Here is a 288,358-nt window from a genome sequence, read left to right on the forward strand (position 1 = left end):
TAACATTGACCCATTCATGAAGTGGGCCTTTAGGGCCCTGAGTTCAAATCACAGAATTGCCAAAAACTTAATCCTGGTAGAGAAAGCCAATTGTCCCACATGTTTTTCTTACCGGTTAAAGTCCTGGGTCTCAAGTTTGACATACAATACATATGCAAATCTATTTCCTATGTGATAGGATGTAAAAAATATTATATGTGTAATCATACTCACTAAAATACATAATAAATAAATAAATAAAATGATTAACTACACTAACTGCAATATGCAATAAACATTTATAAGTAAATATAAATCATGTATTTAAAATGTATGCAAATATTATTTTTTCGAGTGCTAGGGTTGAATTCAGACCCTGGGAACAGGCCTGACTTTCTTGTCTTCCAGCACAGTGAGCTTCCCCTTCCCCCACAGTGTTGCAGATTTACCCAGATCCTGAGTTCAAATCCCAGGCCTGCCAGAAAAAAAATGTCATAAATTCCAAGCCAAGGAGCCTCATAATTTTTAAAATATTTGTAATGTGCATATGTACTTATGTATGAATATATGTATGTATGCATGTATGCATGTATGTATGTATATATTTTTATTTTGTCACAGGGCTTGAACTCAGGTCATGGCAACTCTGCCTCAGCTTCGATCTCTCTAGCCTGGGGTGCAGCCACTGGATGCACAGCTAAACCTGGGTTCCTAGGCCCCAAAAGCTGACAGGAAAAAAGTGAATAAATCAACACAGAATAAAACCCTTCTACTTGCAGATGGGTGCCTATTTTACATTTGTTTTCTTTGCAAGGTGACCATCCTGGATCAGAATGACAGCTGAGAAAATGTTCTTAACGTGGCATTCCTGAAAGCTGGTGGGCTCCCAGGGAAGCCATAAGTCAACACGAAAACATAGGCCCTGAGTTCGAAGCCTGGTTCTGACCCTTACCAATGGCAAGACATTCTAAGAGTCTCGTTCTCTTTCATAGGAATACTGACAGGTTTTGAATGTCAAGATTGAATTAGTTCTTCCTGAATGATATTACTATAAAATTAGAGTGATTTTAGTATGCCGAAGGGTTTTAATGAATATTTTTTGAAACATTAAAAGAATATAATTAATTACATGGACACAATAATTTCAGGACAGTGGTTGATTTAATTAATAATTAATTAAGGATGAAAACAATAATATTAATTACATGGAGTCATAAAAAATATCCAAGAATTTGTAGGAATGTAGCATATATGACTGAATAATGTGTAAACATCTCTGGCACTATAAAGATCTATATTTATCTGTGTACTACCAACTGCATTCCAATCTGTTCTTATTCTGTCAATACCTGAGGCTCGATCGCAGGTGCTAGGAACTGCTTGCCAGCTCCATATGCTCTAGGCTGGTGGGCTGACACTCACCCATTCATGTACTGGGCCTTGCTAGCACTCACAAAAATTGAATCATGGATTAAGAAGCCCATGGTGATACATGTTTTCCTTTTCTGTGAAAGGCCTGGGTGTCAGATGTGAAGTTTCATACACAGGCAAATCTATACCATATGTAATAAATGTAATAAATATTCCATGTGTAATAACAGTCAATAAAATAAATAGTAAATAAATGAATAATACAAAAAACAAAATGAATACATTAAACGCAATATGGAGTCAACATATGGGGCTTGATTTCAGGGCCTCGGAACTGCCTGGCAGATGAATTGGCTAGAGGCTGCTGTGCTGTCAGTCACTCATTCATGAATTGAGCCTTCTAGGCCCTGAGTTTAGATCCCAGCATTGCCAAAAATGTAATCGTGGAGTGAGAAGCCCAGCATGAAACATGTTTTCCTTTTCTTTGAAAGTGCTCGGTGTTAGGTAGGATGTATAATTCATATGCAAATCTATATGCTATGTAATAGGATTTCATAAATGTAATAAATGTCATAGGTGCAAGAATCGTCACTACAGTAAACGATAAACAAATTGAATTAGTGGTGAATCATTCCAAGATAAAATAAGAAATAGTAATTATAGGACTGCATTAAATTTAATATTTTATTAAGCATTAACAGAATAAAAATTGCATGGAGACATAATTAAATACATAATTGGTAATAACACGTGATACATACATAATTTAATTATATATAGACATCTGTCTCATTCTTTAAAATATGTAATTATATGTATATATGTATATGATAAATAATAACAAGATATTGAGTAATTACTAATTAATGCTTTAGTAATGGTTCCACTGGGACACATCATTAAATGGAGTCATAATTTAATATCTAATAATTGGTAGTAACATTATCTATAATTTAATAATATACAGACATCTCTCTTTTTGTGTATATAATACTTATATACAGCAATCTCTATCTATTTAGATCTCGTTCACTCCTGGGGCTTGGTGGTTGAGTGCTCTCCTAGTAAGTGCCACATACACAGAAAACCTGGAAGTTCTGCTGTCTTTCAATCAATTGAGTGCCAGCCTTGAGCACAAATGCTTAGGACAGTGTCAAAGCACTTACTCAAGCCATAGGACTGCTGACACAAAAAGGCAGGATGTTCTAGCTGCAACTATAGAAGGACAGGACTTCAAATACCTCATCACAGAGCAATCTAGGAGTCTGGTGCTGACAGTTGCCACCTAACCTGACTTACCCAGCTGCAAGGAACCAGATGCTGCTGGCTTACCCCTGTCATCCTGGCTGCTTGGGGGCTTTAAAACCCAGTCCTAGCAGGAAGTCTGCGAGACACGTTAAAATGTGGCTCAAAGTGGTACAGCTTTAGCCTTGAGCAAATGTTATTAGAAAAGTATCCCCATGCTTTGAGTTCAAGCACCCTGGGTAATCCCCCCCAAAAAACAAAACATCCCATTAAACAATTAGATGTGAACTTGTTTGGTTTGTGAAATATTCCCAAAGAATGGTGATACTGATGAAAGCACCCTAATCCTAATGACAGTTTATGGAATAGAGTTATGTGCTGAGTCCTTCATTGGGTGCTCTCAGCTGAGTCGTGCAAAGAGTAACATGTGCTGTGTCCTTCATAAGGTGCATTCTTTCATCTGGTCCTTGAAGAGTTCCACAACTCGGATGATTATGCAGATAAGAATATTCAGGCTCAAATATGTCCCCATGGCAAAAACAAAATTATGTATTACTGAAGGTTAGTGAGTTGTCTCTTGCGGACAATTGTTTTGTTTTTATTTTTCTCAGTCATGAACCTTGAACTCGGGGCCTAGGCGCTGAACCTTACCTCTTGGGCTCATGACGAACACTCCACCACGTGGAGCCATGGACCCCCTTGCAGCAGAGTGCCACGGCCTAGGATTCGATAGCTGAAGTCTGTCACCCTGCCTTATAGGAAGCTGAGATCTGAGGATGTGTTCCCAACTCTCCCAGACACAAAAGGTTCTGTGAGAGTATTATCGCCAATTCACCACTAAGACATCTGAAGTGGAAGCTGGATGCTTGTGACTCATGCCTGTCATCCTAGCTACTCAGGAGGATGAGATCTGAGGATCATGGTTCAAGGCTAACCTGGGCAGGAAAGTCCTTAAGACACATAGCTCCAATGAACCACCAGAAAACCTGAAGTAGCTCTGTGGCTCAAGTGGTAGAGCACAAAACTTGAGCTGAAGAGCTCAGGGACAGCACCAGGACAACAACAACAATAAAGAAAGACAGAAACAAACTAACAAACCTGCAGTAGTGGGCTGGGAATGTGCCTTAGAGGTAGAATGTTTTACATATATGAAACCCTGGGCTTGATTTCTCAGGACCACATCACTAGAAAAAAGCCTGAAGTGGCTCTGTGGATCAAGTGGGAGAGGGATATCCTTGTATAAGAGAAACTAGGTACAGTGCTCAGGTCCTGAGTTCAAACTCCAGGACTGGTGTATGCACACATGTGCACGTGCGTGCATGTGTACATACTCGTGCACACACACACAGACCAGAAGTAAAGCTTTGGCACAAAATGGTAAAGCTCCGGGCTTCTGCTCTGAGCTCATGGTCAGCACCCAGGCCCTGTGTTCAACCCCAAAACCTAGCCACCCAGAGCCCAACTAGGACAAGTGAAACATTTCAAAATCTGATTCACCAGACCCATATGACAGGAAGCATTGTGATATCAGACATGTGCTTGGATTTACCAAGCTTCCAGAAACCTGGGAGAGGTATCATAGGCCCATCATTGCCCACAATGAAATATTTCATTGGAATCAGTGCCCTAGTTGTCTGCCAGGACTTCTGAATTATATTGAGCACTGTATCTGAACACTGGAATATAGTCTCGCAAAGGCAGGATAAGTTCAGGGAACTTGGCCTGACACAGGAAGGGGCACAAGTGAAGGCTTACTGTAAAAACAGACACTGGGGAGAGAGATCACTTGGGGTACAAAGAGGCATTTTTCTCTTAGCCTTCAGTGCCCGCCTACACTAATTGGCCCAGATGGACTTGATGGTTACAAAGTTGTACAGGAGGGAGGCCTTTTGTCTGCCTGTTCATACAATGAGAAAGGGTTCTTCCAGCAGGCCTGGGATGCAGAGAAACCCTCAGGTTACACTGGGAACAGTAAGGGGAGCCCCAGAACATGTACTGTCTTGAAAGCACTCTCTCTGTTATGAAATCATTGTATGGAAAACAAATTTCCTAGCTTGACGCCACTCATCATAGCTACTCTGGAGCTTTGCCTATAGGAATACATCCATACATACACAAAGACATGCAGGTACAGGCTCTTTTGCAGGGTGGCGGGGGAGGTCCTGGGGTTGAACTGTGAGCCTATGTACTCCCTGAGCTCCTTTTTCTCAAGGTAGTGCTTTCACCTTGAGTTACAGCCTCACTTCTGGGTTTTTCTGTGATCTATTAGAAATAACAATGTCATGGACTTTCCTATGCTGGCTGGATTCAAACTAAGATTCTCTACAACTCAGGCTCCTCAGGAGCTGGGATTACACTCAGCAACCACTGGCACCTGCCTTTATTTTCTTCTTCATTTTTTAATCTGGACAATGCAACTTCTTAACAGGGTCATTCCAATGGTTTGAATTATAAGTAAATTACCCCAATGTTCTTTATAGCTGCTTTTTCTAAAAAGGATTTTCTCTCCTCATCTTCTCCTCTGGTCACAGGTTTGAAACCAAAAGTGAGAAATGAGTGTCCCAGGATTTGGGAACAAATGTCCACAGGACATGCCAGTTCTGTCACTTAGCACTGAGCTGCAGTGAATTTACTGTTTCAGGATGAGAGGACCGAAAGCTGGAGCGATCCTCATACTCTCTGCATTGTTACTTTTGTCTGTAAAATGACCTAATAATTGAGTGTTTTGCGTCTCCAACCTTAAGTATCTAGAACATACTAGAAGAATCTTCATGTTTCTGTTTTTCTCCAGTACCTCTCGAGATTTAGACCAAGGGTTTGTGTGGAGCAGTTCCTTGGGGAATCCTTGAGGAATGCTGCTTGAAGCCTCCTCAGGAGATTGCCGTTCAAAGCCAGCCCAAGCAGGAAAGTCTTTGAGACTCTTATCTCCAAAAACCAACAGAAAACCAGAAGTGGAGCAGTGGTCCAGAGGGTAGAGGTCCAGCTTTGAGAGAGAAACCTTAATGATTTCTGCATTGTCAGCGCTGATCACTGTCCAGATCACCTGTGGTGGTTGATCATCGGAGAGAGGGACTTGCAAGAGAGACACTTTAAGAAGGGCTGCTTACAACAATCCCCCTGCCAAACGGCTGGTGGGGGGCGGAAATTGCCCCCTACATCCTGCAAGTCCCTCTCCCCGATGATCCTGGGGTTCTTCAGCCCTGGGCTGCCAGCGCCTGGGTAATAGCCTCAGTCATTGCAGATGTCTGAGCCTGTAAAACTAAAGCTATTAATTGGGACTGGTGCTGTTGCATTCCCACATCCTGCAAGGCCACCACCCATCTGCTCAGTGAACGCTCTCTCAATTCCCCCACAGGCCATGCAGTGGTCTGAATTCATCCCTTCCCAGACCAGTAGCTTTACAAACTGATCTCGGAGGCTCCCTGCTGGCAGCTTGTGGTGAATGCTCTGTTGGACTCAGTCTACAAACTCAGCTAGAGGCCCACCAGGTTTTTGCCTCACTCCTGCTATGTGGGACTCAGTAGGCCCATCATCCAGTTTGTACCACGCGGCAAGTCCTGCTTGCCTCACCTTGTCATTGTACGGGCCAGGTATTGCCGCCTGTTGGACACCAGGTATCGTGGGTTGAGCCTGCCAATTATTTTCTGCTCGCCCTCTGCATTCCTCCTTAAAGAAAGCACACATTTAATAAACTGAGAACTGGTGAGGACGGCTTTAGCCATATCCAGCCAGGCTTTAGGGACACCTGGGTGATAAGCAATGTCCTGTAATAAGCTCTAGGCCCAAGGAGAGTTTGGGTCATCCTCTGCCACCACATTGCAGAGCTCTTTAAGATCCTTAGCTTCCCATGGATACCATTCCAAGGGCCTGTTTGCTCCTGCTGCCAGATTAACCGGATACACTTGGGGAAGCAAATCCTGTGGCCTAGGGTCCATGCTCTCAGGTGGCCTTTCCCTTCCAAGGTAGGCCTCCTAGTAGGTTACTTCCCCAGCCTTCCTCCCCTCCATGGATGGTTCATAGGGGTCCGAGTCTTGCAGGTATCTCTCACAGATCGCGTAGGGTTCCGTACCTCCCCTCCAATTGGGGGAATAAGGAGGGGGCCTATGACCATCAGGGGCATCTGAATCAGAGGGACTAACTTTCACCCTCGTTTTGACTTCCATGATGCATATTTCAGTGTGTTCTAGGTCAAATTTGACCCATTCCTTTCCCTTCTCACTTCCCAAATCCTCCTTTACTCCTTCTAGGCCTAATGTTGCCTCCTCCTCCTTCTTCTGTGAGATAGCATTACCCATACTAAGGGTTTCACTTACCCTGACAGACTGCTTAGCCTCTGCTGGTATTTTTTCCTTTTGTGCCCCATGTTGGGAGCCTGATGTCGTGTCTTTGTCAATCCCATGAAAGACGGACAGGGTCCAAGGAAAGGTAAGTGCGGCAGCTTGCCCCATTCCCCAGCCTCCCTCAGCCCGGGAGACAATCAGATGCAGCGGGGAGTCAACTCAAGCAGGAAAACTCATTTATTAACATAGAGCAAGCCGTTTTTAAAGCAAAAATGTGCGGGTGGCCTGGGAGGGGAGGAAGAGGAACAAATCACTTTCAAAGTCAAACCCTATCATGTACCTAAGCTTCCACGGTCTGGTTACGCACTGAACATAAAGAAAATCAGGCTCTGCCCACTCAACTCCCTATCAGCGCCATCTTTGCTGCCCATATGCTCTACACCATGTGAGTACTGATCCTTGGGTCTTTCCCATTTCCTCCAATTCCTCAATGTGATTCTTATTGTCACACTTCATGAACTCTTAATTAAAAATTATTGTTGTGCCATACGTCTTACCTATCATTTCCTATGAGAATCATGCATGAACTAAACTCTTCCCTAGGCCTGAATTCAAGCACCTCATAACATTATAGACATGTTAAATATACGATTTATACTTACATCTGTATATTAAATCTATATTGTGTTTGTTAGAGTGATTCATTATGTTTTATTATTGATTTAGCATTTATTTTACAAACTGTGAGTGCACCCATAACATTTATTACATTTATTCCAATCTATTCCATAGCATGTAACTTTGCAGACATATTATGAACTTGCACAGAAAAGGAAAACAGGTGTCACACTTGAAATCTTACACCAGGAAGAAATTTTTGGCAATGATAGGACCCGATCTGAAAGCTTGAGAGGCCCAATTCTTGAATGGGTGAGTGTCAGCACCACAGCCTCTAGCCCATTCAGCTGCCAAGTCGATCCCAAGACCTGGGATCAAGCCCCTGTTTGGCCAAAATCGCAGTAACTTTCTATGACGATGGTGGTACATAAATAAATATAAATATCTAAATTTGGCCAAAATCACAGTAACTTTCTATGACGATGGTAGTACATAAATGTGGAGAGCTGCGGGAGCTGCGCCCAAAGACGGCGCGGCAGTAAGGCGCGGCCGAAAAAGCAAGATTGTAGCTCCTTGTTTCATGGCGGGGCTGCGACCAAAGATGGCGCTGGCTCCCGCCTTCCGTCTTCCCGGTGACGAGTGCTCTCTGTAAGAAAAACAACTCCTTTTATGGCTATGACTTGGCTCCTAGTTTGCTTCCGTGTTTGCAGCCCTATTGGTATATGCCACGTGGTGCTTCGGGATTGGCCATCCAGGAGGCTTATAACCGGAGCGCAGGGGCGGGGGAAAAAGGAGAAGCGGGAAGAAGCCAGCGGGAAAGAAGCTTGTAGACAAGGTTCCTGAATAAACCGCATTGAGAAGAATCCCAGGTCGCGAGGTGGTCGCGACAGCGGAGTTAGACCAATTGATGTTGCAGCTACAATCAGCCATTGTTGCGATAAACTGTACCCGGATGGATGATGTCCTGTTACAACATGTTTCCTCCTGGATTTTGACAGCTGTGAATCATTTGAAGGAGTGGGCAGGAATAGGCTCCCTTATCGGTATCCTGGCATTGGTGATCTTGCTGTGCCTGTGGTGCATATGCCGGATTAGGAGCTCGCAGCGCAGGAGTATGGCTATGGTGGTCCAGGCCTTCACTGCCATTGAGGCCGGACAGTCCCCCTACGCTTGGCTTGCCACGTTAAAGGAATAGCTCAGGGTGCGAGGCAAATGCACTGCACTTGGGAATCACTCCCTTGTGGGAGCCCAAGAAGAGCATGTTGGGTTGCAAGTGGGTTGATGCCCATGATCCCACCTCTGCAAAAAAGGCATTGGACGGGCCTGGTCATCACTGGGGAAGGCGCCCCTCAGGTGAAGACCAGTGCAAGGTCCTCTCATTAATGTTTTAGACAGAGGCCCAACCTCTACTCTTACCTGTTGCTTAATAAAACACAAAAGGGGGAGCTGTGGAGAGCTGCGGGAGCCACGCCCAAAGATGGCACGGCCGTAAGGTGCGGCCGAAAAAGCAACATTGTAGCTCCTTGGTTCATGGCGCGGCTGCGACCAAAGATGGCGCTGGCTCCTGCCTTCCGTCTTCCCAGTGACGAGTGCTCTCTGTAAGAAAAACAGCTCCTTATATGGCTATGACTTGGCTCCTAGTTTGCTTCCGTGTTTGCAGGCCACGTGGTGCTTCGGGATTGGCCATCCAGGAGGCTTATAACCGGAGCGCGGGGGTGGGGGGGGGAAGGAGAAGCTGGAAGAAGCCAGCGGGAGAGAAGCTTGTAGATAAGGTTCCTGAATAAACCGCATTGAGAAGAATCCCGGGTCGCGTCTTCCTTGCTGGTCGAGGTGGTTGTGACACATAAATATATAGAAATTTAGATATTTAGGTACTGCCAGAGGTGTCTATCTAGTATTCAACGACATATACTACGTTCCTACCGATTCTCATGTATTTAGTGAGGATTCCGTTTAATCAATAATATTCTTTTAATGTATAATAAACTATGAATTAAAATCAATCTGTGTCCTGTGATTATTGGTTCTAATTTTATGCTAGACTCATTTTGAGGGACTACTCATCCAACCATGACATTGATCACATTTCTCTGGTATTCCTATGGACAGGCAATAGTTTCTAGACTCTCCAGCCCCTTTTAAGTGGTCTGATCAGGATTCGAACTCAGGGCCTAGCATACAGGTTGGCCTATGGCTTCACTGACAGCCCGCCAGCCTTCAGAAATGCCAGGTGAACTACAGGTTGCAGCCATGTCCTTCAGAACCAGGATGGTCACCGTGTAAGGAAGAAAAATAGAAACTGCTGACCTTCTGCGGTTTATGGCTTTTTTTTTTGGTGGTGTTATCATTTTGTTTTCCTGTTAGTCCCCGAGGCCTAGGACCCAGGATGGGCTGTGGGTCCAGAGCCTGCACCATCCCAGCCTAGGGTGATGGAAACTGAGGCAGAATTGCCAGGACCTGAGTTAAAGCCCCGTGCATGGCAAAAAATAAATAAATTAAATAATAATATTACTGAAGCTCCCTGTCTTGGATTTTGTGCCATTTTGTTGTTTGCCAGGCAGGGATGCATCTTGGGATCTGGGTAACTCTGATGCACTGAGGGGGGTGGAGGAAAAGAAAGCTCTCATCCCTTGAAGACAAGCAATTCAGGCCTGTTCCCTAGGACTGAATTCAAGCCCCAGCCCTGGAGAACATAACATTTATAGACGTGTTTTTTATATGATTTATACTTACATCCATATATTCAGTTTATATCGTGTTTGTTGGAATGATTCGTTATATTTAATTATGTATTAATTTACTTTCCATTTATTTATGGACTGACTGTGAGTGCACCTATAACATTTATTACATTCATTCAAATCTATTCCATAGCATGGAGCTTTGCAGACATATTTTTACATCATACCTGACACCAGCACTTGCACAGAAAAGGAAAACAGGTATCACACTTGGAATCTTTCTCCAGGAAGACATTTTTAGCAATGCTGGGGCCTGAACTGAGGCTCTAGGAGGCCCAATTCATGAATGGGTGAGTGTCAGCATGGCAGCCTCTAGCACATTCAGATGCCAGGTGGATCCCAGGACCTGGGATCGAGACTCAGGTTTGGCCAAAATAGCAATACTTTCCTATGCAGACAGTGGTTTAAAAATAAATATATATTTAGAAATTTAGATACTTCCAGTGATGTCTATCTAGTAGTATTCAATGACATATACTACCTTCCTAGTGATTCACAGGTATGTAGTGAGAATTTTATTTAATCAATAGTATTCTTTTAGGGACTGGAAAAGTGGCTCACTGGGAGAGTACTTGTCTTGCATGCATGAACTCTGGGTTCTATTCCCCAGCACAACATGATCAGAAAAAGCCGGGAATGGTGCTGTGTCTCAAACGGTACAGCACTAGCCCTGAGCTGAAAAGGTGAGGGAGAGTTCCCAGGACCAGAGTTCAGGCCCCACTACCGACAAAACACACACACACACACACACACACACACACACACACGTATTCTTTTAATGCATAATAAACTATGAATTAAAATCAATCCACATCTTGTGAATACTGGGTTTAATTTTATGTTAGACTGATTGACAAACTACTCATCCAACCATGACATTGATCACATTCCTCTGGAGTTTCTATGAATAGGCAATAGTTTATTAGGCTCTCCAGCCCTTTCTAAGTGCCATGAACGGGATTCAAATGCCTAGGTGTCCAGATTGGCCTATGGTTTGGCTGCCAGCCTGCCAGCCTTCAGCAATGCCAGGTGACCTACAGGTTGTAGCTGTGTCATTTGGACCCTGGATGGTCACCATGCAAGGAAGGAAAACCGAGAAACCGCCAACTGTCTGCAATTCGCAGCTATTTTTCAGTGCTGTTTTCTATTTGTTTCCCTGTCAGCCCCTGAAGCCTCAGATCCCAGGATGGACTGCTGGCCCAGAAGCTGCACCATCCCAGCTTAGGGTAATGGAGGCTGAGGCAGAGTTGCTATGACCTAAGTTCAAGCCCCGTGCCTGGCAAAATAAATGAATAAATTAATAAAATAAAATAATTTTTTAATAAAGTATGTAAAAATAAAATAAATTAAATTAAAAATTTAATGGAGCTCCCTGGCTTGGAATTCAAGTCAGTTTTTTTTCTGCCAGGCATGGTATTTGAACTCAGAGTCTGGGAATCTCTAATGCACTGTGGAGAATGGGGAAACTCACCCTGTTTGAATACAAGCAATTTAGTCCTATTCCCTAGGCCTAAATTAGATCCCCAGCCCTGTTAAGTAATATTCATCCACATTTGAAAAAAATGATTAATATCTACATACTTATGTTTACTGCATATTGCTTTGAGGGTATTTATTTTTTGTATTATTCATTCATTATATTTATTGACTATTACTACACTTATTTATTAAAATTATTACATATTATGAGAACTATACAGATTTGCATATGTATTATATATCTTAATTCAGACCCAGGACATTCACCGAAATTCTATATTAGATGATCCCTTGCATAGAAAAACAGAAAGAATACACCAACCAAAGTCTAATTTATCCCTAGGCACCCCGGTGGTTCACATCTGTAATCCTAGCTACTCAGGAGGCTGAGAACTGGACGATGAAATTTCAAAGCCAATGAAGGCAGAAAAGCCTGAGAAAAATCATCTCCAATTAACTGGCAAAAAGCCCGGCTACAGGTATGGCTGAAGTGGTAGAAAATCAGCTATGAACAACCAAGCCAAGGAAGAGCAAGCTGAGTTCAAGTTCATGGAGGGGGAGAGGGGGATAAAAGGGAGAGAAATCCTCCAAAAACAGAGAACAAAACAACAGTAGAAAAATCCCACATAATTTATGATACCAACCAAACCGGAAAAAAAATAATGAAGATTGTGCAGTTGTATAACTTTACATGAGCACATATGCTCTTAGGTACACTTCAAAGCTACGTTTTTAATAATATATGTATTTATATATATATTAATAATGCATATATATGATATATCTTTAAATAAACTAAGAAGCCAGCCAATGAATATATACTTCTGAATTAGTGCCTTAAACATAGAATTATAAATTATTTATACTAAAAGTATATTCCAGGTTTCTTTTCTCAGAATCAATCTTTAAGAAGTTTGTTCACGTGCCTGGCACCAGTGGCTCATGCCTATAATCCTAGCTAACCAGGAGGCTGAGATTTGAGGATGGCGGTTCAAACCCAGCCTGAACAGGAAAGTCCGTGAGACACTTAATTCCAATAAACCACTAGAAAACCGGAAGTAGCATTGTGACTCAAGAAGTGGATTGCTCATATTGAGCTGAAGAGTGCAGGGATAACCCCTGATTTCAGGACCATGACCAAAAAAAAAAAAGTTTGTTCATACAAATCATAAAATTCTAACACTTTGAGTTTCAGGAAACATTTATGCCAGAGTCTTATGCTCTTTAGGCAAATAATCCACTACTGACTACATTAAACTCACAATGTTTTTGTTTTTCATTTTACAATCTAGTTTATTTCCAAAATGCTTACAAGTACCTGCTGTCCTCACAAAAGTGAGTTTTTATTCAGAAACCCAACTTTTTGTGCTATGACTCTCCTAGTGTATTTCGTTGTAGGCACTGAGGAAAACTAACATGAAACAAATGTAGAGAGTTTATAATGATAGACATAACTCTAAATATAAATAAAATCAACTGTCCCAACCTTCTAGGGAGAAATGGTGTCCTTATTTTCAGGTACACTCTTCATGGAAGATGGTCAAAATAGAAACACCAATGTGCTATGCTGAAATGTAAAAGTTTAAACCCCTTTTTTAAAAAACTCTAGTGTTATAAAATCAAAATGTATCAAATAAGGGTGAAGTGAACTTTAAAAATATTAAAAATGCTAATGAAGCTCCCTTGCTTGGAATGTGTGGCATTTTTTGTCTGCAAGGCCTAGGATTTAAACATGGGGTCTGGGTAACTCTGTTGCACTGTGCTGGAAGAGGAAGCTCACCGTGCTTGAAGACCAGAGAGTCAGGCCTGTTCCCTAGTCCTGAATTCAAGGCCTATCCCTAGAAAGCATACTCCTTATATACATTTTAAAGATAGGATTGACCTTCCATACAGATGTTCAGACTATATAATGTTTGAGGTGGTTATTCATTGAATTTTTTGTTTTATTAATTTATTTACCATTTATTTTATTGACTGTGATGACACCTAACAATTTATTATATTGTTTGCATCCTATCACATAGCATCTAAATTTGTAGATGTCTTCTCAATCATGCCTGACACCCAGGACTCTCCCGGAAAAGGAAAACAGATCCGCTTCTTAATCCAAGATTAAATTTTTGGCAGTGCTAGGATCTGAACTCAGGGACATGCAGTCCAAATTCATGAATGGGTGAGTGTGAACACGGCAGCCTCTAGCCAATGAAGCTGTCAGGTGGTTCCCAGGAGCTGAGATCTTGCCCCAGAATTGTACAAAACAACTATGCATGGATAGCAGACAGTGGTATACAAATAAATATATATTGGTAAAAAGAGCCATAGCGGCCTATCTATGATTGAATGACATATACTACGTTCCTACCAACTCTTAGGTATTTATTATACCACAATTAAAGGAATAGTATTCTTTTCATGATTAATAAACTATTAATTGAGATCGATCAGTGTGCTAGAATTATTGCATCCAATTTTAGACTTGACCAATGCACAAACTTCTCTTTCAATCGGTATTCCTATGCATAGGAATGAGACTCTCTTGATCTCCTGCCATTGGTAGGTGTCATGACTGGGATTTGAAGCCAGGGCCTATGTTGACAGGTTGGCTTATGGTTTCCTTGATAGTATGCCAGCCTTCAGATATGGCAGGTCAGATCCACTTTGCAACCATCTGATTCAGACTCAAGATGGTCACTGTGCAAAGAAAAACATAAAATCCCCAGCCCCTGCAGCTCTCCACTTTTCATTCTATCCCACATTTTTTTTCCTCATGCAAGCCCCCCTGGGCCTAGGATTCCAGGATTGGGTATGGGTCCCGAGCAGGACCTAGCCTAGGGTGATCGAAGCTGAGGCAGAGTTGCCAAGACCTCAGTTCAAGCCCCATGGTTGGCCAAAAAAAAAAAAAAGAAAAAAAGAAAAAGAAAAGAAAAGAAAAAAATTAATTAATTAATTAACTAACTAAATTAAAAAAAAATAAAGCTCCCTGATTTTGAATTTCTGTCAGTTTTCTTTCTTAGCCTGGGATTTGACCTCAAGATATTGGTAAATCTGTAGCAATGTGAGGGAAAGTGCAGATGTGCCACTACTGGAGTTCAAACCCCATGCCAATCCAAAACTAAAAATAAGTCACTCAGTTTGGCAGGGGGAGTAGTTTTGGAGATGGGAGGGAAGGGATGGTAGGGGGAAAACAAAGGAGGAGGCAACAATGCTCAATAGGAACTATACTCATGACCTTGCTCAAGTAACTGTGACCCCTCCGTAAAACATTTTTACAATAAAAATCATACAAAAAAAAGAAACAATGTAGTGTTCAGAGAAGCACTTTGGAAGTAAGGGAAGACCATCTGAATAGCTGTACAAAATTCTACACTGCTTTTTTTAATGTTCAGTATGTAACTGAATAAACATAACTGCTTTCATTAAAAAATTAAGTCACTATCTTGGAACTGGGCCAATATTTTTACCATTGGTGGGATTTGATCTCACTGTCCAAGTAACTCTTTTGTACCATGTGTGGAGGCGAAGCTTACTGTCCTTGACGTAATTAAATTCAGGCTAGAGTTCCTATGGCCTGAATGGAGGCCCTGCAATGGAAAAGATATTTCTACACATGTGTAATATAGAATATATACTTACATAATTATGTTTATTACATATTATGATTTTTATTATTGATTTTGTATTTATTTTATTTTTTGTTTGATTCATTCATTTATTGTGTATTTTATTTAGTGTTATCGTACACACATTTATTACATTTTGCACATCTATTATAAAATTATACACAATAATTTAGGACATTGACTCATTTTTCATTAAAACTTTTTGTGTTGAAACATGATACATAATTAAATGGAGGCATTTGTAATAGTTTTCACATGTTTAGAGTCTCTCTCAAGTATGAACTTTGTCTTATTTATCTTTGAACACCTTCCTATAGGAATTTCTTTAATGATTTATATTCAGAAGCCTTTTTTTTTGGACAGGCAAGTTGTGCGATAAGATTGTAAGGGCAAGCCTACAAATGTGGCTTAGTGGTAAAGAGCTGGCTCAACATGCATGAATACCAGGGTTTGAATATTTAGTGCCACGTACTCAGAAAAAGCCAGAAGAAGTGGAGTGGCTCAAATGGCAGAGTGCTAGCCTTGAAAAAAATAAGCCCCAGGACTGTCAAAAACAATTGGCCAGATGTCGGTGGCTCACACATGGAACCCCAGCTTCTCAGGATGCTGAAATTTGAAGACCACAGTTCAAAGACAGCGTAGGCAAGGAAAGCCTGTTAGACTCTTATGTCCAATGTACCATCAAAAAAAAAATAAAACCCTAGTGGCGCTGTGGCTCAAGTGGTAGAGTGTTAGCCTTGAGCTGAATTGCCCAGGGACAGGGCCCAGGCTTGATACAAGACACACAACTGGAAAAAAGTAAGGGTTAATCAAAGTATTTTTCCTATCTGCTTATAGGAGAACATTCCCTGGAAAATAAACGCTGATGTAAACCAGAATTGGAGTCAGAGCTTAAGTTTGAAGTGGAGCAGATCCACTTGCCCAGCCTCTCAGACTCTAGCATTATAACCTTGTGTGCTAATGGGATCTGAATGGTCCAATGTTGAAAGGCTTAATATGCTCCCCAAGCCCTTTGTGATAAGCAGTTGACTTGTATTGTCAATGTCATTACAGTCCTGAATCTAGCAGAACACCAGTAGCTCACACCCATCAACCTAGCTAAGGAGGCTAAGGTCTCAAGATTACAGGGTGAAGCCAACCAGGGCACGAAAGTCTATGACACCCTGACTTCCACTTCTGAAAGGTCAGATGTTCAACAGCTTCTTGTGTTTCCTTTGGTGATGAGAAGGTACTTGAACTCTAAATATTATTAGAATTCTTGTGCTATAGAAGAAGGAAAGAAACATCATTGACCCATCCAAGGTTCAAATGAAGTTCTCAGGATTCAAGCCCTGGCCCTGTTAACAGGAAGAACTCCAGTGTAACACTGTATTTGAAGGACAGAAAACAGTATTAAAAGCCAGGCTAGGTGGAGAGACCTAGGCTTGTAGGATTAGGAGGCAGAAGGTACACACTCAACAGGGAAGTGAGCTGCAAACCACTTCATTCATTCATTCCAGGCACACCCAGCAATGAGGGGAAACCTGAAACATTTGTTAGTTATACCAAGGTCAGGCTTTCTCAGCCTCTTCAAACAATGAATAACCTTCCTCCTTTAGGTGAAGGGAGCCTCAGATTATCTTTAGGTTACCAATCGAGAGTCAGTTTAGTGAGAGAGAGGGCAGGAACAGAGTAGAAAAACCCTGCTCTCTGAGCTTAGGGAGTGGATTTTTGACTCTACATCTGTCAGATTTGAAGGCCCTTCTTCTACCTCTGCCAGTCCATTCTCCTTCCTTCATTCTCCACATCATTAATGCAAATCCCCAGACCAAGGACAGGCAGGGCTGTTTCTCTTCTGTTTCCAAGCACCTGAGTTAGAACATGGCTTTGCCTTCTTGACTCTGGGGCCTTCATCTGCCCGAGAAGTGGAAAAGAGACAGTCTTCCTGTTCTGTGGTTGTGTGAAGGCGATGCTGGTGTCCTGTCATACTGTAGAAGGCCTCATGACTGGGAATTGATCCCTTCTTTCCTCCTGACATCCAAGACCAGATTTATGTATAATTTTTCTATCTATCTATCTATCTATCTATCTATCTATCTATCTATCTATCTATCTATCTATCTATCTATCTATCTATCTATCTATCTATCTATCTATCTATCTATCTACCTACCTACCTACCTACCTACCTACCTACCTACCTACCTACCTACCTACCTATATATCTCTTTGACATTTCTTGGGTTGAACTCAAAGCCATGGCACTGTCTCTAACACTCTACTACTTGAGCCACAGCACCACAGCTTTTTCTCTGTATATAGTACTGAAGAATAGAACCCAGGGCTTCTTGCATGCTAGGCAAGCACTCTCTCACTAAACCACATTCCCTGCCCCCTCATCTTTTTTTTATTAATGGTAGATTTTACATAAGTATGCTACAGTTTGTGTCCCCAAGTGTAATTTTCTGAATACCGGTTATTTCTATAAACCCTGATCTTCTCTTCCCCTGCCTTATTTGTGACTGTTCCTGGATTGACCTCATAATAAAATGTAACTACAGGCTGCTGAGAGCTGCAATGTGCATCGTATAAGGACAGAGGCCTGGAACCCTGGAAGAGCAAAGCGATGGGCTGAAATAAAGAGAATGATGCAGTTTGTGTAACAAGCATATCTGAAAAATAAATCAGTATATGAAAGCAGAAGCTTTGCACACAGTCTATTTGCACTCAAGGAAGTAACATACACAAGTAAGTAAGTAGGGCACTGATACATAACCTTGGCCTTCTCTTTTTGAATTTTATTTTTTGGACATCTCAGGGCTTAAACTCAGGGTGCAATGTGTTCCTCAGCTGTTTTGCTCAAGGCTGAGCTTCTACTACTGCTATAGCTCCACTTCCAGCAAACTGGTCGTTAATTGGACATAAGCAACTCCCAGACTTTCCTGCCTGGTCCGGCCTGTATCTCTTGCTAGGATTTCTCTCCCAAAACTGGAGCTCTACCCTCTAGGCCACTGCTCCACTTCTGGTTTTCTGGTGGTTTATTGGTAATAAGAGTCTCACAGACTTCCTGCTTGGGCTGGCTTTGGAAGGCGATCTCCTGAAGAGGCTTCAAGCAGCTTTCCTCAGGGATTTGCAAAGGAGCCGCTCCACACAAACCTTTAATCTAAATCTCAGGAGGTACTAGATAAAAATAGTAACGTGCAGATACTAGTGTGTCCTAGATAGTTAAGATTGGAGACACACAACACTCATAATTATTAGTTCATTTTATAGGCAAATGAAGCAATGCAGACAGTATGAAGATCGCTCCAGCTTTTGGTCCTCTCATCCTGAGACAGTAAATTCACTGCAGCTCAATGCTAAGTGACAGAACTGGCATGTCCTGTGGACATTTGCTCCTCAATCCTGTGACACTCATTTCTCATTTTGGCTTCAACCCTGTGACCAGAGTGGAAGATGAGGAGAGAAAATCCTTCTCTGAGAAAGCAGCTATAAAGAACATTGGGTAGTCTCTTATAAGTTCAAACCATTGAAATGACCCGCTAAGAAGTCAGATTTTCCAGGTTAAAAAATTAAGAAAAGAAAGATGGTGCCAGTGGCTGCTGGCTGTAATCCCAGATCCTCAGGAGGCTGAGATGTAGAGAATTTGAATTTGAATCCAGCCAGTGTAAGAAAGTCCTTGACACTGTTATTTCTAAGAGATCACAGAAAAACCCAGAAGTGGGCTTTGACTCAAACTTAATGCACTACCCTTGAGTAAAAGGAACTCAGGGACAGTGCACAGGCTCATAGTTCAACCCCAGGAACTGCCCCCTCAAAAAGTGCCTGTTCCTCCAAGACTTTGTCTATGTATGGATGTATTCCTACAGGTGAAGCTCCAGAGTAGAGTAGCTATGATGAATGGCACCAAGCTAGGAAATTTGTATTCAATACTATGAGTTCATAACACAGTGAATGCTTTTATGACATTGCATGTTCCAGGGCTCCCCTCACTGCTCCCAGTATAGCCTGAAGGTTGCTCTGCACCCCCGTCCTGCTGGAAGAAGTTTCTCTCATTGTCTGGACAGGCAGACAAAAGGCCTCAATCCTGTACAGCTGTGTAACAAGCAACTCCATCTGGGCTACTTAGTGAGGAGGAGTGTGGGCAGGCTCTGAAAGCCAAGCGATCTCTCTCCCCAGTGCTCTATTTTCACAGGAAGCCTTCATTTGTGCCACCTCCAGTGGAAGGCCAAGTTCTGTGCACTTATCCTGCCTTTGTGAAACTATATTCTGATGTTCAGATACAGGGCTCAATATAATTCAGGAGTCCTTCTGGCAGACAACTAGGGCACTGAACCTAATTAAATGTTTCATAACCTGCGATGATGGGCCTAAGATGCCTCTCCTAGGTTTCCGGAAGCTTGGGAAATCCAAGAACATGTCAGATATCACAAAGTTTTCTGTCCTATAGGGCTGGTGAAGCTCATCAGGTTTTGAAACCTTTGACCTCTCCTAGTTGGGCCCTGAGAGGCTAAGTTTTGGGGTTAAACACAGGGCGTGGGTGCTGACCATGATCTCTGAGCAGAGTCTACTGCTTTCCCATTTTGTGTCACAGCTTCACTTCTACATTCTGTGTGTGTGTGTGTGTGTGTGTGTGTGTGTGTGTGTGAGTGAGCAAGCATGCGTGTGAGTGTGTATGTGCATACTCTAGTCCTGGAGCTTGAACACAGGACATGAGCATTGTATCTAGTTTCTCTTGGACTAGTTTCTCAAGGATTTCCCTCTCCTACTTGAAACACAGAGCCACTTCAGGCTTTTTCCTAGTGATGTGGTCCAGAGTAATCAAGCCTAGAGTTTCATGTATGCAAAGCACTCTACCCCTAAGGCACATTCCCAGTCCTCTACTTCAGGTTTGTTAGTTTGCTTAAGTCTTTTTTTTTGTTGTCAGTTGAATGAGTAGAAGTCTGGTTCTGGGTGCTATCCCTGAGCAATTCAGCTCTAATCTTTGCTCTACCACTTGAGCCACCGGTTTTCTGGTGGTTCATTAGAGGTAAGTGTCTCAAGGACTTTCCTGCCCAGGCTAGCTTTGAACCATGATCCTCAGAACGCATACTACTGAGTAGTTAGGATGACCAGCATGAGCCACAAGCACCCAGCTTCCACTTCATGTTTCTTAGTCATGAATTGGAGATAATAGTCTCATGGGACATTTTGTGTCTGGGATAATTTGGAACCCAGATACTCTGATCTCAGCTTCCTGAGAAGCCAGGATGACAGAACTTGGCTATAAAACCCTAGGCTGTGGCACTCTGCCACAAAGGGGTCCTTGGCTCCACATGGTGGAGTACTGGCCATGAGTCCAAGAGGTAAGGATCAGCTCCTAGACCCTGAGTTCAAGGTTCATGAATGAGAAAAAAACAAAGTGAAACAATTGTCTGCAGTAGACAACTCACTAGTCTTCAGTAATACATAATTTTGTCCCTGGCATAGGGACATATCTGAGCCTCAGTATTCTTGTCTGCATAATCATCCAAGTTGTGGAGCTATTACAAGGGCAAGATGAAAGAATGCACCCCCCTTTGATGGACAAAACACATTACATGCTACAGGATTCAGCACACAACACCCAGTACCCAATGCAGGACTCAGAACAATGCACCCCGTGAAGGACTCAGCACATAGCATCCTGAGCAGGACTCAGCACACAGCACCAAACGAAGGACCCAGCACCTCAGGAAGGACTCATCAAATAGCTATATCCCTCAAGCTGTCATTAATATTAGGGTGCTTTTATCAGTATCACCATTCTTTCAGAAACACATCACAAACTGCACAAAGTTCACATCTAATGATTGAGATTGGTGGGGGTTTTTTTTGGGGGGGGGAGCCAGCCATAGGGATTACACTAAAATGTTGGGGGTACTGTCCTAAGAACTTTTGCTTGAGCCACAGCACAGAGTTTCACAGCCATCCTGCCAGGGCTGGGTTTTAAACCCATCAGTGTCAGATCTCAGCCCCCAAATATCTTGGATGACAGGGGTGAGTGAGCCAGCAGCATGTGGTTCTGTGGGGCTAGGTTGCAGTGGCATACCTCTGGCTAAGTCAGGTTAGATGGCAGCTGTCAGCACCAGATTCATGGCTTGGTCTGTGATGAGGTATTTGAAGTCCTATACTTATAGAGTTGCAGTCACAATACTCAATCTTATTTTGGTGCCAGTCCTGGGTCTTGAGTAAGAGTCTAGACACAGTCCCTATGCTTTTAGCACAACTTCCGGATTTTTATGTGCATGTGGTAGGGAGGAATCGAATCCAGGGCTTTGTATGTACTAACCATCACTATACAACTGAGCCCCAGGAGTGACAAGTGTATAAACAGATAAATATGCAGATTGATATATATATATATATGTATATATATATATATATACATATATATGTATACATATGTATAAAACAAGAGAAAGTTGTCTGTATATTATGAAATTACATATATTACTAGTAATTATTGACAAATAAATTATTCCTTCAAATTGTAAGTGTCATGGTTGAATATATATCAAAGTATTAATTGAAAATTATTCAAAGTAGTATAATTATTGTGTATAATTTTATAGTATACTCATACACTACTAATTTAATTGTTACTTTTATAACATTCCATTTGTATGGATGTATATTGGCATGCACTTCTTGAATCTCCCAACAATCATTAGTGGCAGTCCCAGGATTCGACCTTCAGGCCTAAGTTGAAGTTTCGGTTATGACTTCCCTAATAGCCAGCCAAACATCAGCACGCAAGGTCATGTACACTTTCTGGGCCTTTTCATTTAGGCCCTGGATGGTCAGAATGAAAAGGGGAAAAAACATAAAACCACCTTTTGAACTTCTCTGTTTTATCCTTCTCCTTTTTATTTTTTGCCAATCCCGAGATTTGAACTTGGGCCTAGGATCAAGGGTCAACTGTGGCAGAGATGCCAAGACCTGAGTTCAAGCCCTGTGCTTGGCCAAAGGAAAAAAAGCCCTGGCTTGGAATTTGCACCATTTTTCTGGCAGGCCTGGGATTTGTACTCAGGGTCTGGGTAACTCTGTGTCACTGTGGTTGAAGGGGAAGCTCACCATCCTTGAAGACAAGAAATTTTAGACCAGTTACCAGGGCCTGAATAGAAGCCCTAGAACTGAAAAAAATAATATGCATATATGAGATTTATTTACATGCATGGGTTTAGTGAGTATGACGTTTATTATACTTATTTATTTAGTATTATTACACACATAACATTTCATTTATTACATCCTATCACACAGGATATATCTGCATATGGATTATACATCATACTGAGACCCAGGATATTTTTCAGGAAAAAAAATGTCAAAAGTGGCTTCTTACTCCATGAACAAATTTTTGGCCATGCTGGGATTTCAACTCATGGCCTAGAATGCCCAATCCATAAATGGGGTCACAGTCTTAGCTCACCATCCTCTGGCAAACTGAACTGCCAGGAAATTCTGTATTAATAGATGTGTAGATTGCTCTCTCTCTCTCTCTCTCTCTCTCTCTCTCTCTCTCTCTCTCTCTATATATATATATATATATATATACATACATATATGTATATATATATACACTTAGAGAATGTGAGGATATCATTAAATTTTATATATATATATATATATATATATATATATATATATAGTTACCAATTATAAGTTTAAGTTATGTCTCCATTTAATGAATTATCCTGTCTGAATACTTATAAAAGCTTTAATTAAAAATTAGTCAACATCTTTCCATTAGAGGAATCATACCATGGTGCTAGAATGGAAGATTTAAGTTCAATAATTTTTCTGTGGCAATCTAAAATAGAATCATGAATTAACTGCAAATTTAATTATTACTTTGATTACTTTGATAACATTCCATTAGCATTCACATAAATAGAAATGAGTTTGTCAGTATCTCCCTCCATTTGTGGGTGGCAGTCCTGGCATTCTAACTCCAGGCTTAGATGATTTATTTCAAATGTAAACAATTGGAATGACACTGTGAAGATTTCAGATTGTCATGATTATAAAAAGAACAACAAGAAGAAAAGAAAGCCAGGTGTCAGTGGCTGCTGTCTTTAATGCTAGCTCCTCAGGAGGCTGAGGTGCAGAGAATGCCAATTTGAATTCAGCCAGGGCAGGAAAGTCCTAGACACTCTTATTTCTAAGAGATCACAGGAAAATATGCCCATGGGTTGGGCCTGTGCCTCAAGGGCAGAGCTCTACCCTTGAGCAAAGAAGATCAGGGATAGGGCCTAGTCTCATATTTCAACCTCGGACCTGCCAAAGAAATAAAAGAATCCAGTAACTCCATGTCTCTGTGTATAGATGGATGATGTATGGATGATGGGCTTTCAGCAGGTTGCCCATGCCCTCTGGGCAAGCTGGGAAAAGCCCTCAGAGAGTACTATGTATGAGCCAGTAGCTTGAACAAAGCATCCTTCTTTGCCATTTAATAAGTGAAACCCCGAAGGCTTCCCTGGGCTGGTGTATGCAACGGGTGCATTACTTTCTGGCTGAGGTGTCTCATTGGGACATCTAGCAGCCAGCCACTACCTCCAGGGAGACCACAGATCCTAGGCTGTAGGAGTTGTGGAAGGTTCTGACTCCATGTTTCCTATCCCTCTGTAGGATGTGAGCCTAGATCTCTGAGGCCTGGTGGCTATCACTCGTTCATCATTCCTCATTGCCAAGTCTCAGGCTGGTCCCAAATCCTGGCAAGGATATAAAATGGCCAGCGATTTCTGTGCTGAAATCCCATCCTCATAGATCCTGTTAGAAGTGAGCCTTGGGTTGCGAATGTGGCTTAGTGGTAGAGTGCTTACCTAGAGAGCATGAAGCCCAAGGTTTGATTCCTCAGTACTACATAAACAGAAAAAGCCAAAAGTGGCACTGTGGTTTAAGTGATAGAATGTAGCCTTGAGGAAAAGGAACCCAGGAACATTCCCAGACCCTTAGTTCAAGCCCAATACTAGCAAAAAAAATTGTGAGCTTGGTGAGATCTACTCTTCTGGGACTCAGAGGAGGGCCGAGGTTATAGGTAAGAGGGAGATGGCAAGTGCTGGTGGCTCACCCCTATACTCTTAGCTACTCTGGAGGCTGAAATCTGAGGATCATAATTGCAAGACAGTGCAGGCAGGAAAATCTATATGAGACTCTTTTTTTCCAATTAAACACCCAAAAAGCCAGAAGTAGAGCTGTGTTCCAAGTAGTAGAGTGCTAGCCTTGAGCATAAAAACTCAGGAATAGCATCTGGGCCATGAATTTAAACTCCAGGACAGGCACACATACACACACACACACACACACACACACACACACACACACACACACACACACACACACACACACACACCAATATAGAGCATTTGCCTATCAGCCTACCAAGTTCCATCTCTAGGAACTCAATATTTTTTGTAAAAAGAGAGAGAATAGAAGGAAGGACTTGCTCCAGGAGGTTATATTACCAGTGCCAAAATTCCACAGGAGTTCTAAGATGTGGAATAGGACAGAGAGCCTCAGGCAGAAGGTACACAGCATGGGCAAAGGTGTGGTGTAGAGCAGGTGGTGTGAGGGTAATGAAGGTTCTGTGTCTTCAGACAAGTCTGGCTGAACACTCAAGGCTGGGTCAAGGCTTGTACTTGAGTCACAGGTAGGGCAGAGGGTAGGGTCCAGAATGGGACCCAGGGGAAGATTAGCTTGACTTTTCACCATGGACCCCAGCCATTTCCTGTGGCTGAAAGCCTATTTTTCACAGCTCCTGACCCTAAGGCCTCCCTTTGCATGAAGGAGTCAGGGCAAACGCAGGGAAGAACCCTTGCTTAAGAAAAGCTTCTACCCAATGCCACCAGTGGCTCAACCCCTGTAAATCCTAGCTACTCAAGAGACTGAAATCAGAGATCGTGGGTCAAAGCCAGCACAGGGGAAGAAAGTAAGTGAGACTCTTCTTGCCAATGATCCACCAAAAGCCAGAAATGGAGCTATGGCTCAAGTGGTATAGTATCAGCCGTGAGGGAAAATGTTAAGAGACCAGAGCCCAGACCCTGAGTTCAAGCCCAAGTACAGGCACAGAAAAAATAAAGAAGATTTCAGAAGCTCCAATTTCACTGTGGAGAAAGGCCATTATCAGCTGGGTGAAGGTGGCTCATGCCTGTCATCCTAGCTACTCAAGGCTGAGACCTGAGGATCAATCAAGATTCAAAGTTAGCCTAGGCAGACTCTTATCTCCAATGAATCACCAAAAAGCTGGGAAGTCGAGCTACTGTAGTTCAAGTGGTACAGCACGAACCTAGTGCAAACAAGCTAAAGGATAACAACTAGGCTGTGAGTTCTTGTCCCGGTAAACACTCACACACACACACACACACACACACACACACATACACACACACACACACACACACACACACACACACACACACACACACACACACACTAACATCATTAGCAGGTGCCAGCAATCCTAGCTACTCAAGAGGCTGAGCTCTTAGGATGGCACCTTGAAGCCAGCCCAGGCAGGAAAGTCCATGAGACTCTTATCTCCACTAAACTACTAAAAAAGATGAAAGTTGAACTGTGGTTCAAGTGGTAGAATGCTAGCTTTGAGCAAAGGAAGCTCAGGGACAGTGCCTAGGCCCTGAGTTACAGCTCAAAGATTTTTTTAAGACACCCTTTGCCAGCCCCACAGGCCATAAATCCAGATTTTGGTCATCCTAGATCTCACCTCCACTTCCGCCACTTCCACAGTACTGCCACAAGTGGCCAGTGTGTGGCCAACACTGGGTTAAGAAGTGAACGTACACAAGGGGGGAGGGGCATAGCCAGGTCAAGACTAATACCCCAGAACATTGAGTTATTGTTTATACGAGTCTCACATCCCCCAGCTCCCTGGCCCTGGAATCTAAAGTCTGTGCCTCTGTATTCTGGGCATCCGGAATTGTCTAGAAGGCCCAGCTGGGACCAGAATATAGACTTTCCTGTGATAAAGTACATTTACATTTCTTAGACACCGACCAATATTTCCAAGCCACCTTGGTCTCACCTCCCATGTAGCCCTGGATCCTCCTTGCTCAGGTGGCCTTCAGTCAGCTGTCAAGCTCGAGTTGGCTAGAGCCACCAGCAACCCCCCATTTCCCACTCCACTGCAAGCCTGTTGAGAGGGATGTCAGAGGCCCAGCTAAGGAAAAGGACAGGACATCGTATGACTGAGGCCCTCACTCTGAGGCATGGGAGACCCAATACCAGCTGGCACTGCTGTACCAGAATCCGCTGGAGGCGGCCAAATATTTGGACAGCCAGACTTGTGCCTCAGAGAAAATATGGAACACAGGCTACTGGCAATTTACGACTCATTGTAGACCCTGATAGGGAGCTAAAGGCAAGGTCGGTGTGGAGGAAGGGCACCATCTGAAGTCAGAAAGAGGAGGACAGGCGCCTAAGAAGGGGACAGAGAAAGATGAGGGAAAATTACACACACAGACACACAGACAAACAGACACACAAACAGACAGACACACACACACACACACACACACACACACACACACACACACACACACACACGGACATTCCGAGGCCTCAGCGGTTCCTGAGAACAGAACCACAAACTCCCTCCATTCGGATTATATCTGACCTGTGAGAAGATGGCACTATCGTACTCAGTCCAACTGTAGACACAACATTGAGCCTCTAACATATCTGGAATGTCTCATAACCCAGCATGAAATTTCCTACCATACACACTGCTATGTGGAAAACTCAGCCACCTCTTTGTGTATTGCTGGTCATGGGGCTTGAACTCTGGGCCAGGGCACTGACTTTCAGCTCTTCAACTGAAGATGATAACTCTACCACTTGAGCTGCAGCGCCAGTTCTTCTTTTCTGGTGGTTCATTGGATATGAAGTATCACGAAGCTGGCCTTGAACCGTGGTCCCTACATCTCAGCTTTATGAGTAGCTAGGATGACAGTTGTGAGCCACCAGTAGCACCCTGATTTAGCCACGTTCATATACCCAGAGGAAACCCAATTTGTCAGGCCACGAACTTCTTGCAACCCTTGACTTCAAACTTTGACACTCAGCATCCAAATCCATCCTTCAATGGAGAGAATACAGGCACAACAATCCGATCTCTGCACCCATTCACCCATTAACTGCCTGCCAAAGGCCTCGTCCTCTTGAGTTCTTGGTAAGGTACTGCCCATTCTACTGTGGTTTCAAACTGGGGAAAACTTGGGGAGTTCTTAGGAATGTCTGTACATTGAGCCCAGCACCTGGTCTCTCAACCACAGCACCCCCACACACACACCTCCACATTTTTGCAGGCAAAGATCTTTTACTTTCTTTCTTTTTTTGGTTGTGGGGCTTGAACTCTGGGCCTGGGTGCTGTCCCTGAGCTCTTCAGCTCAAGGCTTGAGCCACAGCACCCCTTCTGATTTTGTGGTGGTTTGTTGGAGATAATAGTCTCAGGGTCTTTCCTACCCAGGCTGGCTTTGAACTGTGATCCTCAGATCTCACCTCCTGAGTACCGAGGATGACAGTCATGAGCTACTGGCACCCAGCCAAAGATACTTTTTCATGCTTATCATCTTATTCCCTTAGGAGACTAAGATCTGAGGACTGCAGTTGGATGCCACCCTTGGCCACAAGTCCATGAGAATTTTTTATCTCCAATTAAACCCAAAAAAAGCTAGAAGTAAAGCTCTGGTTCAAATATTAGAGTCCTATCTTGGAGCATAAAAGACAAGACACCCCCTAATTTTAAGCATTTCCTAGCAAAGATCCACCTAAGAAAGGGAAGCAGGTGGAAACATGGGTGCTCAAAGCTCACACGCAATAATCAAGACTCTCAGAACAGATCCCTCCCTGCTATGATTCTCTAGATAATTTGTCCTACACCATGGCAGTCTTAGGTGGAACTGACCATGCACCAAATTAGGATGTTCAAGTACAATCTCATACTGAGGATCCCCTGACATTATCAAAGACTCAGGATCTCTCAAAATCCTGCCTCAACACTGGACAATATGGTGAGATCTAGTTATCCAAACACATGATATGGGAACCAAAGGGTTTCTTGGTCAAGTGACTGAGACTGGGGAGCTCTAGTTCCCTCTCTCTTGGGAAGGTGAAAAAGGCTGATCTATCCCAGGAATGTACCTGAGCTTGAGTATTATCAAAAAAGCAACCCTGCTCAGAGCCCAGTGCCTCTGGTTTTCCCACCAGTCTCTACCCAGCCCTGCCCCACCTTCAGCCTGCCCTCTCTGAATCCCAAATCTGCCAGCTAGATTAAAGATTGAGCCAGCAAAGAGACCCCCTTCTGCCACTGAGAATGGCAGTCACGGGGCCCTAGCACCTTCTAAATGAAGTCTCGGAACAACATGGGTCCCAACTCCCAACCTCATTCCCAGGCTGTCCTGTGCCAGTGGCATGCTTACCTCTGTCACTCATGGAGGAATGAATACCAGGGGGGTCATCTTCAGATTGAACCCGATTGAGCACTCGAAAGTCCCAGCCCCCAAGGATGTACTGCACAGGCATCCTGCAGTGAAAGACAGCCAGGTTGTCAACGGTGAAACCAAGGGGCCAGGACTTTTAATAGCAGTGTGGCTGGATCAAAGGCTCTATCACTGGTAGTCCAGGTTGTCAGGTGAGATCATGGCTAAAATGTCCTGACACACCTGACCTGGGATCATCCTCCCTCTTCATCTTCCTAATTATCACTTGCCTCCCCCCTTCACACTCCCTCACCCCAATACTTCCCTAGCCCTTGGACACTTTCTTCTTATCTGATCAGAAAATAAACTCGTTGGGGCCAGGGATGATTGAAACCTGGTGACCCACCCTGATCCCTAGGGTCTACTGAGGCTGCTTTCCTCTGCAGGTGGTTGAGCACACAGCTCCTGGATGTCATGAACTTGCTGAAGCGTCAGTGGCTTGATCCTACATAACGGCTTTAATCTCTGAAACTATCCCCACAGAGATTGTGAATGGTTGACTCCCTTGATCCAGGGACTCCAAACCAAGTCTTGCATGTTCTCCCTTCTTCCTTCCTTTCCTCTTTATCTCCCTCTGTACTTCCCTCCTCTCTCTCTCTCTCTGTCTCTCTCTGATTCTCTCTCTGTCTCTTTCTCTGTCTCTGTCTGTCTGTCTGTCTCTCTCTCTCTCTCCCTCTCTCTCTCTCTCTCTCTCTCTCTCGCTCTGTCTTTCCTTTCTTTGTGTCAGTCATGGACCTTGAACTCAGAGCCTAGGTGCTATCCCTGAGCCTTTTTACTCAAGGCTAGCAGTCTATGGCTTGAGCCATACATCCACTTCTGGTGTTTTGTTTTTGGTAGTTAATTGAAGACAAGAGTCTTACAGGCTTTCGTGCCCGGGCCAAAAGCCTCCATCCTTGGATCTCAGCTTCCTAAGTAACTAGGATGACAGGCCTGAAGCACCAGCATCCAACTCAAACCAAGGTTTCTTCATGTTCTGTGGAAACAGTCCTGGAACTGTCTAAGACCTCTCAGAGCATGGTGCACACTGTATAGGTTTGTTGGATAAATAAATGAGCATCTGTCTATGACACTACTACAGAAAAGTCCCATCTGATTCAGGTAAGTATACCCTGTAATTATTCCTCTGACGAAGCCTGATGTAGCTGTCCCACAGTTCTCTCTCCTCCCTCTTCACACCCTCCTGGTGGCACCACACTTAACTGTTTTGACTCCTAGGATGTGAGCCATGATGTACTCACTGGATTCTAGGGCTTCTAAGATGCCTATCTTCTCAAGGATCTCTGTCCAGCGGCTGACCAGCTCTGTGGCACTCAATTCCCCATTCAGGTATGAACGAGGTTGCCATGAGCTGAACGACTGGCTCAAGAGTCCTCCTCTCCTCCCCCTGGGGCCAGCCAGGATGGTCTGCCACATCCATCCCCCAAGTTTCATGTTGCAGACAAAGGATCTTTGAGGCAGCCTGGGGTCTCTGAATCTCCCAGAATCCAGTGCAGTTGCTGGGAATCGTCTCTGCTCACATCTGGCAGGCTGGGGATGGCAAGGTCACAATCTCTGCTCCCCAGGATGTCCTTGACTGAGGTGGTCACCCTAGAGAGAACTGGAGGATATTCAGCAGTTGCCAGAGAAAGGCAGTCAAGTCACAACGTTCAAAGCAAGAAATAATCTGGATTGGGAACTCTGCCTGTGCCACTTTGAATGTCATTGTTTGGCAGCTGAAATTGTCCATCCAAGGCATTAGTGGAAATTGCCAGCTTAAATAAAAAAATAACCCCTGGAAAATGTAGCATTTAAATTGTCCCAATCAAACTTAAAGGGTTCCAAAATCAGTGGTCCCATTTTGCTTCCAGACAGCCTACAGCAGGTTACAGAAACTGGCATTCATCGATCCCTGTCTGACTGCCATGTCCTGATACCAAGCGGGCTCCAGCAGGGGGAATGGACTTGCCTACCACTGTACAGCTTGAAACGTCCCAGACAGGACACAGATTGGAGTCTGCAGGACTCCAAGGAGGATTGACCACTGGTGCACTGCCCCAGGAGAGAATCCAAGCCACCAGTGGGGCCCCAGAGCCCTGGGCCTGGATGCCCTCAGAGACCATAAACGCCCTAGGTAAGGTTCCCTCTCATCCTCGGTCATGGTGAAACATCTGCCATGTCACATTGTACGCCAGCCCCCCAAACCTCATAGCTTCACAGCCCCTGCCCTACCCTGTCCCCCATCTCCTTCCCTAATTATGTTTGTCAGACACATTCCCAACCCTTGAATTAGCTCCAACTATACACTGAGAGCAGAGTGTCTGTCTGGAAGAGTGTGGCTGTGGACACACTCACCTCACCAAACTTCTGGCCTGGGATAGAAGGACAGGTGTCAACTTGAGTTCACACAGGTCTCCTAGGGGAGGGCCACGCAGACCCAGCAGCTACTGTGGGCTACAGGAAAGGGGGAAAAGAGAGGTGTAAAGGGGAGGAAAGGAATGTCTACTGAAATCTTCCATAAAAGAGCCACGAAACTGTGAAGGAGAAAACAAAAATTGTGGCTGGGCTCATACTTGGTATTGATAAAAAAAGAACAACATGTACATACACACAGAGAAATAAAATGCTTTTGCTCTTTTTAGACATGATCACACACACACATACACACACACACACACACACACACACACACACAAATCCAGAACAGTGACAGAAGTGTCTTCCATGCAGCACCTGCAATTTGCCAAATGATCACTCACCTGAGCACAGTCAGGCTGTACAAGGAGAAAGATGTTCACTCTCTCTCTCTCTCTCTCTCTCTCTCTCTCTCTCTCTCTCTCTCATACCCCCCCCCCACACACACACAGACTCAGAGTAGTGCCTCTCTTAAGTTTGTTGGTTACTCATCTGGGACAATGTACAGCTGGAGCATTCAGGTTCCCATTCCCCATTCCCTTTTCAGAACCAAGGGTTCCCACCCAAAGGGAGCACCAGTGTAATGACACAGCACCACCGTGTCTCTCGCCTTCTCCAGGGCCAAACCCTTCCCCTTGGGAAAAACCAGCCTTAAATCCCCATTCACCAAAACCCTAAGCCAGGACGTTGGGTGAAGGAATCCCCAGACAGGTGGCTCCTCAGAGCCAGGACTAAAACAAGCAAGGGATCATGAGGTTCCCCAAGGGGGTGTCTGACCTGGGGTGAGTGTGGTGTTGAGGAAATGGATGGGGTTCTAAAGGCTACATACATGGACAGACTCCCTACTTCCAGCCTAGATGCTTCTGGGCGACCGGGTGGATTCTTGGAGGGACAAGGAGAACAGATGGACCAGCAGCACCAGCAGATGCTGGCAGAGCTGGGAAATGTGATCAAGCTGTGAGTACTGTTGACAGCTGCGGTGGGGGTGGGGGGACAGGCCAGGTGTATGTGTGTCAGAGGGAGTGTGATCCTCCCAGATATTCATCTTTCATCTGACCCCCAGTGCTCTCACCTCCCTAGTGAGATTTTCCAATACCCTCCTCAGGTGAGAGGGTGACTGAGAACAGAGGACAAGGATATCAAGGGGTCCCTATCTTCTGCATCCAACACCCACCACCCCCAGGAAAAAGGGAAAGACCCAAGAAGCCATGTGTGGAGTTGCTGCTCCCCACCTATTTATAAAGCCACCAAGTTCCCACCTAGGAGAGGAAAGGTGAACACGTGGGGCTCTGTGGTTCCCACTGCTCCAGGCCAGGGACTTGGTGATGCCTCCTTCTCACCCAACCCTGCATCTCCCAATTTCCTGGGACACTGACACTAGGGATGGGGGTGGGATCCTTGGGTCGACACCCACTCCCCCACCCCCCACTCCTGGGGAGCATTTGTGGCAGAGCCAGGGCTGGCCCCTGGCACTGGTGAGGCAAGGTTGGCATGTGAGAAGGGAAGCGGGAGTCACGGGTCTGGGTTGGGGTGGGGAAGGGGGGTTTGGGAGAGATCACGAGGTGCAGGCTCATGGGACGGCCACTCATGTGTGCTCCTGGGAGATGCTATAGGCTGCCATTCTGGGTGCAGTGGGCAGCAATGGCAGCATCATGGCAGAGGATGGGGGGAGCCAGGACATGGTCAGGGCCACAAGCTGGCCAGGGGCACATCACTGGATGACTCTGAGAGGCGCTGCAGGTCTGAGCCAGCAGCCCATGTTTGAAACGTGATGCCATGGGGAGGGCAGGAAAGGGGGCCAGGACAGGGGCAGGCAGGGGGCAGGGCTGAGCCCGCCCCCAGCCCAGCTGAGCTTCTGGCATTGGAATCTCAGACTCAGGGCCTATTGGCCTCTGAGCCTCCCAGGGCCTGTGGGAGGGATGTGCCTGCTGTGCTGGCTTTGTGTGCTTTGTGCTCCTGGCCCAGACCCGTGATCCTACAGCAGCAGAAGCCAGCCATTGATGCCGCCTCCCCTGGTGCTTGTGCCTGCTCTTCTCTCTGCTGTCTCTGCCCCCCACTTCTCTCCCGGGCTGCTCCACCCCTGCTGCACAAGTGTGCCACAGCCCCCATGTGCCTCTGACTGCAGCAGATATGTGCCCCCTCAGCCACGTCCTGTCCTCTCCTCAGTCACACCCCCTCCCCACTCGACCATGCCCCCAACCCTGACCTTGTGGTGCCCTGACTGCCCTAAGGCTATCAGGCCATGGAAGAAGCAGCCTCACCTCTGCTCAGGGCTTCCTCCCAACCCTAGCAGATGCCCATGGCATCGAACCCCTCCCTCAGTCCAATGTCTGGGAGAGACTCTTCTCCATCCATCCTACACACTAAGCAGGTGCACGGTTACCCTCTGTTAGTGTGTGTGTGTGTGTGTGTGTGTGTGTGTGTGTGTGTGTGTGATTTTCAGGAATGCCTACCTCTCAAGGACTCAGAACATAGCACCCTTTTGTATGACAGCATACAGCATACTTTAAAAAATATAGCAGAAAGAAACCTGTGTAATGGACTCAGCACAATGTGCCTTTTGAAGGACTCAGCCCATAACAACCTTTGGGATCCTCATGGTAATCTAATGACCAATAAAATTAGACATGCCATTATGACATCACCAAGCTTAAATATCATAGAATTATGACAGCATATGTCATAGTGAAATTATAGATATATTGTGAATGCCTATTTTGTGATTTCGTTCTATTTCAAGCAAGCAATATTGGTGGATATCAGAAATCCATTGTAACCTCAAAGCCATTGTGACATGAAAATATTTTTGTGACATCACAGTGCCATTGTGATATCATTAACCTGTTGTGACATCACAAACCTGTCCTGTCCATTGTGACCTCCTCACCAGTGTGACATCACAAAGACATTGTCTTATCACATTGCTGTTGTGACATTACAATCACCCTGAGACCTCCCAAACCCATTATGACATCTTTAGCACCTTTGAAAAAACACATGGCCTTTGTGACACCACAGTCCCTTTGTTTATCCATTGTGAAATGTCAATTGAGATCAGATATGCCATTGTGATATCACAAATCATTTAGAATATAATCATAGGTGTGACATCACATTGTCATTATGACATCATATTAACATTAGGAATGCCTATTATGTGATTTCATTATATTTCAAATGTGGCATATGGGTTCATATCAAAAACACATTTTGACTTCATAACCATTGTGACATCACAATCCCTTTGTGACAAAACGTTGCCATTGTGATATCTTTAAACAACTGTGACAACTCAAACATGTCCTGTCCTCGTAAGTTTTGTGACATGTTGCCACTGTGTTATATTAGGCCCATTGAGAGCTCATTCTATTTTTGACCTCATATTATTTCAGGTATGACATTAAATATTAATAATGTATTGTGACATCATGAGTATTGTGACATCACACTGCTAGATGTAATGACCATTGTGTCACATTGTCACATCACAAATCTATTCGACTTCATCACATTTGTGCTAACATATGCCTTTGGAATCCTCACAATCCCATTCTAAACTCATATACTCATTGTGAGTTATTGACAATTGAGGTGTCGAATGCCATTGTCACATCACCAATCTACTGTGACATCATAAAACTATTTTGAACTCATCACTATTATGGCATCACCAACGAATTGTGATTATAACAACACTCTTATGACATTATAATTTGACATCATATTGCAATTGTGATATTACTGTACCATCATGCTTTCACAAACCTATTATGACCTCATCACATCTTAGAAAATGCACGGCCTTTGGGACATCAAGCTCCTTCTCTGAACTTGTATCATTATGAACTTGTAACAATTGAAATTTGAAATAAGGTGTGATATTATAAACTAGTTTGACATCACTTATGCATTTTTATATCATTAACACTTTGACAAATGAAACCAGTTAGGAACCTTAGCACCTTTAACAAAAAACATGGCCTTTGTGTCATCACAGTTCATTTGTGTTTGTCATTGTGACTTCATTCTCATATCCTCATTATAAACTAATGGCAGTTAAGATCTGACATGCCATTGTGACATCACAAACCCTTTGTGACATCATCAGACTGTCGTTATGATATCATCAGCTCATTGTGACATCACCAAGCTACAGTGACATCACAGCATTATGACATCTCATTGCCATTTTGCTGTCTTAGACACATTGTGAATGTATATCCTGTGATTTCATTCTATTTCAAATGTGGCATATCAGTTGATATCAGAAACACATTGTGACCTCATAACTATTGTAATATTATAAACCCTGTGGGACGTCATAACCATTGTTACAACATATTGTTGTTATCACATCTTTAGCTTATGGTGACAACACAAAATGAAAATGACATTATAGCATTTACCATTATGTCATTGTGACATCATAGTCACATTATGAATGCCAAATCTGTGATTTCATTGTATTTGAAATGTGGCATGTGGGTTGATATCAGAAACTCATTGTGATGTCATAACCATTGTCACATCAGAATCCCTTTGTGACATCAATTGGGCAATGTGACATCACAATACCAATATGATGCTACTAAGGCACCATGATATCACAATGGTTATGAACTCACAATGGGTTTCTGATATCAACCGACATGCCACATTAGAAATAGAATCAAATAACATAATAGGCAAACACAACATGTCTATGATATCAGAATGACAATGAGATGATACAATGCTATGATGTCATTGTAATTTTACATGTCAAAATGAGCTGATGGTGTCATAATGGCAACATGATGTCACAATTATGATAATGTCAGAAAGGATTTTTTTATGTTTAAATGGTATGTCTGATGTCAGTTGTCATTAGTTCCCCATGAGGATATGGACACAAAAATCTTCTGTGACGTCACAGAGGCCATGTGTGTTTTCAAAGGTGGTAAGAGGTCATAATAGATTTCAAAGGGCACAATGTGTCCATAATGTCACAATGAAAATGAGATGTCCCATTGGGTTTTTGATGTCACAATGGTGATGAGGTCACAATGGTTCTGTGATGTCACAGATTGTAATATCAGAATGATACATCCAATTTCAATTACTCATAATTCAATATGAGGATACTGGGTGATAGAAGAAGCTTTATAGTATGTGGTCATACTATGTGAAAACCCAATGGAGCAGTGATTTCACAATGACAATGTGATGTCTCAACATCATGTTATAATAATGTTTTGATGTCACAATTGGTGATGCCATACTGATGAGGAGGTCTCAATAGATTTGAGATGTACCAAGGGGTTGATGATGTCACAATGGCATGTGGGATCTCAATTGTCATTAACTCACCATGAGTTTATGAGTTTGGGAAGGGATTCTGATATCACCAAAATATATGTAGTCAAGAAGGTGAAGAACTGAAAGGTGTGAGATGTCACAAAGTGACACAATGGTTATGATGTCCAGCGGTGTGATATCATGATGTTACATTGGATTTTAGATATCTCATGTCATATTTGAAATATGAAGTCGAACACAGATTTTCAACTCACAAAGGGCCTAAGATATCACAATGGCATTTCACAAAGTTATGAGGACAGGAGAGGTATTTGATGTCACAGTGAGTTAATGATATAACGAAGGCAAAGTGTTGTGACAAAGAGATTTAGATGTCACAAAGGTTATGAGTTCACAATGGTTTCCTGATATCAACCCACATGGCACATTTGAAATTGAATGAAATCAAAGAATAGGCATTCACAATGGGTCTATGACATTAAAGTGACAACATGATGTCAAGGCAGCAATGTTTGATAGGATATGTACCCATTACCTTACTCATGTAAGGTAACTGTAATCACTCTGTACACTACACTTACAATAAAAAACGTACAGAAGAAAAGAGGAGAAAAAAATGGTATGGTGTCATTGCCATTTGGTGTTGTCACAATGAGATGATGGTGTCATGATGACAATATGATTTCACAGTCATGATTATTGCACAAAGTATTTGTGACCCTACAATGCTATGTGTGATCACAATTTTCATTAGTTCACTATGAGGATATGGCTACACAAAGATTCTTTGATGACACAGAGGTCATGGGTATTTTAAAGGTGCTAAGAGTTCACAATTGCTTTGTGATGTCACAATGTGATTGTGAAGGCACAACAGCAATGTGATATCACAATGGGTTTGTGATGTCACAGTGATGATGAGGTCACAATGAGTTTGTGATGTCACTATGAGTTTGTATTATTACAATGACATGTCCAATTTCAATTTCTACTAGTTCAAAATGAGGATACAATTTCAAAGAAAGAATCTGAAGCTCCAAAGACCATGAACTTTTAGTCATAACGTGTGATATGCTGCCATTAGGATATTTTAGGCCTTTAGTAAGCTTATACTCTGTTTTCAAACGCATAATTCAGGCATGGTATCTGATATCAGAAATTGACTCTGACAATATGAACATTGTGACATCACATTGATAGACATCAAGAACATGGTGTCACATTGTGAACTCACAAATCTGTTAGGACTTCATCACCTTTGTCTCAACACATGACTTTGGAGACAACAAAATCCTTTTGTAAACTCATATCTTCATTGTGCATTAAAGACATTTGCGACCCGGCATGCCATTGTGATATTTCCAACCAATTGTGACAGCACAAACCTATTATAGTAGAAACACATTTTGATCTAATAGCCATTGTGGTAGCACAATCCCTTTGTGACCCCACACTTCCAAAGTGATATCACTAACCCACTGTGAAATTCCAATCCTCTCCTACCCAAGCCAGGTATGAAATGTGATACCCGAATCCAGTGTGACATCTAGATCATGGTGACATCACACTGATAGATGTTATGAGCATTTTGTTACATTCTGACAACACACACCTGTTAGGACTTCATCATTTTTGAGATAACTCATGCCTTTGGAGACATCACAGTCCCTTTGTGAGCCCATATACTCATTCTGAGTGGACAATTGAGATCACATGTGTCATTTTGATGTCACTAACCCATTGTGACATCACACACGTCTTGTAAACTCATCACCAGTATGGCATCACCAATTGTGGTAACAAAATTTTATTAAGTCATCATATTGCAACATCCCATTGCCATAGTGATATCACTGTTCCAATGTTTTTTCAAAAACCTAGAATGTCCTCATAGCATTTTAGAAAATTCATGGCCTTTTATATTTCAGTCTTCTTCTGTGAACTCATATCCTCATTGTGAAATAGTAGCAACTGAAATTGGACATGTGAGTATGAGATGTTACTTCACAAAACGTTGATTTCATCACCAATGTGACATCACAAACCCATTGTAAGCTTTCATTGCCATTTGATATCACTATCACATTGTGACATCCCAAACCTATTTGGACCTCTCAGCACATTTGAAAAAACACATGGCCTTTGTGACATCACAGTCCCTTTGTGTAACTATACCCTGATTATGAACTCTTTGTGACATCACCAGTGTGACATAACATTCTCATTATGACAGGATCAACTACTTTTGACATCACAAAACTACTACAAGATAGCATTATGAGATCACATTGTCATTGTGATGTTATAGACAGATTGTGAATGCCTGTTTTTAATTTTTTTTTTGTCTGTCGTCGAGCTTGAACTCTGGGCTTAGGTTCTGTCCCTGCTCTTCAGCTCAAGGCAAGCACTCTATCACTTCAGCCACAGCACCACTTCTGGTTTTCTAATGGTTTTATTGGAGATAGTCTCATGGACTTTCCTGCCTGAGGTGGCTTTGAAGTGCAATCCTTAGATCTCAGCCTCCTGAGTAGCTTGGATTACAGTCGTGAGCTACTGGCACCCGGCTTTTTCATTCTTTTTCAAATTTGACGTGTGTTGATATCAGAAACATAATGTGACTTCATAACCACTGTAACATCATAAATAAGCAGTGACATCAAATTGTCATTATGACACCTTCAGCTCATTGTGACATCACCAAACAACAATGGCATCATAGCATGATAAATCACAATGACATTGTTACATCATAGTCATAACAATGTGAAGGCCTATTCTGTGAATTCATTCTATTTCAGAAATCCATTTTGATGATATAACCATTGTGATATCACAATCTTTTGTGACATCATTAATCTGCTGTGCCATCACAAACCAGTCCTTATCAGTTTTGTGACATGCTGCCATTGTCATGTGTTAATCCCTTTGTGAGCTCATAATCTGTTTTCAATCTCATATTTCTGGTATGACATGTGATATCAGAAATCCCCTGTGACATCATACTGCCAGATATCATGAGTATTGTGTCACATTGTGACATCACAAACCTGTTAGAACGGCATCACATTTGTGACAACACATGCCTTTGGAGACATTACAGTCCCTTTTTGAAATCATATATTCATTGCCAATTAATGACAGTTGAGATCTGCCATGCCACTCTGACATCATGAACCCTTTGTGACATCACAAACTTATTGTGACCTCATCACGAGAATGTGGTATCAAAGCATTATTTTGACATGATATTGTGGTATTGCCATTGTGATATCATTGTCCCATTGTGTTTTTACAAACCTATATGGCCACATCACATCTTAGAAAATTCATGGCCTTTGAGATTTCAAGCTCTTTCTGTGAACTCGTGTACTTATAACTTCTAAGGACAAGAGACAAACCATCAAGTCACACTTAATATAATAAACCAATTTACACTAGAAAGGGGACTGTGATTACCTTATCCTGGAATGGATACCCAGGTCCAAGAGCAGCCTTGACCACCAAACCTCAGACCTTCAATGGGCAGCCCCACCCTTCCTTAATTGGTCTGCAAACCACCAGCCAAAAAATTATGATCTCCAAAGCTCAAAACCTCAATGGGAAAGGCTTTTTACTTTTCCATTCCTCCCTCCTTTGCTACAGACTTGTCCTTCCTTCCTGGTCTTTCCCTATTTCCCTTCCACCACTTCCTTCAGGCCTCTCCAGTCTCCACAGGCCTGCCCTACTCTGCCCCAGTGACCACTTGCCAACTTTCTGTTTTCCCTCAACTTCCTCTCTTCTCAAGTTTTTCCCTTCCTGCTGTCTCACCACTTTCTTCCATTTGGGTAGCTCTCATTTTTATATCCCCTTCCAATGCTCTGAAAATGCAACTTATATATAGGTTGTATCCCTCCTCACTCGAATGTGTCTCCTGCCTAAGAGTTTTCAACCGTCACTTCCCAAACTGCCCAATGTTCAATTACTTCTTGACAGCTCACCATGTGAGGCTTGACACCTCCACCTTTGGCGGTATTCCCCACACTCTCCGGTGGGCCAGGCCAAGCATTTACAATGATTACTGACTCCCACAGATAATTCAGGCCTCACTGGTTATTACAGTATCCTCATAGTGAATTAGAAGAAATTGAAATTGTATATGTCATTGTTATATTACTTGATGAGACATCACTAACCCATTGTGACCTCATCACCGTGGTGAAATCACAAACTCATTGTGATATCACATTGCCATTGTGTCACCATGCTCACATTGTGACATCCCAATCCTATTATGACCTCAGAAGCTTTGAAAGAAAGCATGACCTTTGTGTCATCACAGGACCTTTGTGTACCCAAATCCTCATTTTGAGCTAATGACAATTGAGATCAGACATGCCATTTTAACATCTCAAAACCTTTGTGACATCATCACCAGTGTAACATCACATTGTCTTTATGACAACATCAGCCCATCGTGACATCATAAAACAACAATGACATCATAGAATTATGACATAAAATGGTCATTGTGATGTCACAGATACAATGGAATGTCTATTCTGTGATTTCATTCTATTTCAAATGTCGCAGGTGTGTTGATATCAGAAATAGATTGTGAACACATAACCATTATGGCATCACAATACCTTGATGACACTATATTGCCATTATGATATCACTAACCCACTGTCTCTCCTATCCTCATATATGTTTTGACATGCTGCCAGTGTGATCTCTGGCTTCTTTAAGCTCATAAATTGTTTAACTCATAATACTTCAGGTATGACCTATGATATCAGAAATCCACTGTGACATCATGACCACTGTGACATCACACTGCCAGATGTCATGACCACTGAGTCACATTGTGACATCACAAATCTATTAATACTCATTCCACTTGTGCCAACATATGCCTTTGGATACATTATCCCTTGTGAACTTATATATTTATTGTTAATTAGAGAACTGGCATGAGATTGTGACATCAACATCCCATTGTGAAATCACAAGTCTATGTAGCCTCATCAGCTGTATGGCATTACCAATTATTTGTGACTTCAAAACAATAATAACTCATGTAATGGTAACATCACATTGCCAATGGGATATCTCTGTCCCATTGCATTTTCACCAATGTATTATGTCCGCATAATATTTTACAAAACCCATAGCCTTTCTGACTTCTAGCTCTTTATGTAAACTCGTACTCTTCATTGTGATCTAGTAGAGTGAAATTAGATATGTAATGGCGATATTACAAATTCATTGTGACATCACTATCCAAGTGTGACTTTATCACCACTGTGACATCACAAACCCATTGTGAAATCACATTTCCACAGTGATATCATGATCACCTTGTGATATCCCAAATCTGTTCTTAGGATCTTTGAAAAAGGACAACTGACATCAGTCATGCCATTGTACCATTACAAACGCTTTGTGACATCATCTCCACAGTGAGATCACATTGTTGTTAGGATACCATCAGCCCATTGTGATATCCCAAAATGACAATGACATCATAGCATTATGACAACACATATTCATTGTGAGGTCCTAGAGACAATGTGATTGCCTATTCTGTGATTTCATTCTATCTCAAATGTGGCATATAGTTTGATTTCAGAAACCCATTGTGACCACATCACCATTATGACATTACAATCACTTTGTAACCTCATATTGACATTGTGATATCATTAATGCAATGTAACATCACAAATCTGTCTTGTCCTCATAAATTTTGTAACAAGCTACTACCTTGACCTGGGCTGGATGACCAGAGCTCAATGCAGCCTCAACCATGAACCCTCAGAACTCCACAGAGCAGCCCAGGCATTTGTTAACTGGTCTTCAAACAACCAACCCCAAAAATAATGTTCTCCAAAGCTCCACATTTCAAAGGACAAGTCTTTTTCTTATCTCTTCATCCTCCTTCACTACAGACCTGTCCTTCATTTCAGTCTTATTTTTTTCCTTCCACTATTCCCTTCTTCTCTTCAACCTGTTCTACTCTTGACAGGCCTGCCCTGTCCTATCCAGGTGGCCAGGTGCCATCCTTCAGCTCCTGCTCTCCCTCAATTTCCTCTCCGCCCAGGTCTTTACCCTCTTGCAGTCTCATCACTTCTTTCCTTCCAGGCCTTTCCCCTTTTTCTGTCCCCTTCTGTTGCTCTGAACATGCAGCCTATATATAGGCCGTACCCTTCCCCCACTGCAATATGTTTCCTACATAACAGTTTTCAATCATCACTTCCCAAATGTCCATACCCAATCACTTCTTGGCAGCTCACCATGTGGGGCTTGACATCCTATCTCCTTCAACAGCATATCCTGCCCCTTTCAGTGGCATACACCCCTCTCTTTGGTGGTCCAGACCAAGAGGCCATGATGACAATCTGTTCCCGTGGATTATACGGGCACTGATGGTTATTACAGTGTCCTCATGGTGAACTAGGAGCAATTGAAATTGGACAAATAATTGTGATATTCCAAACTCATGACATAACTAACCCATTGTGACATCACATTGATATTTTTAACACCAGGATCACATTGTTACATCCCAAATCTATTATGATCTCTTATACATTTTGAAAAAATACATAGCTTTGTGACATCGCATTCCCTTTGTGTACTCAAATCTCCACTGTGAAATATTGACAGTTGAGAATCACATATGACATTTTAACATCAAAAACAGTTTGTGAGCTTATCACAATTGTGACATCACATTGTCATTTTGACACCATCTGCTCATTGTAAAATCACAAAACTAAAATATGGTAGATTTATAACTTCACATTTTCATGTGACATCATAGACATATTATGAATGCCTTTTCTGTGATTTCATTCTATTTAAAATGTGGCCTGTAGGTTGATATCATGAGTAAATCAAGAACTCCTAACCATTGTGACATCAAAATCCCTTTGTACATCACTTTTCCATTTTGATATCTCTAACAAACTGTGACATCACAAACCCATCCTGTCATCATAACTTTTGTGACATGCTGCAATTCTAATACCTTTGGCTTTTTTGTCCTCATAATCTGTTGTCGACCTCATTAGATTTCACATATGACACTTGATATCACAAATTCCCAGTGACATCATGACTATGGTGATATCACACTGTCAGATTTCATAACCATTGTGTCAAATTTTAACATCACAAACCTTTTAGGATTTCAATATATTTATGACAACACATACTTTTGGAGAAACCACAGACCCTTTGTGAACTCCTATACTTATTGTAAGTTGAAGACAATTGGCAACTATCATGTCATTGTGACATGCCCAACACATTGTAACATCACCAATCTTTTGTGACTTCATAACCAATTGTGACAACAACACAATATTTTGACACGATGTAGTGAGTTGACATTGCCATGATGATATATGTCCCATTGTGTATTCACAAACCTAATATGACCTCATAACTTTTTAAAAAATTCATGTCCATTAGGACTTCAAGATCCTTCTGTGAACTTGTATGCATATTGTGAAATACTAGCAATTGAAATTGGACCTGTGTTTGAGATATTACAACATCATTGTGACATCAAAAACCCTTGGAGACCTCATCAAAACAGTGTATCATAAAGCTATCATGACCCTGAAGTACCTTTGAAAATACACATGGCATTTGTGACATCACAGTCCCTTTGTATGCCCTCATTGTGAACACATGACAATGGAATTCATATATGCCAGTGTAACATCACCATTTGTGACCCCATCACAAGTGAGACAACAAATATTCATTATGACACCATTATGTCTTTGCAACATCACAAATTTATAATGACCTCATAGCATTATGAAATTATATTGTCATTGCGATGTTATAGACACATTGTAAATGCTTATTCTCTTAGTTCATTCTATTTCAAATTTGGCATGTGGATTTGAAAGACCCTAGTCCCCTAGGATACTTTCGTCAACGGGAGGGCGCCCCAGAAAACTCAGACTCCAGGCCGGGAGATGCAATAAGCAAGAGGAGTTTATTTGACGTTTGCGCAAACGGACTCTCTGTCCTGAGCAGAGAGGGAGCCTCGAGCAGAGATTACAGGCTAATTTAAAGGCAAAAACCAGAAGATTAACGCATAACACAAAGCATCCCATGATTGGTCCATTTAAAGGTCACCATATACACCAACAATCACTTTGCCACGCGGGAAATTTTGTAACACTTTTTGTAAAATGACTGGCCCATGGTTGGTTTAAGGCGGGGGGGGGGGGGGGTTACATGGTTACAGGCCTATGATTGGTTGACATTTGGCTTAGCTTGTGGTCTTTCCAGGTGGTCGTTATCTCAAGGTCCTGTCTGGGGAATTTCTAAATGGGAACTGAGGAACACGTACTGTCTGTTTTTTTTTCTACGACTACTGACCTTGTCCTGGGGCCGGCATCTGGTCCCTGAAACTTCTTAACTCATTTCTGGGAAGGGAAGGGTCAATGCTATTGTAAGCAAGTTTACAGAAGCAGAATCAGCAGTTAGCAAGTTAGTAATGGTAATGGTCAATTTTTAATCTTTCAGATTGGTATGAGAAAACCATTATGATCTAATAAATATATGGCATCACAATCACTTTGGGACATCACAGTGCCATGGTGATATCAATAACACACTGTGATATCACAAACCTTCCCTGTCCTCATAAGTCTTGTGATGTGCTGCAATTGTGATGTCTTAGGCCCTTTATGAGTTCATAATCTGTTTTCAACCTTATAATATTTGTTATGATATGTGATATCAGAAATCCACTCTGACATCCTGACAATTGTGACATCATACTGACAGATATGCACATTGTGTCACACTGTGATATCATATTCCTCCTAGGACTTCATCACATTTGTGACAACACATGCCTTTGAAGATACCACAGTCCATTTGTGAACTCATATTCTCTGTGATTTCATGACAAATGAGATCCTTTATGCCATTTGGATATCACCAACAAATTGTGACATCATAGACCTACTGTGACCCCTTACCTGTATGGCATCACCAACTAATTGTGACATCAAAACCTTTTGTGATGTCACGTGACACGATGATCATGACATCTGTCAGTGTGATGTCACATGGTCATAATGTTAGTGGATTTCTGGTATCTCATGTCATACATGAAATATGAGGTTGAAAACAAATTATGAGGGCAAAAAGGTCTAAGATATCACAATGTTAGCATGTCACAAAAGTTATGAGGACAGGAGAGTTTTGTGATGTCACATTGTGTTAGTGATATCACAATGGCACTGCGATATCACAAAGTGATTATGATGTCAAAATGATTGTGTAAGCAAAAACATGTGTTTCTGATATCAACTCTCATGTCACATTTGAAATACAATGAAATCACAGAATAGGCATTCACAATGTGTCTTTGATGTCACAATGAGAATTGTTGTCATAATGCGATTATGTCATTGAGTTTGGTGTTGTCACAATGAGCTAATGCTCTCATAATGAAAATGTGATGTCACACTTGAGTATGTCACAAATACTTTTTGATGTTATAATGGCATGTCTGATCTCAATTGTCATTGGTTAACAACAAGGATATGGGTACACAAAGGGACTATAATGTTTAAAAAGGCATGTGATTTTTCAAAGGAGCTAAGAGGTCATAATAAATTTGAGATGTCACAATGCAATCATGATGTCACAATGAAAATATTGTCACAATGATTTGTGATGTCGTGCTATGATGATTTCAAAATGGGTTTGTGATGTCATAACGAGTTTGTAATATCACAATCAAATTTCCAATTTCAATTGCAACTAATTCACAAGGAGGATACTGTAATAATCATCAGAGCCACGATAATCTATAGGGTCCGATAATCAGCCAGGCACCATCTCCTGGCCAGCTGGAGAGGACAAAGTATGCCACCAAAGAAGGTGGGGGCATTCTGTGGGAGGGGCTGGTGCATTAATCCCCACCTATTGATCTATTAAGAAGTTTCTGATGTGACAGTTGAAAACTGTTAGGCAGTTGGAGTGGAGGAGGTGTACAGATTTTTTACAGGCTAATTGTTCAGAGCAATTGAAGGAAAGAGAAAAAGGGAAAAGTCCTGGAAGGAAGGAAGTGGTGTGATAGCAGAAGGGGAAAGACCTGGGAGGAGAGGAAGTTGAGAGGGGGCAGGAGGTGAAGGATGGCAACTGACGACCCAGGCAAAGCAGTTCAGGCCTTTGGAGAGTGGAGAGGTCTAAAGAGAAGAAGGAACTGTTAGAAGGGAAAAATGGAAAGACCTCAAAGGAAGTATAGTTCTGTAGCGAAGGAGAGACCAAGGGAAGGGGGAAAAAAGGCTTGCCTTTTGATGTTTGGAACTTTGGATATCATAATTTTGGGGGTTGGTGGTTTGGAGAACATTTATTATATGTGTCTCAATGGATTCTCTTCAGCTATAGAGTTCCTAATTTTCAGAGACCTCATTGAGATCATCCATTTGAATGGCATCAGGCCCAGGGAAATATCCCCATAGGTGAGAGTGTCAACCCTCTGGGTTGAGAGTCTACCTGAAGTTTTTGTCTCTGGAGGACCAACAAGGACAAAAGTCATTTAGACTCCACTAGAGGTGTGCCTGTGCAAGCTTGTCAGCCAGTTTTGGGGACCCCTTCTGGAGGTCATTTATGGCATCCTTGGGAAGCCATCTGGGAACTCCTTGAGAGTTCATGTAGGGTTTCTTTGGGAAGCTATCTGGAACATTATCAAGAGTACATCTGCGAATTCCTTGAGAAGCCATCTGAGACCTACCCTGGAGGTCATTTGGGGGCCTTCTCCAGGGGCCATATTGGATTTTATCCAGAGGTCATCTGGTGCTTCCTCAGGAGGCCTCCTGAGACTTCTTCAAAAATAGTCATTGGGTCTTCCTTAAGAGGCAATCTAGGACCACCTCCTGAGGTCATCTGGAACTTCTTTGGGAGGTCATCTCGGGTTACCTTGATGAGAAATGTATGTCCATCTTCGAACATCATGTGGGACTTCCTTGAGAAGCAATATAGGATCATCTCTGGAGGTCATCTGTGCCTTTCTCAAGAGAGTTATCTGGAACCTTCTCTGGAGTTTATATGTTGCCTCCTTAAGTGGCCAATTGGGAGCTACTTGAGAGGTAATCTCAGCTTCCTTGAGAGGACATCTGGGACTTCCTTTGGAGGTCATCGGACACTACCTTCGGGAGCAATTTTGAACTTCCATGAGAGGTTATCTCGAGCCTCCTACGGAGGACATATGTGACATCCACCAGAGGTCATCTGCGGCCTTCTCATGAGGCAATCTGGGACATTCTCTCTGTCATCTGGGACCTCCTGTAGAGGTCAACATTGAGAGGTGTGGGACATGTAAGTTAAGTGTCTGTGACTATTGGTCTGTGTGTGTATGCTGATAGTTCTAGCTGTGTCCTGTATGCACCTCTGTTTACTCTTTTTCTCAGGATGGGGGAACAAGGCCTAAACTTACCATATCCAAAAAATATTCTCCCCCAGGGTTATAGAGTCCCTCAGAGGAAGATTCATTGATGTACTCTCTCTCCTGTTCTTTGCCATCAGCACCTCTAATGTTAAGTCTTCCCATACCAAAAGTGGTTACTTGTACCAGCCTGAGGTGGTACAATGTGGTAAGTTACCCTTATTACCCTTGAGATAGGGGCATGGAGGAGATGGTGGTCAAGCCCCTTTTTTAATATATGTTCCCTTTACAAGTAGTGACCTGTATAACTGGAAACAGAAAACTGTATCATTTTCAGAAAAAAGACAGGGGCTCATTATTTCATTAGAGACAGTAATTTTCACACACAAGCACATCTGGGATGAGTGTCAGCAAATTTTACCAGTGCTTTTCTCCTGGTAGAAAAGGGAGTGAATCCTGCTCGGTGACTTGAAAGTTGTCCTTGGACCAGAGAGTATCCCCACTATTGAACCAGACCATTTGGAGCAAGTCCTTCCACATACTTACCCAAGCAGAGACTAACGGTGATTGAAGAATGGAAGTGCTTACCTATTATTGACAGGTTCGATTGGCAGGGATACCACAGTGGCTAGAAAGCCAAGTCATCAATCTAAGGTGAGTGAGATGGTACAGTTCCCCAGTGAGTACCCAAATGCTCTTCTGAAATTTCTCCCAGAAGTCTATAGGACTTATAGGACTATAGATCTTGAAGCCCTGGAGAATCAAAGAGCCCTAAATATGGACTTTGTTACCCAGTCAGCACCAGATATTAGAAGAAATCTTCACAAGTTAGAAGGTTTTGAAAGAAAGGTGTATTCTAAGTTGGAAGTGGTTGCCCAGTAGGTGTTTGATAACAGAGATACCCTGGAAAAAAAGCCTCTAAGAAAGGGGGTTGAGTTTTAATAGGAGCACCAGAATAAGGATCAAGAAACCCTTGGCAAAGACAGTACAATTCATTTGCAAGTGGCAGTAGGGAACCTCTAGGACTAGATCAGTGTCCTTATTGCAAGCAAAATGGACATTGGGAAAAGGAATGTCCAAGGAGGAGAAAGATAGAAAATGACAGGTTATGTAATCACATTAACCACCTGGAAAATGTGTTCATATCTCGAGAGTAACATGCAAAGGAGCTTGGGGCTCTGAATTCCAATTGTGTTCAATTTAAAATCAGCCCACTGAACTTAAGAAGAAATGAGGCAAAGAAAAATTCACACACTTCTACCTCAAAACACAGGCTTATAAAAGACTGAATCTCCAATATGTGCCAGTCCAAACCCACCAAGAGTTTAAAAGCACTGGACACTGGAGAAAACAAATAGAATAATTTGACGTGAAGAAAAGATTTGAAGATATAAACTTTGAGAGTCAAAAATGAGAAGAAAATCCTCAAAAGGAACCTAGAAAACACACAAAATCAAATGAAATTCAAGTGCATTAGCCTGGATGAGCATGAGGCAAATTAGGGGACCACAGGTCAGAGGCTGTCAAAAGCACAAGACAGCAATGTTGCCATCCTAGCTAACAACAAGTGACGACAAGAAGAGATCCTGATGCTGCATTAAGAAATTGTTGCCATGAAATGGAGCCAGACCTAATATAAGAATGTATTAGGGTGAAGTACATGTGTATTATAAGCTTTGAAGAGTGTCACCAGAAATTCAAAGCAACAGAGAAAGAAGGAAAAAGTAGCTAGCAGAGAAGACGGGGAAGTGCTGTGTCATAGAAGATGAGGCCAAGAAAAGTGAACAGGAAAATTTCAGGCTCGAGAAAGAGATTGTTACTCTTCAGAAAGAGCTACAGGACCACATGCTCTGATAGAGAATGCCAGGCAAAAGGAAAGAGCATTACGAAGAAGAGCTAAACAAACAGTTGAAAGATCTGTCGCAAAAATACACTGAAGTCGAAAACTAGAAAGGGAAATTAATAGAGTAAGAGGCTAAAAAGACTGCTGAGATCTTCACCATAAATGTAATGCAGAAACATCTTGTCCCAAAGGAACAGCAAGAGGTGGAAAAAATACTTCTCAATAGCACCTTTGTGAAATTAATGGAGGAGCTGTAGAGCAAGCAATGGTGTTTTGAGAAGGAGCATCAGTTGGCCAGTCAAAGGAACTCTCATGTGACCCTGCGAAAACAATTGCAGGTTAAGGAGCTCATTGAGAAGGAGAGTGGGACCATGAAAGCAAGTTTGAGAGAAAAGGAGAATAATATGGAAGAAGTCTCCAAGGTTCAGAGTACTATACAGGAGTGACCTAGAGACCGTAAGATACAGGGAAACATCTGAGCTGATCAGGTAGCTTGGGAGACCACTCTAAAACCAGTGTGGTCTTTAGAGTTACTAGTCGTTAATACTAAGGAAAGAAACAAAAACAGTGGTAATATGTGGGCAAATGTTGACACTGGACTTGTGAAAAATGTAAACAGGCTCAAGCTTTCTTTCAGTTTACATGTAGATATTTGCACCCTGGTAAATTGCTCCAGGCAACTGCCTAAAACTGTTCGAAAACCAGTGGGGTCTCAGGCTGACAATCCTTTGTAATGTATGTATGTAATTTCCAAACAGGTAAATGCTAAAAAGCTGGAACATCTGGAAAGAATTCATATGTGAGGAAGCTCAGATGGTGAATTTGGGAAAGTGGAATTCACAGAGGCAAAGCCTGGAAAGTATGGGTATTCGTATCTGTTAGTAATAGTGGACAGATTTTCAGGCTGAGCTGAGGCATGTAATAATTTCTTGATTTGGCTTACCCTTATTTGTGGGGTCCAAAGATGGCCCTGCATTCATGGCCCAAGTTCTCAATTATTAACTAACACTCTAGGAATAAATTGGAAGTTACAATACATTTAAAGAACTCAGAGTTCAAGGCATTTGAAAGAATTTAATTTAGTTAAATTAAATTAAATTAAATACAGAGACTAAATTAAATACAGAGACTGTCCATGGCTAGGTGAGCCTCCTCCACTTTGCTCTCCTTCGAGCAAGATGTAGCCCTTATGTTAAAGGATTTAATCCCTTTGAAATACTTTAGGGTAGACCAGCCTCTTTGGTTCCTAAATTTGGGAAGGCTATATTAACAGAAATGTGTAACTACAATCTACAGGCTTTACAACATATTATTTATGTACCTATCCTTTGGTAACTAAGGCCCACCATCCACCTAAGAAAATCTCCAACTGAAGGGGAGAGGCCAAGATGGTGATGGAACAGCAGGTAAACACCAAAGCTCTCCCCAACCAAATGCAGTTTGAATTTCAATGCTCGGTTTCTCCAAGTGACCCACAAAAAAAGGAGATTACTCAGAGAGGTACAGTAAGTGAAAAACATAAAAGGGAAAAACCTACACAGACAGTAAAGTGGAAATAACTTTCAGCCACCCCTTGTTGGTGATGGGGCTCCATGCTGAGCAGCTTAAGTGGTGGAGCTTCTTGCCAGGCTGCTTAAGTGACCCTGCTCTGGACCCTCGTAGGTCCACATACCCACAAGCATTCCAAGACTCCCAGAAGACTCCCACGAGCTGGTGCCAACCCAGAAAATACAAACAAATCTCAGAAGGCAGAGCTGGCATGAAGACTCCCCTCAACCTCCCTGGCATGGCGCCTCTGCCTGGCTGGTGCAAGCAGCACCACCCAGTCTGGAGCAGCAGCAGCTGTCAGCAGTGGCAAACGACCCTATACTCACAGCGTGGCACCTCTGTCCTGCTGGTGTATACAGCCTAACCTAATCTGGAGCTGCAGCAGCAGCAGCTGGCAGTAGTGGCAAAGCACTCAGACTCTGAGCACAATGGTTCTTGACTCTAGCTCACAGGAACAGCCCAAACCAGCCCGGGGCGGCAGCGGTAGCTGGGGCAGGGATAGTTGCAGTGAACAACTCCAGACTCATGGCGCTTTGTGACTCTCCATGCTGGCCCACATAAGCAGCCCAGCCCAGCCTGAGGCAACATCACTGGTTAACACCTGACTCCTGGTGGGCTGGAGGACCTCTCCATACCAGCTTGCATAAGCAGCCAAGCCCAGTCCATGGTGGCAAAGGTGGTGAACAAACCCAGACATGAGGCAGGGTTTGGTGCTGAACAACCCCAGAAAAAGCCTCATGAACTTTCCTGCCTGGGCTGGCTTTGAACCTGAATACACAGATCTGAGCTTCCTGAGTAGCTAGAATTACAGACATTCACACCAGCAGGGTCTTACTCTTGCCAAACCCCTAACTTTTTCTACAATAGATTATTTCTTAGTTAAAACAAGGAATTTAAGCAAATACAAGAGGATCAACATAATACCCTGTATTCAATCTGACCATAGTGGAATCAAACTAGTTCTCAATAACAAGGCATAAAATAGGAAAAAACTTAAACACATTGAAATTAAACAGCACTCAGTTGAACAATACATGGGTTATAGATAAATTAAAGAAGAAATTAAAAAGTTCCTACAATTCAGTGAAAATGAAGAAACATCACAAAGAAACCTATGGGACCCAGCGAAAGCAGTCCTGAGGGGCAAATTATAATTCTCAGTGCACATATCAAGAAAACGGAGACCAAGGAAACAATCTTATGAAGCAACCAAAACTCCTAGAGAAACAAGAAAAAATTGAACCTAAAGTTGCTCGGCAGAAAGCGATAATCGAAATAAGAGCTGAAATGAATGAGATAGAGACTGAGAAAAGTATAAATAAAATTAATTTTAAAAAGCTGTTTTTAAGAAAAACATCAATAAACCTGACGGACCACTGGCAAGAGTAACTAACAAAATAAGAGAGGAGACCCATATCAAAAATATAAGAGATACCACAGGGAAAATTACAACAAACATCCAAGACATTCAAACAATCATAACGAAATAATTCCAGACTCTACTCACAAAGGAAGGAAAACCTAGCAGAGATGGATGAATTTCTACAGAAATAGAAATTGCTATCCCCCCTTTCCTTTTCAGCCATGCTTCTCCACCATGTATGGTGGGGGCAGCAGTTCGGTAAATAAATGTCTTTTCCTACCTTAATAGTGTGTGGCATTCTCTTCATAGGCTACCGAATGAAACCTACCTTTTTAATATATCTTACATATGGGGCCATGACTTGGATAGGGTTTTTGATTTGGAAATGTTAGAATTTCCTAACCACCCCTTTTCTGCGATACAAACTGCCTTGAGACACCACACGAGACTTTTCACCAATACCATTGCTGGCCTTCACATCAATGTCCACACCACTTCTCTACCCTGGTGAGTGAAACTACTCTCTATGTCTCTATGTTGCTCAATCTCTGTTCAGATGTGGCACCACACCAGAGTGCTCCTATGACCTTTAGCCGAAAGGCTGGTCACTTCCGAAGCCGAGGATACTTGGTTTTGGGGGCATGGCCATTAATCTCTAGTGGGCTATGGGAGAAGTCGGGACACTGCTTCTGCCTCGTCATCTCTCCTTCACTCACCAGACTGACTATCCTACACATTCAATGGGGTGTTGCGAGTCATGCCTGAGCTGTGAAACCCCTTTGAAATGCCTCTTGTGCTTCCTGGTAGTAGAGTACCTAATATTTTTATGTTGTTGTCAGATTTAGACAATTTTTGCCTCTGCAATGGTACATGGTCGGAAGTCTGCTTACTATCAGGCTCTCTTTACTCTCTGCTATTCATGTCCAACTTTCTATATCTCTCGCTTTCTTTTCTACAATTATTTGTATTGTGCCCTGAAGAATGTGACATGGGCTAGGTTCAAGGAATCCCCTCTAGATTCCCTCTAAAAGGCTAGCCAAACTAGGCTTGAATTTTTGTTCAGGTTTTCTTTGCATTTTTTTGGAAATTTGCCATTTTGAGTTCGCCATCTTGTCCAAATGGTGGGTTAAGCGTTTGGCCCCCTCCATTCCTGACCCTTCCACCAAGCTTACTTCTCCTCCATGCATCTATTCAAATGTGTCCTGCTAACAAGTTGCTCTTTTCACAGACCCTGGTAACTGAGGCCCAACCGTCTGATGTGCTTTGTTAGCAAAGATGTCTAAACATTGTTGTCAAAAATTTTAGGTTTTGAGTTTTGATATTTTGGTTTTGTGTTGTGTAATCTAGAACTGAATACATGACTCTTTTTTGGGGGGAGGGGTCTGGTTGTGGGTCCTGAACTCTGGGCCTAAGCGCTGTCCCTCAACTCTTAAGCTCAAGGCTAGTGCTCTATCACTTGAGCCACAGGGCCATTTCTGGCTTTTTTATTTTTGCTTATGTGGTGCTGAGGAATCGAACCCAGGGAGTCATGCATGCAAAGAAAGTATATTAGTACATGTGTACTAAGATTCTCCCATCTAACAATTTTGTCATTGCAGAATATTTTTTCGTCAGTTCTTGATCAGGACCAGGTAAGCTCTACTTATTCTATTTGATCTCCTTGTTGCTATAATGGGAAATAACAAAGGGCTTTTGTGGCAAAAATTGCAATTCAAAGCCAGCCTGGGCTGAAAAATCCCTAAGAATCCATCTCACAACTAACCTGCAAAGAGCCAGTCTGGAAGCATGGCTAGAGCCTCTTATCTCTAACCAGAAAACACTGCAAGTGTTTCTATAACTCAAAATGGTAGAGTGCTAGCCTTCAGCAGAAGTGCTCAGGGACAGTGCCCAGGTCTTGAGTTCAAACCTCCTTGAATACCAACTGGGACAAACCATCCCAGCAATGAGCAACTAGACTCAGGGAACATGAAGAGGAGTAAGAGGAGATGATATCACATCAGCCATTTTGTGCCTCCCCTTTCAAGACAAACCAGAGCCAGGAGGTCAAGAGAAGAAAGAAGAATGCCCATCTAATATCCATAACTTTCTACCTTTCAATTGGACAGGAATTTATCTTCTTGCCTTTGTCATTTGACTTCTTTCTACCTAGTCGCCGGATGTAAGAAGTAGCTAGGGAAATTTCTACCAACATTTCCAAACCCAAGTCCTTCCTCTTGCCATTTATTTTCTCTATAGTATTTTTTCAGTCCCTCAATGCCTCATTAGACTTCTCCATACTTTGTCCAAGAGACTTGCCTCCTCCAGACTTCATCTAAGTACTCATTGCCCAAGTGACAGCTGTTGCCTGCTGCCTTCTCCCAGAGGGGATCACATCTCACCTTTTACACCTACTGTTGACACCCCTTGCAAAGAGGAAGTAGCTGGAGAGAATCTTCGACCTTTTTCATAATTATCAAAAGGCTGGAATGTAAGGTTTGAACAGGGACACCTCCACACTTCTTGGCTAAGTTTCCACTCAATATCTGTTACATAGGTAACTGGCAGACCTAGAAGCAGTTACCTTCCCCTCCTGCTAGGTCACATCCTGGGCCACTTCTGTTCACCAGAGTCCCATCTGAACTTAGGAGGGTCCCAGACCCTGAAGTCACATTCAGATCCAGGGTGCACAACTTTTCCCCACCTGGCCACATCTCTTCCTGTCCCTGGTCTAGATAAGTCCTGGCCCAGAGGTGGGTTGCCCCCTTCCTTTTCAGCCATGTGTCTCCACCATGCATGGTGTGGGCAGCAGTTCAGTAAATTAATTTATTTTCCTGCCTGAGAAACAAAGAAATACAAATTGCCTAAACAGAACTAAGAAGAAATAAATCCATTAAACATTTCTATAACATACGATGAGATAGTAGAAATAATCAGAAATCTTCCAACAAGAAAAGCCCAGGATCTGATAAATTCACTACAGAATTGTCAAAGGCCTTTAAAGAGGAACTAATACCCACAACCCTCAAGCTCTTCAGAGAAATAGAAACAGAGGGAGTAATCCCAAACTCATTCTAAGAAGCCAATATCACATTCATCCCCTCCTCTTTAATATAGTTCTGAAATTCTTAGCCAGAGCAATAAGGCAAGAAAAAGACATTAAATGGATCCACATAGGACAGGAAGAAGATCAAATATCTCTTTTCGTAGATGGCAATATTTAATAAAATAATGATCCCTAAAGCTCCATCCCCAAACTCTTAGAGCTTATAAACCAATTTGGCAAAGTAGCAGGATACAAAATTAGCCCACAAAAATCAGTCGCCTTTCTGTATGTCAACAATGTACAAGTAGAAAGGGAAATCAAGGAAACAACTCCATTCGCAATAAACTAAAAAAAAGTATCTAGGAATTAACCTAAACAAAGATGTAAAGGGTCTATTTCATGAAAACTATAAAAGCCTAAAAAAAGTAATCATAGAGATTACCAGGAAATGGGAAAAAATATTTACCAGCAATATATCAGACAAGGGTCTAATATCCATTACATATGGTGAACTCAAGAAACTAACCCTTCACAAACCTAACAAACCAATCCTGAAATGATCAAGGGAGCTAAAGAGAGACTTCTCAGAAGAAGAGATAAAAATGGCAAAGAAGCCATGAGGAAATGTTCATTGTCCCTGGCTGTAAAGGAAATGCAAATAAAAACAACTCAAAGATAGCACCTTACCCCAGTCAGAATGGCTCACATCCTAAATTCAGCAAATGACAAATGCTGGAAGGGATACAAAGAAAGAAACATTACTGCATTGCTAGTGGGAATGTATACTAATACAACCACTTTGGAAAGCAGTCTGAAGGTACCTACGAAAGTTAAATATTGACTTCATCAATGAACTGGCCATACTACACCTAGGCATCTACTCTGAACAACAGGAACCAGTATACAAAGACACACACACATCTATGATTATTGCAGCACTGTTCACAATAGCCCATATTGGGAAACAACCCAGATGAGCCATAAGTGATTAATGGATCCAAAAATTGTGGGAACTCTATACAACGGAATACCATGAAGTTATTAGAAAGGACAAAATGATGGTATTTGCAGGGAAATGGATAGAACTAGACCAAATTATTTAAGTGAGGTAAGCCAAGAACAACAAGACAAACGGCACAGGGTCTACCTGATACGTGGATGCTAAAGCCAAAATGCAAGAAGGCATGACAAAGTAAACAGGATTCGAGAAACAAAGGACAGCCACTCATTTTGTTATATCACCATTAATGACTCCATGTTCTTGACCATGTAGATGGTAGAAATATGCACGCAATGGAGGGAAGCCAGGAGGAGGAACACAATAAGTGGGAAATGGAACAACATACATCAAAGGGGCCCATCAGCTGCACTGGACATAGAAGAAAAATAACCAAGCAATCCAAACACAGTGATGGGAAGAGATGAATGGGAGGGGAAGAGGGCAAGAGGGAATAGCCTACATTAAGCAAAAGGAAAAAAGTGTAAACATCACCTGAGGTGGGAAAAATAATTTGGATTGTCAAAGCTCATAGAATTAACAAACTTTAGACCATGATAACAATAATGTGCCTGGTCAAGGTTAAAATGTGTTTGTGACTTTAACTAAGTATCACAATTCCAAAATACTGTGAAATATGTGTAATCACCTATCTCAACTTTTACAAAAACGGTGGGAGAAGGGAAAGGTTACGAGGTATGGGAGATAATGTTGTCAGACACCTTGTATTCGTGTACTGTTTTGTAGAATAGGAACTTCTTTGTACAACTACTTAAAGATAATAATAATAAAAAGTGTTTAAAAAATAAACAGGATGAAAATAAAAATTTCAAATATCAATTAAGAAATTAAATCCAGTTGGAAGGAAAATTTCTTTGGGGAGATTAATTTAGTTTATTCTATAGCAAGTCTCACTTCAGAAATAAATTAAAAAACTAGACCCCAGGTAAGTGAAATAAACTAAGAAATGGAGTTGATAAAAGAAAAAAAAAGGAAACTCTACTCACTTTTTCTTGCCTGGACCGCTGGTGTGGGTAAAAATGCATCATGGTCCTAAATTGGAACCGAAGTGGCAAGGACCTTACTTGGTGGTGCTAACTTCACTGTCAGCTATTAAATTAGCAGGAAAACAGCATTGGATCCATCAGTCTCAAGTGGAATAGTTAGTGGACCACTATACAGAGAAGGCTGCAAGATGGACTGTTCAGAGACAGAGGATCCCTTAAGAATAAGACTTACTAAGTGTTAATTAGTGCCAACTAGTTTGTTTCTATAATTTACTTGTTTTCTATTAAATTTACCTTTTAAGCCTGTTCATTGGGTGGAGAGAAGGGAATTTTTAGGATTTGGTAAGAAGAAATCAAGGAATTGATTGGACATGAAAACCAGTGGTTGATGTATAAAGCAGCATGGTCCTAATAATGAGCAGGGCCCACTAATCAATGTGGCCCCATGACCTAGCCCACTGGAGTGCATGGGGTATGCCACCCAAGTGGGCAGGGCATGCTGTTGGAGGGAGTAGGATGTCATCCTAACATGATGAGCTGTGAAGAAGTGATTGGGGAACGGGCAGTTTGTGAAGTGATGGTTCAAAACAGTTAGGAAGGTGACCCACTTGAGTGATGGAGGGTTTCAACCTATATATAGGCTGTATGGTCAAAGCAATGGAATTGAAAGTCAAGGGAAGACCTGGAAGGAAGGGGTGAGACAGCAGGAGGGGAAAGACGTGGGAGAAGAAGAATTTGAGGGAGAGCAGGAAGGGAAGGATGCCGATTGGCCACCAGGCCAGAGAAGTGGAGGCCTGTGGATAGTGGAGAGGCCTAAAGAAAGAAGGGAGTGATGGAAGGAAAAAAGGGAAATGAAGGAAAGGTCTATAAAGAAGGAGGGGGAAAGGAAAAAGGAAAAAGGCTTACCTATTGAAGTTTGTAGCGTGGAGATGATAATTTGGGGGGTTGGTGTTTTTTTTTTTTTTTTTTGGGGGGGGGGTCCGGTCGTGGGGCCTGAACTCTGGGTCTGGGCGCTGTCCCTCAGCTCTTCAGCTCAAGGCTAGCGCTCTACCACTTGAGCCACAGTGCCACTTCTGGCTTTTTTCTTTTTGCTTATGTGGTGCTGAGGAATCGAACCCAGGGCCTCATGCATGCAAGGCAAGCACTCTACCACTGAGCCATACTTCTCAGCGGGGTTGGTGTTTTGCAAACCAATTAACTATGTCTATTGGACGTCTGAGATTTGGTGGTTGGGCTGGCCTGTCACAGAGTGTCCAGCCCAGGACAAGGTAAATGCAGGCCCATTTCTAGTGTAAATAAAGTTATCTTCAATGTGCCTCATTGGATTGTCTTGTGTTTCATGCATCATAAGTATACAAGTTCACAAGTTAATAGTCTCAAAGGCCACGAGTTTTGTAAAATGTTATAAAGTCATAATAGGTTTGAAAAACCCAATGGGACAGTGATATTACAATGGCAATATGGCATCACAATATCATGTTATAATAATATTTTGATGGTATAATTTGTTGGTGATGCCATAATGGTGATGAGGTCACAATAGGTTTATGATGACAGAATAGGTCACAATAGGTTTATGGTGTCAGCCAGAGGCTGCCAATCCCTACAGCAGCCTAGAAAAACAATTGAAATTCAGCAAACATAAACCCCAAGAAAGGATCCAAGCTGGGCTCTGTGAGTGTCTCAGTAGCTAGCTCCTCAGGGAAAAGCTAATGTTTGCTGAAAGGTCTCAACCCTACCCAGAACCTAGCCTAATTACTGCATCTCCATACTAGAGGAAAGAGCCTTCTCCCTCTTTTGTGATAGTCAAAACAATTCTCCCTCCAACTGAACTAGCCTGGGAGGAGGATCACAAAATCTTGCCTAACACAGAGCAGTTTCTGCCTGCCCAAACAGACTTAAGAAACCAATCAAGCCATAGGAAAACCAAACATCACAAGCAGACCGGAGACTCCACCAAGAAACTGGTTATGGACACAGGGGAAATACAGGTCTTCCCATTCACCACCCCCCCACACACAAAAAAAAAATCAAGGAACTCTTTTTTGAAACTTTTCTTAAACTTTTATTTTTTAAAGTGTTTTCTGTTGATCTTTTTTTCTCATAATTTTTATTTTTCTGTTGATCTTTTTTTTCATAATTTTTATTTTTGGTGTATGTGTGTGTATGTTTAATCTCTTTTGACCTTTTGGTCCTTTTTATTGTTTTCATTTTTTCTCTTTCTTTTTCTTTGCATGACTTAATTGCTGTTTTGCTCATCCCCAGACATATACCTGTCATCAATTATTAGACCTTATTACCCATTGTGTACATACTTAATCCAGAAATTTATTACTCAATTCACAACTTCTTAGGCTTAACTTCTTTAAGAGCAGTATTATCTCTTTATACCTACATAATTATTAAATAACTAATTTAAATTTTTTTTAATTTTCATGTTTCCTTTCTATCACGTCTCTCCTCTCATCCTATCCTGTTCTTCTCTTGATATCATTTCTTTAAACTTACATAATTTTTAAGTGTTTCACTTCTTAAATTTAATTTTTGTTTTTCCAATTTACTTGTTTATTTTTTAATATCTCTCTTATCATTCTGTCCAATCCAGTTCCCTCTCTGAGATTAGGACTTGGTTAAATTTACTCTCCTTTTACCTCTCCACATCCCTCTAGTCCTATTTGTCCCACATTTTTTCCTAAAGCTAATAATTTCTAGTTTGCCAAATCCTTTTTTGTTGTTTGTAGCCCATTAATCCATAGTTGTTTGATGTTGAATAGATTGTATCTGTTGAACTAGATTGTATCTGCAGACATTTTGATTATGCAACTACAGGACTCTGGTTGATGCTTGCCTTAAAATAGTGTTCTAGTAAAAAATTGGTGTTTCTTTCATACCAAATGGGCAGAACAAGCCGAAAAGCACAGAAAAAGGCAAGTCCAGGTATCTGACGTCCCACTCATGATAATCAGGTGACAGAATAGTTACTGAGTAATCCAGAGGAGTTCCCAAAAAGCTGTACAAACACTACTGGTAAACATGGTGAATGAAATGATTGAAAACTTTCAAAGGACTCAGTGTGAGCATGCTAGGGAGCGAGAGGAGTCAAACCAAAGATTAATACAGGAACCTTGTGAGCATTAGGAAGCTACTTAAATAGTTTTTTCTTTTTTTTTTTTTTAGGCTTTTAATTTTTTTGTGTGTGAAAATACTGGACAATGGGGTTACAATTACATGGGCAAGATAGTGATCACATTTCTTAACAAGCATTGTAGCCTCCTCCTTTGTTTACCCTTCCCATTCCTTCCCATTCTCCCTCCCCTGCCACCTAATCCTCCCAACCAAGTTGTAAAGTTCGTTTTCGACATGACAACTTCTACTTCTTGTTGTTGCAACAGGTCCTTCTGTATCCTTATTTAAACGATTTGTTTTTCCCCTTCCCCTCCACAAATTATACCGACATCAAATACAGTGAAAGCAGGGGTTATTCTGTGGGGGAGGGACATACAAAGCAACAAAGAAATAATCTTATAATTGTGTTAGAAACAAATGCATGAAAGAAAAAACATTTAAATACATATCTTAGGGTTCATTTTCCTAACATTACCTTATCTGACCTTTTCTGCTTGACTCATACATATACTAGATATTGCAAATAAGGGAAATAATGGGACATATTTTTCTTTGGGCTTGGCTTACTTCACTTAATATAATTTTTTCCAAGTCTTTCCATTTCCTAACAAATGGGGAAATGTCATTCTTTCTGATGGAGGCATAGAATTCCATTGTGTAAATATACCACATTTTCTTGATCCATTCATCTACTGAGGGGCATCTGGGTTGGTTCCAGATCTTAGCTATGGTAAATAATGCTGCAATAAACAAAGTTGTGCTGGTAGCTTTAGTGTGGTCTTGTTTGAAAACATTTGGGTAAATGCCCAAAAGTGGAATTGCTGGGTCATAAGGGAGCTCTATGTGGAGTCTTTTGAGGAACCTCCATAATACTTTCCAAAGTGCTTGAACAAGGTTACACTCCCACCAACAATGAAATAAGGTTCCCTTCTGTCCACAACCCCTCCAGCATCAGTTGTTGTTAGAGTTCTTGATTTTTGCCATTCTAACTGGGGTGAGGTGGTATCTCAATGTTGTTTTGATTTGCATTTCTTTTATGGGTAGGGAGGTTGAGCATTTCTTCATGTGTCTATTGGCCATCCTTCTTTCTTCTTCAGAGAAGTTTCTCTTTAAGTCAACAGCCCACTTATTTATTGGGCAGTTAGTTGGGGGATTAAATTTACGAAGCTACTTAAAGATTAATGCAGGAATTACATAAGCATGTTGAGGAGAGTAAAAGAAAAATACAGGAAATGCGTGAGCAGGCTGAGCACAGTCTAGAGATTTACAGGAATTGCATGAATGTGACGAACCTAATCAAAGAGTAATACAGGGATTGAGAGAGTGGGATGAGAATAGACAAAGATCAATAGAGGCATTCATGGAATCCATAAACAGACAGCTGAAACAATTCAGGTAGACCACAAATGGAATGCTGAATGTAGCCCGACAAAAAGAATGTGAGTCCAGGGAAACCATAACCGGTCAACTAAGTGATTTGAGAATAAACACTGAACATCAAACTAAGGAAGTAAAGTTCATACAAAATCTAAAACAAAGCTCCACCAAAGAATTTGAAGCCATCCAAGCCGACCAATTAGAAGGAAAAGAAATAAAAAACAAAGTAGAAAGTCTTGACAGTAGGTTAGTCCATGCAGAAGATTGAATCTCGGGGATTGCAGACAGCCTAGATATTATAGAGAAAGAACATACAAGTATCCAACACAAATCCAAGAAATATGATAGATCTATTTAACACTTGGAAGACACCATCAGAAATCATAATCTGAGGATAATGGCTGTAGAGGAGCACCTAGAGAAAGAAGTTAATGGTCTAGGAAATTTATTTAACGGAATCCTCGCAGATAACTTCCCAAACATGCAAAAAGATAGTCCTATTCAGATATAAGAATCTTATAGAACCCCACGTCCACTAGACCTGAGCAGGATATCCCACCGGTCACATTATAATCTGCACAGGATCAATTTCGACCAAGGAAAGGATCCTTAAATTTCTCAAGGAGAAAAGAACAATCACCTATAAACACAAACCAATTAGAATCACTCCAGATTTCTCAGCAGACACAATTAAAGTAAGAAAAGCCTGGATTGGGAGATGCCATGCAGTAAAGACAATCAATTATCACTCAAGAATACCGAACCCAGCTAAACTCTCCTTCATAACCTAAGGTCAAATAAAAACTGTCCATAGCAAAGAAAAATTAAAAGAGTACATCTCCACCAATGAAGCCCTATAAAAGACATTAAAGCTATCCTACACATAGAAAACCATCAAAACACAGTAAGAGGCAAGAAACAGCATCCAAGGGAATAAAATTAGAACTCAACACCAAAAGCCAACAAAGAAAGTCCTGTACAACATGGAGGCTGAACAACTGTTGAATCACCAGTGGGTCATGGAAGAGATTAGAAAGGAAATGCAAATGTTCATGATATTCAAAAATAATGAACACACAAATTACTAGCTTTTCTGGGACACAGCAAAGGCAGTACTCAGAGGCAAGTTTATAGCTCTGAGGTCGTACAACAACAAATTAGAGAGATCTGAAACCAACAATTTAATAAGACATCTGCACCTCCTTGAAAAAGAGCAGCAAGATAAACCCCAATCAAGTAGATGGAAAGAAAAAATTAAAATTACATCAGAATTAAATGAATTAGAACCCAAAAACACCATAAAAAATCAACAAAACAAAAGTTGTGTCTTCGAAAAAAATAACAAAATTGACATTCTCTTAGCAAATCGTTTCAAAAAGAAGAGAACATACCAAATAAACAAACTCAGAGATGAGTATGGGAATGAGAAGCAACCAAGATTCAGAACATTATAAGGGAATACTTCTCAAACATTTATGCTAATAAGTTTAAGAACCTGGCAGAAATGGATCTTTTCCTAGCCGTTTCCATGCCGTTGAGTTTCCATGCCAAAACTCAATCAAGATAAGTTAAATCAACTTAACATGCCAGAATCAATAATATCAATAGAAAGAACAATAAGACACCTCCCATCTAAGAAAAGCCCAGGACCAGATGGATTTACAGCAGAACTTTACAAGGCACTCGAAGCAGAGCTCACACCAATACTCCTCCAACTCTGCAATGAAATTGAAAGGGAAAGTTCACTACCAAATTCATTCTATGAAGCCATCATAACCCTCATCCCAAAAGCAAGCGGGGACTCATCAGAGAAAGAATTATAGACCCATTTCTTTGATGAACATTGATGAAAAACTTCTCAATTGAATTGAAGTCTAGGCCTGGGAGCTGTCTTGAGCTCTTCAGTTAAAGCCAAGCACCCTATCACTTGATCTACAGCACCCCTGCAGGATTTTGGTAGTTCACTGGAGAGAAGCCTCTCAAGGAATTTCCTCCCAGCCTGGCTGTGGACTGTGATCCTCAGCTCTCAGGCTCCTGAGTGGCTAGGATGACAGGTGCAAGTCACCAGCGCCCAGCTTCCACTTCAAATTTCTAAGTGGTGAATCGGAGACAATAGACTTATGTGACTTTTTGTGTCTGGGATAGTTTGGAACGGAGATCATTATATCTAAGCTTCCTGAGTAGGAAGGATGACAGACCTCAGCTACAGATACCTAGACTGTAACACTCTGTTGCAAGGCGGTTCTTGGCTCCACGTGGTAAGGTGCTAGCCATGAGCCCAACAGGGAATGGTCAGTGACTAGGCCCTGAGTTCTAGGTTAATGACTGAGAAAAATAAACCAAAACAATTATCTGCAGGAGACAACTCACTAGAGTTAGGTACATACATAATTTTTTCCCTGACATGGGGACATATCTGAGCCTCAAGTTTCTCATCTACACAGTCATCTTACTTGTGGAGCTCTTATAAGAAACAGATGAAAAAATGCATCTTGTGAAGGACTCAGGACACAACACCTCCTGAAGGACTCATCACATAGCTGTATCCCACACACTGTCATTAGAATTAGGGTGTTTTCATCAGTATTATCATTCTTTCAGAAACACATCCCAAGCCACACAAAGTTCACATCTAATGATTTAGAGGGGTGGCTTTTTTGTGGGGGAGGTGGAGTCAGACACGGGGATTGCACTGAAAGTTTGGGGGTACTGTCCTAAGAAATTTTGCTCAAGGTTAGAGCTCTACCACTTTGAGCCACAGCTCAGAGTTTCTCAGACTTTCTGCCAGGGCGGGTTTTAAACCCACCAGTGTCAGATCTTAGCCTCCAAGTATATTGGATGACAGGAGTGAGCAAGCCAGCAGCATCTGGTTCTGTGTAGCTGGGTAGCAGCAGTTTACCTCTGGTTAAGTCAGGTTAGATGGCAGCTGTCAGCACCAGACTCAAGGCTTGCTCTGTGATGAGGTATTTATAGTGCTATCCTTATATAGTTGCAGTCAGAACATTCCATCTTTTTTTGGTACCATTCCTGGGTCTTGAGTAAGAGACTAGACACAGTCCCTAAGCTTTCATGCTCAAAGCTAGTGCTCGGCTGCTTGAGTGACAGCACAACTTCTGGATTTCTGTGTGCACACGGTAGTGAGGAATCCAGGGTTTTGTACATACTAGGCGAGCACTCTACAACTGAGCCCCAGGAGTGACAAGTGTATAAATAGATACACAGACAGATAAACAGACAGACAGAAAGACAGACAGATAGATAGATAGATAGATAGATAGATAGATAGATAGATAGATAGATAGATAGATAGATAGATAGATAGATAGTTAGATAGATAGATAGAGAGAGAGAGAGATGTAGATGCATAAAATGTCTGTATACTATGAAATTGCATATACCATATTACTCACCACTATTGGCAATTAAATTATTCCTTCGTTTTCAAAGTATCATGATTGAATACATAATAAAGAACTAATTGAAAATTAGTCAAAGTAGTATAATTGTTGTGTATAATTTTATAATATAATCATGCACTACTAATTTAATTGTTACATTTATAGCATTCCATTTGTATGGATTTACATGGGAATGGGTTTCTTAGAATCTCGCCATTCATTAGAGGCAATCGTAGGATTCGACCTCCATACCTAAGTTGCCAGTTTTGGCTATGGCTTCCTTAATAGCCTGCCAAACATCAGCAATGCTAGGTTATATTCACTTTCTGGGCCTTGTCATTTGCACTCAGGAAGGTCACAATACAAAGGAAAATAAAGGAAAACCACCTTCTTGAACTTCTCAGTTTTATGCTTAAACTTTTAATTTTTTTCCCAGGCCCAAGATTTGAACTCGGGTCCTGGGATATAAGGGTCGGCTGTGGCAAAGATGCCAAGACTGGAGTGCAAGCCCTGTGCTCGGCTAATAATAATAATAAGAAGAATAAGAAGAAGAAGAATATGGCCCTGGTTTGGAATTTGCACCATTTTTCAGAAAGCCTTGTATTTGAACTCAGGGTCTGGATAACTCTGTGGCACTGTGGGTGAAGGGGAAAGGATCACCGTCCTTGAATACAAGAAATTCAGATTTGTTCCCAGGGCTTGAATTGAAGCCCTAGCTCTGGAAAAAGTAATATTAATATATAAGATCTATTTACATACATAGGTATACTGCATATGTTGTTTATTACTCTTATATATTTAGTATTATTACATATATATGTTTCTTTTATTACATCATATCACATACGATGTATTTGCATATGGATTATACATCATACTGAGACCCAGGACTTTCACAGAGAAGGAAAAAAAATGTGTCAAGATTGGCTTCTGACTCCAGGAATAAATTTTTGGCCATGCTGGGATTTCAACTCACGGCCTACAATTGCCAATGCAAAAATGGGGTAACAATCTTAGCACACCAGCCTCCGGCAAACTGAGCTGCCAGGAAGTTCTGAGTACCTGTGATCAATCCACAGGTGTTCCCAATAGTATATACACGCATAGAGAAATAGGGAATGTGAGGATATTAAATTATATGTATATATATATATATATATAAATACCAATTATTAGTTATTAAATTATGCCTCCATGTAATAGTTAGAAAAGCATTAATTAAAAATTAGTCAATATCTTTCCATTAGGGGAATCATACCATGGAGCTAGAATGGAAGAAAGAAATCCAATAATTTTTGTGTGGCATTCTAAAATAGAATCATGAATTAACTGAAAATTTATTTATTACTTATATAACATTCCATTAGCATTCACATGAATAGGAATGAGTTTGTCAGAATCTCCTTCCATTTGTGGGTGGCAGTCCTGGCATTCGAACTCCAGGCCTGGGTAGTTTACTTCGGATTCAAACCATTGGAATGACACCGTGAAGGTTTCAGATTGTTACAATTACAAAAAAGAACAACAAGAAGAAACGAAACCCAGGAGCCAGGGGCTATTGCCTGTAATCCTAGCTCCTCAGGAGGCTGAGATGTAGAGAATGCCAATTTGAATTCAGCCAGGGCAGGAAAGTCCATGACACTCTTATTTCTAAGAGATCTCAGGAAGGGAAAACATGAATGGGGCTGTGGCTCAAGGGCAGAGCACTACACTTGAGCAAAAGGAGCTCAGGGACAGGGCCTAAGCTCATAGTACAAACCCAGAACTGCCCCATCCCCCCAAAAAGGATGCAATAACTCCATGTTTCTGTGTATGGATGATGATGTATAGATGATGGATATTCAGCAGGTTGCCCATGCCCAGCCCCCCAACCTGGGCAAGCAGGAAAAAGCCCTCAGAGGTACTAAGTCTGAGCCAGCAGCTTGACCAAAGCATCCTTCTCTGCCATTTAATAACTGAAGTCTTATGTTCTGGCTGAGGTGTCCCATCGGGACTCATAGCAGACAGTCACTGCCTCCAAGGAGACCACAGTTCCTAGATTATAGGAGTTGTTGAAGGTTCTGGCTCCATATTCTCTATCCCTCTGTAGGATGTGAGCCTAGACCTCTGGGGCCTGGTGGCTATCACTAATTAATCATTCCTCATTGCTAAGTCATAGGCTGGTCTCAAATCTTGGCAAAGATATGAAATAGTAAGCTATTTCTATGCCAAAAGAGGTATGTCAATAAATCCTACTCTCATAGAAGTGGGATTTGGGCTGTGAATATGGCTAAGTGGTAGAGTGCTTACCTAGTATGCACTAAGTCCTGGGTTCGATTCCTCAGTACTACAGAAAGAGAAAAACCAAAAGTGGCACTGTGGCTTAATTGATAGAGTGCTAGCCTTGAGAAAATAAGCTCAGGAACATGCACAGAACCTGAGTTCAAGCCCCAAGACAGTCAAAATAATGAGCCTGGTGAGACATATTTTTCTGGGACTCAGAGGAGGGCCGAGGATATAGGTAAGCATTAGGGTAGAGGGCAGGTGCTGGTGGCTCTCCCCTGTAAGCTACTCAGGAGGCCCAGGCCTACTGCATGCAGATTGAGTTGAAAAACCTGGAGGAACAACTTCACATCCAGGTACAGGAAAACCAGAGGCTCGGTCTCCAGAATGTGGAGCAGCGGGAGCAACTATGGAGACTGGATGAGAAGGCCAAGGATTAGCAGTAGATCCCTGAGACCCCAGGATGTGCATGTGTGTGACCCATAGATAGAGCTGGCCCTGCTGTGGGATGCTCTGCACAAGGTGAGCTATGAGAAGGAGGAGCTCACCAGCATTCTGGAGCTCAGAGCCACCTGTGAGCAACACATTGCCTCCAATGAGCAGCTGAACTCCAAGAAGGAGGCCCTGCAGCAGCACTTGCACAGGCAGACCTAGCTGCTAGAGCAGTTGAAGCAAGTGCAGGGCCCACCAACTGGGGGGAGCAGATGGTGCTCCCAAAGTGGCAGGATACTCCCAAGTGTCTAGATGAGACCAAACCACAGGAGGAGTGCCTGCAGGCCCAGCTGAGCCTGGCTTTCACTGGGGAGGGGAAGTTGTGAGCCCTGGAGAAGCAAAAGTTGAGGAGGTGACTCCTCCACAAAGTGAGCATTGCAGAGGATCGAGACATGCCCCTGACCTACAAGGATGTGGCTCTGCAAGCGCTCTCAGAGGCTGAGATCCACAGTGGGAAACTCCTGCTGCAGTAGCAGTGACCCCAGTGCAGTTGCATGGCCAACCCAGCAGCTCAGTGTCAGACAGAGCTGGAGACACAGGCACCCTCGCCCCATGAGCTGCCACCACAGCAGGCTTGGGGATGGGAATTGGGACACGTGTGTGTCTGAGAAGAAAATCTGCTTCATCCACGACTTGTATGATGAAGTGGACATCCATAGTCCAGCGGATGAGCTCCACAATTGATGCAGCCAGCTGTTGGCACACATCTACAAATGTCAAAGGTTCCCTTGTGGCATGTAAGTAGCAAATGTTCATCCTGGATGAGCTGTGTCAAGAGAAAGCCAAGCATGTGTGCCGGCTCACCAGGAGAAGATGGAGAAGAAGAGAGAGCTGCAGGAGCTGCTGTTACTCTTCGCAAGGGAAGGAGTGGACAGCGGACTCCAAATGCCGGCACAGGCTGAGCCCACCCCCCCCCACTGTTCCAGATGCCTCAGGCTCCAGTGTGGGCGAAATGAGTGAGTAACACAAAGGTTTTGAAGAGTTGCAACTTTAAGACAACTTGGACACTGCCAGAGTAGTGGTCGGGGTTCACGACCTCGTAGATGACTCCCCATGGAGCACCTTCTATAGCAGATGACCCACACCCAGAGCAGCCTAGAGCTTGTGGACTTGGGCAAGGAGCGCTCCCTCCCATTTTCTGTAGACTGATGTGGTTGATGACTCTCTATGTGAAATATTGACTCTCAAAAGCCAAGGCAGCCACCAGAAGTGGGTAGCCAGGTGGCCTTCTCTCAGGCCTCCATCTGCTGTGAGATGAGAAGGGTAAACTTCGGGTCAGGTAGGGCAGAGACTGCCGGGAAGCGGCCCAAATTCAAGGGAAATCTAATGGCCCATTGGTGGCCAGGGAAGAGACCCATGTTATGCTTATCCCAAACAATAAATTGTTTTCAAGGGGAAGAAAAGCCTACAACAAAGATTTGTTCTTCCGGTCCTGGGGCTTGAACTCAAGTCCTGGCTACTCTCCCTGAGCTCTTTTTGATCAAGGCTGGCACTCTACCCATTGAGCTCCACCTCCCCTTCCAGCTTTTTCTGTGTGGAATTGAACCCAGGGTGTCAGGCATGCTAGGCGACCACTCTACCACTGAGCCACATTCTCAGCTAGGATGATTCTCCCCCCTCCCAAACCCATATGGCCATTCCTCAGATAAATAGGAAGTAGAGACTAGGATGAATATGAAGCACAAGTATGGTTCACAGAGAAATACTTCCCTGCCCCCTCTTTGACCCCCTTAGTTGAAGTTTCTCTTCTACCATTTAGGGATGAGAGAGGGAGAGGGAGTCCTGAGAGAGGAGTACCAAGAATAGTCCCCTGAGCCCCACAGCCTACCCCACACAAGTGGTCCTCTAGACTCCAATATTACCTGATTCAATGTGGCGTTTTCACTGTCTCCCTATCACTTCAATGCTCAGTATGATATAAAGGTCAGCCTTGTCGTTAGCCCACATACAGGGTAGAAGCTCTTAGTCCCAGACCGACTTCCACCTTTGACTGCCCCGAGTTAGGCTGGACCCACCACTCACCAAAATGGTGGCGGTGATGACCTCATACATAGATTCCAGGAAGAAGGTCTATGGCAAAGGGCAAAAGCAGCAGGGTGAGCAGGGGGAAGGAGCTGGGGCAATTGCTCTGGGATCTTCCTCTGTGGAGCCCTCCCATCAAGCCAAAGCCATGCTGACCCAAAGCAGGGCCAAGGCCAGAGTGTGAGACAAGATGGAGGAGCATGGTATTAAAGGAGGTACTGCTTTGTCTTGGAGCACTTGAAAATTCCAATTATATTTGGCCCATGCCAATCCCAAAGCCAACATGCAATGCCTCTCCTTGTTGTTGTTGTCCCTGAGCGCTGCCCCTGAGCTCTTTTTCTCAAGGCTGGCACTCTATCACTTGAGCACAGGGACTCTTCTTGTTTTCTGATGAATCATCGAGGATAAAAGTCTCACACACTTTCCTGCCCAGGCTGTCTTGGCACCATGATCCTCCAGATCTCAGCTTCCTGAGTATCTCAGATGACAGGTATGAGCCTCCAGTGCCCAGCATGTGATGCCTTTTGAAGGCATCTTGGCAAGTCTGTAAAAGGAGCCAAAAAGGGCCAGGATAGACCATGTCCAAAACAAGGAGCTGGGATGGGGGAAGATTGACCTTCTAGCCATCCTGTTCCCCAAAATTAAAGATCCCAGGTGGTGTTGGATGCATCAAACACCTAGGCCAACAGCCATCAGGCTTAGTGGGGAAAAGGTAGAGAATATCCAAAGATAGCAGTGTCGAAATCTCTGATTTTGCATGCATATGGTACGTGCGTGAATGTGTGTGTGTGTGTGTGTGTGTGTGTGTGTGTGTGTGTGTGTGTGTGAACTCAGGGCCTAGGTTCTATCCCTGAGTTTTCTTGCTCAAGGCTAGTGCTCTGCCACTTGAGCCACAGCCCCACTTGCTTTTTGATGGTTAATTGTAAGTAAGAGTCTCAAGGACTTTCCTGTCCAGGGTGGCTTTGAAGCATGATGGTGGCCCCAGGGAAGCAAGAGTAAACACAACTCGCAGGGACAATCCCTATGGAGGGAGACTCCTGCTCCCTGGTGGCCAGATGGGGGACATGCGGCCCCTTGCCATAATCCTCTAGAGTTCAATTGGGGGAAGTGACCATGGCTAAGCTGACTTTTGCTCACCCTGATTGCTGATGCCAGAGCAGATCTGTTCCACCCTAGGTCAAGAGCGGGCATTACCTGGTGTGACATGTTGCAGCTCTTGCCACTCCTGCCCCAGAACCATGGTCTGAGATGTCGATTTACTACTGCTCAGATCCACATTGCACCCATGACATGCCATTTTGATGTTCTCCATGCCCCAAAACTTGACCCTTCTCTGGTACTGTGGCCCGCTCTGTAGGCAATGGCCTCCAAACAGACTGCTCTCAAGACTTGTATGACACCTAGACATTGGGAGACCCTCAAGGGCCCACTGGAAAATACTCTGCCTAGAGCCACAGAGTGAGGTCCAAGCAGGCCAAGGGTTGGTCATGGGGCTTGAACTCTGAGCCTGGATGCTGTCCCCCAGCTCTTCAGCTTACCACTTGAGCTACAGAGCCCTTCTGGTTTTCTGTAGGTTCCTTGGAGGTCAGAGTCTCCAAGACTTTCCTCCCCGGGCTGGCTTGGAACCGCAATCCTCACATCTCAGCCTCTTGAGGAGCTAGGAAGACAGGCATAAGTCACCAGTGCCCGGCTGATCTGGCCTTTCACCACAGTGTACTAAGAGCTCCTGAAAGCTTTTCTTTATTTTTTCGTGCCAGTACTGGGGTTTGAGATCAGAGTCTGGGCTCTGGGCTCTTAACTTTTTCCCTCAACGTTAGCACTCGACCACTTGACCCACAGCTCCACTTCTGGCTTTTGCTAGTAAATCAGCAAGAAGAGTTTCACTAACTTTCCTCCCCTGAGCTGGCTTGACCCATGATCTCCGATTTCAGTTTCCTGAGTAGCTAGGATTTACAGGGGTTGAGCCACTGCTGGCATTGGGCTAGAACCTTTTCTTAAGCAAGGGTCCTTCCCTGCGTTTGCCCTGACTCCTCCATGCAAAGGAGGTCTGAGGGTCAGGAGGTGTAAAAAATAGGCTTTCAGCCACAGGAAATGGCTGGGGTCCATGGTGAAAAGTCAAGTTGATCTTCCCCCTGGGCCTAATTCTGGGACCCCACCCTATGCCCTGTGACTCAAGTACAAACGTTGACCCAGCATTGAACGTCCTGCCAGACTTTTCTGTAGCCACAGAACCTTCATTCCACCCAAACCACCTTCTCTACAGCATACCTCAGGACCTTTCCCCATGCTGTAACTTCTGCCTAAGGCTCTCTGTACTGTATCCACATCTTAGAAGTCCTGTGGAATTTTGGCCCTGGTTATATCACTTCCTGGAGCAAGTCTTTCCTTCCCTTCTCCCTCTTTTTAAATATTGAGTTGCTAGAAATGGAACTTGTGCAGGCTGACTGGCAAATGCTCTATCATGGTGTGTGTGTGTGTGTGTGTGTGTGTGTGTGCCAGTCCTGGGGTTTGAATTCATGGCCTGGATGCTATCCTATCCCTGAGCTTTTGTGCTCAAGTCTAGCCCTCTACTACTTGAACCACAGCTCTATTTCTGGCTTCTTGGGTTTTTAATTGGAGAATAGTGTCTCATATAGACTTTCCTGCTTGCAATGGGGATCGGCCTGAGATGGTCCTGCGGAGGGCCGAGGCTCTGCCAGCGTCCTTCTCAGTTCTTCCAGCTCATTCTCTAGGGCCAGCACCTGCCTCGCCCTTTGCTCCTTCTCCAGTCAGTTGGTTCACCTGCTTGGTCAGCCACTGAGCCTCCTCCTTCCATGTGGACCTCTCAATGCTCAGGCTCTCCATCAAGGTGTCTCTTTCCAGAATTGCAGAGGTCACCATCCAGCTCAGGTTTTCCAGTAGTCTCTTTACCTCATGCCCTACCAGCACTTGTTGAAACTTGCAGATTCTGTTTTTCCTGTTGCTCTTCTTTGTCCAGATCGCTTCCAGCTTCTCCTGCAACTCTATGTTTACTTGCTCCAGGTCATTGAAGCTTCTGGTCTTTTCCTCGAGCTGAAGTGTCACATCATTCAGCTGTTGGAAGAACATTTCGGTCTCCTTCTGTGCAGCAGTGACTGCCATCTCCAGCTCCAACACGTTACACCCTGTGGACTGCAGGTGGCTGGTGAGAGCTTCTTGCTCCATTTCTCTGTCATTGGCCTCCTGCTTCCCTAGCCCAGTGCAAATTGTAAATTGCTTTCTGCCGAAACCAACCTCTGTATGGGTGGCTTGTGGATTTCTAGCTCTGTTTTTGGTGTTTTGTGCACCTGGGCTACCTTCTCCCTCTCTTTCTCCCGTCGATCCTGCAGGTCTGTCTTTTCCAGCTTCAGTGGTTGGATCTTGGCACAGCATACCTGGTTTCTTCTTTTGCTGTGGTCCAGGGCAGGCACCATGTGTCGGTAGCACCTCTAAAGATCCTTGGTGGTATAGGGACTCTTGACACTCTGGACCCTGGTGACTGTGACTGTGTCCAAAGACAAGGGACGCCCGCGTTCAGCATCACCTTTGGCTGGACCCTCTGGTGAATCACCTTCCCCACTGGTGTTTGTCTTGAAGGCCCTTCCTTTTTTCGTGTTCTTTGTTTTCTTGAATGTTGCAGGTCTGATGGGAGAATTCTTCTGCCGGTGTTCTGGCAGTAGTTTCTTGCCCACAGCTCTCACGGAGTCTTGTTGTTTCAGACATCTGAGCTCTGGGATGGGAAAAATGGGCTGGTCACGTTCCCAGGTTCTGGGAAATCTTGAAGTGCAGTGCTGGGACTGTGTCTTATGGGTAGAGTGCTTTGCAGATATGAATACCTGGGTTTGATTCCTTAGTACAACATCACTAGAAAAAAGCCTGAAGTAGTTGTGTGGCTCAAGTGGTAGAGTGCTATCCTTGCACAGGAGAAACTCAGGTACAGTGTTCAGGTCCTGAGTTCAAGCTCCAGGACAAGTGTATGCACACACACACACACATACATGCACACACACTCACGCACACACACACACACACACACAGATACCAGAATTGAAGCTGTGATACCAAATGGTAAAATTCTGAGCTCATGGTCAGCACCCAGGCCCCATGTTCAACCCCAAAACCTAGCCACCCAGGGCCCATTTAGGAGAGGTCAAAGGTTTCAAAACCTGATGAGTTTCAACAGCCTTAAATAACAGGAAGCATGGTGATATTAGACATATGCTTGGATTTAGCAAGCTTCCAGAAATTTAGGAAGGCACTGTTGCCAATAATGAATCATTGTATTAGGTTCAGCTCCCTTATTGTCTGCCAGAAGGACCCTTGAATTAATTGTAGTAGGTTATTTCAACACTGGAACATAGTATAACAAAGACAGGATAAGTAAAGAGAAGTTGGCCTGCCACGGAGGTGGCACAAATGAAGGCTTCTTGTCAAAACAAATCACTGGGGAGAGTGATAACTTGAGGTACAAAGAGGACTTTTTCTCCTAGCCTTCAGAGCCTGCCCACACTCTTCCTCACTAATTGTCCTGGATGGAGTTGTTTGTTTCACAGCTGTACAGGAGTGAGGCCTTTTGTCTTCCTGTTCCAACAATGAATCAGACTTTCTCCAGCAGCCTGGGGTGTGGAGAAAACCTCTGGCTACTCTCGGAACAGTGAGGAGAGCCCCGGAACGTGCACTGTCTTGTAAACACTCTCTGTGCTATGAAATCATTCTATTTAAAGCAAATTTCCTAGCTGGTTCCCTTTCCTCATAGGGACTCTGGACATTCACAGATAGAAATGCATGTGTACATACAAGGGGAGACATGGAGTTACTTGTGGTTTTTTATTTTGGCAGGTCCAGGGGTTGTATTATGAACCTAAGCACTGTCTCTGATCTCATTTTGATCAAGGGTAGCCCTCTGCCCTTTAGCCACAACCCCATTCATGGCAATCTTTTATTCCTATGATCCCTCAGAAGTAAGAGTGCTGTAAACTTTCCTGTCCCGGCTGAATTCAAACTGGCATTCTCTACCTCTCAGACTCCTGAAGAACTAGGATTACAGGCAGGAAGTTCTGACACCTGGCTTTCTTTTCTTCTTGTTCTTTTTTTTTCATTGTGACAAAATGAAATCTTCAGTGTCATTCTAATGGTTTACATTTCGAAGTAAACTACCCAGGCCTGGAGTTCAAATGCCAGGACTCCCACCTACACATGGAGGGAGATCTGGACAAAATCTTTCCTATTCATGTGGATGCTTAATGGAATGTTATAAAAATAACAATTAAATTTGCAGTTAGTTCATGTATATTATTTAATTATATATACAATATTACTACTACTTTACAACATTCCATTCATTTGGATATATAAATAAGTAATGGATTATGTCTTCCATTCTAGCACCATGGTATTATTATACCAATTAAGAATACTGACTACGTTTATATTAATATTTTAATAAATATTCAACCATGATGCTTCATTAAATGGAGGCATAATTTAATAATAATTCACAATATATATAATTTAATATCCTCACATTATCTCTCTCTTATATATATTGCAAACTACACATCTATTTATCTATTGATCTAACCATCTATATCTATACCTACATGTACATCTATATCTATATCTATATATATCAGTCACAATTATGGCTTGTTCCCAGGTTCTCAGAACTAGCTGGTAGCTCATTTTGCCAAAGGCTTTTGTTCTACAATTGACCCCTTCATAAGTTCGACATTGTGGGCTGTGAGTTCAAATCCCAGCATGGCCAAAATTTTATATGTGGAGTCAGAAGCCAATTTGACACATATTTTTTCCTTCTCTGTGAAAGTCCTGGGTCTTAGTATGATGTATAATCCACATGCAAATATAACCATGTGATAATATGTGATAAATATAATAAATGGTATATATGTAGTAAACTAAAATAAAACATAAGGGTAATAAATGTCACATGGCATAACTCCATGTATGTAAATAGATCTCATATATGAATATTATTTTTATCACTGCTGGAGCTTGAATTTGGGCCCTGGAAACTGGGCTGAAATTCTTGTCTTCAATGACGGTGAGCTGCCTCTGCCCCACAGTGCCACTGAGTTACCTAGACCCTGAATTCAAATCCCAGGCCTGCCAGAAAAATGATGAAAATTCCAAGCAATGGCCTTAATTTCTTTTGGCCAGGATTAGGGATTGAACTCAGCTCGAGGCAACTCTGCCTCAGCTTCGATCATCCTAGGCTGGGGTGCAGCCTCTGGACCCACAGCCCATCCTGAGATCCCAGGACCCGAGTTCAAATCTTGGGACTGGCAAAATAAAAAAACTGGAGAAGTGCTGGGAAGGTGGCTCAGGTATAGATTGCTTGCCTTTCATGCATAAGACACTGGGTTCGATTCCTCAGCACCACATAAGCAGAAAAAAGCAGGAAGTAATGTTATGGCTCAAGTGATAGAGCGATAGCCTTGAGCTGAAGAGTTGGAGGACAGCACCCAGACCCAGAGTTCTGGCCACAAACCGACAAAAAAGAAAGAAAAAAATAGTGCCGGGAAAAAAAGGAGAAGAATAAAACTGGGAAGTTCCAGAAGGCGGTTTTACATTGTTTTTTCCTTTACAACCATCCTGGGTCTAAATATCAGAGACCGTAAAGTGTACATGACCTTTCACTGTTGAACTTTGGTGGGCTATCAGGGAAGCCATAGCCAAAACCAGCAACCTAGGCTCGGCGTGTGAATCCCAGGACTGCCACCTATCACGGCAGGATAAGAAACACATTCTGATATACATCCATATGAATGGAATGTTGTAAAGTAACAATTACATTAGTAGTGTATGATTACATTATAAAATTATACACAATGATTATAGTACATTGACTAATTTACAATTAATACTTTGTTATGTATTCAACCATAATACTTATATAAACTAAGGGATAATTTATCAATAATTGATAGTAATATTGTATATATAATTAAATAATATACAGACATCTCTGTTTTGTTTTATACATACATACATACATACATATATACATACATAGATATATACATATCTATGTATGTAACAATCTACATATATATTTCTACACTTGTCATTCCTGGGGCTCAGTAGTAGAGTGCTCGCCTAGTATGTATGAAGCCCTGGGTTCGATTCCACACTATCACATGCACAAAAAAAGCCAGAAGTAGTGCTGTTACTCAACCAGTTGGGCACTGGATTTGAGCATGAAAGCTTAGGGACTGTGTCTAGGCCCTTACTCAAGACCCAGGACTGGCACCAGAAACATGTTAGAATGTTCTAACTGCAAGAACAGAAGGCCAGGATTTCAAATACCTCCTCACAGATCAAGCTGGTAGTCTGAAGCTGATGGCTGCCACCTAAATTGACTTAGCCAGAGGTCAACAGCTGCAACCCAGCATCATGGAACCAGACACTGCTGGCTCACCTCTAGCTGCTCAGAGGGTGAGATCAGATGCTGGTGGGTTGAAAACTCAGCCCTATCAGGAAATCTGCTAGACTCTGTGCTGTGCCTCCAAGTGGTAGAGCTCTAGCCTTGAGGAAAAGGTCTTAGGACAGTACCTCCAACCTATGAGCGAAATCTCCTAGGGTGATGGCCCTCCCCACAAAAAAACACCCCTCTAAACTGTTAGATGTGAACTTGTGCAGTTTGTGACCTGTATCTGAAAGAATGGTGATAAGCACCTTAATTCTAATGACAGTTTGTGGGATACAGCTATGTGATGAGTCCTTCCTTGGGTGTTGGGTGTTGAGTCCTTCACGGGGTACTGGGTTGTTCATGGGGTATTGTGTGCTGAGTCATTCACAGGGTACTATGTGCTGAGTCCTTCACGAGTTGTATTCTTTCATCTGGTCCTTATAAGATCTACACAAGTAAGATGATTGTGCAGATGAGAAAGTTGAGGCTCAGATATGTCTCCAAGGCAGGGCCAAATTTATGTATATACTGAACTCTAGTGACTTGTCTCCTGTAGACAATTGTTTTGGTTTAGTTTTCTATATCATGAACCTTGAACTCAGAGTCTAGGTGTTGACATTCTTCTTGGGTTCATGGCTAACGTTCTAAACTGTGGAGCCAAGGACCCCTTTGCAGCAAAGTGTCACAGCTTAGGTCTCTTTAGCTGAAATCTATCATCCTGCCTGCTCAGGAAGCTGAGGATCTTGGTACCTTTTCCCCTTGGTAGTTGAGTGGTTGTGATGTTCCTTTAGTCTTGATGTAATGATGCCAGAGAGATGTTTGTATCTGGAAATGAGCACATCTCTATCCAAGGACTTTTAAATTACCTTTTAAAAATACTTTTGAAAGTGATTTTAAAATATTCCAATGAAATTTTCAAAAAGTTTGTTAATTTCTGCTCTCGAAATTAAAGTCACTAAATTATGGAGTTAAAAAAATTATCCCTGATCACGGACAAAAGCCAGCCTGGGCAGGAAATTCCTGGAGATGGTTATATCCAATAAACCATCAGAAAGCCTAAATGGGTGCTGTAACTTAAGTTGCAGTGTACTAGACTTGAGCTGAAGAGCTCAGAGACAACACCCAGGCCCAGATTTGAACTCCTCCAACTTATAAGAAAAGAAAGAAACCTGAAATGGAGAGCTGGGATTGTTTCTTAGGGGTAGACTGCTTTACATGTGTGAAACCCTGGGTTTGATCCACATCCCTAGAAAAAAAGGCTGACGTTGCTGTTACTCAAGTGGTAGAGTTCTGTCCTTGTACAGGAGAAACTCAGATACAGTGGTTAGGTCCTGTGTTCAAGCACCAGTAATAGTGTATGCACACATACACACAAACACACACACAAACACACACACACACACACGGAGGCACCATTGGCAATAATGAATCATTTCATTAGGTTCAGCTCCCTAATTATCTGCCAGAAGGACTCTTGAATTAATGTTAGCAGTTTGGTTCAACACTGAAACACAATCTTACAATGACAGGATGAGTGCAGGAACTTGGCCTGCCATGGGAGGTTGCACAAATGAAGGCTTCCTGTCAAAACAGAACACTGGGCTGGGCGCTGGTGGCTCATGCTTCTTATCCTAGCTATTCAGGAGGCTGAGATATGAGGATCACGGCTCAAAGCCAGTTTGGGCAGGAAAGGCTGTCAGACTCCTATCTCCAATAAACCACTAGAAAACCGGAAGTGGCTCTGTAGCTCAAGTGGTAGAGTGTTCGCCTTGAGCTGAAGAGTGCAGGGACAGCGCCCAAGCCCAGAGTTCAAGACCCATGACCAATCAAAAAACAAAAACAAAAACAAAAAAAAAAAAACAGAGCACTGGGGAGAGAGATAGCTTGTGGTACAAAGAGGCCTTTTTCTCCTGACCTTCAGAGCCTGCCCGCACACATCCTCAATAATTGGCCGGGGTGAATTGTTTGTTACACAGCAATACAGGAGTGAGGCTTTTTGTCTGCCTGTTCCAACAATGAGGCAGACTTCCTCCAGCAGCTGGGGTATGGAGAGCCCCTCAGGCTACACTGGGAACAGTAAGGGGAGCCCCAGAATATGCACTTTCTTGAAAGCACTCGCTGTGCTATGAAATCATTCTATTCAAAGCAAATTTCTAGCTGGGTGCCTTTCATCATAGAGACTCGGATGTTCACTGATACAAATACATGCATACATACACAGACACATGGAGTTACTGGCTCTTTTTTTGTGGCATGTCCTGAGACTTGAACTGTGAGCCTAGACATTTTCACTGAGCTCCTTTTGCTCAAGGAAACATTTTATTGTGTCTTAAACCATGATTACCCTAGGCTGGGGTGCAGCTTTTATACCCACAGATAATCCAGGGATCCTAAGACCCGAGTTCAACTCCCAGCGCTAGCAAAAATACAACAAACCAAAAAAAAATGGAGGGGGAAAAATCAGGAAGTTTTACACAACAGTTTTATCTTTGTTTCCTTAGCACTGTGACCCTCCTGGGTCTCAATGACTCAGCTTGAAAATTGTACGTGAGCTTGCATGAATGAAGGCTGAGGGCTCTCTGTGAAGCCTGAGCCCAACCTAGACACCTAGGAACTGAGTTCAATCCAGGGAATTCAATCCTGGGATTGCCACCTACACATGGCTGAAGATCCTAGGAAACTTAATCCTATCTATAGGAACACTAATAGAATGTTTGAAATGTACTAACTGAATTACTAATTAGCTAGTCATTCCAGTTTAAGATTGTATTCAATAAATATAGGTCATTGATTAATACTTTATAAGTCTTCTATAATTGATTAATGGAGGCATAATTTTATACTAAATAATTGGTAGTAATATAATATATAGAAATAAGATATAGACATCATCCTTTATATAGGGTTATACACTAGAGTCTACATAAATGTCTATCTGTCTTTCTCTGTATACATTTATAGATGCATACACATTTGTAAATACACACACACACACACACACACACACACACACACAAACACACACACACACACACACACACACACACAAACACACACACACACACTGCAATCTAATCATCTATCTGTTTTTATATTGGCCATTCCTAGGGCTTGATCTCAGGTCCTCATATTTGCCCGCCAACTTCTCTTGCATCAGACTGGTGTGCTAACATTTACCCATTAATGAAGTGGGCCTGCTAGGCCCTGAGTGTAAGTCACAAAACTGCCAAAAACTTAAATCCTGGTGGAAAGCCAATTGTCCCACTTGATTTCCTTATCGGTGAAATTTCTGGGACTCAGGAATGATGTAGAATACATAGGCACATCTATGTCTTATGTAATTGGATGCAAAAAATATTATAAGTGTAGTCATACTCACTAAAGTACAATAGAAATAAATAAAACACAAAATAACATGAATACACTAATCGCAATATGCAATAAACATGTGTAGGTAAATATAAATCATGTATTTAAAATATATACGAATATTAATTTTTCAAGTGCTAGGACTTGAATTCAGGCTCTAGGAACAGGCCTGAATTTCATGTCTTCCAGAAGGGTGATCTTCCCCATCCCCCACAGTGCTGCAGATTTACCCAGACCCTGAGTTCAATTCCCAGGCTTGGTAGAGGAAATGGTGGGAATTCCAAGCCAAGGAGCCTGATAATTTTTAAAATATTTTAGTGTATGTATGTATGTATGTATGTGTTTGTGTATGTATGTATGTATGTATTTTTGTTTTGTCAAGCACAGGGCTTGAACTCATGTTGTGGCAATTCTGCCTCAGCTTTGATCACTCTAGGCTGGGGTGTAGCCACTGGACCCACAGCCGAACCTAGGTTCCTGGGCCACAAAGTCTGACAAGAAAAAAAAATAATGCGACACACACACACACACACACATACAAAAACAAACTGGCAACTTACAGATGGCTGCCGGTTTTACATTTTTTTTCTTTGCAAGGTGACCATCCTGTCTGAATGACACTGTTGAAAAATGTTGGTAACCTGGCATTGCTGAAGGCTGGCGGGCTACCAAGGAAGCCATAGGCCAACATGGCAACATAGGCTCTGTGTTTGAATCCCGGTCATGACCCCTACCAAAGGCGGGAGATCCTAAGTGTCTCCTTCCTTTTCATAGGAATACCGATGGAAGATTATGAATGGCAAGGTTGAATAAGTTGTTTCTGAATACTACTATATAAATAGAGTGATTTTAGGAGGCCAATGGATTTTAATGAATATTTTTGACATATTCAAATAATAGTATTATTTACATGGACGTAATATTTTCAGAACAGTGGTTGATTTAATTAATAATTTATTAAGGATGAAAACAATAATATTAATTACATGGAGAGGCAACAGCCCTAGGGGTCTATAGCTGAGGTCTCTCATCCTGCTTTCTCAGGAAGCTGAGATCTGAGGACCTGCGTTCCAAACTCTCCCATACACAAAAGGTCTTATGAGCCTATTATCTCCAATTCATCACTAAGAAACCTGAAGTGGAAGCTAGGTGCTTGTCACTCATGTCTGTCATCCAAGCTATTCAGGAGGATGAGATCTGAGGATCATGGTTCAAAGCCAGCATGGGCAGGAAAGTCCTTGAGACACTTAGCTCCAATGGACCACCAGAAAAGCTGAAGTGCCGTTTGGCTCAAGTGGTAGAGCACAAGACTTGAGCTGAAGAGCTCAAGGACAGCACCCAAGCCCAGACATCATCTTCTACAACAATAAAAAAAGACAGAAACAAACAAACAAACCTGAAGTAGGGGGCTGGGAATGTGCCTTAGGGGTATAGGGCTTTGCAAATATGAAACCCTGCGTTTGATTTCTCAGGTCCTCAACCCTAAAAAAAGCCTGAAGTGGCTCTGTGGCTCAAGTAGGAGAGGGCTATACTTATACAAGAGAAAATAGGTACAGTGCTCAGGTCCTGAGTTCAACGTCCAAGAATCGTGTATGTGCCTATGCACCCTCTCCCACGTGTGCGCGCACACACACACACACACACTCACACATACACAGACAAAAAGTGATGCTGTTACACAAAATGGTAAAGCACCGGGCTTCAGCACTGAGCTCATGGTCAGCACCCAGGCCCTGTGTTCAACCCCAAAACCTAGCCACTCAGGGCCCAACTAGGAGAGGTCAAATGTTTCAAAACCTGATGAGGTTCACCAGCCCTAGATGACAGGAAGCTTTGTGATACCAGATATGTGTTTGGATTTCCCAAACTTCCTGAAACCTAGGAGAGGCATCATAGGCCCATCATCACAGGCAATGAAACATTTCATTAGGTTCAATGCCCTATTTGTCCGCCAGAAGGACTCTTGAATTATATTGAGCACTGTATCTGAACACTGTAGTATAGTCTCACAAAACCAGGATAAGTGCACAGGACGTGGCCTGTCACAGAAGGTGGCACATATGAAGGCTTCCTGTCAAACCAGAGCACTGGGGAAATAGATAGTTTGGGGTACAAAGAGACCTTTTTCTCCTGAACTTCAGAGCCCACCCACACTCATCCTCACTATCTGACCCAGACGGAGTTGTTTGCTACACAGTTGTACAGGACTGAGGCCTTTTGTCTGCCTGTCCAGACAATGAGAGAGACTTCTTCTAGCAGGCCTGGGATGCAGAGAAACCCTCAGGTTACACTGGGAACAGTGAGGGGAGCCCCGGAACATGCACTATCATGAAAACAGTCTCTGTTGTGAAATCATTTTATTGAATACACATTACCTAGTTTGGTGCCATTCATCATAGCTACTCTGAAACTTCACCTATAGGAATACATCCATACATACCCAAAGACATGGAAGTACAGGCTCTTTTTGAGGGGGCAGGTCTTGGGGTGGAACTATGAGCCTAGAACTTGTCACTGAGCTCATTTTGCTCAAGGGTAGTGCATTAAGCTTGAGTCACATCCCCCCTTCTGGGTTTTTCTGTGATCTCTTAGAAATAAGTGTCATGGACTTTCCTAATCTGGCTGGAATAAAATTCAGATTCTCTACATATCACCCTCTGAGGAGCTGGGATTACAGTGAGAAGCCACTGGCACCTTCTTTCTTTTCTTCTTCATTTTTAATCTGGACAATCTGACTTCTTAGCAGGGTCATTGCAATGGTTTGAATTTATAAATTAACTACCCAATGTTCTTTAGAACTGCTTTACCTGAGAAGGATTTCCTCCTCATCTTCTCCTCTGGGTCACATGTTTGAAGCCAAAAGTGAGAAATGAGTGTCACAGGATTTGGGAGCAAATGTCCACAGGACATGACAATTCTGTCACTTAGCATTGAGCTGCAGTGAACTTGCTGTCTCAAGATGAGAAGACCAAAAGCTGGAGCAATCCTCATACTGTCTGCATTACTCCTTTTGTCTATAAAATGATCTAGTAATTATGAGTGTTATGTGTCTACAATCTTAAGTATCTAGAACCCACTAGAAGCATCTTCATGTATCTCTTTTTCTTTAGTGCCTCTCGAGACTTAGACTAAGGGTTTGTGTGGAGGGACTCTTTGGTGTATCCCTGAGGAAAGCCGCTTAAATCCTGTTTGGGAGATCGCCATTCAAATTCAGCCTGAGCAAGAATTCTGTGAAACTGTTATCTCCAATAAACCACCAGAAAACCAGAAGTGGAACAGTGGTCTAGAGGGCAGAGGTCCAGCTTTGAGAGAGAAAGCCGAGATGGATACACAGGCCAGACCAGGCAGGAAAGCCTGGGAGGCGTTTATGTCCAATTAATGACCAGATGGCTGGAAGTGGAGCTGTGGCGGTGGTAAAGCCTCAGCTTTGGGAAAAACAGCTGAGGAATGCATTGGGCCCTGAGGTTAAGCACTGGGATGTCCACAAAAAATATTAAAAAGAGAAGGCCAAGTTTATGTACCAGTGCCCTACCTACTTATGTCTGTATATTACCTCCCTGAATGCAAGCAGACCTTATGCAGTGCTTCTCTTTTATTTACTGATTTATATTTCAGATATGCTCCTTTCATATACTGCATCATTCTCTTCATTTCAGGCCCATGGCTTTTCTCTTCCAGGGTTACAGGCTTGTGTCCTTATATGATACACTGATGCTCTTAGGAGCCTTTATTTACATTTTGTTATGAGGTCAATGCAGGAATCATAACAAACTAGGCAGGGGAAAAGAACACCAGATTTCATAGAAGTAACCAGTATTTAGGAAATTAAACTTGGGGAGGTAAAATGGCAACATACTTTTCTAAAAAACTACCATAAAGGAAAAGATGAGGGAGCTGGGAATGTGGATCACTGAGAGAGTGCTTGTCTAGCATGCAAGAAGCCCTGGGTATGATTCCTTGGTAGCACATACACAGAATAAGCTACAATTGGGGCTGTGGCTCAAGTTGTAGAGTGCTACAGACAGTGCCCAGGCCTTGAGTTCAACCCAAGAACTGGCAAAGAGATACCTAGGTAGAATAGTAGGTAGGTAGGTAGATAGATAGACAGACATAGGATAGATAGAAAGATAGAAAGATAGATAGATAGATAGATAGATAGATAGATAGATAGATAGATAGATAGATAGATAGATAGGAAGATTATGGATGAATCTGGTCTTGGATTTCAGGAGGAAAGAAGGGAACAATTCCCAGCCATTGGGCCTTCTGCAGTGTGCCAGGACACCAACATTGCCTTCACACAACGAGAGAGCAAGAAGACTGTCTCTTTCCCACTTCTTAGGCATCCAAGGGCACCAGAGCCAATTGGGCAGAGCCAGGTTCTAACTCAGATGCTTGGAGAAAGAAGAGAAACGACCCTGACTCTAGTTTGTCTGGGGATTTGAATTAATTATGTGGAGAATGAAGGAAGGAGAAAGGACTGCAGAGGTAGAAGAAGGGCCTTCAAATCCGACAGATGGAGAGTCAAAAACCCACTCCCTAAGACCAGAGAGCAGGGTTTTTCTACTCTGTTCCTCCCCTCTCCCCGACTAAATTTGCTCTATTGGTAACCTAAGATAGCCTGATTCTCCCTTCACTTGTGGGAAGAATGTTAATTAGTCATTGTTTGAAGAAGCTGAGAAAAGCCTGACCCTGGTGTAACTCTAACAAGTGTTTTAGGTTTCCTCCCATTGCTGGCATTTCCTGGAATAAATGAAGTGGTTTAGCTGCTCACTTATCTGTTGAATGTGTACATTCTACCTCCAAATCCTGTAGGCCTGGTCTCTGCACCTAGCCTGGCTTTTGAAACTGTTTTCTGTCCTTCAATTACAGTGTTACACTGGAGTTCTTTCTGCTAATCGGGCTAGGGCTTGGAGCCTGAGAACTTCATGTGAACATAAGATGCATCAATGTTTCTTTCCTGCTTCTATAGCTCAAGAATTCTAAGAACATTCTCATCACCAAGGGAAACACAGAAAGCTCTTGAACATCTGACCTTTCAGAAGTGGAAGTCAGAGTCTCATAGAATTTCCTGCCCTGGCTGGCTTCACCTTATGATCCTCATACCTCAGTCTCCTGAGCTAGGGTGACAGGCCTGAACTACTGGTGCTCTGCTAGGCTCAGAACTGTAATGACCTTGACAGTACAAGTCAACTGCTATCACAATGGGCTTGGGTAGCATATTAAGCCTTTCAACATTGAACCTTTCAGAACCCTGTAGGACACAAGCTTACAATGCTAGAGTCTGAGAGGCTGGGCATATGGATGTGTTACACTTGAACCTTAAGCTCTGACTCCAATTCTGGTATACCTTAGTGTTCATTTTCCAAAGAATGATCTCATAATTAGCAAATAGGAAAAGTACCTGAATTAACCCTCACTTTTTTCCCAATAGTGTGTCTTGAACTCAAGCCTGGGCACTGTCCCTTAGCCCCTCAGGTCAAGACAAACACTCTACCACTTGAATAATAGCACCACATGGGGTTTTGGGTGGTTCACTGGAGATAAGAGTCTAACAGGCTTTCCTTGGCTAGGTTGTCTTTGAACTGTGGTCTTCAGCTCTCAGACTCCTGAGAAGCTAGAATTCCATGTGTGAGACACTGGCATCTGGTCTATTGTTTTTGACAGTCCTGGGGCTTGATCTTAGGGCCTGGGTACTGTCTCTGAGCTCCTTTTTCTCAAGGCTAGCCACTTGAGCCACTCCACAGTTTCTACCTTTTTCTGAGTATGTGGCACTGAGGATTCAAACCCTGGCATTCATCCATGCTAAGCGAGCTCTTTACCACTAAGCCAGATTTCTAGCTCCATCCTTTCAATTTTATCCCTCACTTACCTATCCTCAGGAAAAGTTTTCTGAGTATAAACCATCTAAAGAAATCCCAATAGGAAGAAGTCCAAAGATTAGACAAAGCTCATACTTGGAAGGGACTCTAAACATGTGAAGACTGTGACAAATACATCCATTTAATTATGTATTATGTTTCAACACTTAATAAAATATTAATTAAAGATGAGTTAATGTCCTAAATTGTTGCATAAAATTTTATTATAGGTGTGAAAAATGTAATAAATATTATGTATATAATATGCTAAATACAATAATCAATCAATTAATGAATCAAAGAAAAATAAAATACAAAATCAATAATAAAATCATAATATGAAATTAACATACATAAGTGTATATCATATATTACATATGTATAGAAATAGTTTTTCAATTGCCCTTGGAACTCTAGCCTGAATTTCTTTTCCTCAAAGACAGCGAGCTTCGCCTTCACCCATGGTGTAAGAGTTACCTGGATGGTGAGCTCAAATCCTACCTATGGCAGAAATACTGGCCCCAGATTCGACAGTGACTTACTTTTTTTTAATGGAAGCAATCATGATTACTCAGTTCCATACTGAACATTAAAAAAAAGCAGTGTAGAATTTTGTACAGCTATTCAGACATACTTTCCTTACCTCTATAGTGCTTCTCTGAGAACTATATTGTTTCTCTTTTTTGTACTTTTTTATTGCAAAAATGTTTTACAGAGGGGTTACAGTTCCAGGAACAAGGTAATGAGTAGGTTTCCAATTGAGCATTGTTGACTCCTCCTTTGTTTTCCCCCTACCATCCCTTGCCTCCCATCTCCACAACTACCTCACCCTGCCGAGATCAGTGACTTAGTTTTTCATTTTTGGTTGGCATTGGGTTTGAACTCAAGCAGTGGCAACTCTTTTCTCACAGTGCTACAAGTTTACCAAGACCCTGAGTTCAAATCCCAGGCTAGGAAAGAAAACTGGCAGAAATTCCAAACCAGGGAGCTTTTTTTTTTTAATTCACGTAAATAATGTTTTTTCTTTCTTTATTTTTTTTTTTTTTACAACCATGGGGCTTGAACTCAGTTCGTTTAAACTCTGCCTCAGCTTGGATCTCCCATAGCTGACCCTGAGATCCTAGGCCCAGAGTTCTTGCATGTAAAAAAAAAAAAAAACCTGGAAAGCACAAAAAGTGGCAAGCTGTAGAGGGCTGGTGTTTTATGATTTTTTCTTTGGCCGGTAACCATCCTGGGTCTGAATGACATGGCTGCAAGGTGGACCTGACCCGCCCTTGCTGATGGCTGGTTGGCTATCAGTGAAGCCATAGGCCAACCTGTCAACATATGCCCTGGGTTCAAATCCCAGTCCTGACACCAATGGCAGGGGATCACAAGAGACATTCCTATGCATAGGAATACTGATTAAAAGAGTAGTTCATGCATCGGTCTTGTCTAATACTGGATGCAATAATCTTAGAATGCTGATTGGTCTTAATGTTATTAAGCATGAAAAGAATAATATTCCTTCAATGGTGGGATAATAAATACCTAAGAATTGGTAGGATCGTAGTAGTTGTCATTCAATCATAGATAGATGGCTCTGGCACTCTTTACCAATATATATTTACTTGTATACCACCCTCTGCCTATCCATGTATTGCTGTTTTGGCCAAACCTGGGGGTTGATCTCAGTGCTGGGCAAACACCTGACAGCTTCATTGTCTAGAGGCTGCCATGCTGAAACTCATCCATTCATGAATTGGGCCTGCTAGACACCGAGTTCAGATCCTCACACTGCCAGACATGATAGAGAACACATCTAAAATCTAGATTCTATATGATAGGATGTAAGCAATGTAATAAATGGTATAGGTGTCATCAGAGTCAATAAAATAAATGGTAAATAAATGAATAAAACAAGAAATAAAATGAATAACCACACCAAACACAATATGGACTGAACATCTGTATGGAAGTATAAATCCCATCGTTAAAATGCATATAAGGAGTATCTTTTCCAGGCATGAGGCTTGAATTCAGTCTCCCTATGAAGAGGGAATGGTGGGAGATCCTGAGATACTCATTTCTGGACCTAGGAAGAATCATGGAATGCAATCGATCTCATCCTTGAATGAGTACTTTGAGCATGATGCGAGTAGGAAATGATAGGCAAGACTCATGGGGTATAGATTATTTGTAAAGGAGAGTAGATGAAGCGTGACAATAATAATCAGTCATGTAATGGAGGCATCAGGAAAGGTCCAAGAATCAGTAGTCACACAGATTGGATTCCATCACAGATCACCATCAATCTTACTCTATACAAATATATACTTATTTGCATACTACCTTCAGCTTATGAATGGGTGACTATTGTGCTCGCAACTCTCCCCCCAGGGGGGCTCAAACTCAGGTACTGGGAAGGCCTAGCTCCTTCGTTGTTAACAGGCTGGTGTACTCATGTGGAACCATTCACCAATGGTGCCTGCTAGGCCTGAGTTCAGATCCCAGCCCTGCCAAAAGATTCATCTTGATGTCAGAAGCCAATCATTCTTCCTGTTTCATTTCCTGTGCAAGTACTGGGTCCCAGCTAGGATGGCGAATGCATGGGCCACCCTGTGGTCATGGGAATAAGTTGTTATCCATGTCAGCCCAATTATACCTATCATCATATACTCAAGAAAATACACAATACATTCATGAATAGCATACAAAATAAGGACAATAAGTACACTCAATGCATGATGCAGTCCACACACGGATGTGAATATACATCCCATGTTTCAATGATGCATTGAGGACTATTTTGTCCTCCCTAGGGCTCGATCTCAGTTCCTGGGAACGGCCCAGCTCCTTACTGGCTCACAGTCTGGTGTGATCACGTGGACCCACTGTGCAGTTGGGCCTCTTAAGCCCGGAGTTCGAGTCCCAGCACTGCCAAAAATTCTCCCTGATGTGAGAAGACAGTTGTTGCACCTGTTTTCCTGTGCTGCACAAATTCTGGGTCTCTGCTAGATGGAGAAGGGATAGGCAACTCTATACTCATGGGAATAGGATGTCATCCAGTTCACCACAGTTATATCTGTCAACCTATACTTAAGAAAATACACAATACATCAATGAATAAGACACAAAATAAAGATAATTACTACACCAAATGCAAGATGCCGCCCACCATGTTTGGAAATATAGATCCTCTGTTTAATTATGAATTTATGACTATATTGGCCCCCACCATGGATCAATCTTAGGTCCCGGGAATGGCCTAGCTCCTTAGAGGCTCACAGGCTGCTGTGTTTACCTTGACCCATTCACCAATTGGGCCTGCTAGACCTTGAGTTCAAATTACAGCACTGCCAAAAGATTCATTCTGATGTGAAAAGTCTAGGGTTGCACATGTTTTCGTGTTCTGTGCATGTCCTGGGTGTCATTGAGGATGGAGAATGCTATATAGACAACTCTATAGCCATGGGAATAGGTTGTTATCCATGTCAGCACAGTTATATCTATCACCATACTCAATAAAATGCACAATACATCAATGAATAAGACACAAAATAAAAAGAATAACTACACTGAATGCAAGATGCATACCACTCCTGTAGGTAAAGAGAGATCCTATGTTTAAAAAAGGTGGGCTTGCTATTTTGTCCAGTGCTGGGCTTCAAATCAGGCCCTGGACCAGGTCTGACATTCTAGTCTTCAAGGATGGTGAGCTTCCCCTTCACCCACAGTGCAACAGAGCTACCCACACCTGAGTTCAAATCCTAGCACTGACAAAAGATTCATCCTGATGTCGGAAGCCAGTTGTTGCACACGTTTTCTTCTCCTGTGAAGTACTGAGTATCAACTAGGAAGGGGAATTCATAGACAACCCTATAACCATGGGAACCTTTTGTCATCCATGTCAGCACAGTTATACCTGTCACCATACTTAGTAAAATACACAATACCTCCATGATGTAGATACAAAATAAGGAGAAGAAGTTCACTACACACAATATGCTGTTGACACATGTATGTCAATATAGATTGTATATTTAAATTAGGAATTTATGACTATAGTGGACCACCTTGGGGATCAATGTCAGATCCTAGGACTGGCTTAGCTCCTTAGTTGCTCACAGGTTGGTGTGTTAACCTTGACTTACTGGACAATTGTTCCTACTAGGCCCTGAGTGCAGATTCCAGCACTACCAACAAGTGGATCGTGGAGTAAGAAGCCAAGTGTGAAACTTGATTTCCTTTTCTCTGAATATCCTGGGTGATCCTGAGAATTCTGGCATGGTGGAGAATATTTCTACAAATCTAGATGCTCTGTGATAGGATGTCATCAATGAAATAAACAGAATGGGTTTCATCATAGTATAATCAATGGTAAATAAATGAATAAAACAAAAAGTACAAGGAACAACCACACCAAACATGTATGGACTGAACATCTACAGATAAGTATAAATCCTATCTTTACAATGTATATAATTAGTATGTTTGCCAGGGCTTGGGCTTGAATTCAGGACTAGTGAACAGCCCTGACTTTCTTATCTTCAAGTACGGTGATCTTCCCCTTCATCCACATTGCTTCAAATTTACCCAAATCCTGAGTTCAAATCCAAAGCCTAGAAGAGTAAACAGTATGAATTGCAAGCCAGAGAGCTTTTTTTAAATTTTACTTTTCTTAATATGGGGCTTGAACTCAGGCTGTAGTAACTCTGCTTCAGTTTCGATCACCCTAGGCTGGAGTGCAGCCACTAGACCTATAGCTGCTCCTGGGATCCTAGACCCCCAGGCCTTGCAGGGAAAGCAATGCACAGAAAAAATGTGGCCTTTTTATATTTTCTTCCTTTGCACGGTGACCCTCATGGGTCTGAATGACACTGTTGCAAAGGGTACTTCATCTTGCCTTGCTGAAGGCTGCCAGACTATCGGGGAGGCCATAGGCCCATGTGGCAACATAGTTCCTGATGTCGAGTCCCCGTCCTGACTCTAACCAATGGCAGGAGATACTAAGAAAATGGTCCCCCATACTTAGGAATAACAATGGAATGTTTTCAATGTCACGGTTGAATGAGTTGATCGTGAATGATGCTCCTATAAAATTAGACAGCATCATTTCAGGAGGCTGATAAACTTAATTTAATATTTATGAAGCATTAAGAGAATATTATTACTTACAGGAACACAATAATTTCAGGACACTGATTTCATTAAGGATGAAAGCAATAATATTAATTACATGGATGCATAATTAAAACCCAATAATTGGTATAAATGTAATCTATATAAATGAATAATGTATAGATATCTTACACTCGATAAAGATATATATTTATTAATGTACTGCCATCTGCATATCAATGTTATTATTTTGTTAACCCCTGGGGCTTGATATCAGGTCCGGGGAACATCCTGTCAGCTCAATTTGCCCCAGGATGGAGTGCTGACACTCACCCATTCATGAATTAGGCCTTTTAAGCTTGTAGGACATGAGTTCAGATGCCAGCACTGCCAAAAAATGAATTTTGGAGTAAGAAGCTGATGAGCAAATGGACACCATAAACAGACCACAGTAGGATTACTAACATAAGATAAAATAGAATTGAAATTAAAATTTGTAGGAAGATACATTACATATTGAGAAAGGCAACTCTCAATTAGGAGATATAGCCAGTGTAAATATCAATGACCTGAATCCTGGAGCATTCCACTTCATCAACCAAATTCTACTTAACCCCAAAAGACATCTCAACATATCATTCCCATCTATGGATTTGTTATCCAGGAAAAACTCAACCAAGAAACTGCAGACCTAAATATCTTCATTGACCACCTATCCCTAACAGACATCTACAGAATATATATTCAGTGTCAGAATATACATTCTTCACATCAGCTCATGGAAGATTCTCCGAAACAGAACATATCCTATGTCACACATAAATTCTGTCCAAATTGAAAGAAAAATTAATTGAATTCCCATATCTTGTCAGACCATAACAGAATAAACTTAGAATTAAGCAGCTAAAGCAAAAAAATTGTCAAACCCATGAAGAGTGAAAAAAAGTTGCTGAATGACCAGTGCAACACTGAAGGGATTAGAATGGAAATCTGAACTTATCGAGAATTTAACAAAAATGAACACACAAAATACCAGCTCCTCGGGTATTTTTAGTAATTACAGGAGGATTTATAGCTCAGAGTGCCTACATCAATAATTGAGGAAATCTCAAGTTATTTTAATTATGTATCTCAAGCTCCTTGAAAACAGGAAGAAGCCCAAAACCCAAAGCAGTAGACAGAAACAAAAATAAATAAATAAATCAGAAATAACTAAATATAGTCAAAATAAAACATAGAATCAACAAATCAGAGTTGGTTTTCTAAATAAATGAACAGACTTGACAGATCCATACCAAATCTGACTAAGAAGAGAATTTATATAGATAGATAGATAAAAAGTAAGAAGATTGGGAGAAGAACTTTAGTTGCTCTGCAACTCACAATTGTCTCATATCTCAAAAATATTTAGAGCCCCAAAAGTTAACCCACCAAAAAAAAATTCTCAAAGAAATAACAGCACTCTTAATAAGTGGGCTAAAGAGAGACCTCTCTGAAGAAGAAATATGCATGGCTAAGAGACACATGATGCAATATGAAAAATTTCTGATCATAAAAGAAATGCAAATCAATGCATCATTGACATTCCACCTCACCCCAGTTAGAATAACCATTATGAAGAAAATTAATAATAACAGATGCTGGGCTGGTGGAGATGTGGCTTAAAAGGAACATTACTACACTATTGGTGGAAATGTAAACTTGTTCAAATACTCTGTAATGAAGTATAGAGGTTCCTCAATAGAGGTCCCCTATCACCCAGCAATGATGGATCAAGAAAATGTCATATATATTCACAACCAAATTCTATGCTTCTGTCAGAATGAATGACATTGACCCATTAGTAAGGAAATAGAATCACTTGGAAAACATAATAAGTCAAACAAATCCAGACCCAAAGAATCATAGGCTAGAGGTTTGCAATTATTTGGAAAAACTAGAATATGTCTAGGATATTCACAATAGCTCAATAGCAATGTGCATATCACCATATAAAATGAAGCTTATTGAAATGAGCTCCAAGAAATGGATACAAGATGATTGAATAGTGAACTGTGTTTAGTTATTTCTATTTAGTTTTTACCCTTTGGCTTATTCCTTGTAGTCAGTTGTTTTTATTTCTGTACCCTTTGTCTTATATATAAATTAATGTGATTTGGGGAAGGGAAGGGAAATCACAGAAATGGTCGGATAAAGATTAACCAAAGCAACAGTAATATACACTAGACACTATGTTAGAAATGAACTGCATAACTTTAGGGTGTAGGATGTCAGGGTTGGGGGAAGGAGGAAAAAATGAGGAAGGGGTAACATTGTTAAAAAATGTACTCATTACTTATGTAACTCTAACCCACCCCTCAGTATATCACAGTCATGATATAAAATCAAAAAAAATATAGGAGAACTCACCCAAATAGAGAAAATTAGAGACAAAAATGAGACAACACAACAGATACAAGCAAAATTAAGAATGCTATAAGAGAGTACTTTGAAAACCTTATGCCAATCACCTGGAGAATCCTGGAGAAATTGATGCTTTCTTATACTCGATCTGAACCAAGAAGTAACACATAAGAAGTAATGAAAATGACATGTCAATAAACAGCTTTCCGTTTCAGAAAAATCTAGGACTCAGTGAATTTATCATGAAATTAAGGCCTGTAAAGAACTTACAATACTCAGATCTAACTCTTCAATGGAACAGAAGAGGAAATGGAATTTTCAAAACACATTCTTTGAGGCTAGAATTAGACTCTTCCCCAAATCACATAGGAACTCCAAAGAAAGAGGACTATGAACCCAAATCTTTGATAAGCATTGATGCAGAACTTATTAAAATTCTCGCCAACCAATTTCAGGAACTAACAAAAAATCATATGTGTGAAGGTTTTTTTCCTTTTCAATCCCAACAATGACATTATCAGGGTACACTGTGGTCATCATCGTATCCATGAAAATTATTATTATTTTTTTTTTGTCGGTCTTGAGGCTTGAACTCTGGGCCTGGGCGCTGTCCCTCAGATCTTCAGCTCAAGGTGAGCGCTCTACCACTTGAGCTACAGAGCCACTTCCGGTTTTCTGGTGGTTTATTGGAGATAGGAGTCTCACGGTCTTTCCTGCCTGGGCTGGCTTTGAACCGCGATCCTCAGATCTCAGCCTCCTGAGTAGCTAGGATTACAGGCGTGAGCCACCAGCGCCCGGCATCATCAAAATTATTATTAACATCAAAATGCTAACTATTGAAAGTCTGATATGTATCTATGATTTTGCGATTATTTGTTTTTTGATTAATAATTTTAATGTTACCACTGTGAACGCATCCATATTAAAATTTTGAACAAATAAACAAAAAAACTAAAGCATATCAGGTAGCTTGACTATGTGCTTATAACAAATTATGGAATAGATTTTTGAAGTATTGCAAATTCCTAACCAGTATGAATTAACTTACTCTCTCCCCACCACCACACACAAGTGTTTATGAGTTTGAACAGAATTATTTCAAGTAATATACTGCAAATTTTACTATAATATCATGTGTATATCTGAACTTCCTCTGAACGTAATAAACTCTACATTCTATTGGAATATTAGTTATTTTATTCTAAGAAACTTTCGGAAAATAGAGTGTATATCTTTGAATGAAAAAGTTAAAAAATATTAGCATAAAATTTTAGAGGGAGTCTGTCTTCAGAAATATATATATATATATACACACACACACACACACACACACACACACACACACACACACACACACACACACACATATATACATATATATTGTATGGTGAAAGGCATAGATTTTTAGAGATTAGTTTTCACCAGAAATATATACATATACCTAAATTTATGTGTAGAAAGATGTACATTATAGTGAAACAAAAATCTTAAAACATAATTAAAATTTAAAAAATACATCAAACCAAGTGCCATTGACTCACGCCTATAATTCGAACTATTCTGGGTAATGAGATCTTAGAATTGTGTTCAAAACTATCCCAGTCATAAAAGTACTTGTTAGATTCTTATCTCCAATTGACCACTAAAAACAGGAGTTAGCTCTGTGCCTCAAGTTGTAGAGTGCTGCCTTTGAGCATAAAAAGGCTTAGGGACAATGCTCAAGCCTTGCAAACAACAACGAGAACAAAAAGAACAAGAACAATAACAACAGCATATATCACATTAATTTCATAAAAACATCTTTTAACTGCTGTGAACATTTCTTAGAATGCTTCTTTAGCCTACATCGGGGGAAGACTGGATGGGGGGCAGGGGGTTGTATGGAAAGGGATGGGAAGGGGAAACAAAGGAGGAGGCAACATTGCTTGTTAAGAAGTGTACTCATTATCTCGCCCATGTAATTTTAACCCCTCTGTACGGTATTTTCACAATAAAAAAAAAGAAACATGAATATATGCCCCTGCAAAATGTTAAGTAACAATTATAGAATAAAGTTCGTTTTCGACATAACGACTTGTATATCTCATTGTTACAATGGGTCCACCTGCATCCCTATTTAATTGTAACCACTCTGTACAGTATTTTCACAATAAAAACATCTTCTATTTAAAAAAAAAGTATAGAATATTTACCTCTATGTTATAGACATGACTATTTAGATTGCTTAAGATATTTAGGTAATGTTTAGGAATTAATAATAATGATAATATATTGGGTCTTGTCATTTATTCTATTTTATGATAGTAATAAAATGATATTTGCAATGATTATATAAAATTTCTCTTGTTTGTTATTTGAATTATAATAAGAGATAAACATTTTAAAATATTTCCATAGGAAAGGATCATTTTATTGGTATCAATTCTTTTGTAATTTCAAAACAATTAAGAAAATTATTCCAAGGCTGTTTTGCTCTAAGACTATATTTGTTTTCTTGTTCGAGTTTTCATATGTTAGTAGAAATTAAAATTCCAAAAATTCAATGGATATTGGCATTCAGGAACATCTTCATAGATACTAATATTGGAGTTCCTTAATTGGAATTGTTTTATTTCGTTTGTTATTTTCACAAATAAATCAAGATGATTGTGTATTTTGTTTCTTTTCACTGCTATTGGCTCTTATCTTGAGAATACTTTTTTCTAGCAAAGAAGAGGAAAGCAATTGGATTGAGCAAGAAACATGGCTTTCGTAAAACGTACATGCATAGACTTAAGTCTTCTGTCATTTGCTAAAAGTTTCTTCCAGAAAATGTTATCAATTACTTATAAGTGATGCATAATTCCTAGATATTCCAGTCATCACATACACTTTTTGATTGAGTTATCTCTGTATAAACTAAAAAAAATACCAAAATAAACAAAATAAACAGAATCACATCTTAGTTTTAAAACTGTAATTTACAAAGAATTTTTAGCCAACAACGAAAACATCTTTTTAGGTATTCTACAATTTGTGTGAATTATTTTTAAGTATATATATATATATATATATATATATATATTTTTTTTTTTTTTTTGCTGACATGAAATTCACATGTAATATATTTATCTCCTTTTATTGTATACATTTTAGTGCTTTGGAAGTGAATGGTACAATCAGAGGTTTTCCAAGCCTAATTTTCACAAACTTGCATTTCTTCAAATAGAAATGCTATAATTTTATTGAACCCAAGATATGTATTAAATCTTTTTTTCATGCATTTGTTTGTAACGCATTTATAAGATTGTTGCTTTGTATGTCCCTCCCCCACAGTATAACCCCTGCTTTCACTGTATTTGATGTCGGTATAATTTGTGGAGAGGAAGGGGAAAAATGAGTCGTTTAAATAAGGATACAGGTGGACCCGTTGCAGCAATGAGAAGTACAAGCTGTCAAGTCGAAAACGAACTTTACAACTTTGGTGAGGGGGGAAGGATTGGGTGGGGGGTGGGGGAGGCTGGGAAGGGATGTGAAGGGTAAAAACAGGAGGATGCTACAATGCTTGATAGGAAATGTGCTCATTATCTTGCCCATGTAATTGTAACCCCTCTGTACAGTATGTTCACAAAAATAAAAATAAAATAAAATAAAATAAAAAAACAAATGCTGTAAATTTTAGAACAGACATTAAAATAGATACAAAATTAAGTTACAGGAATTTGTCCTCCATATATTCTTTATAGTGTGTCTTTTCAAAATTTGTTTTGGGCATTATTTCCAGATTCTCACACATACTATTCAAGTGCACTGTCAAAGAACTACATTCCCTGTCCAAATAAGTTTTTTACTTCTCTTTACTAATACATAGAAGTGTAATGGCTGGATCATATACAATTCTCTTTGACCTTTAGAAGACTTGAAAACTTGCTTGCAATATTGATTGCAGTATTATACAAATCATTCTGCTATCTAGATTATATCAATTTCTCCGCAAATGCATTACTATATTTTCTGTCATCTTTTTATATTATGGTCATAGAAATGAGTTTTATTTTTATTTTTTCTTAGATACTAAAGAGGAGTTTAATTCATTTGCTCTTCTTATTGACCATTAATTTACATATGTTCTTTAAAGAAATAACCTGTTTAGGAAAAAATTTATATGTAATTAGAAGATATAAAAGTAGTTAAGACTCAAGATCAATGTCGAATTAACATTGTAGCATTAACAAATATGTGCCCTCTATCCGTTGGATATGTTTTCACTTTTTTCATAGAATTATGAAAGGTCATCAGTTGATATTAACCCATTTATTCTTGCTTTTCTTTAGCCACTAATGTTTTCCATTTCAAATGTTTAGAAACCTTTACTGATCCAATGCCATGAATTTTTACATTTACATATTATCAGTTTTTATATCTCACATTTAGTTTGATAATCATTTTTTATTTTAAATTTTTGTATAATGTTTAAGGTAGTAGTCCAAGATCATTCTTTAAATGTAGAGAAGCAATAGTGACAATACACCTATTTAAAATTCTATTTTTATTTGATAAAGTGCATGGCATCCTTTTAAAAATCTTTTGACCATAAAACTCAGAATTTATTTTTAATAAATCTTTTACATTTTTCTGGGTGTCTGTTCTTATAGTAGAGCTATTTTGTCCTCACTACTAAACATGGTAATAAGATTCAAATCTATTATGAGGTCTCAAGCTACACCATTTTACAAGATTGTTCTGAATGATCTGTATTCCTTGAACTTACATGTGAGTTTATTGAGCAGGTGGACCAATATCCAATAACACAGTTATCTAGATGTTTGATAGTCACTCATATTTTGCACCTTGTGAAAACACAAGGCCCCAGAGATTATATATAGAAAAATGTCTTTAGAGAATGCTTGAAGCCACTAAAATTAATTTAGGAATGAGTTAAAATTTAGATAACACTACAGCATAATATACCTGAATGATAACGACTTGAGAGCTGTACTACAGAGGACAGTGAGAGGGGACAGAATGATGGACCATATAGGAGCTGTATGCCATTAGTATTTTGTTTCAAAAGACAGAAAGACGACAGAGAAGAGAAGCAGGAAATTAATCAACTGTCCTGAAACAAGTTTCTTTTTAATCCACCTAATAGTGTGGGCTGAGAGTCAGAGAAGATTGGAAAAATAAAATAAAAAATAAAGCATTGTATAGACCTCTTACAATGTAAAGAAATTGTAATAGGAATATGATAATTATTTTCCAAAGAAATAAGAGAAAGAATAAGTAAGTCTAATGGCAAAATGAAGAGAGAAAAGAAGCAAAGTAAAACCTTTATCAATAACAAACACAAGGGTTTGAAAGTGGAAAGGCAGTAGAAATATTCTAAATAACAGTAAAATTTGCTAACGTGGATAGAATATGGATCACATTTTATCATATATAATTTTGAAAAATCACTAGTAATGAAAATTTAAAAGTCATAATTTAAAACACTACATTACAACTAGACAGTATAGTGCAGTGCAAAAACCTTGGCCTAGCATATGTGAAACCATGGATCTGACCCCCCCCTCATCATTACAAAGTACACACAAAGCACACACACATACACACACACACAACCACACACACACACACACACACACACAAACACACACACACACACCACGTACACACATTTAGAATATTGATATTATTATATTAAACCGAGGAATTTATCACAAATACTAAATGAAGGTTAATATATGAAATAATAATATTGCTCATACTATTTAAAAGTTTAGGAGAAATAAAAGACAATATACTTGGATTCTTATAGAATAAGTAAATTGAAAATTAAGAAATAGAACACATGAGAACCTTTGCAAACATGTTTTAAGTAATAAACATTTTGAAACATGTATCGTTTTATTTTGACAAAAGATTGAGGTTACTGGTGTTTTAACTCAAGATTTAGAATATGATATCCAGGTGCGTGCTCCATATCTTGCTATTGATGGCTATATCTCTAATCATTTCACTATGGATATTTTTAGAATAAGGTCTCATAGTTTCCCAGGCTCTCCTGAATTACAAACCTATTTGCAGTTCCTCCTATAGGTAGAAAATGAAGCCACAAATCACCATGCCCAGCTCAAACTTTCAAGTACAAGAAAGTAAATTTTCAAAAAGTGACCAGATAATGAAGCCTTTCTTAATAAAGTATGTGTTTCTTGAAAATACAGCTAGTATTTGTTACCTAGAAAAATATGTTTAGAACTATAAGAAAATAAATTTATTTAAATTCACCAACCATATAAAATTAAGAAAATAATTTTATCTATTCACATGTTAAATATTTTAAAAGCAAAATATATGTGTCTGATTAATTTACATGTGTGAAAATCATGCAATTAAATTAACTAATCCTACAGCTCTGAAAAAAGAATTACCCTAATGAAACAAAAGAAAATAAGTAATTAAGTTCAAAATTTGAAATTTAGAAAATAAAATGAAGTGTACTCTTTAGGTGACAAGTAAATGTAAACCTTCTGTATATCAATTTTATAATAAAAATGCATGAACAAAGAAAGAAAAAGTACCCATTGATCAATAGCTATTGCAAAAGCATCAGTAGTTGTATGAGTGTACAAAAAAATTGATGGAGGAGATAACAATGTTCCTTCCATAAGGAATGTACTCATTATCTTACTTATGAAAATGTAACCCCTAAGTAAATTACCTTTACAATAAAATTAAATTGAAATTAAAAATAAACCAAAGAATATACCAATTAAGAATTCGTAGATGGAATGCTCTTCCTCCATCAGAAAAAATGACATTGCCCCATTTTTTAGGAAATGGAAACACTTGAAAAAATTATATTGACTTAATTAAGCCAGGCCCAAAGAAACATAGGTTCCATGTTTTCCCTTATTTGCAATAACTAGTATTTGTCTGAGTCAATTAGGAAAGGTCAGATAAGTTCATGTTAGATGAAATGAACCTCAAGATAAGTATTCAATTTTTTTTTCTTTCATGCGATTATTTCCAACATATTTATGACATTATTTCTTTGTTGTTTTATATGTCCCTCCCCCACGGTATAACCCTTGCTTTCACTGTATTTGCTGTTGGTATAATTTTTGGAGGGGAAGGGAAAAAAACAAATAATTTAAATAGGGATACAGGTGGGCCCATTGCAACAATGAGATGTACAAGAGGTTATGTCGAAAAACAAACTTTACAACTTTGGCTGTGGAGGGGCGGAGGATTGGGTTGGGGGGTAGAGGAGGGGATGAGGACGGATGGGAAGTGGAAACAAAGGAGGAGGCAACAATGCTTGATAAGAAATGTACTCATTGTCTTGCCCATGTAATTGTAACCCCTCTGTACAATATTTTAACAATAACAAAAATTCTTAGAACCCATTGGTTAAAAACTTAGTAAAGAACTGCCCCAAGTACACAAGGAATATATTTTGATGATACAATTTAAATACTTAAACTTCAACAGAGAAGCAAAAAGTTTAAAAACTGTTACACAGTAAAGTAATAAATCAGTATATATTACTATAATAATCATTAGAAGAATTTTTAGTGGTAGTCAAATATGTAACAAATGAGGCAATTTGCCATTCGTTTGCACTTAAGAAGAGAGGAAGAATTTTCTAGGTCCTTTTAAATATATCATAAGTTTAACGAAGAAACTATTCTGCCATATCATATGATAATCAGATAAAGATTATATTAGAGCAAAGAACAGATGCTATATGTTTTTGGATGTTAAGGTATATACTTATTTTGGTGGGGATTTCAACTTGGTGTATTGTTCTTGCTAGGCAGGCATCATATCAGTTGTTAATTTTAGGGTAGGGGTTCCCTTTCCACAAGAACATGCACCTGATCTGTCCTTTTAGCCTTCCCATCATCAAAGGCATCAGAGTTGCACTATCTACCATGGCTGGCCTTGATCCTGCAGTCCTTCCAATTTTAGTCTCTAGATAGTGCAAGATGATGGAAATGATCCAATGCACCCAGTTATAGATTAAGGAAGTCCACTAAAATGTGGCCTGGGTTCTGTTCTCAAGTCTCCTAAGTAGTTAAGAGTACAGTTGGGAGCGCTGGTGCCAAGAAGTAAATATTTTTAAACAATTAGACATATATGACTTAGACTTGTGATTACCTCAGGAAAAGTATAAAACAGCAGTGAAGCATAGAGTACAGGCAGCATTTTAACAAGTTACTCAGAGACTGAATCAGCTTAGCTAGCTACTCGGGAGGCTGAGATCTGAAGACCACCGTTCAAAGCCAGTCCAATCATGACAATACATGTGATTATCTCCAAAAAACCATAAGTGGAGTAGTGGCTTAAGTGGTAGACCACTCTCTTTGACCAGAAGCTTTGGGATAGAGTCTAGGCACTCTCAAGCCTCAGCAATGAATAATGCATGCATGAGCAATGCACATGCATGTGTGTGTACACGCACATATGTGCATGCACACACACACACAGAAATGATTATTTCAATGCAGAGTTCTTTATTTTTTTACCGTGCTGTACTTTATTTCCCTGTATTAGTTCACCAATCAACAAAGTCAGCTAAGCACCTATTTACATACAACTCATCATGTTTCTCAAAAGTCTACTCTCTTTTTGGAAGCCTGCTTTTATTTGACATAAAAGTAAATTATTCAGGAGGTCAAGTAATCTCCCTCAAATCTGTAGTGTTACCTGATTTTTTAGGCTCTCCCTAGCAATATGATTCTGTGAAATCCTGCATCAAGCAGCGTATTTCATTCACGGGAAGGGAAGCCTCTGTCAAACAACTAGTAATAGGTTTTTCTCCTCCTGGCAAGCATCTGAGTTTTATTATATTTGTATAATTCATGATAAGTCTGTGAATGCCAAAGATGCTGTGAAAATAAAAAGACCCTTCTCAGTGATAAGCATTTGTGTACCATTCCTAGATATGAAGATGTTTAAATATTACTGAAATTGGTTTGGAATAAATAAAGTTCAGCTTGACTATCTTGAGAAAGAAGAATTGGTTTCTCAGCACTTTAGGTAAGAACTTGAGTGAAAGAAACCAAATGAAAAATGAGGAACCACTGAATACATACATTCAAATGAAACAAACGAACCCAAAGAAAACACAAATTAATTCAGTACTCAAGACCCTGCAGGAAATGCAAAGATTTATTTAAAAAATCAGCTATGGTAAGCTTATGAAAAACCTGACTATATGGGAGTCTACTGTTGTGAGGATAGTGGTTAAAGCCCAGACTGGACATAAAGATCTGTACACAATGCCAGACACCTGTTAATCTAAATTCCAGGAAGAATAACATCAAGTGGACTGAGCCCATGATCATACACAAGTAGGAAGCCAGATTCTATCTGAAAATTAATCTGGATAATTTAGGGCTGGGGGCATGACAAACTGGTAAGAACACCCATTTAGGAGACACAAGACACTAAATTCAAACTTTAATATTATGGATGTTAAAGAAAAAAGCTATGACTTCAAAGAATTGGAATAATTGTAAGATTTGAGTATTTGTGGGGAGAAAAATCCATTAGAGAGATACAGTGAACCCATGTTTCAATGCTTTCTACTTAAGTGATAATGTTATGTGGTACTCCAGACATAACAGAGTTACCTTGCAAAAATAACTGAGCATGGATGTGCATTTGGGTGATGAAAATACTCTATTTACACAGGTATTATTTAAATAGATTTTTTCGGTAGATTGTAGTTTTTGAAATAAGAGCCTGGGTGATATCCCTGAGCATTTTCTCCACATGTGACCACTTAATTTATTTTTAATTGATTAATTAATTAATTAGTTTGATGCTAATACTAGAGCTTGAAGTCAGGGCCTGGCTCTGTCTCAGAATTTGTCAATTTTTTGTTTTAGTTTTCTCAAGGCTAGCATTCACTGCTTGTACCATAGCTCCATTTCTAGCTCCATAGCTCCATTTCTAGCTTTTGCTGGTTACTTTCAAATCAAGATCTAATGGACTTTTTTTTCTTGGTCTGGTTTCAAACCACAATTCTCAGATTTCTTCTTTCTGATTAGCTAGGATTAAAGCCATGATCCACCAGTGTGGCTTCTACTTTTTCCTCTATACTTTTTTAATGCATATATTTAGATAATAATGTAAAACTGAGAGTATAGAAGAAAGATGTACAGTCATGATATTGTCCTGTCACAAATTCAAGTTAGTAAAGTAAATTTCTTCTTAAGACCATACAAAAAAATACCATAATATAGTGTAAGAGAACTCAGTATTGAACAGACGAGCTTTAAGAGCTTTCTAATAGATCCATTATTTATTGTTACTCAACATTAGGAAAAATGTATAATGCAGTAAGTAAAATGGAAGTCCTTTGGAAGACTACATAAATTCCTTCTTTTTTTAAAGACACTTGTTTTCATCTAAAAAAAATAGGCCTGTCTATTGTCTTCGTGTGATTTTGATGATTGAATATGCTTAATGAAAAGTCAAACTGTATTAGTAGTCCTTTGTTATCAATTCTGACTTTTTCTTTTTGGAGAATATAATGATCAAAGCAATAGTTCAGAATCAGCAAGCAAGAGGTCAGAATCATGCTTCCAGTGCAAATGGGTCACCAGTAAGTAATCCTCAATACCAGTTTCCACAAAGTTTTCTCACAGATACAATCAGCCTGCCTTTTCTAGCTGCTTTCCTAGCCTGTACCTATTCCTTCATTGTACAGGAAAAGTGTGATTCAACTGATTTCAGTCAGATCTGTTACTAGTGCTATCAAGGATTTAGATTCTTATGTAGGCTATTAAAAAGGTATTTACTAATTTCAAGTAAATACATAAATTCTATTTCCATCTTTTTTTAAAAAAAAATTTCTGCTTGTTCTATAAATTGATCAGAGGCATGGATTTTGTGGATAGCTCATCTCTGTCTTTCATGGCTCTCATAGATAATATGATTGATCCATAATTATCCTAATTTATATTGTTTTATATTTTGGGTTGCATCATTTCACTTTCTGCATTGCCATTTCCCAAATCATTTATATAGGAGGCATTATTTCACATTTTCTCATTCCTAGAATAAGTTGCACATGAGGACACCACTGGTCCTCATTTTCAGTCTGTACCTTTGAATATGGAGGAACATCTTTCCTCTGCTCTCCATTTATTCCCTAATCTCCAGTTAGAATAATTTCGAATAGTAAAAATGGAAAAAGAAAATAAATCATGGTGAAAAAACATACGCAGAGAATTCACCAGATATTTCTGACCAGTTCAACCAACATGAACTATTAGGGAAATACATGGACACCTCATTTCCATTGGCACACAATGTGTCTGGTTAGGCAATTCTAATGAAGATGAGGAACAAGATGAAAATGTGAGGAATGATAAAAATTGCAAGAAAAAAAATGGAGAAGGATCCAAGCAAATTTCTTCTTTGGGCTGCTGAAAATAACCAGCTTACTACAGTGCAGAGAATACTTTCCAAAAAGGCTACTCATGTAAATACTAGGGATGACGATGAGTATACCCCTCTTCATCGGGAAGCCTACAGTGGACACTTAGACATTGTCCGTGAGTTCGTGGCTCAAGGGGCACATGCAAGAACTGTAGATGGCTGGACACCCCTGCACAGTGCATATACGTGTAATAATACCAGAGTGGCTTCTTTCTTCTTCATGATGCAGATACCAATGCCCAAACTAAACGCTTTTTGACCCCCTTGCATCTTGCTGCTGGTAATTGAGATAGCAAAAATACACTGGAATTGTTGAACCAATATGTCAAACCAGGTCTGAAGAACCACTTGGAAGAAACTGCATTTGATATTACCAAAAGGATAAGTATGTATCACTACCTCTTTGAAGTTGTGGAAGGCTGTACAAATTGTTCTCCTAAATCCTAATGATTCGGTTAATTTTCTTAAATTTCAAAAATGTCATTAATTCCTTTTTGTTAATACAACATATTTTCACAATCCAAATAACAACAATATCTTATAGCAACAATTCATGGATTCTGTGGAGTTCTTCAAAGTGAATTGTCTGCTTTTGATGTCAAAATGTATTCAAGAGTTTTTGTATACATCTATAATGATTTATGCAGAGTTTGTGATTTTGTTGATCGGAAATAATTTTAACTTATCTGTTGAAATGAGTAGCATAGAAACTAAAGATATTTCCGGTGTTTGTCTGAAAAAGTATATTTTAAAATATTCTATATTCTATGTTTGTATAGTGTCCATAATCTATTTTATTCTCTCCTAGATATAATACATTGAATTCTACATTGTTTTATAACATATAGGTTCATTAATGTGTCCTTTCAGATTGCATTCCATACAGAAACAGTTTAAGATTCCTTTTTTTTCCCCTAGGTCCTTTTAGTATTATATTTCTTTGGGATAAAACAACAATGTTGTCTAATTTCAAAAGTTGTGTAAAGGTCATGCTATGTAAAGGCCTTTCTAAGGTGAAAATTTAATACACTGATGTCAAAGTAACTTTTAATTATATGAATTAGGTGTATTGTTACACTTGTAATTTTGTAATCAACTTTTTAATAGCTGTTTTTCATTTCTTGCATCTGAAGAATGAAAAATTTTGAATACTTCACAAATTTTCATATCATCCTTGTACAAGTGCCATGTTAATCTCTGTATTGTTGTAATTTTGGTATACAAGCTGCTGAAGAATGTAGCATCCTGTAAATTTTAGTAGTTAATGATGAAATATTTATACAGGCTTATATGCTTAGGTGCCTATTTGTAACAAGGAAACCTTATTGTTCCTAAAAATGCTATTAATCTTATTTCCCTAAAATTCTGTGAATAGTTGAAAAAAATATGTTGTACAGTTGATTGCTCACATTTGCAATTTTTTTGTCAATGACTATTTTAAGTCTTTTTCACTTAGAATTTGATCAAACTTTCAAGTATTAATAGCTAAGTCCAAAGGAGACGGCTTTTTCAAGTACTTATTTATCCAACTGTGTTAGCTCTGTGAAGCCAATGGATTCAAAGTAAGCCTTGTTTAAGAGCTACTTCTAAACATATGCAGCTGAGATTTTCCCAAATGAGGTCTTACTGGCACAAATGTCTACCTGACCCTTTACCCTTCTTCCATGTAGGAATAGACCAACCAGAATATCTTACTCTGACAGCATAGATTGTATTAGTGGAACACATCTAATCTTAGTTACAAGGGATCATAGAGAGATGAACAGTTCAGCCAGAACTGCTCATACTAGAAGGCATTTTATCAAAATATGATTGTTTATGATACCTACCATTTCAAATGTAGCTAAAACCAAGAAAGTGAAAAATTGTTCATATTCATGATTACCTAATGTTTTGGCCTGTCTACCTTCCAAAAAGGCAGGAACTTACACTCCTGCCATTTTATCACCAAATATTTTCATAGTTACAAGAGAAGTCCATATATTCCTCTTCATTATTAGGCCTTAAATTGGTAATGTTTTTTATTATTTTTATTATTTTTATTTTTATTTTTATTGTGAACAAAATGTACATTACATGGGCAAGGGGTAACATTACATGGGCAAGATAATGAGTACATTTTTTATCAAGTATTGCAACCTCCTCCTTTGTTACCCTTCACATCCCTTCCCAGCCTCCCCCTGACCCCCACCCAATCCTCCTCCCAACCAATGTTGTAAGCTCATTTTCGACATGACAACTTGTACTTCTCATTGTTGCAACAGGTCCACCTGTATCCTTAAACGACTTGTTTTTCCCTTTCTCCTTCACAAATTATACCGACATCAAATACAGTGAAAGCAGGGGTTATAATCTGGGGGAGGGACATACAAAGCAACAAAAAGATAATCTTATAAGTGCGTTAGAAACAAATGCATGAAAGAAAAAAAACATTTAAATACATATCTAAGGATTCATTTTCCTAACATCACATTATCTGACCTTTTCTGCTTGACTCATACATATACTAGATATTGCAAATAAGAGAAACCATGGGGCCTAGGTTTCTTTGGGCCTGGCTTACTTCACTTAATATAATTTTTTCCAAATCTTTCCATTTCCTAACAAATGGGGTAATGCCATTCTTTCTGATGGAGGCATAGAATTCCATTGTGTATATATACCACATTTTCTTGATCCATTCATGTACTGAGGGGCATCTGGATTGGTTCCATATCTTAGCTATGGTAAATAATTCTGCAATAAACATAGGTGTGCTGATAGCTATAGTGTGGTCTTGTTTGTAAACATTTGGGTAAATGCCCAAAAGTGGGATTGCTGGGTCATAGGGGAGCTGAATGTGAAGTTTTTTGAGAAGTGGTTGAACAGGTTTACACTCCCACCAACAATGCAGTAAGATTCTTTTCTGTCCAGATCCCCTCCAGCATCTGTTGTTATTAGAGTTCTTCATTTTTGCCATTCTAACTGGGGTGAGGTGGTATCTCAATGTTGTCTTGATTTGCATTATCACCCTACACCAGAATCAACTCCAAATGGATCAAAGACTTCGGAGTCAAAGCAGACACTCTGAAAACATTACAGGATGGAATAGGAGAAACCCTAGGTCTCCTTGGCGCAGGCCGAAATTTTCTTAATAGAGACCCGGAAACACAACAAATCAAAGAAAGGTTGGACAAATGGGATTGCATGAAGTTGCAGAGCTTCCGCATGGCAAAGGACATAGCTAGCAAGATCAATAGAAAGCCCACGGATTGTGAGAAGATCTTCACTAGCCATACAACGGACACGGGTCTCATATCTAAAATATACTTGGAACTCAAAAAATTAAATCCCCAACAACAAATACTCAAAGAAACAACTGTCCAATAAATAAGTGGGCTAAAGACTTAAAGAGAAACTTCTTTGAAGAAGAAAGAAGAATGGCCAATAGACACATGAAGAAAAGCTCAACCTCCCTAAATTGCTAATGTTTTAACCACAGTGGTTCCTCTTGCATCCAGGCTGTAAATCTACAAATGGTAAAGCTTTAGGTTTAACTCTACCAAACACTGAGGTAGAGATAATGGAATAATACTTTAAAACAGAGTTGCCTTTGATACCCTAACCACAACAGAACAATGCAAAACATGAGCCTTTTCATTATATTATATATAGTTATATATTTTACATTAATATGTGATGATTTTATATTTCACACTACGAAAGTTACTAGAATTATTTGATAATTTGGCAAATAAATTGATATTTATTCCAATCAATACAATTAGAATATAAATAATTAGGTTTAGAATATATATCAAAATATAAAATGTATCAATGCAATATTTTAGGTACAAACTTGTGATACCTTCTAAGTGTACATGGCCTTCTGAATTCACATAGCAAAAAATGAGTATTGTTTTCCTCTAATCCATATGGGATTTTATTCTGCTGCTCTGTTTATTGTTTTAACTCGCTGGTCCCAAACTGTTTTTCTCCATATTTCTGAAGCACTCCAGTGATTATGCCCAAATTTTGCTGATATGATGTCTAAAAAATACTTCTCTTCTGTAGGACCCATGGGTCCTAGGATCTCAGGTCCCAGTTACCTGTATCATCAGATAACAGGGGCAAGACTTCTCACCTAGGCCCATGCAACATGCCAACAGAAAGTAATTGAAGAGCTATCTGGTCGTTAATTGGACATAATCAACTCCCAGGCTTTCCTGCATGGTCTGGCTTGTATGTCCTGCTCAGCTTTCTCTCTCAAAGCTGGAGCTCTACCCTCTGGGCCACTGCTCCACTTCTGGTTCACTGGTGGTTTATTGTAGATAAGAGTCTCACCGAGTTTCCTGCTCAGCTGGCTTTGAATGGCGATCTCCTGAAGAGGCTTCAAGTGGCTTTTCTCAGGGATTCGCAGAGGAGCTGCTTCACACAAATCCTTAGTCTAAATCTCGAGAGGTACTAGAGAAAAACAGAAACACAAAGATGCTTCTAGTGTGTTCTAGATACTTAAAGTTGGAGACACAAAACACTCATAATGATTAGATCATTTCATAGGCAAAAGGAGCAATGCAGACAGTATGAGGATCACTCCAGATTTCGGTCCTCTCATCCTGAGACAGTAAATTCTAGCTCAATGCTAAGTGACAGAATTGGCATATCCTGTGGATATTTGCTCCAAAATACTGTGACACTCATTTCTCACGTTTGGCCTCAAACCTATGACCAGAGAAGAAGATGAGGAGAGAAAGCAACTATAATAAACATTGGGTAGTTTACTTATTAATTCAAACCATTGGAATGACCCTGCTAAGAAGTCAGATTGTCCAGATTAAAAAATGAATAAGAAAGGAAAGAATATGTCAATGGCTGCTGATTGTAATCCCACCTCCTTAGGATGCTGAGATGGAGAGTATCTTAGCTTGAATCCAGCCAGTGTAGGAAAGTCTATGACACTGTTACTTCTAAGAGATCACAAAAAAAACAGAATTGAGGCTATGACTCAAGCTTCATGTACTACCCTTGAGCAAAAGGAGCTCAGGGACAATGCCTAGGCTCATAGTTCAACCTCAGGACCTGCCCCCTCAAAAAGATCCTGTACTTACATGTCATTGTCTATGTATGGATGTATTCCTATAGGTGAAGCTATAGAATAGCTATGATGAATGGCACCAAGTTAGGAAATTTGTATTCAATACAATAATTTCATAACACAGAGACTTCTTTCAAGACAGTGCATGTTCCCGGGAACTCATCACTATTCCCAGTGTAACCTGAGGGTTTCTCTGCATCCCAGGCCTGCTGGAAGAAGTCTCTCACATTGTGTGGACAGGCAGACAAAAGGCCTCACTCCTGTACAGCTTGGTAACAAACAATTCCACCTGAGCCAGTTAGTGAGGATGAATGTGGGCGTGCTCTGAAGGTCAGGAGAAAAGGGTCTCTTTGTACCCCAAGCTATCTCTCTCCCCAGTGCTCTGTTTTAACAACAAGTTTTCATTTGTGCCACTTTCCATGGCAGATAAAGTTATGTGCACTTATCCTGCCTTTGTGAGACTATGTTTTTGTGTTCAGATAAAGTGCTCAATATAACTCAGGAGTACTTCTGGCAGACAACTAGGGCACTGAATCTAATGAAATGTTTCATTGGAGCAATGATGGGCCTATGATGCCTCTCCTAGGTTTGGGAAATCCAAGCACATGTTGGATATCACAAAGCTTCCTGTCATCTAGGGCTGGTGAAGCTCATTATGTTTTGAAACCGTTGACCTCTCCTTGTTGGGCCTTGGGTGGCTAGGTTTTGATCACAAGGCCTTTGAGCTGAGCAGGAGCACAGTGCAGAAGCCCAGTGCTTTTCCATTTTGTGTAACAACATCACTTCTGGTCTGTGAGTGTGTGTGTTTGTGTGGGGGTGGGAGGGTGGGGGTATGTGTGCACGCACACACATACATGAGTCCTGGAGGTTGAACTCAGGACCTGAGCACTGTACCTAGTTTCTCTTGTAGAAGGATAGCCTTCTCCCACTGGAGCCACAGAGCCACTTCAGGGTTTTTCCTAATGATATGATCCTGACAAATCAAACCTAGGGTTTCATAGATGCAAAACACTCTATCCCTAATGCACTTTCCCAGACCTCTACCTCAGATTTGTTAGTGTTTTCTGTCTTGTTGTTGTTGTTGTCAGTTGTAGGAGTTGAAGTCTGGGCCTGGGTGCTTTCCTTGAGCTCTTCGGCTCAAGTCTTGTGCTCTACCACTTGAGCCACAGCGCCACTTCAGGTTTTCTGGTGGTTCATTGGAGCTAAGTGTCTCAAAGACTTTCCTGCCAAGGCTTGATTTGAACCATGATCCTCAGATCTCATTCGCCTGAGTAGCTAGGATTACCAGCATAAGGAAAGCACCCTGCTTCCACTTCAGGTTCTTAGTGGTGAATTGGAGATAATAGTCTCATGGGACCTTTTGTGTCTGGGATATTTTGGAACCCAGATCTTCAGATTTCAGGTTCCTGAGAAGGCGGGATGACAGACCAGCTACTGACCCCTTGGGCTTGGCTTCTGCTGCAAGGTGGTCCATGGTTCCAAGTGGTGAAGTGCTAGCCATGAGCCCTAGAGGTAAGAGTCAGCACCTAGAACCCGAGTTCAAGGATCATGACAGAAAAAAAGAAAACATTTGTCCACAGAAGACAACTCACTAGTCTTCAGTAATACATAATTTTATACTTGCCATGGGAGCATATCTGAGACTCAATATTCTTGTCTGCATAATCATCTCAGTTGTGGATCCCTTACAAGGACACGATGTAAGAATGCACCCTGTGAAGGACACAGTACATGTCACTCTTTGCAGGACTCAGCACACAGCATCTTGTGAAAGACTTAGCACCCAATGCAGGACTCAGCACACTGCACCCTGTGAAGACTCAGCACATAGCTCTGTTCCACAAGCTGTCATTAAAATTAGGGTGTTTTCATCAATATCACCGTTCTTTAAGGAAAATTTCACAAACCATACAAGTTCACATCTAATGGTTTAATGGGCAGTTCTGTGATTTGAACTTCGGGCCTAGAAGGCTCACTTCATGAATGGGTCAATATTAGCACACCAGTCTGATTCAAATGAAGATGTAGGGCAAATTTGAAGACCTGAGATCAAGCCCTAGGAGTGGTCAATATATAAACAGATAGATGTGTAGATTCAAGTGTGTGTGTGTGTGTGTGTGTGTGTGTGTGTGTGTGTATTTACATATGTATATGTATCTATAAATAAATTTATACAGAGACAGATAGACATTTATGTAGATTCTAATGTATAATTCTATATAAAGTGTGATGCCCATATCTTATTTTTATATATTCTATTACTACCAATTATTTAGTCTAAAATTATGCCTCCATTAATTAATCACGGTAGGAAACTTAATAAAGTATTAATTAAATTAATCAATGACCTATATTTATTTCATACAATTTTATACTAGAATGACTAGCTAATTAGTAATTTAATTAGTACATTACAAACATTCTATTATTGTTCCTATAGATAGGAACGAGTTCTCTAGGATCTTCAGCCCTGTAGGTGGCAGTCCCAGGATCGAACTCAGGGCCTAGGTTTCTAGGTTGGGCTGAGGCTTCACTGACAGCCCACCAGCCTTCGACCATGCAAGGTCTTGTACAGTTTTCAAGCCAAGTCATTAAGACCCAGGATGGTCACAGTGCTAAGGAAACAAAGGTAAAACTGTTGTGTAAAACTTCCTGGTTTTTCCTCTCCCATCTTGGTTGGTTTGTTTTTTTTTTGCCAAAGCTGGGAGTTGAACTCTGGTCCTAGGATCCCTGGATCATCTGTGGGTGTAAAAGCTGCACTCCAGCCTAGGGTAATCAAGGCTGAGGCAGAGTTGTGATGACCTGAATTCAAGCCCCATGCCAGCACCACCAATAAAGTTAAGGTCCTGGCTAGGAATTTGGGCCATTTTATCTGCCAGACCTGGGATTTGAACTCAGGGACTGGGTAACTCTATTTTGCTGTGGGTGAAGTGGAAGCTAACCTCCTGGAAGAAAAAAATTCAGGAGCATTTCCCAGGGTGTGAATTCCAGCCCCAGAACAGGCAAAAATAATATTTATATACATGTATAATGTGTATCATATATATGTATTTGCATAGATATTACATATTGTACCTAGGACACAATATTTCCACACAAAAAAAACAGGACAATATTGGCTTCTTACTCACCTACTGTCTTCGGCACTGCTGGGATTTGAACTCAGGGCATGGAATCCCCAATTAATCAAGGTGTCATTGTAAGCACAGCAGTCTCAAACAAATTCACTGCCAGGCAGTTCCCAGGACCTGAGTTCTAGCCCCAGGAGTGGCCAATATATAAATAGGTAGATTTGTAAATTGCTGCAAATAAATATATATATGTATATATTTAGAGAGAGATGTATATATATATATATATATATATATATATATTCCACTGTATATTTAAACATATAAATATATTGATAGAATGTGAGATGTCTGTATATTATTAAATTACATGTAATATATTACTAATAATTATTAGGTATTAAATTATTGTTAAATTACTAGGTATTAGGTGTTAAATTATGCCTCAATTTAATGATGTATCATGGATTAAGGCACAATAAAGTGCTACCTTGTGTAAAAGGATCTCAGGCACAATGGCTAGGCTCGTAGTTCAAGTCTCAGGACCTGCACCAAAAATAAAAAAGAGCCAGTAACTCCATGTGTCTATGTATGTATGCATGTATTTCTATCGGTGAACATACAGTTGTTATGAAGAAAGGCAAACAACTAAGATATTTGCTTTGAATAGAATGATGTCATAGAACAGAGAGTGCTTTCAAGACAGTCCATGATCCTGGTCAAAAAAAATTAAGACCCAGGCTTGGAATTTGCACCATTTTTCTGGCAGGCCTGGGATTTCAATTCAGGGTATGATTAACTCTCTGGCACTGTGGGGAAGGGGAAACTCACCGAGGTGGAAGACAAGAATTTCAGACCAGTTTCCAGGGACGGAATTCAAGCCCCAGCATTGTTAAAAATAATATTCAAACATGAGATCTATTTACGTACATGGGTTTACTCCATATGACATTTGTTACCCTTATTTATTTTTATTTATTTTATTTAGTATTCTTACATATATAACATTTATTTCATTTATTACATCTTATCACATGGATTTATTTGCATATGGATTAGATATCATATTGAGACCCAGGACTTTCACCAAGAAGGGAAATAAATGTGTCAAAATTGGGTTCTGACTCCACATATAAACTTTTGGCCATGCTGGGACTTGAACTCACAGCCCACAATGCCCAATTCATGAATGGGTCAGTTGTAAAACAAAAGCCTTTGGCAAACTGAGCTGCCAGTCAGTTCTGAGGACCTTCAATGAAGCAATAGCATTGGTGGATAGATAGATAGATAGATAGATAGATAGATAGATAGATAGATAGATAGATAGATAGATAGATAGATAGATAGATAGATAGATAGATAGATAGATAGATAGATAGATAGATAGATAGACAGACAGACAGACAGATAAATAGATAGACAGGCAGATGTGTCTTTAGCTATATATATGAGAGAGAGACAATGTAAGGATATTAAATTATATATATTATGAATTATTAGTTATTGAATTATGCTTCCACTTAATGAAATATCATGGTTGACTACTTATTAAAGCATTAATGTAAAAGTAGTCACTATTCCTTAATTAGGAGAATTATACCATTGTTCAAGAATGGAAGACATAATCCAATAGTTTTTGTGTTGCATTCTATAAGAGAATCATGAAATAACTGCAAATTTAATAGTTACTTTTATAACATTACAGTAAGCATTCCTATAGATAGGAATGATTTTCTCAAGATCTCCTGCCATTTGTATGTGGCAGTCCTGGCATTTGAACTACAGACCTGGGTAGTTTACTTTGAAATGCAAACCATTGGAATGACACTGTGAAGATTTCAGATTGTCACGATGAAAGAAAAGTATGAGAAGAAAGAAACTCAGGTGTCAGCAGATCCTGCCTGTATTCTTAGCGCTTCAGGAGGCTGAGAGGTAGGGAATGCCGGTTTGAATTCAGCCAGGACAGGAAAGTCCACCACATTCTCATTTCTGAGGGACCACAGGAATACAAAATCTCCATGAGTGGGGCTATGGCTCAAGGGCAGAACACTATCCTTGAGCAAAAGTAGCTCAGGGACAGTGCCTAGGCTCATAGTACAACCCCCGCCACAGCCAAAAAAATAGCCAGTAACTCTATGTGTCCCCCATGTATGTATGCATATATTTCTATCAGTGAAGGTCCAGAGTCCCTATGATGAAAGGCATCCAGCTAGGAAATTTGCTTTGAATAGAATGATTTCATTTCACAGAAAGTGCTTTCAAGACAGTGCGTGTTCCGGGGCTTCCTTTGCTGTTCCCATTTTATCCTGAGGTTTTCTCCTCACCAGGGACTGCTGGAGGAAGTCTGCCTCATTGTTGGAACAGGCAGACAAAAGCCCTCACTCCTGTACTGCTGTGTAACAAAAAACTCCATCGAGGCCAATTAGTGAGGAGGAGTGTGGGCTGGCTCTGAAGGCCAGGAGAAAAAGGCCTCTTTGTACCCCCAAGCTATCTCTCTCTCCAGTGCTGTTTTGACAGGAAGTCTTTATTTGTGCCACCTCCCATGATAGGCCAAGTTCCCTGCACTTATCCTGTCTTTGTTAGACTATGTTCTAGTTTTAAAATAATCTGCTACAATTAATTCAAGGGTCCTTCTGGCAGACAACTAGGTAGCTGGACCTAATGAATTGACTCATTATTGGCAATGGTGCCTCCCTAGGTTTCTGGAAGCTTGCTAAATCTAAGCACATGTGTAATCTCACAATGCTTCCTGTCATCTAGGGCTGGTGAAGCTCATCAGATTTTGAAACCTTTGACCTCTCCTAGTTGGGCCCTGGGTGGCAGTGTATCAGGGTTGAACACAGGACCTGGGTGCTTACCATGAGCTCAGAACAGAAGCTCAGTGCTTTACCATTTGGTGTCACAGCTTCACTTCTGGCATCAGTGTGTGTGTTTGTGTGTGTGTGTGTGTGTGTGTGTGTGTGTACATGTATGTGTGTTCATTCACTTGTCCTGGAGCTTGAACTCAGAACCTGAGCACAGTACTTGAGGTTTTCCTGTACAAGGATAGCATTCTACCACTTGAGCCACACAGCCACTTCAGGCGTTTTGCTAGTGATGCGGTACTAAGGAACCAAACCCAGGGATTCATACATGCAAAACACTCTACCAATAAGACACATTCTCAGTACACCACTGCAGCTTTCTTTCTTTCTTTTCTTGGAAGTTGGAAGAATTGAAATCTAGGCCTGGGTGCTGTCCTTGAGCTCTTCAGCTAAAGCCAATTGCTTGAGCTACAGCACCCCTTCTGGTTTGTGATGGGTCACTGGAGAGGAGCATCTCAAGGAATTTTCTGCCCAGGCTGGTTTTGGACCCGTGATCCTCAGCTCTCTGCCACCTGAGTAGCTTGTATGACAGGCGCGAGGCTTCCACTTCAAGTTTCTAAATGGTGAATAGGAGATAAAAGTCTCATGGACCATTTGTGTCTGGGATAGTTTTGAACCCAGATCGTCAGATCTCAGCTTCCTGAGTAGGCAGGATGACAGTCCTTAGCACTATACGCCTAGACCCTAACACTCTGTTGCAAGGTGTTCCTTGGCTTCACATGGTAGGGCACTAGCCATGATCCCAACAGGTAAGTGTCAGTGGCTAGGTCCTGAGTTCAAGGTTCATGACTGAGAAACTTAAGCCAAAAAAATTGTCTGCAGGAGACAACTCACTAGAGATAGGTACATACATAATTTTGGCCCTGACAGGGGCAAATCATCATCTTACTTGTGGAGCTCTTACAAGAACCAGATGAAAAAATGCACCACGTGAGTGACTCAACACACAACATCTCATGAAGGACTGATCACATAGCTGTATCCCACATGCTGTCATTAAATTAAGGTGCTTTCATCAGTATCACAATTCTTTCAGAAACACCTCACAAACAGTCCAAATTTAGATTTTAGAGGGATGGGGTTTTGGAGGGAGGGCATCAGCCATGGAATTGCACTGACAGTTTGGGGGTACTGTCCTAAGATTTTTTTGCTCAAGACTAGAGCTCTACCACTTTGAGCCACAGCTCAGAGTTTCACAGACATCCTGACAGGGCCTGGTTTTAAACCCACCAGTGTCAGATCTCAGTCCCTGAGTATCTTGGATGACAGGGGTAAGTAAGCCAGCAGCATCCGGTTCTGTGGAGATGGGTTGCAGTGGTTCACCTCTGGCTAAGTCAGGTTAGACGGCAGCTGTCAGCACTAGACTCCCTCCTTGCTTTGTGATGAGGTATTTGCAGCCCTATTCTTATATAGTTGCAGTCAGAACATTCTATATTTTCCTTTTTATTTTTTGTTTTGGTGCCAGTCATGGGTCTTGAGGAAGGGTCTAGACACAGTCCCTAATCTTTTATGCTCAAAGTTAGTGCTCAACTGTTTGAGCGACAGCACAACTTCTGGATTTTCCTATGCACACAGTAGTGAGGAATCGAAACAAGGGCTTTGTACGTACTAGGCGAGCCCTCTATCACTCAGCCCCATTAGTGACAAGTGTATAAAAAGATAAATGTTTAGACTTGCAGATAGATAGATAGATAGATAGATAGATAGATAGATAGATAGATAGATAGATAGATAGGTGGATAGATGTATATAACGTGAGATGTCTATATATTATGAAATTGCATATACAATATTACTACCAATTATTGGCAATTAAATTATTCCTTCCTTTTTTAAGCATCATGATTGAATACATAATAAAATATTAATTGAAAATTATTCAAAGTTGTATAATTGTGTATAATTTTATAATATAATCGTACACTAACTACTAAGGTAATTGTTACTTTTACAAAATTCCATTTACACAGATGTATATTGGAAATTGTTTTTTAGAATCTCCTGCCATCCTGGCAGTCCAGGATTCGATTTCCAGGCTTAAGTTGCCGGTTTCGGCTTGGCTTCCCTAATAGTCATCCAAATATCAGCAATGTAAGGTCATGTACACTTTCTGGGCATTGTCATTTAGACCCAGGATGGTCACAATGCAATGAAAAAAAAAAAGTAAAACCACCTCCTTGAACTTCTCAGTTTTATCCTTCTCGTTTTTATTTTTATTTTTGCCAGCCCCGAAATTTGAACTCGGGACCTGGGATCCAAGGATCGGCTGTGGCAGAGATACCAAGACCTGAGTTCAAGCCCGGTGGTTGACCCAAAACATCATCATCATCATCATCATCATCATCATCATGGCTTGGAATTTGCACCATTTTTCTTGCAGGCCTGGGATTTAAACTCAGGGTCTGGGGAATTCTGAGGCACTGTGGGTGAAGGGGAAGATCACCGTCCTCGAAGACAAGCAATTCAGACAAGTTCCCAGGGCCTGAATTGAAGCCTCAGCACTACAAAATATAATAGTCATATATTAGATCTATGTCATATGGGTTTACTCCATATGATATTTATTACCCTTATTTATTTAGTATTATTGTACATATAACATTTATTTTATTATATCATATCACATATACTGAGACCCAGGACTTTCACAGAGAAGGAAAAAAATTTGTCAAAATTGGCTTCTTACTCCATGAATAAATTTTTGGCCATGCGGGGATTTCAACTCACAGCCTACAATGCCCAATTCATAAATGGGTCACAGTCTTAGCACACCAGCCTCCAGCAAACTGAGCTGCCAGGAAATTCTGAGGACCTATAATCAAGCCACAGTAGTGCCCAATATATATATATGTACATGTATATACATGTATATATATGTATATATATACATATATACATACATATATATGTGTATATATATACAGAGGGAATATTATATTATTAAGTTATATATATAATTACCAATTATTAGTTATTAAATTATGCCTCCATTTAATGAAGAATCATCGTTGAATACTTACAAAAGCATTAATAAAATATCAGTCAATATCCTTAATCATACCATGGTGCTAGAATGGAAGATATAAATTCAATAATTTTTGTGTCGCATTCTAAAATAGAATCATGAATTAATTTCAAATTTACTTATTACTTTTATAACATTCCATTAGCATTCAAATGAATAGATATGAGTTTGCAGGATCTCCCTCTATTTGTGGGTGCCAGTCCTAGCATTCGAATTCCAGGCCTGGGAAGTTTTCTTGGAATGCAAACCATTGGAATGACACCGTTAATATTTCAGATTGTCACGAAAAAAAAGAACAACAAGAAGAAAAGTAAGCCAGGTTGTCAGTGGTTCCTTCCTGTGATCCTAGCTCCTCAGAAGGCTGAGATGCCAATTTGAATGCAGCCTGGGCAGGAAAGTCCGCGACACTTGTATTTCTTAAGAGATCACAGGAAAACAAAAGAAATAAACAAACAAAATCACTGAGTGGTTCAAGTTGCAGAGCACTACCATTGAGCAAAAGGAGCTCAGCGACAGGTCCTGGATGATGGGCTTTCAGCAGGTTGCCCATGCCCAGCCCCCCAACCTGGGCAAACTGGAAGAAGCCCTCAGAGAGTACTAAGTCTGCAGCTTGAACAAAGCATCCTTTCCTGCCATTTAAGAACTGAAGCCACGAAGGCTTTGCCTGGGCTGGTGTGTGCAACTGGTGTTGAGGAACCTATGCAACTCTATTTTCCTGAAGACCCCAACTCAGTTCTGCCACCCTTGACCTATTCCAGCCACAGACAGTCCTGGGAACACTAGATGCCAGGATGTGGAGATATCTGAAATAGCCTTGCACAGATAATTTGGGGAAACACATGGTGTTTGCTTAAGGCAGGATGTCAAGGTATCAGAAACTCCAAAACAGCCCCTTCTGTGGTCTGGTGACCATTATCTAAACCAGACACCCTGCAGTTTAGCACATATCCTCTTGAGACTTCCCTGTGGTACAAGCCAACCAGTTTAAAGTATGTCAGCCCCCTTGATCTAACCAACAACTTGTTTCTGGTCCTTTCCCATATTGTAGTTCGCCAATCATAATATAGAATTGTTTTATGATTTTCCCACAGTGTGTAGTGATTTGTTAGAAGACGCTATGGTGTATGCAAAGTCCCTGCCTTCCCTAAAAAGTGTATAAAAGGTGCTGCAAACCTCGGTTGCTGCTATGTAAATCTGAGGGGACCAAGCTTGAGCTCGCAATAAAGACTACTTTGCTTTTACATTGGTGGTGGCCTCTGGTGGTCTTTTGGTTAAGGATTTCTGAATTCAGCTTTACAGTGTGTGCAATGGGTGCATTATGCTCTGGCTGAGATGTCCCATCAGAACACCTAGCAGCCAGCCACTGCCTCCAGGGAAACCACAGTTCCTAGGCTGTAGGAGTTGTCGAAGGTTGTGTCTCCATTTCCTCTATCTCCCTGTAAGATGTTAGCCTAGACCTCTGGGGCCTGGTGGCCATCACTCATTCATTATTCCTTATTGCGTAGTCTCATGATGGTCCCAAATCCTGACAAAGATAGGAAACAGTCAGCGATTTCTGTCCCAAAATGGGTAATCCAATAAATCCCAACGTCATAGCTTCTTTTAGAAATGAGCCTTGGGCTGCGAATGTGTCTTACTGGTAGAGTGCTTACTTAGCACACACAAAGCCCTGAGTTCGATTCCTCACTACCACAGAAAGAGAAAAAGCCAAAAGAGACACTGTGCTTAAGTGATAAAAGTGCTAGTGTTGAAAAAAAGCAGCTCAGGAACATGCCCAGACCCTGAGTTCAAGCCCCAAGATTGACAAAAAAAAAGTCAGCAGAGTGAGACATATTCTTCTGGGACTCAGAGGAGGGCCGTTATGGGTAAGAGGTAGAGGGCAGGTGCTGGGGGCTCACCCATGTAATCTTAACTACTGAGGAGGCTGAGATCTGAGGATACCAATTGCGTGCAGGAACGGATATATGAGGCTCTTTTCTCCAATTAAACCCCAAAAGCCAGAAGTAGAGCTGAGATTCAAGTAGTACAGTGCTAGTCTTGAGCACAAAAGCTCAGGGATAGCGTCCAGGCCATGAATTCAAACCCCACGACTGGCATGCGTGTTTGCACGCATGCACATGCGTGGGTGCACATGCACGCATGCACACACGCACACACTCACACAAACACACACACACACACACACACACACACACACAGACACGACCACCACCACCAACAACAACACAATAGAGCATTTTCCAGTCAGCCTGCACAAGTTCAATCTGTAGGAACTCAATATATTTTTAAAAGGGGGAGAAGGGAAGGAAAGGCTTGCTCCACGAGGTGATATAACCAGTGCCAAAATTCCACAGGAGCTCTAAGATGTGGAACAAGGCAGAGAGCCTCAGGCAATAAGTACAGCTTGGGCAAAGGTCCTGAGGTGTGTTGTAGAGCTGGTAGTGTCAGTGGAATGAAAGTTCTGCGGCTTCAGACAAGTCTGGCAGAACACTCAAGTCTGGGACAAGATTTACACTTGAGTCACAGTTAGGGCAGAATGGGGTCCAAGGGAAGATTATCGTGTCTTTTCACCAAGGACCCCAGCCATTTTCTTTGACCAGAAGCCTATTTTCCACAGCTCCTGACCTTCAGGCCTCCTTTGCATGGAAGAGTCAGGGCAAATGCAAGGAAGAATGCTTGCTTAAGTAAAGCTTCTAGCCCAGTGTCACCAGTGGCTTAACCCCTGTAAATCCTAGCTACTCAGGACACTGAGATCAGAGATCGTGAATCAAAGCCAGCTCAGGGGAGGAAAGTTAGTGAGACATTTTTGCCGATGAACTACCAAAAGCCAGAAATGGAGCTGTGGCTCAAATGGTAGATTGCCAGTCTTGAGGGCAAAACTAAAGAGACCACAGGCCAGACCCTGATTTCAGGCCCCAGTACTGGCACAGAGAAAATAAAGAAAAGCTTTCAGGAGCTCCTACTCCACTGTGGTGAAAGGCCAGATCAGCTGGGCGCTGGTGGCTCATGTATGTCCTCCTAGCTCCTCAGGAGGCTGAGATTGGAGGATTGCCATTCAAAGCCAGCCTGGGCAGGAAAGTCTGGGAGACTCTGTTCTCCAAGAACCACCAGAAAACTGGAAGTGGTGCTGTGGCTCAAGTGGTAAGATGAAGAGCTGGGGACAGCAACCAGGCCCAGTTTTTGAGCTACATGACCAATACCTGGCCTGCTTTGACCTCATGCTGTGGCTCTAAACAGAGTATTTTCCAGGGGGTTCCTGAGGGTCTCCCAATATCTAGGTGTCTTACACTTCTTTAGAGAAGCCTCCTCGGAGGCCTTTGCATACAGAGTGGGCCACAGTACCAGAGATGGATCGACCCTTGTGACACGGACGTCATCAACCCGATCATCAGAATGACATCTATCATGAGAGCAGTGTGGATCTGAGCACTAAATCGATGTCTCAGACAACAGTTCTGGTCCAGGAGGGGTAAAACAGTAAATGCCCACTCATATGGATATCACAAGAATGCACATTTGTCAGGCACACCTTGGGCGGTGTTGAGTTGGGCTCATGAAAGACTTGTAGTCTCAGGAATCCAGTGCCGGCTGGCTGCTGTTTGTAGTAAACGCTATATCCCAGTAGTCCCAGGGCTCAGAACCCAGCTTTCCTCCCCAGTGCTTAGATGGAGGCACAGATCCCTCAGCCCAAGAAAGACTTAGGGAGAAACAACTGATGTTGTTTAAGAGTTTACTATGATTATGCTTCAGGACTGCCCGCAGTTCTAGCTCTGCTTATCATTACCACCTCCCTCTGTGTGTGTTTGTGTGTGTGTGTGTGTGTGTGTGTGCACATGCCCATGAGTGCATCTTGGTAGTAGGACTTGAACTCAGGGCCCGGGTACTGTCCTTCATTTTTTTTCATTCAAGGATAGCACTGTACCACTTGAGCCAGAGCTTTTCTTCCAGCTTTCAGGTGGTATTTTGGGAGAGGACTGTCTCACAGATATTTTTTGCTGGGTAGCCTCTGAATGTCAATCCTCAGATCTCAGACTCCTGAGGGAGCTAGGAATATAAGAGCATGAGTCATTAACATCTGGCCATGCTTTCCTTCTTGGATAAAACAGGATGTCTATCTTCTAGCTGAGCACCCATCTACAGCTATCCCACCTGTCTCTACCCCTACCCCTACCCCTCCAGGTTTCAAAGGAATCATTCCTTCCCCTGAGGACAAAGAAATAGGATGCATTGACAGGTTTGAGCTTTATGTTCTCCACACAGTCAGGGGCTGTTGGGAGCTGATGTAGAGTCCAGAGATCTAGGCCAGAGCAAGTAGATAGCTGTTAGAACAGAAGAGACTATGAAAAGACATCCATGCAGCTGGATGCCAGTGGCTCATGCCTATAATCCTAGCTCCTCAAGGCAGACACTGGAGGATAAATCAAGATTCAAAGCTAACCTGGGAAGACTCTTATCTCCAATGAATCACCAAAAAGCTGGGAAGTGAAGCTACTATAGTTCAAGTGGTAGAGCACCAACTTTGTGCAAACAGGCTAAAGGTAACCACCTAGGCTCTGAGTTCAAGACCCGGTACACACACACACACACACACACACGCACACACACACACACACACACACACACACACACACACACACAATGTGCATGCAAAATGAGAGATTTCTACACTGCAATTTTTAGGTATTCTTTATCTTTTCTGCATTAAGCCTGGTGGTTGTTGGCCTAGGAGTTTGATGCATACAACACCACTTGGCATCTTTAATTTTGGGGAACAGAATGACTAGAAAGTCGGCATTCCCCATCCCAGCTCCTTGATTGGGTTGTGATCTATCCCAGCCCTTTGGGGATCCTTTTACACACTCGCCAAGATTCTTTTAAAAGGCATCACATTCTGGGCACTGGTGGTTCACACCTGTCATCCTAGCTACTCAAGAAGCTGAGATCTGGAGGATCATGGTTACAAGCCAGCCTGGGCAGGAAAGTGTATGAGACTTTTATCCTTGATGAAACATCAGAAAACAAGAAGTGGCCCTGTAGCTCAAGTAGTAGAATGCCAGCCTTGAGAAAAAGAGCTCAGGGACAGCACTCATGGAAAACAACAACGAGAGGCATTGCATGTTGGCTCTGGGATTGACATGGGCTGAATATAATTGGAATTTTCAAGTGCACCAAGATAAAGCATTACCTCCTTTAGTCCTGTGCTCCTCCATCTGTCTCACCCCCTGACCTTGGCATGCTTCGGGTCACCATGGCCCTAGTTGGATGGGAGGGCTCCGAGGAGGAAGATCCCAGAGCAATCACCCACCTCCTTCTTCCATACTCACCCTGCTGCTTCTGCAATAGACCTACTTCCTGGAATCCGTCCATGAGATCATGGCCACCAACATTGTGGTGAGTGGTGGATCTAGCCAAACTCAGGGAAGTTAGGGGTGGAAGTCGGTCTGGGACTAGGAGTTTCCACCCTGGGTGTGGGCTAAGTCCAGGGCTGACACTTATTTCATCCTGAGCCTTTCAGGAGTGGGGAGACAATGTAGACTCCATATTGAGTCAGGTAAGATTAGAATCTGGAGGACTACATTTGTGGGGGAGGCTGTGGAGCTCAGGGGGCCACTGTTCTTGGTACTCCTCTTTCGGGACTCCCCTCTCCCTCTCTCATCCCTCAAAGGTAAAAGAGAAACTTTAAATAAGGGTGTCAAAGAGGGGGCAGTGGAGTATTTCTGTGTGAACCAGATTTGTGTTTCATATTCATCCTAGCCCCTACTTCCAATTTATCTGAGTAACGACTATATGTGTTTTGGGGCAGGGGATCATCTTAGCTGAGAATGTGGCTCAGTGGTAGAGTGTTTGCCTAGCATGTCTGAAGCCTTGGGTTCAATTCCACACAGAAAAAGCTGGAAGGAGAGGTGGGGCTCAAATGGTAGAGCACCGGTCTTGATCAAAAAGAGCTCAGGGACAGTGACCAGGCCCTGAGTTCAAGCCCTATGACTGGAAGAAGAAATCTTTGTGGAGGATTTGTTTCCCTTTGAAAACAATTTATTCTTTGTGATAAGCATAACATGGGCCTCTTCCCTCGTCACCAATGGGCCATTAGATATCCCTTGAATTTTGTCTCCTCCCAGCAGCCTCTGCTCTACGCAGCCCACAGTTTACCCTTCCCATCACCAGGCAGATAGAGACCTAGAGAAGGACACCTGGCCACCTAGTTCTGGTGGCTGCCGAGGATTTTGAGACTCAATATGTCACATAGGGAGTCATCATCCCCATCAGCCTACAGAAAAAAGGCACAGAGTGCTGCAAGCCTGAGTTCGCCAGCTGTGGGTGGCTCTGGATGTGGGACATCTGTGGCAGGATATGCTCTGTGGTAGAGTCCTCTACAGGGTAAGGAACCCCTATCTCTCCTCTGGCAGTTTCCACATGGTCTTGAAGTTGTAATTCTTCAAAACCTTTCTGCTCCTCCCTCATTTTGCCCACCCAGGAGCCTGAGGCCTCTAAAGCAGCAACACAGATGGGGGGCTCAGACTGGACCGACATCTGGAGCCCCTTGAGAAGAGAGACAGCAGCTCCTGCAGCTCTTTCCTCTTCTCTATCTTCTCCTGTGACAGCTGGCACATGCCCTTTGCTTTCTCCAGACACAGTTGATCCAGGATGAACATCTGTCCGTTACATACCAGGAGCAACTCCTGGACGGTGTGGATATGTGCCAACACCTGGCTGCATGGATGGTGGAGCTTGTTCGCTGGACTACGGAAGTGCAACTCATCAGGCAGGTTGTGGATTAAGCAGATTTTGTTTTTAGACTCCCACTTGTCCCACTTCCCATCCTCACACATGCTGTGGTGGCAGCTCACGGGGCGGGTACCTGTGGATCCAGCTCTATTTGGCACTGAGCTGTCGGGTGGAAGGAGTGCCTGCAAAAGGCCCACCGCTCCTGCGGCAGGAGTTTCCCCCTGTGGATGTCAGCCTCAAAGAGTGCTTGCAGAGACACATCCCTCTTACTTTGGAGGATGTCTCTATCCTCTGTGATGGGCACATCAGGGGGATTCGCATTCTTACCTTTTGCTTTTCCAGGGCTCACACCTTCCCCTTCCCAAGGGAAAGCCAGGAAGATCAGCTGGGCCTGCAGGCACTCATCCTGTGTTCTGATTACTTCCAGGCACTTGAGAGTGTCCTGCCACTTTGGGGGCACCACCTAGTCCCCACAGTTGGTCGGGCCCTGCACTTGCTAAAGCTGCTCCAGCAGCTGGGTCTGCCTCTGCAGGTGCTGCTTCAAGGCCTACTTCTTGGAGCTCAGCCGTTCATTGGAGGTGATGTGATGCTCACAGGTGGCTCTGAGCTCCTGCAGCTGGGCCAGGGACTGCTCTTGCTGCTCCTGCAGCTCCCAAGCCACTTGGGTCTCTCTCTCATCCATCTCTTTCCATTTCTCTATCTTCTCCTCTGAGTGGTCCATCTGTTCCTGCAGATGTTTCTTCACCTGCTGCTCAGAGTCCAAGATGCTAGCAAACTCCTCCTTCTCACCGCTCACCCTATGGAGAGCAACCCACAGCAAGGCCAGCTGTTCTTCTAGCTGTGGGTCGCACAGACATGTGCATCATGGGGTCTCCGGGATCCCTTGCCAACCCTCCGCCTTCTCCTCCAGTCTCCGCAGTTGTTCCCATTGCTCTGCATTCTGGAGATTGGGCCTCTGGTTTTCCTCGACCTGGATGTGAAGTTGTTCCTCCAGGTTTTTCAACTCCATCTGCATGCGGTAGGCCTGGATCTGCAGCTGCTGCTTGGCCTGAGATAGTCCTGTGGGGGGCCATGGCTCTGCCAGCTTCCTTCTCAGTTCCCCCAGCTCTTTCTCCAAATCCATCACCTGCCTAGCCCCTTCCTCCTTCTGCTCTGTCAGTTGGTTCACCTGCTCGGTCAGTGGCCGGGCCTCGTCCTTTGTGTGGACCTCTCAATTCTCAGGTCCTTCACTAAGGTATCTGTGTCCAGATTCGCTGCTGTCACCATCCAGCTCAGGTTGTCCAGTAGTCTTTTTTTTTTTTTTTAATTTAATTCTATTTTATTTGAGAATATACTGTACAGAGGGATTACAATTACATGGGCAGGATAATGCATACATTTCTTACCAAGCATTGCAGGGTCCTCCTTTGTTTACCCTTCACCTCCCTTCCCAGCCTCCCTCCTCCCTCCCGCCCAATCATACCCCCCTCCCGCCCCACCACACCGACATTGTAAAGCTGGTTTTGACATGACATTTTGTACTTCTCATTGTTGCAACAGGTCCACCTGAATCCTTAAACGACTTGTTTGTCCCCGTCTCCTCCACATGTTATACTGACATCAAATATAGTGAAAGCGGGGGTTACACTGTGGGGGAGGGACATACAAAGCAACAAAGAAATAATCTTATAAATGCGTTAGAAACACATACATGAAAGAAACAAAAACATTAAAATACATATTTGAGGGTTTGTTTCCCTAACATCTCATTATCTGACTTTTTCTGCTTGACTCATACATATACTAGATATTGCAAATAAGGGAAACCATGGGACCTATGTTTCTTTGGGCCTGGCTTACTTCACTTAATATAATTTTTTCCAAGCCTTTCCATTTCCTAACAAATGGGGAAATGTCATTCTTTCTGATGGAGGCATAGAATTCCATTGTGTATATATACCACATTTTCTTGATCCATTCATCTACTGAGGGGCATCTGGGTTGGTTCCATATCTTAGCTATGGTAAATAATGCTGCAATAAACATAGTTGTGCTGGTAGCTTTAGTGTGGTCTTGTTTGTAAACATTAGGGTAAATGCCCAAAAGTGGGATTGCTGGGTCATACGGGAGTTCTGTGTGAAGTCTTTTGAGGAACCTCCATACTGCTTTCCAAAGTGGTTGAACAAGTTTACATTCCCACCAACAATGAAGTAAGGTTCCTTTCTGTCCACATCCCCTCCAGCATCTGTTGTTGTTAGAGTTCTTGATTTTTGCTGTTCTAACTGGAGTGAGGTGATATCTCCATGTTGTTTTGATTTGCATTTCTTTTATGGCTAGGGAGGTTGAAAATTTCTTCATGTGTCTATTGGCCATCCTTCTTTCTTCTTCAGAGAAGCTTCTCTTTAAGTCGCTCGCCCACTTACCTATTGGGCAGTTGTTTCTTTGAGGGTTTGTTGTTGGGTGGTTTAATTTTTTGAGTTCCAAGTATATTTTATATATGAGACCCTTGTCCGTTGTATGGCTAGTAAAGATCTTCTCCCAATCCGTGGGCTTTCTATTGATCTTGCTAGCTATGTCATTTGCCCTGCAGAAGCTCTGCAACCTTATGCAATCCCATTTGTCCAACCTTTCTTTGATTTGTTGTGTTTCCGGGTCTCTATTCAGAAAATTTCGGCCTGAGCCAAGGAGACCCAGGGTTTCTCCTGTTCCATCCTGTAATGTTTTCAGAGTGTCTGCTTTGAGTTCAAGGTCTTTGATCCATTTGGAGTTGATTCTGGTGCAGGGTGATATATAAGGATCTAGCTTTAGTTTTCTACATGTAGTTAACCAGTTTTGGCAGCACCATTTACTGAAGAGGCTGTCTGTCTTCCATTCTATTGTTTTAGCTCCCTTATCGAAGATTAGATGGCTATAGGTCTGTAGGTTCATTTCTGGGTTTTCAATTCTATTCCATTGGTCCTGAGGTCTGTTCTTATGCCAATACCAAGCTGTTTTGATTACTATGGCTTTATAGTAGAGTTTGAAATTTGGTATTGATATTCCTCCAACCGTATTGTTTCCGTTGAGGAGCGTTTTTGCTATTCGGGGTCTTTTATTGTTCCAGTGCTGTGAGTTTTTTTCACAAAATAGCCCCAGGAAAAGCTACTGTTTGTTGAAAGGCCTCAACTCTACCCAGAACCTAGCCTCATCACTGCATCCCCCTCTTTTGTGATTCTCAAAGCAGATCACCCTCCCAGTAAACTAACCTGGGAGGGGGATCTCAAAATCTTGGGTGAAGCAGAGCATTTTTCTGCCTGTTCCAACAAACTGACTTAAGAAACCAATCAAGCCACAGGACCTCAAGCTGACCAGAGACTCCAACCAGACTCTGGTTACAGACAAAAGGGAGATACAGGACTTTTCCCACCCCTCCCCCCAAAAAAGAAAATCAAAGAACTTTTTTTTTTCTTCTTCTTCTTCTTTTCTTTTTTCTTTTTTTTTGTTTTTTTTTTCGTTTTTTGTTACCTTATATATAAAAAAAAAATTTTCCTTTTCTAAAACTTTTATTAATCTTTAATTTTTGCCTCTTCTGAAAAAATAATTGTTTTCCAGTAACTTTTTTTTTTCTCCTCTTATAATTTTTATTTTAGGAATACGTGAATGTGTGTTTTCCTTTCTTTTCTTGTCTTCTTTCTCTTTTTCTTTCTTTCTTAATTATCTTTTTGTTTTTTGTCTAGCTCTACTGAACTTCTGATCTTTTCTTCTCACTTTCCTATCATTTCCACATTTTCCTCTTTTGTTCTTCTTTATGTGACTTAACTCTTGTCCTGCACATCCTCAGATAAACCCGTAGTTAACTAGTAGACCCTATCCCCCATTGTGAACACACTTAATCCACAAACTTATTACTCAATTCAAAACCTCTGAGACTTAAATTCCTTAATAGCAGTACTACCTCTTTATACCTATATAATATTTGAAGCATTTTTTTTAAAGTTTTTCACATCTCCTCTATGTCCCTCCCTTTTTCTCAACATATTCACATTCCTCTCTAAATAGATGGTCTTTTAATCTCTATAATAACATTAATTTTTACGTTTCTATTTTTTTTTCTGATCTCTTTTCATTCCCCTTTCCCTTTCTTCTTTTTCTCTCTCTCTCTACTTGCATCCTACCCAACCTATTTCCTGCATTGTGATTAGGACATAGTTAACTCTCCCTGTACCTCCCCACACCAATCTATTCCTATTTTTTACCCACATCTCTCCCTAACCCTAATAATTTCTGGTTTTCCAAATTCTTCTCTGCGGTTCGAAGTCCTTTAACATATAGTTGTTTGATGTCGAATAGATGTATCTGTTGAACTACATTGTATCTGTAGACTATTGACTGTACAAATGCAAACTTTGGTTGATGGTTGCCTTAAGATAGTGTTCTAGCACAAAACTGGTGCTATCTTCATCTCAAATGGGCAGAGTAAGCCGGAAAAACACAAGAAAAATGGCAAATTCGGGTATCTCAATTCCCAATCTTGATAATCAGGGGTTAGAACAGATAATGAATAATCCAGAGGAGAGTTCCCAAATAGCTCTACAAACACTACTGGCAAACATGATAAATGAGAAGTTTGACCACGTACAAAGGACTCTGTATGAGCGTGATAGGGAGAGAGAAGAGGCATCCCAGAAGTTTATACAGGAGTATCATAAGCGTGAGGAAGCTACTCAAAAACTGATACAGGATTTGCGTGAACAACTTGAGAATACTCAAAGAGAAAGGGAGGAATGGCGTGAGCAGGCTGAGAACACTCAAAGAGATCTGCAGGAATCCCACGAACGGGAGGAAGCTAATCCAAGAGTAATACAGGAATTGAGAGACCAGGTAGAGAACACACAAAGATCACTAAAGGCATTCATGGAATCCATTAACAAAGAGCTGAAGGAAGTCAGGGAGACCACAAAGGGAATGCTGAATGGAACCCAACAGAAGGAATGGGAGCCCAAAGAAACCATAACCAATCAACTAAGTGATTTGAGGACAAACACTGAACACCAAATTAAGGAAGTAAAGAAATTCATGCAAGACCTAAAACAGAGCTTCAACAAAGAACTTGAAGCCATCAAAGCTGACCAACTAGAAGGAAAAGAGATAAAAAACAAAGTAGAGAGTCTTGACCGCAGGTTAGACCATGCAGAAGATCGAATCTCAGGGATTGAAGACAGCCTAGATATTATAGAGAAAGAACATACAACCATCCAAGACAAGTCCAAGAAATATGATAGATCTATCCAACACCTGGAAGACACCATCAGAAGGCCTAATCTAAGGATAATGGGTGTAGAGGAGCACCTAGAAACAGAAGTTAATGGTCTAGGAAATCTGTCCAGTAGTCTTGTCAGTACCTCATGCCCTGCCAGTGCTTGTTGGAGCTTGCAGATTCTGTTATTCCTGTTGCTCCTCTATGTCCAGAGTGATTCCAGCTTCTCCTGAAAATCTCTGTTCCCTTGCTCCAGGTCATAGAAGCTTCTGATCTTTTACTCGAGCTGAAGTGTTACATCATTCAGCTGTTCGAAGAGTATTTCAATCTCCTTCTGTGCAGCAGTGACTGCAGAAGCCTCCATCTCCAACTCTGCCATTCGCTGCTATGTGGCCTGCAGGCAGCTGGTGAGAGTTTTGTGCTCCATTACTCTGTGATCGGCCACGTGCTGCATGTGGGCCGGTGCTGATTGTAAATCGCTTTCTGCCAAAACCAACTATTGTTTGAGTGGCTTGTGGATTTCTAGCTCTATTTTCAGTTCTTTGTGCCCCTGGGCTATCTTCTTCCTCTCTTTCTCCCGTTGATACTGCAGGTCTGTCTTTTCCTGATTCCGTGGTTAGATATTGGCACAGAGCACCTGGTTTCTTCTTTTGCTGCGGTCCAGGGCAGGCACCATGTGTTGGTAGCACCTCTGAAGATCTTTGGTGGTATCCGGACCCTTGACACTCTGGACCCTGATGGCTGTAACACTCTCCAAAGGCAGGGGTGGCCCCTGGACCTTCCTTTGAATCACGCTCTCCAGTGGTGTTTGTCTTGGGGATCCCTCCCTTTTTTGTGTTCTTTGTTTTTTTGAATGTTGCAGGTCTGATGGCAGGATTCTTCTGTCGGTGATCTGGCAGTTGTTTCTTGCCCACAACTCTCTCACGGAATCTGGTTGTTAAAGACATCTGAGCACTAGGATGGGAGAGATGGGCTGGCCACATTCCCAGGCTCTGGGTAATCCTCTATTCTCCCACTCACTGACTGGGCTGTAAGTTTCCTAATCCACTCCAAAGTCGTCTCAAGACTCTTGCTCACCACCCAGCCACCTCTAACTTCCTCAACTGCTGGTAGTGGTGTCAACCAACAGAGGGAATCTGGGTGCTACTGGACAGCATGGAATATGGGAGTGGCCACAATTCTTGTATCCCATTGGTTAGAAAGAACCATGAAAGAATGGGGGTGCAGTCAGAATCCTGTGATGCAGGCTGCATAGGTGGAGTCAAGATGACAGCGGCTCCCCAGCCCCTTTCCAAGTAAACTCTGTCCAATTCAGTTGGAGACAAGAGGGTGACTTGCTTTAGCCGCATGGCTGCACAGATTGTTCTGTATGACTGTTTGTTGCCAATCTCGGAACTTGAACTCAAGGTCTGGGCACAGTCCGTGAGCTGCTTTTGATCAAGGCTAGCCCTCTACCATACGGGTCTACTTATGGCTTTGTTGACACAGAACTTGGACAGGCGTTTCAAGGACTTTCCTGCCTACGGTAACTTTGACCATAATCCTCCTATACAGGCTTGTATCAAGAAGGACTGCTGAGAGCCACTGGTGCCTGCCTAATCATTGGTCTTGCTGATGTTTTGGGACAGACCAGTGAGTTCCCTATCCGTAGGTTTAAGTGGTGGGAGCTGGAGCCCACAGTTCAAATCCTGGTCCTGCCACCTCCAAATGGCAGGAGATCTTAAGACACTCATTCATATCCATATGAATACGAATGGAATGGGATGTATGTATGATTGAATAGGCAGTTCTTGAATGATTCCAGGATAAAATTATACACTATTATAGGACACTGATCGATTTTAATCAATACTTTATGAAGCATTTACACAATCACATTCATTTAATGAAGGCATAATGAAATACCTAAGAATTGGGCATCACATAGTATAGAGATGCCATTTTTCTCTGCCAGGACTGGGATTGGAACTCATGGTCTTGGTAACTCTGTTGCACTGTAAGGGAAGGGCAAGCTCGCCTCCCTGAAGTGAAGAAATTCAATTCTGTTCCTTAGGCCTGAAACCGATCCTCAACACTAGAAAACATCCCATTCGTGTACATTTTAGATATATGATTTATATTTACATACATATGTTGATTCTATATTACATTCAGTGTAGTTATTCATTTTATTTTTCATTTTGTTCATGTATTGACTATATTATTGGTTATTTTGGCACATAGAACATTGATTACTTTGATTACATAGGATATAGGACTGCATATGTTTTCCATTTCATACCTGACACCCAAGACTTTCTCAGAAAAGGAAAACATGTGTCACCATCAGGTTCTTACTCCACGATTACTGTTTGGGAGTGCTGTCATCTGAATTCATGGCCTACAGGGCCAAATTCATGAATGGGTGAGGGTCAGCATGCAATCCTGGGGCAAAATGAGCTGACACAAACTATGCCGGACTTGAGATTGAGCCCCTGGGGTTGAGAAAATTAGAACAGATTGACACGCAGATGGTAGTACATTAATAAATATATGTTTTCACAAGTCAATACCTGACAAACATTAGACATTTATCTGGGCATTATGAAACTGAATTATGTTTTTGACCAATGTGATCATTAACACCCTCCTTACTAGAAGGCAATCCTTCTCCCACTAGAAGGGAAACTTGCATTTCTGCTAGATAAAAATCCACCAAACTCCCTCGTTCTCGGTAGGAAACCCTCTGTCCCTCTTGGTAGGAAACCCTTTATGTGTAGCTTGCCTTTTTTTTTCAGTTTTGGTCAGTCTTGGGACTGAACTCTGGCCCTCGACACTGTTCCTCAGCTCTTCATCTCAAGGATAGCGCTCTACCAGTTGAGCCACAGCACCACTTCTGGCTTTCTCTGCTTATGTGGTGCTGAGGAATTGAACCCAGAGGCTCAAGCATGCAAGGCAAACACTCTACTGCTGAGCAACCTTCTCAGCCCTTTATCTGAGTTTTTAGTTCTCTCACTTGCCAATGTTGAATTCTTCTAAGTCCTTTGTGCAGCTTTGGCCTTCAATCACAAAACAAAATCTACCCTTTATAGATAATGTTTCTAGAATTAATTTTCCCATGCCATCCTACTAGAGCACTTAATTTAAGGGTTTAAAAAATCTTTTAGTATAATTAACAAATCTCTGTTGATCTTATTCTACTCTACATTTTATTTTTGCCAGTCCCGGTGCTCCCTGAGCTTCTTTTGCTCAAAGCTAGCACTCTACCTGTTGAGCCACAATGCTACTTCCAGCCTTTTCTGTTTATCTGGTGCTGAGGAATAAAACCCAGGGCTTCATGCATGCTAGGCAAACAATTTAAAACTAAGCCATATTCCTAGCCTCCACACTATATTTTATTTATACTAATTATACTAACTTACTTATACTAATTATACTGATTCCTAAGCTGCTATTTGGGGCCTGGCTTGAATTTTTGGAAACTTTTGGGGGAGGATCCTGAATAGTACCTATGTAAATATGAAATATGAATGACCCTCTGGGGAAAGGGTCTCTCCTAACTAGTATAAAATGTTTGAGAACGGACAGGTGGATGAAATGCTAGGATGTAAGTGATGGCAAATTGAACAAAGCACAGGTTCTACTCTAGTTGGCCAGGAACGTCTCCAGCACTGGTCTTCCACAATACCATCAGTCAATTCCCCTGGCTATATTTAGTGCTTACTGCTCAACTCTTCACAGGTTCGGCCTTCACTGCATCTTGATAAGTTTCCCAGAAATGCCAGTTGTCCCCCGTACCTACAGAGGTAAGGGGTATAGTTGGCCTTGGGAAGATAGGATTTTTGTCTTAGATCCTCCTCTTGCAAACAGCAATAGCAGGGTCTTTCGAGTTTCCCCAAGCTGTGTTTGGCCAACCGATCATGCACTCCATGCACTTGGGGGTCTGAGGTTCATTACAGTGGGAAGTGTACCACTTGTTTTTCTGGTCTCTGTGCCACACAGTCTTAACAGTAATGGTGAGCAGAATATTTAATCCATTTCACCTAAGCATTAATTTTTATTGGTCATAGGACTTGAACTCTGGGCCTGGGCACTGTCCCTGAGCTCTTTAGCACAAGGCGAAAGAAAGCCCTACTAGTTGAGCCCAGCACCAATTCCAGTTTTCTGGTGGTTAATTGGCGATAAGAGTCTCAAGGACTTTTCTTCTCTGTCTGTCTTTGAACCCCAATCCTCAGATCCTGAGTAGCTTGGATTGCAGGTGCATGCCACTGGCACCCAGATTTGGACATGACTTTTTTGAGTTCCCCTTTCAGCATATAAGATTTAAAACACACACCTTCAAGCACTTATGTATAACAAATTGTTGTTTGGACAAGTGCACAGTATGGATCTCAATAATAAAAATTATCCATTATTTAATAGTGTTCTGAGATCTTTTTCACCATTCTCCCAGTGGATTATCAGAAGCAGGTCCTTGGATCATTTTTCTTTGGTTCCTTAGGCCTAGAATTCTTATTCCCCATTTTAGCAGGTCTCTTGAGATTTCAGTTTTTGGTGCACTAAATCCTATCTATTGTAAGTTTCTTGTGCTCCCCTCTCATATTCAACTCTCCCCTTACTGGAGATTTCTCAAATATGGCTTCCTCCAGCTCCCACATTTTTATTCTTGGGCCAGAGAATGAAAACAAACATCAAGACTCAAGTTTTCGTTGTGCCTAAGACTCACTCAGCACATGTAAGTCCCCAACCAATGAGGTAATGGGCACTAGTCCAATTTTTCCTCTCATGGCCAATGCATGAGGTAACTTTTTATTGAGGTGCTTCCATCGGCCCTTTCCTGACATTGCTGATACACTTTCCATCATTAACCACAATGGGTGGGTTTAACCCAACCTTGAGCTACCCCAACAAGGCAGGATGTGTCTCCTTCTAAAGGGTTACCGCCTTGCATAACAAAGATTGTGGACAATACCCCAGATTATTGGGAATACTCCCATAGTGTAAGCCAATATCCCAAGAAAGACAAGCAAGTTGAAAGAAACTTAGCACGGCAAAGTTTAGTTCTGTTGAAGGGCATGTTATTGGCAGGAAGCCAATGAAGCAACCGCTCTGAGTAGGAAGTCTGAGTAGGAAGTAGGTTTTACCCCTAATGAGTTACTACTTCTGGTATTGATCAGAAGTTGTGTTCAAAATTTTGCTCAATTGCCTCTTTTGAAGCTCAGCTGGCTAGTTTGAAAGGGGATCAGTTTCAGAGCAATCAATGAAACCAGGACAACCATTCCAGAAATTGCTAGAAAATTCTTACTACGCTTGTGCTCTATGAATTAAACTGTGCCTATGAGTTGAACCATGTTCCTAGAACGATTTTACTTACAGGATATACTTTAGTTAAAATAGCTTTTTGTAAGATTATGGCTACGTGTAGTCAATGCTTTCCTTCAAGCAATCACTTTCACAGAAAAATATTCTATCTCCTACAAAGTCCATTCCCAGACAGAATTTATTATCAGCAGCTTCCTCTTAGGAATGGAGGCTTATGAGCTTCCAGTTGAAAACACCTTATTCACATATTGCTTTGGCTCTTTTAGGCAAACTCACCTCAGCAAGTGGTTATGAAACCAACCGCTGTGTGTGGCTGCTTTATTATAAAGAACCTATCTGGTACTTCTGCTCCTAATGCTAATAGAAAGAGGAAAGCCTGCTCTCTCTGGAGGCACGTAGCTATGGATTTAAGCACACATATTGAACCCTGAGCACAGGACACAGATTAGACTGCAGTATTTTCAGAGCCATAGATGAATCAGCCAGATCCCAGATGCTTGGCTGAGCATAGGGCACACTTCTGGTGCCACATTTCTGAGGTAAAGCAGTTCTAAGTTGCCAAGACACTATGGTAGGAAGAGGCCTGAGGGAGAATTCTTGGTGGGAAGGAGAAGGGGAAAGTTTGGATTTAGGTTTTAGAAAATGCAAGCCACTTTCTGAATTGCTTGAGGCATCGAGCAGATCAACATGTTTAGTAGCCCTCTAGATGCAGAGTATGAGAACACTTCCCACAGCTTACACTCAATCCTTCCTGTCTGGCAGCCTTCAATTCCCTCTTGCAGGAGTTAAGCAGTTTTTAAGAAAGCAAAGGTCAGTGAACGTGATCTAGCTAGTGAAGGAAGCATATCCTTTGGCTTTACAATAGATCAATTTCTATCTCAGAACAAGAGGAAGTGAAGAAACTCGTAATGACATTTTGATGAACAAATTAAAGAAAAATGATAAAAGGAGTGATATTGATCAAGCTGCATTGTATTTACTTTCTGACTTGTTGAATGATGACCCTTGCTACAACTACTTAAAGGAATATATATGTATATGTATATATGTACATATATATATATATATATATATATATATATATGCAATACTATGTATTTTCTGTGAGTGCATCTCAATCCACAGTGTAAGTATCTTAAAGATAGGAGAACTCAAATGATCATAAAAATGCAACTAGTAATGGTTTAGTCTCTTATCTGTTGAAAGCCCAGAGGAAGACAGTACAGGCATGAAGATTCCAAGAAGATGGAGGCATACCCCAGCATTAGGATATAGCTCTCACTGTCTTGGCCCAAAGTGACCCCTAAATTGCCAGTAATCACTTTCAAGTTCCAGGAAGTGTGATGAAGGAACAGAAAGAAGGAAATCAAGAAATACAGAAAATGTGTGGACTGGGCTTAAAGCAATATCCTAGATGCTATCAGGTAATATTTTTATCTGTATTATCTAAATATTATCACTATTGGGAAATGTTATCACTACTTGACTTACCCTAGATTTCAGTTAAATCTATTGATTCAGAAAGAAGGGTGGATATTATGGTAAGCACCTGAGATGTTTTGTTATGTATATCAAGGGCTATAGAACTCGTGTGTAATGTTTTACTATTTTGTATGAGGAATAGTTGATGCATTTTATCTGCAACTAGAAACTGCTTTCAAGCATAAGAAAAAGAAGAAACATATTTCTTATGCTACATATGCTATTATATATTGAAAATGTGTATGAAAACATCCAAATGAAGGCACATTGACAATCTATTTTGAACTAATGGGGTGATTTCCCTGAGCATACTCTCATTACATTAAAAAAAAAATCTGCACTCAATGGAGGGAAGCCAGAAGGAGGAAGACAATGAGTGGAAAACAGAACAACACACAACAAGAGGCCCATCACCTCCACTGGTCATAGAAGGAAAAGAACTAAGCAATCCAAAGACAGTGATTGGAAGGGAGGAATAAGAGGGAAAGCGGGAATAATCTATACTATACAAAAGGCAAGAAATGTAAACATCACCTAATATGGAAGAAATACTTGGTATGGTCAAAGCTTATAGAATTCACAAACTTTATAGACCATGAAAATGATCATTTTCCTTGTATGGTTAAAATACGTTTGTGACTTTTACTAAGTATCATAATTCCACAATGCTGTGAATTATGTGAGTATTATGTAATCACCTATCTCAATTTTTTTTAAAGTGGGAGAAGGGTTGGTTTGAGAGGGATGGGTGATTATGTTGTCAGACACATCGTATTCATATACTGTTGTGCAGAATGGGAACTTGTTTGTACAACTACTTAAAGATAATACTAATAAAAACATGCTTAAAAAACAACCTCACAGGGGCTGGGAAGGTGGCTCAGTGGTAGAGTGCTTGTCTTGCATGCATGAGGCCATCGGTTTGATTCCCCAGCACCACAGAAGCAAAAAGAATAAAGCCAGAAGCAGTGCTGTGGCTCAAGGGGTAAAGCACTAGCCTTGAGCTGAAATGCTGAGGGACAGTGCCCAGGCCCAGAGTTCAGGAACCACGACCAGAGACCCCGCCCCCCAAAAAAACCCTCACACACTTAAATGAGATATAGTTTTGAACACAGGTTTATAGAATTCTGACAATTTAAATTGTTTCCAAGCCTGTTGTTGTTTTTCTCTTCTTTTCAATAATTGTGCTCAAATGCAACAACTTAAAATGTATTATCTATTTTAAACTCTGTATTAGCTTTACCTAGTTAAATAAGTGTATTTCATTTTGATATATCCACATAGGCATACAATGTCCCTTGATTATACTTACCTCTTCATCATTCTCCTTCTCCTCTCCCAGGTTTTTTTTTTTATTATTTTAATCATTTTAAGAATACAGCATAGTTGTAGTAAGTACATTTACAATATTGTATAAGATCAGTGTTCACAGTTTTCATCCTCCAAAATTCAAATTGTATATTCAGTAAAACAATTTTCCACTCTCCTCTGCTTCAAGATATGCATCAGGTACGATTTTGCTTCCTGTCTCTATCAATTTGACTGTTCTATATAACTGATATAAGTAGAATCATGTAATATTAGATCTTTTTATGACTGGCTTATTTCACTTAGCAAAGTGTCCCAAATATTCATGCATAACATAGCAGTTGTCAAAACATAATTCTATTTAAAGTTGAAATAATATACTTCTGTGGGTATAAACCACATTTGCCTTAGCTATTCATTAGTTGATGGCCACTTGGATTGCCTCCAGGTTTTGAGTATCGTACAAAATGAATATGAGAGTACAAGGATCTCTTCCAGACCTTGCTTTTAGATCTTTAGAGTACATACCCAGAAATGGAGTAATTGGATCATATGAAAATTCTCTTTTCTTCTTTTTTTATTTTCTGTCATGGGGCTTGAACTCAGGTCAGGGCCACTGTCTCTGAACTTTTCCTCAAGGCTAGTGTTTTACCACTTTAAACCACAGATCCACTTCCCATTTTCTGCCCAGGCTGGCTTTGAACCACTATCCTTTTATTTCAGCCCCTGTCTTGAGTGGTTAGGTGACTAGTATGAATAATCCTGTTTTAAATTGTTTGAAGAGATGATCTACTGGTTCCCATAGAGGGGTTCCAATTTTACCACACTTTTGTCAACATTGTTCTTTCCTTTTCTTGTAGTTATCCTGCCTAATTCATATGAAGCGGTAATTTTCTTCATTATTTTGACTAACACTTTCTGGTGATTAGTGATGTTAAACACCTTCTTCGTGGGCTGGTTAACACTTTGACTTTATACCATTCTGTGTTGTTTCATGGACACGGTTGATTGCATCCTTTCTTGCCTCCTGATTTGTGTTTTCCCACAATGAATGACCCTACTCTGATGTCAGTTTCCAGTACGTCTTCTGGTCCTGTATCTACAAACCATCATGTTGATTTGTACCCCTGTTATTGTAACAGTGAACTAAAGATACAAAATTATGCTCTGGTCACCTATCTACTTCCACTTTTAGATCTCTCTCCCTCAGCTTTTAGTAATGGCCTTGGGGCATATCCAAAACTTACTAGGTCCTTAAATCCTGTAGAAACTTAAAGCCTCTATATTTAGTTAGTTCTAATGGAAATACGTGACATCCAATTTCCCTTTTTTTCCTTTTTGTACGTTTTTGATTGTAAAAATACTGTACAGGTGTTACAGTTACATGAGTAAGGTAATAAGTATATTACCTATCGAGCACTGGTGCCTCTTCAAGGAAAATAAGATGAAAATTGAGAGCTTTGTAATATAAAAGCACACCAAAACTCTAGATATATATTTTTCTTCATATGAGTATTTAGAATTGTGTGAAGCTAGAGATATAACCTACTTGCAAGTTAATAATGAACTTGTCACATTTTCCTGTATGCTAGAAGATTTATGATACTCTTGAGTTAGAGGCAAAAATGAGTTAATTTGTACGACAATAGTGAAAGCCAGTCAGATATGTGTGGGTATATGTGTGTATTTATATATTTGAAGTGAATCTCCCAGCCCTCAGTGACACGGAGTGAAGTAAAGATAGCCATGTGAAACCTATACAAACAATAGGTTCTGACTTTGAGCAACTACAATCTATATAATGAGACATAGGCATACCTGAACTTTACTCTGGAGTATGACAATAGCTTAGAAATAGCTTATGAAAATATTCTTGCAAATATACTATAGAATATAGGACAGCTAGCGTTCACTTGAAGGTATGCAAATACATGAGACTGCCATGAAATTATTCTTTTTCTTTTTTTTCTTGAAGGTTCCTAGCTACCAAGACAGATACATATTTCTCCTAATAAGTACATAGCTCTCCTTAAAAATGAGGCTTGAAAATTTGTTGAGAATGCTTATTCTTTTTCTAGATCTAAGCCTTAAGATGAAATAGGGATTTCAATCCTATCTAGAGTACAATTCAACAAAAGAAATAGATGGAGTTCAAATTTTACACACCTAGAAGTTTTTCTTTTAGAGACATTTCTTAATGCAGGTGTGGAAGAAATTAAGGAAAAAATAGGTCCACGAATATATTTTAAGAAGATAGTCTATGTATTTTAACAGTATTAAAGGATTACATTTCTGTTTTTTAGTGTGTAAATATCTATAGTATGTACAAAGAACCAAAGTTCATTCCAGGGCCTATCATGGAATAGAATGTAGCAAATTTTGTATATATTGTTTGTATATTTATAGAATTCGCCTGTCTCACTTCTCTCCCATTTTCATAAACAGAGCACCTCTTTGACATAATGAAAAACAAACATTATATTTCTACCTCCTACAGGATTCTACTTTGCTGTCTGCTAAATATAGAAAAGATTCATGCACAATCCTCATCTTCAAAGAACAATTTTCAGTAACCCAAGTAGCTCATGAATATCTCCTACCACTTTTTTCCCAGCTGTCAAACTAGGTGAGTGATGACTGAATTCTATAAAACATAAAAGCTCAGATATTTCAGAGGCATGCAGTTAGTATCCAATAAAATCTTCTTCACTTGGTTGTATATTATCACCATCTTTGTGAGAACTTCAGCTTCCTTATTTGAAAACTGCACTGTCCAGTTAACAGAGTAGATGAATCTCATTATTTAAAATTTCATTTAACTGAAATTGGAAGGATTAATTTATCACACACTATTAACGTTTGAGATTCTGTAGCCACATATAGCCAGTGGCTAGTCTGTTAGACAACGCATATACAGAATATTTCCATTATCAAAGATGTTTCTGTTAAAACTGTTTTAGAGTGTGTTTCTGCTTGTTAAGAAATAGTCCATCTTCCTAAACTACATATGCTCCATAGCTGGTACTCAGACTGAAGATCAGATCAGAAATTCTAGAAACCCATCAAGTTAAGATATAGATATAAATTGTTCTACATAGGCACATTTATTTATGAGGAGGAAGAGGATCAAACAGTCAACGTCAGCAGAATCAACTCTGTCAACTCTAGGAATGAATAGATGAAAAATTTAGCAATTCTTTGCAGCATTGCTTCTGTGATTGGAATTGGCTGTGGTATTCTCAATGGTGATTTTGTTGGAAAGTATAAATGTGTAATTATCACATTAGCTCACACAAGAATTAGGATCTGTGCTTGTAAATGTCATTTGGTATTTACACATGACATTTTAATTTTGCCTGGTATCAGTACACCACAAATATCTTTATATGGTTTCTGAGGGTTTTTTTTTTTTTTTACATTTTTTATTGCGAACAAACAGTACAGAGGTTTTACAATTACATGAGCAAGGTAATGAGTTCATTTCTTATCAAACACTGTTGCCTCCTCCTTTGTTTCCCCTTATGATCCCTTCTCATCTCCGCCTTCCCCACCCCCATGCCTCCCCTTGCTCCAAAGTTGTAAAGGTCGTTTTTCGACATAACGTCTTGTACATCTCATTGTTGCAATGAGTCCACTTGTAAAACTAATAAACAATTTTTTCCCTTCCCCTCCACATACTATATCAACATCAAATACAGTGAAACAAGTATTGTACCAGGGGAGGGCACATACAAAGCAACAAAGGAATCATCTTAATTATGTTAGAAACAATAACAAGAAAGAAAAAGCATTTGAGTACTTATCTTGGATTCATTTCACCTAACATCAACTTATCTGACCTTTTCTGCTTGTCTGAGACATGTACTAGTTATTGCAAATAAGGGAAACCATTGGACCTATGTTTCTTTGGGCCTGGCTTACTTTACTTAATATAATTTTTTCCAAGTCTTTCCATTTCCTAACAAATGGGACAATGTCATTCAATCAACTCCAAATTTATCAAAGACCCCGGAGTCAAAGCAGACACCCTGAAAACATTGCAGGACGGAATAGGAGATACCTTTGGTCTGAGTTGTTTTTTTCATTAATTTTGATTCTTCTTACAGCAGGCATTTTAAAAATTAGTGGAAAACTTAAGACTTTCTTGTGTTTTATAGTCCCATTATTACTCAGTAAGCTTAATAAAAAAAGAGAATCCATGAACTATGTATCTCCCACCACCCTTTTGTTAATTACTGGAGCTAAGAGAACTGGCTCCCCAGAATCTGACCTTCAGAATTCAAGAATGAGGTGGGAATAAGACAAGGAAAGAGAGACATAGTAATTCACACTGGAGTTGCTTTGCTGTCACAATGAACACCTGTTCTCAGACAATCTTTTTGATTCCCACAGTTAGCTTTTATTTGTGCTTTTTTATTAGCATGACAAAGATAACTGACTTTCCCAGATTTAGAGTTGGAAATTTGTGGGACACATTCCTTTATTATGTAATCTTTCTTAAAATTGTGTATCATTACTTTGGCTCTTGGTGCCTTTTCCATCCTTGTTGCAAGTATGTATTTCTACAAATGGAGACTTTGGTTCATCATCATGATTAAATTATGAGGATTTTGGAGATTGTGTGATTTGCTATAGAAGTAAGGTATTATGATTAGGACCCTTTGGTCCAGGTTTCATTTCTTTGTCGAATTTTTATTGGGGTCCTTACTCATGGACTCATGTGTAAGTAATTCTTCCAATATTCCAGTATAATCCAGTAGAGTTGGACAATGCATTAGAAATTTAAAACATGCCTATAATTCTTTTAAAATATACTTTTAAATATAATATCATAAATAAAAGCTTTGTTTTGTTTTTTGTAATTTTAATATTATTGTCAAGGTTATGTACAGATGGGTTATACTTACATAAGTAAAGCAGTTATAACATTTCTTGTGTAACTTGTTACACCCTCCCTCATTTTCTTCTTCTTTCCCTGGCTCTCTCAATCCCACCGCCCAAGTTGTACAGATCATTTCCAACATATTGTCACTTTTAATTTCCATTAAGTAAATTTTTGTGCTGTTCCCATATATATAAATAAATATATATATAAATATATATATGCCTACAATTTGGGTTCATATATCTGTTTGATTATTCATTTTTTTTATTGCCAAAACTGGAGTTTGAATTCAGGGCCTGAACACTGTTCTCTGTGTTTTTTCCACCTCAGTGCTAGCCACAGTTCCACTTCTGGCATTTTGGTAGTTGAATGGACTTTTTCTGGGAGCTGGCTTTGAACCATGATCCTCAATCTCACCCTTGTGAGTAGGTAGGATTACAGGTGTGAGCCTACTTTATACTTTGACTTTTCATCTCATTGTATCATGCATATATTTCCTACCCAATAACATCCTTAGAAATTTCATACTGTTATAAGAGCATCACTTATAATGATTACATGGGAGTCCAGTGTTTATAAATTCCATAATTAATTGAACTGTTTTTATTACTGAAAATCTTTGTTGTCTCCAAAATATTATATGTATCATCAAAGTTCTTTTGGATTTTTCACTCTAGTATTCATTTTTTATAGAAAAGTATCTGCGAGTTAGAAAGAACCAAATACAAACTTTCTTCTTACATAATGATCCATCTTAACTTGGCTCATCTAAAACAGTAAGTTACTCCTCCCTGTGAATTTAATCTTTTTCCCAGCATGTAGTTCCAATTTTGTAACTTTTACCCACCTTACCCACTATAAACTTTGTCTGAAATGACTCTTGCTATCATCCAGTTTTTGTAAAAACCTTTTCCATGGTATTTCATTAATAGGAAGCCATATTTAAATAATAGCAACTTAATGTCATCATTTCCACGGGTATCTGCATTTCAGCCTGGAACAGGATTTTATTTTAATAGAAGAATCAGAGCATCATTTGGAAGGCAGAGATTACCCTTATGAACAAATTTGATCTTTCATTGCTTATTTTTGTTTTGGAATTTGAAGGCTAAAGGCTACCAACTCATATATCCTCTGTTGTCACTGTATTTGATTCCCGTTCCCTGCATCTTGTATATACATTTTTCTAATTTGTGGAGGGGAAGGATAACAAAATGCTGAAACAAGGATAGTGGTTGACCAATTGTAACAATGAGATGTACAATACACTATGTTGAAAATGAACTTCACAACTTCGGGATACAGAGAAAGAAGAGTTAGGGAAGTAAGGAGAGAGAGGAATGTAGGAGGAAAACAAAGGATGGAGAAACAATGCTCAACGGGAAATGTACTCATTACCTTACTCATGTAACTGTAACCCCTCTATACAATATTTTACAATAAAAATATTTTTAAAAGATTACCAGCTCATACTCCCACAGTTTACTTGCTATACACCTTAAATGCTTCATATGGCTGAAAAGGGGAAACCAAAAAGACAGCAACTTTCAATATAGATTGTCTATTTTTGTACTACCATGATGCCAAATGCAGTGCCAGGTGCACAGGAACACAGAGTACAGTCATTAAGCTCTGAATTAAGAATTCTGAATTGTTTGATTTGGCTAGAAATCTCTTAATTTTATTATACACAATATGCAGAAATGTCCTGAAAATTATTCTTGCAGAAAAACCTTTCCTACAAAATCAGGAAAATTTGACCAAGTCAAAAAGAGTAAAATAACACAAGAAGAATTCTATTCCTGTTTATATAAAAGCTAGGATTCAACATGGGTCTACTAATAGTCTGAAGAAGACAAACAATTATTTAAGTGAGTTGTTATTATAAATGCAATGATATATGAACTCTGCCTGGGGAGTTGAAAAGAATCCTTCCTGCACAGTGTCTTGATACATAGGAAGGGAGAAAACAAATATTCTGTAAAATGATGAAAAACTTAGGAAGTTCAGTATTCTCCAAATATTATGACCAAGGAATGTAAGGTATCTGGAACAAGGTGAGTTGGAGAGTGAAATTGGAGAGATGGAAATGGCCATATAGCTTGGTGTTATGGCACTTTCTTAATATGCACAGGGCCCTGGGTTCAATCCCCAGCAATAAAAATGAAGGAAGGAAGAGACCAAGAAAGATTTGTGAGGTAGGCCTAGCATCATCATAGAAATTTTATTCTCTTCCTCTTTTTTTTTTTTTTTTGGTTGGTCATGGGGTTGAACTCTGGGCTTGGGGGCTTTCCAAGTGCTCTTCAGCTCAAGGCGAGGGCTCTACGACTTCAGCCACAGTGCCACTTCCGTTTTCTAGTGGTTTATTGGAGATAAGAATCTCATGAACTTTCCTGCTTGGGCTGGCTTTGAACGATGATCCTCAGATCTCAGCCTCCTGACGAGCTAAGATTACATGCTTGAGCCACTGGTGCCTGTCTACAAGTTTTATTCTCTAGCCCAGGATTTCATACTCTTAATTACACATTATTACTGCATGGGAGATTTTAAAAGTACCGTTGCCCAATTCTCAGCTGTTTTATCTGAGTGGGAACAGATATATCAACTTCAGCTGATATGACATGGGGGCACCAGTAAAGCACCCAGGATAAAGATATCATGGTAGCATATAAGAGTGTAGAACTTGAAAATTTTTCTGTGAGCAGAAAAATAAGTGCACATTGTATGTTAGCCTAAGTATGATTATAGATCAGTCTGAGTTTAAATGAACCAATATACCAGTTTTGCAACCTCTTTTTAAACCTCAGTTTCCGATTTTGGACATGGAAGCCCATGAGACTACAGTGCAAGAGTGTTCATAAAGTGTTTTCTGGGTATGCATTTTAAAATTTATTATAACTACCATTAGTTGATTTGTTTATATAGTGTAAATTTGAACTAGGTGCTGATGAGCAAAGCGGAAGACGATGAAGTGTCCTGTCTTAGGTCTCTCGGGTACTTGATGTCATTCCTTACACTCCAAAATTTGTGAAGTCAGAATTGGACAAAAGGGCACTTTTAAACGTTTCTCTATGGAGCTTTAGCATTTTTCAATATCAGAAGGACTCTGGAAAGATGGAAAAATAAAATAGAGAAAGTGGCGCTGGGAAGGTGTCTCAGTGGTAGTGTGCTTGCCTTACAAGCATGAGGCCCTGGGTTCAATTCCTCGGCACCACATAATCAGAAAAAGCCGGATTTGAGGCCTAGGCTTAAGTGATAGAGCGTTGGTCTACAGCTGAAGAACTGTGGGACAGTGCCCTGGCCCAGATTTGAGGCCGCACAACCAAAGGAAAGAAAGAAAGAAAGAAAGAAAGAAAGAAAGAAAGAAAGAAAGAAAGAAAGAAAGAAAGAAAGAAAGAAAGAAAGAAAGAAAGAAAGAAAGAAAGGGTGGAAGAAAGAAAGAAAGAAAAAAGAAAGAAAGAATGGAAGAAAGAAAGAAAGAAAAAAAGAAAGAAAGAAAAAAAGAAAGAAAAAAACCACAACAGTCCTTTTCAGCTGGCTTACTGTCAGTCCTTTTGACGTATGATGACAAATTACCAGACACTGAATTGCTTATAAACAACAAATTTATTTCTCCATTCTGGAGCCTGTAGGTCCAAGATTACAATGCCAGCATAGGCAGGATTTTTTATTTCTGAGTGAGGCCCTGTTTTAAAGTTCAGGAGTGAAATTTATTTGGTGTTGTTTATTTAAATCCAATTCATGAAGTTTTGCTTGCATGACTTAATTACCATCCATGTACTCACAAAGGCCCAATTCTATAACATTACATTTGAGATAGAATTTCGATATGTGAAACTGGATGAAGGGAGTAAATAAATGTATTGTACATATACATTCTTTTCTTTTCCTATAAGATTGTGGATCTAAGAAGAGTAAGATCCAGACATTGAATGATCTCAAAGCTGAATCTTAGCCATTCTATGATTCTGGAGTTTTATATTGATCTGGATTATTTAATTCTCTGCCTTCACTACAAGTTTATTTGGAGAATACATATGATAATTACACTAAGTGAGAAGTTTAGAGAATTATTTCATATTGTTTACTTTTAATTTTTTGGTAAATACTTGGATTCAAATTCAGAGCCTGGCATTTGCCAAGCAGGCACCATACCACTTGATTCATGCCACATCCAGCAATTTTTGCCTTGATTATTTTTGAGATAGAACCTTGCATTTGTTTATTCCTAGGATACCTGGATAGTGAACTTCCTAGTTGTATGTCCAACATAGGTAGGATGACAGCCACACATTGGCACATCCAGCTTTTATGGTTTGAGAAGAAGATCTCTTGTATGTCTTCCAGCATAACCTTGAACAGTGACTATCCATATTTCCATTTTCAGAGTAGCTAGGATTATAGGTATAAACCACCTCATTTGGTTTGTCTTATTTATGTTTATGAAAGTTCTGAAAGTATGAGAAAATTCTCAAAAAGTTTACTAACCATACCCAGATTCTAGGTGATCCACTTATATTTATTCTGTCACAAACACAGTTTGTGATATTGCACATCAAGAATACAAATATGCATTGCTAATGCCAATTTAAAGAGTTGTGATGATCTAATTTCTATGTGTGGATTTGTTTCCTGGCAAAACATCCTGAGTACATAGGCCAAAAATTTAATAGTCCTACAAGCAAAAATTACTTCTAGTATGATCAACAGTTTGCAAATAAGGGTTCCATGCCTGCAGAGGAGACAGGTCACAGGGCAATTCCCTGCTGTGACCCTATAATAAATCTGCACTTTTCAAAATAGCAGAGTGGTGAATTTTGTCAAAATTATTATACGGGAACTTTCTTCACCTGATAAAGAGTACTGCATTAGAATGAAAATATTCCCAGTTCTTCTGAAGTCAGGCAAAGATGTCAAACATTTGTATTCAAACACATAGCAAGCATTTTTGCTAATATAATGAAGAAAAATATAAAGTTCTTCACAAATAGCTTTTATTTATATATATAAAGGACTCGTAAACACACGGATAAGACAATAAATAACCCAATTAAGAAGATACAGAGAGAAGGCAAATAAGCACATCCAAAACCCATACATTACAAGAATGTTATTGAAATTCTTCTCAAATGTGTTCAGATAATGTTTTCTGGAATGTAAGGAATGTAAATAATTTCACCATCTTGATTCTTCCAATAATAATTTTCAGAAATGCATAAAGAACTTCAGAATTCATGGAATTTTTATTTCATGTTCTGTGCATAACACTTTACAAAAGTTATATTCTTTATTTCTGGAAAACACCAATATTTTTACCTGTTTACAAGAATAAAACAACACATGACAACTCTAAGAAACATGTCCAATATCACCCAGCTAGCACAAAATTTTTAAGTGTTAGTATAGTCACGGGGTTTGCAAATCATGAAATGAATTTGAGCCATGATTCTAGTTTCTGCTCAGTCTCAGTTGTCATTTACACATCAGCCTTCAGAAATACACGAAGTCTCCTCTTGCCTCCATTTCTGTATTTTGAAAACGAAGACAACATCCTCCTAACCCTAGATGATGAGATATGTAACACCATCAGATGAAACAGAACACACATTTGCATTCTAAAAATCTTGCTTAAAAGTGTATCCCAAATTCTAAAAGAAATTACCCTAATTTTTAAAATTGATATAAAATCAACTCAATCATTCCTCACATTCTGACGCATAGCTATGAAGTGCATTTTCATGAAACCATTACTTCTCCTTTCGAGCTCATTGAACTCGGATTTACAGAGTTTTTCTGTAACCAAACGAGTTGTAAAGAATTTCCTGTGAATTCCCCAAATAATGGTATTCATCTGTGTAAATGACTTCACAAAACTTTTAAGGCAATTGAAGAAGGAAATTGCAGCCAAACAATGCATAGACAATATCTTGAAAATTGTATCATAACCTTTTTCCTTTTTCTTGTCTCTTTTTTTTTCAGGAGAAGGGATTGAACTCAAGGTCTCAAACTTCCTGGATAATTGCTCTTGATCAATACACCTAGCACTTTGTTGAGCTTTAGATTTCTTTTCAGATAGTTTCTTATTAACTGCCTTGACTGGCCTCAAACCGTTATCCTCCTACGTTTGCCTCTTATAAACATGTGGCACCAGTTTGTTTTAAATATTGAAGTACCTGTATCACATTTTTACCATACAAACAGCAAACCTCCTATACTTTCCACTGTCTAGCTCTTAAGTAGTTAGAATTGTAGGCATGTACCACTATATCAAGCTGAATTTTTCTAAAAAGAAATCTTTAGTAGCTCTGATAACAAAGAAATATCACTAACTTCTCTTTAGTCTCCAATTGTCTACCTCTGTAACTTCTTTCTCATTTTTCTCCTCACTGAAGACAGTAAGTTTGTGATAAGTTCAGTTTTGTTAATGCTTTCAAAATATTCCTTTTTAGTCTACATTCTTCATGCCTCATGTTCCATATCATAGTGATTTTCCTTACCAAAAATATTTGTCTCAGCCTGGAGAGGTGACTGATGCCTACATCCCTAGGTACTCTGGAGGCTGAGATGCAAAGATTGTAGTTGGAAGCCAGCCAAATATTTTCTATCTAAAAGGAAACTGGGTGCATCCTAGTAACATAAAAATCATTATCTCATATTTGTTATAATAACATCTTACAAATTTAAGGTTATTCATTTGATAACTTTAATAGAAACAAGAAATACACATGAATTTCTCTCAGGAAATCCAAGTCATTCATTAAAACCCTAACTTGTTTCGGGAAAGAGATAAAATCTCGTTCAGAGAACATAACTAGGTGCCATTGTTACATTCTCCTTTCTGTCACTATCAAAGATGCTTCAGAGGAAACAGACTTAAACAGATATGAGTCCTGGAACATATTGTAAATGCAAGCATTGAATGATCTCTCTATGGTAAGAAAGACAATCCACAAATTTTCACGCACCTAAACAACCGATCATGTTGCTTTGCTCTGAGCCTGGATGAGTTTTCTTATTTGTCCTTCTGTGGCACTGAAGGTGTGTATCTTTTTCTATATTCAGTCTATATGGAGTTCTATTTCCTCTTGCAAACATTCTGAGAAGCTCTTCCCAGGCCACAAGAAGTACAGATAAATTATTCATCCCATATTCTCCCCTCATAGCTCTCCTGTCCTGAAAAACTGTTTACTGAAGAAAATGGAACAATGATTGCACAATGATATAAACCTGAGTGAGCATTATCACACTAGTCATAACACCAGAGAAGAACAAGGCTGTTTTCTCATAAGATCGAAATATGCTAGTTTTATATGCATGTTTTATGCGTTCAAAATACAATTAAGTAATTCACTATCCTGGAAATGATTGGCCAGACCTAAGTGTTAAGTGTCTTAAAAGCTAAAGACAACGTTTTTGTGAGTTTTATCCAAAGGGAGAGAAGAAATTTAAAATCCATAGTTTATTTTGTAGAATCAAAGTGGTAATACAAAATGAGAATCAAAAAAAAATCTCTACCCAGTCTAGATCTCTGGTGCTGCCCTCAGCATGGTACTTTCTGTCTTTTCTGGGCGTGGTTAGGTCCTCCTGCCCAGTGGATCAGTTGTCTTCAAGGCATCTTGGTCCTGAATTGGGACTTGGATTACCCAGTGGTGGTTGGGACCTGGCCAAGGACACGACACAGACCACTTCCATGGAATGACTTCTTTGCCCGGCATGTAAGTAGGATTACAAGTGGAATTTCTCTGAACTTGCTCCAGAAGGCAATCACTGAACCAAACTTCAAGGCCAAACAAACTCCTTCTCCCCTCCTACATTCCTCCCTTCCTCCCTCCTTGGGAAAGAGCAAAATAATTTTGCAGGTTTTGGTACACACACAAATCACCCACCATCTCCCCTGGTAAACTAGGTTGCAAGTGAGTAAGTCATGTAATTCCACTATGCCACACTCATTATTCTGGACAACATCTTCAGGTTGTTTGGTGCTTTCATTTTTTTTTTTTCTTTTTGTTGGTCGTTGGGTTGAATTTCAGCTCAAGCCAAGCTCTCTACCACTTGAGCCACAGTGCCACTCCCTGTTTTCTCGTGGTTAGTTGGACATCATTATCTGACAGACTTTCCTGCTAGGGCTTGCTTTGAATCATGAATTAATTTTTTAAGTTTTTTACTGTAAAAATGCTGTACATAGGGGTTACAGTTACATGAACAAGGCAATGAGTGCATTTCCTATTGAGCATTGTTACTTCCTCCTTTGTTTCCCCCTACCACTCCTTCCCTCCCACCTCTATAACTAAACCTCTCCCCCGCTGAAGTTGTAAAGTTCATTTTCTTTAAAAAAAATATATGTATATCTATACATATATACGAATATATATATAAATATATATATATATATATATATATATAATAAAAATGTTGTAGAGAGGGGTTACAGGTACATAAGTACGGTAATGAGTACATTCCATAGCAAGCATTTAACTCTTCCTTTGTTTTCCCTCTACCATCACTTCTCTCCCCCCTCCCCAACACCTCCTGACCCCTCCCCTGCATTGTAAAGTTCGTTTTTTAACATAGTGTCCTGTGCATCTTGTCATCACAAGATGGGTCAGCCTGCATCTTCATTTAAACGTTCCCCAATATCCTTTCCACTCCCCAAATTACAAAATTGTATGTACAAGTGCAGAACACCAGTATCAGATCCAGTGAAAACAGGAGTTACACGGTGGGGGGCGGGAGGGGAAACATACAGAAGATACAAAAGATTCACATAGTGCATTTTAAGTATATTATAAAACACTAGCAATAAAGAAAAAACCACTGTGTCACTGTCTTAGGGTACATTTTGCTTCACATTATCTCATGTGTTCGTGTGTACATAGCCTTTGAACTTCTCTGCTTGTTCTAGACCTATGCTAGGAATTGCAAACAAGGGAAACCATGGAAACTATATTTCTTTGGGCCTGGCTTACTTCAGTTAATATAACTTTTTCCAGTTCCTAACAAATGAGGCAATGTCCTTCTTTCTGATGGAGGCATAGAATTTCATTGTATATATTTATAACACATTTTCTTGATCCATTCATATACTGAGGGGCATTTGGGTTAGTTACCTATCTTAGCTATGGTAAATAATGCTGTGATAAACATGATTGTGCTGGTAGCTTTGGTATTACCCTGTTTGTGATTATTTGGGTAAAATCCCAAAAGTGGGATTGCTGGGCCATAATGGAGCTCTATGTGGAGTCTTTTTTTTTTTTTTGTCGGTTGTGAGGCTTGAACTCTGGGCCTGGGCTCTGTCCCTCAACTCTTCAGCTCAAGGCGAGCGATCTACCACTTGAACTACAGCGCCACTTCCAGTTTTCTAGTGGTTTATTGGAGATAGGATTCTCATGGTCTTTTCTGCACAGGCTGGCTTTGAACCATGATCCTCAGATCTCAGCCTCAGTAGGTAGGATTACAGGCGTGAGCCACCAGCGCCCTGCAGTGTGGAGTCTTTTGAGGAACCTCTATACTGCTTTCCAGAGTGATTCAACAAGTTTATACTCCCACCAACAATGCAGTAGGGTTCCCTTCTAGCCACATGGCCTCCAGCATCTGTTACTACATTTCCTGATTATAGCCATTCTAACTGGGATGAAGTGGAATCTCAGTGTTATCTTGATTTGTATTTCTTTTATGGCTAGAGGAGCTAAGCATTTCATCATGTGTCTATTGGCTATTCTTATTTCCTTTTCAGAGTAGTCTCTCTTTAAGTATTTAGCCCATTTGTTAATTGGGCAGTTGTTTGAGGATTTGTTTTTAGGAGATTTAGTTTTTTGAGTTCTAAGCATATTTTAGTCATGAGACTCTTGTCCATTGTTTGGCTAGTGAAGATTTTCCCCCAGTCCGAGGGCTTTCTGTTGATCTTGCGAGCCATGTCTTTTGCCTTGCAGAAGCTCTGCAGTTTCATGCAATACCATTTGCCTAACCTTTCTTTGATTTGTTGTGCTTCTGGGTGTGTATTAAGAAACTTTTGGCTTGTGCCAAAGAACCCTAGAGTTTCTCCTATTCCTTCCTGTCATGTTTTCATGGACTCTGCTTTTCTTTAGAGGTCTTTGATCCATTTGGAGTTGATTCTGGTGCAGGGTGTTAGATACGGTCCTATCTTTAGTTTTCTACAAGTTTTTAACCAATTTTACCAACACCATTTACTGAAAAAGCTGTTTTTTCTTTCCATTCAACTTCTTTTTTTGGGGGGGGGAGTCCGATTGTGGGCCTGAACTAAGGGCCTGGGTGCTGTCCCTCAGCTCTTCAGCTCAAGGCTAGAGCTCTACCACTTGAACCACAACACCACTTCTGGCTTTTTTTCTGCTTATGTGGTGCTGAGGAATAGAACCCAGAGCCTCATGCATGCAGGGCAAGCACTCTACCACTGAGACACCTTCTCAGCCCCCATTCAATTTCTTTAGCACCCTTATCAAAGGTTGGGTAGCTATAGATCTGTGGGCTCATTTCTGGGTCTTCAGTCCTAAACAATTCATCCTAGGGTCTGTTCTTGTGCCAGTACCAAGCTATTTTGATTACTATGGCTTTTTATTAGAGTTTTGAAATTTTGAATTGATATTCCTCCAGTGCTTCTCTTTCAACTTAGGATTGTTTTTGCTAGTCAGGATTTTTTATTGTTCCATATGAATTTTTGGATTGCTTCCTCTATTTCATTGAAGAATGAAGTTGGAATATTGATAGGTATCGCAATGAATTTGTAGGTAGCCTTGGGCATTATTGCCTTTTTCACGATGTTAATCTTCCCAATCCAGGAGCATGGGAGATTTTTCCACTTGCTTAGTTCTCCTTTAAATCTTTTTTTTAAAGTTTTTAAAGTTTTTGTCATAGAGGTCATTCATCCATTTGGTTAACCTAACTCCTAAGTATTTTATTCTTTTGTGGGGCTATTGTAAAAGGGATTGCTTTCCTAATTTCACCTGCCCTCTTCTCATTATTGGAATACAGGAAAGCTATTGATTTCTGAGGGTTAATTTTATACCTTTCTTTTTTGCCAACGTTTACGATCAGCTCAAGTAATTAGGAGTTGAATCTATAGGTTTCTGTAAATGCAAGATCATATCTTCTGCAAAGAGGAAGAGTTGTACTTCATTTCCCCCTATTTGGATACCCTTTATGTCAGCGTCTTCTCTTATTACCCTAGCTAGGCATTCTAATACTAGTTTGAAGAGGACTGAAGGGAGTGGACATTCTTGTCATGTTCCCGGAATTTAGAGGAAATGGTCTTATCTTTTGCCATTAAGTATAATGCTGGCTGTAGGTTTGTCATATACAGCCTTTATTGTATTGAGGAATTTTCCATGTATTCCTAGTTTATCCAGAGCCTTCATCATAAGTGTTGGATCTTGTGAAAGTTTTATTCCACATCTATTAAAATAATCATGTGCTTCTTATTTTTGCTCTTGTTGATGAGATGAATTATATCGTTTTGTTTATGTTCAACCAGTTTTGCATCACTGAAATGAATCCTGTTTGATCTCAGTGTATGATTTTTTTTGATGAGTTGTTGAAGTTGATTGGCCAAGATTTTATTGAGAAATTTTGCATCGAAATTCATCAAAGAAATGTGCTCTTTCTCTGATGAGTCCCTGGTTTTAGGAGGAGGATTATGCTGAATTCATAAAAAGAGTGTGGTAGGTATGTTTTACTTTTAATTTCATTGAGGAGATGGAGGAGTATTGGTGTGAGTTCTGCCTTGAAGGCTTTGTAGAATCCAGATGTAAATCCATCTAGTCCTAGGCTTTTCTTTGGTGGGGGGTCTTTTTTCTTTTTTTGCCGGTCATGGGACTTAAACTCTGGGCCTGGGCGCTATCCCAGAGTTTATGCCAGATTGATCTCTCTATTGAAAGGAATGGTGTGTTAAAGTCCCTAACAACTAATGTCTTTGAGACTGTGAGACTGGATTGAAAGTAGTGTTTCTTAGATAAATTTTGGTACTCTATTATTTGGTGAGTTGATATTTAGGATCATAATATCCTCCTGAAGAAGAGATCCTTTAATTAGTATGTAGTGACCTTCTTTATCAGTTCTCATTGATTTTAATTTGAAGTCTATTTATATGATATTAGGATTGCAAATCCTGCCTGTTTATGGGGTCCATTTGCTTGATATATTTTATTTCAGCCTTTCACTTTCAGAATGTTCATTTTTTTGGGCAAGGTGTGTCTCTTGAAGACAGCAGATAGAAGAATCTTGCATTATGATCCAACTGGACAATATATGTCGCTTAATTGGAGAGTTAAGACCATTAATATTGAGGGTTAAGACACAGAGGTGTTTGTCTGTCCCTACCATTTTATACAATTTTTTGGGGGGAAGCTGTGCCTGGGCTGTTCTTGTGATTACATATTTCTGTGTTTGTGGACCACTTCATTGACTATATTCTGTTCTAGTTGGTTTTCTATATGTAGAACCTCTTTGAGGAATTTTTGAAGAGCTGGTTTGGTAGCGGTATATTGCATCAGATTTAACGTGCTGTGGAAGGTTTTTATTTGTCTTTCTGCTGTGAATGAGAGGTTAGCTGGGTAGATTATTCTTGGTTGGTAGTTATTTGACTTTAGGACATGGCATACCTCTTTCCAGGACATTCATGCTTTTATAGTGTCTTCTGTGAAATCTGAGGTAATTCTGTTTGGGTTACCTTTATATGTGATTGATCTCTTCTCCCTGGCAGCTTTAAGAATTCTTTCTTTAGTGGCTATTGAGCGGTATGGATTGTAATGTAGAGGTGGGATGTCCTATTCTGGTCTATTTGGGTTTCTAAAAGCTTTTTGTATGTGTATGGGCCTGTCCTTTTGTATATTTGGGAAGTTCTCTGCTAGGATTTTGCTGAATGCATTTCCTAATGCATTGGCTTCCCTCTCCAGCCCCTCTTGTATTCCTATTATTCTCAAATTAAGCTTTCTGAACGTTTCCTGTATTTCCTGCATTGATTTGTCATGCTTAATTTTGTTATGAAAAATGGTGTGCTCTTTCTCTATGGAGTCTAAACTGTCTTCAGCTACATATATTCTTTCTTCGGCTTCTTCCATTCTAGGTTGAAGACTTTGTACTTTGGTGTTTAACCCCTTTCCTTCTTGCTGGTCTTCTTAGTGGTGCCCAGCTCTTTATTAAGGTCCTCTTTCAAGTCTTGAATAGATTGCCTTACCTCCTGGAGTTGGTTATCAGATTTTTCTTTCCACTCCATTTTCTAGGTTCCTATCTTTTCATTTGATTCTTTCTCCCTCTGCTGGAGTTCCTCTACCTTTTTATTTGTCGAGGCCATGAAGTCACCTATTAACTTCTGGTTGGCCTCTTTGCACTCTCTGATAACCCCATGAAGGGTTTCCAATTTTTCATTCAGCAGGTTTACCAGCCATGCTTTTAATCTATCTTGATCATTATCTTCTATGTCATACTGGGACTGCTATGTAGCTTGTTTATGTGGAGATGGTGGTGGGATTTGTTTATTGGCTATTTTTCTTGTGTTTCTGCAGTTAGTTCTGCCCATTTGGAGAGAAGAACCACACTGCTACAAGAGTAGGACAGTCTTTTAGGACTGGAGCCAACCCGATGTCATGTAGATGGGTAGATCTTAGGGTTTCAGTGGTAAGGTGAGGTGTTTTCCTGTTTAGCTCTCTTTTTCTTTGCTTGCAGGGGATATTTTGGCTTTGGGGTCGAGATTGCATATAGTTGTAACTTTTGAGGCAATCTAGGTTTGATTAATAAGTAGTCTGCTCCTTAGAGTTAACAAGATGGGCCACTTGTACTCAAAGTGGTCAAATGGAACCAATTTTGTAGTCAAATGTAGAACCAAGTGCAAGTTGAGTCACATATAAATCATTAAGGATCAATGGGCTGGATTAGAATGAGAAATGAAGGGTTAAGATTAGAAAGATATAAATTAAATTTCAGATGAGAACTTGGGTATAATGATAGTAGAGGGGTAAGAACAGCTTAGGGGAGAGGTATATGTAGTAGGAAGAGAATAAATACCTTGTTACTGAATGTAACAGGTTGAAAAGAATTTGAAGAAAGGTTATGTAGGGAGTAGCTTGGAGATCAAGATGAAAATAAGAAAGTGTATTGGGAAGGCTTGCTGAGATTAGAAAAATATCAGTCAGATATTATTGAAAAGTTGCTTACTCTGTTAACTCCTGTAATTATTGTTTACTCACATAGAAAGAGGCCTTATTTGTGCATAGAACTAGACAGGGTAGCCCTGATGGAGTAATAGTGTAAGGTAGAGAGAGAGAGAGAGGTTAAGGGGGAGTGAGAAGAAAAGAAAGAAGAAAAAACTTACAAATTAGCAAATAGTAAAGTAGAAGCAGATACCAAATAATAATGAAAAACAGAAGTTTTAAGTGGAATAGCAAATTCTAAATCACAATACACATAAGTAACACATAGAAATACAAATGAACAACAAATGATCAGACATTACAACTAACAACGCAGAACAAAAACCAGAAGAAAATACTAAAGAATGGATTTTTCAGGTTCTTTGGGGAGTTTATTCTCCCTGTAGTACTCAGATCAGATTCCTGATGGAACCTTGTGTGCCTTGCTGTAGTCCACTTTCCTTGTGGCTTGGTTGGGAGCAGATGGCTTTTTGATTGGGGAGGGTGCCTGCTACCTAGAGTTCCATTCTCAGGCCTGGTGGCAGGCAGTTTTGGGGGTTTCAGGTTTGTAGACTGCTATCATAGGCCTGGAGTTGGGTTCCCAGGCTTTCCCAGGTAGCCACAGGAGCCTTAGGAACAGAGCTTATGTCTGTGTTCAGTTTTGATGTAATCCATCCCTTTTGGAAGTGGGCTTGTGTCAGGGGGCTTTGGGATCCCTCAGAGAATTACCACCCCCAGGGCATGGACCCAGGTGTGTTATTCACAAGTCTGTAGTTGTTGGTGTGCTGGACCACAGAGCCTGTGCATTGGTGGCTAAGATGGAGTTGGCAGGTTCTAATGGAGAGGGTCTGTGTGTTAGCAGATCAAGGTGGGGGGATGGCTTTGCTGATGCTGAAGAGTCTCTCTCCTATGTGGTGGTGTGAGGAGTCCTGGCACTGGGAGGACTGGGTAGAGGTTGGAGTGGCAGGCTGGTGTGGATTGTGGGGGGAGCCGTGCTGGTCTGTAGCAGACGTGGTGGGAGGTGGCAGGCGCTGGAAGCCTTGGGGGTTTCGGCCTGTGGCTGCTAGGTGTGTCACCAGAGATGCCTGCAGAAGCTTGGTCATGCAACAGCTGTGTGAGCCAGGGGTCTGTGCAGGGCAGCAAGGAGGGAGAAGTCCCATCAGAAAGCTCAATCGGCTGGGCAATTGGCCCATAGAGCATAGACCGATTGGCTGCAGCTGTGGTTTCCTGGAGATCTTGTGCAGGGTTGACAGGGGCCTTCTGGGATCCTGCCAGTGCTGCAGGTATAGGCTGGTTTTGGGGGCTTATCCGGTGGTGCCAATTTCTGGCAATTGTAATGGTGGCGTAACTTCTATATCTGTTTATTAATATTGACTCTGGAATCCAAGGTGGTACTAGGCAACTAAGAACATGGGTAGCATCTTAAATACTCCCCTCCCAATCACTGCTCATTGACAAAAGTGCAAATGTGCTGTGATCTGTCTCTACATTTCCATTACGACAGTACAAATAGTTTCCATCAAACAAGTTAGTTTATTTACAAAATTCCAGACCAGTCTTGGGCTCTGCCCTAGATCTTCCTGTTCTGAAGGCACTGAGGACACCTAGATACAACTCAGACCTAATGACATGGGTGAATAGAAGTGTTAGTGAGTATTGCTTAGTTTTCTGAAGTTGCGCGAAGTTGTTGTCATGTTATGACTGCAATCTAATCAATGTCCTTTCCTGATCTTCACCACATCTCTTTATTTGGTATGAGTAGCAGGTGGGAAGATCTAAGAAGCTCACCTAAGTTTGGGTCTGGGTTTAAAAGCTCCATTTTGTGATCATAAAAATTCCACCACTTCCTGAAACTAGATTTAAGGGGCAACAAGGAAGTTGGGTTAGCAATTCAAAAACTTATAAATACTTCATAGTTTAATATCTGAAATCTTCCCTTCCCACCACTCAGAATATTATTTCCCATCTGTGGAGACATCAATACACTCTTTTCTCCTGGAGCGTTTGAGTGTGGCACATCATCTGCTTCTTATGTGTTCTGATTTACACAGGGAGATTTTTCTCCTAGGCTTAAAATGACTTCAGTGCTTGGGGTACGGTGCAATAGACTAAACATGCCTAGTCATTTGTTCACACCCCTAAGTAGAACTGTCAAGGACTAAGGACTAGTCAGGGTTCACTTGCTGTCAGTGATATTGCTCTGAGGAATTGCTGTCAATGTTGCCCACAGTGCCTAGACTAAGGCCTCTCAGATAGGCTCCAAATTCAACCTGCATGAGTCTCTGAGTTGATAATCATTGAGCAACTATGTTCCACAGTCTGTGAGTCACTCACATCTGTGGATATATGCATATGAGGTCTCAAGGAGAGAGTTCCCTGGAAGGAAGGTCCTGGAATGCAAAACATCTACTAGGATAATGGAAACCTGTGGTTGTGTGTTCTTAATATGCAATGAAGTAACAAAAAAGAAAGACAAGGGTCAGAAGGAGTGAGGGGAACAGAGTCCCATGATCAGGAATATAAATGGAGCTTACAAGCCCCTTCTGGCTCTGACTTTCTAGGTTTAAAGTAAGATAACAGGCAGACTGAGTTTCTAAGAACTCAGTGTCTAGGCTATATGGCTCATTCAGAAATTCTTTTCCTTCCTCCTGACTTCTGAGAGCAACAGTTAGTGCAGTGCTTCTGTCTCCTAGAAGCAATCATTCTCTTCACACAATGCTTAAAGTAAACAATGGATGGAAATCTGTTAGTAAATCAAAAATATGAAGTAGCACACAGTGCTTCCCCTGAATTCCTGGCCCTAAAATGTTCCTAATTCTGAGGACAGAATGATCATGGGTGAGTGCTAACAACCTCCACTGAATAGTGAATTTTGAACACTTTTCCCAAGTCACATACCATCCAGTACAGTAGTTGCCACCCATAATCCTGCTTATTAAGACAGGAAAGTCTAAGATATTGAGTCCCAAAGTGGAAACTGGGCCAAGGAAAGACGATTTATCATTGCTGGAAAGGAGGAACACTTAAATAGGAGAATGTTTCTCTGAGCCCGGATATGGGTAGCCATTTCAACAGTTTTCAAATTGTGGCTCATCAGCAGAGACTACCAAGTCAAATCTCACTAAAGCTAATTCTAAAACATATGAAAATAAAAAAATAAACTATTTGGATTTCATTACTAAGATCTTTTCTAAAGTGTGTGTGTGTGTGTGTGTGTGTGTGTGTGTGTGTGTGTGTGTGTGTTGTCAGATTTTGTATGGGATAACATTGGTTGTTAAAAAACAACATATTGGCAGTGTCCTTTATGTTTCCCATTCAAGACTAATGGCATTCTAACTCTACCACTTGAAACACACAAGTCTGCTGGTTATCTGGAGAATAACACGTAATGGATATGCCAATCTAGGTTGGTTTCAAACTGTGGTTTTCAGATCTCACTTTCTGAATTAGGTAAGCTATAAGAATGAGCTTCAATGCTGAATCCGGTATTTCCAGTCAGTTACTTAACCTTTCTGAATCTCAGCTTCTTCCTACGTGGAAAGTGAAAAGAATTACGTTCTGGACCTTAGAATCTGGTGAGAGTTATGACTTGTTGCTTGAAGTATAAGTTTTCGGGATGTGTGGACAGACCCTGACACTCTCATAAAACTACTGATGTTTTTATTGAAATGAATTGCAGGAATTGGAAACAAGAGGGATTTTTTGATCTTTTTTATCCATTTATGGGCAGTGAGGAAGCCACAGAAGTTCATGGATAACAGGGAAACAAATGCAGCGATGGTTCTCTGTATATATTATTTTGACAATGAACTATACCACTTGTGAACAGGGACAGGAGGGAAAAGCAGAGAGAGAGAGCAAAGGAAGTGATGAGACTGTCCAATAAGAAATGAACTCAAAATGGTATTTCATCATGAATACAGAGCTCAAAGGTCTTATAATACATATTTCTAAATGCAAATTAAAGGGGAAAATCAACCAGGAAATAAAATTTATATTAATTGTTAATTTTTAAAGAAGAAAATATGATCACTGATGGCAGACTAAAGACAAAGTAATACCAGAGCCCTATATGCTCAATAAGAAGCTTTTATTGAAAAATTGAGCTGGAAAGTGCACATCAGGCAAAGGCAAGCAGTCGCAGCCTACCACCAACAAAGAAACACCACAATATATATCTCAGAAAAAGGACACAAGTTCAGAACAGCGCTCATCATCTGTATCTGTGATTTCAATAATACATGTACACTCCCGCCACACACACACATACATACACACACAGGAATGTATACAACAGCTCAACTTACTCACAAATATCCACTCAACATGAATCAAAGATCTTCCTGTAATATTTGAAATTTAAAAGTTTTAAGTATTTTAAATAATTATTAACAGATGCACAAGCAATTATTTCTGAATAGCACTCTGCTATAGAAATGAGAGATCATTATTATTATGACTACCTAAAACATCTCTGAATCTGGAAAGAATTAAACAGACAATCTGCATTTTGGGACCGTATTTCTACCAGTTATTCTGCAAAGGATTAATGAAATGATACTTATAAGATCCAAAAATTAAATACTAAATTAATAATGAATACATGAGTAAGTAAAGTGAAAGACATTGATCAGAGAGACCTATGCTGCCTCCAGCTCTCAGCCAACCACACACTGTGGCACCCTTGATGCTACCTGGAGCACTCAGTTGGCTTTCCCAGAGCAGTGGCCATGCTGGGGTCGGATTTGGGGGTGGGGGTGAGGAGAGGAGGGTAGGACACAGGGGAGGCTGCACTGGGGTTGGTGCTGGGGGTGTTGGGGAGGGGAAGGTAGGCAGAGGCTGGTGAGGGGAGGAAGGATGGGCAGGTCAGTGGCTCAGGCAGCAGCCACCCCTATGATAGCTAGGTCTGGGGACTGTCTTTGAGGTGGGATGTTTGGGGCAGATCCCTTGCGGTCTGGCAGTCTAGTGAGGAGAGGAAGGAGTCTCAAGTGCTGGCAAAGCAGACAATGAGAAATGAGACAACTAGGGGGATGAAGAATTTCAACAACAAAGGCTGGGACTTGGAGGCAAACTCTGGGGGTGTGGAGGGTGGACGCCACAGGATTCAAACTGCAGTGTACCTCTTTTGATGCCTCCTGGAAGTTTGTGAGGGGCAGCTCCAATGCTGTGGGCTCAGTCTATGACTGGTCTCGCACCTGGCACCAGGAATGGCCAGCACAGCCTCGGCCTGCCCACAGAGCAGTGTCTGGGAGGCTACACACAGCGGGGTCGAGGAAACATGCCTGGCTGGTGCTGTTCCAGCCCAGCCAGGTCAAGAGCCACTGGGGAAGTTCCAGCTGTAGATCTGGACTTCTGCCATTGACAAGACTAGGTGTGTCCTCTGGGGACCAGCATGGTGGCTGTCATGTGTGAGCTGGGAACTTCCTTAGCTTGCCTTAGGTTTCTCCACAGAAAGGCCCATTCACTCCTGTGCCTCTTCCACCTTCTGGATTCCAGCTGTCCTCCTGCCTCCTGCCACATCCAAGTACAGTGTCAACTCCATGCCACTGAGAGGTCATTATGGAGATGCTCACAGGGCTTCCCACACCTGGTTCACCATGCATAAAAGGCTCATGGTGTGCCATCCTCCAGGCAAAGTGGACCCCTATTTCACCTTCGCCACCCATGCCTATGGGACCACGAACTTCATTCTTACATAGAAAGCCAGGGATACACAAACCTGTGCTGCATTCTAAGGCATCCTTTCCCTCCTCCTGCTCAAGTGTAGGGTGGCTGTGGAGCCAACTGCACTATCATGTTTGATTATCTGATAGCAAGAGGAAAAAAGCTTCATTGTCCCAGATACAGCTGCCCCTGGATTTCTATGTGTACACGAGGTGTGTGTGTGTGTGTGTGTGTGTGTGTGTGTGTGTGTGTGTGTGTGTGTGTGTGTGCGTGTGTGTGGTGTGAGAGAATCAGACACACCTGAGTTTTAGGGTAAAACACTTCTTCCCTTCAGCATTGAGATTTTGTATCTAGTGGTTTTCCCCCCTCCACAAATTCTTAGTCAATGTTCTAAAGTTGTCTTTCTGTATACTTTTATCCCTTCATCTTCTTGATAATCAGATTCCTATGGTCTGCTTTTAAATTTCACCATTTGCTTCATGAAGTAGGTGCCTTTTGAAAACATCTTTTATGAAGCCTTTGGATCTCTTCAAATGCAATTTGTGCTGTATTAATGTGTTTTACTTTGCCCAATTGTCGAGGCCTACGCAGTGACTGTTAATTTGAGATTATCTTAGCACTAATATGAGATACTATCCTTTCAATCTACTTTTCTAGTGAAAGAAGTTCAACATCTTTATTGAAATAATTGCCTGGGTGTAAACAAACAAACAAACAAAAATCCAGTGTTATAATTGTACAATCACTTGATTTTAGTAAATTTTGCACCACTGTAATAATTTTTTAACTAATGTTAATAGTTGGAATGGGAAAAAACCACAAATTGTAAAACTTAAAAATTGATCAAATATCAAAAAGGACACTGATCAGGAATGAAGTACAAATGTAAATGTTTAATAAATAAATGAAATATTTGAAATTCTTATCCACATATCAAAAAGTTACTGAGCTCCAATCTTACACATCAGAATATTTATAACCACTCAAACAAATAAACACAAATGCTGGAGAGGTTGAAATAAATCAGGAACTGTGTTTAGTTGTGTGGCAATTGTAAACTAGTGCAAGCCATATGGAACTCAGAGTGGAGATTTACAAAATACCAAAAAACCCCACATATTTTAATGACCTTTACAATAACTTGGATACATATTGAAGGAATATAATTAAACATGAACATCCGTGTTCATGGTAGCAGTATTCATAACAACCAAGATCTGAAATCAACCTAGGTGTACCAGTAAAGGGAATAAAGAAAATGTGCTGTTCATAGCTATAAACATATTCTCGGATATAAGAGAAGTGAATGCTTCTACTGTTTCATTGCAACGTATTTTTGGATATACACCTAATACTAATTTCATGGGCTTTTATGGCAATATGTTTTTGCTTTTGTGAGGAACATCCATATTGATTTTCAGAGCAGTTACAACAGGTTAAGGATATCCTATAATAGATGAATATTAGACCAAAATTTAAATATATTAGTGAACACATACAGGACGATCATATATAGTTTATAATTTGAAGCAATGTTAAGAAGGCAACAATTGGGAAAAAGATAATGCTAGAAGCTTAATAAGAAGTTATCTTGAAAAGCTAAATAAAGAAAGTATAAAATAAGACACATCAGAAGCTGTTGAATGGTAGAAGATGGATGAATGTTAGAAAAACATTCATCTGCATGGTCAAGTTGAATGAAGTATATGCATATTTGGTGCACACTGATGAAACTCATTCCAAAACATAAAATACACTTAAAATGTTTATGAAAAGACAAAACAGTAGCTGTATTTTGTATACGTAATAGTAGGAATTCACAGAAGGATCAAACTGTGAAGGAGAGAGAATATGGCCAAAAATGTTGATGTGATTGTTTGAAGATATCTGTGTTTGTGTGGGAAGGGAGGAAAGAAGATGAAGAAAACATATGGGGTGCTGATCAAGGTATATTTTCACATATACAGACACAGAAAAATAAGAAAAATGTGCAACTAATTTGTGTTAATTTAACAAAACATTTTGCTCAAATTTAAAAAATGAAACTATAAAAATAATACTTAATAATATCAAATAAGTAGGCCATGGAAGAAAATTTACCATAGAAAGATTTTCCCCATAATTTGTTTAATTTCATAACAAATGGATTAAAATAAAATATAGGATGCTATATATATATGCTATGGATGAAGATACTCAGTAGAACTTTGTGAGGAAAGAATGTGCTTTCTTTTCCTCATCAATCTATATCTAGGACACCTAGCTTTTAAAAGAACACTTGTAGTCAGAACAGTAGGGTGACTAATTTAGGCAGTAATTTATTATGTTTATTCTCTAATTTTATGATGTGATTCCCGAATTACGTGAGTGATCCTACGAGATTTTGTGACCTCATTTTTACCCAGAGTTTCTAATTCCTCCCACTGGGCATGATTTTTCTACTACTCTCATTTTTCCTTGTTTCTGAACTCAACTCCTGTAATCTTTGTGTTCATGAGAAAGAGATGGAGAAATGTGAGGGTGGCCTAGAGTCTGTGCTAACTTCCACTCCAGCTTAGAGGATCTAGTGAAGGACTTCCACCTGGGCCTCAGAATCAGATATTAATTGATCTCTTTTGAAATGGAGAAACTCACTCCCTCAGGCAGAATCTGTTATTCCTTGACTTTCTCTGAAGAGATTTGGAACTAGGGCACAATTCAGAGAATGAGCTTTCCCACCACCCACCACAGGATGGACAGAAGGAACAGATCCAAAACTGATAGTGGTTTCAGTTCCCACAGGGCCTCATCAGGGACCTTCTGGTGGGAATAGAAACTGGACAAAGTCTAAGATGGAGATTAACTGAGACTGGGCCTAAGGGGGACACTAAAGAATTTCCCTTTCTTTGACTACAAGTGAGTTGTTTAGTGAGATATGACACCTTCCTTCATATCAGAAAATGCAGTAGGTCAATTGTGTAACTGCCACTTTGTAGGAGGTCATTTTCCTCGAAGGAGAAGGGGTTACATGTTGGGTCCACCAGTTTTCTCTCTAGTCTGTTGTCTCTCCCACGCCTTCCTATGCCAGGAACATATTGCTTCATTCCTGCATTCAACTACTTGTCCTGACTCCTAAGCAGAAATACCATAGGCTATCCTTTTGCTAGTCTTTTACATTTGTGATAGAATAGACCCAGGCTCTGCTGCTGCCAAGAGGTGACAACAAGATCAGATTTGTACTGAAGATCAATCATATTGATAGAACCATTCTATGAGGTCTTTCCTGACCACACTTTTTGAGGTTTCCACTGAAAATTGATTGAACTCACTAGAAGCTCAAAAGTTTCAGTTTGTGGGGTGGTGGATACTGGTGATTCACGTCTATAATCCTAGTTAGTCATGAGGCTGAGATCTGAGAATTATGGTTCTAAACTTGCCTGCGAAGAAAGCCTATGAGATTTGCCTGTAGCTAATCAACGAAAAACCCAAAGTGGTACTCTGTCCCAAAGAGGTAAAGGGCTAGCCTTGAACCAAAGAGCTGAGAGACAGTACTCAGGCCCTGAGTTCGTGCCCTGTGACCAACAAAAAGTAAGTTTGATTTTCCTACCATGGTTTCCTCTTCTAACACACTATGTCCTTTATCTATAAGACTTTCTTAAGATTCCTGTGTCTCACTCAAGCAATTTTTGTCTGTCAACAATAAGAAAGTCTACCTAGAATACACTCAGTAAGTTTACAATAAATATTTGTTAAGTGTGAGTGTGCAGACATTAGACTAATTCTTACTTTAAAGAAACCGTGTTGGTCTTTATTCCGTTGGAAAATTGTATGGAAAATAGATGTATCTCTGGATTCCTTTGGTTCTCTGTAGAATCTATATTCTCTATATTGTTTTTCCATTGATACAGAAAAGTTCTAATTTGTGGCCACTATTATTTATTGTGTTGCTAGTTTTAAGCATGGGAAAATGGATCAAAGGGATTTCAAACTTCATTTATGTGAAAAATCTTCATTCATTATATAAATTCAAAAAACATAAATTACTAAAAGAACTTTTTCTTTGGTAAAAAGAAGAGCATGGGGGTCAGAGATAGTCTCTTCCATATAGTAGACTTTGAGGTTCTGACCATACTGTGGTCTGACTTTGAGAATTAAGTTCCTATAATGGGTCTTTTCAACACTCTTGTTTGGCACTAGAGGCCTAGCGAAACAAACACATTTGTCGCTGATTGACTTTCTTTCAGGAAGTCCATGGCTGACATTGATTGTGAAAGATAAGAATTGTCCTCCTAACAATTCCTTCTAAGTAATTTCATTTATATTTGTGGTTTTGGATCTTGTAGCAGCTTATATGTAACGGTCTCCCATGGAGCAATTTAAAGAGAGAAACTTCTGTATCTATGTTATAATGTAGTGGTATTATAAGAGTTCCTTATATTTTACAATATAAGATAAATAACAATGATTTTCTTAGCAACTCTAGCTAAATTATGTATCATAAGACATTATGATAATAGTGTCCCAAAGTTCACAGATCACTTTATTTATGTTTAATGCAGCATTATTTACCATAGTTAAGATATGTACCAACCCAGATACCCCTCAGTAGATGAATGGATCAAGAAAATATGGTTTATATACAAAACAGAATCCTATGCCTCCATCAGAAAGAATGACATTGCCCCATTTGTTAAGAAATGGAAAGACTTGGAAAAAAATATATTAAGTGAAGTAAGTCAGGCCAAAAAAAACATAGGTCCCATGGTTTCCCTTATTTGAAATAACTAGTATATGTCTGAGACAAGCAGAAAAGGTCAGATAAGTTGATGTTAGGTGAAATGAACCCCAAGATAAGTATTCAAATGTTTTTTTCTTTCATTCAATTGTTTCTAACATATTTATAAGATGATTTCTTTGTTGCTTAGTATGTCCCTCCCATACTCCGTAACTCCTGTTTTCACTCTATTTGATGTTGGTATAATTTTTGGAGGGGAAGGGAAAAAAACAAATCATTTAAATAGGGATACAGGTGGACCCATTGCAACAATGACGTACAAATCATTATGTTGAAAACCGAACTTTACAATTTTGGCAGAGGGAGGGGGGAGATGGGAAGGGATGGCAAGTGGAAACAAAGGAGGAGGCAAAAATGCTTCATAAGAAATGTACTCATTATCTTGTACATGTAATTGTAACCCCTCCATATGCTATTTTCACAATTAAAAAAACATAAAAAGTAATCAGAATATTGATATTTTTGAAATGCATATCATGAGGCATGTATATTTCCAAAGGCAATGTTACCCCCAATACATTTCCCGTTTCTTGTTTTGTCATGTAGCTAATTTAATTTTACTCTTTGCCCAAACTAAAGCTTACTATATATTACTTTGCTACAAGAAATGGAGCACAAATTTAAATCATGTCTTTATTTTTACTCATTTGTATTTATCATAAAGTTGTTGTGCGAAGAGTTTTCAATTCAATGAGTTTGTTTATTAGTACAATGCATCTTGATTAATGTTCCATTGATCTACCCCATCTTTCCCAACACTACCCATCCTATGTTTCCTGGTTCCAATTTTACATATATATCATCAATATGATTGTATTTCCCATCTCTTCCTCTTTTCATTAATCTGCCCCCTCTTTTCTGAAACCTCTTCTGCAGACAAACATGACTTCCCTTTCTGTTACTTATTTTCTTGAACTTTTGATTGTTTGTTAGTTATTCAGAGAACCGCCATCACTGAAATACTCGAATGAGCATACCGAGTATTGCTTTTCTAAATTTTATTTTGATTTCTACTTGTACACATGAGTTGACATTCAATACATGAGTACATGTCTATAATGGATATTAATCAATGTCACTTCTTTCATAATTTTCCCAACACAGGCACTCCCATCTTTTCCTCAAGTTTCTTCATTTTGTAGGATACTCATTAAGCTAGATCATTGCTTTTTTCCCCACTTTATTGCTTCATTTATCTATTTCTCCCTACCCTAATCCCAGCCCTACCTGTGAATACTTGATTTCTAGTGTTTCTTTTGTTGGAATTTGAGTTAGCTATTCTAAGGAATTACATTCTTTGAATTCTTTTCTGAACCAATCATATTTCAGTTCGTACCTAGGTGTATACATGGATTCCACCCCAATGTGTGCATATTGCAGTGATCTAGATTATATCTAACTTCCTATATAACAGAAAACATATCTCATTTGTCACTTTGGGTTTAACTTTCTTTCCTTACTTCACTTAACATGATTTCTCCCAATTTCTTTCCTTTCTTTGCAAATGATGCATTATCATTTCATCAAATGGATAAATAAAATTCCAGTGTGCATGTACATATGTATGTATATAAGCGTATATATGAATATGAACATATATATGCATACTTATATGCATATAGCTATCATATTTCATGATCTACCTGTCCAATGAATATCATAGTCCAGGTCTAAATGTGATTTCTTGTACTATTATGCTTTTGCTTTCAATGTTTTAGTGAATAACTTAGTATCATTTACCTAATATTGTGCATACAGTCTATTCTACAACAAAAACCATTCTATTAATTTTCCAGTCTGGTGGTTTATGTTCCTATGTATGTTAGATCCTATAAATCACAAGGGTTCATAATTGCATATGAATCTGTTTTTAAGAGCAAGACTAAATGTTCACTTGCATATAGTTGACACTTGCTAATAACATATAATTATATATATATGCGTATACATATGCATATACAATTTATATACATATTGACACACAAATATGCATATTTATGCATACATATAGTATATATATACATATGTATGTATATATATATATATATATATATATATATACACATATACAATTCCTGTGTCCTAGTACTAGGAATTAAATTCAGGGCCTAGTTTTTTTTGCTTTTCCTTTTTGCTCAAAGTTAGCATTCTTCCATTTGAGCCACAGCTCCACCTTGAGCTTTTTGGTTCTTAGTTGAAGATAGCAGTCTCATGATAGATTTTACCTTGTCTGTCTTGAAACAATGATCCTCAGCTTTCAGCTTTCTAAATATTTAGGTTTAAAGGCATGCAACACTAAAACTAGCCCTATTATATGCGAATTAATAATAAATTTAAAGAATTATAACTTGTAATATTTTCAAATAAATATCTTTAAGTTAAAACTAAAACACACTGCTTAATTTTTTTTCTTATTCCAACTCACCTACCAAGAAAGGAAAGGAAAATGCAAAGCTGAAGAACCCTTGAATGTAACAGTTCTCAAGCCTGCTAGCCACAGTTTCTTTGCTGTGAAATAGAAGAGGAGGCTATCGACTACAGGCAAAATGGGAGAACATGCTCTTCACTGAAACTGCTGAAGGCTAATGACAATGAGAACAAGCAACTTTATCCAGGAAATGTCACAAAGAGTATGCTGTGGTCAGCTGACTCTAGTCGATATGTGTAGCCAATCTTAGAGGATGTTCATAGATATGAGGAGAATAATCTAAGATGAATATGTCATTAGAGAGGTGTACTTTCTTGAAGATGAATGCCCTTGATTTTGCTAAGCGTGTTATCCATACTGAAGGTTCTTGTCTTTCTGCTGCCACTTTTCAACTGTTCATCCATTTGCTTCAACTGGACCTTCTTTTAACTTAACAGGATTATTACCTCCATATGGTCCTGGTAATTTATGAAAACAAGAAATTCCAGTATTTCTCCATCTCTCTTTTTTTACTTTTTATTTGTTCCACTATGAGAACTTGAACTCAAGGCCTGGGCACTGTCCTTTAGCTTTTCTGTTAAGACAAGTGCTCTATAACTTGAGTTAAAGCTACATTTACATGGTTTTTGAGGACTAAAGGGAGATTTTTGTCTGGATTGGATCTGAACTTCAACCATCAGTTCCCAGGCTTCTGAGTAGCTAAGATTACTGGATTGAGCAATTAGTGCCCAGCCTCCAAAACTATTTATTTCTTTAGCCACAAATATGGAGTGACTCTTAAAGAGTTTTGTAATTGAGAAATTCTCATCATACGTGATAGTTAATGAAATTTCAAAGGGAAAGGTTGGAAAGTCAAGAAAGGTTCAATAAACAAATTCAAAATATGGTTTGTTCTTACTTTATTGACGCAGCAGCCCCACTGACTTCTCTCATGGATATCTTCTATTCTAATTTACTTGGGAATTCACAAGTGGATATAATTCAGTTTCATTTAACTACATGAACACCTCTCTTGTTACAGATATTATGGAGCTACATTACATCTGAGGCCTAGTGACTACCTGAAATCATCAATTTCACCATAGATGACCTCTGTTCTTGTGTAATAACTAGACTGTTTCAGTAGTCTGACACACCAAGATACTTCAGGACACACAGCCCCTCTTGCTGTAAGACCTGCCAATGTAAAGAAAGCAACTGTTTTCTTCAACCCTTATAGGAATCATGCCTGTACTATAAGATTCTCAGCAGTAAGAAGGGTGTTCAAACTACACCTGCCTGGACACTGCTGGCTCACTTTCTGAAACTTCTCAGGCCTTTCTTCAATGATGATGTCAGCTGTCTGTAGAACTGTTGTCCATCTACACCAGCCATCACCACAGCTCCTTATTCTCTTGATTGAATAAGATCCACGAAACGAGTCTGTCTACAATCATCCACCACTTTGCTGATAGTCACCTGCAGAGAAAAATGCATTTGGCTTTTGAAGATAGCAAACAAAATGTTGTCCTTCCCTCCTATTAATGGAGTGTGAATTTCATTCATTTTGGTCAGCATCTTTGAGGACTTACATCTGTGTTTCTTGCTTTTAGAAACCTAGGGTTCAGCATCCTCAGACATTATCATACCTTTGCTGAAGTAACAACTCTAGGTGACCAAGAGGACTGTTACCCATTGCAAATCATTTTTTACCTTATAAACAAGAAAGGCTGAATATATTTACCACCACCTAAATTCTTCTGCTTTATGTACTTTCAATATTTATTTTCCATTGATGATAAACTTATAATTTAATTCTGACAATATTTTTGTCTATTAAAAATTCTTCCATCATTAAGGCCAAATGTCCTGTTTGTTTCATTTAAAAACTAATTCACATCATGTTAAAACCAAACGTTTATAATACAACATATCAGAAAGATTAAAGGCATATATATGATGGAGGATTCATACATAGTAAAATAAAAGAAACCTTAAACCAAGGCCCATCACACATTTGATCCCACACTTCTAATAGAACAGGGTGATTTTGCCTATAAATCATGGAAATGTCACCTCAATCCATTCTACTCTTCACAGGCTAACTCTGAAAGACCCAATGCTTCATTGCTTACAAATAACTCCAACAAGTAGATTTACTAAGCATAGGAATATCCTCTCAACAATGATAAATGATTATGCTAATAAATTTCAAATTAAATAGTTCAAAGCAGCCTGGCTAGAGTACAGAAGGAATCTGAGGTCTTAAAAAACTTGAAATACTTCTAGTTAAAAAGGGGCCACACAAGGTCCTTTGCTAAAGTTTTCACATGCAGTTCATAAATAAGAAAGCAAATAGGATTTTCTTCTTACACAATACTTTCAGAGTGGAGCAAAATTACCAAATGTAGCACCATCTACCCAGCCAAATGTGTTGAAAAGGCTTGGAAGTCTATTGCTAGAAAGCCAAGTTTTGTTTCCATCTCTCTGACATGTATTGACTTCAGCTTATAAAACTATAGTCGTTCACAGCTCTGAATTCCTAATTAATCTCACAATGGCTCTACATTCTGCTCTACATTAACTTTTGGAGAAATTTCCTAGAACACCAAATACTTTCTTTTTGTATAAACTTTAAATAAAAAACTTAAATTGACATTTAAAATGAGACAAGCAAATACTTTGTTAAATTTTTGTGTGTGTGTGTGACGGTCGTGGGGCTTGAACTCAGAGCCTGGGTACTGTCCGTGAGAGTATTTTGCTCAAGGCCAGTAATCTACCACTTTGAGCCATATTGCCACTTTCCACTGGATTTTATGTTCTTAAAGATCTTTAAGATTACTAGAAGCCTTCAATTTGCTCTGATCTCATCACTTATACAAACTGTCCAATACATTACCCAGGACTCTAACCTGAGTAGCAGTGAACAGTTAAGTACCCGTACCCTCTTGAGTTCAATCAGTTAATCTGATAGCTTCTAAAAGTTTAAAAATCCCACCAGCTTCTAAAAGAAGCTGATTACATGTGTATGTAGGGGAGCCCAGTAAGACCCCTGCTGTTAGGCCCAAATGAGGTGTTGCTCAGGAAAGGCCAGAGGCCTCTCAACAGACAGGCAACACTTGTCACAATCTAATCAATATTAGCTTAGCCCCATTATCACCCCATCCCTCTCATTGTTCTCCTACCTGATGGAGATTATTTTCAAACTTTCCTTAAATGTGTACATACTTGCAGCATCCAGTGCTATGGAAAGAAGGGATTGTTTCTGTTAAGCATGCTGCTGCCTTCTAAAACTACAGAATCTAAAGGAACAGTGGAGGAGCAGGGATCCCACTGAAAAGGAATTCTAACAAAATTAAAGCCCCTTTCTAACATTTTGGGACATTGCAATTTCCTATGGGAAGATTGCTGACTTACACACAGGAGTAACAATGTGCAAGTTCTGCACAAAAGCTCTATCTATTCTTTGTCACCACCACATCCTCCTCCACACAGACCACACAGGTTGGTCTTCATATTTCGAATTACTTTCCAGGTCAGAGACCAGTCAGCCAGTGACTTCTCTTGTTCCTGCATTTAAACAAAAGAAAGAGACTTTAAAGAAAGCCTTCAACTCAAGCTGCTGCTGTTCCCATACCTATAAGCTAATCCTTTGATTAGAGTCAAGGGGAGGAGGACCAGTCAGGGAAATGGACCTTAAGAATGAGAAACAGCCCTGGCCTCTTGAAGACCTACCTTGGTAGCCAGTCTCAAACCAATTTGCTCCCCTTTTCATTGCCTCAGTTATTTCCCTAATGTTTATACAATTCACTCTGATATAAAATTTAGTTCAACACTTAAATTTAGAGGATAGTGAAGTTAATATTTAGCTGAAATTAATTTAATAATGTTATATATATATATATATTTGAAAGGTGATAAATAGGTGACACTTTTAAAAAGTAAAAAAAATGCATTGTTGCTGAAGTCGTAATCACATACAATTTCTCTTCAACTGGCATTAATTCTTGGCTAACTTTCTAAATGAAAGAGTGTAATAATTGTTTAAATATAATTAGTGCAGATTTATAAGCAGAAGTTTCATCTGACTGTTGGTACATAATTTGTTGGAAAAATATGCAAACTGTCACTAGCCATACCTGGGATTATTTTGTGTTCTATTCATTTTAATTTTTTGTGCTGGTCCTGGGACTTGCACTCATTACCTGAGCACTGTCTCTGAGATTTTTCTGATCAAGGCTATGACTCTAAAATTTGGGCCACAGTTCTACATACAACCTTTTGGTTGTTAGTTGGAGATAAGACTCAAACATTCTGTAATTGGTCCCAACTTCAAACCGAGGATCTTGTGTCTCACCTTCCATAATATCAAGGATTATAAACATGAGACACTATTAGCCATGTGTTTTTTAAAGCATCTGTCAATAATAATATTAGAAAACTATTACTATTACTAAAGGCTCATACCTGTAATCCCAGCTACTTCAGAGGCTAAGATCTATAGGATGATAGTTTAAAGCTAGACTGGTCAGACAATTCAGAGTTTGTTATTTTTTTAACCCGCTGGCCCCAGGGTTGAAATTCAGGCCTAGGCACTGCATATGAGTTGCTTTTCATTAAATCTAATGCTCTACCTCTTGAGCCACAATGACACTTGCAGCTTTTCCTGAGTAGTTTATTAGAGGGAAGAGGGAAGGAGACTGCACAGTCTGTCTCTGAACTCTCATCGCACAACTAATCCTTCAAAGTAGCCAATCAGTGATTCTTACCTTCAATTAAGCAGCAAAAAAATCCCTGAAGGTGTGGTTTAAGTGGTGTAGTGCCAACCTTGCTTGGAAAAATTTAAGGAAATTCAAGCCTCAGTATTGGCACATATGTACACAGAAGCATGCACATACATACATATAAATTATCCTCTACTCAATTCCATGTGATGAAAAAAGATATAAAAATATTAAATTAAATTAGGACAAAAAATAAATAATTTGAATTATTAAAAAAAAACTACCATATCTGGGTGTCAGTGGCTCACACATGCAATCCTAGCTACTCAGAAGCTGAGATCTGAGGACTGTGGTTCAACTCCAGCCTGGGAAGGAAAAGCCCATGAGACTCTTATCTCCAAATAACCACACAGAAAACTGGAAGTGGCACTGTAGCTAAATTGGCAGGGGTCTAACCTTGAGATGAAGAGCTGAGGAATAGCACCCAGGCCCAGAGTTCAAGCCCCATGACCAAGAAAAACAAAAAAACAACAAACAACAAACTTCCATAGCTGATTGTGACTTAGGTGGTAGAGTGCTTTCTTCCCATAAACGAGGTATGAGTTCAATCCCCAGTGTTGTTCATACCAAAACAACCCAATAAAAGCACACAAAGAACTATCTAACAAAACACATCATACGTTGTAAAGAAAATTAAAACTTGCAAAAATAATTGAAATAGAGCTAAAAGGAGAACCATGGCTCAATTGTGAACAGTAATACACAGCATCAAGTAGGTATTAATTTCCATCAAAACCATCTATACATTCAATGCAATACTATGATAAGTCTTCACAGCAATTTGTATAGATTGGAGGCATCATCAGTTAGGAAAAATAAGCCTTGAGGAATGGTAGACAGGAACTCAAAAAGAAACAAGACATTTAGAAACATGCAAGCACATCTTCTTTGCTTCTAAATACAGCCTGAGAATCAAGAGGATGCATTCCTCATCTTATGGACAAATATCTGTTGTATGGCAAAATGTCTTTTTTTCCTAGAAGAAATATACTAAAGAGTGAGTCACCAAATAAATAATCAAGAACTCAAAAGGTGTAACACCAGGAATGACAAAAAGCAAAGATAAACAAGCATCTGCATGACTTTATGACAGACCTTGCTTTTTCAGAAAAACTCCCCTGATGTCAAACAGCTCTATGCTTCTCTCTGTGACAGCACCCACATACTGAGTGTGCCTCTGTCTGTCCGCTGCTGATTGTTTGCTTGCTTACTCAATAAAACTATGCCAACTTTTCTTGCCATGGTGATTTCTCTGGAAATTCTTATTCTGTGACCAAAGTCAGGGATCGTAAGTAAAGAGACCCTAATTCTAGAGGGAAACTTAAAAAATCCCCACATGGACCCAGTGACTGCTGTTTCAAATAATTAAGAGCTGGGTGGGCATGTAGCTCACTTGTAGAGAACTTGGCATCCATGCAGAAGACCTGGGTTTGGTCTCCAACACTAGAGGAGGGGAGGGATTGTGAAAGATCAAAGAGGCAAAGAATGAGGAAGAACAAGTGGGGACACATCCCACCTGAAATGAAGATTTGTCACACTGAAGCATAGTAATCAAGATAGTCTGATATTAAAGCTGAGGAAAAGCAATAAGAAAATAGTAGAGAAATAAGGACCAAACCTAAGTGGGAACTTGATATCAGACACTAGATTATGCAATAAACAGCCACTAGGATAGCTAGCTATCTATATGAATAAATACCAAGTATACCACGACTTAAAGCCTTTGCAAACAATTCGTAAAAACAAATAAGGACACAAAGGTAGAAAGCATCCCATGGACGTTTAAGGAATACTAAGTGAGTGTTTTAAGAATGAAAATTTATTTCACAAAGGAAATATATATATATATATATATATATATATATATATATATAGGAAAATATCAACAAATTTGTGTATATTACAACATAAAATCTTTTGTTCAGTAAGTGACAGCAAGAGAAAGAAAACGATGTTCTCTTAACGCCAAAGACACACCCCACAATCCCTGTGCTAAAATTGTGTTCCTACATTTGAGGAAGGAAGAGGAACCACTTACCTTGAAAAAAAAAAACAAAGACAGATGATATATGCACCTGGGCCAACTAGGACGAGGAATCAGGGAGTTCCCAAGGTGAAGAAAGATTAGTACAACACCCTACATCTTATATATACATTTTTTTTTTAAATTTGGGAAGGGGAAGAAAAGTACCAAAATATTGAAATAAGGTTACAAGTTTAACCATTATACCAATGAGATGTACAAGAAAATGAACTTTATATCTTTGAGTGTGGGGGAAGGGAGGAGTTGGTGAGGTAAGGGGGAAAGGGATAATAGGGTAAAAACAAAGGAGGGGGTAACAATGTTCGATAGGATATGTACTCATTACCTCACTCATGTAATTGTAACCCCTCTGTAGAGTACCTTTATAATAAAAAAAAGCCATTATGACCCTCATCCTAAAACCAGGCAGGGACTCATCAAAGAAAGAGAACTATAGACCTACTATTTGATGAACATCGATGCAAAACTACTCAACATAATCTTGGCCAATCAACTTCAAAAAGTCATCAAAAATATCATACACCACGATCAAACAGGATTATTCATTTCAAGGATGTAAAGGTGGTTCAACATACACAAATCAATAAATGTAATTCATCACATCAATAAGGGCAAGGATAAGAATCACATGGTTATCTCAATAGATGCAGAAAAAGCATTTGACAAGATTCAACACCTCTTTATGATGAAGGCTTTGGAAAAATTAGGAATCCATGGAACATTCCTCAATACAATAAAGGCTGTATATGACAAACTGAGAGAAAGCATTATACATAATGGTGAAAAACTAAAGCTATTTCCTCTTAACTCAGGAACAAGACAAGGATGCCCACTCTCCACTTCTCTTCAATTCATTATTAGAATGCCTAGCTACAGCAATAAGACAAGTAGCAAACATAAAAGGTATCCAAATAGTGAAAGACAAAGTAAAACTCTCTCTCTTTGCAGATGATATAATCTTGTATTTAAATAATCCCATGGACTCTACTCCCAAATTACTCGAGCTGCTTCGAAAATTTGGCAAAAAAGCAGGATATAAAATTAACCCTCAAAAATCAATGGTTTTTCTGTATGCCAACAATGAGTAGAGCACAGCAGAAATTAAGAAAGCAACTCCTTTGTAATAAGCCCACAAAAAATAAAATACCTAGGAGTTAACTTAAAAAGTGAAGGACCACTAAGATGAAAATTATATAAACCTGAAAAAGGAAATCAAAACAGAACTTAGAAAGTGGCAATCCTCCCTTGCTCCTGGATCAGAAGGATTAATATCGTGAAAATAGCCATACTTCCCAAGGGTATCTACAAATTCAATGTGATACCTGTCAATATTCCAACCTTATTCTTCAAGGGAATAGAAAAGGTAATCCAAAAATTCATATGGAACAATAAAATACTGTGCATAGGAAAAACAATCCTTAACAGAATAAAACAGTGCTGGAAGAATATCAATAGCAAATTACCAATTCTACTACAAAGCCATAGTAATCATAACAGTGTCGTAGTGGCACAAGAAGAGACCTCAGGAACAATGGAATAGAATTGAAAATTCAGAAATGAAAACACAGAATTTTAGCCACCTAATCTTCGATGAGAGAGCTAAAAAATAGAATGCAAGAAAGACAGCATCCTCACTAAATGGCAAAATTGGTTAATCACCTGTAAAAAACTAAAGTTATATCTGAATATATCACTCTGCAAGCGAATCACCTCCAAATGTATCAAAGACCTAGGAGTCAGAGCAGACAAACTAAAAAAATTAAAATACAGAATAGGAGAAACCCTAGGTCTTCTTGGCATAGGTCAAATTTTTCTTAATAGAGATCCTGAAACACAACAAATCAAAGAAAGGTTGCACAAATGGGAATGCATGAAGCTGTACAAATTCTAAATGGCAGAGCACATAGCTAACAAGATCAATAGGAAGCCCATGTACTGGGAGAAGATCTTAACTATCCACACAACTGATAAGGATCTCATATCTAAAATGTACTTGGCGCTCAAATAATTAAATCGCCCAACAACAAATACTAAAAGAAACAATTGCCCGATAAATAAGTGGCCTAAAGACTTAAAGAGAAGCTTCTCTAAAGAGGAAATAACAATGCCCAATTGACACAGGAAGAAATACTCAACCTCTCTAGACATAAAAGAAATGCAAATGAGAACAACATTGAGATTCCACCTCACCCCAGTTAGAATTGCTATAATGGAGATCTCTGATGGAGCCATAGAATTCCATTCACATTTTCTTGATCCATTCATCTACTGAGGGGCATCTTGGCTGGTTCCATATCTTAGCTATGGTAAATAATGTTTCAATAAACATACTTGGTCTGGTAGCTTTAGTATGGTCTTGTTTGTGATCATTCAGGTAAATGCCCAATGTGGGATTGCTGGGTCATAGGGAAGCTCTATGTGGAGTCTTCTGAGGAACCTCAATACTAGTTTCCAAACTGGTTGAACAAGTTTACACTCCCTCCAACAATTGCCTCATTTTTTAGGAAATTGAAAGACTTGGAAAAAATTATATTAAGTGAAGGAAGCCAGGTCCAAAGAAACATAGGTCTCATGATTTCCCTTATTTGCAACAAGTAATATATGTCTGAGACAAGCAGAAGCCGTCTGACAAGTTGACGTTAGGCTAAATGAACCCCAAGATAAGGACTCAAATGGTTTTTCTTGCTATTGTTTCTAACATATTCATAAGATCATTTCTTTTTTTTTTGTATTTCCCTCCCCTATGGTATAAACCCTGTTTTCCCTGTAGTTGATGTTGGTAAAATTTGTGAATGGGAAGGTTAAAAAAACTGTTTAAATAGGGATATAGGTGGATCAATTCCTACAATGTGGTGTACAAGATGGTATCTCTAAAAACGAAGTTTACAACTTTGGAGGACCCGGAGGAGAGATGGTAGGAAAGGAATGGTAAGGGGAAACAAAGGAGGAGACAACAATGCTTGATAAGAAATGTACTCATTACCTTGCTCATGTCATTGTTACCCCTCTGTACTGTATTTTCACAATCTAAGAAACTTATTAATATAAAAAAGAACACTAATAACAGATTCTGGAGTGGATGTTCCCAGGTGGGAACCCTACTGCATTGTTGGTGGGATTGTAAACTTGTTCAACCACTTTAGAAAGTAACACAGAGGCTCCTTAAAAGAATCCACATAGTGCTCCCCTAAGACCCAGCAATCCACTTTTGGGCATTTACCCAAACGATCACATATAAGGCCATACTAAGGTTAGCAGCACAACGATATTTATCAGAACATTTTTTGGGGGATTGCCAGTCGTGGGGCCTGAACTCTGGGCCTGAGCACTGCCCCTCGGCTATTCAACTCAAGGCTAGCACTCTACCACTTGAGCCACAGCGCCACTTCCGGCTTTTTTCTTTTTGCTTATGTGGTACTGAGGAATCAAACCCAGGGCCTCATGCATGTAAGGCAAGTGCTCTACCACAGAGCCCCTTCCCAGCCCTATCACAGCGTTTTTTACCATAGGTAAGATATGGAAGCAGCCCAGGTGCCCTTCAGTAGAAGAATGGATCAAGAAAATGAGGTATATGTATACAATGGAATCCTATGCCTCCATCAGGAAGAATGACATAGCCCAAATTGTTTGTTGTTGTTGTTGTTGTTGTTGTTGTTGCTTTTGTTTTTGTTTTTGGGTCCAGTCATGGGCCTGAACTCTGGGCCTGGGGGCTGTACCTCAGCTTTTTAGCTCAAGGCTAGCGCTCTACCACTTGAGCCATAATGCCACTTCCTGCTTTTTTTCTGCTTATGTGTTGCTGAGGAATCGAACCCAGGGCCTCATAAATGCAAGGCAAGCACTCTACCATTGAGCCACCTTCCCAGCCCCTCATACCCCAATTTGTTAGGAAAGGGAATCATTTGGGAAAAAAATTATATTAAGTGAAGTAAGCCAGGCCCAAAGAAACATAGCTCCCATGGTTTCCCTTATTTACAATAACTAGTATATGTGTAGGACAAGTAGAAAACACCAAAAGCTATGTTCATATGACCTGATAAGAAGTTAAGTGAAATGAACCCCAAGATAGGGAGACAAGTTGTTTTTCTTCTCTTAATGCTATTGTTTCTAATGTATCTGTAAGGTACCATGTGATTTTTTGGTTGCTTTGTATGTCCCTCCTCCATGGTATATCCCCTTTCACTCTATTTGATGTGGGTATAATTTGGAGAGGGGAAGGGTAAAAACACAATGTTTAAATAGGGATACAGGTTGACCCATTGTAACAATGAGTTGTACAAAACACTATGTTGAAAAATAATCTTTACAATTTAGGCAGGGGCTGGGGATTTGTAGTTGTGGAAATGAGAGGAAAGGGATGGTAGGGGGAAAAAAGGAGGGGGCAACAATGCTTTTTAAGAAATGTATTCATTACCTTTCTCATGTAATTGTAACCCCTCTATACAGTATTTAAAAAAGTAAGGAAAAGCTGTTCATCATGCTCTGTAGCAGGTTAAGCACTGGTTTGGAAGGACAGAATCATTGCAGGCTTTAAGCACATAACCAGGGCAATGAAGTCTATAGCCTGGAAGGGACTCCTGAAATACTCTGTGTATGGTCTTCCTTCCCTTGGAACCACAATTTAACAGGAAGAGGCAAATGTGTGTACCTCAAACTTGGGAATGCACAGTTACAATCACATACCCACAAAACCTCACCCGGGAATTGTTCCTCAGAAATGAGGAAGAAGGCGCACTTGCTGCAAAATTGGGGTAATTGGGATAACAGTACATGGGACTACTGGGAGGAACCAACAAGATGGCAGTCCAGAAAGTGGAGAACAGGTAACTTGGCTCCACCTTGGGACAGTCTGCAAGACCTGGCCTTCCTTCTCCTGGGTCCAATGTAGCACCTGTCTGGCCACTCTGGCACAACCTGCATGCATTCCAGTAAACATATGTATACATGCACTCAATCCCTCACCAGCAATTTGTTCCCTCAATGGTAGAGTGGAAGGGCACCCACTTATGTCATACAGCTGCAATGCCTCTGGAAGTTGCTTCATAACAACCGGTGACTACTGAAGGCATGACCAAGAGGGGATGGGGGTGAACTCTAAGCCCCTATCTTCCTTCTATAGAGGAGGTTCTTCCCCTCACCAATGAATCTTCCTACACTGAGAGAGGAGGGGCCGAGTTGAGAGTTAGGTTCAGACCATCAGGGGTGGAGAGGAGGATATTGGGGTGAGTGGGGCCCCGTATCCTTGAAACTGGGTCTTCTAGGATTGTCTTTGGCAGCTGAGTCCCAACATCCCTAACCCAACAAAGGTTTGTGGGGCACTGGAGGATCAGGGAACAGGACAGGGTTGGCCCATGTGTTGAGGGGCAGGGGGTGGGGGAGCCGGGTGGTGGTGGAAGGAGGAGCCTGGGAAGGGATTTTGGGCCCCAGGAAGAGGGGATGGCACATTTCAGTTGAAACCGCGCTGAGATGGGAGGCTCCCATAGGAGAACAGAGAAGAAAATGGAAAATAGAGGGGTTTAGGGAGGGGGCCTCTTAAAATCGGTTTCATCATGGTATAGTGCTGGCAGCTGGGCCCACACTGCGTGGAAAGTTGGAGGTCCACACAGTGAAGCCAATGATCCCTCAGGAAGGCACAGCACTGGTTGAGGAGATGGAGGCGAGGACTGCATCTCCAGCCCCACAACCACCAGTGAACTCAGGGAAACCAGAGAGCCCTGTGGCTGTCTAGGCTTAGCCACGCAGGGAGGAGAGGAAGACTCTGACCTGAGCTTTCCTTCTCTGCAGCAGCCATATCTCATGTTTGGAACATTCTGGCACTAGGCATTATGTAGTAAGTGCTGGGCATATGCACATTCCCCTTCCCACTCCTGTGTTCCCACCGGAAGTTTGGGCAGGCAGTACCGGGACAGCACTGGGGCCATAAGGGTTAGGGCTAGAAGGGGTGGGGCCGTAAAGGTGGGGGTGGAGCTAAACGTTGTGGCTGTGAGAGGGGAGGGTCAGGAGAATGAGTAGGTTCTTGAGGGGTGTCTGACCTCAAGAAGGGGACTGATTCAGAACGGGGTAGTAAGGCACATAGCTTATAGTAGGCACAGCTTACCACGGTGGTAGGCTGGGGAAACACGGGGTGGCGATGGGCCAGTTGATGGGGGCAGTGGTGGTATGATGGGAAAGTGAGGTAATGGACAAGGAACCTAGCAGAGTGGAGGAGTGGATAGGGGAGCAAGAAGAGGGGTTCGGTCCACTTAACTGGAAACAGTGCTCTCCAGTATGGCTCTCTCCATGTGCTGTGTGCTATGCTCATCTGTGCTCTGTCGGGGGTAAGCCCAGCTTGTTAGAGTCCCCATGCCCCACAATCTAGACTAAAGGAAAGAAACTCCATCTAACTATTCACCTGGCAGGGGCAAAACTCTCTGGTGCCCTGGGAAGAGGTTTATAGCGAAGACCAATTGATAGAATGGGACACATCTGGGGTAACAGATTCATATCACCCATACCCATGAGGCATAGTTATAGTTAATGTATAAAATGCACTCAAGCAATAGGTCCTTCTTTTTCCTTTTCCTTTCTGTTTTATTCCTTTCTTTTCTTTAACTATTTTTTGTTCCAAAACTGGGACTTGAACACAGCTTCTAGGGCCTACAAAAATTCCCTGCCCAAGGGCCTATTATTCTTCACCTCCTAGTTCTCCATTTTCCTGGTCCCTGTCAGTCCAGGTGCAGGTGCCATGGCCAGATGCCACCTTGCAAGGTAAATAGATCCCCACCAGCCTTCTCCCTGTAGGAAACAAAAGGAGGATTAAGGTTATTTTGTATGTGCATTCACATTAATATTTCCTTCCATCTTTGGACAATTCTAAGTACTTAATGTTTTACTTAACTTCAGTTATAAATCATTTGAAAATGGAGGCATGGAGCAGGAAGGGTGAACAAAAACTCAAACAACAAAACAAAAGACAAATCAAACAACCATTGGATATATATAAAGATGACTGAATGAAGGCAACTAAGACTCAACCTAACAATGTATTACCAAATATCTTATGCTTGAATGGTGAGAGCTACATGGAGGAAGATGTCAGTCAAAGCAGCCAGGCTTTATGTTTAAGGATGCTAACATTAATATTTCATCATTTGATCATTCATCCAGGAAGGGGAGATCAATTATGGCAAGCTGCCATAATAAAAAATAAGGCTCCTCTGCCAAGCAGTAGTTATCTTTAGTTAACTTCCAAGCCATATACATCATAACCATATACAAAGAATGCAAGGAAGGGAGGTAAAGAATCCACGTTCTGACATATTAGCTGGGACCAACACACTGTTCAGTTTGAACTGTTTATCCTCTGTGGTATTACTTTCTTCCTATTTTTGGATGTGCTCTGTGTGCACATATGGACTATGTGCATATATCTGTATACACATTCTGACTGAATATATATATCCATAAACTGAGGTATTAGCTTGCAAAGGTTCATTTTAACTTGTAGTGCAGTAGGGTGTCAATGTAATTTCTCCTGTGTCCCATGTGCATCTCTCCAAGTTCTACTCAAGATAATGTCATTCACTGTTTTACTTATATGGCTGCTGCCATTACCAGGGTTCCTTCTCCCCATTTTCCCTCCCTCATCCTTCAATACCCTGCAGTAAACCATAGTCTTTATGGTTTTGTTTCTTCAGTTTTGATTACCTGAGATTTGATGGGTCCAGGTATAACACACTTGGTAGCTATGGCAGGTGCCAGGGGTGGCTTTTCTTCTTATTCTTTTCTTAACACATACCAGGAGAGTTGGTCCGTGTTTCAGGAGTTTTACTTCAGTTACTTTCCACTTTCTGGACTTTAAGCTGATTTTGTATCTCCTTTTGTATTAATGAGTATTCAACCCAGGATGTTTCATTAGCTAGTCAAAAACTCTCAATGAACTATAAACCAGCCCCTGAACATCTTTTTAAATTCTCCCTACATCTGAGTGTAGGATAGAAAAAATGGTTTATTCCAGTGTATTGGACTGTTTCAAATTTTTAGGTTTTGAGGAATCTAGTTAGATACAGTCATAGTCTAGAAACAGATATGTTGGTAGAAACTGATAAGACAGGCTTTCCCTCACTATATAGTTGTTGAGGGGAAGGGCTTGCCCTACAGTATAACCTTGGAAACTTAGTGGTGATGCCTTCAACATCAACTCATTGGGGAAATAAGTTCAACCCAAGTGAGTTGCTGTGGTCTGAAGCTACCCCCAGTTTTCTCCTTTTCCACCTTGCATACTACATTCCATACTAGCATTATCTACCATGCTCAGTCTGACTGCTTAGATTTGTTGAAAGGTTGTGAGTGAATGTATGTATCATCCTAGACAACTTAACATTGAATGATGTGAAGAACTTCACCACAAAAGAGATCAATTCAGTTGTATTGATGATTTAAGATAAATTTTCAGATGTTGACCACAAAGCCTCCTCTTTTATGCCAAACACTAGAACTTGAGCTAAAGTGATGCTATGGCAATAATCATCTTATAATAAATCCAATGACAAAGTTCTTTTGCTTAAGGCAGAATGAAGTATGCCAACCAATATATTCCCAGAATTTTTACCTGTGTTTTGACCATATAAAAAAAAATTGAATTTTGGTCATGAGGATTGAACTCTGGGCCTAGGCGCTGTCTTTCAGTGATTCAGCCCAAGGCTGGTGCTCTACCGCTTGAGCCAGAGCTCCACTTCCAACTTTCAGGTGATAAGAGTCTCAAGGACTTTTCAGCATGGGCTGTATTTGCAGCACAATTTCATATCTCAGCCTCATGAGTAGCTAGGATTACAGGTGTGAGCCACCGAAACTTGGCAACCATGTAAAATTTTAACCATAATTGAAAATGCTAATGTATATCTTTTTTAAAAATGTATTTCTTAAAAATGGAAATATTTTAAAATTCTCATGCACACTTCCCATTAGGCAGTTCAGATGATGTTAATTTGAATTGTTGTCAGAGTTATGTGTGTACATGTGTGACGGTCTTTGAGGTTGAAGTTTGGCCCTAGGTGCTCTCCTCTCTCCCCACCCCCTTTTGTTTTTGCTTGCTCAAGGTTAGCACCTTCCCACTTGAGCCACATCTTTCAGCTTTTTGTTTTTCAGTTGGAGACAAGAGTCTCTCTTTTTCCTGTCTGAGCTGGTTTTCAACCATGTTCCTCAGATCTCAGCCTCCAGAGTTTCCTTGTCCTCTTTTGTCAAAATACACCCCCCCCAGCCTCAAAGATAAAAGAACAAGTTAAAAGTTATGATACTCCCAACACAAAGAAGATACTTGATATACTTAATTTCAGTACTAAGATACAAAATTTGGAGTTTTGTAAGACTGAATGTCTTTAGTCTCATTTTGGGAAAAGTGAATCAAACATTCAGACCATTCCTAGATAAAGAGAATAAAGTAGACCTGTTTTATGAAGAGCATTAATGAGAAGAACAATGTTTTTGTGTCATTAACTTAGCCTAATTGAAACTTTTTCAAAGCACAGATTCTCAGGTATATTTTCTGTGTAGTAATCACTGAATTCTAAAATTCTTTGTTTTCCTCAGCATTCTCAGTTTGTTTTCATCAGCTATCTAATTTGAAACACACACCTTGGTACCAGGGGTCTTCTGTACTTATTTTACATTTTAAGAAAGTAATTTTAAGTTTTTAAAAATCAGAAAAGCTAATAATGATAATCATTTTCTGATGTCCTTCACATTTCTCCACCTTTCATTATATTGGTTTAATATAACATTAGTATATTTATTGGCTATCAAGTTTGATTGTGGTTTTGGATTTTGTGCTGGTGTTGGAGCTTGAAATCAGTGTGTTGGTCTGTCACTAATGCCAGCATTGAAGGATCATTCCTGTAATTTTGGCTATTCAGGAGGTTGAGATCTGTGGATCAAGGTTCAAAGCAAGGAAAGATCATGATGCTCTTGTGTTCAATTCATGATTAAAAAGCCCAAAGTGGAGTGAGGTTCAAGTGGTAGAGCACCAGGCATGAGCAAAGAAGCTAAAGTCCAGTTATGTGTAGTTTCTGCCAAGGGTTTTTCTCTCTTATTATGATGAGTTCCTTTTCTTTCCAGGTAAACCTGAACATTGCATGTCTTTCTGTGTACCCACATGTAAATAAGGTTTTTGTAAAATGTCAGCCATTGCACACCTTCTTTTTCTCTTCTCACCATTAGTGAGTTTGTTGGCAGCCAGCATTTTTCTAAGAAAAATGGAATTTTCTAGAAATTATTATGGGATGTTTATATATGTAGGTTAGAATTTATAGTTCTTTTGCTCTAGTGAATTGAGCAACATCTATGTGAGTTATAGATAACCTTTTGTGAACTTTTTTCTATGGTATAGATGAATTTTGGATATAATATCTCTATGGAAGTCCAAAGATATCTTTAAGTAATTTGTCCAAATGAAACAGGAATAAAAAACACTTTAATTTTTTTAGTTTTAATCAGAGTCTTGTATTGATTTGGGATATAAGAATTTTAAGTGATGCAATCTATTAATTTCATTTGTAGGAAACGTGACATATACGAATGTACCTGAAGATACAGCATAACTTTTCCCTTTTGATGAGTTAAAAGGCTTAAGTTTAATTTCAACTAAGATACAAATCCAGTTTCTGCAATTAAGTAGATTAAATTAGTAGAAAAGGTACTTTGTTTGCAGTAACAATTACAATATGATATATAGAAAAATGTGTGGCCAACACATTTGTGTAGTTGTATAGTTAGATATCTTGATGTTGGAGTTATAAAATATAATAAATTACTTCACACAAGGAAAAAAATTGAGAGATGTTAGAGTTTTACACAGAGCGCAGAAAATACCAGGTGGTCTTCAACAAATGTTTTCATTTTTCTATTCTTTTTTGTGTTTTTTTGTGTGTGTGTGTGTATGTGTAAGTGCTTGTATTGGAGTTTCTATTTAGGGTCTTGTGCTTTACTTATCTTTTCCCTTAAGGCTGTTTCCCTACTTCTTAAGCCATACCACCATTTCCAGGTTTTTGTTATTTATTGGCAATATGAATGTCACAGATATTGCTGCTTGAGATCCCTTTGAATCTGGATCCTCAGATCTCAGTCTCCTATGTAGCTGGGGTTACAGGTATGAGGCACCAGCACTCTGAGAGATGCATTTATTTTGTCATGTTCTGTGGCAAATTACCACATATTTATTTGTGCGTCCATCAAATACCAACTGTTTTAGGTTAGCAGTTTGGGCTGGTAGTATGGGTGTGGTTTGTCTATAGCAGCTTCTCAGTTTCTAGCAGGGGGCCAAAAAGCTATAGTCTATCATGGAATGTGGGGATCTCTCCAAGATTAAAGGATGCCTGGTTGGGTTTAGGTCCTGTGGTTGTGAGACTGTGGTTTCTGCTTTCTGGTCACCTATCATACAAACACTGTTGTCAGCTCCTAGGCACCCCTATACTTTCTTGACAAACATATTCTCCTTACTGCTTGATTCATTCTGTTGACATCTCTGACCTCTAGAAAACCCTTAATTTGCACTCACACCTTGGAAATAACTCATATCCAACTCTTGTGGGAACTAATTACATTTGTAGAATCTCTTTAATTTTGTTATCTACCAGAGTATATTGTAGGTTTAGATCCTGCCCAGACTGGAAGATAAAAGACTTCCCAAGGCTCAGAGCTATAAACTTGCCTCTGAGTACTGCCTTTGCTGTGTCCCAGAGGAGCTGGTATTTTGTGTGTTCATTTTTGTTGAATAGCATGAACATTTGAATTTCCTTTCTAATCTCTTCCATGACCCACTCATGATTCAGCAGTGTGTTGTTCAGCCTCCATGTGATACAGGACTTTCTTTGGTGGCTTTTGGTGTTGAGTTCCAATTTTATTCCCTTGTGGTCAGAGAGAATGCAAGGTATAACTTCAATGTTTCTGAATTTAGACAAGTTTGCTTTGTTGCCTAAAATGTGGTCTATTTTAGAAAACGTTCCATGTGCTGCTGAGAAAAACGTGTATTCTGATGCTGCTGGGTGAAATGTTCGGTAAATGTCTGTTAAGTCTAGTTGATCTATGCAGCTGTTTAGATCTGCGGTTTCTCTGTTGAGTTTTTGCCGAGTTGATCTATCTAGTGGGGAGAGTGGTGTGTTAAAATCCCCAACAATTAATGTCTTTGGATCTATATGGGATTTAAGGGAAAGTAGTATTTTAATGTTTTTGTTTCTTTCATGCATGTGTTTCTAACGCATTTATAAGATTATTTCTTGGTTGCTTTGTAAGTCCCTCCCCCACAGTGTAACCCCTGCTTTCACTATATTTGATGTCAGTATAACATGTGGAGGAGATGGGGACAAACAAGTCGTTTAAGGATTCAGGTGGACCTGTTGCAACAATGAGAAGTACAAAATGTCATGTCAAAACCAGCTTTACAATGTCGGAGGGAGGGGAGGGGGGGTATGATTGGGTGGGGGGGAGGGGGGAGGCTGGGAAGGGAGGTGAAGGGTAAACAAAGGAGGAGGCTGCAATGCTTGGTAAGAAATGTATGCATTATCCTGACCATGTAATTGTAACCCCTCTGTACAGTATGTTCTCAAATAAAATAAAATTTAAAAAAAAAAAAAAAAAAAGACTTCCCAAGGGTCTGAGTTGTTGTGTATCACCTGATACACATGAAAAGCTATTTATTAGATGGGAACTGGTGGCTCATTCCTATAATCCTAGCTACTCAGTAGGATGAGATCTAAGGCTGTCAGTTCAAAGCCAACCCTGCAGGAAAGGCTGAGAGACTATTATCCCCAATAAACTTAGAAAACTGGAAGTGGCACTGTGGCTCAAGTGTTAGAGGACTCGCCTTGAGCTGAAGAGCTGAAGGACAGTGCAAAAGGTCCAAAATTCAAGCGTATAACTGAAAAAAAATTGAAAAAATTATTATTCTAAGTGTCTTCAATTTCAGACACTGATAATGTTGAGTTATTGTTTGATTTTAGCCAATGAGGTCTGAAATTTAAGAAAATGAAAGCTAATTCTGTGGGTTGAGTGGAAAATAATTCGGCAGTTATAGGATATGAAAAGTAGGAGTAAAACTGAGGATATATTCACGAGCAGTGGCAGTGGCTTCAGAGATGGGACAGAGGTGAAAACATGTTAGAAACAATGAGGGGGCAACAGTGCTTGATGAGAAATGTACTCGTTACCTTGTCCATTTAATTGTAACTCCTCTGTACGGTATTCTCAAAATAAAAAATAAATACACAAATAAAAAGACATATTTTAGAAAGAGAACATGTGGCTGGGAATGTGGCTCAGTGGTACAGTGCTTGCCCAGCATGCATGAAGCCATGGGTTCAATTACTCAGTACCACATAAACAGAAAGAGCCAGAAGTGACGCTGTGCATAGGGTGCTAGTCTTGTGCAAAGAAGGAGCTCAGTGACAGTGGCCAGGACCTGAGTTCATTCACCAAGACTGCCAAAAAATAAAAAAAGCGATCATGTTAACAGTTGATAAGGGAGGGATACAGAGACCATATTCTTCACTGAATTTTTCCTCTATTTCAAAATCAAGACATCATTCCAGAGAGAAAAATGGGGCATAAACCTGGTCCAGAATGAACATATCTTATGAAGAAATACAAGATTTTTTTTACTGCAACTGTCCTGTAGAGATAATCCATTAGACATAATGGTGACTTGTAATATCACAAGTGCTATCTGGAGATTTTGTACGAGTGCTGGTCCTGAGCCTTAAAAAGAGTCTAGGTGCTATTTCTATATTTTTCATCAAAAATATTACTCTATTACTTAAGCCACAGCTAGACTTTTGACTTTTTTGGTGATTAAATGGAGATCAGAGTGTCATGGACTTTTCCTGGCTCACGTGGATTAACAATGTTACCCGAGGAGTTCCAGGAAGATGGCGGAGGAGAAGCTGGAATCTGAACAAGCTCTCGCATAGAAAGCAGTTTTAGAGTTCCAGTGAACAGTCCTAAGCCAGAGAATCACACCAAGTGTGCCATCACAGGACAGAGAGTTAGTCAAGAGAGGTGAAGCCAAGGAGACACATCTGAGCGCTTGCCAGCAGCTGCCGCTGCGGCGGCAGGGTCGCGGCAGCGACCACCGCTGCGGGGTCATCCGGGACGAAGGAGCCAGACGCAGCGGAGGAGCGGATTCTACTCAACACCAGCAAGAACCGACAAGGAGCAGACATCTTCATCCTGCAGTTTGCAGACCAGAGACGACCCAGGATCCAAGACTCGGCGTGAGTAGAAGCCCGATGTCCTCACTCCTTCTCAGGGAGCAGAGGAGGGAAGGCCACTCCTCCCCCCCCCAGCACCAGTGATCTCCATCTTGGATACCAACAAAGCTCGGAGGAGCTGCTAGCTCCAGCTCAGGCCTTGGAATAAAACGAGTCATTTATCAGGTCACAAGAAGTTAACAGCGAAGTGACCTGCCAAACTCAGCTCCATCCGGGGAAAAGTCACCCAGCTCAGGCGCCAGCCATTGGAGTGGCTCTCCTCACTGGGTAACTAGAGCCAGAGGCTGCCCATCTCTCTAGCAGCCTCCACAATCAATTGAAAAACAGAAACCCTGAGAATGACTCCAGGCTGGGCGCTGTGAGTTTTTTCACAAAATAGCCCCAGGGAAAAGCTACTGTTTGTTGAAAGGCCTCAACTCTACCCAGAACCTAGCCTCATCACTGCATCCCCCTCTTTTGTGATTCTCAAAGCAGATCACCCTCCCAGTAAACTAACCTGGGAGGGGATCTCAAAATCTTGGGTAAAGCAGAGCATTTTTCTGCCTGTTCCAACAAACTGACTTAAGAAACCAATCAAGCTACAGGACCTCAAGCTGACCAGAGACTCCAACAAGAGGCTGGTTACAGACAAAAGGGAGATACAGGATTCTTCCCACCCCTCCCCCCCAAAAAAAATCAAAGAATTTTTTTTTCTTCTTCTTCTTATCTTTTTTTTTGTTTTTTGTTACCTTATATATATATAAAAAAATTATTTCCTCTTCTAAAACTTTATTAATCTTTAATTTTTGCCTCTTCTGAAAAAGTAATTGTTTTCCAGTAACTTTTTTTTTCTCCTCTTATAATTTATATTTTAGGAATACGTGAATGTGCGTTTTCCTTTCTTTTCTTGTCTTCTTTCTCTTTTTCTTTCTTTCTTAATTATCATTTTGTTTTTTGTCTAGCTCTACTGAACTTCTGATCTTTTCTTCTCCCTTTCCTATCCTTTCCACCTTTTCCTCTCTTTTGTTCTTCTTTATGTGACTTAACTCTTGTCCTGCACATCCTCAGATAAACCCGTAGTTAACTAGTAGACCCTATCCCTCATTGTGTACACACTTAATCCACAAACTTACTACTCAATTCAAAACCTCTGAGACTTAAATTCATTAATAGCAGTACTACCTCTTTATACCTATATAATATTTTAAGCATTTTTTTAAAGTTTTTCACATCTTCTCTATGTCCCTCCCTTTCCCTCCATATATTCACATTCCTCTCTAAATAGATGGTCTTTTAATCTCTTAATAACATTAATTTTTCCGTTTCTATTTTTTTCTGGTCTCTTTTCATTCCCCTTTCCCTTGCTTCTTTTTCTCTCTCTCTCTACTTGCATCCTACTCAACCTATTTCCTGCACTGTGATTAGGACATAGTTAACTCTCCCTGTGCCTCCCCACAACAATCTATTCCTATTTTTTACCCACATCTCTTCCTAACCCTAATAATTTCTGGTTTTCCAAATTCTTCTCTGCGGTTCGAAGTCCTTTAACATATAGTTGTTTGATGTTGAATAGATGGTTGCCTTAAGATAGTGTTCTAGCACAAAACTGGTGCTATCTTCATCTCAAATGGGCAGAGTAAGCCGGAAAACACAAGAAAAATGGCAAATTCGGGTACCTCAATTCCCAATCTTGATAATCAGGGGTTAGAATAGATAATGAATAATCCAGAGAAGAGTTCCCAAATAGCTCTACAAACACTGCTGGCAAACATGATAAATGAGAAGTTTGACAACGTACAAAGGATTCTGTATGAGCGTGATAGGGAGAGAGAGGAGGCATCCCAGAAGTTTATACAGGAATATCATAAGCGTGAGGAAGCTACTCAAAAACTGATACAGGATTTGCGTGAACAACTTGAGAATACTCAAAGAGAAAGGGAGGAATGGCATGAGCAGGCTGAGAACACTCAAAGAGATCTGCAGGAATCCCATGAACGGGAGGAAGCTAATCCAAGAGTAATACAGGAATTGAGAGACCAGGTAGAGAACACACAAAGATCACTAAAGGCATTCATGGAATCCATTAACAAAGATCTGAAGGAAGTCAGGGAGACCACAAAGGGAATGCTGAATGGAACCCAACAGAACGAATGAGAGTCCAAAGAAACCATAACCAATCAACTAAGTGATTTGAGGACAAACACTGAACACCAAATTAAGGAAGTAAAGAAATTCATACAAGACCTAAAACAGAGCTTCAACAAAGAACTTGAAGCCATCAAAGCTGACCAATTAGAAGGAAAAGAGATAAAAAACAAAGTAGAGAGTCTTGACAGCAGATTAGACCATGCAGAAGATCGAATCTAAGGGATTGAAGACAGCCTAGATATTATAGAGAAAGAACATACAACCATCCAAGACAAGTCCAAGAAATATGATAGATCTATCCAACACCTGGAAGACACCATCAGAAGGCCTAATCTAAGGATAACGGGTGTAGAGGAGCACCTAGAAACAGAAGTTAATGGTCTAGGAAATTTGTTTAACAGGATCCTAGCAGAGAACTTCGCAAACATACAAAAAGATAGGCCTATTCAGATACAAGAAGCCTTTAGAACCCCAAATAGACCAGACCAGGATAGGACATCCCACCGTCACATTATAATCCACATAGGATCAACTCAGAACATTAAAAGATCCTTAAAGCTGTCAAGGAGAAAAGGGTAATCACCTATAAAGGGAAACCAATTAGAATCACCTCAGATTTCTCAGCAGAGACAATCAAAGCAAGAAGAGCCAGGAATGATGTATGCCATGCCCTAAAAACAAACAACTATCAACCAAGAATACTGTACCCAGCTAAACTCTCCTTCATAACTGAAGGCCAAATAAAAACCTTCCATAGCAAAGAAAAATTGAAACAATACATCTCCACCAAACCAGCCCTACAAAAGATTCTTAAAGATGTCCTACAAATCCAAGAACCATAAGAAGAACCCAGTTTTCGCAGCCCCCAAGAAGGTAGATAACATGGCAGGAACTCCCAAATACCTCTCAGTCCTATCTCTTAACGTTAACGGACTGAACTCTCCAATTAAGCTACATAGACTGTCTAGCTGGATTAAAAAACAAGACCCTTCTATCTGCTGCCTGCAGGAGTCACATCTTCCCCATAAAAACAAACACATTTTCAATGTGAAAGGCTGGAACAAAATCTACCAAGCAAACGGCACCCATAAACAGGTGGGAGTTGCAATCCTAATATCATATAAAATAGACTTCAAATTAAAATTCGTGAGAAGAGATAAAGAAGGTCGCTACATACTAATTAAAGGATTTCTCCTTCAGGAGGATATTACAATTCTAAATATCTATTCGGGAAACAATGGAGCACCCAAATTTATCAAAGGAACACTACTTTCCCTCAAATCCCATATAGATCCAAAGACATTAATTGTTGGGGATTTTAACACACCACTCTCCCCACTAGATAGATCAACTCGACAAAATCTCAACAGAGAAACCGCAGATCTAAACAGCTGCATAGATCAACTAGACTTAACAGACATCTACCGAACATTTCACCTAGCAACATCAGCATACACGTTTTTCTCAGCAGCACAAGGAACGTATTCTAAAATAGACCACATTTTAGGCCACAAAGCAAACTTGTCTAAATTCAGAAACATTGAAGTTATGCATTCTCTCTGACCACAAGGGAATAAAATTAGAACTCAACACCAAAAGCCACCAAAGAAAGTCCTGTATCACATGGAGGCTGAACACCACACTGCTGAATCATGAGTGGGTCATGGAAGAGATTAGAAAGGAAAATCAAATGTTCATGCTATTCAACAAAAATGAACACACAAATTACTACCTCCTTTGCGACACAGCAAAGGCAGTACTCAGAGGCAAGTTTATAGCTCTGAGCTCCTACATCAACAAATTGGAGAGAACTGAAACTACCAATTTAATGACACATCTAAACCTCCTTGAAAAAGAGCAGCAAGATAAACCCCAATCCAGTAGACGGAAAGAAATAATCAAAATTAAATCACAATTAAATGAACTAGAATCCAAAAAAACTATAGAAAGAATCAACAAAACAAAGAGTTGGTTCTTCGAAAAACTTAAAAAAATTGACAGACCCTTAGCAAATCTTATCAGAAAAAGAAGAGAACACACCCAAATTAATAAACTCAGAGATGAGAATGGAAACATCACCACGGAAACAACCAAGATTCAGAACATTATAAGGGAATACTTCTCAAAACTTTATGCTAATAAGTTTGACAACTGGACAGAAATGGACCTCTTCCTAGCAAATATTGACATGCCAAAACTAAACTATGATGAGTTAAACTAGCTTAAGAGGTCCATATCAAGCATTGAAATAGAAACAGCAATAACAGACCTCCTAGCTCAGAAAAGTCCAGGACCAGATGGTTTTAAAGCCGAAATTTTCAAGGCCTTCAAAGCAGAGCTCACACCAATTCTCCTCCAACTCTTCAATGAAATTGAAAGAGAAAGCTCACTACCGAACACATTCTATGAAGCCATCATAACCCTCATCCCAAAACAAGGCAGGGACTCATCAAAGAAAGAGAACTATAGACCGATTTCTTTGATGAACATTGATGTAAAACTTCTCAACAAAATTTTGGCCAACTGACTTCAACAATTCATCCAAAAAATCTTACACCACGATCAAACATGATTCATTTCAGGGATGCAAAGCTGGTTCAAAATATGCAAATCAATTACTATTATTCATCATATCAACAGGAGCAAGAATAAGAACCACATGGTTATCTCAATAGACGCAGAAAAAGCATTTGACAAGATCCAACATCCCTTTATGATGAAGGTTTTGGAAAAATTACGAATCCATGGAACATTCCTCAATACAATAAAGGCTGTATATGACAAACCTACAGTCAGCATTATACTTAATGGTGAAAAACTAAAGCCAGTTCCTCTTAACTCAGGAACAAGACAAGATTGCCCACTCTCGCCACTTCTCTTCAATCTAGTATTAGAATGCCTAGCTACAGCAATAAGACAAGATGCAGACATAAAGGGGATCCAAATAGGGAAAGAAGAAATAAAAATCTCCCTCTTTGCAGATGACACGATCTTGTATTTAAAGAATCCCATAGATCCACTCCCAAATTACTCAAGCTGATTCAAAACTTTGGCAAAGTAGCAGGTTATATAATTAACCCCCCAAAATAAATGGCTTTTCTGTATGCCAACAATGAGAAAGTGTGGCTGAAATTAGGAAAGCAATTCCATTTGTAATAGCCCCACAAAAAAATAAAATACTTAGGGATTAACTTAACCAAAGAAGTGAAGGACCTCTATGATGAAAAATTTGAAATTTTGAAAAAGGAAATCAACACAGAACTTAAAAAATGGCAAAACCTCCCATGCTCCTGGATTGGAAAGATTAACATCGTGAAAATGGCAATACTTCCCAAGGCTATCTACAAATTCAACGCCATACCTATCAAAATTCCACCCTCATTCTGCAAGGAAATAGAAGAGGCAATCCAAAAATTCATATGGAACAATAAAAGACCCCGAATAGCAAAAACACTCCTCAATGGAAAGAATTCTGCTGGAGGAATATCAATACCAAATTTCAAACTCTACTATAAATCCATAGTAATCAAAACAGCTTGGTATTGGCATAAGAACAGACCTCAGGACAAATGGAATAGAATTGAAAACCCAGAAATGAACCTACAGACCTATAGCCATCTTATCTTCGATAAGGGAGCTAAAACAATACAATGGAAGAAAGATAGCCTCTTCAGTAAATGGTGCTGGCAAAATTGGTTAACTACATGTAGAAAACTAAAGCTAGATCCTTATATATCACCCTGCACCAGAATCAACTTTGGATCAAAGAACTTGAACTCAAAGCAGACACTCTGAAAACATTACAGGATGGAATAGGAGAAACCCTAGTTCTCCTTGGCTCAGGCCGAAATTTTCTGAATAGAAACCCGGAAACACAACAAATCAAAGAAAGGTTGGACAAATGGGATTGCATAAGGTTGCAGAGCTTCTGCAGGGCAAGTGACATAGCTGGAAAGATCAATATAAAGCCCACGGATTGGGAGAAGATCTTTACTAGCCATACAACGGACAAGGGTCTCATATATAAAATATACTTGGAACTCAAAAAATTAAACCACCCAACAACAAATCCTCAAAGAAACAACTGCCCAATAAATAAGTGGGCGAAAGACTTAAAGAGAAACTTCTCTGAAGAAGAAAGAAGGATGGCCAATAGACACATGAAGAAATGTTCAACATCCCTAGCCATAAAAGAAATGCAAATCAAAACAACATTGAGATATCACCTCACTCCAGTTAGAACAGCAAAAATCAAGAACTCTAACAACAACAGATGCTGGAGGGGATGTGGACAGAAAGGAACTTTACTTCACTGTTGGTGGGAATGTAAACTTGTTCAACCACTTTGGAAAGCAGTATGGAGGTTCCTCAAAAGACTTCACATAGAACTCCCCTATGACCCAGCAATCCCACTTTTGGGCATTTACCCTAATGTTTACAAAAAAGACCACACTAAAGCTACCAGCACAACTATGTTTATTGCAGCATTATTTACCATAGCTAAGATATGGAACCATCCCAGATGCCCCTCAGTAGATGAATGGTTCAAGAAAATGTAGTATATATACACAATGGAATTCTATGCCTCCATCAGAAAGAATGACATTTCCCCATGTGTTAGGAAATGGAAAGGCTTGGAAAAAATTATATTAAGTGAAGTAAGCCAGGCCCAAAGAAACATAGGTCCCATGTTTTCCCTTATTTGCAATATCTAGTATAGGTATGAGTCAAGCGGAAAAGGTCAGATAATGTGATGTTAGGAAAACGAACCCTTAAATATGTATTTTAATGTTCTCTTTTCTTTCATGCATGTGTTTCTAACGCATTTATAAGATTATTTCTTTGTTGCTTTGTATGTCCCTCCCCCACAGTATAACCCCCGCTTTCACTATATTTGATGTCAGTATAACATGTGGAGGAGATGGGGACAAACAAGTCGTTTAAGGATTCAGGTGGACCTGTTGCAACAATGAGAAGTACAAAATGTCACGTCAAAACCAGCTTTACAATGTCGGTGTGGGTGGGGAGGGGGGGTATGATTAGGTGGGGGGAGGGGGGAGGCTGGGAAAAGAGGTGAAGTGTAAACAACAGGAGGAGGCTTCAGTGCTTGGTAAGAAATGTATGCATTATCCTGCCCATGTAATTGTAACCCCTCTGTAAAGTATGTTCTCAAATAAAATAAAATTAAATTAAAAAAAAAAAAACAATGTTGTCCCAAAATCTCAGCATTCTGAAGAGCTAGGTTTACAGTTGAGAGCTACGAGCACGCAGAGAAGCATTTCTTTTTTAGTGAAAGAATTAATAATACAGATTCTTCATGAAGATTCACCCTCAGTACTAAGTAAATCACCAAGAACAGTTCTCATGAATACACACACACACACACACACACACACACACACACACACACACACACACACACACACACACACACAAATACATAAGCATCTCATGGGTCTGTATCTCTTTCCCCAAAAGAACAGCATATTCTAACTGGCAAACTGTGGTGTCACTGGCCTGTAATCCCAGATATTGGGAGGTAGCGATATAGGAGGATGGGATACTGAAGGTGGCTTGAGTGATGCTAGCACAAGACCCTATATGAAAAGTAAACTGAAAAAGAAAAAAAAGGGTTGGGGGTATGCAGGCTCAACTGGTACCATATCTGCCTTGTAATTGTAAGGCCCTCAGTTTAATCCTCAATATGAAAAAGATAAAAAGAATAGCATCTCATCCATTTGGTCATGGTTTAACAAAATCCTTTAAGCTGTACACTTCATAAGGAATAAAAGGTCTATTTCAATCACAATAGTAGTGGCTGGAAAGTCTAAATTGCATGGTAGCAAATGGGACAAGGCTCCTTAGGTGCATCATATCACAGAGGATATCAGCATCATGGCCATGTGCTAGAATGACAGAGAGTAAGGGGCATAATTTGCCTGTTAATAGTGATAATGTTAGTCATTTGAGAGTTGATTAGATGGCATTAATCCATTTATGACTGAAACCTCTCTTAAAGTTTCCATCTTCTGACACTGCTACATTGAGAAGTTAAGCTTCAGTGTGAGCTTTGATGGTGACAGACCATCACCACGCTTCTGACAGAGGCAGGTGAGACCATTGAAAGCTGAGGACATTCATACAATCAGGCACCTGGGACAACTGCTTCGATCTCATTGATTCTGATATTTGCTGTATTTGGGGCCATCTCAAAACCAGGATCCATCGAGTCCATGTCTATTCCATGTGCCAGATGACTGTGATATAAACTGCTAGACAATAGGGAGAACAAGGATGGACATGGTCACAAAAACGGAAGTTTGGCATTCTTCATGACAATTAACATTAATAGATTTATGTATGTAAGTCATTAGAAAGCTCTATGTCATTACACAATTCTTACATAGATCCATGTAATAACTACTATATGACCCGGAATGATACCTTATTGAGCAGCTGGTTTACACAAAATAGACACATTCCTATGAACACAAAGAATGGAAAAAAAACAAGTTCTGACATACAAAATTAATTGTCATTCTTAGAGTCAAAGCAGACACCCTAAAAACTTTACTGGAAGGAATAGGAGAAATGCTAGGTCTCCTTGGCACAAGCCAAAATTTTCTTAATAGAGACCCAGAAACACAACAAATCAAAGAAAAGTTGCACAAATAGGATTGCATGAAACTGCAGAGCTTCTGCATGGCATAGGACATAGCTAACAAAATCAATTAGAAAGCCCACCGATTAGGAGAAGATCTTCACTAGCCATACAACAGACAACGGCCTCATATCTAAAATATGATTGGATCACAAAAAATTAAATCCCGAACAACAAATCCTCAAAGAAACAACTGCCTGATGAAATAAGTGGGCTAAAGATTTAAAGAGACACTTCTCTGAAGAGGAAATAACAATGGCCAATAGACACATGAAGAAAAGCTCAACTTCTCTATCAAAAATAATGAAATGCGAATCAAAACAACATTGAGATTCACATTACCACTGTTAGAATGGCTATCAATAAGAAATCTAATAACAACAGATCCTGGAGGGGATGTGGCCAAAGGGAACCCTATTGCATTGTTTGTGGGAGTGTAAACTTGTTCAACCATTTTCAAAAGCAGTATGGAGATTCCTCAAAAGATTCCACGTAGAGCTCCCCTATGATCCAGCAATCCCACTTTCGGACATTGACACAAATGATCACAAACAAGGCCATACTAGAACTATCAGCACAAGTATGTTTATTGCAGCATTATTTACCACAGCTAAGATATGAAACCAACCCAGATGCCCCTCAGTAGATGAATGGATCCCAGGTTCCAGTTACCTACATGATCACCTAGGCCCATGCAACAGGCAAACAGAAAGTAATTGAAAACACATCTCAATTCCTCATTTCTCATATTTTAGGGCCCCAATTCCTTGAGATGCAAAAATTAGCAGTAAGCAATTGTAAAACGCAAGGCAACTTAAAACGAAAGATGAAATCACAAAATCTGAGAGAAAGTACTCTAATTCAAACTTTCAATTTACAGATGACCAGCCCATAGGAGTGAACAAGATCACAAAGTGTCATAAGATTATTTTTAACACTCCCATTAGTGACTAATGAAATATTTAGGTCCAGAATAAGTGGGCCAAAAAATAGTTCCTGGAAGGAATCCTTAATTGGTCTACCAAGAACCAGAAAACTTGACTTAGAGGTCAAATGTAATTCAGAAAAACAATTATTGAGAAGATCCTTAGGGCTTCAAAACACTGGTATTTCAGTACAACTTGGGTCTGTGGTATAAAAATGTTTTTACTCTCAAACCAATGATAATCTCCGTTTAATCTCCTGAAAGTGTATTCCTTTCAAATAAAATTTTTAAAATCACATTCAGCAAAATAACATTTGACAAGTAGATGATACTTACATTACAAGCTTTTCAAGTGTAGGGAGCAAATTACAATAGAGTTGATTTATTTAACCAAAAAGGTTCAATGATTCATTAAAGTTTAGAAATAGTACCACCTACCATTTGTGTTGTTCAGTAGGTGCCTTCCAGAAATGTGTTAAACAGATAAGCCTCCCATATTTCAAACCCAAAAGTTAGCTAATAAAGTAAATTTCATCACTTAATAAGGTACATTTTAAAAAGTCACAAATAATTGCCTTATCATATGTTGTTTTATGTTTTCCCTATCTGTCTAACATAGTAAGAAATATGAATTTAAGTCTTGAATTTGGGTACTCTTCAGAGATGTGACAAACATAAAATCTGTCTTCTATTTCTATCATATTCCTCTATAGTCGTAAATTTAGTTTTCTTCTTTTTCCAAAACTTATAGGTAGTAGAAAGTATTATCCCATGTAAAAAAAAATAATCACAAACCATTGTACAAAACCATTTATAAAAGCTGGTAGTTAGGAATACTTTCTAAGTCATTTTTAAACTTTCTTGTTGACTGAAGATTAATCTTCCAAATGGATGATAATAAAATCATGTCTAGGTGCTTCACGTCTCCAGTCTTGCAAATAGTTACTGCAAATGAATGTATTATGGAAATTTAAGCTGACATCAGTTCAAGTATATGCAACATTGACATTCCATGGAATGTATATAAAGCTTGTAAACTGTTAACAGACAGTTTAACAGAATGACTATTAGGAAGTTGAAAGCAGAGAGAAATAATAGTAAAGACATGAAATGAATGAAAAATGGAACAAGGGGCTAGTACACCTAAAATACTCAATGTACACGTATGATAAAGGAAGTGATAAATCAGATATAAATCTTGGAGAGGGGGGTTGGTTGAGAATGATAGGAGTGACTGATCTAGGAGCATTGGACAATTAGTTGGATATATTTAATTGCAACACACTTGCACAACCTTTTAAATTCAGTTAAAAATAAAACAAAAAACAAAAACACACAAAAATCACAAACAAGCAGCAATCTCTAGAGAGTATGAATATGACCTCTCAAAATTTTAAGCAGTTAATGAAGAGCAGTTTTGGGAAAAGCAAACTAAGCTGTTCAAAGTGGGCAGTTAGGAGTAGGGGAGAATTTTGAACAGACTTAAGTAGATTGTCTCAGATTATAAATCATCTACATCTGCTGCAAATATTATCTTTCTTCTGCGAGTTCTCTTTGTCTGAACTGGATACTCCAGTCCTGAGACACACTTGATAGATTGTGAAGATAGAATGGAAGAAACAACCTAAAGGACCCATTACGCCACTGGACAGAAAACAATCCTCCATGGTTACTGTCATCTCTCTACACTACTTTTTCTTCATACTTTTAAGTAAATTCATTTTGAATTATATTGTTCCTTCTTTGTTTTGGCAAAGTAATTGGTCAAAGTAATTCCCTAAATATTATTGGCCATTTTTCCATCATGCTGTTTACATGTCCAAACGAGTCCAGTAAACTTCCCTCTTGCATTTGGTTGCCATGAAACAACATCTATGTTAATGAGGAGAAATCTAATGTAAACCTTTTCTCCAGAAAACCAGTCCAAGAAGCTGTGATCACAAATATTTGGCTTCATTTTTTTCCTTTTTCTTTTACCTTGAAAGTCTTCTTGTGTCTAAAGCCCAGAAAAATAAGAACTCCATCACTCTTTGGTTCAATCAATTCAAAGATATATTTTGCTAACAAGATGCTTAGAGGAAACCGAAAAATTCTGCACTTTTATGTTCTCTCTTATGACTCTCGTTAGATACCATATCAGGAACAGTGAAGTGATTCTTTGCAAAATTATTTCAATAGATTATTTTTCTCTTGATCTTGCATTTGCTCTATAATATGTATGGAGGAGAATAGTATTAAATCACTCATACCTGGGAAGACAGTGTGTGGTAAAAAGGACAATGCTTACATGTTTTACTTCTATGTCCTCCTCTTAGCTCTTGCCTGATTTCCAATTATTCACAGCTTCTTGGCTTCAAGTCTAGTGAAGCTGAAGGACTATAAGTCCTCCCCCACTGCTACATGTTCATGATTTCTCTTTTAAAAGTCTTTTAAGTTGCCTCTTTTGGATGTGGAATTTATTTTCATGTCTTCATTCAATCTGTTCTGCATTGTAGTGAGCCAAATCTGCTTTGTAAAATCACTTTAGGTCGCAAAAATATTGACAAAATGTATATCAAAAAGTTTTGGCCTCCCTCCACTGCTGAAGGGAATACACTTAGCTAGGGCTTCTAAGAACACTGTTTTCTCACATTTTCAATTTGTTCAATTCTTTTCCGAACCCAAAACTTTTTTGTCTTATGTAAGAAGAGAAGTCTTCACTACCTCACTATTATATTTTGTGTGTCACTTACAAATGTGAAATTATTGGTTTGAAATATCCAATAGATTTTTTCTGTGTTTCACAGCTTCACGTGTAAAGATATTGTAGAAAGTGTTACAAAAAGAAAAGTGTAAACCCAATACCTTCCTTCATTGTTAGGGCACTTTCTCCCTAAATATTTTGACCCAAATTATCTTTTTCAGAGTATTACAGTTTGGTAATTAAAGGTTAATTCACAAATTTTGACATTTTATTTTTTATAAACTTTGAATTTATATTCCCTACAACCTTGTTTCACACAGTGAGAGGATATTTCCCAGGTAAGGACAATTCTCAAGGGAACCTACAGAATTTACAGCAAGGTTTCTGAGGTTTGTTTAATGTGAAAAAATCCATCTTCATCCACATTGCTCCCTCTCTACTAAGTCTCTTTGGATTTCTTTGCATGAAAACCTATTCTCCCAGGGAATTTCTTAATAGGCTAAGTTGTTAAAAATGTTTGAACAATTAAAATTTAACTGTCATAACTTTAAAATTCTATTGAAATTCCTTTATCAGAATCACGAATTCACCAATCCTAATTACACCTTTACCATAAAAAAGTTAACACGTTTTTTTTCATGTTATAGTGTACATGCAACTATTATTTTCCAATGGCTTTGTTATGCGTACATATGACCATTTAAGCTGATGCTGAGCAAAATGAACTTCACGATTTGGAAACAGATTTTTTTCATTTGTGGTTGTTGTTTTTGATGTAATATGTGATTTCTGTTTTCTTTGGGTTTTTCCCCTATGGTTTATCCCTGCTGTATTTGATTTTGTATTGTATATAAATTTACGTTAATTAGGAACGGAAGAGGAAAAACAAAATGGTGAGCAAAGGACAAAGGGAAAACCAATGCAATAGCAATATGCACAAGACAATATGTTTGAAATGTACATTACAACTTGTGAGGGGTGAAGGGGTAAAAGAAAACTGTGAGAAAATTGAGGTAGGAGTAACAAGTTTGAAAAGTTAGGAGTTCACTACCTTACAACTACTGTAACCCCACTGTACATCACTTTGGTAATAAAATTTTAAAAATAAGCTGCATAATATATAAATTCACTGTACTGATATGGTAAATATTATTCTTCATGTATTAACTTTTAAAAGTCAATACTATTTGGCATCTAATTTGAATTAATTACCCCTTCTTTATCAGTGGACCATCAACTTGACTGTTATCCAACTAGACAATATTTTCACAATGAACTTGCCAATATTTTGAAAAAAGAATAAATTTAGTATATTCTCATACTAAAACCGAAAACAGTTTATTTCTAAGGAAACCCATAACTTTTAAAAGTAAATAAATTGTTAAGAGGACAGAATATATGCGTTCTTCAAAATTTGTATCAGTAATAACTACTCATTTTTAAATTCTCAACATTCCAAACCTGAGAGGTTCAAACAGTACCTGTTTGCATGTTATGAAATTCTGGAATAGATGCAGTTTCCAATGGGGTCTTACAGATTGAGAAGTCAACAGAAAAATAGAAACATTCTGGTAGAGGATAAAACTATGAAGCATTCGTAATAATTAATTTTTCATGAGTAAGCAATTGATTATCAGTGTAAACCATTATTTCTATGACCGTCAATTCCAAGATTTATGCCATAAAGTACAACAGTTTCGAACTTGTAGGGTGTATCTTAAAATTCCTTAATTCACATCATGAATAGCTTATCTCTATAGTGAAAATACTACACCTCTGCTAATGTGATGCCCTCCTTATTCTGGAAAGAACACCACAATAAACTGAGCTGCATCATTTTTCCCACAGTGGTACTCTTGAGATCAGAACACTTGCAAATATTATTTATATTTATACTTTATAACTATATTATATATATTCAGGATGCTAAGAATGTAAAATTATGGTTCAAAGCCCACCCAGGCAGGAAGATTTTTGGACTCTTATCTCCGATAACCTTCTCAGAAAAAGCCGGACACAAGTGGCAGTGAGATTGAAGTGGTAGGGCATGAGCCTTGAGCTCAGCGACAATATCCAGGATGAGAGTTCAAACCCTAGGACAAACCAATAAAACAGAAACAAAAATAAAATTGAACCCCAAACTTAGCAATTTTATCATTGTGTACAGACGCACATAATTAAGGAAATTGTTTCCTATTACATATATGTAGAAGAAAGAAGATGTCACGCAATTATTCTATTCATACCATGTTATACCAAAGACTCAAAAAACGCTTCATGTTCCACTTAGGAGTACTGCTTTCTCTATATCACTCCCATAAATCTACATACTGGACTTGGCTTCAATGTTTTAATGTTGTCTTATTTGTAGAGATTTTTATATTGTATTGAACACTTATACTTAAACACGAAACTTGTATTTTTCCTATTATTGCTATTGGTTCTCTTATTTTTACCTCATGTGCACTTGGGAAATTAATGCACAGCACATACACTCACAAGAAAATCATCTGAGATCTTTCTTCCCGTTTAAAATTCACCTTAATTTATAGAGCACTTAAGAAGTTTGAACTCAATCTACTCATGGATAATGTATTTATAAGCAATTTAAATTTCATATTTTCTCTTTACTAAGTTGTCTCTGAAACATGTGTGACCTCATGTCCAAAGCTGTCCTTGTGCTATTTCAATGAAGCCAAAAAGCATTCATTTTATCTGGAGCAGCGCCATATATTCTTACTGGAAGTAAATGGAAGTAACTTTTACTGGATGTGAAAATTGATCCCAGGAGAGGAATTGAACATAGAGGAATGAGAAAATTCAAGTTAACTTTTGCTTTCCTCTTTATTGTAAGAGAAAAGAATCCAAGGCTTGAAGGAACCTCTGTCATTGACTTTTTTGAGTGTCTTCTTTACTCATATAAAACTTTAGTTGAGAGTATTACAAAAGGAAACAATGGCTATTTCAAGGCCAGCATATAACAAAAGGAAATAACTTTTTTTAAAAGTGTTCTACTACAAAGAAAAAAACCACGGAGGTTAAAAACGTCTTACGGATGAATGTTTCACTCCTGAGGTGATTCTTTTTTGGCAGGATTCACTTATCAATTCCTTTAGTCTGATCCTGAATTTTCTATAGCAATAAGGATTCCAAAAAAGCAGGATCCAATGAGTATGATCGGCAAAAACAACCTCTTTTCAGACCAGTACTCCTTTAAATAGGGACCCAAAGAAATACCTAGGATTTCCTTTGTTTGGTTGTTTGTATAGTTTGTGCTGGTTCTGGGGCTTGAACTCAGAAGCTGGAACTTGTCCCTGTACAGTTGTCTTTCCTGCCCACCTGCCCCCAAAACTAGTACTCTACTGCTTGAGCCAAAAATCAACTTCTGATTTTTGGTGTTTAATTACAGATAAGATTTGGACAGACTCTCCTAAATGGGTTGGCATTGAGATGAGATAGTAAGAAAGCTAAGTGACATCAATTGTATAGACTTCTCTTTTGAACCAAGAAATATTAGGTGAAGTTTATTATAAAACCAATATTTGACAATTTTTAAAAGAGAATATGTCCAGCAAAGAAGCCATAACTTAAATAACTTAGCAAAAGTAGGTGCACTGAATCATTTAGGAATTATTTTCTCTGCTTGGGAAGATTAATCTTGAATTCATCATTCCTTTTGGGGAAACAAAGTTGTATTTACACTTTTTTGTTGGTTGTGAGGCCAGAACTCTGATCCTGGTCATTGTCCCTCAGCTCTTCAGGTCAAGCTAAGTGCTCTACGACTTTAGATACAGCACCACTTCTGATTTCCAGTGGTTAATTGAAGATAAGAGTCTCATGGACTTTCCTGACCAGGCTGGCTTTGAACCACAATCCTCTGGTCTCAACCTATTGAGTAGCTAGGATTACAGGCATGGGCCACCAGCACCCCGCTCATATTTGCATTTATTCCAGTTAATGACACTAAGTGGACAAAGAATGGAAATCTGAATCAAATGATGTGACATTGTAGCTTTTCAGAAAAATTGAGATAGCAATAAATATGTCCTCTTTTTCCATTTTGTTACATTAATGGCTCATGAGCTATGGAACCCTTACATTAGCATTCTCTTCCATATGTATTTAGTATCAGGAAATGTTCATAGAGATATAGAGAAAGACAGATTTTTAGAAAACAAAGGAGATCAGGTATGAAAGAACAGCATAGAAAGAGATACATTTATAAACCAGAGATTAAGAACTAGCTTAAGAGATTTAGAATGCTAAAGGCAATGAGCAATAACCTTGGTTGATAACTAATTCTTCAATAACCAAAAGTGGTTCCCTAGAACGCTTTCTGCTATATCTTAGTTACTATCATTTATTCCTTCCACCTGGAGTTATTCCTTCTCTTCTGTCAAAACTGTTAATTAGCCTCTGCTTTTTGGTGCTATGACTGGCCTACAAAGTTTCCAAATCTCAGTTTACCCTTCTCATTGTGATTAGCAGTGACAACTGAAAAGCCTGGAATTTTTGAATTTACAGAATTAATCTTCACCTGATATCTAAGCCCGTTCCTGGCATTAACTGTCATGACCTAATGAAAAAAACATTTTTTTTCAAAACAGTATCGTAATATAAGTAAAGTACATGAATTAGGGACTATTGTCAGGTATCAGTATGGAAGGAGGAATTATATATTTCAAGTATGGGTTCTTTATTTTGCATTTAATAACTAAATGTTTATTGTGCTTCTGTTGTTGTTGTTGTTGTTTTGCCAGTCCTGGGGCTTAAACTCAGGGCTAGGGAATTATTCCTCAGCTTTTTTGTTGTTGTTGTTCAAGGCTAACACTCTACCACTTGAGGCACAGCACCACTTCCAGTGTTTCTTTTTCTGTTTTTGTGGTACTGAGGAATTAAATCCAGGGTTTTGTGCATGCTAGGCAATCACCTTACCATAAAACCACATTCACAGAGCCCAAAATGACTTCCTTAAAATGGTATTACATTTTCATTCCATAACTATATATCATAGTTTTGGCCAGAAATTTTTGCTAGAAAAGGACTTTGAACATAATACTAAGTCCAATAAGGCTATATGTACAATGAATAACTGTCATGGTCTAGCCATGGACAAAGGGCCTTACCACATGGAGCTGGTACAACAGACTGAACGAGACAGCTCCTGACCCACAGCCCACCTCCAGAATTAGAGGGTCTCCTTGATTCCAGCCACAAGGGGATGCTGGCCTCCTCCTCCAGCACCCATTCTATCAGTTCCTTAGAGAGAGAGAGAAAGAAAGAAAGAAGGTCAGAATTACACTTAAGGCAGGTGCCGGTGGCTCAGGCCTCTAATCCTAACTACACAGGAAGCTGAGATGTGAGGATCATGATTCATAGCCTGCCCAGGCAGGAACATCTGTGAGACTCTTATCTCCAAAAGAACCACCAAAAAACCGGAAGTGGTGCTGTGAATCAAGTGGTAGAGTGCTAGCCTTGAGCTGTAAAGCTTGGGAACAACAACCAGGCCCAGAGTTTAAGCCCCATGACTGACAAGAAGTGGACCTTCCCATCACATGAAGTGGACTGAATAGCACTCATTGTCCTAGGGAGCATGGCAGAGAAGTCAGACCAAGCTTCTTGTCAGCTGGGAGTCATGAGTTGGTCACCTGGTTTCTCTGTGCCTAAGTTTCTCCAGTTGCAAAACTGAACAAAGTGAAGGATTCTCTTCCTCATAGGGGTAGGGTAATAATGAAAGAGAGCCATGTTTTGTTTCATAATCCCATACCAGTCGCCCCATTAATAACACACACCATCTAAGCCCTTTCCAGGTATCTTCCTGTCATATGCTCACAGAATTGCTGAGAACAGGATCTGACAGCCCCGCCCTCTGTACCTGGCCCAGCTCTAGAGATCCCTGTGTATTAATCCCTTGTTTCCTCAAAACTGTCCCATGATGATATTGAGGTCCAGTAGTTGAGGCCCGACCCCGAGCTTCACCTGTGGTCAAGAATCAGCTGCCATGGACTGAGTTTGGGATATTCCATCTAAACCATTGACTGAGCATGGTGCTACATGTCTATCATCCCAACTACAGAGGACCGGGCCTGGTGGCACATGCCAATCACAGATAGGAGTACCACGATCCAGCCCAGCCTGAGCATATATGAAGTCTTAGTCTCGGAAATGCCCGACAGAAAAGCTTGGCTCGCAAGGTCAAATACATGAGTGGCAAGCCTAAGGCCTGAGGTCAAACTCTAATATACCAAAAAGAACCAGAGGCCCAGTGCCAGAGGCTCATGCCTATAATCCTAGATCTGAAAATCACAGCTCCAGATTTAAAATTGGGTTTGCCTGCCTATCAGACGTCATGATGAGAAGACCCAAAGTCTGACCTATGCTGTTGCACTCCATATTAGCAGGGCTCACATCCTTACTAAGTTCTCTGTCTCCTGGGAAACCAATCCCTAAGCACCGCACTCCCAGGTCCTCCCAAGCTTCCACTGTTACCAACCAGGTCCAAGGGAGTACACAGCTCCAGGGCACACAGATCCCTTGTTCTTCTAATTTAACATTGCTGAGTCCCCTTCAAGCGTCTTACCCTTTCAGGCCCCCAGACCTCAGCTGTGAAGCCCATGCACCCCTCAAAGATAGCAGGTAGAAGTTACCAAAGCATCCAGCTTCCATGTTACAACCCACTTCTACACACAAACACACTCATTCAGACTGGTGAGAGAAGGCTCGTCCATGCAGTACCTGCAATTTGCCAACTGATCAGTCACTTGAGCACAGTCAGTCTGTACAAGGAGAAAGATCATCTCTCTCTCTGTGTCTCTCTGTCTCTCTCTATGTCTCTCTGTCTCTCTGTCTCTGTCTCTGTCTGTCTCTGTCTGTCTGTCTGTATGTCTCTCTCTCTCACTCTCTCACTCTCTCTCTCTCTCTCTCTCTCTCTCTCTCTCTCATACACACACACACACACACACACACACACCGACTGAGAACAGTGCCTCTCTTGAGTTTGTTGGAGACCAGATGGACCGGGAGGACCAGCATAAGCTCGCAGAGCTGGGAAATGTGATCACCTGGGAGAACTGTTGACAGCTGGGAGGGGTTGAAAGTCCACGTGTATGTGTTTGTGTGTGTGTGTGGAGGGGTGTTCCCCCCAGATATTATCCTTCTGTTTTGACCCCTGCACCCTCACCTCCCTACTGGGCTTTTCTGGAACCCTCTTCACATGAAAGTGTGACTAAGCACAGAAGACAAGGGCTCACACAACAAGGGGTTGTTTATCTTCTGTATCCAACACCCCCCACCCCCAGAGAAAAGGAAAAGACCCCAAAAGGCAGATGTGGACATGGTGGTCCCCATCTCTGACTAAAGCCACCAAGTTCCGACCAGGGAAAGGAAGGGTGCAGACACACCGCTATGAGTCTCCCACTGTTCCAGGCCAGAGGCTCTGTGGCTCCCACTCCTCACCCAACCCCTGTATTTCCCCATTTCCTAGGACACTGGCTGCTAGGGATAGTTTGGGGTCCTCAGGTCTACACCCACACCCACCCCTGGGGCACATTTTTGGCAGGACCTGGGCCAGACTGTGGGACATGGGAGAGGCACAGTTTTGGGGAAAGGGGGGAGGATATGGGGTCACGGGGTGTGGGCATGTGTGGCAGCCACTCACATATGGCACTGGGAGAAGCTGCTGGCAGCTGCTCTGGGTGGGGCGAGCAGTGATGGCAGAGGCATGACGGACACTCAGGCCCAGAGCAGAGGACACGGGGGCAAGGACCATGTCAGGGATGCCAGCCATCAGCACACCAATGCACCATTGCCTGAGGACTCCAAGAAAACTGCGGATCTGAGCCAGAAGCACCACCTTTGAAATGCTGTGCTGTGGGGAAATGAGGGAGGGGGCCAGGGTGCGGGCTGGCATGTGTCGAGTTGAGCAAAGCCTCTCCTTTAGGCCTCAAGTCTCTTACTCACTATTTAGCCAACTCTACCTTCCTCAACTGCTGGTAGTGATGTCATTCAACAGAGGGAAAACCAGTGCTACAGGGAATCATGGAATGTGGGCGTAGCTGCCATTCTTGTATCCCATTGGGCAGAAAGAACCATGAAATAAAGGGGGTGTGGCCAGAATCCTGTGATGCAGGCAGAATGGGCAGAGTCAAGGTGACAGGGAACTCTGTCCAACCAGTTGGGGACAAGAGGGTGACTTTCTTTACCTAGATGGCTGCACAGATTGTTGTGTATGTCTGTTTGTTGCCAGTCCTGGACCTTGAACTTGGGATCTGGGCACAATCCATGAGCTGCTTTTGCTCAAGGCTAGCCCACTACCACTGGAGACACAAAGCTCTACTTCTGGCATTGCTGGCACTCAAGTTGGAAAGGGGTCTCAAGGACTTTCCTGACTAGGGCGACTTTGACCATGATCCTCGTATCACAGTCTTGTAAGTATCAAGGAGAGCTGGTGAGAGCCACTGGTGCCTGTCTACTCATTGGTCTTGCTGATTTTCTTGGATAGACCGGAGAGTTCCCTATCCTTGGGTTTCAGTGGTAGGAGTTGGAGCCCACAGTTTGAATCCTGGTCCTGCCACCTCCAAATGGCAGGAGATGCTAAGAAATTCATTCTTATCCATATGATTATCAATGAAATGTGATGTATGTCATGATTGAATGGGCAGTTCTTGAATGATTCTAGGATAAAATTATTCACAATTATAGGACACTGGTTGATACTTTATGAAGCATTTAAACAATCCCATTCATTAAACGGAGGCATAATGAAATACTAAGAATTGGGCCTCAGATAGTATAAAGGTGCTATTTTTTCTGCCAGGACTGAAATTTTATCTCATGGTCTGGGTAACACTGTTGCACTGTGAGGGAAGGGGAAGCTTGCCTCCTTGAAGTCAAAAAATTCAAGTCTGTTCCTTATGCCTGAAATCGATCCCCACCACTAGAAAACTTCCTATTTGTGTACATTTTAAATATATGATTTATATTTATATACATATGTTGACTCTATATTTTGTTCAGTGTCTTAATTTATTTTATTTTTTGTTTTATTCATGTATTGACTTCAATTGATTGACTATTATGACACATAGAACAGTGATTACATTGATTACATAGGATATAGTCTGCATATTTAATCCACTTCATACCTGACACTCAGGACTTTTACAAAAAAGGAAAACATGTGTTACCATCAGCTTCTTACTCCACAATTCATTTTTTGGGAATGCTGGCATCTGAACTCACAGCCTACAATGCCCAATTAATGAATGGGTGAGTGTCAGCATGCCATTCTGGGGCAAATTTAGCTGACAGGCAGTTCCCAGGACCTAAGATTGAGCCCTAGGGGTTGACAAAATAAGAACAGATTGACAAGCAGATGGTAGTACAATAATAAATATATTTCTTTATAGAGTGCCAGAGATGTCTATACATTATTCAATTATATAGACTACATTCCTACCAATTTTTGGGTATTTATTATGCCTCCATGTAATTAATGTTATTGTTTTCATCCTTAACAAACTAAGTAAATCCATCAGTGTCCTGAAATTATTGCATTCCTGTAAGTAATAATATTCTTTTAATACTTTATAAATATTAAATAAAATCAGTCTCCTGAAATCATGCTGTCTTATTTTATAGGAGCATCATCCACTATCAACTCATTCAACAGTGACATTGATAACATTCGAATGTTATTCCTATGGATGGGAAGGAGTCTCTTATTATCTCCTGCCATTGATTGGTGTCAGGATGGGGATTCGAAATCAGAGCCTACATTGCCACGTGGACCTTTGACTTCCCGAATAGCCCAACAACCTTCAGCAATTAAAGGTGAAGTACCCTTTGCAACAGTGTCATTCAGAACCAGGACGGTAACCGTGCAAAGGAAGAAATCATAAAAAGTCCATCTTCGCATTTTTTTCTGTGCATTTTTTTCCATACAAGGCCTGGGGGTCTAGGATCCCAGGATCAGTTGTGGGTCCAGTGGCTGCACCCCAGCATAGGGTGATCATAGGCTGAGGCAGAGTTTCCATGGCTTTAATTCAAGCCATTTGTTGAGCAAAAAACAAAAAAAGAAATAAAAGAAATTAGCTCCCAGGCTTGCAATTCACCCCATTTATTCGGCCAGGCTTTGGATTTGAACTCAGGGTCTGGGTAAATCTGCAGTACTATGGAAGAAGGGGAAGCTCACCATACTTGAAGATAAGAAAGTCAGGCCTGTATTCTAGGCCTGAATTCAGACCCAGGCATGGAAAACAGACTTTTTATATACATTGTAAAGCCAAGATTTGTACTTACCTATGAGTGTTCAGTCCATACGCGTTTGGTGTGGTTGTTCCATGTACTTTTTCATTTATTCATTTATTTACTGTTGATTTTACTATGATGATACCCATCCCGTTTATTACATTGAGAGCATTCTATAACATGGCATCCAGATTTGTAGACATGTTCTCCATCATGCCTGACACCCAGGACTCTCAGAGAAAAAGAAAAAATGTTTCACACTCTGCTTACTGCATGATCCAATTGTTGGTAGTGCTGGGATCTGAACTCAGGGCTTAGCAGGAACAATTGGTGAATACTTCAAGGTGAACACACCAGTCTGTGAGCAACTACGGAGTTAGGCCATTCCCAGGATTTGCTATTGATCCCTAGGGTGGGCCACGATACTCATAAATTCATTATTTAAACATAGGATCTATATTTACATACGTGTGGACAGCATCTTGCATTTGGTGTACTTCTTATTTTCTGCCTTATTCATGGAAGTATTGTGTATTTTACTGAGTATGTTGACAAGCGCTTACATGTATGACAGCCTATTGCCATGGCTACAGGATTTTCTGTTCATTCTCCATCCTAGCTGAGACCCAGGACTTTCACAGGAAAAGAAAACAGGTGAATCTATGGGCTTCTCACATCAGGATTAATCTTTTGGCAGTGTTGGGATTTGAACTCAGGGGCTAGCAGGCCCAAATGGGGAAAGGGTCAAGGTGAGGCCACCAGCCTGTGAGCAATGGAGGAGATACACCATTCTCAGTACCTGACATTGAGTCCGAGGGAGGGCCAGATAGTCAAAAATTCATATTTTAAACATAGGATCTATATTTACATACATATGTGGACAGCATCTTGCATTCAACGCACTTTTCCTTATTTTTTGTCCAATTCATGGAGCTTTTGTGTATTTTACTGAGTATGGTGACAGGTATAAGTGTGCTGACATGGATGACAAACTGTTCTCATGGTTATAGGATTGCCTATGCATTCTCCATCCTAGTTGAGACCTGGGATTTTCACAGGAGAGGAAATCATGTGCAACACCTGGCTTCTGACAGGACAATGAATCTTTGCTCAGTGCTAGGATTTAAACTGAGGTCTGGGTAGCTCTGTTTCACTTTGGGGGTAGGAGAAGCTCACCATCCTTGAAGACTAGAATGTTAGGCCTGGTTCAGGGCCTGATTTGAAGCCCCACAACTGGACAAAATAACAGGCCCACCTTGTTTAAACATAGGATCCCTCTTTACCTACAGGTGTGGTATGGATCTTGCATTCAGTGTAGTTATTCTTTTTATTTTGTGTTTTATTCATGGATGTATTCTGTATTTTATTAAGAATTGTGATAGATTTAACTGTGCTAACATGGATGATAAACTATTCCCGTGGCTATAGAGTTGCCTATATAGAATTCTCCATCCTCGTTGAGACCCAGGACTTTCACAGGACAGGAAAACAGGTGGATTGATTGGCTTCTCCCATCAAGGTGAATCTTTTGGCAGTGATGAGATTTGAAGTCAAGGCCTATCAGGCCAAATTGCTGAATGGATCATGGTGAACCCACCAGCCTGTGAGCCACTAAGGAGCTAGGCCATCCCAAGGACCTGAGATGGAGCCCTGGTGGGGGCCAATATAGTCATAAATTCATCATTTAAACAGAGGATCTATATTTCAATACATGGGTGGGCAGCATCTTGCGTTCGGTGTAGTCATTCTCTTTATTTTGTGTCTCATTCATTGATGTATTGTGTATTTTCCTGAGTACAGGATGACAGATATAACTGTGATGACCTAGGTGACAACCTATTCCCATGAGTATAGAGTTGCTTATGCATTCTCCATCCTAGCTGATACCCAGGACTTGCACAGCACAGGAAATCAGGTCTAACGACTGGCTTCTCACATCTGGGTGAATTTTTGGCAGGCTGTGATTCGAACTTTGGGCCTAGGAAGACCAACTGCCCAATGGGTCCATATGAGCACACCAGTTTGTGAGCCACTAAGGAGCTGGGTCTTTGCCAAGAACAGAGATTGAGCCCCAGGGAGGCCACAATAATCCTGAATGCATCATTTAAACATGGGATGTATATTCACATCCATGTGTGGACTGCATTGTGCATTTAGAGTAGTTATTCTGTTTTGTATGCTATTCATGGATGTGTTGTGTATTTTCTTGAGTATATGATGACAAGTATAACGGAACTGACATGGATAACAACCTATTTCCCTGGCCACAACGTAGCCCATGCATTCTCCATCCTAGCTGAGACCCAGGACTTGCACAGGAAAGGAAAACAGGTACAACAATTGGCTTCTGACATCAGGATGAATTTTTGGCACTGCTGGGATCTGAACTTTGTGCCTAGCAGGCCCAATTGACGAATGGGTCCATGTGAGCACACCAGCCTATGAGCCACTAAGGAGCAAAGCCATTCCCAGGACCTGAGATTGAGCCCCCAGGTGTGTGTGGGGGGGCATCAGGAGGGCACACAACAGTCATCCATTCATAAGTGGATGGTAGTATGAAAATAAGTACATATTTGTATGGAGTAGGAGAGACAGTGACCTGTGTTGGAATCCAATCTACAATGTGTCTACTGATTCTTGGATATTTCCGGATGCCTCTATTTCATGACTGTCATTATTGTCACGCTTAATCAACACTTCTTCACAAATAAGCGATACCTCATGAGTCTTGCCTAACATTTCCTACTGACATCATGCACAAACTACTCATTCAAGGATGAGATCCATTGTATTCCATGATTTTCATGGTCCAGAAACTAGTATATCAGGATTTCCTGCCATTGCCTTCTCATAGGACGTCTGAATTCAAGCCTCAAGTGTGGAAAACATACTCCTTACATACATTTTAAAGATAGAATTTATACTTCTATTCAGATGCATATCATGTGTGGTGTGGTCAGATTTATACTTCCATACAGATGTTCAGTCCATATTGTGTTTGGTGTGGTTATTCATTCTATTTCTTGTTTTATTCATTTATTTACCATTCATTTTATTGACTCTGATGACATGTATGCCATTTATTACATTGTTTACATTCTATCACATAGCATCTAGATTTGTAGATGTGTTCTCCATCATGCCTGACACCCAGGACTCTCCCAAAAAAGGAAAATATGTGACACACTCAGATTTTCAATCAAAAATTAAATTTTTGGCAATCCTGGGATCTGAACTCAGGGCCTAGCAGCCCCAATTCATGAATGTGTGAGTATGAGCATGGAAGCCTCTAGCCAATGACGCTGTCAGGTGGTTCCCAGGCACTGAGATCGAGCCTCAAGTTTGGCCAAAAGAGCAATACATAGATAGGCAGACAGTGGGATACAAATAAATATATAGGGTTGAGAACGTGGCTCAGAGGTAGAGCGCTTGCCTTGTATGCATGAGGCCCTGGGTTCGATTCCCCAGCACCACATAAGAAAAAGAAAAAAGAGCCGGAAGTGGCGCTGTGGCTCAAGTGGTAGATTGGTAGCCTTCAGCTGAAGAGAAGAGGGACAGAGCCCAAGCCCAGAGTTCAGGCCCCACTACTGGACCCCCACCCCCTAAAAATAAATAAATATTTATTAGTAAAGAGTGTCAGAACCATCTATCTATGATTGAATGACATTTACTACATCTCTACCAACTCTTAGGTATTTATTATATTGCCATTGAAATAATATTATTCTTTTCATGTTTAATAAACTATTAAGATCAATTAGCATCGTAGGATTATTGCCTCTATTTTAGACTAGACAAATGCAGGAACTACTCTTTCAATCGGTATTCTTTTGCATTTGCATACGAACAAGTCTTTTGTGATCTCCTGCCATTGGTAGGTGTAAGAATCAGGATTAGAACCCAGGGCCGATGTTGTCATTTTGGATTATGGCTTTCCTGATTGCCTGCCAGCCATCAGCAATGTTAGGTCAGATCCACTTTGCAACTGTGTCATTCAGAACCAGGATGGTGACTGTGCAAAGAAAAAATTGTAAAAAACCCCAGCTCACCACTTCTTATGCTGTTCTGCTTTTCTTTTTTTTTTTTTTACTTCCTGCAAGCCCACTGGGCCTAGAGTCCCAGGATCAGCTATGGATCCGGAGGCTGCACCGCAGCCTAGGAAGATCAAAGTTGAGGCAGAGTTGCCAAGACCTGAGTTCAAGCCACGTGTTTGGCAAAATTAACTAGCTAACTAACTAACTAACTTACTAACTAAATTAAAAAAAATAAAGCTCCCTGGTTTGAAATTTCTGCCAGTTTTCTTTCTGAGCCTGACATTTCAATTTAGCGTCTGGTAAATCCGTAGCAATGTGAGGGAAGGTGCAGAGTTGCCAGTCCTTGAGTTCAAACCCCATGCCAAGCCAAAAATAAATAAGTCACTGAGCTCGGCATTGAAAGGTAGTTGTGGAGATGGGAGGGAAGGGATAGTGGGAAAACAAAGAGGCAACAATGCTCACTACGAAATGTTCTCATTACTTAGCTCATGTAACTGTAACCCCTCTGTACAACATTTTTACAATTAAAAAATGTATAAAAACTAACGAAGTGCTCAAGAAGCACTTTGGGGATAATAGAAGGGTATCTGAACACTGTACAAAATTCTACACTGCTTTTTTTAATGTTCAGTATGGAACTGAATAAACATAACTGCTTCCACTACAAACATTAAGTCACTGTCTTGGAACTGGGGCCAATATTTCTGCTACTGATGGGTTTTGAGATCACCGTCCAGGTAACTCTTTTACACCATTTGTGAAGGGGAAGCTCACTGTCCTTGAGGAAAAAAAAATTCAAGCTAGAGTTGCCAGGGCCTGAATTAAGGCCCTGCAATGGAAATGGTATTTATATACATGTGTAATATTTGATATATATGTACATATGTATGTTTGTTTCATATTATGATTATTATTATTGATTTTGTATTTATTTTTATTTTATACATTTTATTTTTTATGGTATTTAGTATTATTATAAACATAATCTTTATTCTGTTTTGTACATCTATTATAAAATTATACACAATAATTTACGACATTGACTCATTTTTCATTAATACTTTATTAAGTGTTGAATCATGATACATAATTAAATTGAACCATTTGTCACATTCAACATGTGTTTAGAGTCTGCCACCAGTATGAGATTTGTCTTATCTTTGGACAACTTCCTATAGGGATTTTTTCAGATGATTTATACTCAGAAGCCTTTTCTTGAGGATAGGCAAATTGAGGGATAAAACTGTAAGCTTGGGGCTGGGAATGTGGCTTAGTGGTAGAGAGCTTGCTCAGCATGCATGAATGCCAGGGTTTGGATGCTCAGTGCCACATAGTCAGAAAAAGCCAGAAGCTGTGGAATGGCTCAAGTGGTAGAGTGCTAAGCTTGAGATAAAGGAGCTCAAAGACAGTACCCAGGTCCAAGTTCAAGCCCCAGGTCTGGCAAAAACATTAGGCCAGACGCCGATGGCTCATACATGGAATCGTTCCATCTCAGGAGGCTGAGATATGAAGACCACAGTTTGAAGACAGCCTCGGGATGGAAAGCCTGTTAGACTCTTACCTACAATGAACCCCAAAAGACCCCATGTGGCCCTGTGTGTCTAGTGGCAGAGTGTTCACCTTGAGCTGAAGGGCTCAGGGACAGTGCCCAGGCTTCGATTTGAGAGACACAACTGGAAAAATAGTGAGGGATAATCAAAGTCCTTTTCCTATTTGCTAATTATGAGAATATTTTCTGGAAAATGAACGCTGATGTACAACAGAATTGGAGTCTGAGCTCAAGGTTCAAGTATAGTATATCCATAGTCCCAGCATCTCAGACTCTAGCTTTATAACCTTGGTTCCTACAGGGTTCTGAACGGTCTATTGTTGAAGGGCTTAATATACTCCCCATCTCTATTTGATAAGCAGTTGACTTGTATTGTCAATGTAACTACAGTTCTGAACCTAGCAGAGAACTAATAGCTCATGTCCATCACCCTAGCTCAGTAGACTGAGGACTCAGGATCACAGGGTGAAGCCAGCCAGGGCAGGAAAGTCTATGACACTCTGACTTCTGCTTCTGAAAGGTGTGTTTCCTCTGTTTCCCTTGGTGATAAGAAGTTACTTGCACTCTCAATGTTCTTAGATTTCTTGAGCTATAGAAGTAGGAAAGAAATATCATTGACCCATCCTGGGTTTCAAATGAAGTTCTCAGGATGCAATACTTAGCTCTGTTAGCAGAAGAAGTCCAGTGCAACACTGTACTTGAAGGACAGAAACCAGTTGCAAAGGCCAGGCTAGGTGCAGAGCCCTCGACCTGCAGGATTAGGAGGCAGAATGTACACACTCAACAACAGGGAACTGAGCTGCAAAAACACTTATTCACTCCAGGCACAGGCAGCAACGGGGGACAACCTGTAACATTTGTTACAGTTACACCAGGGTCAGGCTTTTCTCAGCTTCTTCAAACAAGGACTAATTAACCTTCATCCCTCAGGTGAAGGGAGACTCAGTCTATCATTAGTTAGCAAGAGAGAGCCAGATTAGTGGAGGAGAGGGAAGGAACAGAGTAGAAAAACCCTGTTCTCTGGTCTTAGGGAGTGGGTTTTTGACTCTCCATCTATCAGATTTGAAGGCCCTTCTTCATCTCTGCAAATCCATTCTCCTTCCTTCATTCTCCACATCATTAATGCAAATCCCCAGTCCAAGGAGAAGCAGGGTCGTTCTTCTTCTGTCTCCAAGCACCTGATTCTGCCCTCGTGACTCTGGGGCTCTTGGCTACCTGAGTAGTGGACCAGAGACCATCTCACTGCTCTGTGGTTGTGTGAAGGTGATGCTGGTTTCCTGGCACACTACAGAAGACCTCATGATTGGGAAGTGTTCCCTTCTTTTCCTGCCGCCCAAAACCAGAATCATCTATTAACTTTTCTTTTTCTATCATCTTTCTCTCTTTCTTTCTTTCTTTCTTTCTTTCTTTCTTTCTTTCTTTCTTTCTTTCTTTCTTTCTTTCTTTCTTTCTCTTTCTTTCTTCTCTCTTTCTTTCTTTCTTTCTTTCTTTCTTTCTTTCTTTCTTTCTTTCTTTCTTTCTTTCTTTCTTTCTTTCTTTCTTTCTTTCTTTCTTTCTTTCTTTCTTTCTTTCCTTTCTTTCTTTCTTTCTTTCTTTCTCTCTTTCTTTCTTTCTTTCTCTCTCTCTTTCTTTCTCTCTTTCTTTCTTTCTTTCTTTCTTTCTTTCTTCCTTTCTTTCTTTCTTTTCTCTCTCTCTCTCTTTCTTTCTTTCTTTCTTTTTCTTTCTACCTACCTACCTGCCTACCAACCTACCTACATACCTATCTAGCTATCCCTTTTCCAGTCCTTGGGTTGAACTCAAGGCCTAGGCACTGTGTACAGCACACTGGTACTTGAGCCACAGCACCAATTCTGGTTTTTTCTGTGTATGTGCTGCTGAGGAATCGAACTGAGGGCTTCTTGCATGCTAGGTAAACACTCTCTCACTAATCCACATTCCCAGCCCCCTCATCTGTTTCTTAATGGTAGTTTTACGTAAGTATGCTACCATTTTAAGTTCGCAAGTTTAATTTTCTGAATACCAGTTACTTCTATGAAACCTGATCTTCTCTTCCTCTGCCTGATTTTTGACTGTTCCTGTATTGGTCTCATAATAAAATGTAAATAAAGGCTGCTTAGAGCTGAAGTGTGCATCATATAAGGACACAGGCCTGGAAACCTGGAAGAGAAAAGCGATGGGCCTGAAATGAAGAGAATGATGCAGTGTGCACAATTACAATATCTGAAAAGTAAACCAGTGAATAAAAGCAGAATCATTGCATAGGTATGTTTGCACTCAGGGAGGTAATATATATACACACATAAGTAGGTAGGGTACTGATACATAAACTTGGCCTTCTCTTTTTGAATGTTTTGTGACAATCCTAGGACTTAAACTCAGGGCCTTATGTGTTCCTGAGCTGTTTTGCTCAAGGCTGAGGCTCTATCACCACCACAGCTCCACTTCCAGCCATCTGGCCATTAATTGGACATAAGCAATTCCCAGGCTTTCCTCCCTGGTCTGCCTTGTATCTCTGGCTCGGTTTTCATTCTCAAAGCTGGAGCTCTACCCTCTGGGCCTCTGCTACACTTCTGTTTCTGTGGTGGTTTATTGGAGACAAGAGTCTCACAGACTTTCCTGCTCAGCTGGCTTTGAATGGCAATCTCTCACGAGGCTTCAAGTGGCTTTACTCAGGGATTCGCCAGAGAGCCACTCCACACAAACCTTTAGTCTAAATCTTGAGAGGTACTACAGTAAAATGGAAACATGAAAATGCTACTAGTGTGTTTTAGATACTTAATGTTGGAGACACAAAACACTCATAATTATTAGTTCATTTTATAGGCAAAAGGAGCAATGCAGACAGTATGAGGATCGCTCCAGCTTTCAGTCCTCACATCCTGAGACAGTAAATTCACTGCAGCTCAATGCTAACTGACAGAACTGGCATGTCCTGTGGATATTTGCTCCCAAATCCTCTGACACTCATTTCTCACTTTTGGCCTCAAATTTGTGACTAGATGGTAAGATGAGGAGAGAAAATCCTTCTCAGTGAAATCAGCTATAAAGAACATTGGAGTAGTTTACTTATAAATTCAAACCATTGGAATGACCATGTTAAGAAGTCAAATTGTCACGGTGAAAAAATGAAGAAGTAAATTTGTATTTTTTTAATTTTTGTCTGCCATGGGGCTTGAACACTGGGACTGGTCATTGTCCTTTTGCTCTTCAGCTCAAGGTGAGTGTTCTACCAATTAAGCCACGGTGTCACATCCCCATTTGTTAGGAAATGAAAAGACTTGGAAAAATTTATATTAAGTGAAATAAGCTAGGCCCAAAGAAATATAGGTCCCATGGTTCCCCTTATTTGTCATAACTAATATATGTCTGAGACAAACAGAAACTGTCAGATAACTTGATGTTAGTTGAAATGAATCCCACAATAAGGATTCAAATGTTTTTTCTTACTTGCGATTGTTACCAACATATTTATAAGAAGATTTCTTTGTTGCTTTGTATGTATCTCCACCATGGTATAAGCCCTGCTTTCACTGTATTTGATGTTGATATAATTTGTGGAGGCGAAGGGAAAAAAAAAACACACTGCTTAAATAGGGTTAGAGGTGAACCCATTACACAATTAGATGTAGAAGACATTATGTCGAAAAACGAATTTTACAACTTTGGTGGTGTGGAGGGTTTGGGGAGTGGGGATACGGGTAATAGAGGGGTGTGGGATGGGGAGGTGGAGAGGTGAAGGGATGGTATGGGGAAACAAAGGAGCAGGCAACAATACTTGATAAGAAATGTCCTCATTATCTTGCCCATGTAATTGTAACTCCTCTGTATGGTATTTTCACAATAATAAAAAATTAAAAATTAATAAAATGAAGAAGAAAAGAAAGAATGTGCCAGTGGCTGCTGACTGTAATCCCCGCTCCTCAGGAGGCTGAGATGTAGAGAATCTGAATTTGAATCCAAACAGCTTAGGAAAGTCCATGACACTATTATTTCTAAGAGATCACAGAAAAACCCAGAAATGAGGCTGTGACTTAAGCTTAATGCAGTACCCTTGAGCAAAAGGAGCTCAGGGACAACACCTAGGCTCATAGTTCAACCCCGGGACCTGCCCCCTCAAAAAGAGCCTGTACTTCTCTGTCTTTGTGTATGTATGGATGTATTCCTATTGGTGAAGCTCCTGAGTAGCTATGATGAATGGCAACAAGCTAGGAAATTTGTTTTCAATACAATGAGTTCATAACACAGAGACTTCTTTCCAGACAGTGCGTGTTCCGGGGCTTCCTTCACTGTTTCCTGTGGGTTTGTCCGTATCCTAGGATTGCTGGAAGAAGCCGCTCTCATTGTCTGGACAGGCAGACAATAAGCCTCAGTCCTGTACCGCTGGGTAACAAACATATCCATCTGGGTCAGATAGTGAGGAAGAGTGTGGGCGGGCTCTGAAGGTCAGGAGAAAAAGGCCTTTTTGTACTCCAAGCTATGTCTATCCCCAGTGCTCTCTCTTAAAACGAAGCCTTCATTTGTGCTACCTCCCATGCCAGGCCAAGTTCTGTGCACTTATCCTGCCTTTGTGAGACTATATTCCGGTGTTCAGATACATGCTCAATAAAATTCAGGAGTTCTTCTGGCAGACAATTAGGGCACTGAACCTAATGAAATGTTTCATTGCTGGCGATGATGGGCCTATGATGCCTCTCCTAGGTTTAAAGAAGCTTGGGAAATCCAAGCACATGTCTGATATCACAAAGCTTCCTGTCAGCTAAGGCTGGTGAAGCTCATCAGGTTTTGAAACCTTTGGCCTCTCCTAGTTGTGCCCTGGGTGGCTGGGTTTTGGGGATAAACACAGGGCCTGGGTGCTGACCATGAGCTCTGAGCAGAAGTGTAGTCCTTTACCATTTTGTGTCACAGCTTCACTTCTGCTTCTCTCTCTCTCTCTCTCTCTCTCTCTCTCTCTCTCTCTCTCTCTCTCTCTCTCTCTCTCTCTCTCTCTCTCTCTCTGTGTGTGTATGTATGTGCATACACTAGTCCTGGAGCTTGAACTGAGGGCCTGAGTACTGTACTTAGTTTCTCTCATGCAAGGATTGCCCTCTCTTAAATGAATCAGGGCTACTTCAGGTCTTTTCCTAGTGATGTGGCCCTGAGAAATCAAGCCCAAGGTTTCATATATGCAAGGCACTCTACCCACAAGGCACATTCCTAGCCCTCTACTTACGTTTTTGTTAGTTTATTTCTGTCTTTTTTTGTTTTTCTCAGTTGTAGGAGTTGAAGTCTGGGCCTGGGTGCTGTCCCTGAGCAATTCAGCTCAAATCTTGTGCTCTACCACTTGAGCCACAGAGTCACTTCAGGTTTTCTAGTGGTTCATTGGAGCTAAGTGTCTCAAGGACTTTCCTGCCCAAACTAGCTTTGAACCATGATCCTCAGATCTCATCCTCGCGTGTAGCTAGGATGACCGGCATGACCCACAAACACCCACCTTCCACTTCAGGTGTCTTAGTGGTGAGTGGGAGATAATAGTCTCATGGTATATTTTATGTCTGTGATAATTTGGAGCCCAGATCCTCAGATCTCAACTTCCTGAGACGGCAGGATGACAGACCTCGACTATAGGACCCTAAGCTGTGGCACTGTGCTCCAACGGGGTCGTTGGTTCCACGTGGTGGATTGCTAGCCATGAGCCCAAGAAGTAACAGTCAGTGTTTAGGCCCTGATTTCAAGGTTCATGACTGAGAAAAAAAACAAAACAAACAATTGTCTACAGTAGACAACTCATTAGTTTTCAGTAATACATAATTTTGTCCCTGCCATGGGGACATATCTGAGCCTCAATATTCTTGTCTGCATAATCATCTTAGTTGTGGAGCTCTTACAAGGACAAGAAGAAAGAATTCACCCTTTGAAGGAGGACAAAACACATAACATTCTTTACAGGACTCAGCACACAGGATCCTGTGAAAGACTCAGCACCCAGCACCCAATGAAGGACTCAGCACACTACACACTCTGAAGGACTCAGCATGTAACATCTTGTGCAAGAGTCAACACACAGCACCCCATGAAGGACCCAGCACCCCAGGAAGGACTCATCACATAGCTGTATCCCACAAGCTGTCATTAGTATTAGGGTGCTTTCATCAGTATTGCCATTCTTTCATAAACACATCACAAAATGCACAAAGTTCACATCTAATGATTCAGAGGAGTGGGTTTTTTGTGTGTGGGGGGTCAGCCACAGAGATTGTACTGCCCTAAGAGATTTTGTTTAAGGCTAGAGCTCTACCACTTTGAGCCACAGATCAGAGTTTCACAGACATCCAGCCAGGGCTGGGTTTTAAACCCACCAATGTCAGATCTCAGCCCCCGAGTATCTTGGATGACAGGGGTGAGCGAACCAGCAGACATCTGATTACGTGGCTGGGTTCCAGTGGTATACCTGTGGCTAAATCAGGTTAGATGGCAGCTGTCAGCACCAGACTCCTGGTTTGCTCTGTGATGAGGTACTTGAAGTCCTATCCTTATAGAGTTGCAGTCACCACATTCAATCTTTTTGTGGTGCCAGTCCTGGGTTTGAGTAAGTGTTTAGACACAGCCCTTAACCTTTTATGCTCTAGCTAGTGCTAGACTGCTTGAGCGACAGCACAGCTTCTGGAATTTTATGTGCATGTGGTAGTGAGGAATCGAATCCACGACTTTGTATGTACTAGCCTTCACTATACCACTGAGACCCAGGAGTGACAAGTGTATAAACAGATAAATGTGTAGATTGGCATATATATACATAAACATGTATATATGTATATGTATAAAACAAGAGAAAGATGTCTGTATATTATGAAATTACATATCCTATATTACTACCAATTATTTACAATTAAATTATTCCTTCCATTTTTAAGTATCATGATTGAATACAGAATAAGTATTAATTGAAAATTAGTCAATGTAGTATAATTGTTGTGTATAATTTTATAGTAAACTCATTAACTACTAATTTAATTGTTACTTTTTTAACATTCCATTTTTATGGATGTATATTGGAATGCGTTTCTTAGTATCTCCCACCAATCATTAGTGGCAGTCCCGGAATTTGACCTCCAGGCCTAAGTTGAGGTTTGGGGTATGGCTTCCCTAATAGAAAGACAAATGTCAGCATGCAAGGTCATATACACTTTCTGGGCCTTGTCATTTAGACCCAAGATGGTCGCAATGCAAAGGAAAAAAAATGTAAAACCACCTTCTTGAACTTCTCCATTTTATCCTTCTCACTTTTTTTTTTTTTTTTGCCAAGCCCAAGATTTGAAATTGGGTCCTAGGATCCCAGGGTGAGCTGTGTCAGAGATGCGAAGATCTGAGTTCAAGCCCCATGGTTGGCCAACAAAAAGGCCCTGGCTTGGAATTTGCTCCATTTTTCTGGCAGGACTGGGATTTGAACTCAGGGTCTGAATAATACTGTGGCAATGTGGGTAAAGGGGAAAGGCTCACCATCCTTGAAGACAAGAAATTCAGACCAGTTCCCAGGGCCTGAATTGAAGCTCTAGCACTGGAAAAATTAATCTTCATATATGATATCTATTTACATACATGGTTTGAGTGAGTATGACGTTTAGTACCCTTATTTGTTTAGTATTATTACAATATAACATTTCATTTATTACATCCTAACACATAGGATATATTGGCAAACAGATACCTAGTTAGGTACGTAGGTAGGTAGGTAGGTAGATAGAAAGTTAGATAGATAAATAGATAGACAGACAGACAGAGATAGATAGATAGATAGATAAATAGATAGATAGATAGATAGATAGATAGATAGGTAGGTGGATAGGTGGATAGGTAGATGGATAGATGGATAGATAGATAGATAGATAGATAGATAGATAGATAGATAGATAGATAGATAGATAGATAGATAGATAGATAGATAGATAGATAGATAGATAGATAGATAGATAGATAGATAGATGGATAGATAGATAGATGGATAGATAGATAGGTGGATAGATAGATAGGTGGATAGATAGATAGGTGGATAGATAGAAAAATAGATAGATAGATAGATAGATAGATAGATAGATAGATAGATAGATAGATAGATAGATAGATAGATAGATAGATAGATAGATAGATAGATAGATAGATAGATAGATAGATAGATAGATAGATAGATAGATAGATAGATAGATGATAGATAGATGATTGAGGAATCTGGTCTTGAATGTCAGAAGTAAAGATGGAAACAATTCCCAGTAATAAGAACTTCTGCAGTGTGCTAGGCCACCAGCATCACCTTCACACAACCACAGAGCAGGAAGACTGTCCCTTTTCCACTTCTCAGGTAGCCACAGAGACAAGAGGGCAGAACTAGATTGTAACTCAGGTGCTTGGAGAGAGAAGAGATACAGCCCTACCTCTAGTTGGTCTGAGGATTTGCAATAATTATATGGAGAATGCAGGAAGAAGAATAGACTGGCAGAACTAAAAGAAGGGCCTGTATATCTGACAGATGAGTCAAAAAACCACGCCCTAAGACCAGAGAGTAGGGTTATTCTACTCTGTTCCTCCCCACTCCCCCACATAACTGGCTCTCTATTGGCAAGCTAACGATAGACTGAGGCTCCCTTCACCTGAGGAAGGAAGGTTAGTCATTGTTTGAAGAGGCTGAGCAAAGCCTGACACTGGTGTAATTCTAAAAAATGTTTCAGGTTTCCCCCCATTGCTGCCTGTGCCTGGAATGAATGAACTGGTTTTGCAGCTAACTTCCCTGTTGAGTGTGTACATTCTGCTCTTAATCTGATAGGCCTGGTCTCTGTACCTAGCCTGGCTTTTGAAACTGTTTTCTGTCCTTCAAATACAGTGTTACACTGGAGTTCTTCCTGCTAACAGGGGTAGGGCTTGTATCCGGAGAGCTTCATCTGAACCCAGGATGGGTCAATAATGTTTCTTTCTTGCTTCTATAGCTCAAGAACTCTAAGAACATTTAGAGTGCAAGTACTTCTCAACACCAAGGGAAACATAGGAAGCTTTTGAACATCTTGAACAATTTTCAGAAGTGGAAGTCAGAGTGTCACAGACTTTCCTGACCTGGCTGGCTTCACCCTGTGAATCCTGAGACCTCAGTTTCCTGAGCTAGGGGGATGGGCCTGAGCTACTGGTTCTCTGCTAGGTTTAGAACTGTAATGAAATTGACAATACAAGTCAACTGATAATCACAAAGAGCTTGGGGAGCATATTAAGCTTTTCAAAATTGGACCTTTCAGTACCCTGTAGGACACAAGGTTACAATGCTAGAGTCTGAGAGGCTGAGCATATGGATGTGCTGCACTCAAACCGGGAGCTCTTACTCCAATTCTGGTGTACATCAGTGTTCATTTTCCAAAGAATGTTCTCATAATTAACAAGTAGGAAAAGTACTTTGATTAACCCTCAATTTTTTCCAATTGTGTTTCAAACTCAAGATTGGGCACTGTCCATGAGCCCTTCAGCTCAAAGCGAATACTCCACCACTTGAGCCACAGCACCACATGGGGTCTTTTGGTGGTACACTGAAGAGAAGAGTCTAACAGGCTTTGCCTGCCTAGGCTGCTTTGAACTGTGTTCTTCAGCTCTCAGCCTCCTGAGATACTAGGGTTCCAGGTGTGAGCCACTGGCATCTGGCCTATTGTTTTTGACAGTCCTGGGGCTTGATCTTAGGGCCTGTGTACTGTCTCTGAGCTTCTTTTTCTCAAGGTTAGCGCTCTACCACTTGAGCCACTCCACAGCTTCTGGCTTTTTCTGAGTATGTGTCACTGAGGATTCAAACCCTGGCATTCACGCATGCTGAGTGAACTCTTTTCTACTAAGCAATATTTTTAGCCCCACCCTGACAATTTTCCTCTTCACTTCCCTATCCTCAAGAAAAGGCTTCTGACTACAAACCAGCTAAAGAAATCCCAATAGGAAGAAGTCCAAAGATAAGATAAAGCTCATACTTGGGAGAGATTCTAAACATGTGAGGACTGTGACAAATGCTCCATTTAATTATGTATTATGTTTCAACACTTAATAAAATACTAATGAAAAATTAATTAATGTCCTAAATTATTGTGTATAATTTTATAATAGAAGTGCAAAATTTAATAAATATTATGTGTATAATAATAATAAATACAATAATAAATTAATGAATCAAAGTAAAATAAAATACCAAATTAATAATAAAAATCATAATATGAAATTATGTATGTAAGTATATATCTTATATTCCACATGTATAGAAATATTTTTTTTCTTTGCAGGGCCTTCATTCAGGCCCTGGGAACTCTAGCCTGAATTTCTTTTCCTCAAAGACCGTGAGTTTCACCTTCACCCATGGTGCAAAAAAGTTACCTGGACGATGGGCTCCAATCCTAGCAATGGCAGAAATACTAGCCCCAGTTCCAAGACAGTGACTTAATTTTTTTAAATGGAAGCAGTTATGTTTATTCAGTTCCATACTGAACATTAAAAAAAAAAACTGTAGAATTTTGTAGAGCTATTCAGACATCCTTCCCTTACCTCAAAGTGCTTCTCTGAGAACTACAATCTTTTTTTGTACGTTTTATTATTGTAAAAATGTTGTAGGGAGTGGTTACAGTTACAGGAGCAAGGTAATGAGTACATTTCCTATTGAGCATTTTTGACTCCTCCTTTTTTTTCCCCTTACCATCCCTTCCCTCCCATCTCCACAACTACCTCCCCTACCAATGTCAGTGACTTAGTTTTTCATTTTTGGTTGACACTCAAGTAGTGGCAACACTTCCCTCACAGTTCTACAGATTTACCAAGACCCTGAGTTCAAATCCCAGGCTGGGAATGAAAACTGGCAGTAATTGAAAAACTGGGGGCATTATTTTTTTAATTTAGTTAAATAATTAATTTTTTATTTATTCTTGTTTTTTTTGGTCAACCATGGGGCTTGAACTCAGCTCGTGGAAATTCTATCTCAGCTTGGATCTCCCTAGGCTGGGGTGCAGTCTGTGGACCCATATCCGATCCTGAGATCCTAGGCCCAGAGGGCTTTCAGGAAGAAAAAAAAAGATGGAAAGCACAAAAGAAAATGGAGAGCTGCAGAGGACTGGGTTTTTACAATTTTTTTCTTTGCACAGTGACCATCCTGGGTCTGAATGATACGGCTGCAAAGTGGACCTGACCTGCTGATGGCAGGTGGGCTATCAGTGAAGCCATAAGCCAACTTGTCAACATAAGCCCTGGGTTCAAATCCCAGTCCTGACACCAATGACAGGAGATCACAAGAGACTCTTTCCTATGCTTAGGAATACAGATTGAAAGAGTAGTTCATGCATCAGTCTAGTCTAAGATTGGATGCAATAATCCTAGAATGCTGATTGATCTTAAGTAATAGTTTATTAAGCATGAAAAGAATAATATTCCTTCAATGGCGGTATAATAAATACCTAAGAGTTGGTAGAAACATAGTAGGTGTTATTCAATCATAAATAGACGGCTCTAGCACTCTTTACCTATATCTATTTATTTGTATACCACTGTCTGCCTATTCATGTATCACTGTTTTGGCTAAACCTGGGGGTTGATCTGAGCACCTGTGGACCACCTGACAGCTTCATTGGCTAGAGGCTGCCATGCTCAAACTCATCCATTCATGAATTGGGCCTGCTAGGCCCTGAGTTCAGATCCTAGCACTGCCAAAATTTAATCTTGATGTAAGAAGCCGAGTGTGACACATGTTTTCCTTTTCTGGGAGAGTCCTGGGTGTCAGGCATGATGGAGAACATATCTACAAATCTAGATGTTATGTGATAGGATGTAAACAATGTACTAAGTGGTATAGGTGTCATCAGAGTCAATAAAATGGTAAATAAATGGCTAAAACAAGAAATACAATGAATAACCACACAAAACACAATATGGACTGAACATCTGTACCAAAGTATAAATCCTATCTTTTTTTGGTTATTTTTTTTTGGGGGGGGGTCCAGTCATGGAGCCTGAAATCTGGGCCTGGGCACTGTCCCTCAGCTCTTCAGCTCAAGGGTAGCGCTCTACCACGTGAGCCTCGGTGCCACTTCCGGCTTTTTTCCTTTTTGGTAATGTGGTGCTGAGGAATCGAACCCAGGGCCTCAGGCATACAAGGCAAGCACTCTACCACTGAGCAACCTTCCAATCCCCTATGAATCGTATCTTTAAAATGTATATAAGAAGTATCTTTTCCAGGAATGAGGCTTGAGTTCAGCCCCTCTATGAAGAGGGAATGGCGGGAGACTCTGAGATACTCGTTTCTGGACTTATGACGAGTCATGGAATGTCATCGATCTCATCCTTGAATGAGTAGTTCGTGCATGATGCAAGTAGGAAATGATGGGCAAGAATCATGGAGTATTGATTATTTCCAAAGAAGAGTTGATGAAGCATGACAATAATCATCAGCATTATGAAATGGAGACATCAGGAAAGATCCAAGAATCAGTAGTCACACAGATTGAATTCCATCACAGGTCACTATCTCTACTACTTTATACAATATGTACTTATTTGCATACTACCTTCAGCTTATGAATAGATGAATATTATGCTCCCCACTTTCCCCCAGTGGGAGCTCAATCTCAGGTCCTGGGAACATCCTGGCTCCCAGGCTGGTGTGCTCATGTGGACCCATTTGCCAATTGGGCCTGCTAGGCCCCGAGTTTAGATCCCAGCCCTGCCAAAAGATTCATCTTCATGTCAGAAGCCAATTGTTACACTTATTTTCCTTGCACCTGTGCAAGTCCTGGGTCTCAGCGATGATGGAGAATGTATAGACAACTCTCTACTCATGGGAATAGGTTGTCATCCAGTTCACCAGATTTATTTCTGTCATCCTATACTCAAGAAAATACCCAGTACATCAAGGAATATGCCACAAAATAAAGAGAATGACTACACTGAACGCAAGATGCCGCCCACCTCTTTGGAAATATAGATCCTTTGTTTAATTATGAATTTATGACTATATTGGCCCCCACCAGGGCTCCATCAAAGGTCACAGGAATGGCCTAGCTCCTTAGGGGCTCACCAGCTCGTGTGCTCACCATGACCATTCAACAATTGGACCTGTTAGGCCCTGAGTTCAAATTCCAGCACAACAAAAGGATTCATTCTGATGTGAGAAGCCTATAGTTGCATATGTTTTCCTGTCCTGTGAAAGATCTGGGTCTCATCGAGGATGGACAATTCTATATAGGCAACTCTATAGCTATGGGAATAGGTTGTCATCCATGTTAGCACAGTGATATCTGTCACCATACTCAATAAAATACAAAATACATCCATGAATAAGACACAAAATAAAAAGAATAACTACACGGAATGCAAGATGCATACCACACCTGTAGGCAAAGAGAGAGCTTATATTTAAGAAAGGTGGGCTTGCTATTTTCTCCAGTGCTGGGGCTTCAAATCATGCTCTGGACAAGGCCTGACAGTCTAGTCTTCAAGGATGTTGAGATTCTCCTACCCCGAAAGTGCAACAGAGCTACTCATATCTGAGTTCAAAACCCATCACTGACAAAAAATTCATCCTGATGTCAGATGACAGTTATTACACACGTTTTCCTCTCCTGTGAAAGTCCTGGCTCTCAACTAGGATGGAGAATGCATAGGCAACCCTATAACCATGGGAACAGATTGTCATCCATGTCAACACAGTTATACTTGTCACCATACTTAGTAAAACACACAATACCTCCACGAATAAGACACAAAATAAGGAGAAGTGCACTGAACTCAAATTCCTGTCCACACATGTATGTCAATATAGATCCTACTTTTAAATTATGAATTTATGACTATGGTGTACCTGGGGATCAATGGCAGATCCTGGGAATGGCCTAGCTCCTTAGTTGCTCACAAATTGGTGTGTTCACCTTGCCCGGAGTTCAGATCCCAGTACTACCAACAAGTGGTTCATGGAGAAAGACGCCAAGTGTGAAACTTGTTTTCTTTTTCTCTGAGAATCCTGGATGTCAGGCATGATGGAGAACATTTCTACAAATCTAGATGCTCTGTGATAGGATGTCATCAATGTAATGAACGGAATGGGTTTCATCATAGTAAAATCAACAGTAAATGAAACAAAAATTATATGGAACAACCACACCATATATGTATGGATTGAAAATCTATAGGTAAGTATAAACCCTATCTTTACAATGTATATACATAGTACGTTTTCCAGGTCTGGAGCTTGAATTCATGACTAGTCAACAGGCCTAACTTTCTAATCCTCAAGTAAGGTGATCTTCCCCTTCATCCACATTGCTGCAGATTTACCCACATCTTGAGTTCTAATACAAAACCTAGAAGAATAAACAGCACGAATTGCAAGCCAGGGAGCTAATTTTTATTTTTTAATTTTTCTCAGCACCGGGCTTGAACTCAGGTCATGGCAACTCTGCCTGAGCACTGATCAACCTATGTGGGGGTGCAGGCATTGGACCTAAAGCTGCTTCTGGGATGCTAGACCCCCAGGCCTTGTAGGGAAAACAATGCACAGAAAAAAATGTGGCCTTTTTATGTTTTCTTCCTTTGCACGGTGACCCTCCTCGGTCTGAATGACACTGTTGCAAAGGGTACTTCACCTTGCATTGCTGTATGCTGGCAGACTATCAGGGAAGCCATAGGCCCACCTGGCAACATAGGCCAGGATTTTGAATCTCCATTCTGAAACCAATGGCAGGAAATATTAAGAAACTGGTTTCCATCCATAGGAATAACAGTGGCATGTTATCAGTGCCACGGGTGAATGAGTTGATCATGAATGATGCTCCTATAAAATTAGACAGCATCATTTCAGGAGGATGATTTATTTTATTTATTATTTATGAAGCATTAAAGAATATTATTACTTACAGGAAAGCAATAATTTCAGGACACTGATTGATTTCATTAATAGTTGAATGATGAAAACAATAACATTAATTTCATGGAGGTATAATAATTATCCAAGAATTGGTATGAATGTAGTCTATATAACTGAATAATGTATAGACATCTCTGGCACTCTATAAGGATGTATATTTATTAGCATACTGCCATCTGCATGTAAATCTATTCTTAATTTGTTAACCCCTGGGGCATGATCTTAGATCCTGGGAACTGCCTGTCCGCGCAATTTGCACCAGGATTTTGTGTTGACACTCACCCACTCATTAATTTGGCCTTGTAGGCCACGAGTTCAGTTGCCAGCACTCCCAAACAATGAATCGTTGAGTAAGAACCTGATGGCAATTCAGGTTTTCCTTTTCTGTGAATGTCCTGTGTGTCAGGTATGAAGTGAAATACATATGCAGACTATCGTATAACCTATATAATCAAGGTAATAAATGTTCTGTGCACCATAATAGTCAATAAAATAAATGGTCAATAAATAAATAAAACAAAAAACTACACTGAAGGCAATATGGTGTCAACATATACATATATATATATATATATATATATATATATATGTAAATCATATATTTAAAATGTACACAAATAGGATGTTTTCTAGTGATTGATTTCAGGCCTAAGGAGCAGACTTGAATTTCTTGACTTCAAAGAGGCAAGCTTCCCCTTCCTACACAGTGCAACAGAGTTACCCAGACCATGAGTTCAAATCCCAGGCCTGGTAGAAAAAATGGCACCTCTATACTATGTGAGGTCCATAATGAATATTATGCCTCCATTTTATTAATGTGATTCTTTAAATGCCTCATAAAGTATTAGCTAAAATCGATCAGTGTCCTATAATATATTTGTGCATAAATTTATCCTATAATCATTCACGAACTGCTCATTCAATCATAACATACATCACATTCCATTGGTAATCATATGGATAGGAAGAAGTTTCTTAGGATCTCCTGCCATTTGGAGGTGGCAGGACCAGGATTCCAACTGTGGGCTCCAGCTCCCACCACTTCAACCCAAGGATAGGGAACTCATCGGTCTGTCCAAGGACATCAGCAAGACCAATAGTTAGGCAGGCATCAGTGGCTCTCAGCAGTCCTCCTTTATACTTACAAGCTCTGATAGGAGGATCATGGTCTAAGTCACCCTAGGCAGGAAAGTCCTTGAGACCCCTGTCCAACTATAGTGCCAACAAAGCCAGAAGCCCTGTGGCTCCAGTGTGAAGGGCCAGTCTTGAGCAAAAACAGCTCACAGACTGTGGCCAGATCCTGAGTTCAAAGTCCAGGACTGGCAACAAAAGGACACACACCGCTATCTTTGCAGCCATCCAACTAAAGCAGGTTGCCCTCTTGTCCCCAACTGAATTGGACAGAGTTCCATGGAAAAAGAGCTGGGGGACCTGCTGTCATCATTACTCTGCCCATGCTGCTTGCATAACAGGATTCTGGCCACATCCCCATTGTTTCATGTTTCTTTCTGACCAATGGGATAAAAGAATGGTGGCCATGCCCCATATTCCATGATGCCCAGTAGCACCAGGATTCCCTCTATTAGTTTACACCACTACCAGTACTTGAGGAAAGTAGAGGTGGCTGAGTGGTGAGCAAGAGATTCGATGTGACTTTGGAGTATAGTAGTATATTGATGCACTAGCCCACCCTTATCTCCCACCCCCTCCCCACCTTCCGGAGGTGCAGGGTTTTAAACCTCAGGCAATGGCCTGCTGCCAGCCGGCCTAAGGCCCAACCTGGTCCCTGCCATTGGTTCTCTGTTCTAGGCCCATGAGTCCATAATGCTGCCACCTTGGCTGCTTGCCCCACCTGGAGTAGCAGCCAACAGCTTCTCCCAGAAATTCAGGTGAGTGGCTGCCCTAACACCACCCCAGCCCGGGTCAGACACCCCTCTGGGGCCACCATGATCCCCTGCTTGTTTTCCCTCCCTGGCTCTGAAGAGCAACCTTTCTGTCTTGGGCATTTCTGAGATAGAGACTCTATGCTCAGGCTGGGGTGGATCGTGGTCTTCCTATCTGTGACAGGTATGACCCACCAGGCCTGGTCCTCTGTTGGGAGGGTAGACATGTAGCGCCATGCTCAGTCTTCAGTTTAGATGGATTATCCTAAACTCTTAGTCCACCACAGGTGAAGCTCTGGGTAGGGTCTCAACCATCGGACATCAGTCTCCTCACAGGACAGTTGTGAGGAACCAAGGGATTTATACAGAGGGATCTCTGGAGCATGGCTAGGCAAAGAGGGAGCAGCCTTCAGATAAGGTTCTCAGCAATTCTGTGAGCATATGATAAGAAGATACCCAGAAATGGCTCAGGTGGGGCCTGTTATTAATCGTGCAATTTGTGGGATTATGAAACAAAACATGTCTCTCTTCCATCATTACCCTATCCCCATAAGGAAGGGGTTCCTTCATTCTGTGGAGTTTTCCAGCTGGGGAAACCGAGGCTCTGAGAAGACAGATGACCTATTTATGATGTCAAATTCACAGGAAGCTCAGCCTGACTTCTCTACCATGCTCCCTAGGACAATGGGTGCTATTCAGTTTACTTCTTTTGGTGGGAAGTATACTTTTTGTCAGTTGTGGGGCTTGAACTCTAGGCCTGGACATGGTTCCCCAGCTCCTCAACTCAAGGCTAGTGCTCTACCACTTGAGCACACAGTGCCACTTCCAGTTTTCTGTAGTTCTTTGGAGATAAAAGTCTCACAGATGTTTCTGCCCGGCTGGCTATGAACCATGATCCTCATATCTCAGCCTCCTGTGTATTTAGGATTAGAGTTCTGAGCCACTGGCACCCGACTTAACAGTAATTCTGACTTTCTTTCTCTCTCTCACTCTCACAGGTGAGAGAGTGAATGGGTGAATGGGTGCTGGAGGAGGTGACCCAGAGTCCCCATGTTGTTGGTACCCAAAGTGTCCCTCTCATTCTGGAGGTTGGCTGTGGGTCAGGAGCTGTCTCACTCAGCCTGTTGAAATAGCTCCACGAGGTAAGCCCCTCTGTGCCCTGGCTAGACCGTGATGGTTATTCATTGTCCATCCAACCTTACTCGACTTATCGTATTTTATTGTTTTCTACATCATTTTCTAGCACCTGGCCAAAATTATGATACATAATTACGGGATGACAATGTAATGCCATCTTAAGAAAGTCATTTAGGGCTCTGTGAATGTGGCTTCATGATACAGTGATTGCCTAGCATGCATGAAACCCTGGGTTCAGCTCCTCAGAAAAAAACCTGGAAGTGGTTCTGTGCCTCAAGTGGTAGAGTGCTAACCTTGAGAAAAAAAAAAAAAGCTCAGGATTAATTCCCTATCCCTGAGTTTAAGCCCTTGGACTGGCAAATAAAAAAGCATTTGGCTAGTAAATGCAAAATATCAAAACCTTACTTGGAATATATAATTGCCCCTTCCATACTGACACCTGACAATAATCCCTAATTCATTTACTTTACTTATATTAGGATACTGTGTTGAAAAAAGAGTATTGTTTATTAGGTTACAGCAATTATTGCCATGAATATGCTTAGATGTCAGGTGAGGATTAATTCAGGAAATTCAAAGATTCCAGGATTTTGTGTGGTCACTGCTAATCACAAAGAGAAGAGTAGTCTAAGTGAGATTTAGAAATCTTTTTGGTCAGTCATGACACCAAAAAGGCAGAGGCTAATTAACAGTTGTGACAGAAGAGAAGGAATTACTCCAGACCAAAGGAAAAAATGATAGTAACTAAGGTATACTAGAAACTGCTCTAGAGAACCATTTTTAGTTATTGAAGAACTAGTTATCAATCCTCATTGCCCTTAGCATTCTACATCTCTTAGGCTAGTTCTTAATCTCTGTGTGATAAATGTATCTCCTTCTATGCTGTTCTTTCATACTTGATCTCCTTTGCTTTCTAAAAATCTCAATCTTTTCATATTTCTCTATGAACATTTCCTGATAATAAAAACACCTATACAGATGGCAGAAGATATTAATATAAGGGTCCCATAGCTCATGAGTCATTAATGTAACAACATGGAAAAGGAGGACATATTTACTGCTACCTCAAATTTTCTGAAAAGCTGCAATGTCATCATTTGGTTCAAATTTCCATTCTTTGGCTACATAGTGTCATTCAGTGCACATAAATGCAAATATGAACCAGGTGCTGGTGGCTCACGCCTGTAGTCCTAGCTACTCAGGAGGTTGAGACCAGAGGATTGTGGTTCAAAGTCAGCCTCACCAGGAAAGCCCATGAGACTCATATTTTCAATTAACCATCAGAAACCCAGAAGTGGTAATAGCTAAAGTGGTAGAGTGCTCAACTTGAGCTCAAGACCTGAGGGACAGTGCCCAGGATCAGAGTTCAAGCCCCATGACCAAGTGCAAATATGAATTTAATTTTCCCTGAAAGGAACAACAAGATCAATAATCTTCCCTAGCAGAAAAAATAATTCCAAAATATTTCAGTACACCTGCTTTTGCTGAGTTATTTAAGTTACAGCTTTCCTTTCTGGACATAGTCTCTTCTTTTAAAAATTGCCAAATATTAGCTTTACAGTCAACTTCATCTAGTATTTCTGGTTTCAAAAGAGAAGACTATACGGTTGATGTCACTTAGCTTTCTTACTATCTTAGTTCAAAACCGACCCAGGCAGGAGAGTCTGTCAAACACTTATCTCTAATTAAACACCAACAAAAAAAAAAAAAAAATCAGAAGTGGAGTTTTGGCTCAAGCAGTAGAGTACTAGCTTTGGGGCAGGTGGGCAGGAATGTCAACTGTTCAGGGACAGGGTCTAGCCTCATGGTCAAGCCCCAGAACCAGCACAAACTAAAAAAACAATCAAACTAAAAATCCCAAATATTTCTTTGGGACCCTCCTTAAAGGAGTGCTAGTCTGAGAAGAGCCTCCTTTTGCTGATCATACTCACTGGATTCTGCTTTTTTGGAATCATTATTGCTCTGGAGAACTTAGAACCAGACTAAAGGAATTGATAACTGTCTCCTGCAACAAGAGAATCATCTCAGCGGTGAAATATCCATCCATAATAAAACCTTCATGTCTTTGTTTCTTTGCTGTAGAACACCTTTAAAACATTATATTTGTGTTCTATGCTGGCCTTCAAATGGCACATTATTTCTTTTTGTAATACTCTCAAATAGAAGTTTACAGAAAAGTTTTATATGAATATAGAACACACTTGAAAAATCGGGGACATAATTTCTTTCAAGCCTTGAATTCTTTTCTTATAGGGTAAAAAGGAAAGCACAAATTAACTTGAACTTTGTCATTCCTCTATATTCAATTCTTCTCTTGGGATCAGTTTTCACATCCAGTAACTGTTACTTCCAGTAACAATCGATGGTGTTGCCTGAGGTATAATGAGTGTTTTCTGGTGTTGCCTGAGGCATAATGAATGTTTTCTGGGTTTACTGAAATAACACAAGGACACCTTTGTACCTGAGGTAACACGTGTTTCCGAGACAACTTAGTAAAGGGAAAATATGAAATTTTTTTGCTTATAAATACATTATCCATGAGTACATTGACTTCAAACTTTGTAAGTTCTCTGTAAATTAAGGTGGATTTTAAATGGGAAGAAGGTTCTCAGATCATTCTTTTTGTGAGTTTATGTGCTGCGTGTACATGAGTTAACAGTAAGGGAAACAATAGCAATAATAGGAGAAAGAGAAGTCCTGTGTTTAAGTATAATGATTCAATTCACTATAGAATGAATGCCAGAGCCTTCCAGCAACAAAAGGGAATACTGATTTATGGGGCAAGGATAAGAAAAAAATAGACATAAGGCAAAGGTTGGGGTCAGGAGGTCTGCAGCTCAAGACTGCAGCACCTTTTACTTTTAACTTTCCCTAATATATACTGTTAGAGTTCAAGAAGTAGTATAAGGTTACTATAGTCCAGAAAAACAAGGAAAATTTCAGTAAAAGCAGAGTGCAGTAAAAACAAGACAAGTTCAACTGGTTGAAAGTAAAACAAACTCTGCAGACATAGCAAAGCAATCCCGGGCACCTGGTGTCTTTCAAGTAAGCCAGTTCCTTGTACGTGCCTTCAAGCGAGCACAAGGGTCAAGATGACCTTTGAAATTTACTGTTGGCTCCCAACAATAAAAGACGCTACAAATAAGACAACATTGATACAATAAAGCCAAGTCCAGTATGTAGATTTGTGGGAGTGATATAGAGAAAGCATAACTCCTGCATGGACCACGAAGTATGAGGCCACTCCCTTTCTAAATCATGCTTGCAAATCAAGCAAATTTATAGAAAGTAGACTGGAAGAATAATTCTGGCTCTAATGCAAGTCAGATATAAGAGCATGGACTTAACTGGAAAAAATGTCCATCTTGAGAGAGAAGGGATTATACTAGCATTGAACTGGTGGCTAAAATTACATTTCTTTTTCTTTCCTTTACTTATATATATTTTTTTGTTGGTGGTAGTCTTGGCACTTGAAATCTGGGCCTGGGCACTGTCCCTCTGCTATGTAGCTCAAGGCTTATGCTTTACCTCTTGAGCCACAGTGTCACTTCCAGTTTTGTTATAGTTAATTGGAGAAAAGAGTCTCTGGGACTTTCCTACCTGGGCTGGCTTTGAACCCCAATCCTGAAATCTTACCGCCACGCATCTTAAGATTACATTTCTAACACTGTACACTCAGCATATGTAATATGTATAGTCATCTATCTTTATATGAATTCGTGCATTAAAAACTGGGCTACAGCTTAGACTTTACACTCACAAACATGTTTGTAGTTCAAAAGTTGATACTACTGGAGAAATAAAACCTAAGAATGTAAAGGAGTCTGGGAAGTTCAGTTTGCATCCAGCCTGGGCAGAGCAGTCTTTGAGACACTATCTATAATTAACCAGCCAAAAGCTGGACTGGAAAAATGCCTCAGGTGATTAAATACCAGTCATGAGCAAGATTGATGAATAAGAGCTAAGGCTTTTGCATACGTACATACAAACATACACATACATACAGAGGCACTATTATGTGCACACACAAATACACAAATGAAACAACTCTCAGAATATGTAGAAAAGTTAGAAAACAATAGAAAATATGTCCTGAGAAAGACTAGAATCAAGGGATAAGTTTTAATATTAGAAAGTCCTCAAGTGAACTTTCTTCAAAAAAGTTTGAGACTATTACCTAGGTAAGGATCAGAGATAGTAAGAGAGTCATGTAATCAAAATTAAAGGGATTGGATCCATGGAGGAATGAATCAGAGACCCCTGCAGGTGCATCTGAAAATGTTCATATCCTATGTCAAATGTTAGAACATCTTTGAAAATAGTTCATGAACACTCTGAGCAATCTAGTGGATAATATCACGGGAGAAGTTCAGAATTGCTAGTCTGTATCTAGATTAAATAAACCAAGAAACTATGGCTAGGCAATGTGATACAAGCCTAAAATTCTAGCATTCAGACTGAGACAAGAGATTAGAGAGTGGAATTACATAGTGATACTTTCCCTGGACCAGGTAGTATAATTTAGTCTTATTAAAACAAACCAAACAAGAAAGAAATACACAGTTGGAAGTCTGGGCTTTTTTTGTCACTATGTTTTGAGAAGTCAACTTTCTTATTGAAATGCAAATCATATATAATCCTCAGTTGTGTTTTAAATGCTCTCTTCATTACAGAACATTCCTAGATGCAAAATGGCTCATGATTCCCATCCAAAATTTGAAAAAGTAAGTAATCATCATTCTGTTGGATTCCAAAGAAATGATGGATTGCAAAAGCTAAATTATAATCTAGATTTAAAATATTTGGTTATGTAAGTAATTTCATATTCTATAGGATACTACAAAATTCTTTTTAAGTAGAGGGTTTAATTGACAAATTCACAAATGATTCTTGCATTTTATAAGCCTAGAATATTCTTTCAAGTGAGTTATAATTAGAACTTAGTTAATAGATAATACCAACAATTCATGTATAAAATGATAATGTGAATAATGTAGACAGAGTTGCCAACAAAGAGAATAATTGTGTGACATCTAATTTCTTCTACCTGTATGTAACAAAGGAATCAGTTTCCTTAATTACGTGCCTCCTTATACAATGAGAAAAAAGCTAGGTTTGGGGTTCGTTTTTTTTTTTTTATTGGTTTGTACTAGGGCTTGAACTCTGGGCCTGGACACTGTTTCTAAGCTTGTTTATGCTCAAGGCTCGTGCCCTAACACTTCAACCTCAGTGCCACTTTTGTCTGGCTTTTGCTGTGAAGTTTATTGGAGATAAGAATTTGGGGAACCTTCCTGCCTTGGTAGGCTTTGAACTGTAATCTTCCGATCTTAGCATCCAGAATATCTATGATAGTTAAAAAAGAATAAATATAAATAATATTTGCAAGTATTCAGATCTCAAGAATACGTGGGTGAAAAATGATGCAACCCAGATTATTGTGGTGTTCTTTCCAGAACAGGAAGGGCATCACATTAGCATAGGTGTAGCATTTTTTCACAATAGAGATAAGCTATTCTTGATGTGAATTAAAGGAATTTTAAGGGAATGAATTTCCCTTAAAACTGTTGGGCTAGGATGACTTAATGGCATAAATCTTGATTGATGATCTTAGATAAAATAGCTTACTCTGATAAACAGTTGCTTACTCTTCAAGAATTAATTATTACAGATGCTTCATAGTTTTATTTTCTAGCAGAAACTGCATCTATAGTAGAATTATATAACATGCAAACAGGTACTGTTTTGAATCTCTCAGGTATGGAATGTTCAAAATTTGAAAATGAGTAGTTATAAGTCATAGGAATTTTGAAGAACAAATATATATTCTGTCCTCTTAACAACTTATTTACTTTTAAAAGTTATGGGTTTCCATAGAATTAAACTGTTTTCAGTTTTAGTATGAGTATGTATTAAATATTTTTTTTCAAAATATTGGTAATTATATTGTGAAAATATTGTCTAGTTAGATAACATTCAAGTTGATGGTCCTCTGTTAAAAAGGGGTAATTAATTCTAATTAGATGTCAAATAGAATTTATTTTTAAAAAGTTACTACATTAAGAATAATATTTATTATACCAATACAGTGAAATTTTATTTCATGCAGCTTACTTTTTAAATTTAATTTAATTGTCAATGTGATGTACAGTGGGGTTACAGTAATTGTAAGGTAGTGAACACATAACTTTTCAAACTTGTGACCTCTGCTTTCATTTTTCTCACAGTTTTGCTTCACAGCTTCACCTGTGACATGTTGTAATGTACATTTCCAACATATTGTCTTCTGAGTATTACTGTTGCATTGGTTTGCCCTTTGTCCTTTGTCTCGCCATTTTGTTGTTCTCTTACCTTCCCTAATTAAGGTAAATATATACACAATACACAGGGTACCAAAATCAAATACAGCAGGAGATAAACCATAAGGGAAAAACACACAGAAAATAGAAATCACACAGTACATTAAAAACAACAACCGCAAATAAAAATTTCTGTTTCCATATCTTGGAGTTCATTTTGCTCAACATCAGCTTATATAGTCATATATATGCATAACAGAGCCACTGGAAAATAATAGTTTCATGGACACTATATCATGAAAATAACATGTGAACTGTTTTTGATGATAAAAGTGGAATTAGGGTTGGTGAATTCATGATTCTGATAAAGGAATTTCAAAAAGTTTTATAATTATGAAAGGTAAATTTTAACTGTTCAAACATTTTTAACAACTTAGCTTATGAAGAAAATTTAAAATTGTCCGGGAAAATAGGCTTTCATGCAAAGAAATCCATGGAGACTTAGTGGATAGAGAGCAATGTGGGTGAAGATGGCTCATTTTCACACTAAACAAACAAACCTCAGAAACCTTGCTATAAATCCTGTAGCTTCCCTTGAGAATTGTCCTTACCAAGGAAATATACTCCTATATGTGAGACAAGGTTGTAGTGGAATTTAAATTCAAAGTTCTTTAAAAAAGACATCAAAATTTGTGAATTGACCTTTAATTACCAAACAGTAATTTCCTGAAAAAGATAATTTGGGTCAAAATATTTAGGTAGAAAGTGCCCTCCACAATGAAAGAAGATATTGCGTTTACACTTTTCTAATTGTAAAATTTTGCTCAATGTCTTTGCACGTGAAGCACTGAAACACAGAAAAAAATCTGATTGAATACTTCAAACCAATAATTTCAAATTTCTAAGTAGCTCAAATATACAATATCCTTATTAACATCAGATAGTGAAGACTTCCCTTATTACATAAGCCAAAAAGTTTTGGGATCAGAAAAAAAATTAGCAAATTGAAAAGGTAAAAAAACGGTGTTATTAGAAGACCTAGCTAAGCGTATTGGCTTCAGAAGTGGAGGAAAGCCAAAACTTTTTGACATGGATTGCCTTAATATTTTTGCTACCTAAAGTGGATTTTACAGAGCCTATTTGGCTCACTACAATGAAGGACAGATTGAATGAAGACATGAAAATAAATTCGACATCCAAATAAAAGGGTTTTAAAAGAGAAACCATGAAGATGTAGCAGTGGGGGAGGCCTTACAGTCTTTCAGCTTCACAAGACTTGAAGCCAAGAAGGTGTGATTAATTGGAAATCAGGCAAAAGCTAAGAGGAGGACATAGAGGTAGGACATAGAAGTATTGTCCGTTTTAACAGACCCTGTCATCCAAGGTATGGGTGATTTAACTCTATTCTTCTCCATACATCTTGTTGAGCAAATGCAAGACCAAGAAAAAAATAATCCATTGAAATAATTTTGCAAAGAATACCTTCACTGTTCCTGATATGGCATCTAAGCATCGTGTTAGCAAAATATATCTTTGAGTTTAGAAGTGATTGAAGCAAATAGTGGTAGAGTACTTATTTTTCTGGGCACTTTAGACACAAGAAGACTTTCAGGTAAAAGAAAAAAAGTATAGCTAAATATTTGTGATCCCAGCATCTTGGATTGGTTTTTTGGAGACAAAATTTTACATTAGATTTTGTCCTCATTAACATAGATGTTGGGTTTTTGTGGCATCCAAATACAAGGGGGAAGTTTAATGGACTCACTTGGACAAGTAAACAGCATGATAGACTTAAAATGGCCAATAATATTTAGGGAATTAGTTTGACCATTTACTTTGCCAGAACAAAGAAGGAAAGATATAATTCCAAATCACTTGACTTAAAAGCATGAAAAAAGAGTAGTGAAGAGAGATGAGAGAAAACATAGAGGACTGTTTTCTCTCCAGTGGAGTAATGGGTTCTTGATCTTGTTTCTTCCATTCTATCCTCACAAGCTATAAAGTATGTTTCAGGAATGGAGTATCCAGTTCAGACGAAGACAACTCGCAGAAGAAAATATTTGTATCAGATGTAGGTGATTTATAACCTTAGGCAATTTATTTAAATCTGTTCAAAATTCTCCCCTAACCCAAACTGCCCACTTTGAACAGCTTTGTTTGCTTTTCCCAAGACTGCCCTTCACTATTTAAAATTTAGAGGTCATATTTATACACTCTAGAGATTTCTGTTTCCTTGTGATTTTTATGTGTTTTTGGTTTTCGTTGTGTTTTTTCACTGAATTTCAAAAGGTTGTGCAAATGTGTTACAATTAAATATGTCCATCTAATTGTCCAATGCTCCTAGATCAGAGTCACTCCTTCTATTATTCTCAACCAACCCCTTCTCCAAGATTTATTTCAGATTTACCACTTACCTTATCATATGTGTACATTGAGTATTCTAGTTGTACTTGCCTCTTGTTCCATTATTCATTATTCCATTATTGTACTATTATTCATTTTCTGGTTTCAGTTTCCTGATAGTCATTCTGTTAAACTGTCTGGTAATAATTTGAAAGGTTTATATGCATTCCATGGAGTTTCAATTCTGCATATACTTTAACCGATGTCTGCTTATATTTCCATAATTTATTCATCTGCCATAACAATTTGCAAGAGTGGAGACGTTAAGCACCTAGACATGATTTTATTCTTATCCATTTCGAAGATTAATCTTTAGTCAACAAGAAAGTTAAAAAATGGCTTAGAATGTATTCCTAACTACCAGCTTTCATAAATGGCTTTGTACAATGGGTTGTGATTATTTTATTTTATATGGGATAATATTAAAATTTACTACTATATAGGAATACGATAGAAATAGAAGACAGATTTCATGTTTGTCATATCTCTGATGAGAACCCATATTCTAAACTTAAAGTCATATTTCTTACTATGTTAGACAGATAGGGAAAAGATGAAACAACATATGATATGGCAACTATTAGTGACTTTTTAATAATATACTTTATTATGTGATGAAATTTACTTCATTAGTCAATGTTTGTGTTTGAAATTTGGGAGGCTTATGTATTTAACACATTTCTGGAAGGCACATAATGAAAATCACAAATGGTGGGGGTACTATTTCTACACTTTAATGAATAGTTGAACTTGTTTCCCATTAGTGCTGGGTAAATAAATCAACTCTATTGTAACTTGCACCCTACTCTTGAAAAGCTTGTAAAGTCACTAAGCATCATTTACTTGTCAAATGTTATTTTGGTGAATGTGATTTTAAAAAGTTTATTTGAAAAGGAATATATTTTCACGAGATTAAAAGTAGGTTATCATTGGTTTGAGAATGACAACATTTTAATACTACAGGACCAAGTTTTACTGAAGAACCAGTATTTTAAAGCAATAAGGATCTTCTCAATTAATGTTTTTCTGAATTATATTTGACCTCTAAGTCAAGTTTTCCTCGCCTTGGTAGACCAATTATGGATCTATCATTCCAGGAACTTTTTTGGCCTACTTATGCTGGACTGAAATCTTTCATTAATCATTAGGAGAGGGGTATTAAAAGTTATTTTATGACAATTGTGATCTTGTTCACTCATATGGGCTGGTCATCTGTAAATTGAAAGTTTGAATTACTGTACTTTCTCTTAGATTTTGTGATTTCATCTTTCATTTTAAGTTGCCTTGCATTTCACAATTGCTTACTGCTAATTCCTCTGTCATAAAGAATCGGGGCCCAGAAATATTATAGGAAATGAAAAATTAAGATGGGTCTTCAATTACTTTCTGTTGGCATGTTGCATGGGCCTAGGTGAGAAGTCTTGCCCTTCTTATCTGATGCTGTAGATACCTGGGACCTGGATCATAGCACCCGTGGGTTCTGCAGAAGTATAATAGCTTTTAGACATCATATCAGCAAAATTTGGGTATGATATGTAGGAATGCTTCAGAAATATCGAGAAAAACATTTTGGGACTAGCGAGTTAAAATAATAAACAGAGAAGCAGAGTAAAATTCCTTACAGATTAAAGGAAAACAACAATTTCTTTTACCATGTGAATTCAGAAAAACAAGTACATTTAGATAGTATCACAAGTTTATACCGAAGACATTGCATCGATACTTTTTATATTCTAATATATATTCTAAGCCTAATTATTTATTATGATGTCATTTTAGTTTTAATGTGCATATATTTGATGACTGATGATGTTTTTCTTGTGCTTATTTGCACAAGATGTATTTTACTGGTCTCTGATTGATTTTTTTTATTTATTTTACTTTTTGTAGTTTTTTTAAAATGTGAAAATACTGTATAGAGGGGTTAAAATTACATGGGCAAGATAATGAGTACATGAACAATCCATCCAAAAAATCATACAACATGATCAAACAGGATTCATTCAGGGATGCAAAGCTGGTTCAATATACGCAAATCAATTAAAATAATTCATCAAATCAACAGGAGCAAGGATAAGAACCACATGCTTATCTCAACAGATGGAGGAAAAGCATTTGACAAGATCCAACACCCCTTTAAGATGAAGGTCTTGGAAAAATCAGGAATCCATGGAACATTCCTCAATACAATAAAGGCTGTATATGACAAACATACAGCCAGCATTACACTTAATGGTGAAAAACTAAAGCCATTTCCTCTTAACTCAGGAGCAAGACAAGGATGTCCACTCTATCCACTTCTCTTCAATCTAGCATTAGAATGCCTAGCTACAACAATAAAACCAGATGTAAACATAAAGGGGATCCAAATAGGGAAAGAAGTAAAACTCTCCCTCTTTGCAGATGACATGATCTTGTATTTAAAGATCCCATAGACTCCACTCCCAAATTACTGAAGCTGATTCAAAACTTTGGCAAAGTAGTAGGGTATAAAATTAACCCTCAAAAATCAATGGCTGTTCTGTACGCCAACAATGAAAAAAGTGTGGCAGAAATTAGGAAAGCAACTCCATTCATAATAGCCCCACAAAAAAAGAAAATAACTAGGAATTAACCAAAGAAGTGAAGGACCTCTATGATGAAAACTTTTAAAACTTGAAAAAGGAAATCAAAACAAAATTTAGAAAGTAGAAAAAAACTCCCATGCTCCTGGATTGGAAAGATCAACATCGTGAAAATGGCAATACTTCCCAAGGCTATCTACAAATTTAATGCGATACCTATCAAAATTCCAACCTCATTCTTCAAGGAAATAGAAGAGGCAATCCAAAAATTCATATGGAACAATAAAAGACCCCGAATAGCAAAAACAATCCTCAATAGAAAGAACAGTGCTGGAGGAATATCATTAACCAAATTTCAAACTCTACTATAAAGCCATAGTAATCAAAAGAGCTTGGTACTGGCACAAGAACAGACCTCAGGACCAATGGAATAGAATTGAAAACCCAGAAATGAACCTACAGACCTATAGTCATCTGATATTTGATGAGGGAGCTAAAAAAATAGAATGGAAGAAAGACAGCCTCTTCAGTAAATGGTGCTGGCAAAATTGGTTAACTACTTGCAGAAAGCTAAAGCTAGATCCCTATATATCATCCTGCATTAGAATCAACTCCAAATTGATCAAAGACCTCAAAGTCAAAGCAGACACCCTGAAAACAATACAGGATGGAATAAGAGAAACCCTAGGACTCCTTGGCCCAGGCAGATATTTTCTTAATTGAGACTCAGGAATGCAACAAATCAAAGAAGGTTGGACAAATGGGATTGCATGAACTTGCAGAGCTTCTGCATGTCAAAGGACATAGCTAGCAAGATCAATAGAAAGCCTACGGATTGGGACAAGATCTTCACTAGCCATACAACGGACAAGGTATCATATCTAAAATATACCTGGAATTCAAAAAAATTAAATCCCCCAACAACAAATCCTCAAAGAAACAACTGGCCAATAAATAAGTGGACTAAAGACTTAAAGAAAAACTTCTCTGAAGAGGAAAGGACGGTCAATAGACACATGAAGAAATGCTCAAACTCCCTAGCTATAGAAGAAATGCAAATCATAACAACATTGAGATACCACCTCACTCCAGGTAGAATGGGTAAAATCAAGAACTCTAAAAACAACAGATGCTGCAGGGGATGCGGACAGAAGGGAATCTTACTGCATTGTTGGTGGGAGTGTAAACTTGCTGTATGCCTCCATCTAATTGATTTTTTTAACATTAGGTTTTCAGAATTCTACATAGAGTCTCTATTTGCGGCATTCTTCAGGTACAGGATTTGCAAATATTTTATCCTTGACTATGGTTACCCTTCATTATCATTGTTGTCGTCGTTGTCATTATCATCATCATCATCACTATTATTATTACTATTATTACTTTTGTACATGTATGTATGCTCCTGAAAATTGAACTCAGGGTCCCTGAGATTTGTTGCATTTTGTTAAAAATTTACCCTTTGAATGATGCCTCACTTCTGCATTTTTGCTGATTAGTCACAGATAAGATTTTCAGGGACTGTATTTTGTGTGATGGATTCAAACAACAATACTCATATCACAGCCTCCCAAGTAGCTGGGATGAGATACATGAGCCCTGTGCTCCCAAATTCTATTCACTACGTTTATATGAGCTTCCACACACCAAATTATTTTACAATGTTTTGAGTTCTACTATATCAAGTTTTTCTTTTTTTCTTTTTATTTTTATTGTGAAAATACTATAGAAATGGGTTACAATTACAGGGACAAGGTAATGAGTACATTTCTTATCAAGCATTGTAGCCCCCTTCCCATCCCTTCCTATACTCTCCCCCATACTCTGCCCCCCCCACCCAATGCTCCCCCCCCCCACAAAGTTGTAAAGTTCGTTTTTCCACATAACGTCTTGTACATCTCATTGTTGCATTGGATCCACCTGTATCCCTATTTTTAAACAATTTGTTTTTTCCCTTCCCCTCCACAAATTTACCAACCTCAAATACAGTGAAAGCAGGGATTATACCATGGGGGTGGGACATGCAAAGCAACAAAGTGATAATCTTATAAATGTGTTTGAAACAATCACCTGAAAGGGAAAAATACAATTAAATACATACCATAGGGTTCATTTCTCTAACATCAACTTATCTGACCTTTTCTGCTTGACCCAAACATGTACTAGTTATTGCAAATAAGGGAAAACATAGGACTTAAGTTTCTTTGGGCCTGGCTTACTTCACTTTCTATATTATTTTCCATGTCTTTCCATTTCCTAACAAATGGGGCAATGTCATTCTTTCTGATGTAGGCATAGAATTCCATTGTGTATATATACCATGTTTTCTTGATCCATTCATATACTGTGGGGCATCTGGGTTGGTTCCCTATCTAAGCTATGGTAAATAATGTTGTAATAAACATAGTCGCACTGGTAGCTTTCTTATGGTCCTGTTTGTGATCATTTGGGTAAATGCCCAAAAGTGGGATTGCTGGGTCATGGGGGAGCTCTATGTGGAGTCTTTTGAAGAACTTCTATACCGCTTTCCAAAGTGGTTGAACAAGTTTACACTCCCACCGACAATGCAGTAAGGTTACCTTCTGTCCATATCCCCTCCAGCATCTGTTGTTATTAGAGTTCTTGAGTATGGCCATACTAACTGGGGTAAAGTGGTATCTCAATGTTGTTTTGATTTGCATTTCTTTTATGGGTAGGGAGGTTGGGCATTTCTTCATGTGTCTATTGGTCATCCTTCTTTCCTCTTCAGAGAAGTTTCTCTTTAAGTCTTTAGCCCACTTATTTATTGGGCAGTTGTTTCGTTGAAGATTTATTGTTGCAGGGTTTAATTTTTTGAGTTCCAGGTATATTTTAGATATGAGACCCTTGTTTGTTATAAGGCAAGTGAAGATCTTCTCCCAATCCGTGGGCTTTCTATTGATCTTGCTAACTATGTCCTTTGCCATGCAGAAGCTCTGCAATTTCATGCAATCCCATTTTTCCAACCTTCTTTGATTTGTTGTGTTTCTGGGTCTCTATTAAGAAAATATCTGCCTGGGCCAAGGAGTCCTAGGATTTCTCTTATTCCATCCTGTATTTTTTTCAGGGTGTGTGCTTTGACTTTGAGGTCCTTGATCCATTTGAAGTTGATTCTAGTGCAGGGTGATATATAGGGATCTAGCTTTAGCTTTCTGCAAGTAGTTAACCAATTTTGCCAGCACCATTTACTGAAGAGGCTGTCTTTCTTCCATTCTAGTTTTTTAGCTCCCTTATTGCATCAAGTTTTTCTTTCCTATAAGTTTATTGCCTGAGTTAAAAATGCTTCATCTCCAAAATTGTCAAGAAATCTTTCTTTGCTTTACATTTATATCACTCTATTTCGTTTATATGCCATGTTTTAATCTTGCTTGTAGTTAATATTTGAATAAATTGTTATGTTTAAGTCAATGTTCATTTTTTAACTCTCCCCAATACTGTCTAATTTATCACTACTTATTAAAGAGAATGTAATTCCACAAAATTTTGTTTTTACTCCTTATTAATACTCCTTGATAATAATTTTGTGGATTTAATCTGGTGCCTTACAGACCCATTGAACTGTGTAATCTTTCCTCTACAAATGTAACAATTTTACACTAACAGCTTAATATTGGTCAGAGAAATATATTCCAGTTTATGTTCATTTGTCAGTGAGTCAAAGAATGCTGGTCAGGTGATTTAGAAATTATCAGAAACATAAATATTAATGCCAATCAAAAACTTTAACCTTCCTGAATAAGTTATCAAAAAATACAAATGTATATCTCTGTAATAATATACCAACCACCAAAGAACATATGGAAAGATTATATCATACTTAGACATTGCATACATATAGAAATTGGTGGAAATAGAAACAACAATAAGATATCCCTGCACAACAACTATGTAGAAATTGGAATCCTTGTACACTGTGGCTTAGCCCTTAAAGCAATATAGTCACTTTGTTAAACATACTGGCAATCATTAAAATATTAAACATAGAGTTGCATCTATGATCCAGCATTTACAATCATAATTTTATATACAAGATATATTTCAACATATGTCCAATGAGACACATGTACAAGAATATACATAGCAAAAGTTTTTACAATACCATATAATAAAATATTGAAATTGCCCTTGAGTACGTTACACAAGCATATACATGAATACAAAACAATATGCTCTATCCATGAAAAAAATTTACATGGACTTACTTACTTGGGAAACACTAATATTGCATAGGAGAAATGGATAAAACAGACTACATTTTCTAATTATATGAGCTTTTTAAAATTGGCACATCTGTAGTGGTAGACTATGAAGTAATGGTTGGTCAAGTGGAGGGTAGGTTGAAATGATGACAGGAAGTGTGAGCTAATAAAAATTGGAGTATTTTGAGAGGGCAGTGATGATAAAATATTCTAGAACTGAAGGTGATGTTCATAGTACATCTCTTTGACATTCTAAAAATCATTGTACTTTATCAAAGAATTACAGATTGCATTTGCATTAACCTTAGTAAAAAATTTTGAATAGTAGTGAGTGAATCTGAGTGATAATTTAGAATTTAAAATCACAGAATTCTGTAATGTGTAAGTTTAGCATGTTGATGAATAAGACTATAAATAAAATATAATCTGTGACATATCCTCTGAGTGATTATATATGACATTGTGAGTCAGTGAATATTCTACAAAATTAAGTAAATTGAGGGATAAGATAGAATTGAGATGGATGAGCGATAATGAACCTCAAGGTGCACTGTATTAGCCATGAAATGTGGATTAATTGTAGACTGTTTGCCTTGCATGTGTGAAGCCCTGTGTTTGATTCCTCCGTACTACATAAACAAAAAAGCTTGAATTGGCACTATGACACAAGTCATAGAGTGTTAGCATGAGGTAAAGAAGCTCAAAGACATTGCCAAGGCCCAGGACTAGTCAACAATAAAAAGGATGCATTGTATTAAGCCGGGCACTAGCGGCTCATGCCTGTTTTACTAGATACTCAGGAGGCTGAGGATTGAGGTTTGAAACCATCCCTGTCAGGAAAGTCTGTGAGATTCTTATCTCCAATTAAAACTCAGAAAAATCTAAAAGTGCTGCTGTGCCTCAAGTGGTAGAGCTCTATCGTTCATTGAAAGGAGTTCAGGGACAGCGCTCAGAACTAGAGTTCAAACCTCAGGAAAGAAAAATAACTCACTAAACACTATTCATAAACTGCTTTTTCAAACAGCAATTCCCATACAAAAACTTAAAGTTAAGTTAAAAATATGATTAGAATAAAATATGAATCATTTTAGGAATAAGACATAGATAGGATTGAAAGGTTGTTTACAGGGGACAAAGTAAATTTTATATCATGCATTATGAGTTGTAATTTGTCAGTATACTTACATCATTTATGAAATTGGCAATATATTGTCCATTACGAGTCAATTTCTTTGAGGAACAGATTGTATTCTGCTGTCTTTTCATAGGAAACCGTAGAGGTGAGATTTTGGCCTCATTTTTTTTTCTTAATTGTGAAAATAACTTACAGGGGGTTTACAATTACATGACCAATGTAATGAGTACATTTTTTTTCTTTCATTTTTTTGGGGGGTCCAGTCGTGGGGCCTGAACTCTGGGCCTGAGCCCTGTCCCTCAGCTCTTCAGCTCAAGGCTAGTGCTCTACCACTTGAGCCACAGCGCCTCTTCTGGCTTTTTTCTTTTTGCTTATGTGGTGCTGAGGAATCGAACCCAGGGCCTCATGCATGCAAGGCAATAGCTCTACCACTGAGCCACCTTCCCAGCCCCCGTTCTGAAGTTTTTAGTACAATTGTCCTAAGATATAACATAGGTTATTAAAATTAATATTAATCTAGATAACATTTATAATTACTCATAACACTTTTGAGTACAACTGTTGGTATTTTTTTCTATAGCCAAAAGAAATATTCTGAGTAAAAGAAAGAGAGGAAGTTGGAAGAAACAAGAAAGATAGAAAGTTCAAAAGAAAGAAAGGAAGAAAGAAAGAAAGGAAGGAAGAAAGGAAGGAAGGAAGGAGAGAAAGAGAGAGAAGTAGGGATGGAGGGAAGGAAAGAAGGAAGGAAGAAAGTAAGGAACAAAACAATTTAATTTATAAAATCTATTTAGCCCAACACAAACTTCATCTAATTGATCCTTTAGTAAATTCAACTTTGCAATTTTCACTTCTTTGCATTTTCTCCATGCATGAATGAAACCAAGAAATGAAGGATCATAAATAACTACTTGAATCTGTTTGCATCTGTAGTAATATGTATGCAAATCTTTTCCTCATTTTCTATACATAATCAAATAACTATTTGCATACAATCTACACTTAGGTATAAATATTCTTAAAACTGATAAAATCCAAGTATGTCAATATATTATATAATGTGAATACAAGTATTTATAGTGCTATTAATATTACAGTCTACATGTTATATTAATTATAAAAATGTTATTACGTATTTTATCAGAGAAATTAGCATCCTCTGATTTTGGTGTCTGAGTCCTACTAGCAGGCCTTAATTAAAATCAAAGGAGATCTGTAATTGTTGGCTCAAACGAATATTTCTGAAAGCAATTGACTCATCGGGTATTGTTCAAATATATCAGAAGGGCCTTAGAAAGTTGTACCACGTTTACATGATTACTTCTGATGTGATTCAAGAGCCACTAAACAATCATATTTTCCTTTACCATCACTGTAATTATTCCCATTGTAAGAAGAATCATTCACATAAGCCATATGATATAAGCTTGTCCTTAAGTTATTATTTTCTACGAAATTATGTCCAAATGATACACTACACTGAGTTAAAGCAAAAGTTGCAAAGTGTATTGGACGATGTAACTCCTTCCATATATACATGTTGAAATTCTATTCCCCTGTCTGGTGACATTAGAATCAACATTTCAGAGATAACACTACAATAATGATCCTGATAAAAGAAGCCTTATATAACTACTTTGACATGTGAATGTCCAGCAAATGATGAACCAGAAATTGGACCCCCATAAGACAAGGAATTGCTTTGAACAACCATTTTTATAATCAATGTCTAAATTTCGAACATATGGGTAATATACTCTTGATGGTTTTAAAACACTTACTTTGAAGTATTCTCTTATAACAGCTCAAAGGCTGACAAAAGACAAAGTAGTTTTGAGTTAATATCACAAATTCTGATAAAAAGAAATTCATAATGTTTTATTATTTGAATTTTAATCTCCAAGTCTCCAACATAAAATATTTTAAAATGGGAATTGATTTGAGGTTCAACTCTATTCAACTATCATAATTAATATTTTCAATATTTTTTTATCTTTAAGTAGTTGTACAATGGAATTGCCATTCACTGAAACAGTTTATGGATACAGTGCATCTTGATCAATCTCACCTCTTTCAACATTCTCATCCACCCCTTCCAATCAACACAGTCCTTATGTACCTCAAGATTATGTTATGGAATTACTTGCCATTTAACCAAGCAGTTTATGTGTACAATGCACCTGCAATTGTGTTACCACTTCAACATCTTCACCCCCATTTCACACTACCCTTTGCTTTGTATATTTCAATTCTGGGAATTATACAATGGATTCTTGCCCGTATTCTATCCTTTTCACCTTCAATTTCCTACCCCTCCCATATTGCCTCCCCCCCCCAGTTGTCCTGTCTTGTAGTACATATTTACTGGTATTTATTTTGTTGGGCTTTGACTTAGTCTTTTTTGTCTTTTCTTTTTTTGTTTGTTTGTTTGTTTCTCCAAAATTTTAATTTAAATTACAGGGCCAGCCAGATATTCTGATGAGAAAGTCACTTTTCCTCAGGAGATGGGAAATGCTTCCATGGCATAGTTAACAGCTGTATACATCTCTACTTTTTTGTGTTTATCAAGGAAGCGCTAAAAAAATCACATTAGGTAATTGACTTAAGTAAAATTAAACCTTTATTACACAAAATTTCCATAGTGTTTTCTAAAGTAGTTGAACAAGATTACATTCCCACCAACAGTGTAATAGAGTTTTCTTTGGGCCACAACCCTATCAGTATCTTTGATTGTTCATTTTTTTTCATAATTACATTGTAACAGGGGTGAGATGAATCTGTGTTGTTTGCATTTGCATTTCTTTTATGGAGAGAGATGTGTCTATTTGTCATTCTTTTTTTAGTTGGTTGTGGGGCCTAAACTCGGGGCCTGGGCACTGTCCCTCAGCTCTTTAGCTCAGGGCTAGCACTTTACCACTTGAGCCACAGCACCACTTCCAACTTTTTCTGCTTATACGGTGCTAAAGAATTGAACCCACGGCCTCATGCATGCAAGGCAAGCACTCTACACTGAGCCACCTTCCTAGCCCCTTATTTGTCATTCTTACTTCTTCTAAGAAGTTCTCTTTAAGTCTTTACCCCATATATTAATTGGATTCTTGTTTATTTGAGGGTTTATTTTTGTTGGGCTTAACTTTTTGATCTCTAAATATGGGTTAGTTATGTGAACCCTTGTCTGATGCTTACCTAGTAAAAATCTTCTTCCATTCTGTTCTCTTTTTATATATCTTGCTAACTATTTCCTTTGCCATGAAGAAAATCTTCGGTATGATGCAATTCTATTGATCCAGAAAGAATGAAAATACACCATTAATAAGAAATGGAAAGACTTGGAACAAACTTATACTAAGAGAAGAAAGACAGACTCAGAGAAATATAGATTTCCTAATTTACCTCATTTCTTGTAGTAGAATGTGCCTCTAATTCTACAAGTAAACACAGTTGGATGGTAAAAGAGAAAACATTACACTTAGACATGATAAATTTTATGGGATTCTAAACATTTATACAGTGAGATCAAGAGAGGATGCCCTTTGAATAGGATCACGAAGGCTCAATAGCTATATGAATTTTATCATATAAAATAATGTTCATTAAAATGATCTCCAAGAAATGATGAGAGGTTTTTTTTTTAATATTTTGCTTTTTCCTTCTGTGTTGTGATAGTGTTATTTTTTTTTAATTTCTGCACCTTTGGTCTTACATGTAAGTTTGGAAAGTGCAAGGGGGAACACAGAAATGGGGGGACAAAGGGTGAACAAATGCATCAGTGCTACTCAATGGACACTACATTATAGAACTATACAACTTTTTGGGAAGGAAGTTTGAAAGGGAAAAACTGGGAGACCAAGAAGAAAGAGGGGACACTTTTCAAAAAGAACTGTGCTCACTATGTGACTTAAGTAATTGCAACCCTTCAGTACATCATCTTTATTGTAGCCAGAGTACCTCAATAATATTAGATAAAATATGCTTTAAATTAAAAGTGGTATGAATGTAAAAAGAAACAAAGAAGGACATTAAATATTGATAAAGAAAACTTTCCATCACAGGGATATAACAATTCTAAATATCAATACCTTGTATTCTAGAGCTCCCAAATTAATCAGACAAATACTACTTACCCTGAAAACATGCATACGTCCAAATACATTGCTGGTTGCTTGAATACATTATTCTTACCTCTGGACAGGCCATCTAGATAAAAATTTAGCAAAAAAACTTCAGAGCTAAATAAACACATTGACAAGCTATACCTAACAGATATCTACAGAATATTTCACCTAGCAGTGTCACAATATATATTCCTCTCAGCAGCCCATGGAACATTCTCCAAAATAGATCATACCTAGATCACAAGAAAAATATGTCATAATTCAAAAATAAAAAATAAAATTACTCTTTGTATCTTGTCAGTCCACGATGGGACCAAGTTTAATCTCGACATCAAAAGAAATCACAGAAAATTCTGAAATTCACAGACTGAATAACACATTGCTAAATCATCAGTGACTCACTGAAATGATATGGAGGGAATTTCCAACATTTATGGAATTCAGTGGAATTGAACACACAAAATACTACTACCCCTGGGACACAATAGCACAGGCAATACTCAGAGAAAAATTTCTTTGAGTATATCATCAACAAATAAGAACAATCTTGAACCAGCACTAATGATGCACCACTAGGTCCTTGAAAAGCAGGAACAAGCCAAACCAAAACCTGTATACAGAAATAATACAAATTAGATTAAAGAAATAAATGAATCAGAGTCTAAAAAAAAACACAGTCATGATTGAATTTTATCTACTAGTAGCTCAAAAATTTGACAGATTAATGTCAACATAGCTTTTTTCAGAGATAGACTCACCCAGCCCAAATGAGTGAACAAAACAAACTTCTAGGATTCTAAGAAAAAACATTTTGTTTACTTTTTTAAAATAAATTTACTCTGTTGTTCTTATTAAGGTGATTTATAGATGGATTACAATTACATGAGTCAGGTAATGAGTACATTTCCTTTTGTGAAATGTCTTCATTCCCCTCCCTTGTTCCCAGTCCCACCCTGCTGTCCCCACCCATGTGTTAAATAGATAACTTTCATCAATGTTCAATGAATTCCATTGCTGCAATTTTTCACTCTTTTCCCTAATGCTCTGTGCCCACCTCCCCAATTTTCTGAAGACGTACAATGAATAGACCAGGCATAAGTTAAAGAAGACCAAATCATCACAAACTATAAACAACAACAAACACAAATCCAAAAAGGAATTTTCTGTTTTAACGTCTCACGGCCTGTTTAATTATGTCTATCTTGTTATTTAAATATAATTGCTTTTTATCATAAAGTCAATTCAAGGATTAAGGTGTGATAACATAATTTTCCTTTCTATTTAATAATGCTTTTTATTTTAATATTAAAGTTGAAAATAACCCAATTCAAGTTCTAGTGAAATTTGAAGGTTCAGATTTAAAGTTAAAGTTTCAAAATGGCTAATATTTCCATTTTGGCAACGAAAATGAAAAACACATGTTTTATCCTCAAGAATGTCATTAGTTCATGTGCAAAGAAGAAACTAAATGCAATATTAATTCAGTGGAAATAAAGAATAAAAAACTTATTCAATGCATCAATTCCAAAGATCATGAGATCTATTGATCAAATTAATAAAACTTGTTTTAAGTAGATTACTTAAGACTTGAAGTAAGTGATAATTTTCTTTTCTAGGTGTAGTTGATATAGAAATCAAAGCCCAAAGATTCCAGAGTTCTGTGTGCTTGATACATTTGAATTTACACATATGCTTGTCTCATCTCAATATTATTTGAACTGAGAACTGGATTAGAATAAAAAAATCATGCAAATGTTTAGCTGTATTTTGTGAGTAATATGTCCATTTTATATCTATTTTATTTGAAAAATCTGGAAAATTTATTTAAGTCACATCAACATTAATGAGAAATAAATATCTCCTAGCTCCTTAAAAGAGAATCAATAAAAAAAAAGGAAACAACAAAGAAAAAATTGAACCCCATTTTGTAGGTGGTTTTTGTATATTGTGGTGCTTTGCAAGTGTGGATTATGTGACTATCCCATGAATCTTGGCTCAAATCACAAGGGCTAGTAGACGAAAATTTCAAAATCTAGAGCAGTTAACACAGCTGTGCAGTTGTTTGTAGGTTTCACTACAGTCACAGCTGGACATCAACTGTACAAAGGCACTAATTCTACTGATTTGGAGGCAAGAATGTGATGAAAAACAAACTTTTATCTTCTTAGATGAAGTTAGAAGACCACACTTTAACAGCTTACTAAACGATCAGCCCTTTGAATAAGAGTGCCATTTTTAAGGCACTCTAGATAATTGAAGTCCTTCATCCCTGCACAACCATTAATGCCTTTCACAAATCATTGCCGAGGGCAATTTCTAGTTCTATTTGATATTTCAAATGGTTTAGGAGTGACATAAACAGTAATTCAATTGTTGAGAATATTTAATTTAGATTAAGCAAACAAATCAGATTCAACTCCATAGCATACCCTTTAGGGAAAATGAATTAAGGAATAGGGCATGTCCTCTGTTATTTAATATTAGACATTAGGGCAAAATGCCAGAAACAGACTCTGCAAGACAGAAACAGAAGTCTTTGTTAAGATATATTAAACATTACCTAGGGACAAGTAATTTTACCTACATTTTCTATTATATGATGACATATTTTTGTCTGCTAATCAGAAAGACTCAAAGAGATTTTTAATTATGATATGAAAAATGCATCATCATGAATGAATGAAATCAGGAAGTAGATGGCTCAGGAGCTGGTTGGTTCTGTTAAATATTCTCATTAGTTTGAATGATCTGGTGTTTTTCTATGTGCAAAATTATGAATGTATGTCTGGACAGGAAAGTTTGATTATTAGATCATTGTCTGATACCCAATGTTAAGAAACTAACCTAAGTCAGAGTGTTAAATATATATGGGTGTGTGCGTGTGTCTGCAAGTTTATATTTAGATGGCAGTACCTTATTTCCCTCAGGATATATACTTAATTCTATTAGTTATAATACATTAATGACAGTACATTAACATTTTGAGACATATTTATATGTTCCTATGATTGCATGAACAAACTAAAATTTATGTTTTGGCTATGAGTTCTTGAAAGGTCTGCTGAAAGTATAAGCATTTGGAATCTTGAGAAAGATATCAATGGCAAACATTTCAGTATAGATCATTTTTAGACAACCCTTGCAAGGTTCTGTAATCTTATATGAAATGCAACTTTCATTGAATTTCCAAAGCTACAGTATTCTAGAAATTTGTAGGAAAACCAGTTAAATTATGGAAACATAAAAGTAATGTAATTATTGTATACAGTTTTACATTTTAGTTTCGTCAAGTAAAAGTACTATTTATTGCTTCTGTATAGGAAGGAAAACCATAATTATTAGAATTTGTGCCGTATTTCACATTGGGAAACTTTGTCTATATCAAAAAGTTTATTTCTTTTGTTTCTGCTTTCCTATTCATAATTCTGTTTCTCATAGTATTATTCTAAGGACTTTTTCTTTTTCCCAGTTTGGAGTTGAACATACCTCATGCTCTCAGTTTGTTTGCTAACAGTATACCATTTGAACCATGTATCCAGCCCAGAAATTTTTGTAGTTAATTGTAGAGATAACCTCATGAACTTTCCTCCCAGCCTGAAAACCATTATCCCTCGAGTCTCATCCTTCTTAATCACTAGTATTATAAATTTGAGTCATGGACCCCAAGAGTCAATGATTTTTCATATCTTATAGATTGCACATGTTTGCTAGTAATTGTAATAATAAACTACCACAGATTGGGTAGGATTAACACTGTAAATACATCGCCTCTGAGTTGGTGGAACTAGAACTGCAAGATCAGAGTTGGCTTCTGATTCCTCTTTCCTTGGCATATTCAAAGCATTCTGCTACTCTTGGAGGAGACTTCAACTTAAATACTACCTTTGAGATTCTGTTTCCATCTGCAGTCACTTGCTAAGACAATGGGTTTTTCATCTTTAGTATGATTTCAGTGGGACAGTACCCAACACATTACATATTACTTAATTGATAGAAGAAAATCTATAATAGAAAATAATTTGTTTGGGGCATGGAAGTTATGGTTATACTGTACAAAATAGTAAAAGAGGTAAAGGTTTTATTAAAGCTTGTAAAAAGAGTATGAAGTCTTGACGTTAGACATGCCAAATTCTTACACTGGCACACCCTTAAATTCCTAGTGGTACCAGAGGATTTAACCTGAAACCCTATACTTGTGAAATAGCATCTCTACTACTATCATACCTGCAGATTATAATTGGATTGCTTACTTTGAGTTAGTATCACTATGCCTGGGCCTGCTTGGACTGTGGTCTTCTTAACACAAGCATAAAACATTGCACCCAGCAAATGGTTAGAATTTCTGAAACATCTTTTTGTGTCTGGGATTGCCTGGAACTGGAATTCTCTAATCTCTGTTTTCCAAGTAGATAATATTTTAGGTTTGAGCCACTTTAACCAATAAAAGCATACAATTTCAAAATATCTTGATATTGCATATATTTGTGCTTAAAATATATGGCTAACCTTAATTTTCACCCGCTTTTTTTAGTACTCTGAGTTGAAAACATTGGCATTCTTGATATAAGTGGCTTTGTTTTGGATGGAATCCCATCTCAATCAAAAAATTCTTCCAAAAGTTTATGTCAATAATCATGGAAAAGAAGGCTTCAGGTTGGAAAAAACACACTGTTAATAAAGTTATAAATGCAGTATACTCATAGTGTTAGTCAATGGTTTCTTTAGTGTGAGGAGGAAGGCAGAAATGTGAACGATGTAAGGTCTCTGTAGAAATACTGTAGCTGTCACGTCAGGTTATCTTCCTTCTCTAAAGCTTGCTTTATTAAAACCCTCTGGGTGCACATTGGTTGGACTGATTGGTAATCTTCTCCAGGAAATGAAGCTGATTTTACAAGGTTGATGGTGTGGTAAATAAAGGAATGATCAGAATAAGCACTGATATTGTCACAGATTGAGCAGATCAGATTAACTGCTGAACAGCAAAACTAAGCAAAGTTTCAAGTCTCATTATTCACATTGGAACATATATAGATAGTACATAAACACATACATATAAATATACATATACATACATACATGAAAATTTAAATCTCCAGTAGAATATATAGAAACTTGGTATGACAAGTGTTAATCTATATGAAATTGGTTGCAGGAAAGGTACAGTAAAATATAAATAGTTTAGCATAGATCTTATATAGATTTTGTAAAGGATGAAAATTCTTCCTTCATTATACACTTTACAAATATCTTTAGAGTTCCGGGAAGATGGCAGAGGAGAAGCTGGAGGCTAAACAAGCTCTCGCATAGAAAGCAGTTTTAGTGTTCCAGTGAACAGTTCTAAGCCAAAGAATCACAACAAGTGTGCCATCACAGGACAGGGAATTAGGCCAGAGAGGGTAAATCCAGGCAAGGAGACAGATCTGAGCAATTGCCAGCAGCCACCGCTGCGAGGCGTTGGCCCTAGCCATCATACCTGCAACACAGAGAGTCTGGGATGAAGAAGCCCGATGCGGTGGTAGAGCAGATTCTACTCAACACCAGCAAGAACCGACAAGGAAAAGACATCTTCATCCTGCAGTTCGCTGCAGACTAGAGAAGACCCAGGAACCAAGACTCGGCATGAGTAGAAGCCTAACGTCCTCACTCCTTCTCAGGGAGCAGAAGAGGGGAGGCCACCCCTTCCCCCCCACTACCAGAGATCTCCATCTTTGATACTGACAAAGCTCGGATGAGCTAGCTCCAACTCAGGCCTTGGAAAAAAACTAGAGTCATTTAGCAGGTCACAAGAACCTAACTGACCTGCCAGACTCAGCTGCACCAGGGAAAAGTCACCCAGCTCAGGGGCAAGCCCCACGAGTGTCTTTCTTCACTCGGTAATCAGAGCCAGAGGCTGATCATCCCTTTATCAGTGTCAACAATCAATTGAAATTCAGTAAACAGAAACCCTGAGTGTGGCTCCAGGCTAGGCTCTGTGAGTTTCTCACAAACTAACTGCTGTTTGTTGAAAGGCCTCAACTCTACCCAGAACCTAGTATCATCACAGCATCTCCAAAACTTGAGGAAATAGCCATCTCCCTCTTTTGTGATACTCAAAGCAGATCTCCCTCCCATTGAACTAACCTGGGAGGAGGATCACAAAATCTTGGGTAAAGCAGAGCGTTTTTCTGCCTGCTCAAACAAACTGACTTAAACCAACCAAGCCACAGGAAAATCAAACACCACAAGCAGACCAGAGACTCCAACAAGAGGCTGGTAACAGACACAAGGGAGATGCAGCATCTTCCCACCTCTCCCCCCCCAAAAAAAACAAAGAATTTTTTTCTTTTGTTATTTTTTGTACATTTTATAAAAAAAATTTTTCTAAAACTTTTTTAAATTTTTAATTTTTACCTTTTTTGGAAAAAATTGTTTTCTAGTAACTTTTTTTCTTCCTCTTATAACTTTTATTTTTATTTTAGGGGTATATGTGTGTGCATTTTCTTTCTTTCTTTTTCTTTTAAAAGTTTATTTTATTTTCTTTTATTTTTGTTTTTTTGTTTAGCTCTACTGAACTTCTGATCTTTTCTCTTTCTTTCTCATTCTTTTCACCTTTTCTCCTCTTTCGTTCTTCTTTATGTTACTTAATTGCTGTTCTTCACATCCTCTGATACACCCATAGTCGATTAATAGACCTTATCCCACATTGTGTACACACTTAATCCAGAAATTTATTACTCAATTCAAAACTTCTTAGACTTAAATTCCTTAATAGCAGTACTACCTCTTTCTACCTATATAATATTTTAAGTATATTTATTTTTAAGTTTTTCACATCTCCTTTATATTCCTCCCCTTTTCTCATTATATCCACGTTCTTCTCAGAATATTTCATATTCAAATCTGTATAATTTTTAAGCATTGCTATGTTAATTTTTAATTTTTACTTTTCTAAATTTTGGGGTCTTCTTTTTCCCCTTTCTCTTTCTTCTTATTTCTCTCTCTCTCTACTTTCATCCTATCCAACCTATTTCCTGCTTTATTGTGCCTTAATCCATGATACATAATTAAATGGAAGCATAATTTAATACCTAATAACTATTAGTAATATATGTAATTTAATAATATATAGACATCACATTCAATAATTATATTTATATATTTAAATATACAGTGCAAAATACATCTACATCTTTCTGTATATATATATATATATATATGTATATATATAGGTATTTGCAATAATTTATACACCTATCCATTTATATATTGGCCACTCCTGGGGCTAGAACTTATGTCCCGGGAACTGCCTGGCAGTGAATTTTTTTGAGGCTGTGGTGCTTACACTGACCCCATGATGATTTGGGCATTCCAGGCCCTGAGTTCAAATTCCAGCAGTGGCAAAGGCAATAGGTGGAGTAAGAATCCAATGTTGACCTGTTTTCCTTTCTGTGGAAATATTGTGTCCTAGGTACAATATGTAACATTTATGCAAATACATGTATGATATGTATTATACAAATATATATATAAATATTATTTTTGCCAGCTCTGGGCTGGGAATTCACACCCTGGAAATGCTCCTGGATTTTTTTTCTTCCAGGGGGTTAGCTTCCACTTCACCCAGAGCACAATAGAGTTACCCAGTTCCTGAGTTCAAATCCAGGTATGGCAGATAAAATGGCCTAAATTCCTAGCCAGGACCTTATCTTGTTTTGGGGCAGGCACGGGGCTTGAACTCAGGTCGTCACAACTCTGCCTCAGCCTTGATTACCCTAGGCTGGGGTGCAGCTTTTACACACACAGATGATCCAGGGATCCTAGGACCCAAGTTCAACTCCCAGCCCTGCAAAAAAAAAAAAAAAAAAAAAAAAAAAACAAGATGGAGGAAGAAATACCAGGAAGTTTTACTCAAAAGTTTTACCTTTGATTCCTTTGCACTGTGACCATCTTGGATCTCAATGACTCGGTTGAAATTGTACCTGACCTTGCATGGCCGAAGGCTGGTGGGCTCTCAGTGAAGCCTGAGCCCAACCCAGACAGCTTGGCCCTGGGTTCGATCATAGGAATGCCAACTACACACAGCTGAAGATCCTAAAGAACTCATTCCTATCTATAGGAACACTAGTAGAATGTTTGAAATGAACTAATTAAATTACTAATTAGCTAGTCTTTCTAGTATAAGATTGTACACAATAAATATAGGCCATTGATTAATTTAATTAATATTTTATTAAGTCTCCTACCATGATAAATTAATGGAGGTATAATTTGATACCAAATAATTGGTAATAATAGAATATATAAAAATAAGATATAGACATCATTCTTTATATAAAGTAATACACTAGAATCTACATAAATGTATGTCTCTCTACATAAATTTATTTATAGATGCATATACATATACACACTCTGCAGTATACACATCTGCTTATATATTGGCCACTCCTAGGGCTTGATTTCAGGTCCTCAAATTTGCCCGACAACTTCACTCGCATCAGACTGGTGTGCTAACATTGACCCATTCATGAAGTGGGCCATCTAGACCCAGAGTTCAATTCACAGAACTCTCAAAAACTTAATCTTGGTAAAAGAAGCCAATTGTCCCACTTGCTTTCCTTATCAGTGAAAGTTCTGTGTCTCAGGAATGATGGATAATACATAGGCAAATCTATTCTCTATGTAATAGGATGTAAAAAAAATGTATACATGTAATCATACTCTCTAAAATATATAATAAATACATAAAAAAAGAAAATGAATAACTACACTAACTGCAATATGCAGTAAACATGTATATGTAGGTATAAATCATGTATTTAAAATGTATATGAATATTATTTTTTCGAGTGCTAGGGCTTGAATTCAGCCCCTGGGCACAGGCCTGACTTTCTTGTCTTCTAGCACGGTGAGCTTCCCCTTCTCCCACAGTGCTGCAGATTTACCCAGACCCTGAGTTCAAATAACAGTCCTGGCAGAAAAAATGGTGTGAATTCCAAGCCAAGGAGCTCTCATAATTTTTAAAATATTTTTAATGTATATATGTATTTTCATTTTGTCAAGTACAAGGTTGAACTCAGGGCGTGGCAACTCTGCCTCAGCATTGATCACCCTAGATTGGGTTGCAGCCTCTGGATCCACAGCTGAACCTGGGTTCCTGGGCCTCAATGGCTGAAAGGAAAAAAAAAATTAAAACGACACAGAATAAAAATACAGAAACTTGCAGATGGCTGCCAGTTTTACATTTGTTTTCTTTTCAAGGTGACCATCCTGGGTCTGAATGACACAGATGAAAAATGTTCAGAACCTGGCATTGCTGAAGGCTGGCAGGCTTCTAAGGAAGCCTATAGGCCAACACGGCAACATAGGCCTTGTGTTCAAAGCCGGGTCCTGAACCCTACCAATGGAGGGAGATCCTAGGAGTCTCCTTCCTATTCATAGGAATACTGATGGAAGGTTATGAATGTGAAGTTTGAATTAGTTGTTCCTGAATGATACTACTATAAAATTAGAAAGAGATTTTAGAAGGCCGATGGATTTTAATGAATATTTGTGACACATTAAAAGAATACTATTAATTACATGGACACAATCATTTCGGAACTGTGATTGATTTAATTAACAATTCATTAAGGATGAAAACAGTAATATTAATTACATGGAAGCATAATAAATACCCAAGAATTGGTAGGAATCTAGCCTATATAACTGAATAATGTATACACATCTCTAGCACTCTATTATCATCTATATTTATTTGTGTACTGCCATCTGCATGTCAATCTGTTCTTATTTTGTCAACCCCTGGGACTCTATCTCAGGTGCTGGGAACAGCTTATCAGCTCCATATGCCCCAGGCAGGCGTGCTGATACTCACCCATTCATGAATTGGGCCTTGTAGGCTTTGAGTTCAGATGCCAGCATTCACAAAAATTGAATCGTAGAGTAAGAAGCCCATGGTGACACATGTTTTCCTTTTCTGTGAAAGTCCTGGGTGTCAGGTGTGAAGTTTCATACATAGACAAATAATCTATATCCTATGTAATAAATGTAGTAAATATTCTATGTGTAATAGCAGTCAATAAAATAAATAGTAAATAAATGAATGAGATGAAAAATAAAACGAATAACTGCACTAAGTGTAATTTGGAGTCAACATACGGGGCTTGATCTCAGGGCCTGGACACCACCTGTCAGCTGAATTGGCTAGAGGCTGCTATGCTGGTAGTCACCCATTCATGAACTGACCCGTGTAGGCCCTGAGTTTACATCAAACCACTGCCAAAAATTTGACCTTGGAGTGAGAAGTGGAGCATGACACATATTTTTCTTTTCTGTGAATGTGCTCGGTGTCAGGTAGGATGTATAATTCAGATGCAAATCCATATGCTATGTAATAGGTTGTAATAAATGTAAAAAGTGTCATAGATGGAAGAATTGTCACTATAATAAATGATAAGAGAATTGAAATAGTAGTGAATCCTTCTAGGATAAAATTAGGTGCAATAAGTATAGAGGTGCATTAAGTTTAATCAATATTTTATTAAGCATTAACAGAATAAAAATTGCATGGAGACATAATTAAATACCTAATTGGTAGTAACACATGATTCATACATAATTTAATTATATATAGATATCTGTCTCATGTATAAAATATGTAATTATATATATGGATGTATGCACATATATATATATACATACATACATACATACATACATACATATATATATATCCCAGCAGGTCTGAGATTCAGAGAAATCCTGAGGTTAAACTGGGAACGATGAGGGGAGCCCCAGAACATGCAGTGTCTTGAAAGAAGTCTCTGTGTTTTGAGCTCATTGTATTGAATACAAATTTCCTAGCTTGGTGCCATTCATCAGTGCTACTCAGGAGTTTCACCTATAGAAATACATCCATACATAGACAAAGACATGGAAGTACAGGCTTTTTTTGAGGGAGGAGGTCCTGAGGTTGAACTATGAACCTAGGCGTTGTCCTCAAGCTCCTTTTGCTCAAGGGTAATGCATTAAGCTTGAGTCACAGCCTCATTTTTGTGTTTTTATGTGATCTCTTAGAAATAATAGTGTCATGGACTGGATTCAAACTATGATTCTCTACTTCTCAGCCTCCAGAGGACCTGGGATTACAGTCAGCAGCCACTGTCACCTTCTTTCTTTTCTTCTTCACTTTTTTAATTTTATAATTTTTTACTATTGTGAAAATATTGTACAGAGAGGTTACAATTACAAGGGCAAGATAGTTTCCAATACTATCTCTTCCCCTCTCCACCCTCTACCCCCAGCCCCTACCACCACCATCCCCACCCCCACCCCGCACCCCACCAAAGTTGTAAAGTTCATTTTTCGACATAATGTCTTGTATATCTCATTGTTGTAATGGGTCCACCTGTAAACCTATTTAAACAGTTTGTTTTTTCCCTTCCCCTCCAAAAATTATATCAATATCAAATACAGTGAAAGCAGGGCTTATACCCTGGGGGAAGTACATACAAAGCAACAAAGAAATATGTTGGAAAAAAATTGCAAGAAAAAACAAAATATTTGAATCCTTATCTTGGGGTTCATTTCGCCTAATATCAACTTGTCTGAGAGTTTCTATTTGTCTCAGACATATACTAGTTATTGCAAATAAGGGAAACCATGGGACTTATATTTCTTTGGTCCTGGCTTACTTCACTTAATATAATTTTTTCCAAGTCTTTCCATTTCCTAACAAATGAGGATGTGACATTGTGGCTTAACTGGTAGAACACTCACCTTGACTGAAATACTGAGCGAAAATGACCAGGCCCAGTGTTCAAGCCCCACGACAGACAAATTTTTTTAATAGAAATTTACTTCTTTAATTTTATAATCTGGACAATCTGACTTCTTAACAGGGTTATTCCAATGGTTTGAATTTATAAGTAAACTATCCAATGTTTATTAGAGCTGTTTTCACTGAGAATGATTTTCTCTCTTCATCTCACCCTCTGGTCTGAGGTCAAAAGTGAGAAATGAGTGTCACAGTATTTGGGACCAAATATCCACAGGACATGCCAGTTCTGCCACTTAGCATTGAGCTGAGGTAAATTTACTGTCTCAGGATGACAGGAACGAAAGTTGGAGTGATCCTCATACTGTCTGCATTTCTCATTTTACCTATAAAATGATCTAATAATTATGAGTGTTTTGTGTCTCCAACCTGAATTGTCTAGAACCCACTAGTAGCATCTTCATGTTTCATTTTTCTCTAGTACATCTTGAGATTTAGACTAAGAGTTTCTGTGGAGCAGCTCCTCAGCAAATCCCTGAGAAAAGCTACTTGAAACCTCCTCAGGAGATAGTCATTCAAAGCCATCTGAACAGGAAAGTCTGTGAGACTCTTGTCTCCAATAAAACACCAGAGAACCAGAAGTGGAGCAGTGGCCCAGGGGGTAGAGCTCCAGCTTTGAGAGAGAAAACCGAGCAGGAGATACAAGCCAGACCAGGCAGGAAAGCCTGAGAGTTGCTTATGTCCAATTAACGACCAGATGGCTTGAAGTGGAGCTGTGGTGGTGGTAGAGCCTCAGCCATGAGCAAAACAACTCAGGAACACATCAGGGCCTGAGTTTAAGCCTTGGGGTGGCTACAAAAATCAAAAAGAGCAGGCCAAGTTAATGTATCAGTACCTACTTATGTATGTATACATATTACCTCCCCGAGTGCAAACAGACCTATGCAATTCTTCTGCTTTTATTTACTGGTTTAGTTTTCAGATATGGTAGTTGCTCACACTGCATCATTCTCTTCATTTCAGGCCATTTCTTTTCTCTTCCAGGTTTCCAGGCCTGTGTCCTTATATGATGTACACTTATGCTCTCAGCAGCCTTTATTTACATTTTATTATGAGGCCAAGGCAGCAACAGTCACAAATCAGGTAGAAGAATGGAAGATCAGGATTTGTAGAAGTAACCGGTATTCAGAAAATTAAACTTGGGAACATGAAATGATTGCATACTTATGTATAAACTACCATTAAGAAACAATGAGGAGGCTGGGAGTATGGATTAGTGAGAGAGTGCTTGCCTAGCATGCAAGAAGGCTTGGGTTCGATTCCTCAGATGCACATACACAGACAAGGCCATAATTGTTACTGTGGCTCAAAGTAGCAGAGTGCTGTAAACAGTGCTCAGACCTTAAGTTCAACCCAAGAACTGGCAAAGAGATAACTAGTTAGGTAGGAAGAAAGAAAGAAAGAAAGAAAGGAAGAAAGAAAGAAAGAAAGAAAGAAAGAAAGAAAGAAAGAAAGAAAGAAAGAAAGAAAGAAAGAGAGAAAGAAAGAGAGAGAGAAAGAAAGAAAGAAAGAGAGAAAGAAAGAAAGAAAGAAAGAAAGGAAAGAAAGAAAGAAAGAAAGAAAGAAAGAAAGAAAGAAAGAAAGAAAGAAAGAAAGAAAGAAAGAAAGAAAGAAAGAAAGAAAGAAAGAAAGAAAGAAAGAAAGATAGGTAGAAAGATAGATAGGTAAAAAGATAGATAGGTAGAAAGATAGATAGAAAGTTGATAGATGAATCTGGTCTTAGATATCTTGAGGAAAGAAGGGAACACTTCCCAATCATGAGGCCTTCTGCAGTGTGCCAGGAAACCAGCATCGCCTTCACATAACCACAGAGCAGGAAGACTGTCTCTGTCCCATTTCTCAGGCAGCCAAGGGCTCCAAAGTCAAGAGGGCAGAGCCAGTTTCTAACTCAGGTGCCTGGAGACAGAGGAGAAACAGCCCTGCCACTCCTTGGACTGGGCATTTGCATTAATGATGTGGAGAATGAAGCAAGGAGAATAGACTGGCAGAGGTAGAAGGGTCTTCAATCCTGACAGATGGAGAGTCAAAAACCCACTCCCTAAGACCAGAGAGCAGGGTTTTCTTCTCTGTTCCTCCCTTCTCCCCCACTAAACTGGCTCTGTATTAGTTCACGTGAAGGAGGAAGATTAATTAGTCATTGTTTGAAGGGGCTGAGAAAAGCCTGACCCTGGTGTAACTCTAACAAATGTTTCAGGTTTCATTGCTTCCTGCGCCTGGAATGAATGAACTGGTTTTGCAGCTCACTTCATTGTTGAGTGTGTACATTCTGCCTCCTAATGTGTTCCTCAGAATGGCCCAGTTCCTTAGTGGCTCACAGGCTGGTGTGCTCATGTAGACCCTTTGGGCAGTTGGGCCACCTAGGTCCAAAGTTCGAATCCCAGCACTGCCAAAAATTCACCCTGATGTGAGCAGCCAGTCATTGCACCTGTTTTCCTGTGCTGTGCAAGTCCTGGGTCTCAGCGAGGAGGGAGAATTCTCTATAGGCAACTCTATAGCCATGGGAATAGATTGTCATCCAGGTCAACACAGTTATATCTCTCTGTTGGTCCTTCATCCACCCTGCGAAAGACAGATGGGGTCCAAGGAAAGAGAAGTGTGCTGCTCATCCATTCCCCAACCTCCCTTAGTCCCGGAGACAATCAGATGCAGTGGGGAGTCAAGGCAAGCAAGAACTTGTTTATTATTACATAGCAAGCCTTTTTAAAGCAAAAGACTTCAGAGCACGGAGGGGGAGTAAAAGAAACCAATCAATCACTGTAAAGGTCACCATATCATATGCTTTTCACCTGGGGCTCAGGGTTTAATTGTCCCTAGTGCTTCTGAACTTTCCCTGCCATTCATGAGCTGTTCAGGCACTGACATCACTTTGCTTAATAATGGTAGGCAATCAGATTTTAACATAAACAACTCGGGCTCTGCCCACTCACCTTCCTCTCAGCGTCATCTTTGCTGCTCATGTGCCCCACATCTGTCATCCTATTCTCAAGAAAATACACAATACATCAATGAATAAGACACAAAATAAAGAGAATGACTACATCGAATGCAAGATGCTGCCCTCCCATGTATGGAAATACAAATCCTATGTTTAAATGATGAATTTATGACTAAATTGGCCCCCACCAGGGCTCCATCTCAGGTCCTGAGAACAGCCTAGCTACTTAGTGCCTCACAGGCTGGTGTACTGACCATGACTGATTCACGAGTTGGGCCAGGTAGGCCTTAAGTTCAAATCTCAGCCCAAAAAGATTCACCTTGATGTAGAAGCCAATCGATCCACTTGTTTTCCTGTCCTGTGAAAGTCCTGGGTCTCAGTGGGGATGGAGAATTCTATATAGGCAAATCTATAGCCATGGGAATAGGTTGTCATTCATGTCAGCACAGTTATATCTATCACCATACTCAATAAAATACACAATACATCCCTGAATAAGACACAAAATAAGAAGAATAATTACACTTAATACAAGATGCATATCACATCTATAGGTAAAGAGAGATCCTATGATTACAAAAGGTGGGCTTGTATTTTGTCCAGTGTTGGGGCTTCAAATTAGGCTCTGGACCAGGCCTGACATTCTAGTCTTCAAGGATGGTGAGCTTCCCCTTTCCCCAAAGTGCAACAGAGCTACCCAGACCTCAGTTCAAATCCCAGCATTGACAAAAGATTCATTCTGTTGTCAGAAGTCAGGCATTGCACATGTTTCCCTCTGCTGTGAATGTCCCGTGTCTTAACTAGGATGGAGAATGCATAGACAAACTTATAACCATGGGAACAGGTTGTCATACATGTCAGCACAGTTATACCTGTCACCATACTCAGTAAAATACACAATAACTCCATGAACTAGACACAAAGTAAGGAGAAGAGCACCGAATGCAAGATGCTGTCCACACATGTATGTAAATATAGATTCTATGTCAAAATTCTGAATTTGTGACTATCTGGCCCTCCCTGGCACTCAATGTCAGGTCCTGGGAACGGCCTATCTCCTTTGTTGCTTACAGGCTGGTGTCCTCACCTTGAACCTTTCCCCAACTTGGCCTGCTAGGCTCAGAGTTCACATTCCAACACTGCCAAAAGATGAATCCTTATGTGAGAAGCCCATCGATGCACCTGTTTTCCTGTCCTATGAAAGATCTGAGTCTCAGCTAGGATGGAGAATGCATGGGAAACCTTATAGCCAAGGAAATAGGTTGCCATCCATGTTAGCACTGTTATATCTGTCACCATTCTCAGTAAAATACACAATACTCTATGGGTAAGACAGTAAATAAGGAGAAGAAGTACACCAAATGCAAGATGCTGTCCACACATGTATGTAAATATAGATCCTATGTTTAAATAATGAATTTATGACTATCGTGGCCCACCCTGGGGATCAATGTCAGATCTTGGGAATGGCCTAATTCCTTAGTTGCTCACAGGCTGGTGTGTGTACCTTGAACTATTCGTTAATTGGTCTCCTGCCATTTGGAAGTGGCAGGACCAGGATTCCAAATGTGGGCTCCAGCTCCCACCACTTAAACCTCAGGATAGGGAACTCACCAGTCTGTCCAAAAACATCAGCAAGACCAATGATTAACCAGGCACCAATGATTAACTGGCTCTCACCAGTCCTCCTTGATACTTACAAGGCTGTTATAGGAGGATCATGGTCAAAATCACCCTAAGCAGGAAAGTCCTTGAGACCCCTGTCCAACTTGTGCCAACAAAGCCAGAAGTGGAGTGTGTGGCTCCAGTTGTAGAGGGCTAGCCTTGAGCAAAAGCAGCTCATGCACTGTGCCCAGATCCTGAGTTCATGGTCCAGGACTGGCAACAGACATACAGAACAATCTGTGCAGGCATCCGGCTAAAGCAGGTCACCCTCTTTTCCCCAATTGGATTGGACAGCTTTCCCTGGGAAAAGGGGCTGCTGTCATCTTGATTCTGCCAATTCTGCCTGCATCACAGGATTCCAGCCTCACCCACATTATTTCTTGGTTCTTTCTGACCAATGGGATAAAAGAATGGTGGCCACGCCCACATTCCCTGCTGCCCTATAGCACTGGGATTCCCTCTGTTGGTTGACACCACTACCAGCAGTTGAGGAAGCTAGAGGTGGCTGAGTGGTAAGAGACTCGAGGCCTAGTAAGAGAGGCCTTGGTCAGCCCCACCACGTGCCCACCCCTGTCCCGGCCCCCTCACCACCTTCCCCTCAGCACAGCGTTTCAAACTTGGTGCTGCTGGCTCAGAACTGCAGTGCCTCTTTGGAGTCCTCAGTCAAAGGTGCAATGGTGTGCTGCCAGCCATCTTGTGGCCCTGACCTAATCATGGCACCCCTGTCCTCTGCTCTGGGCCTGAGTGTCTACCATGCCTCTTCCATCGCTGCTTGCCCTACCCAGAGCAGTTTCCAATAGCTTCTCCCAGCAGCATATGTGAGTGGCCACCACATAAGCCCGTATTCCACGACCCCATATCTCCTCTCCTCCCAACCACCGTGAACCCTGCCTGTCCCATGCCCCACAGTCTGGCCAAGGCCCTGCCACAAATGCACCCAAGGGATGGGGGTAAGTGTTGGCCTGAGGATCCCACTCCCATCCCTAGCAGCTAGAGTCCCAGGAAACGGGGAGATGCAGGGTTAGGTGAGGAGTGGGCACAACAGAGCCCCTGACCTGGATTAGTGGGAGCCACACAGAGGCGTATCTGCACCCTTTCTCTCCCTGGTGGGAACCTGGTGTCTTTAGTCAGAGTTTGAGTGCAGCATGTTCACACCTGCCTTCTGGGGTCTTTTCCTTTTTACTTGGGTGGAGGGTGTTAGATTATGAAGATAGACCCCCCCCCCCTTGCTGTGTGAGCCCTTGTCTTCTGTGCTGGGTCACCCTTTCACTTGAAGAGGGTCCCAGAAAAACCCAGTAGGGAGGTGAGGGTTCTGGTGGTTAGAACTGATGTGAATATCTGGGAGGAACGCTCCCGCCCCAACACACACACATACAATTGGCCTGTTCCCCCCCTCCCCAGCTGTCAACAGTTCTAGTGGGTGATCACATTTCCCAGCTCTGCCAGCTTCTGCTGGTGCTCCCTGTACATCTGGTCTCCAACAAACTCAGGAGAGGCACTGCTCTGAGTTTATGTGTGTGTGTGTGTGAGAGAGAGAGAGACAGACAGACAGACAGACAGACAGACAGACAGAGGCAGAGACAGAGACAGAGATGGAGACAGAGACAGAGATAGACAGAGAGAAAGACAGAGAGAGACAGATCATCTATCTCCTTGTACAGCCTGACTGTGCTCAGGTGAGTAATCTGTTGGAAAATTGCAGGTGCTTCATGTTGCCCGGGCTGGCTATGAGCCATGATCTTCATGTCTCAGCCTCCTGTGTAGTTAGGATTATAGGCCTGACCCACCAGCACCTGGCTTAAGTGTAATTCTGATATTCGTTCTTTCAATCTCTCTCCCTCATAGGAACTGATTTGAATGGGTGCTGGAGGAGGTGGGCCAGCGTCCCCAAGTGGCTGGAACCAAGGTTTACCTCTCATTCTGGAGGTGGGTTGTGGGTCAGGAGCTGTTTCACTCATTCTGTTGTACCAGGTCCATGAAGTAATCACCTCTGTGCCCTGGCTAGACCGTGACGATCATTCATTTTCTATCTAGCCTTACTGGACTTAGTATTTTGTTCTATGTACTTTTCTAGCAAAAATTTCTATCCAAAGTTATGATACATAGTCACCGAATGAAAATGTAATGCCATCTTAAGAAAGTTATTAAGGGCTCTGGGAATGTGGCTTCATGGTATGTTGATTGCCTAGCATGCATGAAACCCTGAGTTCAATTCCTCAGTACCACATAAACAGAAAAAAAAAACATTGGAAGGGATGCTGTTCCTCAAGTGGTAGAGTGTTCCCCTTTAGAAAAAACAAAGCTGAGGCATAATTCCCTAGCCCTGAGTTTAAGTCCCAGGACTGGCAAAACAACAACAGCAACAAAAACAAAAACAACAGCAACATTTAGTTAGTAAATGAAAAAAAATAAAGAATCCATACTTGGAATATATGATTCCTCTTTCCATACTGATACCTGACAATAGTCCCTAATTCATGTACGTTACCTATATTAGGATAGTGTGTTGAAAAAATGTTTTGTTCATTTGGTCACAGCAATTAATGCAAGGAATATGCTTAGATGTCAGGTGAAGATTAATTCTGTAAATTCAAAGATTCCAGGGTTTTGAGTGGTCACTTCTAATCAGAATGAGAAAGGTAGTCTAAGTGAGATTTGGAAACCTTCTTGGCCAGTCTTGGCACCAAAAAGGCAGAGGCTAGTTAACAGTAGTGACAGAACAGAAGGAATAACTCCAGATGGAAGGAATAAATGATAGTAACTAAGATATAGCAGAAAGTGTTCCAGGGAATCATTTTCGGTTATTGAAGAACTTGTTGTCACCTAGGAATATTCCTCGTTGCCTTTAGCATTCTAAACCTCTTAAGGGTGATAAATGTATATATATCTCTGGGTGATAAATGTATCTCCTTCTATGCTGTTCTTTCATACATGATCTCCTTTGCTTTCTAATAATCTGTCTTTCTCTTTCTCTATGAACATTTCCTGAAACAAAATACACCTACACAGATGGAAGAGGATGCTAATGCAAGGGTCTCATAGCTCATAAGTCATTAATGTAACAAAATGGAAAAAGAGGACATATTTATTGCTACCTCTATTATTCTGAAAACCTGCAATGTCACATCATTTGATTCAGATTTCCATTCTTTGTCTACTTATTGTCATTAACTGCACTAAATGCAAATATGAGCGGGGTGCTGATGGCTCATGCCTGTAATCCTAGCTACTCAATAGGCTGAGACCAGAGGATTGTGGTTCAAAGCCAGCCTGTTCAGGAAAGTCCATGAGACACTGATATTCAATTAACCACCAGAAATCTGGAAGTACTGCTGTATCTAAAGTGGTAGAGTGCTCAACTTGACCTGAAGAGCTGAGTGACAGCACCCAAGATCAGAGTTCAAGCCCCACAACTAACAAAAAAGTGCAAATATGACTTTAAGTTTCCCCAAAAGGAATGATGACATCAACAGTAATCTTTGTAAGCAGAGAAAATAATTCCAAAATGATTCAGTGCACCTACTTTTGCTGAGTTTTTAAAGTTATGGCTTCTTTGCTGGACATATTCTCTTCTTTTAAAAATTGTCAAATATTAGCTTTATAATAAATTTCATCTTATATTTCTTGGTTTAAGACAGAAGTCCATACAGTTGATGTCACTTGGGTTTCTTACTATCTTAGTTCAAAGCCAACCCAGGCACGAGAGTCTGTCAAACTCTTATTTGTAATTAAACACCAAAAAATCCAGAAGTAAAGTTTTGGCTCAATTAGTAGAATACTAGCTTTGGAGGTAGGTGGACAGAAAAGACAATTGATCAGTTACAGGGTCCAGCCTCTGAGTTCAAGCCCCAGAACCAGCACAAACTAAACAAACAAGCAAATAAAAGAAACCCCAGGTATTTCTTTGGGACCCTACTTAAAGGAGTACTGGTCTGAGAAGAGGCTGCTTTTGAAGAGGCTGCTTTTGCTGATCATACTCACTGCAATCTGCTTTTTTGGAATCCTTATTGCTATGGAGAACTCAGAACCAGACTAAAGGAATTGATAACTGAATCGTACAACAAGAGAATCAGCTCAGGATTGAAACATCCATTCATAAGACACGTTAAAGCCTCCATATCTTTGTTTCTTTGCAGTACAATACTTTTAAAACAACATTATTTCTTCTTCTTCTATGCTGGCCTTCAAACGGCACATTGTTTACTTTTGTAATGCTCTCAACTAGAAGTTTACAGACAAGTTTATATGAGTAAAGAAGACACTCAAAACAGCCAGTTTCCTTCAAGCCTTCGATTCTTTTCTTGTACAGTAAAAAGGAAAGCAAAAGTTCACTTGAACTTTTAAATTCCTCTATGTTCAATTCCTCTCCTGGGATCAGTTTCCACATCCATTAACAATTACTTTCACTTACTTCCAGTAACAATCTATGGTAATATGTTCTTGATCTTGTTTCTTCCATAGTATCTTTAAGCTATCAAGTGTGGCTGAGGATAGGACTATCCAGTTCAGACAAAGAGAACTCGAAGAAGAAAGATAAGGTTTGCAGCAGATGTAGGTGATTTATAATCTTAGACAATCTACTTAAATCTGTTGAAAATTTTCCCCAACCCCAAACTGCCCTCTTTTAAAAGCTTTGTTTGTTTTTTCCCAAGACTGCCCTTCATTAACTATTTAAAATTTTGAGGGATCATATTCATACTCTCTAGAGATGGATGTTTGGTTGTGATTTTTTTTTTTTTGCCAGTCATGGGCCTTGAACTCTGGGCCTGGGTGCTGTCCCTCAGCTCTTTAGCTCAAGGCTAGCACTCTACCACTTGAGCCACAGCACCACTTCTGGCTTTTTTCTGCTTATGTGGTGCTGAGGAATTGAACCCAGGGCCTCATGCATGCAAGGCAAGCACTCTACCACTGAGCCACCTTCCCAGCCCTGGTTGTGATTTTTATGTGTTTTTGCTTTTTGTGTTTTTTCACTGAATTTCAAAAGGTTGTGCAAGTGTGTTACAATTAAATATATCAAATTGTCCAATGCTCCTGGATCAGAGTCACTCTTTCTATCATTCCTACCCCTTCTCCAAGATTTAGTTCTGATTTAACACTTCCTTTATCGCATGTGTACATTGAGTATTATAGCTGTACTTGCCCCTTGTTCTATTTTTCTTTTTTTATTGTGAAAATACTGTACAGAGTGGTTACAATTGCATGGGCAAGATAAGGAGTATATTTCTTATCAAGTATTGTAGCCTCCGCCTTTGTTTCCCCTTCCCATCCCTTCCCATTCTCCCCCCGCCCCACACACAATCTTCCTCCCCCCCACCAAAGTTGCAATTTTTGTTTTCAACGTAAGTACTTGTACATCTCCCTTGTTCCATTTTTCATTAATTCTATGTCTTTACTATTATTCCTCTCTGGTTTCAAATTCCTAATGGTCATTCTGTTAAACTGTCTGTTGATATTTTGACAGGTTTATATACATTCCATGGAATGTCAATGCTGCATATACTTGAACTGATGTCAGCTTTTATTTCCATAATTCATTCATCTGCAATAACAATTTGCAAGTCTGGAGACGTGAAACACCTAGACATGCTGTTATTCTCATCCATTTGGAAGATTCATCTTTAGTCAACAAGAAAGTTTAAAAATGGCTTAGAATATATTCCTAACTACCAATTTTTATAAATGGCTTTGTACAATAGTGTGTGATTATTTAACTTAACATGGGATAATACTTTATTCTATGTATGAGTTTTGGAAAAAGAAGTAAACTAAAATTTACTACTATAGAGAAATATGATAGAAATAGCAGACAGATTTTATGTCATATCTCTGAAGAGTATCCAAATTCAAGACATAAAGTCATATTTCTTACTATGTTAGACAGATAGGGAAAACATAAAACAACATATGATAAGGCAATTATTTGTGAATTTTTAAAATGTACCTTATTAAGCGATGAAATTTACTTTATTAGCTAACTTTTGGGTTTGAAATATGGGAGGCTGATCTATTTAACACATTTCTGGAAGGTACCTACTGAACAACAAAAGTGGTGGGTTGTACTATTTCTACAGTATAATAAATGGTCGAACCTATTTGACATTAGTGCTGGGTAAATAAATCAACTCTATTTAACTTCCTCTCTACAATTGAAAAACTTGTAATGTCACTAAATATCATCTAATTGTCAAATGTTATTTTGGAGAATGTGATTTTAAAAAGTTTATTTGAAAAGGAATACATTTTCAGATTAAATGTATGTTAACATTGGTATGAGTGTGACAACATTTTTATAGCACAGAACCAAGTTGTACTGAAGTACCTGTGTTTTGAAGCACTAAGGAGCTTTTCAATTAATGTTTTTGTGAATTACATTTGACCTCTAAGTCAAGTTTTCCATGACTTGGTAGACCAATTATGGATCTATTCTTCCAGGAACTATTTTTTAACCAATTTATGCTGGACTGAAATCTTTCATTAATCATTAGAGGAGAGGTACTAAAAATAATCTTATGACACTTTGAGATCTTGTTCACTCATAATGGCTGGTCATCTGTAAATTGAAAATTTGAATTACAGTACATTCTCTCAGATTTTGTGATCTCTTCCTTCCTTTTAAGTTGCCTTGAATTTCACAATTGCTTACTGCTAATTTCTGCATCTCAAGATATTTGGGCCCTGAAATATAGGAAATGAGAAATTGAGATGGGTCTTGAATTATTTTCTGTTTCCATGATGCATGAGAAGCAGAGTAAAATCCCTTATAGATTAGAGGAAAACATTGTTTTTTACCATGTGAATTCAGAAGATCAAGAACACTTACAAGGTATCACAAATTTATACCGAAGACATGGTACTGATAACTTTTATATTCTAAAATATTTTCTAAACCTAATTATTCATATTCCAATTGTATTTATTGTAATAAATAAATATCAATTTGCCAAATTATCAACTAATTCTAGTAAGTTTCACTGTGTGAAGTATGAAATCAGCACATATAAATATAAAATAGATAACTATGTATAATATAATAAAAAGGCACATGTTTTGCATTGTTCTGTTGTGGTTAGGGTTTCAAAGGCAACTATGTTTCAAAATATTATTCTTTTTTCTCTAACTTAGTGTTTGATAGGGTTAGACCTAAAGCTTTACCATTTGTAAATTTATAACCTGGAAGCAAGAGGAAACATGGTGATTAAAACATTAACAATTTAAGGCCTAATAATGAGGAGAAACATAGGGACTTCCACTGCAACTATGAAAATATTTGATGATAGAAAGGCAGTATTGTAATTCCTGCATGGTTGGATGGTAGACAGGCCAGGACATTAGGTAATAAATGCATATGAACAATTTATTCTCCCCCTTGTCTTTAGCTACTTTTGAAATGGTAGGTAAAATAAACAATTATATCTTGATAAATACGTTCTAGTCTGAACAGTTCTGTCTGAAATGTTCATCTCTCTATGATCCCTTGTAACTAAGATTTGTTTTGTTCAAGTAAGACAATCTAGGGTGTCAGGGTAAGATATTCTGGTTGGTCTGCTCCTACATGGAAGAAGGGTAAAGAGTCAGGGAGATATTTGTGCCTGTAAGACCTCATTTGGGAAAATTTCAGCTGTAGAGGTTTAGAAGTAGCTTTTAATCAAGGCTTACTTTCAATCCATTAGCTCCATAAAGGTAACTCAGTTGGATAAATAAGTACTTGAAAAAGCCATCACCTTTGGACCTAGCTATAAATTTTTGAAATTACAATCAAATCCCAAATGAAAAAGACTTAAAATAATTATTGACACAAAATATTTCAAATGTGAGCAATCGACTGAACAATATAATTTTTTCCAGTATTCACAGAATTTTAGGGAAATAAGATCAATCGCATTGTTAGGAACAATAAGGTTTCCTTGTTACAAATAGGCACCCAAGGATATAAGCCTGTTTAAAGATTGCATCATTAACTACTTAAATTTAGAGGACACTACATGCTTCAGCAACACGTATACCCAAATTAAAATACAGAGATTAACATGGCACTTGCACAAGGATGATATGAAAATTTGTGAAGTATTCCATATTTTTCATTCTTCAGATTCAAGAAATGAAAAACAGTTATTAAAAAGCTGATTACAAAATTACAAATGTAATAATACATGTAATTCATATAATTAAAAGTTAGTTTGACCTCAGTGTATAAAATCTTCACCTTAGAAAGGCCTTTACATAGCATAACCTTTACAAAACTGTTGAAAATAGACAACTTTGTCACTTTCTCCCAAAGAAATAAAATAGTATAAGGACCTAGGAAAAAAAAGAATCTTAAAATGTTTCTATCTGGAATGCAATCTGAAAGGACATACTAATGAACCTATATATTATAAAACAATGTGGAATTTAGAGTATAACTAGGAGACAATAAAAAAAGATTATGGACATTATACAAACATAGATTATAGAATATTTTTAAATAGACTATTTTCAGACAATGACCAGAAATACTTCAGTTTCTCTACTACTCATTTCAAAAGATAAGTTAAAATTATTTCTGATTAAAAAATAACCAACTCTGCAGAAATCATTATAGATGTATATAAAAACTCTTGAATATATTTTGACATCAAATGCAGGCAATTCACTTGGAAGTATTCCACAGAATCCATGAATTTTTACAGTAAGAGATTGTTGCCAGGTGCCAGTAGCCATGCCTATAATCCTAGCTACACAAGAGGCTGAGATCTGAGGATCTCGGTTCAAAGCCAGCCCGAGCAGGAAAGTCCGTGACATTCTTATCTCCAATAAACCACTAGAAAACTGGAAGTGGAGCTGTGGTGCAAGCGGTAGAGCACTCTCTTTCAGCCGAAGAGCACAGGTATAGCACCCAGGCCCAGACTTCAAGCCCCACAACCAACCAAATAAAAAAAAAAAAAACCAACAACAACGAGATTTCTTTTATTTAGATTGTGAAAATATTTTGTAAGGACATAAAAGGATGGACTGTCATTTCTGAAAATTAAGAAACTTAACCAAACCATTAGGACTGAGGAGAACAATTTGTACAGCCTTCCACAACTTCAAAGATGTAGTGATACATACTTTTCCTTTTGGCCATATCAAATGCAGTTTCTTCCAAGTTGTTCTTCAGGCCTGGATTGACATAAGGGTTCAACAGAAGGAGATCCAAAGTATCTTTGCTATCGCAATTCTCAGCATCAAGATGCAAGGGGGTCAAGAGGCCTTTAGTTTTGGCATTGGTATCTGCATCATGATGAAGTAAAAAAGAAGCCACACTGGTATTATTCCATATATATGCATTGTGCTGGGGTGTCCAGCCATCTACAGTTACTGCATCTGTTGCTGAGCCACCAACTCATGGACAATGTCTAAGTGTCCACTGTAGGCTTCCTGATGAAGTTGGGTATATTCATCGTCATCCCTAGTATTCACATGAGTGGCCTTTTAGGAAAGTAGTCTCCACACTGTAGTAAGCTGATTATTTTCAGCAGCCCAAGGAAAAAATTTGTTTGGATCCTTCTCCATTTAATTCTTGCAATTGATATCATTCCTCACTTGTTCATCTTGTTCCTCATTTTCATCATAATTGCCTAACCAGAGACTTTGAATGTCAATGGGAATAAGGTGTCCATGTATTTCCCTACATAGATTGAACTGGTCAGAAATATCCAGTGAATTTTCGGCATATGTTTTTTTCACCATGATTTCTATTCTCTTTTTCCATTATTACTACTCAAAATTATTCTAACTTGAGAGTAGGGAATTTATGGAGAGCAGAGGAAAGATGTTCCTCAATATTAAAAGGTACAGACTCAAAATGAGGACCATGGGTGTCTTTATGTGCAGCTTATTCTAGGAATTAGAAAACATGAAATAATGACTTCTATAAAAATGATCTGGGAAATGTCAAAGCAGAAAGTGAAATGAGGAAACCAAAAACATAAAAGCAAAATAAATTAGGATAATTATGTAACAATAATATTATGCTGATTCTGAACTGCTGTTTGTTTGTTTGTTTTTGGGTCCGGGCATGGGGCCTGAACTCTGGGCTTGGGCACTGTCCCTCAGCTCAAGGCTAGCGCTCTACCACTTGAGCCACAGTGCCACTTCTGGCTTTTTTCTTTTTGCTTATGTGATGCTGAGGAATAGAACCCAAGGCCTCAGGCATGCAAGGCAAGCGCTCTACCACTGAGCCACCTTCCCAGCCCGAACTATTGTTTTGATTATATTCTCTAAGAAGAAAAAGCGAGAACAGATAGCAAAGGACTACTAATATGTTTTGACTTCTCATTAAGCACCTTCAATCACCAAAATCACATGAAAACAATAGACAGGCCTACTTTATTAGATGAAAACAAGTGTCTTTAAAAAAAAAAACAAAAGAATTTAAGTAGTCATGCAAAGGACTTCGATTTTACTACAGCACTATACATTTTTTTATAATGTTGAGTAACAATAAATATTGGATCCATTAGAAAGCTCTTAAAGCTTATATGTTCAATAGTAAGTTCTCTTACACTATATCATGATATTTTTTGCAAATGATCTTACGAAGAAATTTACATTACTAACTTGAATTTCTGACAGAACAATATCATCACTGCACATCTTGCTTTTATCATCTATGTTTTAAATTACTATTTAAATATGTGCATTAGATAAGCATAAAAGAATAATAGAAGCCACGCTGATGGCTCATTTCTTTAATCCTAGCTAATCAGAAAGATGAAATCTTACGATTGAGGTTTGAAACCAGACCAAGAAACAAAAAGTCCAGGGGCTGGGAAGGTGGCTCAGTGGTAGAGCTCTTGCCTTGAATGCATGAGGCCCTGTGTTTGATTCCCCAGCACCACATAAGCAAAAAGAAAAAAAGCCAGAAGTGGCACAGTGGCTCAAGTGGTAGAGCGCTAGCCTTAAGCTGAAGAGCTGAGGGACAGCACACATACCCAGAGTTCAGGCCCCAAGACCGGACCCACACCCCCAAAAAAGAACAAATTAAAAAAATCCATTAGATTCTGATTTGAAGGTAACCAGCAAAAGCTAGAAATGGTACTGTGGTACAAGCGGTAAAATGCTAGCCTTGAGAAAACTAAAACAAAAAAAACCCAACAAATTCTGGGACAGAGCCAGGCCCTAAGTTCAAGCCTTAGTATTAGCACCAAACAAATGAATGAATTACTTAATTAAAATAAATTAAGTGGTCACATGTGGCGAGGCAAGGAAAATGTAACACCAGTGGTGACGGGATTGTGTATTATTTTGTAATGAGGTAAATTATCATTTGTCCTAATCAGTAATATTTTATTTGAACTTCTTTGTACAATAAACCCTGAATTTAGCATGCCTGTATATGTGTGTGTGTACATGTGCACACATGTGTGTATGTGTATATGTACGTGTGTGCTGTTGCAATGTTGCTTGCCATTGTGAACAAGTTGAGGCTGAAAAGATCTAACTGTGTTGCAATATTTTATTTATCAGTATCTGTCATGTCATTTCTATGGAACCACCCTTCTGTACATTTTAGTTGTCAAATAATAACATCATCATAATCAAAGCATTTACAACATTAAGTTAGATAAAAGAGACCACTTTCAGCACTTATTATATGTTAGGTGAGAAGATACAGACATAATTAGGTAGTAAGTTATTGGTGTAAGCTGATTGTCAGTACAAAATATGTATTTGATCTCTTAAATTTTTTATACATTTAAGATATACTCATGAAGTGGGTTTGACTGACTTGACCAAACAAGTATTACTCTCTGGTTATTCCTGTGAAACACAAGGTCGATAAACTCTTTCCAGATTTCTGTTGAAAATAACTTTCTTAGTAAGATCATATCTATTCTAAGAGATAATCAACTCCATATTACATTTGAATATCCCATCTTATTGCCTGAAAATCAGTATTGTGGATATGCTTGTTAGATATTCCTTTCAAAAACAAACAAACAAAATCATGTGTCATCTCCAAATGGTGGATGTATTTGAAGTTGTTTTATACATGCAAAGGGATCTTCACGAATGGCTCTTTTGTGGGATTAACTATTGCAACTTTAACAAATAAGGCTTTTTAAATATCTTTTCC

General features: G+C 39.7%; 1 non-coding gene and 1 pseudogene across 1 annotated transcript; one reads left to right on the forward strand and one right to left on the reverse strand.

The window, feature by feature from the left end:
- Positions 1-107,117: 107,117 nt before the first annotated feature.
- LOC122105742 lies at positions 107,118-107,224 on the reverse strand. Its single transcript, XR_006147088.1, has one exon. It is a non-coding gene; the product is annotated as a U6 spliceosomal RNA (small nuclear RNA).
- Positions 107,225-284,240: 177,016 nt separating this feature from the next.
- On the forward strand, positions 284,241-284,337 carry LOC122105747 (annotated as a pseudogene).
- The last annotated feature ends 4,021 nt before the right edge of the window (positions 284,338-288,358 follow it).

The sequence above is a fragment of the Dipodomys spectabilis genome, unplaced genomic scaffold (assembly GCF_019054845.1).
Source record: "Dipodomys spectabilis isolate Male_0828 unplaced genomic scaffold, ASM1905484v1 ptg000033l, whole genome shotgun sequence".
Classification (NCBI taxonomy): Eukaryota; Metazoa; Chordata; class Mammalia; order Rodentia; family Heteromyidae; genus Dipodomys; species Dipodomys spectabilis.